We start from the raw sequence: 244860 nt of genomic DNA on the forward strand, positions 1-244860 counted from the left end.
CTAACAAGGCTTCGTGATTCACACGTCAGCAACATCACCACTGAGCGCCTCTCTCTTGCGCCCATCTGTTTTAATGGACCTTCCAGGTGACTGCCATCTCCCGAAGCTGAACCACCACTTAAGGTACTGACACTACAGCAGTTTTCTCCACGTGGAATCGAGGCAAATGTGCATTCTCCTGGCAGAGAAGCGGCTCTAGACATCCTCAAAGGGGCATTAACAAGAAAAACCCCACAGCTTTAAAGTCATCAAATTCAACAGAGTCCACCTCTGCAAACACACACCAAGTCAAAGTTTTCTCCAAGCCCTTTAATATTCACTTAAACAATTGAGGCACAAGCAATAATAAAACTGCAACTTTTAACGTTACAAAAAGATTCTGTATGTCATTTGCATGAAATACCAATTTTCTCAATCTCTTCTGCAGTAACATCTCATTAACACTCTGGTCCACAGGTTGATTTAATCAAGTCAGAATGGCAGGCAGAAACATGGTAAAATAAACCAAACGTTTACTGACTGCCTACGATGCACACTCTACTAGGTTTTACACACTTTACGTAAGAACCAAGTTCTAGTTATCAGTCAACAGGCCAGCATTGCCACAGCCAGTCGGTCTGTTTTAAATGTCCTTTCACTTTAAGTACAAACTGTGAAACAAAACAATGTATCTTTGCCCAAAGAAGCATGTCAACTGTTGCACTAATACATTATTTCCCATTTCCAAAGTTTTTGTTTTTCCTAAGTGTGCAACATTAGCACATGGAAACATTCAAGCTGTTTATTACTCCACTGAAATCTGGTTTTTTTTTCGTTCTCACCTGCTGAGAACCATTTGGCCAGCATCACGACGATGACCTGATTCTATCACCCTGTAAAACTTAAAGTGGGAACGGATAGTGTTTGACAATTATATTTCTGGGAGAAAGAAAACGCTGATTTTTTTTTTTTCCTTGATACAGCTAGCTTTAAAAAGTGGTACTTCCTCTTAAAGCACCAAAGTCATTTAAACAAGAAAATATACTTGGCTTAATGAGCTATAAAATGAAGGCATCATTGCCTTTTCAAGCACTACAGCGAAGCCAGAATGTTGAGAGCCAGGTCATAGTGCACTCCAGTTCCCAAGGAAATGGTGTTTCTGCCCTCCCCAAACCTAAGCTGCCCATCACTCCTCCAGCCAGCCCTCCTCTCTGAGCCGTCAGCTGCTTGTTCCCTTTCCCACCCCTGTTCTCCCTCTAACTGCTCCTCCTATGTATGTCTGGACTGGTGCCTAAGACTTCTTAGCTGCCTGGTTAATCACTGACCAATCAGCACTACACTGCTTTGGATATGGGCTCCCACTAGTAAAACTGACTGGCATGTTTGTACTGGCCAGTCCCCACCCCCCACCCCCACCAAAAAGCATCCTGCGTCACCAAAAAAGCACTGTTTAACGGTTCAGGATCACAAACCCTCAAGATACCCAAGAAAAGTCCTTAAATGTGAGTCACCTAATCTAATAGTAGAGGTAAGTTCAGAGATGAAGTGTGACTTGCTCAAGGCTGTGCGGCTAATTAGAGGCAGAAACTAGAACTGTGTTTCTCTTTCCACTGCACCACAAAAACACAAGATTAGGAACGATTAAGTCTGTAAGTAAACCAAAATAAAATACCTAGTACATAGGACGTCTTTGGGATCTCTCCACAGACTTTTAGACAGAATAAAGGCAATTTTTACAATGAGAAATGTTATTCAGTCCCACAGATGCCACCAAGTACCAAGGATCCTTAGTTCTGAAACGGAATCTGTGACTATGGAGAATATGTCACTATTCGAGAATAAGAGGTCCCACCTGCTCCATCCTTTTCAAGTTTTCAGTCACAGGGTTGCAACTTACTCTCATCATTTCACAAGATAAATTAATCAAGTTGAAGTAGGATTAAGGAGGTACACTGAAGATAAAAGCAAAAGGCAAAAACATTTTTACAAGCAAATCATCCCAGTTACCTTAAAAGCTTCAGATTAATTTACAGAGTAGTGACAGAATCATGTAATTTCAGTGAAAATCAACAATAGATAGTTACATCATTAAAAAAAAGATCAATTTGGAAATACTAAGTCAGGCAAGCATGCAAAATTCAGAATATAAAAAAACGCAAGGCCTGGTTGCCCACATACATTCCTCAGGTTAAGGTGGATTTAAAGATGCTCAACAGAACCCAATGAACCAGAAGCTGAAAGGGACACTTCAGTGATCAGCAGTTGCATTCTCTCATGTAACAGAGCAAAGTGAGCACGCATGAACTGGCGAAGCTCACCAGGCTAGATTAGGGGTGTACATAGATCTAATTCCCGGTGCTACCTACAACTACGTATATTTAAAATACAAGGAGAAAAATACCCAAAACACATTAAGCCCACTGATTTAAACAAAACACTTCAAGACTGATACACAGAAAGGGAATGGAATCAACGCAGCACAGCAGCACACCTCACATATTTATGTCTCAGATTAAATGGAAAGAAATGATCACTCAAAAACTTTAATGCTCAGTTTTCGCAAACACGATCAAGTCTATCAAATTTCCAGATTTACAGCAAAAGGTATCAGTTAAAATTTTAAGTGTATGTTCTTCATTCTTCAGTTTCTCCTATACTTTTTTTTTGCCTGTCCTTCAAAACTGAGCACTGCATATTTTTAACATAAGCCACTGTCATATATACAGTTTAACTATGTTTCAGGAATAAACAAAATCCATGATATTTCAGTAACTCATAGTGTATTTATAAAATGAAAAGCTATCAAAATACACTTTTCACTGGGAAAAATAAATAAAATAGACAAATGGATCTACACAAAGTAAACATTAACTTTGGTAGATTTCAGTGTAGTTCATAACAAGCATTATTTGCCCTTATTCCCCCCAGAGCTGCTCAACTACCAAGAATTTTTAAAATATTTTTAACTAAGATCTTATTAGGTTGACATTTGTTTCTCATTCCACGTCATCTTCAGCCAAGCTCTGAGCACTTACAATTCTCTGAAAGAGAAAAAATTTTTTTTTTAAGTGTCATAAGCATTGAATCAGGATTCTAAGTTCAACATAAAAGGCTCTTTGCAGTCAAAGAATCCGATCTTGCTAAAGTTCACCCACTCTGCATTTAATTCAAAACGTAACACTTTACACACCGTCAGCATCCAAGAAAACGATGATCATACTACTGTCAGTCCCATTTCAAACGACAAGTTAACAAAGGAGGCAGAGCATTACATTATATGATTTTTTAATTCAGATGGGGTCTGTCACCCAGGCTGGAGTGCAGTAGCACGATCTCGGCTCACTGCATGCAACCTCTGCCTCCTGGGCTCAAGCGATTCTTCCCACCGCAGCCTCCTGAGAAGCTGGGACCACAGACTTGTGCCACCATGCCTGGCCAGTGCCACCGTGGCCAGCCATCATACATAACATTAGTCAATTATGTAACTAAAACCAACAACAATTTAAGATCTCTTTTCACTCCCTGGCAAACTCAGAACACTAATCAGTGTTTTACAGATCATTTTGTGCCCAAGCATTTCCCATTTTTAGCACAGAAATGCTCATAGGCTAATGAAGAAGGAATAGAGTACTCTCAAATTAGCGTTCTGAATATATTTCCAGATAATATGGGATAACTGAGTAAAGGAGGCAGGCCCATTTTTATAGAAAGGAATTAGACTTCGTAATGAATTCACAAATAGGGCAAAAGATATTGCCCTCGGGCCAATTTTCCAAAAGTACTATGCTATGCTGCCTTTCACACAGCATATGGTATTAAACTGACAATGCCGGTAGGAATCCTCTAGAACTAGAACCCCATTAGTCTAAATAAAAACAATTTAGACCAAGTCCTTGGTTTTTCAACTCGTTCCCTCAAATCATTAGGACCTTTACTTTCTTCCCAGTCCTTTTCCAATTCAACTGAGTAAAAATAAGTTTGAAAACTTAACCAGTTACTAATTACAAAGTTCTGTAAATACTTCCTACCACCACTCACTGTTTTTAATCACACCAACTTGGGAAATCAACACATGTAATAGCCACATTATTCCAAAAAGTAGAATCATTTGGGTGCCTTGAGAAGAACTAAAAATGAACAGAATTTTTAACTAACTCCTAATTTACACAAAGTCTTTTACAGTATTATAATAACGGCATTTTGCATTTTTGAGTAGGGATTTGGGGACGTCGTCGATAGCTCCAAACTCAAAGCACACCTCAGCAGAAGCAGAGGCACTGAGCCTTCACACAAGTGAGGTCAGAGGGAATCCATGCTCTCATGTACCCTCAGGTCTAGGCTACAGCTATCTAGGGTCATTTGTCAGATCACCTGACTGAACGCATGGTCTCCTGGAAGAGTACGCAGAAAGCTAGTTGTACAAAGTAGCCAAGAGTGACCTGAATTTGGACATTTGAATATGAAGACCTGAGACTTATCACTAAGACGCACATTTCCTCATCCACCTCCAGGGCACAATCGCTAGATCTGATGCCCAGTCATCTGGATGTTTACCATTAGGGAAGAAAACATCAAGCACTGACATCGCCCATATTGTTTTCATTATACAAATGAGTTTATTTCATCATGTTCACCGGGCTCATTTTAAAATGTCCCTAATTATTCGATTCAAAATCCTACTCACTTTTATGTCATAACATTTCAATTCCTTACCTGACTAATTGTTGGGAGCTTAGTCAGAAGCATCTGGAACACTGGTGGTGGAAGAGTCTGCTGTAAGACCTGAAGTAACTGCTGTGGCTGTCCACACACAGCAATTGCATTCGTCAGATGATCTACTCCCTTCTCATATTCACCTGTAAGATTTACATAAAATTACACGTAACTTGAAAAGCCTTGGCCTTTGCCAAAAATTAACTTTACACACTACCTTCCAAATGACGCCGACCAAAAACACTAGGCAACTAAATACTTGAAATAACCTATAGCGCCTTCATATCAATAAACATTATGAAACCACTAACAAGAATGAGTCAGACTACATGTACTGATATGGAAGTGTTTCAAACATACATACAGAAGGGGGAAATCAAGGCATAAAAAATATCAATGCATATTACTATTTATACGCTTGGAATACTTCTGAAAGACTGCATTAGACAATTGCTAACAATCGAATAGTACTTTTCTGTAACAGACAACTAGAAGACTGGAGCCTGAGGTGGAAAGAAGCCCCAATTTTACATTAAGCCAACCCTCTGTACTATTTGAATGGTATCACACGGGAGGAAAACAAAATTTTAAGTGATACTAGTAGGAAAAATGGTCATACTAATTAAGTATGACAGGACAAATAAAGTCATGATTAACACTGAGTGGGATTATTTTTTTCTCATTTATTTATGAATTTCCTTTAACAGACACATTACTTTTGAAAGAAAAAAAATACTTAAGGCTTACAGTTTTTCAAAGTTCACTTAATCCAACAAACATTATGCATCTGCTATGTGCTCCTTTTAAGACAGGCTCTCCCACTGTCAAGCAGGCTGGAGTACAATGGAACAATCTTGGCTCACTGCAGCCCCAACTTCTGGCCTCAAGTAATCCTCCCACCTCAGCCTTCCAAGTAGCTAGGACAACGGGCGTGTGCCACCACACCGGGCTAATTTTGCTTATTTGTTTGTTTGTGTTTTTTTTTTTTTTTGTAGAAATGGGGGTCTCACTACGTTGCCCAGACTGGTCTCAAACTCCTGGACTCAAGTAATCCTCCTGCCTCGGCCTCCCAATGTGCTGAAATTATAGGCATAAGCCACCACACTTAGCCCTAATTCCACTTGAAATAAAACTCCAAAAAACTGTCCCAAATTATTTGAGCAAAACTATACTGTTAAATATTTTAAATTAAGCAGTCTTCTATATAGGAGGTTCCATGAAAGAAAATATCTTAATGTGCATTCCATAACAATAACTTTATTACATGTATTTTTAAAAAACAACAATACAAGCAAAGGGACAATTCTCCGCAAGTCTCTCACATTTCTGCACTTCCGAGCAGAAACGTTCACTGCCTTTGCTCCAAATTATCTTCTCAAGGATGTTGATACAGTGAACAACCTCAGAATGTATAATGCCTCCCTCTGGAGCAAAAGCAGGTTTGCAACATTACCTATGTGTAGGGAAAGGGGCCTATGTCTACTGCTCATCATAAAAATTTAGCTTCCTTAACCTCAGGGTTCCTCTCCTGTATGCAACCCACGACATGTGCAGGTGTTACCTGACCTTCTGCAATGCCTATACAACTGTGGCCTGGGGAACCAGTACAAATGCCAATACCCTTGTTACTGTTACTGCAGTGACTAACAAGCTATCCTTTGTCTCTAGCCCAGTGGTCTCACGTCTTCTGCCAGCATCCATGAAACTGGGGCAGACTATACTTACTAGCATGCAAGTTAAGGTAAATCTCAGACCTGGCCAGGCACGGTGGCTCAGCTGAGATCAGGAGTTCAAGATCTGCACGGTCAACATGGTGAAACACTGCCTCTACTAAAAATACAAAAATTAGCTGGGCATGGTGGTGCACACCTGTAATCCTAGCTACTTGGGAGGCCGAGGAATGAGAGTCGCCTGAACCTGGGAGGTGAAGGTTGCAGTGAGCTGAGATCAAGCCATTGCACTCCTGCCTGGTTGACAGAGTGAGACTCCATCTCAAATAAATAATAAATAAAAATAAATAGTGAGACTCCATCTGAAATAATAAATAGCTCAGACCTTTTGCAATTCTTAATACCATTAAGATCATTTTTTACTAAGTTATTTTTATTTACCAAACAATTTTCCATGATATAAATTCACAGTTAACTGATCTTAAAGAGTAAGAATGGGCTCACGCCTATAATCCCAGTACTTTGGGAGGCCAAGGCAGGTGGATCACTTGAGTTCAGGCACTCGAGACCAGCCTGACCAACATGGTCAAACCCCATCTCTACCAAAAACATTAAAAAAATTAGCCAGGCGTTGTGGCGCATGCCTGTAATGCCAACTACTCAGGAGGCTGAGGCAGGAGAATCACTTGAACCTGGGAGGCAGAGGTTGCAGTGAGCTGAGATCTCACCACTGCACTCCATGTACTTCAGGTGACAGAGTGAAACTCCATTTCAAAAAATAAAATGAAATAAAGAGAGAGAAAACAATTTCAAATCAACCTTACTAATTTTCCCCCAGCAAGCTAAGGATATTAAGTATGTCTTAGGGAATATCTCTACCACCATACCCAATGCACTTGACCCTGTCAGCTGACGGCAAGCCTGGGTATCAGGACAGTCACTCTGGTGTTCTTTCCAGGCCTTAAATCTGGTATATGACGGTATATGTTTTTTGTTCTACCAACTGGCTGCTGTGGAAAGACTGAGAAACATTTTGGGTAAAATTTTGAGTACTGCGGGGTAACTGATGGCACCTGAGTGTAACTAAAGGCTCTCAAGAGCTTTCTTAACTCGACCGTCATCAGAAACAGGTGAATCTCCACTGCCAGTGTGAGGACTACGACCGTCCCATCTACGTATGTGTCGGGATACTCCAACTGTGTAGGTCACTGCAGGCACCATCTTGCTTGATGGTGGCCAATTCCTTTCCCAGGTATTGAAATGATGTAGTGATACCCATCACAAGAGATCCATCCGAGGGTTGCAGTGCTCCACTGACAGTTAGTTTAGAACTGTAGCAATCAAAAGATTGGCTAAGTCAGTTCCTGCTTGTGAATACACACCATCATTAAATCTCTTCTAAACTTGCATTGTCGATTACCTCATCTGCAGATTTAGCAACAATGCTGAGGAGGATACATCGACACCACCTCAACTGCAGTGATCCTGTCGTCTAGAGCTCTCCCTTCCTGGGCAAAGCAAATGTTTCTACAACTTTTGCTGACTGGATGGCCACATCATAAGTGGTATCATTTTGTTAATACAACAGCACCAAGATCATGAAATCCATCTATCATACAGCATAGGAAGATCAAACCCAGTGTTATATGATGCAAGGAACAGTGCAACTCAGTATGAGCACTGCTTTAGCACTGCGGGGGATGCTCTCCCTTTCCCCAGTGCCTGGGTCCTCTCTCTAGGATTGCTGGAGAAACAAGTGTGATGCCTGTAGGACACCTGGAAATGTTTCCTGATTGGCACCTATCTCGCACTCCTCTGCAGTTACACATTGTTATTTATACAGTTTTTAAGAGACAGTGTCTCACTCTGTTGCCTGGGCTGGAACGCAATGGCACTATCATGGCTCAATGGAGCCTCAAACTCCCAGGTTCAAGGGATCCTACTTCAGCCTCTGAGTAGCTGGGACTACAGGTGCATACTACTGCACCTGGCTTATTTTCTCATTCACTGTAGAGATGAGGGTCTCACTTCGATGCTGGTCTCAAACTCCTGGCTTCCAGCAATCCTCCTGCCTCAGCTTCCCAAAGTGCTGGGATTACTGGCATGAGTCACTGTGCCTGTCCCTACTCACTGATTTTTAATCTTTCTGAGTCTGTCAGCAATTTGAGTACTGTGACTCTTTAGGTCAACTTAATTGAGCAATTCTATTTATATCCAAAAAGTATTAAAACACTAGTTGCCACAATTTTAAATAAATTAAATCCTTCCCATAAAAGAAACAAAAAAACAAAAAAACCATTCACACACAAATGCCCCACATCATGTAGTTCAATTCTATCTAAATCTACTGATACAGCAAACAGATTTAAAAATTAAGGCCGGGCGCGGTGGCTCAAGCCTGTAATCCCAGCACTTTGGGAGGCCGAGGCGGGTGGATCACGAGGTCGAGAGATCGAGACCATCCTGGTCAACATGGTGAAACCCCGTCTCTACTAAAAGTGCAAAAAATTAGCTGGGCATGGTGGCACGTGCCTGTAATCCCAGCTACTCAGGAGGCTGAGGCAGGAGAATTGCCTGAACCCAGGAGGCGGAGGTTGCGGTGAGCCGAGATCGCGCCATTGCACTCCAGCCTGGGTAACAAGGGCGAAACTCCGTCTCAAAAAAAAAAAAAAAAAAAAATTAATACTTGATAGCAGTTTTATTAATGATAGCAACTACTTCAAATCTACTATTGAGATTAAATTTCTGAGTAAATTATGGTTCTCAGGTGAGTCAATTTGATAATTTAAATTTCATAGTTTAAAGACTGACAGAATAATTTTTAGAAACTTCTTAACACTGTTGATGAAATAAATGAAGTACAATGTAATGAAAAGGCTAAATTCTGAATCAGATAACAAGTTGGTTCTGAAATAAGGGGTCATGAACTCACCGTGTGACCTTGATTAGGTAAATTAACCTTCTCTGGGACCTGACATTAGCCATTCCTTCCTATAAATACTGGAAAAGACCTGAAGATTAGAGGAAGGAGTTGAGGAGTATGTCCCTTCAGTTACTATTTAGATATTGCACTATGGCTATACATTAGAAACTACTTCAGAGTAAGAGAACCAAACCTCATTTGTAAAAACTTACTGTATCTTCTACATCACATAATAAGAAAACCTAAAACTCACTTAAAATATATTATGGACAACAATATCCCACAAGGAATATTTCTTTCTAGAGCCAGCCTTACACAAAATAATGTTCCAATTATTAAGTGCCTAAAAACTCGTCTTGAGATATCTGGAGTACCTTTTCCAATATCCAAACTATAAAAACAAAGCCCCTTATCATCATAAATTTACATTAGTGTGAGAAATTCTACCTAGTTCCTTAGCTTTTCAGTGACTATTACCTTGAGCTAGTAATTCTTCACCAAGTTGTATTTCTTCAAGGAAGAATTTCTGAACAGCTTCAGCATCTTTAAGGTCAGGTAACTGGAAATAAAAAATTTAATAATCGACACAATTATGCCAGGGGGTATAACCAGGTATCAATAAAACAACAAAAAACTAAGTCACGCATTCTAAAAAAGGATAGAAGAAATTTACTCCTGAAAAACACTTGTAGAAATTAACAGTTTATCTGCACTCAAATGAATAAAAGAAAAAACGGGCTGGGCGCAGCGGCTCAAGCCTGTAATCCCAGCTCTTTGGGAGGCCAAGGTGGGGTGGATCATGAGGTCAAGAGATCAAGACCATCCTGGTCAACATGGTAAAACCCTGTTTCTACTAAAAATACAAAAAATGAGCTGGGCATGGTGGCGAGTGCCTGTAATCCCAGCTACTAAGGAGGCTGAGGCAGGAGAATTGCCTGAACCCAGGAGGCGGAGGTTGTGGTGAGCCGAGATTGCTCCATTGCACTCCAGACTGGGTAACAAGAGCGAAACTCCGTCTCAGAAAAAAAAAAAAAAGAAAAAACTCATTAAATTTGTATTTGAGTAATTCTTAGAAAGCTCTACCTCGGATGTAAAGAGAAAACAGTGCAAAATCTATCTATACCATCTACGTACTTTAATATTTACACTGTTTTGACTGCCATTATTGTAGATTTTTATATAACTGTAATCAATTTGTCCTTCTAATTCAACATTATTTTAATAGTTTTATTTTTTTTTTTGGTTGTTTTTCAGTATTTTTTTTGAGACAAGAGTTTAGTGCTATCACCCAGGCTGGAGTACAGTGGCACAATCCCAGCTCACTGCCACCTCCACCTCCCAGTTTCAAACAATTCTCCTGCCTCAGCCTCCTGAGTAGCTGGGATTACAGGCACCCACCACCATGCCCAGCTAATTATTGTATTTTTAGTAGAGATGGGGTTTTGCAATGTTGGCCAGGTTGGTCTTGAACTCCTGACCTCAGATGATCCACCCGTCTTGGCCTCCCAAAGTGCTAGGATTACAGGTATGAGCCACTGCTTGGCTTAGATTTTACATGCATCAAAGACTGTTTTTTGAGACAGGGTTTCACTCTATCACCCAGGCTGTCATGCAATAGTGTGATCACAGCTCAGTGCCTTCACCTCTCAGGCTAAAGTGATCCAACTACCTCAGCCTCTCTCTACAAAAAGATTAAAAATTAGCTGGGCATGGTGATGCATGCCTATAGTCCAGCTACTAAGGCAGGATTGCTTGAATCCAGAAGGTGAACGCTACAGTGAGCTGTGATTGTACCACTACTGCACTCCAGTCTGGGTGACAGGGTGAGACCCTGTCTCAAAAAAAATTAAAATTAAAAATTAAAAGTGCTGGGATTACAGGCATAAGCCACCGCACCCAGCTTGTATATGTTCTTATTAGCCAATACAAGTGAAAAGACTTAAATTTCTGAGTGGAGACGTCTTTTATGAACTATCCCAGCATATAGCAAGAATTTAATTCTATTCCTGAATCTAAAAATACATACCGGTACATGTTTCACTCTATTTTCCTATGCCCTTAGAAAGAAAAACTTAGCAAAAGCATAATAAACATATTACACATTTTAGAAAGGTAGTCTGAACCTATCAGAACAACAAAGTCGTTCCCTCCCATTTTCACTTCACTATTACCACGTCCAGTCAACTGGCTGTGTTTATACAACTGTTTCAAAATAACAAAATATATTGGGTGACTTAATTTTTCCTTGCCTCAACATGCAACCCCCTCCCCACCACCAAAAAAAACAACAACAAAAAACACTGGCTGAGCACAGATGGCTCACACCTGTAATCCCAGCACTTTGGGAGGCAAGGTAGGTGGATCACGAGGTCAGGAGATCAGGACCATCCTGGCCAACATAGTAAAACCTCGTCTCTACCAAAAATGGAGACCTACATAGTCATTAAAAATAATCAAGAACTCAGGATCTATGAAAAGAAATATTATTTATGTGTGTGTTTGTTTTTTAGACGGAGTCTCGCTCTGTCACCAAGACTGGAGTGCCCTGGTGTGATCTCAGCTCACTGCAACATCTGCCTCTCGAGTCCAAGCTATTCTCCTGCCTCAACCTCCTGAGTAGCTGGAATTACAGGTGCATACCACCAGGCCTGGCTAATTTTTGTATTTTTAGTAGAGACAGGGCTTCACCATGTTGGCCAGGCTGGTCTCAAACTCCTAACATTGTGATCCGCCTGCCTCAGCAGCCCAAAGTACTAGGATTACAGGTGTGAGCCACCATGCCCAGCCAATAAAATCCCAAGTTTTGCTGGGCGCGGTGGCTCAAGCCTGTAATCCCAGCACTTTGGGAGGCCGCGGTGGGTGGATCACGAGGTCGAGAAATCGAGACCATCCTGGTCAACATGGTGAAACCCCGTCTCTACTAAAAATACAAAAAATTAGCTGGGCATGGTGGCGCGTGCCTGTAATCCCAGCTACTCAGGAGGCTGAGGCAGGAGAATTGCTTGAACCCGGAAGGCGGAGGTTGCGGTGAGCCGAGATCGCGCCATTGCACTCCAGCCTGGGTAACAAGAGTAAAACTCCGACTCAAAAAAAAAAAAAAAAAAAAAATTACAGGTTTTATATCCAACTGTGTACTTCAACAAGGAAAAAATCTGTCAGGGCACTGGGATTCTGATCAGTGGGCCTGAATAATCTCGAATAACTTTTGAAATAATAACCCGTGGTTCTTTTAAAGGAAGTTGGAGCAAGAAAAATTAAATCTTAAGTTTTTTTTACTGTATCACTTTGAGGCAGCTAATTAGGAACTTTTCATCTTTTGGTGCAAATGTCTTGAAACCATTATCTTGCCCCTTAATTATCAGGAGTTCGACATCATACAATATGCTGTTATTATGGCCAAGAAAAGAAATAATAAAGGAATCGATAATTTGCACTGGAACTATATTATTCACCTACTCCTAAAAATAAGCTGTATTTTAATTTTATCCCACTTCTCCTCCACCCCCAATGAGCTGTATTTTAAAATAAAAAAGCAATGTCCAGTATCAACTAGCTTTTTCCAATTACATTTTAATTACATTTACAGTTACAGATTTTAAAATAATATTTCTAGAAAATATATAATTTAAACAGAAACCAGACTATTACCTTGGAAAGCCCAGCTCTCTCCTTGGCAAGCTTCTGTTTCTTTCTTCCTACAAGAAATGTAATGTTATATTTTCATTTTGTCATTATAAAAATGGGAATCAAAAGAATTCTAATTGTTGTGGCAGTCATTAATTCCACTTGTAAAACATTTCTAACTCTAGGAATCTATCCCACTCTGGCCTTGTGATCTACCAAAGCCATATGAATAGTTCCGGTCAATGAGCTGTAGGCAATATGACACTGGACAGGAGCATTCTCCTGCCCTTTGGGGCAGAAGATCTAGCAATTCACAAGATGGAGATCACTCCAACAGCTGGACTTCTAAAGTAATTACAATAAGCAGATCAAGTACCCCCTCCCACCAGAGGACCTGTAACAGGGGCAAGAATTAGGGGACTAGTATTAGGAAGTTTTATTACTGAAATATGCCAAATTATATCTTTACTAACTGGCATTCTTAAAAAAAAAAATTGAGGATAAAAAAATTGTTAAACTCTTTACATAGCATTTACATCATATTAGGTATTATAAGTAATCCAGAGATAATCTAAAGTGTACAGCAGGCATATATATGGTGGCTATATGAAAATACTACCAGAGCACAGTATTAAATATGGTACCTGAGCATAGCACTAAATAAAAGGTACCTGAGCATCCTCAGATTTTGGTATCCAGGAAAGTCCTGGAACTAATCATTCAAGGGAAGATTACAGCTTAAGTGATAACCACTAGCCGGGCGCGGTGGCTCAAGCCTGTAATCCCAGCACTTTGGGAGGCCGAGGCGGGTGGATCACGAGGTCGAGAGATCGAGACCATCCTGGTCAACATGGTGAAACCCCGTCTCTACGAAAAATACAAAAAAAATTAGCTGGGCATGGTGGCGTGTACCTGTAATCCCAGCTACTCAGGAGGCTGAGGCAGGAGAATTGCTTGAACCCAGGAGGCGGAGGTTGCGGTGAGCCGAGATCGCGCCATCGCACTCCAGCCTGGGTAACAAGAGCGACACTCTGTCTCAAAAAAATAAAATAAAAATAAAAATAAAAGTGATAACCACTAAAACCTACCAGTGACATAGAGTCTTAACTACTTAGACACTAGTTTTTCATGGGGGAGGGAAAAAAAACAAGATGAGAGTCTTTACCGACACAGTTAAGAAAGTGTAAGGCTCCAATACTTATTCGCTGGGTGATCTTGGGCAAATCTCTCTCTCCCAGGATAAGGTCTGCCTCACGGTACAGGACTACAATGAGGAAAGCCATGAAACAAGCAAATGTGCTCTGAAAACCCTAAAGCGCTCTACAAATCCAAGTCTCAATGCATGAGTGAAGAGGTCTGCCTCCCTGCAAACAGATGGTTAATTTACTATGGTCAAGGTACCTTAGTCAACCCTTATACACTGGATTTAATCACACCAGCATCAGATGCCAACTCATCTCCCATAATAGAGTGCTACCACTGTAAGGCTTAAATACAATTCTAGCCGTTTCAACAGAAAATATGCATTAAAGTTGATCTTATGTATTAATTTGAAGACTGCCAATGTTTCTAACTACCTTGCCTAAGTGTTCATCATGGCACAATTAACTGTGGGGAAAAAGAACAAAGAACATAATTCGACCCTCCATTTGCTTATGGGTTTTTGTTCCCTTAAGGCAGAAAATAATGAGTGTTACCAGCCAGGCAAAGTGGCTCACACCTGTAATCCCAGCACTTTGAGAGGCTAAGGTAGGCGGCTCACCTGAGGTCAGAAGTTCAAGACCAGCTTGGTCAACATGGTGAAACCCCACCTCTACTAAAAAATACAAAAATTAGCCAGGCATGCTGACTCACACTTGTAGTCCCAGCTACTCGGGAGGCTGAGGCAGGAGAATCGCTTCAACCTGGGAGGCAGAGGTTGCAGTGAGCTGAGACCAATATGGAGAAACCCTGTCTCTACTAATACTAATGTTATTTAATCCTCACGATTAACACTAAAAGAGGTTACTGGGCACAGTGGCTCATGCCTGTAATCCCAGCACTCTTGGAGTCCTCTTCTGGTGGATAACAAGGTGAGGAGTTTGAGACCAGCCTGGCCAACATAGCGAAACCCTGCCTCTACTAAAAGTACAAAAATTAGCTGGGCATGGTGGCATAAGCCTGTAGTCCCAGCTACTCGGGAGGCTAAGGCAAGAAAATCGCTTGAACCCAAGAGGTGGAGGTTGCAGGTAGTCGAGATCGCATCACTGCACTCCAGCTTGGGTGACAGAGTGAGACTTCATCTCAAAAAAAAAGAAAAAAAAGAGACACCAGCCTGGTCAACATGGTGAAACCCCATCTCTACTAAAAACACAAAAAATTAGCCAGGTGTTGGTGACATGTACCTGTAATCCCAGCTACTCGGGAGGCTGAGACATGCAAATTGTTTGAACCCGGAAGGTGGAGGCTGCAGTAAACTCAGATTACACCACTGCATTCCAGCCTGGGCGACAGAGGGAGACTCTGTCTCAAACAAACAAACAGAAACCCCGGCACCTCAGAAATGAACATGCCAAGTTTGTAGGATCAACACTGAGAAACACAATTTACTAAACCAGAATTAAGGGAAAATGACAAAACTGATCATGATGAAACAAATTCCTTCTCAGAAGAAATTAAAAAAAGAAAACACAGGCCGGGCGCGGTGGCTCAAGCCTATAATCCCAGCACTTTGGGAGGCCGAGGCGGGTGGATCACGAGGTCGAGAGATCGAGACCATCCGCCCATCCTGGTCAACATGGTGAAACCCCGTCTCTACTAAAAATACAAAAAACTAGCTGGGCGTGGTGGCGCGTGCCTGTAATCCCAGCTACTTAGGAGGCTGAGGCAGGAGAATTGCCTGAGCCCAGGAGGCTTAGGCAGGAGAATTGCCTGAGCCCAGGAGGCGGAGGTTGCGGTAAGCCGAGATCGCGCCATTGCACTCCAGCCTGGGTAACAAGAGCGAAACTCCATCTCAAAAAAAAAAAAAAAAAAAAAAAAAAAAAAAAAAACACAAAAAAACTGATCATGAACAACCCAGGAAAGTGGAATTTAGTCAAAAGTTGTGTGTGTGTGTGTGTGTAAAAGTGCGTGACTAGCTGATAATATATATATTCTGGAGACAGAATCTTGCTCTGTCCCCAGTCGGGAGTGGAGTGGTGCAATCTCTGCTCACTGCAGCCTATGCCTTCCACATTCCAACAATTCTGCCTCAGCCTCCCAAGCAGCTAGGACTACAGGCACATGCCACCACGCCCAGCTAATTTTTGTATTTTTAGTGGAAATGGGATTTTGCCTCGCTGGCCTCGAACTCCTGACCTCAGGTGATCCGCCCACCTTGGCCTCCCAAAGTGTTGAGATTACAGGTGTGAGCCACCAGGCAGGGGACGCAGGGCCGCAATTACCATTAAACAGGCTGAGATTAAATAAATTTTACTTGGTAACAAAAACATCAAACAGCAAAATAATTCTACTCATTAAAAAATCTCTGGCATTCATCAATTACCATGTGTGAGGAACAGTACTAAAACTATGCAACACCAGAATCAGATGTCTGATTCTGAGTACTAGTTAAGATCAGCGCTGGAATCACTGCCCACACATGGCTACTGAACACTTGAAGTGAGTTGGTATAGCTGAATTAAATAACCACAGTTACTTAAGTAAACAACAATCCCTTCTTTGTACTTTCTGGGCTTTAGTTAAACTTACGTAACAATTTTAATTTCAAAAACTGCTTTGGCTGAACAATAAAGCTACAAAAATATTTCTCATTGCGATAAATTTGCTCTTCAGTGATGCCAATGAAGACTCTCCCAAAATTCCAGGTGGATCACAACGGTTTTCATGACACGATTCCCCTCTGGCAGACCTCTCTTAGAAGATGTCGCAGGTATGAAATAAGACTGAGCCACGGGAGAAGCGCAGCCCTTTGGACTCCCCTGCAATTTCTATAGCATTCACTCATAACTTGGAAGCACCCTAGAGCGAAGCTACCAAGAGGGTTTAAGAATGCAACAATGGCCGGGCGCGGTGGCTCAAGCCTGTAATCCCAGCACTTTGGGAGGCCGAGGCGGGTGGATCACGAGGTCAAGAGATGGAGACCATCCTGGTCAACATGGTGAAACCCCGTCTCTACTCAAAATACAAAAAATTAGCTGGGCATGGTGGCGCGTGCCTGTAATCCCAGCTACTCAGGAGGCTGAGGCAGGAGAATTGCCTGAGCCCAGGAGGCGGAGATTGTGGTGAGCCGAGATTGCGCCATTGCACTCCAGCCTGGGTAACAAGCAAAAACTCCGTCTCAAAAAAAAAAAAAAAAGAATGCAACAGTGAACGGGGCGCGGTGGCTCACGCCTGTAATCCCACCACTTTGGAGGCCGAGGCGAGCGGATCATCTTAAGTCTAGAGTTCGAGACCAGCCTAACCACCCCGTCACTACTAAATACAAAAGATTAGCCGGGCGTGGTGGCGGCCGCCTATAATCCCAGCTACTTGGGAAGCTGAGGCACGAAAATCGCTTGATCCCGGGAGGCGGAGTTGGCAGTGAGCCGAGATCGCGCCACTGCACTCTAGACACAGCAAGACTCCGTCTTTAAAAAAAAAAACAAAAACAAAAAACAGTGCAACAATGATACCGCACTGAGCATGCGGATTTACCCTCAAGCTAAAATCCGCAACAAAATGCACGACTTTTGAGTTAGGAATAGAGGCTTAAAAAGATGAACGACAAAGAGAGACAACCTCCTCCCCACGCTACACACACCGACACTGTAACACAAATTAGAGTGCATACGCACGGCTCAAGTGTTTGGGGAAAACGAACAAAATGGGAAAAATCCTTCCTCCAAAATGGAGGGAATTCCTACCGGGCACTGGAGCCCCGGGAGCAGCGCAGCCAGCGCCATCTCCTCTTGCCAGCCGCACCACGCGGTCACCCTGCGTGACCCACAGGCAGGTGGGCGGTAAGGACCCCTTGCTTTCCAAGCTGGCACAACCCTATGAAAGGGCCGCGGCCGGAGGCAGCGGGCCCGGCCAGGGAAGAGGGGACCCACTCACGTTCTCGAAGCCTGTTCTTAAAGTTGGGGTCACTTCGTCTTTTGCGGTCGAAGTAGATGCAGTACCCGATAAAAAGGGCCCCACATACACCGGCGGCGATGGCACTGTTCCGACCCACCATCTTCTCTACAACGCGGAGCGTGAGCGATGGCGGCAGAAACCGCGAGGGAGCTGTGGGCCCCAAACCCCCAGAGCGGAGGGCGCAGCTCACACCCGACGCCCGCGGGCCAGGAACTCCGAAAGGCCAAGAACACGCCACTTCCGGTCCCAATCAAGTAAGGACCCCGGGGTCGTCTGCGGCAGTGCCTGAGCAGAGGCCCTTGGCGCGGCTCCTGCGCCTGCGCAATGGGCCACGCCAGCGTCCCCCGGGCGCCCCTAAGTATACGCTTTGGAATCGGGAAGATTTGCACGTGACCGCGCTCTTATCTTCAGACGCGCCAACCGTGCTGTAAGGAGATGGGCGCGTGGCTGGCGTGTACGTACACACAGGACTAGGTGACAGAATTGTTTCTGACAAAGATGCAGGGTCCCAGACTGCGAATGCTTCATTAATTTAAACAGGTTGTCACTTGTTTAAATTAAACTGTACTTGCTTTTCAGGGCGCCACAAGCCATTGTGCGTAGTGATTCCATTTCAAAAGAAAGTTACAGAATAGCCTCATTTTATGATGACCGGAATAAAATGAAACGGAGTAATTTTTTGAAAAATATACACAAGAAATTGAAGGAAAAAATAGAAAACATGAGTTGTGTTACAGCCACATGAAAACATATACATGATCAGGCCAGGCACGGTGGCTCACACCTGTAATCTCAGCACTTCGGAAGACTTGAGGCGGGAAGATCACTCAAGGTCAGGAGTTCGAGACCAGCCTGGGCAATATGGTGAACCCTGTCTTTACTCAAAATACAAAAATTAGCTGGTCATGGTGGCGGGCGCCTGTAATCTCAGCTACCCTGGAGGCTGAGGCCGGAGAATCGCTTGAACCAGGAGGCGGAGTTTGCAGTGAGCCGAGATCGCACCACTGCATTCCAGCCTTGGTAACAGACCGGGATTGTTTAAAATATATATGTGTGTGTGTGTGTGTGTGTGTGTGTGTGTGTATGTGTGTATATATATATATGAGATACATATTATATATGTACATGTGTATATGATATATAGAGATCAAAGTTAAGACAGTCTGACAAAACCGTGTATATATTATATATACATATACGTATATGTATATATGTGCTATATATATATATGTATGATCAAAGTTAAGATATTCTGGCAAGGAAAACCGTGGGCAGAAAGCAGGCATAAAGTTGAGGGGTAAAGAAGTCAAGCACCTGTGTCAAAGGCATTGGAACCAGAGTTACTTTACCTTGAATAGGGACTGAGTAAAATGAGCTGAGACCCACTGGGACACATTCCCAGAAAGTTTGGCATTCTTGATCACAGGATATTTACAGGGAAGAGAACAAGTTAATAAATGTTTACCTAACAGACCCAGGTAATGTCCTGATGTCCCGTTATCTTAAGAACAAAAGAAATCAAATAAATTAAAAAAGAAAATAAAAAAATAGAAAAAAAAACAACAAAACAATTCTTAATTTTCGCTTTAAGAATAGTATCGATTCTTGCAGTAGACAGTAGTTACACAGAATTAACAGTCCTTTTACAAAGAAGGGGTGCAGTGTCTCACACCTGTAATCCCAGCAATTTGGGAGGCCCAGATGGGCAGAGAGCTTGAGCCCAAGAGTTCAACACCAGCCTGGGCAACATGGAGAGACCCTATCTCTACAAAAAAATTTTAAAATTAGCCAGATGTGGTGGCTCACATCTGTGGTCCCAACTACACAGGGGAAGAGGAGGGCGAATCCCTTGATTCACGGAGGTCGAGGCTGCAGTGAGTTATGATTACACTACACTCTAAGCTGGGTGACGGAGTGAGAGAGACCTTGTCTCAAAACAAACACAAAAAACCAATCCTTTGTCACAAGTTCTTGTAGTAGCACACGTGTTCCCCATTCTTTTTTTACTGAGTTATAAACGAGCATTGTACCTAAGGTGGACATGTTCCTTCTCTTGCTTTTGGGTATGCCCCACTCTATGAAGTAGCCCGTCTTTCACATTTTTTTTTAGATGGAGTCTTGCTCTGTCACCCCGGCTGGAGTGCAGTGGTGCTATCTCGGCTCACCGCAACCTCTGCCTCCTAGGTTCAAGCGATTCTCCTGCCTCGGCCTCCTGAGTGGCTGGCATTACAGGCACGCACCACCACACCCCGCTGATTTTTGTATTTTTAGTAGAGACGGGGTTTCACCATGTTGATCAGGCTGGATTCAAACTCCTGACCTCATGATCTGCCCACCTCGGCCTTCCAAAGTGTTGGGATTGGGATTACAGGCGTGAGCCACTGCGCCAGGTTTTTTTTTTTTTTTTTTGGAGACAGAGCCTTACTCTGTCACCCAGGCTCGAGTGCAGTGGCACAATCTCAGCTCACTACAACCTGTCTCCTGGGTTCAAGCAAATTCCCTGCCTCAGCCTCCCTAGTAGCTAGGATTACAGGTTTGTGCCACCACGCCTGGCTAATTCTTGTATTTTTAGTAGAGGCAGGGTTTGACCATATTGGCCAGGCTGGTCTTGAACTCCTGACCTCTGGTGATCCACCTGCCTCCGCCTTCCAAAGTGTTGAGATTACAGGTATGAGCCACCATGCCCAGGCTTCTTTACTTTTTTATAAATAAACTTGTTTTCACTTTACTCTGTGGACTGGCCCAAATTCTTTCTTAGCAAGGTACAAGAAACCTCTGTTGAGGTCTGGATCCAGACACTTTTCTAGTAACAGCAGGATTTGGCTGGCCTTTGTCCCCAGTTCCTGAGAGCTCTAACCCATTACAATTGACTGGTTATTCATTCCTATAATCCTGGCACGCTGGGAGGATCGCTTGAGTCCAGCAATTTGAGACCAGCCTGGGCAACAAAGTGAGATACTGAAGCGACGTCATTTGGGCTAATACCCAAGGTTCGTTTCCTCATGCCAAGGAAAGCAAGAACAGAGGCACATGTGGAGTAAGGTTAAGAGCAGAGGTTTAATAGGCACAAGAAAAAAAAGGGAGGCCCAGATGTGGTGGCTCATGCCTTCAATCCCAGCACCTTGAGGGGGCCAAGGCAGGTGGATCACCTGAGGTCAGGAGTTCCGGACCAGCCTGGCCAACGTGGTAAAACCCCGCCTGTACTAAAAATACAGAAAATAGCTGGGTGTGGTGGCAGGTGCCTGTAATCCCAGCTACTCAGCAGACTGAGGCAGGAGAAGCGCCTGAACTTGGGAGGCAGAGGTTGCCATAACCTGAAATCACACCACTGCACTCCAGCCTGGGCAACAAGAGCACAACTCTGTCTCAAAAAAAAAAGACAAACCCTTCAAAGGTAGAGGTACTATTACAATGTGAATAAATTGAGAATGTGGAAGTGTCCACATTTTGTATATACCATCTGTAAAAAATTATACAACTCAACACATGATTAGGAGAAAACAGCACTTTTATTAGTAGCTCAGCAGGAAAAGAAAAAGCAGCTCCTGGTTATTTCTGTTTCCTCTGTTTCTTAGTGCATCTACTTTTCTTCTGTCCTTTCTTCTTCTTTTTAATGAGAACAGCTTTCTCTCCAATAAACAGGCTTTTAGAATGTCCTTCTGCATTTTTAGAAGTCAAATTAAGTCCCTGCTTAGGTTTACTAACATTCTTCAATCGTGGATTTGAATTTTGTTGTTTTAATTTTTCTTTATTAACAGAACGCATGACTCTGAGTTTTCTTCCCATTAGTTCAGAATTATTTAATTTCAGAGCAAGATGAACTGAATCTGTATGCTGCAAATAAAAAGAAAACACAATACATTAATTTCTACCAGAAACCCATCTGCGAAGAAACCAGTGAAGTGTGACTTTAACTGATGAGAACGACTTTCCAGTTTGCACAGATAATCCCCATCCAATCCCAGGTGCATCAGCCGCCATGCTCCGAGTCTCCCACCACGCTCCTCACCAGTGTTTCCCCAGGAAGCACTCAAGCTGCGTGTGAAATGTTCAGCTAAGTCACAATGCTATATGATTCATTTTTTCATTGTAAAATGAGGTTCTAAACTAGACTAGTCACATACAATATTTTAAACCAATAAACCTTCTCACAGCTATCTTTCTGTCAAAGCCCCACTGCATTAGGTGACGAGAGGGCAGGGAACTCTGTATTACAGTACCTGAGATGTTGGACTAGATTCCCTCTAGGGTTCCATTTAGATCCAAAATTCTGTTATACTTCTATTCTTTTTTTTTTTTTCCAGAGAATATTCCAAGTAATATACTTCTATTCTAATATAGAGCCATTAATGCTTACAACCCTGAATATCCATGAGCTGTTTGTTAAAGGGCTTTAGAAGCGTATCAAGTAATAGAAGACAGGGAGCAGAGAAGCAGTGAGATAACTACAAGATATAACAATAGCAACACAAGCTGTGAAAACCTTTCTAAAAAAGCTACCAGGCAATTGTCACCATTTCTCAAGTTTTCAAAATGGTAACACATTTTAATCTAGTAATATCCTACTGGGGATCGATCAGAAAGAAGTAATCTACAATTCAAGCAAACTTTGGAGAGAAAAACATAACCAGGCCAAGCAGGGTGACTCACACCTATAATCCTAGCACTTTGGGAGGCCAAGGTGGATAGACTGCTTGCACTCACTCAGAGTTCAAGACCAGCCTGAGAAATATGGGGAAATCCTGTCTCTACAAGAAAATATAAAAATTAGCCAGGCATGGTGGCACACACCTGTAGTCCTAGCTACTCAGGAAATTGAGATGGGAGAATCCCTAGAGCCTGGGAGGCAGAGGCTGCAGTGAGCTGAGATCGTGCCATAGCACTCCAGCCTCGGCAACAGAGTGAGACTGTTTAAAAAAAAAAAAAAAAAAACATGTAACCACTGCAATTTCATTATTACAGGGAAAAACAGAGAATTCTACCATGGTCCAACATGAGAGAAATGACAGTATAGATTCTGTTACATCACTCAATGGAACATGCTTACGTAATAGGAAATAACATAAAATAGGATGTAAACACAATTTTATATTTACAAAGAGAAGTTCAACTATAAAAATGGCAGGACAAGGAAAAACTGAAAGGAAATGTACTAATGGGTTGTTACTGAGGGAAGAAAAATTTATGACATCCCAAAATATGTACAGTCAGGTCCCCAAATCCATGACTTCAGTATCAGATGATTCAACCAATCGCAAATGGAAAATACTTGAAAACAACAAATAATATGACAATTTAAAAATATTTATTTATTTATTTATTTATTTTTTTTTTTTGAGACGGAGTTTCACTCTTGTTACCCAGGCTGGAGTGCAATGGCGCGATCTCGGCTCACCGCAACCTCCGCCTCCTGGGTTCAAGCAATTCTCCTGCCTCAGCCTCCTGAGTAGCTGGGATTACAGGCACGCGCCACCACGCCCAGCTAATTTTTTGTATTTTTAGTAGAGACAGGGTTTCACCATGTTGACCAGGATGGTCTCGATCTCTTGACCTCGTGATCCACCCGCCTCGGCCTCCCAAAGTGCTGGGATTACAGGCTTGAGCCACCGCGCCCAGCCAAAAATATTTATTTTATATATATATATAACAATATATATTTGTATAAATATGCCATTTTATATAAGGAACTTGAGCATCTGCAGATATATACATTGTTTGCTATGTGACAGGGATCCTAGAACCAATACGCCGTGGATACCAAGGGATGACAACAGGTTCTTTCTTTTTTTTTTTTTATTATTATTATTATTTTTTTATTTTTTATTTTTTTTGGAGACAGAGTTTCGCTCTTGTTACCCAGGCTGGAGTGCAATGGCGCGGTCTTGGCTCACTGCAACCTCCGCCTCCTGGGTTCAAGCAATCCTCCTGCCTCAGCCTCCTGAGTAGCTGGGATTACAGGCACGCACCACCATGCCCAGCTAGTTTTTTGTATTTTTTAGTAGAGACGGGGTTTCACCATGTTGACCAGGATGGTCTCGATCTCTTGACCTCGTGATCCACCCGCCTTGGCCTCCCAAAGTGCTGGGACTACAGGCTTGAGCCACCGCGCCCGGCCGTTTTTTTTTTTTTTGAGACGGAGTTTCGCTCTTGTTACCCAGGCTGGAGTGCAATGGCGCGATCTCGGCTCATCGCAACCTCCGCCTCCTGGGTTCAGGCAATTCTCCTGCCTCAGCCTCCTGAGTAGCTGGGATTACAGGCACGCGCCACCATGCCCAGCTAATTTTTGTATTTTTAGTAGAGACAGGGTTTCACTATGTTGACCAGGATGGTCTCGATCTCTTGACCTCGTGATCCACCCGCCTCGGCCTCCCAAAGTGCTGGGATTACAGGCTTGAGCCACCGCGCCCGGCCCTCTTGTTTGTTTTGAGATAGGGTCTCACTCTGTCACTTTGGCTGGAGTGAAGTGGTGCATTCTTAAGCAATCGTCCAGCCTCAGCCTCCTGAGTAGACAGGACCACAGGTGCCAGCTACCGTGACCAATTATTTATTTATTGACAGGGTCTCACTCTGCCATCCAGGTTGGATGGTTCACTGCAGCCTTGACCTCCCAAGGCTCAGGTGACCCTCCTGCCTCAGCCCTGCAAGGAACTGGTACTACAGGCATGCAGCACCATGCCCAGCTGATTTTTGTATTTTTTTTTTGTAGAGGCGGGATTTTGCCACATTGCCCAGGCTAGTCTTGAATTCCTGGCCTCAAGTGATCTAACTGCCTTGGCCTCCCAAAGTGCTGGGATTACAGGCGCGAGCCACTGACCCAGCCTTACTTACATATTTTTTTATAGAGACGGTGTCTACCTATGTTGCTCACGCTGGTCTTAAAGTCCCCGCCTTAATCAAGCCTCTTGTTTCAGCCCCTACAAAGTGCTGGGATTACAGTCAGGAGTCAACATGCCCGACCTGTATATTCTTTTACTACTTAATATTGTCAGGCATGAAACACTGGTTAAAAATTAATGAACTAATGGCCGGGCGCGGTGGCTCACGCCTGTAATCCTAGCACTTTGGGAGGCTGAGGTGGGTGGATCACCTGAGGTCAGGAGTTCAAGACCGGCCTGGCCATCATGGTGAAACCCCATCTTTAAAATTAAAAAAAAAAAAAAAAAAAAAAAAAAAATTAATGAACTAGGGAGCCGCGGTGGCTCAGGCCAGTTGTCCTGGTGCACAAGGAGGTGAGGTCAGGCGTTAAAGGCCAGCATGGGCAACGTATAAACCTCTCATCCATTAAAAAAAAAAAAAATTAAGAGCTAAATATTACTAATTTTGTACAAAGAATAAAACTTTCTTATACCTGAATGTCAATTATTTACTCTATTGTAGAGAAGGTGGACGAGATTTAATGATTTTAGTCCTAATATCCAATATCTGAAACACTTAACTAGTATAAAGAAAGAAGTAGGATGTTTTTTGGATAGGTGCAGTCATAGCAATATATTATGGCAGGTTATGAATTCAGTTTTCTTGTTTTCATTTTGTTTTGAGACGAAGTCTTGCTCTGTGGCCCAGGCTGGAATACAGTGGTGCAATCTCAGCTCACTGCAACCTCCACTCCTAGATTCAAGTGATTCTCCTGACTCGGCCTCCTGAGTAGCTGGGATTATAGGCATCTGCCACCACACCCGAATAACTTTTGTATCTTAGTGGAGACGAGGTTTCACCATGTGGGCCAGGCTGCTCTCGAACTCCTGAGCTCAAGAGATCCACCTGTCTCAGCCTCCCAAGGTGCTGGGATTACAGGCATGAGTCACTGTGCCCAGCCCAGTTTTCTTAAGATGGAATTTGAGAATGGAAGTGAAAGTTATGTCTGGATGACACACAGCAGTGTCAATGCCTCCGGGGCACTTCAAAGGACAGTGACAATAATCCCCCATACCTCAAAGAGCACATAGCCAAACCCTTTGCCAACGCCTGTAACTTGGTCCCTCACAATCCTCACAGCCATGATACTGCCACAGTCCAGGAAGTGCTTCTCAACGGCAGATTCTTCAACTTCTGAAAACAAAATCAACCAAAATGGAAGTTAAGAGTTGGGAGCTCCTCAGAAAAATGGAGATGTTTCATAATACTGCTAGTTAAGCATGGTCCCATGAAAATATGTCATTACACGGCATACCTTTTAGTACCTGTGTTGCCACGGCAAGCACACTGCATGCTTTAAAATTAGTCTTACATCAAAACATTACGTTACTACTCAGTTCTTATTTCCTTGTTATTTATTTAGTAACATTAACTGTACTTTGTTTAAATAAACTTACTGTAAGGGAGATTCCCTACAAAAACGGATCTCTTGTCTCTCTGAAACACAAAGACAGTTAATAAAAATCACTCATTAGACCAAAAAATGGAAGTCATCCAAATCTTCCCTGTCCCTCCTTCCCCCCGTATCTGACAGGTCACCACTTTTAAATTTAACCACACAACTGTTCCTTGATTCTGTTTCTTCTGCCTTCCCTGCTGGACTGTGTGTGGGTACCAGAGGAGGGAGCGGCTTTTTGTTCACAGCTGGCACTGCCACACGGCAGTGCTCGGGAAGAGCTTGCTATATTGGAGGAATGCAAACTTTTGGTAAAAGGCCAGACAGCAAATATTACAGGCTCTGCAGGACATGTAGAATCTGTTACAACTACTCAACTCTGCCATTATACCTTGAGAACAGCCCATAGATAATACACAAACAAATGAGTGTGGCTGTGTCAAAAGAACACTTTATTAACAAAAAAAGGCAGCAGGCAGACTTGGCTCTCAACCACAGTTTGTTGACCCGGTACTAGGTCTCCAAGTCAAGCCAGCGCTTTCATCCAGGTCACTGTCATTTCTCCACTAAGTTGCTCTGATATCGACAGAAATGTACTCTTATGTTTCTGTGGGTGAACCGTTATAACTGTCCTTCATTCATTTCTAGGCACCTCTACCAAATCCAAATCTGGTCATGTCACTCTGAGTTTAGAAGCAAGGTAGACGAGGTCTTCATGATTTGGCTTCTATTTGTCCAACAGCAACTCTTACACATTCTACCCACCTAATAACCGTATCAAGCTCTTGCCATCCCCTGAGCAAATTAGTTTCTATCCTTACCATTTATACTGTTTATTTCTGCCCAGACATAGCCTGCAACCTTTACAACATTTTTGGTCTACAGAAGTCTCCTCCTCTTTCTTTTTTCATCCCCATTTCTCCACAGGTTACGTTCTATCTCCTCATCTTTCAAGACTATTATGACATTTACTCCCCTGGAAACCTTCCTTGTCCCTTCTTGCTGGCACATCCCCAAGTCAAGCAAGCCAACCCTGAGCTGACAAATCATCCTGTGCATTAATAACAGTACTTATACGACAGTGACACGACTCATCGCTCTGATACTTTCTACTGTATACTGTCAGCTCCTAGGAAGCTGAGACGGTCTTAGAACTGTATCTCTGACAGAGTCTGTATTAAAGCTGTCTAATGAATCACTGAACTTTTGAGACCTCGGTCTACAAACTGAAGTGTTAGACCAGATGATGTCCAATGTACCTTTTGACCTAATTATAATTATTTGAGCTAATGGTAGGTAGGGGACATACTTCAAATGGAAGAGGACTATGTTTTCGTTTCTTTTTAAGAAACAGGGTCTCCCTCTGTTTGCCAGGCTGGAATGCAGTGGCACCATCACAGCCCACTGCAGCCTCAAACTCCTAGGCTCAGGTGATCCTCCAACCTCAGCCTTATGAGTAGCTGGGACTACTGGCATGCACCACACACTTGCCTAATTTTTTTATTTTGTAAAGGTGGTGTCTTGCTATATTGCCCAGGCTGTTCTTGAACTCCTGGCTCCAGTGATCCTCCCATCTTGGCCTCCCAAAATGTTAGGATTACAGGTATGAGCCACTGTGCCCAGCTAGGACTACGTTTTTGAAGCTAATGTTGACCTCAGTCCTTGTGCCTCTCTTGCCATCAACTCTAGCCACAGAGGACATAGGCTGTTTCCTTCTGAGCTTCCCTCACACTGCTGATTCCAGCCCCTTTGAGGAAAAGCCTAGAAGGAAAGATTTCTCTCTACAAAGCTCTCATTCCTTAAACAAACCAAGTACTACTTACAGATGAGGTCTCAGATGCGAGATCAACTCTAACACGAAATCCATCTGCAATTTGGGCCCCATTTCTATATTATAAATAAAAAGGGAAAATGGTTGTTAAAAATGAGCACTCAATTATTTTTTTTTATTTTTTATTTATTTATTTATTTTTTTTGAGACGGAGTTTCGCTCTTGTTACCCAGGCTGGAGTGCAATGGCGCGATCTTGGCTCACTGCAACCTCCGCCTCCTGGGCTCAGGCAATTCTCCTGCCTCAGCCTCCTAAGTAGCTGGGATTACAGGCACGCGCCACCATGCCCAGCTAGTTTTTTGTATTTTTAGTAGAGACGGGGTTTCACCATGTTGACCAGGATGGTCTTGATCTCTCGACCTCGTGATCCACCCGCCTCAGCCTCCCAAAGTGCTGGGATTACAGGCTTGAGCCACCGCTCCCGGCGAGCACTCAATTATTAAAACATCTATGCTAAAGTGAAAGAAAAGAATTAAAAAAAGTACTCAGGCCAGGACTGGTGGCTCACACCTGTAATTCCAGCACTTTGGGAGGACAAGGCAGGCAGATCATGAGGTCAGGAGTTCAAGACCAGCCTGACCAATATGGTGAAACCCCATCTCTACTAAAAACACAAAAATTAGCCAGGCGTGGTGGTGCATGCCCAGCTACTTGGGAGGCTAAGGCAGGAGAATCGCTTGAACCTGGGAGGTGGAGGTTGCAGTGAGCCAAGATCACACCACTGCACTTCAGCCTGGGAAACAGATCGAGTCTCCATCTCAAAAAAAAAACAAAACAAAAAACCTCATACATTCATAGATACTTATAGGACAATTATTCTGTTCAAACCTCAGGGATAAAATTACCTTTTCAATGCTTGTGTGGCAGCACTCTCATCCTTAAACACAACATAGGCATTAATATTTTTCTGGTCAGGATGAATTTTACGTCTACACCCAAAAAAAAAAAAAAAAAAAAAAAGAGAGAGACAAGGTAAAGTTTGTTAGCCTCAAAGTTACTAGAAAAAAATCCAGCTTCTTTTCAACTCTTAACACACATGACAAGAATTCTTGGGTGGAAATTTCATCTCTTTGAATAAACATTTAGTAATAACTCAAAAATAACACGCAACTTATGAAGATATCGGTGGAGACACAATCCACACTTTCTTAGGAGTCATAACCATGAAAAAAACAAATGGACCATGTATGTGAATCCCTGAGAACCACACAAGGACTAAAACCATCTTAACTGCAGCTCCGTATATAACACACAAATAAACAGTTGTGAAAGACATGAGTTTTCCTCTACTGTAAAATAAAACACCCATATAGAAGAGTGCACAAACCATGTATAGCTGAGCAAATTAACAAGAGCTCAACGTGCCTCACAGCCCACTCAGAAGCCCCTCTGTGGCCCTCTCCAGCTGCAGCTCCTCCTTCCCTCCAAAGGCAACCACCATTCCCATTTTTATAGGAACTACTTCCCTGCACATCTTTGTGGTTTTATTAGCCAAGTGTCTTAGATATTATACTTTGGTCATGTCTGTTCTTTTGACTTAGTATGTCTTTTGAATCTTGTTTAATTTACAGAATTTTCCCTGCATCTCTTTATCTCACTGTTTGGCCTGCACAATTCTCCACAGCCTAGATTTTGTGAGTGTAAGCTTATCAAGTAGCTCAACACAAACCTTTGTCCCCGATATTTCTTGTAAACTGACAGCTGCATCCAAAGGTTGGATCAGACTCAGAGTTGACCCCTTTGTCAGGACTGTCAGTAGGTGCTCTGTTCTTTCAAGGGAGACATGTTATGACTGGTTTTTACTCTTCTGTGAATCACTGCAGCTGGTGCTACTCAACGCCTAAACTCATTAATTCACGAGGTTTGCAAAATGGTGATAGAATTTGGATGTGATAAGTTAGCAAAAAGGACATAGTCATGAACACAGATCTTCCCTGAAGACATCCACCTACTGCTACAAAGAAAAATGCTACTATACAACTGAGTATCATCAAGAAGGGATCTGGAAGATAGTGACTGACATGACTCATGGCATTCTGTAAGGAAACACTATACTAACACTTTTGTATTGATTAAACCAGCTGTGATTTATTGAATGCCTAATGTATACCAGACACTCCGCTAGACATTTTATGTATTTAATCTCTCATCTCCAACATGAGTGTATTTTCTAAGTTTATGAATCTGGAAGCTGAGTCTGAAAGAGGTACATGACTATGATGAAAAGGCAGCAAGTGGCTGGCCAAGGACTGAAACCAAGTCTAGCTGACTCTAGAGCCCTGCTCTTTCACACAACACACGGCTGCTGACAACATCCAAATCCAACACATCCTAGTGTATCCCCAGGAATAAATGTTGCAGTTCCGCTTCCACCTAGAATGTAGGAAGCCAGAGAGTACATCACTCCTGCCCTTACCAGTAAGAAGAAACCACATAACCCACAGCATCATAACGTTTGTCACAGCCATCAGAGAGCTGAAGTCTCGGGGAAACCTAGCAGCCTGGAAGCTAAGGACAGGCCCGCTCCCTCCAAGGGGAGACAGAGGAAGGACTGGCTCTACTGGCTCTATGGTGGCCAAGCACAGGGGCAAAATGCTGGACACCAGACAAGGAGGAAAGATTCAAGCCATGATCTCACTAAAAACCCCAGAGCTGGGCCTGAAACGGAAGCCCTGGAGGTTGCTGATGCAGGAGTGTTCACCCAGCCCTAGGATCTGCCCCACTGGCCTCCACTCAGTGGGAAAGACTGAGATCGCAGCCATCGGTGCTGCAGGCCTGGAGAAGGGAATGGACAAAATGTGGAAAAGGCACAAAGCCCCACCTGGATTCTTCTCCCGACTGAGGAGAAGGCTAAGCTGCTAGGGGAAGAATGGCAAACCCTGTCACTCCAGGGCACAGAGAAGACGCCTACAGCTGGAGGAAGGGAGGAGTCCAGCTACTGGGGGAGAGATGGGAAACATCCTCTCCACAATCCCCACCAAAGGTACAAGGCATTTGGCACAGCTTGGCTGCCCCAGGAAAGAGGCACTGATCAGGTGCACTCCTGAGACACAGAAACAGTAAGACAGGACAGCAGAGACCCGGCTGCACCCACTCCCACCAGACTATCAAGCCAACTGACAAACAACAGCACCCCCTTCCCAATTTTTTTTTGAGACGAAGTTTCACTCTTGTAGCCCAGGCTGGAGTGCAGTGGCACGATCTCAGCTCGCTACAGCCTCCACCTCCCAGGTCCAAGCAATTCTCCTGCCTCAGCCTCCCGAGTAGCTGGGACTATAGGTGTGCACCACCACACCCAGCTAATTTTTGTATTTTTAGTAGAGACAGGTTTTTACCACATTGGCCTCCCAAAGTGCTGGGATTACAGGTGTGAGCCGCCTGGCCAACAACAGCACTCTGTAAATGAGATCTTCCAGAAAACTTAAAAGTTTCAATCTTTAAGACACACCTCTGGCCATGCCCGGTGGTTCACATCTGTAATCCTAGCACTCTGGAAGGCTGAGGTGAGCAGATCATCTGAGGTTAGGAGTTTGAAACCAGCCTGGCCAACATGGTGAAACCCCGTCTCCTCTAAAAATACATAGATTAGCCGGGCATGGAGCCAGGCGCTTATAGTCCTAGCCACTTGGGAGGCTGAGGCAGGAGAATTGCTTGAACCCAGGAGGCAGAGGCTGCAGTGAACTGGAATTGCGCCACTGCATTCCAGCCTGGTGACAGAGCAAGACATCTCCAAAAAAAAAAAAAAAAAAAAAAAAAAAGACAAGAATAAGACATCTCTAAAAAAGCCAGCCACAAATGGGAGCAAAGTATCTGAAACACACATAGCAGGAAAAAGTATTATATCTATAATACATAAAGAACTCCTTACAATTATATAAAAATAATTTAAAAGTCACTAAAAAAAATGGGCAAAATTTTCGTACCAACATTTCACCAAAGAATAGATACAAATAGTAAGCACATAAGATGCTTAACACCTTTAGTCACTGTGGTTGACAAACTTCTAGAATGGCTAAAATTAAATGACAATGCCAAATGCTGGTGAGGAACTGACATTCTTATCTAGTTGGTGGAAATGTAAAATGGTACAAGCACTTTGGAAAACATTTTGCAGCTTCCTAGAAAGTTAAAACATACCATAAAATCCGACCAGGCAGCTTCTCAAGAGAAATGATCTGCACCCAAGTATTTTTAGCATTTTTATGCATAGTAGCCAAAGGCTGAAATAACCTGAATGTTCAAAAACTAGTGAATGAAGCCGGGCGTGGTGGCTCATGCCTGTAATCCCAGAACTTTGGCAGGCCAAGGCAGGCAGATTCAGGAGTTCGAGACTAACCTGGCCAACGTGGCAAAACCCCATCTCTACTAAAAATACAAAGTAATTAGCCAAGCATGGTGGTGTGTGTCTGTAATCCCAGTTAATCAGGAGGCTGAGTCAAGAGACTCACTTCAAGTGGAGATAACAAAATGAAACAGTGAATGGATAAACAAATGGTACTGCCATACAATGGATTATGAGTGCAATACAATCGAATAAATTACCAATGCATTGCAATAATAAGAACAAATCTCAGAAGAGCACAGTGGCTCAAGCCTGTAATTCCAACACTTTGGGAGGCAAAGGCAGGAGGGTTGCTTGAGCTCAGGAGTTCCAGACCAGCTTGGCAACAATAGGGACACCTTGGCTCTACTAAAAACTTTAAAAATCAGCCTGGCATGGTGGTGAGCACCTGTAGTCCCAGCTATTCAGGAGAACTGCTTGAGCTCGGGTGATCAACGCTGCCGTGAGCCATGACTGTGCCACCTCCAGCCTGGGTGACAGCACAAGATCCTGTCCCCCACCGACCCCCAACAACCCTCCCCCACAAAAAAACAAACCTCAAAATCACTATGCTGAGCAAATTAGACAAGAGTACATCCTGTATGATGAGTCCACTTACATAAAATTCTGGAAAAGGCAAACTAACACATACAGACAGAAAGCAAGTGAGTGGCTGCCTGAGGACAGAGGTAGGGGGACATATTGCAAAGGGTCAGGAAGAAACTTGAGGTGATATGTTCAGTATCTGGACTATGGCAGTGATTTCAAGATTGCCTACATATGTCAAAATCATAATTAAATTGTACATGTCAAATATGTGCAGTTTACTGGAGGTAGCTTTAACAAAGTTTAAAAAAAAGTTTTAAAAATTTTGGCTATAAGAAAAAGGAAACAAGTTTTACATGGCAAAATTTCCCATAAGCCAAATCAAAACGCTAACAAGTTGGGGTGTGGTGGTGTGCACCTATAGTCCCAGCTGCTCCGGAGACTGAGGCAGAAAGATTACCTGAGCCCAAGAATTCCAAGTTATAGTGGGCTGTGACTGAGTCACTGCACTTCTGCTGGAGAACAAAGTAAGATTGTCTTTCAAAAATAAAATAAAAAGCAAATGACAAATAGAGAAAAAATCAGCCTTTTGTGACTCCTGTCACAAAAGGCTGATTTTATTAACATTCCACACATCAGTATGACTAACAACTCAAACAAAAGAAAGCACAGCCAGGCGAGGTGGCTCATGCCTGTAATCCTAACACTTTGGGAGGCCAGGGTGGGCGGATTACAAGGTGAGAAGTTTGAGATAAGCCTGGCCAATATGGTGAAACCCCATCTCTACTAAAAATACAGAAATTAGCTGGGCATGGTGGCGCCTGCCTGTAGTCCCAGCTACTCAGGAGGCTGAGGCAAAAGAATCACTTGAACCTGGGAAGTGGAGTTGCAGTGAGCCGAGATCGTGCCACTGCACTCCAGCCTGGTGACAGAGCAAGACTCCGTCTCAAGGAAAGAAAAAAAGAAAAGAAATACCACACTTATTTATCAGGTTTCCAATAATCAAAAAGCTCAAAAACATACTTTTAATTTTCTTTTTGAGATGGGGTCTCACTCTGTCATCCAGGCTGGAGAGTAATGCTGTAATCATGGCTCACTGCAGCCTCCACTCTCCAGGCTCAAGTGATCCTTCCACCTCAGTCCCCAGAGTAGCCGGACTACAGGTGTGCACCACCTTCACCAGCTAATTTTTGTATTTCTTTTTTTTTTTTGAGACAAAGTTTTGCTTGTCGCCCAGGCTGGAGTGCAACGGCAGGATCTCGGCTCACTGCAACCTCCGCCTCCTGGGTTCAAGCAATTCCCCTGCCTCAGCCTCCCGAGTAGCTGGGATTACAGGAGCCCACCACCACAGCTGGCTAATTTTTGTATTTTTAGTAGAGATAGGGTTTCACCATGTTGGCTAGGCTGGTCTTGAACTCCTGACCTCAGGTGATCCGCCCATCTTGTCCTCCCAAAGTGCTGGGATTACAGGTGTGAGCCACTTCGCCCATCCTAATTGTTGTAGTTCTTTTTTGTTTTTTCTGGAGATGGAGTTTCACTCTTGTTACCCAGGCTGGAGTGCAATGGTGCGATCTCGGCTCACCATAGCCTCCGCCTCCTGGGTTCAGGCAATTCTCCTGCCTCAGCCTCCCGAGCTGGGATTACAGGCATGCACTACCATGCCCAGCTAATTTTTTGTATTTTTAGTAGAGACGGGGTTTCACCATGTTGACCAGGTTGGTCTCGATCTCTTGACCTCGTGATCCACCCGCCTCGGCCTCCCAAAGTGCTGGGATTACAGGCGTGAACCACCACGCCTGACCCTGTTGTAGTTCTTTATAGAGAGGGGTTCTCCTCATGTTGCCCAGGCTGATCTCAAACTCTAAGGCTTAAGCACTCTACCCACCTCAGCATCCCAAAGTGCTGGGATTACAGGCACAGGCTACCTTCCCTGGCCAACAAACTGTTTTTGTAAAGTAAAAAACTTTACTGTTGGTAAAAATGTGGAACTATAAATAGGCTGCAATCTCTATGAGACAGCAGTCAAAATTATGAATGCAAATACCCTTCTGACTGAGGAATGCCACTGCTGAGGTTTATCCTACAGGAAAGTTTAGCTTATGTGCAAAATTACCTAAGTACCAGGTCGCTCATTTACTCCAACATTATTTGTTTGGTTTGTTTGAGACAGGATCTTGCTCTGCTGCTCATGCTACAGTGCAGTGGTTTATGCAGCCTCAAATTCCTGGGCTCAAGTCATCATCCCACACCAGCCTCCCAAGTAGCTGGGACTACAGACATGTGCCACCATGCCCAGCTAAAGTATTACAACAGGATTTTTTTTTTTTTTTTTTTTTTTTTAAGACAAGGTCTCACTCTATCACCAAGGCTGGAGTACAGTGGCGCAATCACAACGCCTCCACCTCCTGAGCTCAGGTGTTCCTTCATCTGATTCCCAAGTAGCTGGGACTACAGTGCACACCATCATGCCCAGCTAATTTTTTGTAGAGATGGGATTTGCCATTTTGCTGAGGCTGGTCCTGGTCTGAAGTCATCTGCCCACCTTGGCCTCCCACAGTGCTGGGATTACAGGCGTGAGCCACTGCACCCAGCCTCTGGCATTATTTGTAATGGCCATGAGACTGGGAAGAAACTTTATGCCCATCAATGGGAGATTTGGTAAAATAAATTAAGGCACACTTTAGAGAATACTCTAAGAAAAAGAACATTTTTAAAAATGCTCTAAAATTAATCACTTTCACACCAATACAAACAGATCTCCAAGTTGTACCAAGTAGAAAAAGGGAAGGTGTGGAGTAGCGTATATGCTGAATACCATCGAGTTAAACAGTTTTATGTGAGAAGAACACGTATGCATATCAGTTTGTAAATGCATAACATGTCTCTAGAAGCTTACTCAAGAAACTAAAAACATTTGCCTAGAGTAGGGAATTGGCTGACTAGAGAAAAGGTGTATAATTAAATTGTATTTATTTATTTATTTTGAGGCAGAGTCTCATTCTGTCACCCAGGCTGCAGTGCAGTGGCATGATCTCGGCTCACTGTAACCCTCGTGTCCTAGATTTAAGCGATTCTCTTGCCTCAGCCTCCCAAGCAGCTGGGAATACAGGCATGTGCCACCATGCCCCACTACTTTTTCTGTTTTTAGTAGGGACAGTGTTTTGCCATGTTGGACAGGCTGGTCTGGAACTCCTGGCCTCAAATGATCCGCCCACTTCAGCTTCCCAAAGTGCTGGGATAACAGTTGTGATCCACCACACGAGGCCATAATTAAATTTTAACTTAAAAACAACAAAAAAGCAGTGGCTCACCCCTGTAATCTCACTACTTTAGAAGACTAAGCCGGGCGTGGTGGCTCAAGCCTGTAATCCCAGCACTTTGGGAGGCCGAGGCGGGTGAATCACGAGGTCAAGAGATCGAGACCATCCTGGTCAACATGGTGAAACCCCGTCTCTACTAAAAATACAAAAAATTAGCTGGGCATGGTGGTGCGTGCCTGTAATCCCAGCTACTCGGGAGGCTGAGGCAGGAGAATTGCCTGAACCCAGGAGGCGGAGGTTGCGGTGAGCCGAGACCGTGCCATTGCACTCCAGCCTGGGTAACAAGAGTGAAACTCTGTCTCAGAAAAAAAAAAAAAAAGAAGACTAAGGCAAGAGGATTTCTTGAAGTCAGGAGTTCAAGACTAGCCTGAGAAACACAATAAGACTCTGTCTCTAAAATAAAATAAAATAAATTAGCCAGGTGTAGTTCCAGCTACTTGGGATGCTGAGATGGGAGCATCACTTGAGCCCAAAAGTTTAAGGCTTCAGTGAGCTAAGATCTTGCCACTACACTCCAGCCTGGGTGACAGAGCATGATCTTGAATGTTAAAAAATAAACCAAACAGGCTGGGCACGGTGGCTCAAGCCTGTAATCCCAGCACTTTGGGAGGCCGAGGCGGGTGGATCACGAGGTCAAGAGATGGAGACCATCCTGGTCAACATGGCAAAACACTGTCCCTACTAAAAACAGAAAAAGTAGTGGGGCATGGTGGCTCACGCCTATAATCCCAGCACTTTGGGAGGCCGAGGCAGGTGTATCACGAGGTCTAGCGATCGAGACCATCCTGGTCAACATGGTGAAACCCCGTCTCTACTGAAAATACAAAAATTAGCTGGGCATGGTGGTGAGTGCCTGTAGTCCCAGCTACTCGGGAGGCTGAGGCAGGAGAACTGCTTGAACCCAGGAGGCGGAGGCTGCGGTGAGCCGAGATCGCGCCATTGCACTCCAGCCTGGGTAACAAGAGAGAAACTCCGTCTCAAAAAAAAAAAAAAAAAAAAAAAAGAAATCTCTGCTTATAAACTTCTTCATTTCATGTATCATTAAGAGAAAAAATACCCAAGATGTGAGACTAACAGGAAACCCACATACAACTGAAGCTTACAGCTTTGTGCAGTGGCAGTATCGTAGTCAATGAGGTTTATCCGAGGCGCGATTATTGCTAATTGAAAACTTTTCCCAATAACCCGCTGTGACGACTTGCAATACAGTCAGCACTGGCAATTTTTGACAGTCTCTGTGGAGACTGATTTTTCAAAAAAACCCTGAAGCTAAATAAAAAATAAGCCTTCCATATGGAAGGGTGAACAAGGAGACTTATATGTTTCATTCCTGACACTGAATGGGGAACAAAAACATCCCCTGAGCACTGGAAACAAGCCACTACCAGTATGGTCCAAAACCCTCCGAGAACATCAAGTGGTTATAGGCTGGCAGTACACCTAGGTGACAACACAAGCAAACATGAATTATCTCTGGAAAAACACAGGAAATATAGCATTTGTAAACTGTATGAGAAAATTTAGGGATGAAGCTTTACATTCTTTTCCAAACACTAAAAACATTCTTGAAATTTCTCATGGCTCATTTTCTAGTGATACTTTCTATGACTCTACAATTTACATTATGGATTAAAGAAAAACGTGACAAATTTAAAGGCTCTTAAATACAGAAAGAAAACAGTCAAGCATGCTCTATTATCCAAATACATTAATAAAAATCTATTAAATTGTTAAGAACTAGGCCGGGCGCGGTGGCTCAAGCCTGTAATCCCAGCACTTTGGGAGGCCGAGGTGGGTGGATCACGAGGTCGAGAGATCGAGACCATCCTTGTCAACATGGTGAAACCCCGTCTCTACTAAAAATACAAAAAATTAGCTGGGCATGTTGGCACATGCCTGTAATCCCAGCTACTCAGGAGGCTGAGGCAGGAGAATTGCCTGAACCCAGGAGGCGGAGGTTGCAGTGAGCCGAGATCGCGCCATTGCACTCCAGCCTGGGTAACAAGAGCGAAACTCCGTCTCAAAAAAAAAAAAAAAAAAAAAAAATTGTTAAGAACTAGTCTTGCCGGGCGCGGTGGCTCAAGCCTGTAATCCCAGCACTTTGGGAGGCCGAGGCGGGTGGATCACGAGGTCGAGAGTTCGAGACCATCCTGATCGACATGGTGAAACCCCGTCTCTACTAAAAATACAAAAAATTAGCTGGGCATGGTGGCTCGTGCCTGTAATCCCAGCTACTCAGGAGGCTGAGGCAGGAGAATTGCCTGAACCCAGGAGGCGGAGGTTGCGGTGAGCCGAGATCGCCCCATTGCACTCCAGCCTGGGTAACAAGAGCGAAACTCTGTCTCAAAAAAAAAAAGAACTAGTCTTACTCTATAGCCAAAAAGGAAGAAAGTTTAAGGTGACTCCCTTCCTCTAATTATAGACTTACTTTATTGCTGCCAACTTTTTGGATAGAGTTCCCTCTGCTGGAATCTTTTAAGAGAAAAAAAAAAGTATTAAAGACAATATTTAAAATATTACTTCAAATTAATATTTTAACAAGTCTAGATATTCAACTCCAGTACACTGTGATCAAAAACATTCTAGGGAAATAAATAAAAAATAATCATCCTAATGTTATATAAAATGAAGCTTGTGGCTTAGGATAAGCTTGTCCAACGACAGCATCGTACGCATATTTAACAAAAACTGAGACAAAAGTTAAGATACTGGGCTCTTAAACTGTGTCAGATGACTCAAACAGGGAGGATGCTAGGAAGAGACACTGATAGTGAAAGATACATGAAAAATTTAAGGAAAAATAACTTTATAAATTAACATTTTATCGTGTATTCTGATACAATGTATTTTATCTATTTAATTATTTATTTATTTATTTTGAGATGGAGTCGTGCTCTGGCACCCAGGTTGGAGTGAGGTGGAGCGATCTCAGCTCACTGCAACCTCCGCCTCCCAGGTTCAAATGATTCTCCTGCCTCAGCCTCCCAAGTAGCTGGGATTACAGGCGCGTGCCACCATGCCCAGCTAATTTTTGTATTTTTAGTAGAGACAGGATTTCACCACGTTGGTCAGACCGCTCTCGAACTCATGACCTCATGATCTAACCTCCTCAGCCTCCAAAAGTGCTGGGATTACAGGCATGAGCCACTGCGCCTGGCTCAAATACAATTTTTGGTATGTCTAACTAAACTGACGAATAACGTAAGACAACATAAAAGATACCAACCCTGCAAGTTCACAATCTAGGAGCGTCTCGAATGTAAATGCCATTTAGGGCAGTTATGATAAATCTTTTCTGGAAAACTTATTTTCCTTCTCAGTAACCTGATAGTTGACATAGTAAAACTAAGAAATTTTAACTCTTTCTTCTGTTTGCAGTTTGTCTTGCTCAAATTGCTAACCTATTCAAGCTCTCAAATCTCAAAAAAAAAAAAAAAAAATACAAGACATAGAAATGTCCAAACAAGGCTGGGTGCAGTGGCTCACACCTGTAATCCCAGCACTTTGGGAGGCCAAGGTGGGTGGATCATAAGGCCAGGAGTTCAATACCAGCCTGAACAAAATGGTAAAACAAGATGGTGAAACCCCATCTGTAGTAAAAATACAAAAATTAGCTGAGTACAGTGGCAGGCGCCTGTAATCCCAGCTACTTGGGAAGCTGAGGCAGGAGAATCGCTCGAACCCGGAAGATGGAGGTTGAAGTGAGCCGAGATTGCGCCACGCACTCCAGCCTAGGCGATAGAGTGAGATTCTGTCTCAAACAAACAAAAAAAAGTCCAAATGAATAATCAACAAACATCTGAATGAATAATCAACATGTGAATGACATCATCAAAACACATTTACTGGGTGCCTTCCACACAGGGTCTACATCCCGTTATTTGTTTGCTTTTGTATCTTTTTTTTTTTTTTTGAGATGGAGTTTCGCTCTTGTTACCCAGGCTGGAGTGTAATGGCGCGATCTCGGCTCACCGCAACCTCCGCCTCCTGGGTTCAGGCAATTCTCCTGCCTCAGCCTCCTGAGGAGCTGGGATTACAGGCACGTGCCACCATGCCCAGCTTATGTTTCTTATTTTTAGTAGAGATGGGGTTTCACCGTGTTGACCAGGATGGTCTCGATCTCTTGACCTCGTGATCCACCCGCCTCGGCCTCCCAAAGTGCTGGGATTACAGGCTTGAGCCACCGCGCCCGGCCCCTGCTTTTGTATCTTTTTGTTTGTTAGTTTTTGAGACAGAGCCTCACTCTGTCACCCAGGCTGGAGTGTAGTGGCATAATCTCAGCTCGCTGCAACCTTCGCCTTCCAGATTCAAGTGATTCTACCACCTCAGCCTCCCGAGTAGCTGGGATTACAGATGCCCGCTCCGATGCCCAGCTAGTTTTTGTATTTTTAGTAGAAACGGCGTTTTGCCATGTTGGCCAGGCAGGCCTTAAACTTCTGAACTCAAGTGATTTGCCTTGGCCTCCCAAAGTGCTGCGTTACAGGCATGAGCCACTGCACGTGGCCTACATCCAGTCATTGAAGATATTAATGAATAAGTATAACACAAGGCAATAAAGTAAAAGAATAATGTAAAGGGAAAAATATCATTTAATGATATAAAGTATCAGAAAACCTTGAAGGGACACTTTAGACGCATAGTGAAAATAGACAGTACTTTCATAGACAAAAATGGTACCTTAAGGAGGGATTCTATGCAAAACAAATGACTGGCAAAGGGACAAAGCTGAGAAAACCCATGTGTGGAGGAACATAGGAGGGGCGGGGCCACACTGGAGAACTGTCAGGCTAAGAATTAAGATGTATTTCACTGACAGTGAGAATAATTAACACAATGCACAGGTGCTGGTAACCCAAGGAACAGTAAGACAGAGTATCTGTAATCACAGCTTACAGTCTGGTGGAGGAGGCAAACAGCAATCTCAGTGGAGTGTACTAAGTACATTAATGAAGGATGGGTGCTGCAGAACTCACAGCCGGGACACACTGGTAGCCTAGAGTCTGGGGAGAATCAGGGCAAGCTCCCCAAAGGGGAGAAGGCAATAGCAGGCCCAGTGAGGTATGTGTAGGGGAACCTGAGGGGGCTGTGTGTGGAGGGGGTGACATTAATGCAGGGTGGGGGAAAGGGCAAAGGTTCCGGGAAGAAGAGCTTCAGAAAGACTGAGTTGACAGTGTTTTGTGGGACAAATTAGAGGAAGATTGAAGGTAGGAACTATAATAGGTCTCCGTGACTATTCTGACAGGATGTAATGAGAACTCAGGTAGGATAAGGAAAACAGAAAGAAATGACTCATATTAGGATGAAATCACAGTTGAAAAACAGGCAGGGATGGCAAACACTAGCATGAGTGCGCCAATGAAGAGTCAAAGGCAACCACAAAACCTGCAGCCTGGGTGCCACTAAATACTGTACAAAAATCAGTAGGCAGCATAGGGTTGGGGTGAGAATAGATGGAGGTAAGCAGACATACTGAAATCATGATGCTAGCAAGACACCCAGGATAATGTGTCACCCAAAGGTCTGGTACGGGGAAATGGAACTCAAAAGAGCAGGCAAAAAGACATGATAAAAGTGGGAAATAAACACCCTAACAGAAATTACAGGAACGGTCAAAACTTTGGGTACTGTCCACTTGCACGGAAGTGGGCAGTTTTGCCTTCTCTAACATTTGGCAATGCCTGAAGGTATTTTCATTGTTCAACTGACGTGAAGGGGGTGCTACTAGCATCTAGTGGGTAAAGACCATGGATGTTACCAAACATGCTATAATACACACGGCATCCTCCAACAGCAAAGAATTATCCAGCCCAAAACGTCAACTGTATGGAGGTTGAGAAATTCTATTCTAGAGAATCACATGAGAAGGAGCAACTAGAAACATGAAATAGGCCAGGCACGATGGCTCACACCTGTAATCCCAGCACTTTGGAAGGCTGAGGCAGGCAAATCACCTGAGGTCGGGAGTTTGAGACCAGCCTGGACAACATGGTGAGACCCTGTCTCGACTAAAAATACAAAAATTAGCTGGGCATGATAGTGCACGCCTGTAATCCCAGCTACTTAGGAGGCTGAGGCATGAGAACTGCTTGAAGCCAGGAGGCAAAGGGTACAGGGAACCCAGATCACACCACAGTACTCCAGCCTGGGTAACAGACAGAGCGAGACTCTGTCTCAAAATAATAATAATAATAATAATAATAAACATTTCCTATATTCTGACATACATTAATTATGTAATGGTGTCTAAAAACACAGGCTATGGGATGTCAACTATGCCTATGCAGTTAAAAAAAAATGTATGGGAAAATGAAGGATAAATGATACTTATTTCCTGCTCCAAAGAATGTGGCTATAAGTGGTCCAGAGTGCTGAGCTGATAAAATCCAACTGACTTCTATAAAGTTTTAACATTAAATTGACTTAAATACTTTGTCTGTGCTCGGAGAACAAGGACTGTTTGCAGCAATCATACCCATCTCCCATGCTAAATGCGTATTATAGGACATAGGATGAGAATGCCTAGGATTCCAGCAATGCTAATCAGTATTAACTTTTTAGCCTATTCTGTTGACACAGCACATAAGTCACCCATCCACCCTCCAAAATACATTGCAGACTTTCATAGCAAAAGTATCATTTCATTAGATAAATTCACTACATTATTTAACAAAGTTTAAGAGTCAGCAACAGGTAATTAGAGCAACTCTATCGATTCAAAAGATTAATGTGAAAAAAAAAACACAATTCAAGCTCATATTAGTATCCATTGGATGTATAATGCTTTGCTTTCAATCTTTTATAACCTTTATCACATGTAAATTAAGGGTAGACTTAGAACCTCCATCTCACTAACGGCAAGAAATTAATCTGATTTAAATGCAACAAATTATTTTAAGGGGGAATACAACATACCAGAGAACGAAATCGTACAGATTCTATTGGTCCATACTCTTTAAAAAACGACTTCAGCTTCTAAAATTAAAAAAAAAAAAAAATACATGTTAGCTCACCCTCAGAACATCAAATAAGTGCTACAAAAAGAAGTAAAAGTGTCTGATAATCTTCACTGCCGGTTTTGTTTTGTTTTGTTCTGAGATGGAGTCTTGCTCTTTCACCCAGGCTGGAGTTCAGTGGCTCAATCTGGGCTTACTGCAACCTCTGCCCGACTGGTTCAAGTGATTCTCCTGCCTCAGTCTCCCAAGTACCTGGGATTACAGGAGCGCACCATCACGCCCGGCTAATTTTTGTGCTTTTGGTAGAGATGGGGTTTCGCCATGTTGGGCAGTCTGGTCTTCAACTCCAGATCTCAGGTGATCCACCTGCCTCAACCTCTCAAAGTGCTACGATTACAGGCACGAGCCACCGCACCTGGCCTACTTTTTAAAGAACATTTCAGGAAAAGCAGGTGACTATTCAGCTGGATGATCAAAAAACTTTTACTGAAACTTGTGAGACTCTGTCTCAAAAACAAAAACAAAAAAAACACAATTCAAGCTCATATTAGTATCCATTGGATGTATAATGCTTTGCTTTCAATCTTTTATAACCTTTATCACATGTAAATTAAGGGTAGACTTATAACTTCCATAGATTCTCTCATCTTTTCACATTGGTTTAAACCAGAAATAAACTTGAATAATTTTTTTTTTTTTTTGAGATGGAGTCTCACTCACTCTGTCAACTAGGCTGGAGTGCAGTGGCATGATCTTGGTTCCTGCAACCTCCCCTTCCTGGGTTCAAGTGATTCTCCTGCCTCAGCCTACAAAGTAGCCGGGATTACAGGCATGTGTCATCAAACCCAGCTAACGTTTTGAACTTTTAGTAGAGAATGGGTTTCACCATGTTGGCCAGGCAGGTCTCGAACTCCCAGTCTCAAGGGATCCACCTGCCTTGGCCTTGCAGAGTACTGGGATTACAGACGTTAGCCACCATGGCTAGCCTCAAAAAGGAGTTTTCTACTGTTTTTAATGAAGTAGAATTTAACTTGTCCTTCAAAATATGAGCAGGATGCTGAGCCAAGGATTGCAACAGTTACTACCACATGAACAAGCAGAAGCCAAGGGCAGGTTTTGCTTCAGTGATCCTCATGCCACGGAAGAAACTCAGGATATCTTCATTCTTTAAACAACACATATTTACTATGCACAAGGCACCATTTCAGGTGTCAGAGATAGAGCGACGAAAAAAGATCGGGCCCAATGGCTCATGCCTGAAGTCCCAGCACCATGGGAGGCCGAGGAGGGCAGATCGCTTGAGCCCAGGAGTTTAAGACCAGCCTAGGCAACATAGCAAGTACCCTGTCTCCACCAAAAAAAAATACAAAAATTAGCTAGGCATGGTGGTATGCACCTGTAGTCCCAGCTACTCGGGAGGCTGAGGCAGCAAGACCACTTGAGTCCAGGAGTTTGAGGCTGCTGTGAGCAATGATCATGCAACTATACTCCAGCCTATGTGACAGTGAGAACCTGTCTTGAAAAAGAAAAGAAAAAAGAAAAATATCTTTAAACATATGGAGCTTATGTTATATGGAGTGGCATATAACAGGAGATAAGGCTGAAAAGAAAAAAACCAGGCAGAAGGTCACTGCAATATTCAAATATAATCTACAAAAGCCTGAATGAGGTAGGGCAGAGACTACAGGAATGGAAAGGAGGGGGTGGATATTGGAATCCATTTATATTAGCATGATTTCTGTAATTACTTACAATGAAGTTATATCCATGACTTATTATTGAATGTTTATTCAACAAAGGAAGACTAAACAAAGTTATTATCTTCTCTGAACTTTTACAATATACAAACTCACCTTCTTATCACATGTAACAGGCAAATTTCCGACAAACACAGTTCTCTCATTCTTTAATCTCTCTTCTTCTTGGTTGATTTGAATTTTTCTTCTTTGACTTACAACTGTGTCATCTACATCAAGTACTTTTCTATCTGCTCCTTTAACACCAGATTGAGACTTTTTCCTTTTCTGCCCTTGTTTCTGGTGAATTTCTTCTTCTAAATCAGCACTCAATAGAGCACTTTCCCTTTTTAAGACAAAAAATAAAACAAAAGAAGCTGTAAAAGTAATGCAAGTTAGGTCTAGTATTTGACAAAGCACAGCTTTGATTAGAAATATTTCCCAATGTCTCCTGGATTTTCCTAATTTACCACTCACAAATACATCAAAATTTTTGGAGCAGCATTATCTAGATACTGACTGGTATTTTTAGAAAAAAAATTCAGCCGGGTGCGGTGGCGCAAGCCTGTAATCCCAGCACTTTGGGAGGCCGAGGCAGGTGGATCACGAGGTCAAGAGATCGAGACCATCCTGGTCAACATGGTGAAACCCCAACCCTGCCTCTACTAAAAATACAAAAAATTAGCTGGGCATGGTGGCGCGTGTCTGTAACCCCAGCTACTCAGGAGGCTGAAGCAGGAGAATTGCCTGAACCCAGGAGGCGGAGGTTGCAGTGAGCCGAGATCACGCCATTGCACTACAGCCTGGGTAACAAGAGCGAAACTCCGTCTCAAAAAAAAAAAAAAAAAAGAAAGAAAAAAGTTCAATCCATCCACCTCAGCCTCCCAAGTAGCTGGGACCACAGGTGCATGCTGCCATGCCGGGCTTATTTTATTTTATTTTATTTTATTTTTGAGATGGAGTTTCACTCTGTCACCTAGGCTGCAGTGCAATGGAACAATCTCAGCTCATTGCAACCTCTGCCTCCTGAGTTCAAGTGATTCTCCTGCCTCAGTCTCCCAAGTAGCTGGGATTACAGGCGCCCACCACCATGCCTGGCTAATTTTTTTCGTTTTTAGTAGAGATGGGGTTTCACCATGTTGGCCAGGCTGATCTGGAACTCCTGACCTCAAGTAATCTGCCAGCCTCGGCCTCCCAAAGTGCTGGGACTACAGATATGAGCCACCGCCCCCAGCCTTTTATATTTTTTTGTAGAGACAGGGTTTTGCTATGTTGCCCAGGCTGGTCTTGAACTCGTGACTCAAGCCACTGGCCCACCTCAGCCTCCCAAAGTGCTAGGATTACAGGTGTGAGCCACTGCACCCAGCCAGAAAAAGTAAAGCTCAATTTCTGAACACATTAAAACTGCCAGGCAACGGCAGCAGCAAGTTCGTCTAAACAAAAGCTGATTCACTTAGAGCTCTTGGAGATTCAGTTTACACTCTATCAATGTCTAATTTCATTTTCTACTCTAGACCTTTAGGGACACTATCGCACTTCCTGAGAATCTAAAACGGTTAATATGCCAGCAGGAGACTTACTTTGTACAAGTAATATGACCGATAGGAAAAACCAGATTCCCTCCTTCTAATACTCCTGTTAACACTTAAAGGACTCTTACCAAAAGTAAATTGTGAAATGGTAAGCACAATATAAAGTATTGCTGGATACGGTAAGCAAGGTCTGAGCATCAATCAGAAAGAGAACTAAAGGACATTAAGGAGTGAGGGAAGAGAAGAGCAAATAATCATAAAAATGACTCACTCATCAGCAAATACTTACTGGGTGCCTACTCAGTTCTAGGGTCTGAGGATACAAAGATAAAGAAACAATCAAAGGCCTCCAATAGTCCAGTGAAGAGACAGAGCCAGTTCACAATAAAATGGTAGCAGCTATAATACACAGTATGCAAACATAACATAAAGAAGAAAAGCTTCTCAGAGGAGGAAATCAGTGTCTGGCACATAGTCCAGTAAAAGTGGACTGTTACTACTCCTCCCCTGAGGACAGGGTCCATGTCTGGTGTTTTCCTCACTACAGTATATAAAGTACCTAGCAGGAGTGAAAAGAAATGAGACCGTATGGTAAGGTGGGAACCAGGTCAGGAAGGACCTTCAATATTACACAAAAGTGCTTAGATTTTATCCTACTGGAGACGAGGAAACACTGACAACTACGAGAGCACCTACGAAAGATCATCTGGGCAAAAGAGTGGAAGATAATTAGAAGGGGTATAAAGTTGGAGAAGAGAGACCAGTAAGGAGATGGTTACAACAGTGTGTATCTGAGAAGACAACAGACGGACCAGAGCAGGGAAGGAAGTGAAGAGGAAGACAGATTAAAGAGATAAGTAAAAAACAGCATCATCAGGACTTGGCAACTGATTAGCTAAGCAAGGAAAGGAAAGAGGACAGGATGGCTGTCAGGCCACTAACTTAGCGTTCATGCCAAGGACAGGTCTGATGAGAATGAAGAGCTCACCCTGGAGCATTCTTACCTGGAGGTAAATATGGACTAGAGGTGCAAATGCCAGTAGGCAAACAAACATACAAGTCTGGAGATCAGGAGAGTGATCAGGGCAGCCATAAAAGGTACTGCCCACAACACAGGGTGACAAAGGGTCATGAGAATATGACCAAGAATAAGACCCCTTGAGGGAAATGCACATTTAAAGAGTAGTCACAGGAAAAGATACAATAACATCTAGAAAGAATTTACAAGAGGAGGATCAGAAGATACTTCTCTCAGAGAATCTAGTAGCTTCAACAAAAAAAGCAGCCAAAGAAATGTAAGAGGACTCATAAGACAAAAGGGGTGCTGCTCATTAGATATGTCAGAGAGGTCAGGGTAGCCTCAGTGAACACTGCTTCAGAGGGACAGTAAGGACGGAGAATAAAACACAGACTGCAAGTGCATGGAAGGGCGAATAGATCAAAAAAAGGGAGAAATACAAGACTTTTTCTAAAAGCTAGACTATGAAGGGAAGGATTGTGGGAACGGCAGCAAACAGACACTCAATTATATTGATTTTTTTGACAGCTGGGGAGGAAATGTCCTTTTTAAAGATTAGAATCTTGGGCCGGGCGCAGTGGCTCAAGCCTGTAATCCCAGTACTTTGGGAGGCTGAGGCGGGTGGATCACGAGGTCGAGAGATCAAGACCATCCTGGTCAACATGGTGAAACCCTGTCTCTACTAAAAATACAAAAAATTAGCTGGGCATGGTGGCACGTGCCTGTAATCCCAGCTACTCAGGAGGCTGAGGCAGGAGAATTGTCTGAACCCAGGAGGCGGAGGTTGCGGTGAGCCGAGATCGCGCCATTGCACTCCAGCCTGGGTAACAAGAGCGAAACTCCGTCTCGAAAAAAAAAAAAAAAGAATCTTGAGGATGTCCATATAGTGGAAAGAGGGATAAGGGCCGGGCACAGTGGCTCATGCCTGTAATCCCAGCACTTTGGAAGGCCAAGGCGGCTGGATCACCTGAAATCAGGAGTTTGAGACCAGCCTGGCCAACATGGTGAAACCTCATCTCTACTAAAAAAATAAAAATACTAAAATTAGCTGAGCATGGTGGCAGGCGCCTGTTATTCCAGCTACTCAGGAGGCTGAGGCAGGAGAATAGCTTGAACCTGTAAGGCAGAAGTTGCAGTGAGCTGAGATTGCACCATTGCACTCCAGCCTGGGTGACAAGAGCCAAACTCCATCTCAAAAAAAAAAAAAGGGATAAGGGAAAGATAAAGTGGATAGATCTAACGGCACAATCCCTAAGGAAGCAGAAGAGCAGGCACGTGGTACACAGTATCCAAGTGGTTGAGTTAATCTTGGACAAGAAGGAAGACATCTTTCTCTAACAGAGGAGAAGAAATAAGGCTATACAGATGCATTAAGCTTAAATAGGAGGACGAAAAGCAGTTCCCAATTGTTAGTGATTAACCAGCTCCAGAACTGGTAAAAATGTCTTCAGTTGAAAGGAGAAAAGGGAAAAGCAAATAAAGGGCTTGAGGAGAGTGGTAAACAAGAGAGGAATGAAGACTTAACTAGGTACATGTGACGGTATCACTGTTTATAACTTGATTCAAATATACTGTTAAACAGTGTTACGTCAGCCAGATATGGTGGGTCATGCCTGTAATCCTAGCACTTTGGGAGGCAGACTCAGGAGGATGGTTTGAGCCCAGGAGTTCAGGACCAGCCTGGGCAACACACTAAGACCCTGTCTCTGTTGTTTGAAGAAAAAAAAATACTGGCTGGATCACTTGAGTCGAGGGGTTTTCGACCAGCCTGGGTGACATGGCAAAGTCCCGTCTCTACAAAAAATACAACGATTAGCTGGGGGTGGTGGTGCATGCCTGTAGTCCAAGCTACTCAGGAGGCTGAGGTGGGAGGCCAGATTGAGTTCCGGAGGCAAAGGTTGCAGTGAGCCCCGATCACACCACTCCACTCCAGCCTGGGCGATAGAGCCAGACCGTGTCTCACACACAAAAAAGAAAATGTTAATGGGGGAAATTTGGTCTCTGAATAAGTTTCAAATCATCAAACTCTTCTGTCTCTGTCCTGGGATAAAACAAACAAACAAAAGAAACAAGACAATAGTAAACAAAATACACATACGTTTTAAAAAGCAAACCAAGCCGGGCGCGGTGGCTCAAGCCTGTAATCCCAGCACTTTGGGAGGCTGAGGCGGGTGGATCACGAGGTCAGGAGATCGAGACCATCCTGGTCAACATGGTGAAACCCTGTCTCTACTTAAAATACAAAAAATTAGCTGGGCATGGTGGTGCGTGCCTGTAATCTCAGCTACTCAGGAGGCTGAGGCAGGAGAATTGCCTGAACCCAGGAGGCGGAGGTTGCGGTGAGCCGAGATCGTGCCATTGCACTCCAGCCTGGGTAACAAGAGCGAAACTCGGTCTCAAAAAATAAAAAAAAATAAAAAAATAAAAAAAAAAAAAAAGCAAACCAAACTCTTCTTTTATACACATGCTGAAATATTTACAGATGAAATCTAAGTTTTCATTTTGCTTCCAAATAATGGGAGGTGGTAGGCGCTGTGGCTCATGCCTGTAATCCAAACACTTTGGGAGCTCAAGGCGGGCAGATAGCTTGAGGTCAGGAGCTCGAGACCAGCCTGGCCAACAAGGTGAAACCCCATCTCGACTAAAAATACAAAAATTAGCCAGGAGTGGTGGCCTGCGCCTGTAGTCCCAGTTACTCGGAGGCCCTTCCTGGAAAGCAGAGGTTGCAGTGAGCCGAGACGCCATGGCACTCCACTGCAGCCTGAGCATTGCAGCAAGACTCATCTCAAAACAAACAAAAACAAATAATGAGAGGGTATGTGAGTGGGGTAAAAATAAAAATGGCTGACCAAATATGAGTAATTTTTTTTTTTTTTTTTTTAAACAGGGTTTCACTATGTTGGTCAGGCTGGTCTTGAACTCCCGACCTCAGGTGATCCGCCCGCCTTGGCCCCCAAAGTACTTGGATTACAAGCTTGAGCCACCGCGCCTGGCCTCAAATATGAGTAATTGCTGACGCTGAGTACATGGGGTTCCTTAGCCTTTTCAACTCTTCTGTATGTACTAGATTGTCCATGAAGTTTTGAAAGTAACAGAAATATGAAATGAGAAAACTAAGACGAATATTGCAGGTATAGGAATGTTGACTTCTTTACTATTTAGTTTAACATCAAGTAAGAGAATTGTACCAACCTGTTTGCCAACCTTTTTTCTGCATTAGTGTGTTTCTTCTTCGCTTTCACTTTTTTTGCAGATTCCTGCAAAAGTGGTCTTTCAATCGGGGAAGCACTTTCTTCCTCCTCATTCCATTTCCTTTTTTTGGTGGTTTCCTTTTCAAAAGTGTGAAGTTGTATTTGAGACCCTATCCTTTTAGAATTCTGACCCTAAGCCATAAAATAGTGGACTTTCTTTTTTTTTTTTGAGACGGAGTTTCACTCTTGTTACCCAGGCTGGGGTGCAATGGCGCGATCTCGGCTCACCGCAACCTCCGCCTCCTGGGTTCAGGCAATTCTCCTGCCTCAGCCTCCTGAGTAGCTGGGATTACAGGCACGCGCCACCATGCCCAGCTAATTTTTTTTTTTTTTTTTTGTATTTTTAGTAGAGACGGGGTTTCACCATGTTGACCAGGATGGTTTCGATCTCTTGACCTCGTGATCCACCCGCCTCAGCCTCCCAAAGTGCTGGGATTACAGGCTTGAGCCACCGCGCCCGGCTAAAATAGTGGACTTTCTAAATGAGCATCTCTTCTCTCTCACCGGTATGTAAGAGTCATGAAAGGTTACTTAAAACGAATCGTGTCTGCCCCCTTTAGAAATCACGCTTGGGCCGGGCGCGGTGGCTCAAGCCTGTAATCCCAGCACTTTGGGAGGCCGAGGCGGGTGGATCACGAGGTCGAGAGATCGAGACCATCCTGGTCAACATGGTGAAACCCCGTCTCTACTAAAAATACAAAAAATTAGCTGGGCGTGGTGGCGCGTGCCTGTAATCCCAGCTACTCAGGAGGCTGAGGCAGGAGAATTGCCTGAGCCCAGGAGGCGGAGGTTGCGGTGAGCCGAGATCGCGCCATTGCACTCCAGCCTGGGTAACAAAAGCGAAACTCTGTCTCAAAAAAAAAAAAAAAAAAAAAAAAAAAAAAAAAAGAAATCACGTTTTACGCGGTAGGTAAGAAGCTAGTTTTAGGAGTACGTGGTTCTAAGGAGCCATTCGGGGAGAAAGCCCAGTGACTTACTTTAGGCACAGGCACATACACAGGTTGAACCTGAGGATCCAAAGGGGTGAAGAGCGACGCCAGCCGACCGTTGCCACCTCTGGAAGGGCGCTCGCCGCAGAATAAGCTACTGGCGACCTGTCCAACCTCGTAGTGCTCCGGCGGACTCCCGCGAACGCAGACTTCACGGTTCTGTCTAGAAACGGACGCCAGAACTCAGCCACGCCCCGCCCCGCCCCGTCCCGCGCTTCGCCAGCACGAGGGAACTTACAATATCCCTGCCCAGCTACTCGTCTCGCGCGCCACTCACCCCTTCCCGACACTTCTTTTTCTCTTCCGTTTGTTCTTCCCTTCCAAGGCCATTCTGACTTCGAGGCCTCCCAGATGGCAGCGGCGCTGGAGCTCGCACTTCCGGGTTCCGGGCACTTCCGCTTTGGGGCCACGCCCCCGCCTCTCCAGTCCATCTGGGGCGGCTAGGCGCTGGAGGGAGGCGCTCAGGCCGGGGGCCGGTTTGTCCCCTTCGTTTGGTGATCCTCGTCGTTTCAGAGAAACCTCATTTTGGGAGTGAAGGACGTCTTCCGGGAGTGGTTCAAGCCTGCAGTGTGAACAATCAGCCAGGCTAGGAGCGGGGCGTCAACCCAAGCCGAGGGAGAAGCACGTACAATACTGACTTGTTGAAAAGGATGGAGGGGGCCAGGCGCGGTGGCTTACACCTGTAATCCCAGCATTTTGGGATGCCGAGGCGGGCGGATCACCTGAGGTCGGGAGTTCGAGATCAGCCTGACCAACATGGAGAAACCCGGTCTCTACTAAAAATTAACCGGGCGTGGTGGCGGTTGCCGGTAAACCCAGCTACTCTGGAGCCTGAGGTAGGAGAATCGCTTGAACTCAAGAGGCGGACGGAGGTTGCGGTGAGCCGAGATGGCGCCATTGCACTCCAGCCTGGGTGCCAGAGCGAAACTCCATGTCAAACAAACAAAAAACCAAGAAAAGGAAGGAGGGAGGTTTGGCAAGAAATGCGGTTAGGGGTGAACGCAATGGAGTGTTTACAACTGGCTAATCGCTATGAAGAATACAGAGTTCTTTGCACTCTTCTTGAAACTTTTCTGAAATATGACATTATCCCAAAATAAAGTTGAAAACAAATAGTTGGAGACCACAGCTCTAACGAATCACATCAACATGCAATTCGAAAGTTGCAATGCGACCCTGCTGTTGTTCTACCAGGAAAAGCAGATGCTTACATTCAAGGTGTTCTCAGCCCCTCCTCCCAGACTCATCTCCCTCCAGCCCCTGACATTCTAGCTTGCTTTTCCCACCACCTCTTGTTATTCCTATCCCCTCTGTTGTAATTGCCCTCCCCTTTACCCTTCTGCAAAATAATGCCCATCCTTCAAGGCCTAGCTCGGATACTGTCTAACTTAAGAACAGTTCTTTGCGGCCAGGAGCAGTGGCTCATGCCTGTAATCCCAGCACATTGGGAGGCTGAGGCGTGAGGATTTCTTTAGGTCAGGAGTTTGAAACCAGCATGGTCAGTCTAGTGAGACTTCCTCTCTACAGAAAACAAAAAAATTAGGTGGGCACTCTGGCGCTCAGTGCCTGTAGTTCCAGCACTTTCAGAGGCTGAGGCAGGAGGATCCCTTGAGCCCTGGAAGGTCAAGTCTGCAGTAAGCTGTGATGGTACCGCTGCACTCCAGCCTGGGCGACAGAGTGAGACCGTCTCAAAAGAAAAAAAAAAATATTTGCTATTTACAATAGGGATGTTATCTTTTCCCAAGCCCCCATGGTACTTACTATAATCATTTTTTATTATTATTTTTTTTTTGCATTAGTGTTATTTACAGTCTCTTTAGATGTAAAGGCAAGACAGTAAGGATTATATGTCTTATTCGTCGTGTATGCTGTGTCTCCATTAACTGTACCTAGTGAATATTTGTTAAATTGACTTTTAGGGTAATAAAAGATTACTAGTTAAATCATTGAATAGTTAGGGTGAAAATAGGATTTGACTTTTTTTTTTTTTTTTTTTTTTTTTTTCATTTTCTTGAGACAAGGTCTTGCTCTGTCACCCAGGCTGGAGTGCAGTGGTGAGATCATGGGTCACTGCGGCCTTGACCTCCTGGGCTCAAGCCATCCTCCCACCACAGAGTAGCTGGAACTGTAGGTGGCAGCACCACACCCAGTTTTTTTCTTTTTTTTTCTTTTTTTTGAGATGGAGTCTTGCTCTGTGACCCAGGTTAGAGTGCAATGGTGATAGCTCACTGCAACCTCTGCCTCCCAGGTTCAAGCAATTTTCCTGTCTCAGCCTCCTCAGTAGCTGGGATTACAGGCGCATGCCACCATGCCCGGCTAATTTTCGTTTTTGTTTTAGGAGAGATGGGGTTTCATCATGTTGGCCAGGCTGGTCTTGAACTCCTGACTTTGTGATCTACCTGCCTCAGCCTCCCAAAGTGCTGGGATTACAGGTGTGAGCCACCACACCTGGCCTTTTAAAAAAATTTTTAAATAGAAATGGGAGTCTCACTAAGTTGTCCAGGCTCGTCTTGAACTCCTGAGCTTGAGCAGTCCTCCTGCCTTGGCCTCTCAAAGTGTTGGGAGAGGCGTAAGCCACCGCATCCAGTCAGGATTTGACTTTGAGTCTTTTAGGGACAGCTTTGCTTTTTGAAAGCTGCTCCATACAAGTTGACTGGGAATATATGTGACTTTTACTGCCCCCTTCAGATAAGTTTATGAAAAAAACCAGTATTCAACTGATTGGCCCTGAATTTTGATAACTGGGCCCCTTATTTTGTTTTCCCATAATCTTGATCTTCTGATAGTTCACAAAGATGAAGAAAACATCCATACATGCATGCGGTACAACTCACATGTCTGTCCAACTCAAATGCCACGGTCCAATGAAGAAATTTCATTCATTTTTTCCTCACTTTTCCAATCAATCCCATTCCTTCTGTCTCCACTCCTAACATTATTCCAGTAATTGCCTCCTCTCTGGAGGATTGCAGTCTTACCCTATCTGGCCTCTCAGATGCTTTCCCTCCGCTCTTGCCTACATGTCCAGTTTCCAAGTGAATCTCCTTTCTATGTTGATTGAAGGTTTACAGCTCTTTCCTGGAACCATCAGTCATTGACTCTTGTACGCTTGTGCACTGCCACCTTTCAACTTATGCACTTGTTCTCCCTGACTACAATTTAGCACTTAATTTTGTTTTATTTATTTATTTATTTATTTATTTTATTATTTTTTTTTTTTTGAGACAGAGTTTCACTCTTGTTACCCAGGCTGGAGTGCAATGGCGCGATCTCGGCTCACCGCAACCTCTGCCTCCTGGGTTCAGGCAATTCTCCTGCCTCAGCCTCCTGAGTAGCTGGGATTACAGGCACGTGCCACCATGCCCAGCTAATTTTTTGTATTTTTAGTAGAGACGGGGTTTCACTATGTTGACCGGGATGGTCTCGATCTCTTGACCTCGTGATCCACCCGCCTCGGCCTCCCAAAGTGCTGGGATTACAGGCTTGAGCCACCGCGCCCGGCAATTTTGTTTTATATTACTTCCACAAATAAACCATGAAACTATTCCTCAGGAAGATTAGAGGAAGAATGGTGGGAAAATGGACTCACAAACAATGAAAGGAAGCAGATATTTTTTTTTTTTTTTTTTTTTTTTTAGACAGTGTTTCACTCATTGCCCAGGTTGGAATGCAATGGCAGGATCTCAGCTTATTGCAACCTCTGCCTCCCCAGTTCAAGTGATTCTCCTGCCTCAGCCTCCCAAATAGCTGAAATTACAGGCAGACACCACCACGCCTGGCTAATTTTGTATTTTTAGTAGAGACAGCGTTTTTCCATGTTGGTTAGGGTGGTCTTGAACCCCTAACCGTAGGTGATCCCCCCATCTAGGCCTCCCAAAATGCTGTAATTACAAGCATGAGCCACTGCACCAGACCAGGTAGCAGATACTTATAGAAGAAAACAGTGTGAAAGACGCTGTGGTTGGAGATAGTTTTAAAATTATCTTCATTGCCATTCACTTCTGTTTATAACCATTTAGAGATCACTGACCTCTTTTGAGATTTTTTAAAATATAAGGACATGGTGGCGCAAGGTGGCTCAAGACCATCCTGGCGAACACAGTGAAACCTGGTCTATACTAAAAATGCAAAAAATTAGCTGGGCTTGGTGGCACATGCCTGTAGTCCCAGCTTCTCAGATGGCTGAGGCAGGAGAATTGCTTGAACCTGGGAGGTGGAGATTGCAGTGAGCTGAGATCGCGCCACTGCACTCCAGCCTTGGTGACAGAGCAAGACTCCGTCTCAAAAAAAAAAAAAAAAAAAACATACCACCTTAATATCTTAATTGTAAACTAACTTAGTAAAGTGTAGTTTAGGTGACCAGGAGTAGGCATAGGTCAACTTCTACTACTGCGATAAAATTCTCAAACTCTCTTAACAAGCTGGGAAGTAGGACAAAGAAGGCAGGCAGGACAGAGAAGCCCAAAGGTATAAATCTCAACTCCAACAAAATTTGGAATAATTTCCCCTACCTAGCACTGTTTCTGTAACATACTCAGTACATGATATTAAAAGTACCTTGGCTGGGCTCAGTGGCTCATGTCTGTAATCCAGCACTTTGGAAGGCTGAGGTGGGCAGATCACAAGGCCAGGAGTTTGAGACCAGCTGACCAACATGGTGAAACCGTCTCTACTAAAATACAAAAATTAGCCAGGCATGATGCGGCTCGCCTGTAATCCCAGCTACTCAGGAGGCTGAGGCAGGAGAATCACTTGAACCTGAGAGGTGGAGGTTGCAGTGAGCCAAGAGTGTGCCATTACATTCCAGTCTGAGTGACACAGTGAGACTCCATCTCAAAAAAAAGAAAAAAAAAAAACTAAAAAATAGGTAAGATTGAAAACAGTAGGGTAAAGGAAGTTATTTAGACAGGTATTTCTTCACAGGTCAAGTTTTTAATATGCAAACACTGTGACTCTTAAAAATGTGCTATACATAGATTTTCCAAAATATATTTGGTTATAAATTCCCAGAGCATTTCCTGAGACCAGTGTTGTAGGAATTCATTTTGGAAAACACTGTTTCATAGATTTAAAAGCTCATCCCTTAAATGAATTTTTCTGAAAATATAGGGCCACCACAAAGAAGCGTTAAAAAATAGGTGTTTTGAGCTTTCTAGGCCTTAACAAAGTTTATTTCCTTTCTCTTTGTATTAAAGGAAGGGTTTTTTGTTTGTTTTGTTTTTTGTTTTTTTTCTGGTGGAAAGTCAATACATGGGACCAAAAAACTAGATTATAGATTTTTAGACGTTTGTGGCAAAGCAGTGTTTCTCAACCCAGATGCATGTTAGTATCACTAGAGACCTTTAAAAATTAAAGATCAACATCCAGGTACCACCCAACTGTCAGGGAGTGGGGTCTGAATACTGAATATAATCTTATCAATGCCCAGATGTTTCCAATGTCCAACAGAACACACTGAAGTATAAAGACTCAGGAGGGTCCAACTAAATTAAAATTTTAAAAAGCTGCTGGTAATGGTTTCAAGTGTTAAATTTAAAAAAAACTACTTTTAATTTCTAATTTGGACAGTTTTCCAAGTGATAAGAAAAATATTTAAATTCAGACTCAAGCAAAATAGTGTATGCAAAGATAAGAGAATGCCTAGGCCAGGCACGGTGGCTCATGCCTGTTAATCCCGGCACTTCGGGAGGCCGAGACGAGTGGATCACCTGAGGTCAGGAGTTCAAGACCAGCCTGTACAGTGAAACTCTGTCTCCATTAGCCGGGCGTGGTGGAAGGCACCTATAATCCCAGCTACTTCGGAGGCTGAGGCAGGAGAATTGCTTGAACCTGGGAGACGGAGGTTGCAGTGAGCTGAGATTGCAGCACTGCACTGCAGCCTAGGTGACAGAGCGAGACTCTATGTAGAAAAAGAAAAAAGAGGGGCCAGGCGCGGTGGCTCAAGCCTGTAATCCCAGCACTTTGGGAGGCCGAGGCAGGTGAATCATGAGGTCAAGAGATCGAGACCATCCTGACCAACACGGTGAAACCCTGTCTCGACTAAAAATACAAAAATTAGCTGGGTGTGGTGGTGCACGCCTGTAGTCCCAGCTACTGGGGAGGCTGAGGCAGGAGAATTGCTTGAACCCAGGAGGCGGAGCTTGCAGTGAGCCGAGATCGCGCCACTGCTCTCCAGCCTGGTGCCTGGAAACGGATCAAGACTGTCTCAAAAAACAAAACAAAACAAAAAACAAATAAACGAACGCCTAATACTTTCCTTATCTAGTTAATGGACTTTTAATTTTTATAGGTAGAATCTTCCCTTTTTTGTATATTTATTAATCCCCTGTGATAATACATGCTGGATATGTATGTTCCAGTCAAGTCATCACATATAGAAATGAACTAAAATTACTAAATGTTTTAGAAACAAAAATCAAGGATTCACAAACTATGGCATTTTATTTCAGAGCCTTTGCTTACATTTGTACAATATATTACATAATTCTTCATTGTTTGCAGATCCTAATATATACTTTATAGCTTTTATTCTATAAGCGTTTTCTTCAACATTTTGCTGTCAACAAATCTTTACAGTCCTGTACAAATTTGAATAACTTGAAACCATTTTCAACAAAATTAGTTACTGTAAGCACACACTACAAGACTGAAAATGCTTTTCTTAGAAAAGTTGAATGTAAAGGATTCTGACACGTTAGCATCTACAACAAAACGCTTTGAAATTCTCACGTCGTATTGCCAGAAAACAAATAAAACATGCCAGCCCCATCCAAAAGAAGTACACAGAACTACAATTAAAACAGTAAAACAGTCTGTACAATAAAGTACTGTGTATTAACAGTGCCAGGTATTAAATAGCTTGAATGAACACATCCGCAATATACAAATGTCTTACAAAGGTGAAGAATTAAATACAAGTGCCAAACAGAACAGAGATTGGAATCATACAACATAAAGTCAATACAAGTGAAAACAATTTTGCATTCATTTTGGATTTTATACAAGGCATTTAATTTTATAGGCCTACCACGTCCATTAGCTATTTATATTTAAAATAACCACCATCCTTTTGACAGTTCCTATCAACAACCTTGAACCATACTAATACATTACTTGTTCCTGAAGTCCTTTTGTTGTAGCTCATAATAAAATAAGCAATACAAATGAATTTTCTGTATTTACGGGAAAAGAAACATTTACAAGAAAACACAAAAATATAACTGTTATAATTCATTATGAATAAATATACACTTTGAACTGGCTAAGTACAATCTTTATACATTGTTTAAGATTTAATACAGTTTATTAGCCATTTTCTTTTTTCACACAATTATATCAAAATTAAAAAAAAATACTGATTTATAGAAAAATGGCAAAGTACAGTAGTTCCATTCCAATTTGAAGGGGCATGAAAAGCCACTGCAAGACCTTTTAGCCTAATTCAAACCTGTAAACATGTTCAGTCTTTTTTAAAGAGAATCTTCAATATTTGGTTACCAGAATTGATGTCTAATATCCTGTTAACTGCAGGTTTTGAATTTATTACATGTGCTTGACTTATACAATTAAAGCCACCCTAAGGTGACTTACTTTAAAAAACAATTACCTTGTACAAATGAAAATAGGTTCATATTTTTTCATAAATAAATGGAAAAATATCAAATGTTCCAGCTTTAACAAAATACAAGGGAATACATATACAGTAAGTTATCTTAACATGTTCTGGCCCACCCCTTAACTATGCTTACTGTATTGTCTCTACAGGCAGTGAAAAGCCTCCATTTGCCACAGTGGAAGGCCTTCAAGTTACCAGACACACAATTCCCAGACAAGTTGGAAACAATTATTGCTTGAGGAAAAGCAGTTCATTGTACTTTTTCTTCATAAAAAAGTGCACTTAAGTGCCAAGTCAGCTTGTCAAGAAACAATTTTTAAATATAAAATAGTGCTTGTCTGATATTTTTTTTTTGTGCCACTGTGCAGTATAAAAAAAAAAGTGGCCCTCAACAGCCATTAAGTGCAAAGTGCTTTAGCAAGTCCTGCTGTCACCTGCACTCAACTGACATTCCATTTTGTGATGCGCTGGACATTGACGGTTCAGCTAAAGTTAACATAACAGCAGCTGTTATGGAACTGGATGAAGGTGAAGAAGAGGATGAGGATGTAGCAGCACCTAAGGAAAAGGGAGACCAAACCAAGAGCTTAATAAAAATTTATGTCTAACAACAGAAGATACTAGTCCTCTGAACTAAAATTCTGTTGTATTCTCCAAAATCATTTAGCTTACAACAACAGTGGTCAATTCTCACAGTATCACGATGTGAAGAGAGGAAAAACTAGTGTATAGCTCAAATAGCTAGACAGTGCCCAACTACAGAAGTAATGAGAAGGACAGACCAGGGCAGGCTCCTGAGTGGATCAAAGAGGCGAAAAAACTGTGCCTAATCTACAAGATACAGAAAAAATATAGAATACACTTTTTAAAATAAGCAAATATCAAAACAGGAAAAATCTGCAATCCATCCAAAAATCTGTTTTCCCCTCCTAATCCCTCCATCTTTCTGTACTTGGAGTTCTCTTGTAATATAAATGGTGACGAGAATCGGAGGCTTAATTGCTTCTTCCGCTTGGATCAAAACAGTACATAGCTCAACTGTTGCATTCTCCTCCACTATGTTTACAAAGCAAATAACACATTAGTTATTTTCCTCAGAGAAATTCTCTCATTGTTTCTTTTTGTTTGTTTTGTTTTTTTCACATGGAGTCTTGCTCTGTCACCCTGGCTGGACTGCAGTGGCACAATCTCAGCTCACTGCAACCTCCGCCTCCTGGGTTTGAGTGATTCTCCTGTCTCAGCCTCCCAGGTAGCTGGGACTACAGGTGCACACCACCATGCCCAGCTAATTTCATATTTTTTAGTAGAGACAGGGTTTTGCCATGTTGGCCGGGCTGGTCTCGAACTCCTGACCTCAGATGATCTGCCCACCTGGGCCTCCCAAAGTGCTGGGATTACAGGAGTGAGCCACCACACCTGGCCTCCCTCATTGTTATAAATTAGTGTTCATAAAATAATTTTTTTTTTTGAGATGGAGTCTTGAACTGTCACCTGGGCTGAAGTGCAGTAGTGCGATCTTGGCTCACTGCAATCTCAGCCTCTGGGTTCAAGCGATTCTCCTGCCTCAGCCTCCTGGGTAGCTGGGATTAGAGGTACCTACCACCAGACCTGGCTAATTTTTTGTATTTTTTTTTAGTAGAGACAGGGTTTCACTACGTTGGCCAGGCTGGTCTAAATTCCTGACCTCATGATCTGCTGGCTTTGGCCTCCCCAAGTGCTGGGATTATAGGCATGAGCCACCTTACCTGGCCCCTGTCATTGTTATAAATTAATGTTGATAAAATAATATTTTTAAATAAACATATGCACAGATTTTCTTTTTTTAAGCTGGAGTCTTCCTCTGTTGCCAGGCTGGAGTGCAGTGGCGTAATCTCGGCTCACTGCAACCTCTGACTCCCTGGTTCAAACAATTCTCTTGCCTCAGCCTCCTGAGTAGCTGGGGTTACAGGCATGTGCCACCATGCCCAGCTAATTTTTGTATTTTTATTAGAGTTGGGGGTTTCACCATGTTGGCCAGGATGGTCTTGATCTCCTGACCTTGTGATCCACCCGCCTCAGGCTTCCAAAGTGCTGGTATTCCAGGCGTGAGCCACTGTGCTCAGCTGTACGTGCACAGATTTTAAAAATTCATTCAGCACAGGGGTAATAAGGTAGAAGAGTAAATTTCCTTCTCATCTAGGAACCTCTTAATCACTTAAATTCCCCTCCCCACTATTACCAGTTTCTTCACATTTTTTAAAACTCTAGAAGAAAGGCTGACAAATAACTGCCCCACAGGCAAATCTGGTTACTTGTCTTTGGAAAGAAAATTCTATTTGAACACAGCCATAGCCATGCCCATTTGTTTACATCCTGCCTATGAGAGATTTCACACTTACCATGGCAGAGATGAGTAGTTTCTACAGAGACCATATGGCCCACAAAGCCTAACATATTTATTGTCTCTTTACAGAAAATTTTTGCAACCCCTGTTCTACAGGAATTTTATCTCTAGAATCTAGAGAGATGATATGCAAATTTAAAATATGTACATATAGCACACCTTTAAAAACACAAGTGGAAGTATAGTTCAGTGTCATCTTTTTTAATTTAACAATGTTTATATACATTTTTTTATAAATTTTTTTGGAGATGGAGTCTGACTCTTGTCCAGGCTGGAGTGCAGTGGTACCACCTCGGTTAATTGCAACCCCACCTCCTGGGTTCAAGTGATTCTCCTGCCTAAGCCTCCCAAGTAGCTGGGATTACAGGTGCCTGCTACCATGCCTGGCTAATTTTTGCATTTTTAGGAGAAATGGGGTTTTCACTATGTTGGCCAGGCTGGTCTCAAAGTCCTGACCTCAGGTGATCTGCCCGCCTTGGCCTCCCAATGTGCTGGGATTACAGGCGTGAGCCACTGTGCCCGGCCCCAGTTTAACAATATATTTTAAGAGATTATTTCATATCAGTAGATACAGATCTTTTTCTTTACAAAGTTGTATAGTATTCTACTATATAATTCATAACCTATAAAGATATAAATTTCACTACACTGTCCCTGCATTGGTTTTAGTTTTAATTTTTTTGTTAAGAATGAGACCCTATTTGATTTGCTTTTCTTTGGTAACTAGTGTAAGCATTTTTCTATGGATTTTTCTTCAAATAGTATTTACGAACTGACTCTTAATGCTAACTCCCTAGATATGCTCCATTTAGCAAAATCAACCAACCATTAGAAAGAATTTGTGGTAACCATATCTACAAAACACTGCTTAGAAGGAGTTTCTAGATAGATTTTTTTTTTCTTTTTTTTTTTTTTGAGATGGAGTTTAGCTCTTGTTGCGTAGGCTAGAGTGCAATGGCAATCTCGGCTCACTGCAACCTTCACCTCCAGGTTCAAGCGATTCTCCTGCCTTGGCCTCCCAATCAGCTGGGATTATAGGGATGTGCCACCACGCCCAGCTAAGTTTTTTTTCATTTAGTAGAGACAGAATTTCACCATGCTCCTCGGGCTGGTCATGAACTCCCGACCTCAGGTGATCCACCCGCCTCTGCCTCCTAAAGTGCTGGGATTAGAGGCGTGAGCCACTGCAACCAGCCAATATGTGTCTTATTGTAAAGAAAACGCCTATATAAAAAGGCTTCAGTTACCTAAGGGTGAAGAGCTCTAGTAAAAGCATTTAAAAGGTCACTGTGTTAACTATGATTGATTTTTTATTCTTTTTTTTTTTGAGATGGAGTTTCGCTCTTGTTACCCAGGCTGGAGTGCAATGGCGCGATCTCGGCTCACCGCAACCTCTGCCTCCTGGGTTCAGGCAATTCTTTTGTCTCAGCCTCCTGAGTAGCTGGGATTACAAAAGCTAATCAGGCCTCCCAAAGTGCTGGGATCCCAAAGGCTTGAGCCACCGCGCCCGGCGATTTTTTATTCTTTTAAAATGGTAACATGACATCAAACACATGAAACTCAGATCCCCTTCTTTGACAGAATGCTTCCGTGGGTACTTTGCATATTATACATGTATATATTTTACATATTATATAAACATTTAATTTCTTTTTTGAGAGAGAATAATTTTTTTTTTTCTCTTGCTCTGTTGCCCAGGCTGGAATGCAGTGGTATGAACTTGGCTCTTTGCAACCTCCACCTCCTCGGTTCAAGCGATTCTCCTGCCTCAGGCTTCTGAGTAGCTGGGATTACAGGCACTTGCCACTATGTCTGGCTAATTTTTATATTTTTAGTAGAGGTGGGGTTTCACTCTGTTGGCCAGGCTGGTCTTGAACTCTTGACCTCGTGATCCACTCGCCTTGGCTTCCCAAAGTGTTGGGATTATAGGTGTGAGCCACCACGCCCTGCCCAGATATTTAGTCTCTTTTCAAATACTCTATATCTCAGACACACCGACTTTCACCCACCTTCAAATCAAAAAGCATATACAAAATAAGGTGGAGAGACTTAAAGAATATTATGATAGCAGAAGAGAGAAGTAGAAAAGTTGTATAAAGAAAAAGGAAATGAAAAAGTGCTGCAGAGGACAGTAACAATGGCAAAAGGGACAGGAAGGCAAAGTCACATTCTTACAGTATGTGACACTGTCTCTTCCCATCTCTACTGTCCCATTTCTTTGCTCCCCTTCCTAACAAGACTCAAGATTTCTCTAGGGTCACTGTCTCTACTTCAGCTACGTTTAATCCAGATTTTACCTGCAGAGCTTACTGAAAAGGCGACCAATTGACTCCTGCATTGTCAAGCCCACCGACGACTTCCCTGGACTTTCAGCAGCATGTCACACAGCTTTTACTCCACTCCTTCACAAACATTTAATTTTCTTGGCCATCTTCTCCTTGTTTCCTCTTTCCTCATTTGGGATAATTCTTCCTCAAGTCCTGGTTGTTTTCTCCTTCTCAGCCCTACCTCTAAAAGCCAACTTGTTCCAGCTTGCTTTCTTTTCTTTTCCATCCACATTTCTTTTCTAGGTGATCTACTGAAGTATTAGGGCTTTAAAAACCACTTGTAATAACTACTACACCATAGATATGCCACTGACTTTAAAGGTGTAACTTCAGTCCTGACTTCTTCCCTAAGCTATAAACGTATACAGTCCACTATCTACCTGACATCTCCACTTGGATGCCTAATAGGCATCTGAGAACTTAACATGAGTAAAACAGAACACCAAAACCTTGTCAGTGGTCCCTTATCCACCTATCACCTTCTCTATGTCGGCCTCATTTCCAAAATGGCACCATGCAGCTGGTTGTTCTAGCCAAAAACCTTCATCCTTCACATCCAATGACATCTTTCCTTCATCCATCACATCCAATGCATCTGCAAGTGCTGTTAATTCAACAACTGCTCTCCATCCTTATGGTACAAGTCACTATCCAGCACCTTCCTGAACTACTGTAATGGGCTTCCTATATGCCACATAGCTTCCACCATTGTCCCCCTAGAGTCTAGTTTCCACATGGCAGACAGTGATCTTCAAAAAATTTTAAGTAAATCATGCTGGCCAGGTGCATTCGCTGACGCCTATAATCCCAGCACTTTGGGAGGTCAAGGCGGTGGATCACGAGGTCAGGAGTTTAAGACCAGCCTGGCCAACATAGTGAAACCCCGTCTCTACTAAAAATACAAAAATCAGCTGGTCACAGTGGCAAGTGCCTATAGTCCCAGCTACTCAGGAGGCTGAGGGAAGAGAATTGCTTGAACCTGGGAGGTGGAGGTTGTAGTGAGCTGAGATCGAGCCACTGCCCTCCAGCTTGGGCCAGAGTGAGAATACATCTCAAAATCCATCCATCCATCCATCCATCCATCCATCCATCCATCCATCCACCCATCCATCCATCAATCAATCATACCACTCCTGCATTTAAAACTTTCTGATAGACTGGGCGCTATGGTTCACATCTGTAATCACAGCACTTTGGGAGGCTGAGGTGGATGGATCACCTGATCAGGAGTTCTAGGTTCAGCCTAGCCAGCATGGTGAAATCCCGTTTCTACTAAAAATGCAAATTTTAGCCAAGTGTGGTGATGCATACCTGTAATCCTAGCTACTCAGGAAGCTGAGGTAGGAGAATCACTTGAACCTAGGAGGCTGAGGTTGCAGTGAGCTGAGACTGTGCCACTGTACTTAAGCGTGGACGAACGTCTCAAAAACAAAACAAAAAAACCCAACAACAAAAACAAAAAGAAAGCTTTGTAATAGTTGTCCATTTCTCTTAGAATAAAATTTAAATTCCTTATCCTGGACTGCAAGGCATCATGATTTAGTCCCCTGCTTAACTGGCTGATACTTCTACCACTTTACCACCACAGTGGTTTTCCTTTATTCCTGAAAGGTACCGAGTGTATTCCCAACTGAGAGCCGTGATTCTGGGTGATTTTGCCCCTAGCCCTGGAGGTATCTGCCAATGTCTGGAGTTATTTTTGGTTGAAACAATCACAGGGTGTTACTGGCATCTAAAGGGTAGTGGCCAGAAATGCTGCTAAACATCCTATAATGCATAGGACAGCCCTACACAGCAAAGAATCACCGGGCCCAAAATGTTAATTAGTGCCAAGTTTGAGAAACCCCATATGAGGGACACTTGCTGTTCTCTCTGCCTAGGACATCTGTTATAGATTGAATCATGTCCCCCACAAAATTTTGTATTGAAGCCCTAACTCCCAATGAAACTGCATTTGCAGAAAGGGAGGTAGTTAATGTCATAAGGGTGTCACCCTAATACAAAAAACCCTGTGTCTTTGGAAGAGAGGTCTCTTCTAAGGTCTCTCTACGCACCAAGGCCATGTGAACTGTGAACACAGTACAGCGGCAGCCGTCTGCAAGCCAATCAAGACAGACCTAGGAGAAAACAAACCTGCTGGCAACTAGATTTTGGACTTTCAGCCCTAAAACTGGGAAAATGAACTTCAGCTGTTTAACTCACCCAGTCTGTGGTATTTTGTTGTGGCAGCCCAAGCAAACTATGATGACTCTTAACTCCCAGATACAGATATATATTTTTTTTGGAGACAGTGTCTCACTCTGTTGCCAGGCACCCGGCTGGAGTGCAGTGGTGCGATCTCGGCTCACTACAACCTCCGCCTCCTGGGTTCAAGCAATTCTCCTGCCTCAGCCTCCTGAGTAGCTGGAACTACAGGCGCACGCCACCACACCCAGCTAATTTTTGTATTTTTAGTAAAGACGGGGTTTCACCATGTTGGTCAGGATGGTCTCAATCTTTTGACCTCGTGATTCACCCACCTCAGCCTCCCAAAGTGCTGGGATTACAGGTGTGAGCCACCACACCTGACAGACTCCCAGATTTTAATTTATCTCACTTCCTCTTGTCATTCATGTAACCCATCCAATCACTGTTGTAACATCATTTTGTTTTCTTCAAGGTGCTTTCACTACCTGAAATTATCTTATTAGGATGTTTTTGGTAGAGTACAAATTCTATGAAAGTGAATATTATGATCTGAAATAATTTTTTGAGATATTTATTTCACTTTAGAGATGAGGAAAGTAAGACAAAGAAATTAAAGAATTTGCCTGAAGATAGACAGATTAAACTCATGTCAGTCTAACTGCAGAGTGAGAAATTCTGGTTTACGTTTAAATAAAGTAAAAATACTGGCTGGTCACAGTGGCTCACACCTATAATCTTAGCACTTTGGGAAGCCGAGGCAGGTGGATCATCTGAGTTCAGAAGTTCAAGATCAGCCTGATCAACATGGCGAAACCCTGTCTCTACAAAAAAAAAATACAAAATTAGCCAGGCTTGGTGGCGCATGCCTGTAATCCCAGCAACTTGAGAGGCTGGGTTAGGGGAATCACTTGAACCCAGGAAGTGGAGGTTGCAGTGAGCTGAGATCGTGCCATTGCACTCCAGCCTGGGTGACAAGAATGAGACTCAAGTCTCAAAAAAAATAAGTAAATAAAATAAAGTAAAAATACTTACTTTCTCTCTCTTTCTTCTTTAAACGCTTTCTCCTCCGATCAATGGAAGCAACTTCTGATTTTAATGACAGATAATGTTTTCTGATTTCTTGAAGTTTTTCTTGAAGAATTGTGATGCGTTCAGCACTTGTCATATTTTCCAGGTCCGCTGTAAATTTTAAGCTTTCATTAATAAGTATTTTTGAAAAAACGTTTAATATATAAAGGAGATAACATAGAGCATGGTTGTTAATAAGGTTGAGGTAGATACACTAAAAAACTAAGGCTCCAAAAATATTTGTTTTCCAAGATTTTTCCTAGCTTAGAAAAATGCCTGGCACATAATAAATGCAAAACATTTGTTAAATGAATGAGTATGTAGAGAATTAAAGACCTTAAGATCTAAATATGTATGCTAAAATATCGACATCCATATACAGTAGCACCATAATAAAAAAAACACACACACTTAAAAATAAAACTGGGGCCACGCATGGTAGCTAAGACTTGTAAACCCAGCACTTTGGGAGGCCAAGGTGGGCCGATCACGAGGTCAGGAGTTTGACACCACCCTGGCCAACAAGGTGAAATCTCATTTCTAGTGAAAATACAAAAGTTAGCTGGGCGTGGTGGCGGGAACCTGTAATCCCAGCTTCTCAGAACACTGGGGCAGGAGAATCGCTTGAACCCAGGAAGTGGAGGTTAGTGAGCCAAGATCATGCCATTGTACTCCAGCCTGGGCAACAGAATGAGACTCCATCTAAAAACACAGAACCAAAACAAAACGAAATGAAAACACCTGGAAAGACACTGAAATGCTAAATTGTGCACACTTTTTGAGTAACAGGATTATTGATAAATTTTTTCTCTTCTGTTCTCTATTTTTTAGGTTTTTTATAAAAGTATTTCTGTAACATTTAAATTAGAAGGAAATTTTAAAAAGCTCTAAAGCAGTCTTCAATCTCCTAAGAATACTTGAGGTATTTCCTTGTGTGAGAAACGCTATAGTATTAAGAAATACACATATTGGCTGGGTGTCGTGGCTCACACCTGCAATCCCAGCACTTTGGGAGGCTGAGATGGGAGGATCACTTGAGCTCAGGAGTTAAAGACTAGCCTGGCCAAGACAGTGAGACCTTGTCTCGATTAAAAAAATAAATAAATTAAAAAAAAAAAAAATATATATATATATATAAACACCTTTTTTTAAAATGAAGATTTATGAAGGTTTCTCACATATACAAAAGTATAGAGAGGATAGAAATCATCATCCAGCTTCAGTAATCATAAATTTATGGCAAAGCTTGTATTATCTGCACCCCTATCCACTCCTTGTCCCTAACACCAGATAATTTTAAATAAAATTACAGATATCATATCAGAAATATCTGGTCAGTGTTGGCACTTGCCTCAATTGCCTTAAAATTTTTCTTTTAGCAATTTATTTATTCAAATCAGACTCAAAATAAGATCTACACACTGCAATTCATTAGTACATTTATTAAGTCTGGTATAGCCTCTTTTCCAGAGTAGTGGCATGAAGGGTTACTAGGACTGGGGCTGAGTGCAGTGGCTCATGCCTGAAATCCCAGTACTCTGGGAGGCTGAGGCAAGTGGATCACCTGAGGTCAGGAGTTCAAGATTATCCTGGCCAACAAGGTAAAACCCTATCTCTACTAAAAATACAAAAAAAAAAAAAAAAAAAAAAAAGCCGCGTGTGGTGGCTTGCACCTGTAATCTCAGCTACTCGGGAGTCTCAGGCAGGAGAATGGCTTGAACCTGGGAGGTGGAGACTGCAGTGAGCCAAGATGGCGCCACTGCACCCTAGCTTAGTGACAAAGCAAGACACCATCTCAAAAAACCAAAACAAAACAAAAAGAGTTTCTGGGATGAAGTTTGTATGCTTGTCAATTTAACATGTCACTTACACATCTGAAAACTCCATTTGTAAACTTTGGGTAATCGATTGCTGGGTTCCTTGAGGTCTGGATCCTTATCACCATTCTTTCCACATTTTCCTGGAGACTGCATCCTTGCAGGAGATTTGGTACTATGAGACTTCATTCCAGTGGAAACTGATTTGACTGGCTGACTCTTAGTTATACTTTCACCAGCTGAAAGTTCTTCACTATCACTACTATTTGCTGAAAGAGAAAGAAAAGATTTAATAAAAATGCAACAATAAATTTGCCACAGATTTTAAGATAATTTTAAATTAACCATTAGAATTTACTACTACAGAAAACAACCTGCCTATAAACCTGCAAAATCACATACAAATGCAGCAGCATCTTAGCGAAAAACGAAAAACAAAAAACAAAACAAAAAAACTCTTCTTACCTAAACTGCCAATAATACATATATATTTTAAAATCACTCACACTGATCTTTCATTATGCTTGACTGTTAAATATACAGTAATCATCTGAATGGCTTTATACTCTATTATATTAATATATAAAGTAAAATATAACATCTTTTAAAATGATTACTTGTAGAAACTTCTACAATGAATATGTAACACTGGGTATATGTAACACTTTCCTACTCCTTTGGTCACAAACAAATAATGATGCACAATCATCATATTCAATAAGGAACTCCTCGGGAATAAACTCTAAATTTTCATGTGTATAATGAAATTATTTTTAAATAACTCCTATGCTGTGGGTTGACTAAAATAATTAATTTCACCCTAATGAAATATTCAGTATTTTTTGAACAATTCAGAAGTCTGTGTAACAATTATGTTACAAATGCTATTGTGAATTAAACTTCAGTACTAAAATGGAAATACTTAACCTTGACAGCTTACCATGTGAACAGGTGATGGGATTAGTATTTCCATAGATAACCTCTTTCTGGATACAAAGTATTACTTTAGATTCCATCAGAATTAATTCATGTTACTAAATTATTCTCTGAGAATGGTTAACTCATTCTGATTTACCATGGCAGAAGCCCAGTAAGTAAAATTGGGAAACACTGTATCTCTGTATTATATGAATATACTAAACGGCTTATTGAAGATGAGCTCTCCTAGGAAATGTCATTTAAATAGTAAACTCCAGAAGACAAAAACATCACAGTGAAAGAAAAAACACTTTAAATATCCTACCAGTTACACCAAACAATTGATGACTGACTGATTTGGCATATATGTATTGATTTTTCATTTAACAGTCACCAAAAAAAAAAAAAAAAAGTCAGACTCTCAAAGCCAGAAAGTATTCCAAATAGTAAAGGTAGATAGCAGTAATTCCTCCCACTGTGAAATTCTGGGAATAAAGAAACTCCACCACTTGTTGACACATATACACAAATTCCCTCCCAGCTCCCCCACTGCTGCTCTGGAACCCCTGGCAACTCCTAGCTAAGCCACCCAAGGCTTGGCCCCACTCTATGCAGTGGGCTGTCTCAGCCTGGCTTTCATGGCCTTGCTGAGCACAGCCGCCCGGGGCCCCAGGGACGCCATATTCACCGCCTGGAAGTCATATGGGCTCAGCAGAACCTCGGGGAGCTGGCCGAATAACCCTTTTCTGCACTGAAGTGCAGCCAAGCCGGCTGCTAGCAAAGGTCAGGCAGTGGAGGTGGTAGGAGTCTCCTGGAAGAGCAGCAGGAGGTCAGTGTGGGGCACCTGAAAAAAAATTCTTTACATATTTTCTGCTTCTTACTTTGTCTACAAAGAGAGATAAAATGTGCAGCCCTCAGAAGAAATACAGTATATATATTCTCTGCGGATTGATGAATGGAGTCATTGCTAAAGTTGGAGCATACTTAGCAAAAAGTATTGTTTGTAGCTACTCTCAGGTCACATAATATTGAGTATGAAAGATAAATGTCGTAGACTGGAGTTGTTGGAATTATAGTTCTAAAGTTATCTTGATTGTTATACTTCTACGCTGATTTTGCCTTGAAGAATTACTAAACGATCAATTTCACTGTAATAAAAATAACATAAAAGTTGAATCATTGCACAATGTGTGATACATTTTATAGCAAGTAAAAAGAACTGTGAAACGCAAAGGTAACAAATATGTTGATGTTTATAGTATATTGGCTATTATTTAAAAAACAGATTACTTGATTTTTTATCAGCAATCAATACTACTGCTGAATAATACCAACTTGCTTAAAACTAGAATTTATCTAAGATCAGAAAACCTGTGGTGTTGTTGCTTTTTCTAAGCAAGTAGCCTTAGAGTATCTGTGTGACTTTTTTTGAGTGTACAGACAAAATAAAAATAGTGTACTATCCCATATCCTGAAACCATTTTCTTACTGGGGGAAAAATTAACAGCTATTATTTTTATATTTTAAAAATTAGAGATGTCACACTTACTGCCTTTTCCCTTCTTTTTGTTGTTTACCACTGTTGCTTTATGGCTTCTTTTCTGCTTTTTTGATGAACTTCCTCCTCCCTGAGCATCTTTCACTCTTTTCTGACCTGTACAGGCTATGATGGGAAAGAAATTAAGTAACACAGAATAACATCCAACATTCCCTAGGTATAAATTAATTCCACATTTCAGAAGCACAGAAAAATCCAAAACTACATGTTCTTTATGACATTTGTAAATTGTCACAGAAATTACTACACATTTTTAAAAAAACTGTCATTAATGAAACAATTCTTGGACATAATAAAAGTCAGGGTTTTTAAAAAGGCAAATAAAGTATGCGCATCCTTCTTTAAAAAATCAGATATAAATTGAATAGTCCTTAATACAGTACTGGGAGTTTATGAGCCTAGTAATTAAGAAACAAGTATATGCTGAAAACAAAAACTGAAATTTGTTAAGATTCAATAAAAGCAAATACTAAGACTTAATTACAGGTTAAAATGTTAATGATGTTATATCTTATAATCGTATTAATATAATGTTTAAATGATATAATGATATTAATGAGGTAAATTTTAGCAGTAATTCATAGTTGGTTTTTTTTTACCAACTTATTTCAAGAATAACTAAGCTCCCAGGGCACTGGTTGGTTAACATGTATACGATTTACAAATCCAACACAGTAGTTCTAAAAAAAGTCTCATCTTCTTGGTGGGAAATTATTGCAAAACATTACAAATAAATGTCTCCCTTTCCTTCAAGGACTAGCCCAAGTCCTACATCCTCACTAAGACCTTCCCTAATGTTCCAGGCTTCACTGATGAATCACTACTCTGAACTGCAGCATTTTTCTATACTACTCATTTGGTCCTTAGCATCTGCTATATTTCTAATTTATGTGTTATCTCTCAGACTACATAAAAGAAGCTTTTTCCCCCAGAGACTAATAAAGTACTATCCCCATTCAGTTCCAATGTCAGACACTAAATCAACTTTCTGTGTATAAAACCTAACTTTTTTGGTCAAAAACAGGACAGGTAATTAACTGTCTGCAACTTCCTAGTTTTTTTTAAATGGGTCATATAATCTTACTTATAACTTTTCCCAATACCTTTTAAATTTTTTAATATTTCTTTTTTATTTTTTACACCAAGTATGTGAACCCATCTAATGTCATTTTAATATAACAATTCAAGTGAAACACAAAGAAAGTGAATTAGATATTGACCATACTGAAGCACAGAATCATAATTGTCAGGTTTCTCTCCAAGAGAGTTTAATTCAAAAGTGTTCAGACACTCAGAAATAAAAACCTTCAATGTATAGAAATCAGGAAAAAACTACATCTAAATAGTAAAACTTACATTTTAATTTGTGACATAGTGGAGATTCTCCAATATTCATAGTAAACAAATTTATTAAAATGTAGCCATGTGAAACAGGTGGTTAAGAATTTATTTCTGGCCAGGGAAGGTGGCTCATGCCTGTAATTCCAGCACTTTGAGAGGTGAGGTGGGTGGATCACCTGAGGTCAGGAATTTGAGATGAGCCTGGCCAACATGGTGAAACCCCGTCCCTATTTAAAAAAATACAAAAAATCAGGTGGGCGTTAATCTCAGATACTCGGCAGGCTGAGGCATCATCTCTCGAATCCAGGCGGCAGAGGTTGCAGGGAGCCGAGATTGCACCATTGCCTTCCAGCCTGTGCATCAAGAGCAAAACTCGGTCTCCAAAAAAAAAAAAGATCTAAAGAGATATAAACTACCCTAAATTTAGGAGTAGTTTTCAAATTCCATAATTATTAACCTAGTCAATATTAAGATTCAAAATAAGGGCAGTGTTGACTTAGTATTATTAGCAGACAAGATATCATCTCTCTTTGTCGTTAATTTTAATCTTTCTTAAGCTACTAGAAACAATAAGGATACAACCTCTTAAAAACTTTTAACAGTAAAATCTGGGGTTTTTTCCTTTTTTGAGACAGGGTCTTGTTTTTATCTCCCAGGCTGGAGAGTGCAGAGGCATGATCTTGGCTCACTGCAGCCTTTCCAGGCTCAAGTCATCCTTCCACCTCAGCCCCCAAGGTAACTGGGTCTACAGGCATGTGCCACCATGGTTGGCTAATTTTTGTATTTTTGGTAGACATGGAGTTTTGCCATGTTGTCCAGGCTGGTCTTGAACTCCTGAAATCAAGCGATCCACCTGCCTTGACCTTCCAAATTGCTGGGATTACAGGCCTGAGTGACCACACCTGGCGAATAAAATCTTACTGCTGAAAGCTTATCTAATATTCTGAAATAAAGGATTCTTTCATTGTGAAGATTAGTCATGCTTGGATAATTCAGTTCCATGAGATAGTATGGCACAGATAAAATCACAGTAGTTATATTTGTAAATGTGAAAAAAAAAGAGCATTTCCGTTTAATTGCAAGTGTATTTTTTATTTTAAAAAAGAAATGTTTTAAGTCAAGCTTCCTGAGAAAACAGAATTAAGTAATTTGATCTAGACCATTTATCTTTAAGCTTTGCTAAAAACCTAAAGCTAGCATACTAAAATCTTATATGGTATATAAAAAACATATCCTAGTGCTCTGTCTTTACAATGGAAAAGTGTGTTTCAAAGCCAAGTGTCAGCCTAGAGCATACTGATTTAAAGATACCTGAATGAAGTGGTTTATAAGAAAAATGATGACAGAAGTATGGCTATGGCACCATTGAAAGGCACGAATACTTTGGGATGGTACTGATTTGAATTTCCACTTTTAACAACTTCACGGAAAATCAGAAAAGTATTACTGTAGGTTATTAAAGTACACATTGGTCCTTCAATTTGGAAGCTATGCATCTAAGAAAGCATCAAATTCCTTTACAAACTCACACAAGTTAGTCAGGCTTGAAAATCAGTTTGACACGGTTGTCTGAGGAAAGCAGTGCCTGGACAGTTGGTTGCTCCAAACCCCTACATACAGTATTTGGTTAAGGGTGGAGGGGTCTGTCAATAAATCAAAATGTTCGTGAGAAACTGCACATTACAATTGCAAAAACAATGTTACAGAAATATATTTAAGCTGCTCATGCCATATAGTCAACCACTGCATATAATGAATTCTCAAAACAGGTTTGGGTCTGGGCCTGGGTGCAATTTTTAGCATGTGTTCTGGTCCACAATAAAATGTCAAGGATGGCTCAAGCAAAGCACATTAAAGCCTTCTGAAGCTTTTAAATGCATTCCACTATTCATTATTTAAATTACCTTTAAAATTTCCATTTTTACCATGTTCACACAAATACACTTATTTGCCTCACATTATAATAAGAGATACTATGAAACCACTGAAACTTTAAGAGGGGAAATCCTAAAATAAGTCAATATATACATTTTCTTTCTCACCTTTTTCAGGATGTTCTGGTTCTGGCTGATTACTACTGCTTGAGCTCACACTGGCATCAAAACCTGCTGGCGAGCTATTCTCTTCAGACTGGAGGTCTTGGAGCTCCCCGGCAACACTATCCACCTCAATTGTGCTATCAGTTTCACTCTTGATACTTCGAACCTCTTCTTGGTTTGGAGCCAGTGGTTCTGATACTGTTACAGAAGACTGCTGCCGGCTGCCTTCTGTTACAGTGACTGATGAAGGCGATTCAGGTGTAGTAGGAGGGGTATTTAGCACTGAATTACTGCCACTACTTGGAAATTCTGCTTTTCTGTCATTGACCTCTACTGCTTTTTCTTCAATGGGCTTACTATCGACACTGACTGGAGGTGGCTTATCCAGCTCTATACTGGGTGAACAACTCTCCTCTTCAGCCACAGTCTGTAGTGACTCCTCTGCTGCCCCCTCCTCTGGGGCAGGATGGGGTGGGGAAGCTGCAGCCTCAGTATCAGAGTCTGAAAAAAGCTCTTTCAGTGTCTTTTTAGGCCACTGTCCCTGAATACTTGACCAGACATCTTTTCGATCTTTGGCTCTGCTGTTCTGAAGTCTTTCATCAGAGTTATTTAAAAGTTTTATCCTTTTTTCGGCCACTTCTGAAAATCCTGAATAGAAACCAGTTGTCCGTAGAGATTTTCTTTTTTCCTCCAAACCATTGTATTTCTTAGTTGGTGTCATCTTTGCTTTTGATTTTTCTTCTTCATCTTCATCTGAAGAGCTGTTGCTACTGTTTTCCATGCAAAGTGATTCTTTGTTCTTGGCCTTCTCTTCCTTTTTGCCAGGTGATCCAGTTTTTAAACACTCTTCTGTATTGCAATACCTTCTTTTGCCACGTTTTATTTGTGGTTTTGAAGATTTATCTGTTGTGTCCTTCTTGACATCTTTTCTCTTTTTTGTGACTTCATCTTCTTCATAATCAGTATCTTCAGATAATACTTCTATGTCTTTCCGTAATCTTTCTGGAGATTTTGACACTGGTTTAGATATTACCAAATCTGCATGAACTTTGTTTTCTTCTAGCAAAGATGAATTGTTCTGTTCTTCTTTTGACATAAGATCATTTCTGGTGTGGGTCAAATGATCAATCTTAGATTCCTCTTTGCCATTATTATCTATAACCTGAGCACCTCTGTCATCTTCTTGCTCACTGTCTTCTGCAGAACTTTCAGAAGCTAGAAAATAAAAGAAAAAAAATGATGAGTATAAGAACACTAACAATGTCTTCTATATGCCAGAGACTGTATATTTTAGCTCCTGTGTATACAGCTACCCTAGGTTGCTGACTTTTATCTCTATGTTACATGCAAAGAGAAGAAATTGGGTTTCAAAGAGGTTGAGAGGCCCTTCCAATGATGGAAATGTTCTATTATGATCACAGTGGTGGTTTTAACACTGTACACTTTTTTTTTTAACACTGTATACTTTTATTAAAACCCATCAAATTTTAAACACAAGTCATCAATTTTATGCAAATTATACTTCAATAAAGCTGATTATAAAAAAGAAAAAAGCTTCTCCAAGTTTATATATTTTTTATAATATGTCTAAGAAAATAGTGGAGTCAGGATATAATTCCAGATTGTACTACCTCCAAGTTTATATTCTTATAAAAATGATAGCCCTCACACTGTCATCCAAGCTGGAGTGCAGTGGCACAATCATAGCACACTTCAGCCTCAAACTCCTAGGCGCAAGAGATCCTCCCATCTTGCATTCCTGTGTAGCTGGGAACATGGGAACAAGCTACTATTGCACCTGGCCTCATTTTTCTTTCTCTCCATTTTTTTTTTTTTTTTTTTTTTTTTGAGATAGGGTCTCACTCTGTATCTCAGGTGCTATCATGGCTCACTGCAGCCTCAACCTCCTGGGCTCAAGTGATCCTCCTACCTCAGCCTCCCAAGTAGCTGAGGCTACAAGTGTGTCACACCTGGCTAATTTTTGTATTTTTTGTAGAGAAAGGGTCTTGCCATGTTGCCAAGGCTGGCCTTGAACTCACGTGCTCAAACAATCTACCCTCCTGGCCTTCCAAATTGCTGGGATTATAGGCGTAAGCCACCATACCTGACCAGCTTCATTTATCTTTTTCTATTTTTTTTTCGAGACGGAGTTTTGCTCTTGTTACCCAGGCTGGAGTGCAATGGTGCAATCTCAGCTCACTGCAAGCTCTGCCTCCTGGGTTCAAGCAATTCTCCTGCCTCAGCCTCCCAAGTAGCTGGGACTACAGGTGCGTGCTACCATGCCCAGCTAATTTTTGTATCTTTAGTAGAGACGGGGTTTCACCTCGTTGACCAGGATGGTCTCGATCTCTTGACCTAGTGATCCACCCGCCTTGGCCTCCCAAAGTGCTGGGATCACAGGCGTGACCCACGGCGCCCGGCCCAGCTTCATTTTTCAATGTAATAATGAATATCCAAGAATTCTGTAAACAATGGATTTCCATGATGTTTTTAAAGAATAGATATAATTAAGTAACTGCTAACTTATATAAAATTATGGAATTTACTGCTTCAGTGTGTTCATTCTAATAAATCATTTTATTATTTTAGGATAATATTTCCTGAGAACTTACTACATGCTGGTTATTTTGATAGGCTTTGAACAGATCATCTATTCAATCCTCACAATAACCCTACAAGATACATGTTGTTATCAGCCTCACTTTATAGTTCAAGAGACTGGGGTTTTAAATAAATAAGAAAAACAAAAAACACAACAAAACAAAACAAAAAAGGAGACTGGGGATTAGAGGTTAATCTAACCCCAAAAGTAGTCAAATCTAAGTCATTTAACTCCAGAACTTACAACCCTAACTACAGCTCTCTACTGAGAAATCCATGCATGTTCTTTAGCTAAATTTGTTAAATGTAAAACATAACTGATATAACTAAGATTGCTAAAACGTTTCATCTTTACAATGTGTTTCTGCATGGCTGCATTTTTACTATTATCAAAACATTGTTAATAACAAATTTAGACTCATGATGCAAAAACCAACAGGAGGAGAAAAATCTCTTCTTCCATTCCAGTGTTAACATCTGATAGTTATAATCATCTCTTACTGTTAATAATACGTTATTTGTTTTATTTATTTGTGTGTGTATGTGTGTGATGGAGTCTTACTACTCTGTTGCCAGGCTGGAATGCAGTGGTGTGATCTCAGCTCACTGCAACCTCCTCCTTCCAGGCAAGCAATTCTCCTGCCTCAGCCTCCCAAGTAGCTGGGACTACAGGCACAGCACCACCACACCCAGCTAATTTTCGTATTTTTAGTAGACATGGAGTTTCATCATTTTAGCCAAGCTGATCTCGAACTCTTAACCTCAAGTGATCTGCTCACCTCAGCCTCCCAAAGTGCTGGGATTATAGGCATGAGCCTCTGTGCCTGACTTGTTACTTTATTTATAAAATTTATCCTCTATGAGCAATGAGGATTCTTTCTTATCAACACCCACATCTCCCCTCTACCATCCTTTCTATATATAGCTATCTTTTGTTTTTACAATATGGTATTTATAACATATATATATATGTGGTTCCCTGTAGAAATAAGTAGTACATTTGATAAACTTCCTTTCTTATACAGCATTTTATTTTTCCAAGAGTTTCCAACTACTTTTCTGGATATATCTTCCCTTGTATGGCTCTCACATAATTTTATTTCATTAAATCAAACATTGTATCTAATTTCCCCTTATTCGCCCAATCTCTGTACCCTAGAGACCTATTTTCTGCAACAGCATCTGGGTGTTATCTCTCTGGGTCCGCTCTGCTCTAACAGCTGTTGTCTTGGGAATCCTCTTCACTGCTTTCTCTTGAGCTACATCCACTGTTAACTGAATCTCACATCTTCTTGTTCCTTGGTTATCTCATCTGTATTACAGCTCATCATTGAGTAGTTACCTTAAAAAGGTACAGGGGATATAAATCTTTGTCCTTACATATCTGAATACATCCTTACCCTCAAACTTCATTGAGAGTTTAATGAGGCGCAGAATTCTAGGTTAAATCTTGTTTCCTTCAGACTTCTGAATGTACTGCCTCTTTACTTAAGGGGTTACAAACCATAACTTTCATTTGGGTTCTCATTCCTTTGTGGTGATTTTTTCATTCTTGGTATTTTCTTTTATTGTATTTTACTTTTTGAGATGGAGTTTCACTCTTGTTCCCCAGGCTGGAGTGCAATGGTGCGATCTCGGCTCACCGCAACCTCTGTCTCCTGAGTTCAAACAATTCTCCTGCCTCAGTCTCCCGAGTAGCTGGGACTACAGGCATGCGCCACCATGCCCAGCTAATTTTTGTATTTTTAGTAGAGATGGGGTTTCACCATGTTGACTAGGATGGTCTCGATCTCTTGACCTCGTGATCCACCCGTCTCGGCCTCCCAAAGTGCTGGGATTACAGGCGTGAGCTACCGTGCCCGACTTATTTTATTTTTAAAGATGAGGTTTTACGATGTTGGCCAGGCTGGTCTTAAACTCCTGACCTCAGGTGATCACTCACCTAGGCCTCCCAAAGTGCTGGGATTACAGGCGTGAGCCATTGAGCCCGGCCCGTTCTTGATATTTTATAATTTCATAATAATATACTATGGTATGACTTAATTTACTAGGTACTTAGTGAACAGTTTCAATTTAAAGATTTTTGTCTGATCTGGAATTTTTCTTCTTTTACTTAGTATTTCCTCTCCTTTGTTTTCTTTTCTTTCTTTTTTTTTTTTTTGAAACAGTATTGTTCTGTCATCAGGCTGGAGTGCACTGGCGCAATCTCGGCTCACTTGTAACCTCCATGTACCAGGTTCAAGCGATTCCCTTGCCTCAGCTTCCTGAGTAGCCGAGACTACAGGCATGCACCACCATGCCCGGCTAATTTTTGTACTTTAGTAGAGACAGAGTTTCACCATGTTGGCCAGGATGGTCTTGATGTCCCGACCTTGTAATCCGGCTGCACTGGCCTCTCAAAGTGCCCGGATTACAGGTGTAAGCCACCGCGACCAGCCTCTCTCCTATTTTCATAGTTCCCTCTTCCTAGATTAACAGTCTATGTCACTTATTTTTTCCTAAAAAAGTTTTCTTTGCTGCTTTTTTATACTTTCTGAGGATTTCCTCCAATTTAAATTCTTAATGCTCTACTAAATTTTTTTTTGAAACAGAGTCTAGTTCTGCCACCCAGGCTGGAGTGCAGTGTTGTGGTCTTGGCTCACTGAGACCTCTGCCTCCCGGGTTCAATCAATTTTCCTGTCTCAGCCTCCCAAGTAGCTGGGACTACAGGCACACACCTGGCTAATTTTTGTATTTTTAGTAGAGACGGGATTTCACTTTATTGGTCAGGCTGGTCTCAATCTCCTAACCTCAGGTGATCCACCTGCCTCGGCCTCCCAAACTGCCAGGATTATACAGTGAGCCACTGTGCCTGGCCTAATTTAGAATTTTTTTTTTTTTTTTTTGAGATGGAGTTTGCTCTGTCGCCCAGACTGGAGTGCAATGGCTCGATCTTGGCTCACTACATAACCTCTGCCTCCCAGGTTCACGCAATTCTCCTGCCTCAGCCTCCTAGGTAGCTGGGATTACAGGAATGCACCACCACGCCTGGCTAATTTTTCTATTTTTGCTACAGACAGGGTTTCACCATGTTGGCCAGGCTGGTCTCAAACTCCTGACCTCATGATCTGCCCACCTTGGGCTCCCAAAGTGCTCGGATTACAGGCATAAGCCACTGTAACCAGCTCTAATTTAGATTTTTAACTACAAGTCTTTCTTGTGTTCTTTGTTCCTTTTTCACTGCATCTTATTCTTGGTGTGTTTTTCTTGTTTGTTTTTTGAGATGGAGTTTCACTCTTGTCGCCCAGGCTGGTGTGCAATGGTGCAATCTCTACTCATTGCAACCTCCGACTCCTGGATTCAAGCGATTCTCCTGCCTCAGCCTCCTAAGTAGCTGGGAACTACAGGCATGTGCCACCACACTCAGCTTATTTATTTATTTATTTATTTATTTATTATTTATAGTAGAGACAGGGTTTTGCCATGTTGGCCAGCCTGGTCTTGAACTCCTGATCTCAGGGGATCCACCCACCTCAGCCTCCCAAAGTGCTGGGATTACAAGCATGAGCCACTGCACCTGGCCAACCAGCGAATTTTTGTATTTTAAGTAGAGATGGGGTTTCAACATGTTGGCCAGGCTGGTCTTGAACTTCTGACCTCAGGTGATCCACCTATCTCGGCCTCTCAAAGTGCTGGGATTATAGGCGTGAGCCACTGTGCCCAGCTCTTCTCTTTTTTTTTTTGATGGAGTTTTTACTCTTGTTGCCCAGGCTAGAGTACAATGGGGCAATCCTGGCTTACCACAACCTCTGCCTCCCAAGTTCAAGCAATTCTCCTGCGTCAGTCTCCCAAGTAGCTAAAACTACAGGCATGCGCCACCACACCTGGCTAATTTTTTTGTATTTTTAGTAGAGACAGGGTTTCTCCATGTTGGTCAGATTGGTCTTGAACCCCCGACCTCAAGTCATCCACCCACCTGCCTTGGCTTCCCAAAATGCTGGGATTACAGAGGTGAGCCAAGTTTATTCTGCGCCCAGTTTATTCTTGTTTTACAGATACTGTAGGTTCTCTGAGATTAACAGGAGATGATTAAGAATGGCCTACTAAAACTTGATTGGGACTAGTGTTGGTGGGATTTACTAACTGATAGGCTTTATTTGAATAATCCGGGATCGCCTTTACTCTAGGGGATTTCCACAGCCAGAATGTGGAAGATTATTCTCCAGAGACATTCAATTTCTTCACAGAACTCCAACTACCATTCTACGTCTAGTTTTGTTCCCAGCCCGTCTCAGGCCAAGAGGATAGAATCTTAGCTGTCTGTGTTCTATACTCACAAGGGGCATCACATTTTTATGTATAAATATACATGCAAATACGCATTCATATGATGATCATTAATTAACTGGAAATATCTTTAATTTGACCTGGGGTCAAAAATAAAATAAAATTCACTGAGGAAAAGAGAAAATATGAAGAGAACACTTAAAATGTTACAAGTATGCAAATATGATGCTGACTGTTGAACTGTCCGTAATAGGAAAAATATGGGAAATAACCAAAATGTCTTTTTGTCAGGAACTAATTACATAAATTATGATATATCTGTTCAGTAGATATGGATGTGCTGATTTGGAAAGATTTGTAAGTTATACTACTAAGTGGGGGGAAAAACAATAATATGTTAATGATACCATCTGTAAAAAAATTGCACACATGTGAGTGTATATTACATATATAGTATATTATGTTGTTTTGGGACATTTTATATATGTTATATGTATGTGTGTGTATATATATGCACACACATTCATATGTGTCATATATGTGGTATATAAATTCAATTTCTGAAATGATATAAACCTACAAAAATTGGGGGACATAAGAGAGAAAAGCAACACAATTTGCAAGCCAGAAAGCAGATAAATGAATGAATGGACACCAAAGGTGGATAAATCTCATACCAGCAGTGAGGAAAGCCAAGAACCAACCCAGTTTCCCATAGAACCCTCAATAATTACTGACTGCAGTGGACCACGAGGTAAGGAGTTCAAGACCAGAGATTGGCCAACATGGTGAAACTCCATCTCTACTAAAAAATACAAAAATTAACTGGGCTTGGTGGCTCATGCCTGTAATCCCAGCTACTCCGGAAGCTGAGGTAGGAGAATTGCTTGAATCAGGACCTGGGAGGTGGAGGCTGCAGTGAGCCAAGATTGTGCCACTGCACTCCAGGCTGGGATATAGAGCAAGACTCCATATCAAAAAAAAAAAAAAAAATTACTGACTGCCCTAGAGCCTACGAAAATAAAAAAGGGTAGGAGGGAGCCTCATACAAGAAGCACTGGGTGAAGACTGAAAAGTACTTAGATGCCTAGATACCCACCTCATTTCAGGTTGCAAGGTGACTGCCCTTCTAGAGCTTTATTCTCTGTAGATGGTAAGAGGGGGCTCCTAGCCTGGGAGATGCTAACAACTGTTGAAGGCACAGGTACAGATGTAATGCTGAAATGTGGGGGATTCATAAATATATCTGTACTAAACACTAAGAATCTCCCAAACCACTCTGTTCTTCAACTAGATCCTAGAATACTGGAAACCATTCTCTTACGCTTCAGTCAAGAGATTGGAACTCTTTTCTCTGGAAGCCAACTAGTCTAAGATAAAAATACCTACAGACTTCATATTATGAATTCCCTAAAAAATGGCCAAACAGATCACCCAACAGTTAAACTTAAGGTCAACAAGTCCCAACCATATGGTGGCAATTTCCAAATCAGTTTAGTCTTTCCTTCATAATCCTAAGACAGAAAGGAAAAAAATTCTTAATAGGGAAAAGCTTACAACAACAACAAAACCGAAAAAAAGGAAATAAGAGGTAACTGACCATGCAAAGAAAAAAAAAAAGAACAAAAAAATTATAAAATCCTTCGAAAGATCAAAATCAGAAAGGTTTTATGTCCACCTACAAGAACAGAGTGGTACAAAAACACACAGAAAATAGAGGTCTTAAAAAAATTTTAACTAGTTTAAATCAAAAATTAAAATATTCATTGAAAAAAACATTACAGCAAAAAGTCAACAGAAGGATTAAAAGACAAAGCAAATAGAATTTCAAAGACATTAGAGGAAAAAGACAAAAATAAATAAAAAGCAAGAAATTAAAAGGTGAGCATATTAGAGCATATTACAGAAGGTACAATATCAGATAATGGCTGGCCAAAGAAAGATAACAGCCAAGTGCAGTGTCATGCACCTGTAACTCCAGCTACTCAGCTAACTTGAAGGCTGAGGCATGAGGACTGCTTGAGCACAGAAGTGTGAGAACAGGGCTGAATATAGTGAAACGCTGCCGCAATTAAAGAAAAAATCTGGGAGGGCAGGAGCAGTGGCTCATGCCTGTAATCCTAGCACTTCGGGAAGCTGAGACAGGAAGATCGCTTGAGCTCAGGAGATTGAGACCAGCCTGAGCAACACAGTAACACCTCATCTCAAAAATAATAATAATTTATTTGTTAAAATAATAATAATGAATTAAAAATTAAAAAGAGAACAGTAAAGTGCAGGAGGGGAAATAATCAACAAAATCATTCAAGAAAACTGCCTAGAATAGAAAGACACAAGATGCTAGTTCTAAAGAGTCTAGCAAGTACACACCACAGGGGATGAAAACATATCTACACAAGGCCAAAGAAAGAGAACAGCCAAGTGTACTATGGATATATCTGTTCCTTGCTTTGGCCTTTAGATGTATTTCCGAGTGAAACGTTAGGACATTAAAAACAAAGATTCAAGATTCCTAGCCGGGCATGGTGACTCATGCCTATAATCCCAGCACTTTGGGAGGCTGAAGTGGGTGGATCACTTGAGGTCAGGAGTTCGAGACCAGCCTGGCCAACATGGCAAAACCCCATCTCTACTAAAAATACAAAAATTAATGCCGGGCGCGGTGGCTCAAGCCTGTAATCCCAGCACTTTGGGAGGCCGAGGGGGGTGGATCACGAGGTCAAGAGATTGAGACCATCCTGGTCAACATGGTGAAACCCCGTCTCTACTAAAAATACAAAAATTAGCTGGGCATGGTGGCGTGTGCCTGTAATCCCAGCTACTCAGGAGGCTGAGGCAGGAGAATTGCCTGAGCCCGGGAGGCGGAGGTTGCAGTGAGCCGAGATCGTGCCATTGCACTCCAGCCTGGGTAACAAGAGCGAAACTCCGTCTCAAAAAAAAAAAAAAAATACAAAAATTAGCCAGGTGTGGTGCCAGGTACCTATAATTCCAGCTACTGGGGAGGCTGAGAATTACTTGAACCTAGGAGGCAGAGGTTGCAGTGAGCTGAGAAGGCTGGGCAACAGAGTGAGGCTCCATCTCACAAAAAAAAAAAAAAAAAAGAAAGAAAAGAAAAGAAAAGATTCCAGAGAGGAAAAAGCAAAAAATAAAACAAGTTACACACAAAGAATCAGGAATTGGAAGAGCTCTGGACTTCACAGAAGCAACACTGGAAGCAAAAGGCAATTCAACACTGCCAATAAAATACTGAAGGAAAACTTCCAACCTAGCCAAACTATGAATAAAGATATTTGCAAAAATAAATACAGATATTTAAATACAGCCAATCTCTAAAAATTTCCTCTCATGCACTTGTTCTTAAGAAGCTACTAGAGAATGTGCTCCACCAAAATGAAAGTATGAGGGTGGGAAGAAACCTGAGATACCAAAAACAAAGAAATCCAAGAACTACATTAAAGGAGATCCCTAGAATGGGATCTCCCTAGGAAAATAGCTGTGCAACAGATGTAGAGAGAAACCAGTCTAGACTAGAGCAGTGTAATTTCCAAAGAAAGTCATACTGTAGGTTATTATCACTAAGCTACCTGGCTGCTTCTGTGTAGCCTCAGTGAACCAGACTGGATTTTAAAATCTGTATTTATCTTGTTTCAACTATGTGTCAATGAAATTCCAGCTCTCCCTTCCATGTCTTATGTGCCACTACCTAGATCAGCTAATGACATCATTTTAGCCAGCAGAAACATTCTGACCTACTTGTGAAAATCGCCGTAAGCCTAGAATGAGAATATACAGAGTAGTCTAATACTATGACTGAGCACATACCCGCATGACATACATTGTTAATGTGTCAGGTATTCTTTTTTTTTTTCCTTGTAAGATGGAGTTTCACTCTTGTTGCCCAGGCTGGAGTGCAATGGCATGATCTCGGCTCACTGCAACCTCCACCTCCAGGGTTCAAGTGATTCTCCTGCCTTAGCCTCCTGAGTAACTGGGATTACAGGCACCCACCACCACATCTGGTTAATTTTTTGTATTTTTTTTAGTAGAGATGGGGTTTCACCATGTTGGCCATGCTGAACTCCTGACCTCAGGTTATCCAACCGCTTCAGCCTTCCAAAGTGCTGGGATTACAGGCATGACGAGCCACTGTGCCCAGCTGAGTATGTCAGATATTCTAACTGTAGTGGACCCCTATGTTTACTAGAACTGGCTTATGACCTTGTTCAACTGAATTCTCCTGGAGGGGTTTTTGTAAACTCTCAGAGAAGCTAAATCTGAAATCAGAGTATGACTCAGAATCTCTATTCAGAAAACATTCTCAGAAAGCCTTCATCTGATCCTTCTAATAAAGCCAGGCTTATGCTTGTTACTCAGCTTTTTTTTTATTTTTTGAGACCAAGTCTCGCTCTGTTGCCCAGGCTGGAGTGCAGTAGCATGATCCTGGATCACTGCAACCTCCGCCTCCCAGATTCCAGCAGTTCTCCTGACTCAGCCTCCCCAGTAGCTGAAATTACAGGTGCGTGCCACCACACACGCCTTATTTTTGTATTTTTTAGTAGAGATGAGGTTTCACCATATTGGTAAGGCTGGTTTAGAACTCCTGACCTCATGATCCACCTGCCTCGGCCTCCCGATGTGCTGGGATTACAGGTGTGAGCCACCGTGCCCAGCTGTTACTCAGTTTTTAAAAAACTAAAAGACAGGCTAGGTGCGGGGGCTCACGCCTATAATCCCAACACTTTGGGAGGCCAAGGCAGGTGGATTGGATTGCTTGAGTCCAGGAGTTTGAGACCAGCCTGGGCAACATGGTAAAACCCCATCTCTACAAAAAATACAAAAATTAGCCTGGCATGGTGGCACATGCCTGTAGTCAAGCTACTTAGGAGGCTGAGGTAGAAGGATCGGTTGAGTCCAGGAGGCCGAGGCTTCAGTTAAGTCATGATAGTACTACTGCACTCCAGCCCAAGTGACAGAGTGAGACCCTGTCTCAAAAACAAAAACAAATCAAAACAAACAAAAAACAACCCTAAAAAATGAAGTAAAATAAAAATTACTTTGGAATATAAATATAGATAATTCAATTATGAAGAAAAGTAAAGCAAGGATTACACAAAAGTCCAGAGTATAATTACTTCTGGGAGGAGACATACTACATGTTTTTAAGTAAATAATATTTGATTGCTACTGTGGAGACATACTAGTATCCATATTATTACTGTTTTTTAAGCTATACATGTATTTTCCATGGACTATTCTCATGTCAAATACATTGGAAATTTTTTTAAAAATCAATTTTTAAATATTATCCTCAGTACAGTGGTGAGTAAACTAATAAAAATATTGTACAGTATTTGGTTTATAAAATAATGAGTTAATGGAAACACATCTACAGTAAGAGACAGTTAACTAGCTTCTATTACTTTCAAAATAAGTAAAAATGAAACCACTTTTAAGTTATAAGAAATGTTAATATATTTTTATGGAGATACATTATTTTATCTCATAAATCAGATATGTTCCTTTCTCTGCCAGTCAGATTTAAAAATTCTCCCCCTTCAATCCTCATTGCTTTTATTATCTGTACTTCTTTCTGTCTTAAATACTAAGCAATAATACCATCATAAAAGAGGTCATGTCACAGGTGCCGTGGCTCTTCTCTGTAATGCTACCACTCTGGGAGGCTAAGACAGGCAGACTGCTTGAGCTCAGCAGCTAAAGACCAGCCTGGTCAACAGGGTGAAACCCTGTCTGTAGAAAAAATATAAATACTAGCCAGGCATGATGGCATGTGCCTGTAGACCTAGCTCCTTGGGAGGCTGAGATGTGAGGATCTTTAGAGCCTGGGAGGTTGAGGCTGAAGTGAACTGAGACTGCACCACTGCACTCCAACCTAGGCTATAGAGTGAGACCCTGTCTCAAAAAAGAGAGATCGTAACAGTCATAATCAGGACAAAGTTTGGTGTCCTTTACAATAACTTGGCAGTATACTTTTATGGTCTGATGTTATATAACACAAACTGTGCTTTAAACTGCAACAGAAAGCAGGTACTAAAAAAAAGGTAATAAAACTAAAAGCTGAATACTAAATGTTAACCAAAATTTTATAGTGCCCTTGGATCTACTACTAACAAAAATTTCCAGGCCTCAATCAATAGCTGAATTTATTTCAAGTACAGGTTAAACATCCAAAATCCAAAATCCAAAAGACTCCAAAATCTGAAACTTTTTAAGTGCTGACATAATTCTCAAAGGAAATGCTCATTGGAGCATTTTAGATTTAGAATTTTCAGATTTGGCTAGTGGAATGGGTAAGTTCAATGCAAATATTCCAAAATCAAAAAAAAAAATCTGAAATCCAAAACATTTCTGGTTCCAGGAATGTTAGTTAAGAGACACACAACCTGTAATAATAGAGCAAACAAAATTCTGATAAAAAAAATAGTAGTTGGTGATGTCACTGAATTAACCTTTATAGGATTTGACTCATATAAACTAAAATAAAATACTTGCATACACCAGAATGATTGTTATGTTTACCTTGAAGTCCATTAAGGATCGAAGTAATTTCTATGGATTTAATATGAGCAGTATCAGAGTTTTTGGCATCAGCAAGATCCAGTTTCGATACCATTTCAGGAGATGAATTTGTCTGAAACGGTGGTTTGGACAAGCGCCGAAGCTTACAGTTTTTTGGAGAGTATTTTTCATCTTTGTCTTTTTCTTTGTCTAATTTATTCTAGGTTAAGGAAAAAAAGTATCTCGTGTCAAACAAATTTATCATGAGGCATTTATTAGAAACAATGTTAATATCAATTTTTAACTCAAAGTGACAGAATATGCTGTTAAATACTTAACATAAAAAGAAAGAATTTAAGAAGCCCCTCAAAACAGCCAAAGATTTTTAAAACTACTTAACAAAATACTATAGGATGAGCAAAAAGGTTTTGTATTTACACTTTAATAGTGGGAATCAAATTAGCAATCAGATAGGGGATTAGGACTAGCAAACCTATTACAACTTGCCAATAATTGGTGTTACAAATTCTTCAGAATTAAAATCACAACAGGTTTAAATTAAATACTAACTAAAAAAAGAAATAATTTCAACCTGGTCATTTAAAAATCTCTAACTTTCTCATTATATGTGGGTTGGGAATGACAAAATTCCAAGTACTTTTGTAAAGTCAAGTCAGGGGGCACCTTCCTACCTCAGTGACACATTAATGTTTTAGGAAAAAAATGAAATTTTCTCAAATTATTTGTTTAAAAATAGATGAGCAGAGAGTGGGGAGATTATTTTGATGTATAGGAAAAATAAGCTCACTCTGAAGGATGAGTTAGCAGTAAACACTATAAATTTTGAGTGAGAGTGACTCTCCTAAGGATGGTACATATCTATTATCATTCCAGATGCGTAGAAGGTAAGTTAATTCCTTACATATAATAGATGGCTAAGGGTAGTGGTTCTCCAAGTGTGGTCCCTGGCCCAATAATATTAGCATCTCTTGGGAACTTCTTAAAAATGCAAACTCCTTGAAACAAACTCAGATCTACTGAACCAGAAACACCCAGGATCGGACCAAGCCATTTGAGTTTTAAGTAGCCCTCCAAGTGATTCTGAAACGTGTTCAAGAGTGAGATCCATTGCCTAAGGGTTCTGAGATTAATTCTCAGAACACACTGAAAAGGAATAATACGTAAGTAGACTACCACAGCCAATCAATTATTTGTATTGTTCCAATTTTCCTGCTATTGCTAGCCTTTTCACTACTTCATAATTTATCCCAAGTCATAATCTACCATGCATGCTGAAGGCAATAATAGTCTACCCAAGTTCAAGTTCAAATGTGGATTTTAATGGGTGTCAGAGGGCAGCCTCAACAATAGTAGCCCCCAGAGTAAGATGAAATACACTGAAAGGGGGATGTACAATATCAAAATGTTACCTAGGAAGCCTTTTCAAAATTCACATGCCTCTTCCCTCATAACCAGGAGTTTTAATATGTAGGCAGAGGGATCAAGAACTGAATACAGACAAATACCCAGAAAGAACTCCTTAAGTAATAGTCTAATATTAGTGTTCCCGCTCCATCCTCCACCTTACAAATGCTATTCTAAAACCTGCTTTGTGTAAAGACATTGCCATTTTTAGTCCCCCTACCCCCAAAAGAACTCTTTCAGTGCCTAAAAACAATACTAAATGCAGCATAATTTTCATATATTCCTGTAAAGGAGGGAAATGAAAAGGTGTTTGAGAAGTCTTGAGTTGTAGTTAGTGGGTTGCCATACTGAAAATTTTAAAACATAGACCCAATTTTATAGTAAAAAAAGAATGACCACTTTAGGGGGAAGCTTTCATTATCTGGGACCACTAAGGAATCATTTAGCAGAAATGGAAATTCACTTAGCAGAAACGGAAATGCACTTTGAATATGAAGACTGAATCTCAAAAGAACTACTAAGCACCTCAACTACATGTACTATTTAAAGTATATAACAGCCATTAAGAAGACAAAAAATATTATAAAGCCTAGTTAATGGTTTACTTGCTAATCAAGCATTTAGAAAAATTTAGTCATAGAATGAATAAAAGTAACATTAATTTTCCATATTGGCCCATAAGTAAATCCACATGGTATTTGTATGGTTAATAGTATCCTGTGGGGCTGGGCGCAGTGGCTCATGCCTAACATCCCAGCACTTTGGGAGGCCAAGGTGGCGGATCACCTAAGGTCAGGAGTTCAAGATCAGCCTGGCCAACGTGGTAAAACCTCATCTCTACTAAAAATACAAAAATTAGCCAGGTGTGGTGGTGTGTGCCTGTAATCCCAGCTACTTGGGAGTCTGAGGCATGAGAATCACTTGAACTGGGAGGCAGGGATTGCAGTGAACTGAGACTGCACCACTGTACTCCAGCCTGGGTGACAGAGTGAGACTTCGTCTCAAAAAAAAAAAAAACAAAAAAACTGGGGGGAATATATTCTAAGTCACTAACTATAATCAGATAAAGATGAAGAGAAAAAGGAGTTGCCAGATAGCCTTTTCTTCCTTGTAATGGTTTACAGCTATTATAATAACCTATGTCTCCAAGCCACACTGCCTTATGGCTCCTCGTTGGTAACCAAAGGAGAAGGGAAAGGGCAGAAACAGATAAATAAAATCTGGTTGAGTGGCTTTATATAACACTGGGACTGAAAAAGTCTCAAAAGTTATTCAGTACTGTTTCTAAAATGCTTTCCCTAACCTGACAAAATTAATTATATACAAATCTAGCATTTGAAAAATGTGCTATTTCAAGAAAGTGTAACACTAAGACTAAGACATTTAATTGCATCATTAGGAGGAAATTTTTTTTTTTTTTTTTTGAGATGGAGTCTTGCCCTGTTGCCCAGGCTGGAGTGCAGAGGCGCGATCTTGGCTCACTCCATCCTCTGCCTCCTCGGTTCAAGTAATTCTCTGCCTCAGCCTCCTGAGTAGCTGATACTACAGGCATGTGCTACTGCGCCTAACTAATTTTTGTATTTTTAGTAGAGGCAGGGTTTCACCATGTTGGTCAGGCTGGTCTTGGACTCCTGACCTCATGATCCACCCGCCTCAGCTTCCTAAAAGTGCTCGGATTACAGGCATGAGCCACCACGCCTGGCCAGAAAACTTTTTTTTTTTTTTTTGAGACGGAGTTTCGCTCTTGTTACCCAGGCTGGAGTGCAATGGCACGATCTCGGCTCACCGCAACCTCCGCCTCCTGGGCTCAGGCAATTCTCCTGCCTCAGCCTCCTGAGTAGCTGGGATTACAGGCATGCGCCACCATGCCCAGCTAATTTTTTGTATTTTTAGTAAAGACGGGGTTTCACCATGTTGACCGGGATGGTCTCGATCTCTTGACCTCGTGATCCACCCACCTCGGCCTCCCAAAGTGCTGGGATTACAGGCTTGAGCCACCGTGCCCGGCCAGAAAACTTTTTAAGAGATAATAATGTATAGTAAAAACAAGCATTTACCTTTATTTTCTTCCGATGTTTTATCTTTGGCACATTTTTATCAGCAGGTCTTACTATTTTATCTGCTTTAATCCATTCATCGTATCTAAAATTAAAGGAAATTAATATAAATATGTATAATATACACCACAGAAATAACCTATGCCATATTAAAGAGAAATTCATATATAGAAACATAGTATTTTAGAAGGAAAATGACCTTGGAAATCATCTCAGCTTCCTGAAGAGTAAGCTACCAAGGCCCAAAGAGAGGAATATAATAACTTGTCCATGGATATAAAGTTAGTTACTGGCTGAGCCAGGCTAGAGAGCATCATTTAATGATTCCTCAACTAGCACTGCTTACTCTGCTACAACAAAGAGAAACTGAATCTGTACAGAAGTATCAGGATAAATCGCAGTATTTTTTATATATTTTTTTACTTTGTTTTGTTCTTAAGCAGCAGGTAGGCAATTTTTCTCTAGACACATCAGGAAGTTAAGATAACAGCTTCAGTTTTAAATGGCATTGTGTAATAGAAAAGTACCCTATTTACGGACAATGAAAAATCAACTAGGAAAAAACATGCTTGCTCATAAAATACTAGAACACCATTACTCTGCAAAGATTTGCAGTATTCTGAAATGCTTCCTACATATACAGACAGCTGAGTTGACAGCTGTGATGGCCTCTTGATTCAATGCTGATAGTCTTCACAATTTCCTATGATGTAAGTTACTATTAACTGCAATAAAACTATTTATTTAAAGCAAAAGAAAAAATGACAATTTATTAATTCTTCATTCAAGAAGTATGACAGCTAGAAGTAAACATTAAAAATGAATTGACATTCTCTTTGTGTTCCAAGTTACACACATTTCTCATAGAAAACAGAAAACTCACTGACATTTTTAATTCTAGAACATGAACACCTGAAAATGAGCTTTTAAATTTAAATGTCCTCATTGTTAGAAGCATTAAAAAAAACTAACAAAGTTCCCAAATCAAGAAGTAAATGACTTGAGTCATTACTTGACTAATAAATTATATTCTTAGTCTAGCGCAGGCCTGGAAAGTATCTGCAGCAAACTCCTGGGCAGTTATTCTGCTTGAACAAACTACTGGCTACAGAGAAGCTAAGGATTCATCCCGATGCAAGGGATTCTGTTTGTATGCTGGAAGATGCTGAGGGTCATAATAAGAATAAGAGGGACTGGAATGAGCTTTAGGGCAGACTTAACATAATCCCTGCTTACTAGTTACGTGGCCCTCGTCAACTCATTCTCAGCCTAAGGTTTAGTTATATCTGTATAAAATAAGACTACAATTTAAAAATAATTTTTTAAAAATGGTACATACCATGTATGTTTTTTTGGTGGAAACATATGGTAAGTACAAATATATGGTAAGTACTTTGAAAAGCTTTTTTTTTTTTTTTTTTTGAGACGGAGTTTCGCTCTTGTTACCCAGGCTGGAGTGCAATGGCACGATCTCAGCTCACCGCAACCTCCGCCTCCTGGGTTCAGGCAATTCTCCTGCCTCAGCCTCCTGAGTAGCTGGGATTACAGGCACGTGCCACCATGCCCAGCTAATTCTTTGTATTTTTAGTACAGACGGGGTTTCACCATGTTGACCAGGATGGTCTCGATCTCTCGACCTCGTGATCCACCCGTTGAAAAGCTTTAAAGCAAGTATTCTTCTACTAAACACACCCCTTTTGGTACTTATATTTGGTACTATCTATTATTTGGTATAAAAATCTATCTATATATATAAATATATAAAATCTATCTATGTATTTGCAGTACTTTTATCTTTCCTATTAATACCAAGAATTGTATAAGGCTTAAAAAAGTAATTTACTTCCTTGCAAAATTCGGGGCATGGTGAAAAATGAAAACACCTCGATCCTCTGTAAATTTCAATATGGATTCCTAGAGCTGCTCTATTTAGAATAGTTATGAAAAGAAGTCAAGATATCAAGTTTGTTTTTAAAAGAAAACAAAACCAGCTTTCTAAATTTTTATGAGATAAACTGAAGTCAGTTCATGATGGCTGCACATAACATTAATGTAAGCTTAACCAAGACATAATCATGTTTTACCTTTTTTTTTTTTTTTTTTTGAGACGGAGTTTCGCTCTTGTTACCCAGGCTGGAGTGCAATGGCACGATCTCGGCTCACCGCAACCTCCGCCTCCTGGGTTCAGGCAATTCTCCTGCCTCAGCCTCCTGAGTAGCTGGGATTACAGGCACGCGCCACCATGCCCAGCTAGTTTTTTGTATTTTTAGTAGAGACGGGGTTTCACCATGTTGACCAGGATGGTCTCGATCTCTCGAACTCGTGATCCACCCGCCTCGGCCTCCCAAAGTGCTGGGATTACAGGCTTGAACCACCGCGCCCGGCCCAGAAAAATAAGTTTAAGTTGTAAGTTTAGATGTCAAAAGTGTGTTGGAGCAAGCAGGACACACACAAAAACATAAATTCTGCAATTAGACAAAACAAACTATATAAATAGTTCTAAAATATTTAAACTAGTAATTAAACAGTATGAACTTTCTATTCTGTTTAATTTTAATATTAATTAATTTTAAGTAATGGAATATTCTGTATGGTTTTAAGAAATTCCTTTAAAAAATTCCTATGGGGAATAATACAATTATTCTAACAGGAAACATGATGTATAATACTACATTATTGTAGTTATAGATCTAACAGATCTTTAAGTATTAACTAGTATTATAACTTTTGTTACTTAGCTTCTTTCTATTCTACTTTCTTAGTGCTTTTGTTTGTTTATTCAAGTATTCCCTGGTTTTGACACTAATTTTTTTGGATTTTTCTTTACCTGGCCAGTTAGGCTCTCCTTGCATAAAATACAGTTATACAATATTGTTACTGTTATCAAAACTAATAACTTTTAGAATGAGAGCATGTCTTAAAAATTTATCAGTGACTTTATTTCACAAGTTAAGAAATTCCAGACGAGCTCGGTGGCTCAAGCCTGTAATCCCAGCACTTTGGGAGGCCGAGAGGATCACGAGGTCAAGAGATCGAGATCATCCTGGTCAACATGGTGAAACCCCATCTCTACTAAAAATACAAAAAATTAGCTGGGCATGGTGGCACGTGCCTGTAATCCCAACTACTCAGGAGGCTGAGGCAGGAGAATTGCCTGAACCCAGGAGGCGGAGGTTGCAGTGAGCTGAGATCGTGCCATTGCACTCCAGCCTGGGTAACAAGAGCGAAACTCCGTCTCCAAAAAAAAAAAAAAAAAATTCCAACAATGAAAGTGAATTAAAGAAGTAAATGAAAAAATTAAAAAAAAAAAAAACAGAAAAATAAATAAATAAATAAATAAAGTGAATTAGAGTGCTTGCCAAAAACCACGCCTGTGGAAAATTGGAGAAGAGGAGGAAATGGACTGCCTGTTAAAAGATTCTAAAACTAAAATAATGGCAGAGGGTATTCCAGGCCTCTGTAGTTAAGCACAGTGAAGAGTAAGAGACCAGTGACTGTGAAGAGGAAGAAAAGGTAAACAGAACATATGAGAATTTTGGTTAAGGAAGTTTTTTCAAATTACAAATGTCCTTACCAAATACAGGCTGAGACCACTGATACAAACATATTGGCAGACAAGTATTTCAAAACCTAATGAGATTTTAAATAGCATTTTTGTTGTCTGATCCATCTTACAAGAAAAATAAAGATGGTCATAAAATTAAGTAACTATAAGCGATCATTGTTTTTAAAAATAAATGTTCCTCCTGTATATGTACTTACTCATTACAGTATTACCTAAGTATTCCTTCTATTTTCTCTACAGGATAATTTCAAATAATAGGAACAACAACAACAAAAAAAAAAACCACAAATCCATGTGGGGAGGCTGGACATGGTGGCTCATGCCTGTAATCCTAGCACTTTGGGAGGCTGAGGCAGGCAGGTCATCTGAGGCCAGAAGTTCGAGACCAGCCTGGCCAACATGGTGAAACTCTGTCTCTACCAAAAATAAAAATTATCTGGGCATGGTGGTGTGCACCTGTAATCCCAGCTATTTGGGAGGCTGAGGCAGAAGGACCACTTGGGAGGTGGAGGGTGCAGTGACCTGACATCACACCACAGCTCGGGTGACAGAGCAAGACTCCATCTCAAAAAAAAAAAAAAAAAAAAAGGAAAAATTCATGTGGGGAAAAACTCTACCCGAAAATCCCACATTTCCTACAGACATTAAAATTATCTAAGAAAGAACCAGACTGGCAAAATTACTGCTGCCAAGTAATTTAAGAAAGCAATATTAGTGGGTCAAGATTTCTCATTCCTTACCAAGGAAGCACACACTTGAAAGAAGAAAGTTTACTTCAGAACTATAAAACAAAGCTACAGTTAATCCTGTTTCTTCTATATAAATTTAACTTTAAAAAATACAGTATATATTTATTTTCAACCTCACCTTGAATTGTAATAAAAAATACAGTATATTTAGTATATATTAAAAAGAGACAACACCAAATTTACCTTAGACTTAATAGATAAGAAAACAGTCAATGCAGATAGAAAATGGAAAATTTTAGCTCAAGTTCACACATCTTGAGTATCATAAAAAATTAAAATAGGCTGGGAGCAGTGGCTCATGTCTGTCATCCCAGCAATTTGGGTGGCCAAGGTGGGTAGATCACAAGGTCAACAGTTAAGACCAGCCTGGCCAACATAGTCAAACCCAGTCTCTATTAAAAATACAAAAACAATTAGCCAGGTGTGGTGGCGCACGCCTGTAGTCCCAACTACTTGGGAGGAATAACTGGAAAGGAAGTGGCAAAGAGTGAAACTGCAGCTAAGAAATAGAAGGCCATAAAATATTTCTCAATTTCTCCTTGGGGTACCATGTCAAGTAAGATAGATCTATTCATTCCTGAAAGTACAATCTTAAGGATTATGAGAATCTTTTTTTTCCCCTTTTGCTACAGAGTCTCTGTTGCCCAGGCTGGAGTGCAGTAGCACAATCTTGGCTCACTGCAGACCTGATCTCCCAGGCTTAATCAATTGTCCCACCTCAGACTCCTGAATAGCTGGGACTCCAGGTTCGCACCACCACACCCAGGTAATTCTTTTACGTTTTGTAGAGAGACAGTTTCACTATGCTGCTCAGGCTGGTCTCCAACTCCTGGGCCCTAGAGATTTGGCAACCTCAGCCTCCCAAAGTGATGGAATTATAGGCATGAGCCACCACATCCGGCAGAATACAGTAATCTTAATAAGTAAGTTGAATACAAACCTTTTGGTTCTAAAATGCTTCCAGACCAGCCTGGACAACATGGTGAAACTCTGTCTCTACAAAAAAATACAAAAATTTAGCTGGGCATGGTGGTGCACACCTGTAGTCCCAGCTATACTGACGACTGAGGTGGGAGAACTGATTGACCCTGGAAGGTTGAGGCTGCAGTGAACAACTGCAGTGATTGTACCACTGCACTCTAGCCTGGGCGACAGTGAGAACCTGTCTCAAAAAAATAAAATAAAAAAATGCTTCTAGTCTTCTCCTTAAGACATCCCCAAATACTACTGACACTGTGTTCTTCTCCCAGCTATACTGGCCATCCCTGTACAGGGGCTCTCCAATATTCATGACTCTGCTTTAAGTATCATACAAGAAATCAACATATTAGAGATCACATTCTGATAAGAGTATCTCCTGTGTAGGGCCAATGCTAATATTATAATAGCAATTATGAGCAAAAGATCTTCCAAGAAACCACCTTACTGCTAAATAGCTAGATTTTTCTCTAAGAATAGCAGGTCCATTATACCTTCGGCTATCATGTTTAGTGATAATATAGCTGGAAAACTAGGAGAGAAACTTAACCTTAGTGGTTGGCCTAAAAATAAATTAAAGTGGCTGGGTGTGGTGGCTCACACCTGTAATCCCAGCACTCTGGGAGGCTGAAGCAGGCGGATCAACTGAGGTCAGGAATTCAAGACAGGCCTGGTCAATATGGTGAAACCCTGTCTCTACTAAAAATACAAAAATTAACTGGTCGTGGTGGTGCATGCCTGTAATCCTACCTCCTCAAGAGGCTGAGGCAGGAGAAACACCTGAACCCAGAAGGCAGAGGATGCACTGTGCCAAGAATGTACCAATGCACTCCAGCTTTGCAATGTCACTCCAGTGACAGAGCAAGACTCTGTCTCAATAACGTAACATGAAATAAAATAAATTGTCTTGCAACTTTAGATTCAAGCAATAGAGTTTTCCGAAAATGTCTGAAAATCCAGGTAGACTGGATTGTATATGAACTATTCTGGCTTTAACTGGTCTTAACCTTTAGGAATCATAATTAGAATATCATAATCGGCCTTTTCACGATAACAGAAAATAAATTAATTTTGCAGGCCACAAGGGAAAGAGAATTACTAAATGCTTATATTTAAAAAGAAATATTGAAACAAAAAGTATTAAAACAAATATTAAAAATAAACAGAGTTGAAAAAATAAGACAGTAATTAGCCCACACGTTTTCAATTCAGTTATCAGTACAATCAATAGAATTAATTCTACAGATGGAATCTATATAAGTATCTTATTGAATATTTATCTAAAGTACTAAGGAAAATATTTTGAAGGTATATACATGACTTGTCCAAGAATATCTCCCAGATCACGACATTCAACTAACAAAACATAAAAGAACACATGCATGATAAACTCATTTAACTTCTGAAGATCTAGTATGTTCCCTGACTTATACAAAATGAAGTAGAATGAATTTTATTTATTTATTTATTTTGAGATGGAATCCTGCTCTGTTGCCCCAGCTGGAGTGCAATGGCGAGATCTTGGCTCACTGCAACCTCTGACTCCTGGGTTCAAGCAATTCTCACGCCTCAGCCTCCTGAGCAACTGGGATTACAGGTGTGCACCACCATATCCAGCTAATTTTTGTATTTTTAGTAGAGATGGGATTTCCCCATGTTGGCCAGGCTGGTCTCAAACTCCTGACCTCAGGTGATCCACCTACCTTGGCCTCCCAAAGTGCTAGGAAAACAGGCGTGAGCCACCACGCCCAGCTGTAGAATGAAAAATTATATGAGACTCCAAGACTGGAATGTATTAATTTGACAAACACCTTTTAGATACCTACTGTGTAACAGAGTCTGCACTAGGCACTGGGTACTCAGCAATGAATCAACAAACACAGCTTTTGCCTGCAAGGAGCTTACAATTTAACAGAGAAGACAACACTAAACAAATTGTAATGACAAACTGTTAATACAAACCTTCTGAAACTTTCTGAAAGAAGCCATCACACAGATATTTGATTTTTAAAATGTTTTAAAATATTCATACAAAGCTAAAAGATACCATTCAGAGACCATAGCATACTTGCTCTCACCAGAGAAAAACAGGAATTCTAAAAAGAAAGCTTTAGAACTTTTGTATGGATGCTCTGGCAAATTACATAAGAAATCATTTTGTAATAATAAAAAAGAAAAAGAATGTTAGTCAACCAGACATAATATCGAAATGGTTAATACGCCCATATCAATTCAGCTTTTGGTTCTTCTTAAACCCAATTTAAAAATAAATATTATCAACATATAGTTAATATATAATTAAAAGGCACAGTCTGAGAGATTTAAAAATAAATAGCATGCAGAATCAAGGTATTTTAAAAATAACTTCATAAGTAAAATCAAATTACTATAATACTTAAAACTCCACTTTTTGAAATACGTATACAGATTATAAGATAAAAATCTAATAACCAATCATTAATTTAAGTAAAATGTTAAAATCATCTATATTTTGTTTTCTATATTGAACAGTCACTTAATAATTGTTGCACAATATGTATTTTATATCTTGCCTCTCTATAAACAAAAAAGTTAATGTATGTCATATAATTAACTTATTTGGTTTTTAAAAGCTCACGTATAAAGTAGAAATTTGTACTGTCTTAGAAAAGGGATTTCTCCTCCTGAATTAAATAAATACAAGTATGACAAAATAATAGAAAAAAACACCAAGTCATGATGAAAAGCAATGTTAGTTATTATTAATTATAAACTTCATAAGCAATTTTATCAATATTTACCTACTTTATGAATTTTATATGTTTATATGTATTTTAATTTGAATATCTAAAACAAGATTTATGAAAATAACTGATAATTTAATGCTTTTAATCATGTACCTATAATAAAGTGAGACAAAAATAAGTCATATATTATTCAAAAATAAAATTCCTAAGTATGCTATGAACATTTCATATTTCTACTTAATATAACAGTTAAATCTCTATCAGAGAGACAAAAATGCTATTCCTCATACTTAAGAATATAATGGCAGAATAATAGAACCATAAATATTATAGCATAGTCATATTTAAGATTTGACATAAACAGCTCAACAGAATGGTATAGTAATTATATTAACAGGTTTTCTTATGCAATCTAACTCTATAAAATAAAACAGAAGTATAGGTCTTTAGGCAAAGGTAATACGTAATAATAAGAACACTAATAGGGCATTTTACCAACGCTTACAAAAACAATTGCAAATGGTTAACTATGGCATTAACTGCATACTGTAACACAGATGCTAAGTTTTTTAAATTCCCCAAGAGTATACTTTGTTAATATTTGATAAATTTATGGCATTAAGCTTTTTGTGCACTTAGACAGAAATACCAATGTACCTGCCAATCTACAAAACTACTGAATGAAATAGGCCTAAATTTAGTAAACTTCTAAGATGAATATACAAAAAAAGAAAAACTTAAACCTATTTGAGAACAACACATAATTGAATTGTTAATTTTTTTCATGAAGGAAATGTTTACATTTTTTTTTACCCAAAATCTATGGTTAAATAAAAAGTCACTCTCTTCTAAAACAAATTTACAGGTAAGGAAACCATTGTCAAATGGTGTTCATTTTATAGGCCTCTGACTTCTGTACTAAAGAAACAAGACAGACAATTTCCCATGGTACCTTGCTTTCTATCATTACCAGGACAATTATTTCAAAGAAGATTAGAACAACTTTGTACTCTATTTCAATATTCCTAAATCCAATGGCATACACAATGGGGAAGTATAGCAGGGATCAGATTACATGGAAGTAAAAGAAAAAAGAAATAAAATGAAGGACACAAAACATTTTAGAGCAGGAAAGAACAAAGAAATTAAGTTGAAAAGTGACATTAAAAAATTTTAAAGGACAAAATGAGACTAACAATAGACACTTTGGGAGGCTGAGGCAGGTGGATCATAAGGTCAGGAGTTTGAGACCACCAGCCTAGCAAACATGGTGAAATCCCATCTCTACTAAAAATACAAAAATTAGCCAGGTATAGTGGTGGGTACCTGTAGTCCCAGCTACTCAGGAGGCTGAGGCAGGAGAATCTCTTGAACTGGGGAGGCAAAGGTTGCAGTGAGCCGAGATTGGACCACTGCACTCCAGCCTGGGCAACAGAGCAAGACTCCATCACCAAAAAAATAAATTAATTAATTAAAAGTCACAGAAAATGAGTATTGCTAATCAAATTCCTTCCAGTCTCTCAGTCTCGACTCCCATTTTGTTTGGTAAGAGATGCTCTCTTTATGTGAACCAAAGATGTCACCTATATCATATACAAATACGAACTCAAATTAGATCAAAGGTGTTAAGTATTACAGCTAAAACTATAAAGTTCTTAGAAGAAAATATACAGGAAAAATTTCAGAACACTGGATTTAGCAGTGTTTCCTTGGATACAGCATCATAAGCAAAGGCAACAAAAGAAATAGTTGCAAATCATATATCTGATTAAGAGATAAGTATCTAGAATATCTGAAGAACTACAATCCAACAACAACAGAACTAACCAATTAAAAAACGGCAAGGATTTGAAGGAACGTTCCTCCAAAGAAGATATACAAATGGCTAATAAGTACATGAAAAATGCTCAACTTTAGTCATTGGGGAAATGCAAATCACAACCACAATGAGATACTACTTCACACTCACTAAATGGCTATAACCTCCAAATTTTCTTAAACGGAGAATAACAAGTGTTGACAAGGATGCAGAGAAACTGGAACCCTAATATTGTTGGTGAGAATGTAAAATGGTGTAGTGTCTGTGGAAAAGTTTGGTAGTTCCACAGAAAGTGAAATAGAGTTACATATTAATGAGTTGAGAAGCGGCTCTAGTGAGAGGATCAAGCTATGTCTGTCCCAATCCTCTATTACAGGTATCGCTCTAAAAAACCAGTGGCTTTTATTTGGAGTCTAACTTCTGCTCTACTTCCATTTTGTTGTCAGGAGCTCCAATTTAGTCCACGTTCATTTAGTACTTACCATATGCCAAATGTATACATTTCTAGATGTGGTAAGGGATATTAGGGGAAATAGATACGAAACAACAATTTTTTTCATATTTTAAAATGAAGTTCACTTTTTTTTTGAGACGGAGTTTCACTCTTGTTACCCAGACTGGAGTGCAATGGCGCGATCTCGGCTCACCGCAACCTCCACCTCCTGGGTTCAGGCAATTCTCCCGCCTCAGCCTCCTGAGTAGCTGGGATTACAGGCACGTTCCACCATGCCCAGCTAATTCTTTGTATTTTTAGTAGAGACGGGGTTTCACCATGTTGACCAGGATGGTCTCGATCTCTTGACCTCGTGATCCACCCGCCTCGGCCTCCCAAAGTGCTGGGATTACAGGCGTGAGCCATCGCGCCCAGCCGAAGTCCACTTTTATAATAATTAATATGACCCTGATGTAGAAAGCTTGAATAATTAAGAAAAAAAAACAAAAAAACAACAGGAGGGAGCAGAGAGCTGAAAGTATTTACTCAAGAGTCCTAGGGGAAAATATTCCAGGATCCTTCGGCTCAGAACAATAACTTAGAAAAATTCAGTATCAGAAATGTGACTCAAATTAGGATTGGAAAAATAGGAACAGAAACCAAAAAAGGGTTAAATGAATATCAGAAATAAATAGGGGAACAATTAAAAGAGAGAAAATGTATAAAGATGAGGAAGAGACCAAAGATAATTGAGGAATAGTTTCTTAATTTTGAGAAAGGAAGGAAAATAAACAAGACAACTGGTTGTAACTGGAGCCCAAGCAAAGTATATCATGGAAGGAGTGATCAACTGACTGTAATCCCACCAATAAGGCACATAAGAGAGCAAGAGAAGCAGGAGGAATTTACCTACAAAAGGTCACTAGTGTTCCCAGTAAGCACAGCTATGGAGACAGTGAACAAAAGGCTGATAAGAATGGGTTTACACAGAAAAAGGACAGAAAATAACAAGTGTAGGTAACTTTCAAATAGTTCTGCTGAACAGAAATGGAGCAAAATGTCACAGTAGGAGAAGGCAGGCTCCAGAAAAGGTTTTTCTTAAGATAGGAGAAATAACCACAGATTTGGAAATAGTGAAAGTGACAGAACAGAGTAAGAAAATGGGCCATGTCTTTGATCAGGCAAGAATGAATGGTTATTAGAAGACTGGCTTCAGACAGTAGCATGATTGTATACCTACGGCTAAAGATAAAAACACACAATGTGGCAGCAAATGCAGGTAGGTAGGCACATCTAATGAAGTCTGCAGAAATGTTTTTCTTGTTTCTATTTCTCAGTATGTATAAAGCAAATTCTCACCAGCTGAAAATGAGAATAGGGAAGAGATTTTGGGGATATGAAGAGATCAGCAGCAGTATGAAATAGTCTTCTAAGAAAGTAGGAGAGTGAATGGAAGAAGGACATAAAGAATTAAGTACCCACTTGAGGTTCACAGTTATGAATTTAAAATAAGAACAGTCACTGTGGTTGCTTGCTTTACTCCAACCAGGATTGGCTGCACAGGTGCAGGCAAGGACCAGGAGAGTTCGATTTAATCAAGGTTCTTGTGGTTTTGTCAGATGAGTAGAAAAAAAAAAAAAAAGAGCAAAAGAAGAGCTGGAGTCAAAAGCAGTAATTATAATAATGAATGCCCAGGGAATGTAAGCAGTAAGAGAAGACAGAGGGCACTAGTAGGGTGGAGAGGTAAGGGGTGATAAGATCAATGGACTATTAATTTTGCTGGGGTTAAACGTCCTGTCTGGACTATGAATACCTTAATAAGGTCCACTTCTTGGTATCTTTGGTGACAAGCATATACTTGGCACACAGTAGATATTCAACTTATGTTTGGAAAATAAAAAAAATAAAAATTGGATAAAAAGCAACTGAATGATGGCAAAAAGAAGAACTGAACCCACTCATTTGTGAAAGCCTTTTCCCAGGTTTCTTCAACCCCTAACTTGTTCCCTCCTAGAAGGATTTAATTTGCTTGGAGAAAATATTTTTTAAATGTAACACATTTTTAATTTCAAATAATGTATTTAGCATAATTTGTCTTGTTTTCAGTTCTCTATAACTGGTAACATGAACTAGAATCATTGTGATTTATTTAAGAGTTTTACAGTTGAAATTTTGTTTTTGGTTTTTTTTTTTTTTTTTTTTTGAGACGGAGTTTCGCTCTTGTTACCCAGGCTGGAGTGCAATGGCGCGATCTCGGCTCACCGCAACCTCCGCCTCCTGGGTTCAGGCAATTCTCCTGCCTCAGCCTCCTGAGTAGCTGGGATTACAGGCATGCGCTACCATGCCCAGCTAATTTTTTGTATTTTTAGTAGAGACGGGGTTTCACCATGTTGACCAGGATGGTCTCGATCTCTCGACCTCGTGATCCACCCGCCTCGGCCTCCCAAAGTGCTGGGATTACAGGCGTGAGCCACCGCGCCCAGCCTACAGTTGAAATTTTAGTGTCTTTTCTACTTCTGGGTTCCCATTAATGCAGCTTGTGATCCTCAACAAAGAAAAAATTATTCTCTAACTAAATTTGCAACTCTTTGATTATAGAAAGCCAAGCTGAAAATGAGTGGAGAAAATTCAATCAGTATTGATATAATAAAATATGGATGTAATTTAAATTCCACGCCAATTAGTCTAGTTTCACTCAGTTGTTACTAAACAAGGAAATCCAACACACTCAACCAGTTTATGACATGTTAATTTCAATGTGTAACCTTACTTTTGAAAATCAATCCCATATTTGACACAACTTAGAAACTTGAGTGTCCCCAAAGAATCAATTAGATAATTACACTAAGAATTTCTATAAAATATTAACATCACTAAGAAAAGTTAAAATGAACATAACAGAGAGCCTACTATTCAAAACTACTTAAGTAGAACTAAAATGTTTTAAATGTGAGACATTTTTAAAAGACTAAAAGAGAACATGCTACAATATTAATAATTTTCTTTTTACTTTTATATTTTTCTCACTTTTCTAAATTGAATTGTTATTTTTAGAAAAGTTTAAAAAATAATTTACGCGAATACGCCGAACATTCCTAGTGCGTGGTTCACGCCTATAATCCCAGCACTTTGGGAGGCCGAGATGGGTAGATCACGAGGTCAAGAGATCGAGACCATCCTGGTCAACATGGTGAAACCCCGTCTCTACCAAAAATACAAAAATTAGCTGGGCATGGTGGCGCACGCCTGTAGTCCCAGCTACTCGGGAGGCTGAGGCAGAATAATTGCTTGAATCCAGGAGACGGAGGTTGCGGTGAGCCGAGATCACGCCATTGTACTCCAGCCTGGGTAACAAGAGAGAAACTCCGTCTCAAAAAAACAAAACAAAAAAAAAAACAAAACAAAAAAACCAAATAATATACTGTTAGACAATCGTTTTTTAGATATTGTTACTGCATCAGAAAAATAATGTAGCAGTACTGTACTATTTGTGGTTAGGGGAAAATAGTTCAAGCCTTTTCCAGTAAATTTGGTGTAAACACATTAAAGAATGACTTTTTTCCCATCACAACAGTAGAAAACAAACCTGCCCAAATGTTAACCTTTGTGTAACAAAAATCAACATTTTCAGCGGTGAAAGAGGGACTTATATGAAAATTATATTAAAGATTTATACAGGTTGGGCACGGTGGCTCACGCCTGTAATCCCAGCATTTTGGGAAGTCAAGGTGGGTGGATCACCTAAGGTCAGGCATTCGAAAACAGTCTGGCCAACATGGTGAAACCTTGTCTCTACCAAAAATATAAAAATTTGCTGGGCATGGTGGCGCACACTTGTGATCCCAGCTACTTGGGAGGCTGAGGCAGGGGAAATTGCTGCTTGAACCCAGGAGGCAAAGGTTGCAGTGAGCGGAGATTGTGCCACTGCACACCACACCCTGGGCAACAAGAGTGAAATTCCATCTCAAAAAGAAAAAATTATATACGCACATATATATATACACACACACAAACACCATTTTAGAAAAAATGTAAAAATTAACAACAACAACAAAAATAGTTGGTTTTTGTTTTGAAACGGAGTCTTGCTCTGTCACCCGGGCTGGACTGCAACGGCATGATCTCAGCACACTGCAACCTCCATGTTCCAGGTTCAAGCAATTCTTGTGCCTTGGCCTCCCAAGTAGATGGGATTACAGGCTCCTGCCACCACATTCGGCTAATTTTTATGTTTTTAGTAGAGACGAGGTTTCGCCATGTTGGCCAGGCTGGTTTCAAATGCCTGACCTCAGGTAATCCACCCGCCTAGGCATCCTAAAGTGCTGGGATTACAGGTGTGAGCTACCGTGCCTGATCTAAAAATAGTATTTTTAAACAATAAGACAGATACTTTTACATTATTTGAGAAAATCTCTTTCCTAGAAAAACATGTTTCATGGCCAGGAGCACTGGTTCATGTCTACAATCCCAGCACTTTTGGTGGCCAAAGCAGGAGGACTGCTTGAGCCCAAGAGTCTGAAACCAGCTTGGCAACACAGTGAGACCCCATCTCTATAAAAAATAAAAAATTAGCCAGGTTTGGTGATGCACACCTACCGTCCCACCTATTCCAGAGTTTGAGGTGGGAGAATCACTTGAGAACAGGAAGTGGAGGCTGCAGAGCCATGATTGCACCACTGCACTCCAGCCTGGGGGACAGAGCAAGATCCTGTCTCTTTTTTTTTAATCTGAAATACATGTTTCAGATAAAACTGAACTATCTGAAATACATGTTTCTGATACATGTTATCTGAAACATGTTTCAGATTATTAGAAAACACACATGGAAACAGATCTATACAAATTTCCCAAATTGCTCGTCATGAATGATTGCCACTTAAGATAAAACTATTTTCGTGAACCTCCACGCACAAATCCTGATTTCTAATTTCACATCTGTTGTATAAAGTATAAATTTAGAGATCAAGCTAAAAAGGAAAAGAATCATAGAGCTGATGAAAATTTGTTGCAGTCCTTATTAGATTAGCATCACAACTGGGGGAGCAGCAAAAATGAAAATTATTGCTTATTTATCAATAGGAGTAATTATTGCAGATAGAAATAAAAAGTTATATTAACTCTAAGAAGATTAACTGCTTAATCTACTGAAGTACATTTGTTTTCTCCATGATGTTGGAGTATATAGAGATCCATCCAACAGGTTTTCATCAAGATGTTAAGTTTTCTTCTTTTCAAAGTTCATAGCATACAGGCAACTTGAGTTGTAAGAAACAGATGGCAACCCTCACAGCAACATAAGCATGTCTTGTTGACCTAGGTCACATTTTCCTCCCTTTATTATTAAAAACCTGAATGCCTCAATTTAAATTCTTCCCCTCCCTACCCTTTTTTTTTTTTTTTTTTGAGATGGAGTCTTGCTCTGTTGCCCAGGCTGAAGTGTAGTGGCACAATTCTGGCTCACAGCAACCTCCACCTCCTAGGTTCAAGCAATTCTCCTACCTTAGCCTCCTGAGTAGCTGGGATTACAGGTGCATGCCTCCACGCCCAGCTAATTTTTGTATTTTTAGGCTGGTCTCAAGCTCCTGACCTCGTGATCCACCCGCCTCAGCCTCCCAAAGTGCTGGGATTACAGGCGTGAGCCACCACCCTGGCCTCTTTCTATCCTCTAAAATCCAAACACTCCTTGAATTCTCTTTCTTTTAGTCAATCTTAACAAAACAATACTGTATCTTAATTGTAAAACAGTTTCATAAATGACTTTTTTTAATCTACTAAGCCTCTTTTAATGAGCCAATTAATAGATAATAAGCCTTTATTATAGTCAAAGTTGGAGACACCTAAATTCTATCCATTTTTCATAAATTTCAAAGACTTCATAAAGGCCACAAGGAAAAACTGCCTCTACATGTAAACTAGCATAATAATTAGGAGACCTGAAAACAGAGGTAAAAGGTGTTGTGACTCTATCTTGTGGGCATTACTTTAGTAATTATTCATTTTTGCTGATTCAAGTATTTCTTCCTAAATTTCTTTTTAACTTAAGAGATGGGGTCTCGGCCGGGCGCGGTGGCTCAAGCCTGTAATACCAGCACTTTGGGAGGCCGAGGCGGGTGGATCACGAGGTCAAGAGATCGAGACCATCCTGGTCAACATGGTGAAACCCCATCTCTACTAAAAATACAAAAAATTAGCTGGGCATGGTGGCGTGTGACTGTAATCCCAGCTACTCAGGAGGCTGAGGCAGGAGAATTGCCTGAACCCAGGAGGCGGAGGTTGCGGTGAGCTGAGGTCGCGCCATTGCACTCTAGCCTGGGTAACAAGAGCGAAACTCCGTCTCAAAAAAAAAAAAAAAAGAGATGGGGTCTCACTCTGTCAGTCAGGCTGGAGTACAGTGGCATGATCATAGCTCCCGGGCTCAAGCGATCCTCCCACCTCAGTAGCTGGTACTACAAGGCATGCAACACCACACCTAGCTTTTTTCTTTCTAATTTTAAACCAACATATTCTACATTTACATTTATATCCTAGGCAGGAGTAGAACTCCCTCTACATATATTTCAATAAAATAATTTAGTAAGATCAAAATGACTAGAAGTCCAAAATTGGGCAAAATATTCTTGTGGTAGCTCTATCTGAGATCTCAAGTATCTTCTTTGGAATATAGTCATTAATAGCCAGGCCTTCAGGTGAGGAAAATCAAGTACCATAAAGGTAGCATAAGAACCAACAGTTGATGCCTGTAATCCCAGCACTTTTGGAGACTGAGACAGATCACCCGAGCTAAGGAGTTCAAGACCAGCCTGGCCAACATTGCGAAACCCCATGTCTACTAAAAATACAAAAACTAGCTGGGTGCGATGGCATACACCTATAATCCCAGCTACTCAAGAGGCTGAGGCACAAGAATCACTTGAGCCCGAGAGGTGGAGGTTGCAGTGAGCCAAGATCGTGCCACTAAATTCCAGCATGGGGAACAGAACTAGACTCTGCCTACAAAAAAAAGAAAAAAGAACCAACAGGTAAAAGGATAAATTGTGTACAGTGTTAAAGCGGTATCTGGAAAAACTTAGGCTTCTGGATAACCATCACATCTAAGCACTGCTGATAAGTATTCTTAACATCTATAACTGCATCTTGACTAGAAAGAATAAAAGAATGAGCCCAAAACAAAACTGCTGAACATTTCCTCATGACTTAAGTTGCTATTTGCTATTTTCTTCCAAGCATCAGAATGGATCAGAATCGTACTTTTCTCAAAATAAGGTAATCACATTAGACCATGAGCTTCTTATTACACAACAAGACAACAAAAAATAAAATCGAATTTTGTATAATTTATTTAAAACACATGCATGTATGAACTATATATTTTCTATGAATACATTTACATGTATGTGAAAGTAGAATGAAAACTCAGTAAGGATAGCCTCAAAACTCTCAGAAGTGATTTTCTTTAGGGAAAGGGCAATATGGGAAGTGATTAAAAAGAATCAAAATTTTATTTGCAACACTCGGAACACAGAATTTGAGATGATGCCTTCCTAATAACTTCCCAAACCACAGAATATAATTTTACGTATAAAGCATGAAAGCTGTATTCCTCCTTGAAGACACTAGGTACATCATGAACCCACAACTTAAGACTTCTATGGTTAATTTTTCCAGGTATCTAACTGTATGATAGGCTGTATTTCAAATATAGTATCGAATATTCCAAAATAAATTATTCTTAAAAGATAACTAAATGAACAGATCCCAAAACTGGCTTGCCAATTTTAGATAAAATCAAAATACAAAATTTCTTTGGAAAGGCAAATAAAATTTGTCTATTAAAAAAGCTTAAGTCATTGAACACAACTTAAGACCAAATTTCAGGCTTGCCTTTCAGTGCCCTAGGTTAGCAGCAATCAAAAAGTGTATTCTATTTTAGTGAAGCAGGCATGCTTACATTTTCAACCATATTTTTTCAAAGATACTAATAAATTTCTGAGATGTCTGAATAAAGTTGTAATGCAATAGCTGTTAGTAAGGAGATAAGGCTTTCTTGAAATAGCTAATGTTTCCTAGGAAATCCCGACTTTTAAACCCTGACTACAGAAGGAAAGAAATGACTTATGAATATAAAAAGAGAGGTTACTGAGGCAATGTAGTGTAAAATCCAAGCGAGCAAGCAGCCTGTAATTGGCTTGTAGATGTCCAGAAGTTCTGATCTCTTTTATCTTTTCAACAAATTTTTTTTTATCATTTCATCAATGTTTTGTCTACTTATCTACATGTAGTACTTAAAAATCAAGTGTGTAGACCTCATTTTTCTAGACACTAAGGATATCTTCTAAGTACTAAAAACATTAATTAGTAAGTCACTAAGTGAGGTATTTACATGCTAAAAACTACGTATTTTTAATAAGGTACTATGACCTCAATTAGAATACTAATAAATCTGTAATCTGTTACTTAAATTTTTAAATAGAAAAGTATTTTATAATTGTTTTTAGGTAATAATCACTAGCTAAAACTCAAGTTACCTCACATTCCATCCGCAGTAATGCACCAAGTAAAGGACCTCTCCACCTTCGACATCAGAATCTTTAATACTAGCTTCATACATTTTTTGATTTTTCCCTCGTCCATACCGCACTTGGACTTTCATGCCTGGTGGATAGCACTCAAACTCCTCTTCCTCATTGTTGTCATCATCATCTTCATCCTCTTCTTCTTCTTCCTCCTCCTCCTCCTCCTCTTCTGCTTCTTCATCATCTTCATCTTCGTCTTTATTCGTTTCATCTCTTGAAAGGTTTAAAAAATTGCAGAGTTAATAAAAGACACTTCATACGTTTTTCAGTTCCAAACCACATATATTGATAAAAGTTGTGGCTGTGATTGTTCCGGGAAAAGCAGGTTCCACGTGTATGAAATTCTCTGAGTTTCAATTTAGTATTAAAAACTAAAACTGTGTAAGACAATCAAGGTTACAGAAAGACACATTTAGAGAAATGAAGATTAAAAAATAAGTGCAGTAAGAGAAAATTTCCAAAAGCCAGAAGAACAGAATTTGTGCCGAACACCAAGAAGCAAGTATAGTCAACTCTAACAATTTTTTCATATTTTATTAAGTGTTTTACATCTTAAGTGACAAAAAATTCATTATATTTCATTGCCATTTTATGACTAAAAGTTATTCTTCATTCAAATATTTTCAGCCTCAAGATGTTTGTTTTTAGAGACAGAATCTTGCTCTGTCACTCAAGCTGGGGGCCTCAGGATGTTTAAAACAAAAACTTTTACTAGCAGATTACAGTCTTAATAACTTTAAAACATGCTCCAACCAAATTTTCAAACGTTATAATAACTGAAATACTATTTTAACTTAAACAGAAATTCTAATAATGTATTATCAATATCTTATCAGGTTTGTTCTTTCTATTCTTTAAACTTCAACACAATTTCTACTGTCTTTACCAGAGATTCAGTAACATCTTCTACAAATCTCAACTATGGTGGTCCAAAGAAATAGACAGATGAGAGGCCAATTACAAACATATGAAACTAAAAGCCACACTACCATAGAAAGAGTATTACATTCATTTCTTTTTCCCTTGAGGAAAAGTCTCACTCTTGCCGCCGGCTCACTGCAACCTCTGCCTCCCGGGTTTCAAGTTATTCTCTTTCCTCGGCCTCCTGAGTAGCTGGGATTACAGGCGCCCGCTACCACGCCCAGCTAATCTTTTTTTTTGTATTTTTCTTAGAAAACAGGTTTCACCATGTTGGCCAGGCTGGTCTCAAACTCCTCACCTCAGGTGGTGATCCACCCACCTCGGCCTCCCAAAGTACTGGGATTATAGGCATGAGCCATCACACCCAGCCTTACATCCATTTTTATCTTCTTAGTAACATGTACTTTATAAAACTGAGCACTTATATATCCTTTTTATATTAACCACAAATCTATATTCAACAACTTGGAGAAAATCTTCAATTATAAATCTTTCCAAACGCTAGATTTATTTTATTTTACTTTTGAGATGGAGTCTTGCTGTTGTCACCCAGGCTGGAGTGCAGTGGTGTGCTCTCAGCTCACTGCAACCTCCACCTCCTGGGTTCAAGTCATTCTCCTGCCTCAGCCTTCTCAGTACATGGGATTACAGGCGCACAACACCACACCAGCTAATTTTTGTATTTTTAGTAGAGACAAGGGTTTCTCCATGTTGGTCAGGCTGGTCTTAACTCTTGACCTCTGGTGATCCACCCACCTCGGCCTCCCAAAGTGCTGGGATTACAGGTGTGAGCCACCAGGCCCAGCCTACAAACACTAGATTTATTTAAAAAAAAAAAAAAAACTTCAATGTGAAATCCAAGGCTATATTTAGTCTGTTTTTATCTGCTGTTTTGTATGTCTGTACTTATACTCCATCCTTTATGGCTGACAAATGATTAATAGTAAGGCAGAACTAACAGTTTAGCATTTAAGCTTTAAAAATTAATTATATATAAAATGTATAATGTTATATACTAAAATTAATAATGTATGCTATATTATACATTAAGATTAATTATATATACATATATTACAACACACACATACACACACGCGCGCGCACACACACACACACACACACACACACCTTTTCCCCCTTGGAGACAGAGTCTCGCTCTGTCATCCAGATTGGAGTGCAGCGGCCTGATCACGGCTCACTGTGGTCTTGACTTCCTGTGCTCAAATGATCCTCCCACTTCAGCGTCCCAAGTAGCTGGGGCTACAGGCACACGCCACCATACCCAGTGAATTTTTATTTTTTATTTTTATAGAGACAGGGGTCGCACTATGTTGTTCACGCTGGTCTTGAACTCCTGGGCTCAAGCAATCTTCACACCTCAGCCTTCCGAAGTGCGGGGATTACAGGTGTGAGCCACTGTGCCCACCTGATGAATACAATACTTATATTAAAAAAAAAAAAAAACTTCCTCCACTGGAAATTTCAGTTTTACATTCCTATATACAACTTTTTTGGGAAAATATACTGTACCATTCCTAACTATGTAATTACATAGGCAATAAAAATAATCTACAAATAGTGATATAAGCAGCACTATAATGCTTTTTGATTCTCCTTTTCCTTTTGTACAGTGGGTCAGGAGTGTTGGGCAGATGTTTAATGGACCTGTGGAAGTAAGTCCAAGTTCAGGAAATTATCAAATGTATCAATTGTCTGAACTATATCACAAATTCCCCAAAAATTCTCAGAATTTATTCCTATTTTAAAGACTCCATTACAGTCAGATACATAGGTATTTAAAAAACTAAAACCTTCATGAAACCAGCTATAATCTGACATAAATATACGTGTGTGTGTGTGTGTGTGTGTGTGTGTGTGTGTGTGTATTTTTGGAGACGGAATCTCACTCTGTCACTCAGGCTGGAGTGCAATGGCGCAATCTAAGCTCACTGCAACCTCCGCCTCCCAGGTTCAAGCAATTCTCCTGCCTTAGCTTCACTAGTAGCTGGGACTACAGGCACGTGCCACCACACCTGGTTAATTTTTTATTTTTAGTAGAGACAGGGTTTCACCATGTTGGCCAGGTTGGTCTTGAACTCTTGACCTTGGATGATCTGCCTGCCTTGGCCTCCCAGTGCTGGGATTACAGGTGTGAGATTAAAATATTAACAATGTTATTGAAAATACCTTAATATTTCTATTATGAAAAATAATTTTAGTAAGGCTAAAATATCTAAAAAATTAACAGAAACTGCATTATCAATGACAATTATGAGGAATTTTATTTTATATAGTACATTAAAACAATTTTTTTTGAAAGAATACCTAAGTCATAAGACTCTACTTTGCATACTGGGGGGAAAAAGTGTATTTTATTGTGGCCACAATAAAAGAGATTTATCATGTACCTCAGAATCATCAAATAAAACTAAGATATAGAATTGAAATTATAAATTTTTTAAAATGACAACAAACTCTAAGCTGTATCTCACGTCACAGAATACACTGAGTTGATGAGTACAAACAATCCTAAATATCAATAGCAAGCACAATTATACTTTAAGTAGTAGCCTGGGCAAATTTTCATTTAATCTAGAACAGAAACCCAATATTCTTGTATTAACCAAATCAAGCAATCAGAATTGAAAAATTAAAAATATACATTTAATATTACCTTCAGACACAAACCAAATGAAATTCACTTTAATAATACACTGAAGTATAAAGAAGAAAACAATATAATTACTGACAATCAACCATGGAAAACTACTCTATTCCTCTAAGACTTCAGTGGCAAATTCAAGACTAACGTGCTAAACTAGATAGAACACAGAATGCCAAGAAAGAGAGCCTCTGAAAGTATAAAATGCAACCAACATACAGGTTAAAAAAATTAAGTTGATGCATATATTAACATACATGCACTCACATACACACATACACATACACATTTAAGCTAGTCATATTTTAGAGAAGAATATCTTGGGAAACAAAATGTATCAGCAAGGATTTTCATTTGAATTCACAAAGAAATACCGTATCTTCCCAACTTGATGTTACACTCTTTACAACGAAACAAATTTTTTAAAAAGCTAGTGTATGAAGTACCTGCTATGGTCAAGGCACTGAACGAGACATTTTACACATATCAACTTCTTCAATTTCCCACATCTGGACAATGGAAGAAGGACACTGAACATTCTTGGAAGTAGCCTATTACTTAGAGAAAGTTTATATGCCAGAGTAATACCTATACGTTAATTCTTTATCATTGTAAAAATTTCCACTGCAATTATCTAATCAAACTAAAAAATCAATTACAGTAAGCCCCTCTCATCTGCAGAGGATACATTCCAAGATCCCCAGTGGATGCCTGAAACTGTGGGTAGTACCAAACCTTAGTATATACTATGTTTTTTTCTACACATACATACCTGTGATAAAGTTTAACTTATTAATTAGGCCAAGCCATGAGGTAATAACTAATAACATAAAACAATTATAATACAATGTAGTAACAGTTACGTGAATGTGGCCTTGTCTCACTTTCTCAAAGTATTTTACTGCACTGTACCACAGCTGACCACAGGTAACTGAAACTGTGGAAAAGCAGGGACTACTGTATAAACAGTCCCAACTGTAATGCTTCTAAAGAATATCTACCAAACTAGGGCAGTCACATCAGGAAAATTTTAGTTTGAGGCATGCATATACTAATAAATATCTATAATACATAAAAATCCATATAGAATTAAAAGGGTTACTAAAAACTTATAAAATACAGTTTGTTCTATAAAATAAGCAAACACCAACTTAAAAAATTAAGTAACAAAGAAAAAAATACATATTTATCACAGTGCCTTGCAAACAGCAGATGTTCCAGAAATACCTGCAGATTTAAAAATCAGATTTTTAGGTAAAAAGCTGAATCCTTATTAAGTTTATCAAAATGATCTCCTGTGGAAGTACTTTAAATATACGCTTATATATATAGAAACGTAACAAAGTATAAATGACAAACACTTTTAGTACATTCTTCTGACAAACACTTCTATAGTACATTCTTCTAACCCAGGATTTTTTTTCTTCTATGTTTGTCTGTATGGTGCCAACAAAATTTCAGAACTCTGATCAATCAAAGACTTGAGGCAAAAGGCTGAAATCTTTACTAAGTTTCTTAATATTTGAAATAGTCTCCAACCGCAGTAAGGCATACTTCAGATATATATTTTTATATACAAAACTACAACAAAGTATAATAAGCAAGTATTTTTTACTATAGTCATATAATGCCTCCCCCTTTGCTTCCCCTCTTCCCTGTTTGCCTGCACGTTGTGGCCAAATTTCAGTATGCTAAATGATTTTTTTTTTTTTTTTTTTGAGCCAGAGTCTCACTATGTCCCCCAGACTACAGTGCAGTGGTATGATCTTAGCTCACTACAACTTCTGCCTCCCGGGTTCAAGAGAGATTCTCTTGCCTCAGCCTCCCGAGTAGCTGGGATTACAGATGTGCTACCCATCCCACCTGACTTTTTCTGTATTTTTAGTAGGGACAGGGTTTTGCCATATTGGCCAGGCTGGTCTTGAACTCTTGACATAAGTGATCCACCCGCCTTGGCCTCTCAAAGTGCTGGGACTACAGGCGTGAACCACTGCAATTGGCCTGCTAAATACTTTTTTTTAAATTCACTGTACTTATTTAAATGAGACACTAACAGAGATGTTTATGTTTTTTAAGCCTCACAAAAAAGATTCAATGCCAGAGATTATCTATAAAATACAGGGGTCCACCAGCAGTGCATAAATTATACTGTCAAATAATTCATCATTCCAAAGTGACTAAAACAAATAAATGCTACTATCACATAAAATAGAACATAACAATTTTTGGCCTTTTAAAACCTTAGTATTTTTCTACTCTTGCTTTTTGCTTAAGAAATACACACAACTCTCAGAGTCTATAGCCAACAAACAATCTATAAAACACAGATACAGCCCCAAGTTTATATTATCAAGTCATTTAGCAGACCTAAAAATACTTCGCTCCAGCTAAAACTTTATAAATTTCCATGATGAGAGCAAGAAGAATGGATCAAAAGTATGATCTTTTTCTACAAATTTATATCAGTAGGGTCTCTGAAGGAAGTTAATGGTTTTTAATTAATAAACGCCACCACTATATTATTTAATATTTTGTCAATCAAATTCATAAACATACACATACAAAGAACAAAGGATAAGAATCCAACAAGCCAAAATGCATCATAACCAAAAACAATTTTCTTACCCAGATTTTGCTTTTTCTTCCTCAGCTTCTACCTTTATGTTGAGGGATTCATCTACCCTAGTTGTGTCATCATCTTTGTCGTCCAGATTTTCATTTTCTTCTGGCTTTTTAACGTTAACTTCTTTTTCCTGATCAGAATGTGCAGGTATAGACTCTAATAAATTCTTTTTACTTCCCTAGAAAAAGATCGGAGGAAAGAAACCAACAAAAGTAAAAGTTTTCAACCTACATCCATGATTTCTCTCTTAGCAACAGGTGGTATCAACTAATGCTAATATCGAAAGTTGTAAATTACTTTTAAGAAACCTCTGCTATTTTTAAAGCACTAAACAAAAATAGCTAACAGCAACTTTGAAGTTATAATAAAAATTATACAAAAGTAGCACTTAATGAAAATAAACAATGAAGAATATTATACAGCATATTGATTTTGGAACTTTATAGAGGATGTAAAAAAATATATCAAAGAAGGCAAAGGACAATTAACAATATCTAATTTACCAGAGAGGGCTTAATATTTTCCTTTCTTTCAATTTCATCCTCAATAGGTTTTTCTTCTTTTGGTATTATATTTCTTTCTTCTTCAATCTTTATTTCTTTGATCTCTGTTTCATTTTCTTCCTTCACTTTTACTTCTTTCACATTTTCACACTCCTTACATTGCTTGTTAACAACTTTCTCTGGCAATGCCATCTGAAATTCAATGTTGGCTGATCTACAGTACTCCTCAAAACCATATAAATATCTGTAAACGAAGAGAAATTACATTTGATGAAAACATTTCAAAATATAACTACAGAGTTATGTTTAATGTGTATTCATTTCTTTTGTCTAAACTCTCAGATATTGGGCCATATTACCATTCTAATTTATTCCAGTTCTAATATTTTCAATGCAAATAAAAAATTCTGTCAAAAAAATCATTTAAAAAACTGTGCTCAGACTCTTAACAGTAACAGATATTAAAAGTACTAGCAATAGCATCTATTTGTTGCACATTTCTTATGTGTGAGGCTGGACCCCTTAGTAAATCTCATCTGGTCATTATGGTAATCCTGGGGCAAGCAGCAGCCACATCCCCTTGCCATCCCGCTTTTTTTTTTTAAGACAGAGTCTTACTCTGTTGCCCAGGCTGAAGTGCAGTGGTGTTATCTCAGCACACTGCCACCTCTGCCTCCTGAGTTCAAGCAATTATCCTGCCTCAGTGCCTCCTGAGTAGCAGGGACTACAGGCATGAGCCACTATGCCTGGCTAATTTTTGTATTGTTAGTGGAAACAGGATTTTGCCATGTTGGCCAGGCTGGTCTCAAACTCCTGACCTCAAGTTATCCTCCTGCTCAGATCTCCCAAAGTGCTAGAATTACAGATGTGAGCCACTATGCTCAGCCAAACATCCCATTTTACAAATGAACAAACAGGCTTAGGAGAATAAATAACTGGCCCAAGGGCATAAACAGCTCACTGGCAGAACTAGGTTTCAAATGTAGATTTACTTGACTTTAGAATATTAGCTTTTTAACCTCTATGCAGTACTTGACAAATGTACTTAGCCACAAAAACTTTCTTCACAGAATTTCTCATAAATCTAGTATTCATAGAATATACTTCAGAAAATGCTATGACAGAATGACTAGTAAAATTTTCTGGTGTCTTTGAAGAATTAATTAGCCTCAGTTATAAAGTAACTTTCCTCCTGGTTTCTAGGTAAAAATACTGAAGATAATCATATCAATTATATGAACTTACTTTTTATAAGCACATTTAACATTGTATCCTGCAGCTGAATTTAAGACAGGGATTCCAAGATCTTGGTAGACTTGTTTCCAAACAGCTCCACTTTCAATCTAATGGACAAAGTGAAACAAAACTCCCAAATTAAAAGATGTTAATGTAATAACATTTTGATAGACACAGTATATATGAGTATATATTTTTATTTATTGGTCCTAGTCTCAAAAGAATTTTTTAAAAATCTTGATAAATTCTAAATTTGGTTTACAAGTAAGGGCTTTAGTACTCTGACAAATATCACAGAATTACAAATGTTGAAATATTAGGCCATTTGACTTTTTTGGGAGAGAGGGGAACTGGATCCCATTCTATTGCCTAGGCTAGAGTGCAGCAGCAGTGGTACAAACAGAGCTCACTGCAGCCCCTAACTTCTGGGCCCAAGGGATCCTAGCATCCCAAGTAGCTGGGACAGTAGGCATACACCAACACACTTGGCTAATTAAAAACCTTTTTTTTGTAGAGATGGAGTCTCACAATGTTGTCCAGGAAGGTCTCAAACTCCTGGGCTGCAGGAATCCTCTGACCTCAGCCTCCCAAAGTGCTAAGATTACAGGCATAACTGGCCCCATTTGACTTTTAAATAAACCCAGTTATAGAAAATACAAAAATATTCCGGCTCTTAATCAAAACTTTTTTTAAAAAAATGGAGACAAGCATTTTTAAAGGATTTATTTCTCATAAAACATATAAGCTAATAAATGAAAGCAGTTCTACAGAAATTTGTATTCTATTCCACAGAATATTCTCAATTGGATTACTATATATCCTTGTCTATCTTATTTCTTCAGATTAGTTCAACAAATATTTCCTGGCTTAATCCCTTTATATCTTAAAGGGATTAAGGATATAAAGGTTATTAAGACAGATTCCTGCTCTTAAGGGGCATACTGTCTAGTGAAAAAGAGACACAGGAAGGATTTCTACCAATATGGCTGTGCTGTGACTCAGATATAAAAAAGTGCTTTCTGAAAGTTTGATCAACTTAACAGTAATCAGAAAGGTCTTATTAAAAAAATCTTTTTTTTTTCTTTGAGACAGAATCTCATTCTGTCACCCAGGTGAGTGCAGTACAATGGTGCAGTCTTGGCTCACTGCAATCTCCACCTTCTGGGTTCAAGCAATTCTTGTGCCTCAGCCTCCCATGTAGTTGGATTACAAGTGTGCATTATCACACCTGGCTGATTTTTGTATTTTTTGTAGAGACAGGGTTTTGCCATGCTGGCCAGGATGTTCTCGAATTCAAGTGATCCACCTGCCTGGGCCTCCCAAAGTGTTGGGATTGCAGCTGTGAGCCACCATTCCAGGCCTAAAAAAATCATTAACATTTAAAATTTTGTCTGAGGAGGCTAGTTCTACCTTTCTAAGCTGTACTTTCTTTTCTTCTTAGGTCTTTACTGAAAAACTTTTTTTTTGGTTAAGAAAAACAATTTCAGAGATGGCAGATACCTGAGAAAACATGTTACATGAAAAAGATGTTTCAGTTTGACTACAATACTCACATTATCAAATCCTCCAAGTTTGTGTACAAGTCTGAATAACTTGAAGAGATTCAAATTTCGATATCCAAGTACAGGTCGTTTGTTAATAGGTGTACCTGGTATAGAAAACATAAACTATATTAAATCCATCCTACATTTTTAATTTAAAAGTTTCAAAACATTCAAATAATACCACTGAGTATTTATAGTGCAATATACATGAGAAATTCTCTTGTTAATCAAAGACATGATACCTACACATAAACAAGCCATGTCCACTTTAAAAATTTTTTCACATAACCAGATTTTTGAAACCTTTTATTTTCATTTACTTTCTTCCCTCTGATGAGCAAGAAAATAAATACTGGGCAACTGCTTCCCAATGAGAGTTACTTTTACGGTATTTTCTTTGCATTTTACCAATCTACTACTACTCTAAACAATGATTCCAGAGTAAAGCTACATGTTTGTTTTTTCCATTCTAACACAAAAAAATGCAAGGCAAAGACATTAAATCAAACAAACCATTAGAAAGTGGTAGAGGAGATGATAGGGTAGCGGTACACTGCCTCATACAGCCATTTCTACAAAATATGACTGGCTTAATCGTATTTTTTCACTCTTCTCTAGTATTAGATTTTATTCATTTTCTTTGCTTTTTCATTTATCTTATACAAAAGCCTATGAAACAACACACTTCTTAGGTTAGCTCTCCATTCATATAAAGAAATAATACAAGAATCAAATACATTTTATATTGAAAAATGAAAAGATACTTATATTGTGTTAGGCATTATCATTTATGAGAACAAAAAACTGACAAACAGAGCCAGTTTGTACTCACCAGCTTTACAATCAGGGATTTAGAAAACATTTAATTCCCAGAGTATTGTGGGATTTCCAAACAATAATCATTCATATTGCCCTTCCCTTCTAACTAGGAAGCCTCTCCTTACTCCCTTATAAGCATCTTCCCAGAAAAGAAGAAAGTAGACTGTGACCAAGAAGATAAGCTAGAGAGTAGCAGCATCATGGTTACTGGAGGATTAGGTCATTAACCTAAGTTCTTCTTCTTCCTTTAATCCTTGCAGACCTTAGCAGCTTATGGCAGATTCGGTAAGCTGAGCCAAGGCTCACTTTGAGACTCTGTCACATTTCTTTTTCTATTTCTGGCTTAATTTCTATTTTGCTACTGTTCTTTAGGGCCCCATGGATAGGTAAGGGGATTGGCAGGACAGAGTAAGTGCATTTATATGTCCATAGCCACAGTATCTATCAAAATACTGTCATATTCCTCATTCTACTTGTTACATAACAAGTGCTTTGCTAGGTGCCAGTGATAACAGAGTCAAAAAGACAGCCATAATTACTGGTGACATAAAGTTCAGTAAACAAAATTTTATTCTTGTTTTTAAGATACTTAATTATCTGTCTAAAACCTACTATGTTAAGGATAAATAAAAAATACTCACCTCTATCTTCCATAAATTTGTACAACTGCTGAAGAAAGTTCTCCCTTTCTTCTGGAAATGGTTCTATTTCTTCCTAATTTTAATCACAAAAGAATATTATTTTCTTCAATTAAGCATTTTAATAATACAAGCAGATTTCTTATGAACAGTGAAGACTAACATTCATTAAAATATTTCAAAGGCTTTTTACCTAATCAAAATTATTCTTTAACACGAAGCTGTTCAAAACCAGGTTAAGTCTAGACATTTTACGTTTTATAGAGGAATGACTATGTCTTAAAAAGTATCTCAATAGTTAGAACCCCCACAGTAAAAATTCTCATATGAGAAATGGGACTAGCAAGATTTTTCATGTTTTTCTTTTTCTTTTTTTTAATCATATGTGAGATCTATTTTTCAAATCAGGGTCACAGGCTCAAAAAGACCTACTCTCACTTATGTAAAATTGGGTCAGGGTTGAACATCAAAACTAACTCTATTATTGCTCTTCCAGGAACTATACAAGTATGAATCCCACTAGTTGTAACTACAAGTATCCTTCACTATATACAGCCCCACTGTATATTCTTCAAGCTTATATAATCAGTAAAGTGGGGAACAAACTTGATCTACAATACCTGAAGATTCAGACTTAGGGAAATCTTCAAGTAATAAAATAGTTCCCCGATTTATCAATTACAAGGGAGGGACTAGCTTCTTGCTGCTGTGGCCAAGGGCTGTGGCAGTAGGGAGCTGGTCCTGAAGCAACCTCCAAGGAGCAGGGTAGTAGGTAAGATTGAGGAACTCACCAATTCAATGACTTTCATCCATTCAACAAACAATGAGCACCTGTAAGTGTAGGCACTATGCTAGGTGCTAAATCAAATAAAAGAAAAATAGGCTATGAAGCCTGCCATTATAGAACATGATTAGGAGTAACTGCAGATAAAATGATTCCAAATACACAGGTAGGCTTTACAGTTACTCTGGCTTAAACATACATATTTCTAATAGTAAAAGTTAGGATATTCAACTGGTAATCTAAATAAATCAAAACACAGCACTTTTAAATTTGGAAAATCATGTGCCTAATGTCACTGCTTTAGTGAGATTGCCTTTTTATTTTAAAAGCTAGTACAACAAAGAAAGGTAATTTTTTTTTTTTTTAAAGCCCATGTTGATAAACTATTAGGTTTTCTCACTGGGCAGAGAAAAATAAATGACAACCATTAATTTGCTAATGAAATCTGTATTTCTCAATTTAAACACAATTTATACATTCAGGTTTTGGTAAGATGGTCAAATAAAAATCTAAGGACATCTATTTTTTAGATGTTATTGTAAATGTTCCCATGGTACAACATTTAATAAACAGCCCAACTTATTTCTTTTTTTTTTTTTTTGAGACGGAGTTTCACTCTTGTTACCCAGGCTGGAGTGCAATGGCGCGATCTCGGCTCACCGCAACCTCCGCCTCCTGGGTTCAGGCAATTCTCCTGCCTCAGCCTCCTGAGTAGCTGGGACTACAGGCACGCGCCATCATGCCCAGCTAATTTTTTGTATTTTTAGTAGAGACAGGGTTTCACCATGTCGACCAGGTTGGTCTCGATCTATCGACCTCGTGATCCACCCGCCTCGGCCTCCCAAAGTGCTGGGATTACAGGCTTGAGCCACTGCGCCCGGCCCAGCCCAACTTATTTCTATTCCAAAAACGTTTAAGGTAAGCTTGTATTTAACTCAAGAAAATGTTTAAACTGTACTGCATATTTGCTTTTGTGAAAACACTAATCTAAGTACCAAAAGGTTTGGTAGCTATTGATCATTTGTTATATTTTACACACTATGACAGACACTTTAAGTATAAGACAGCATTCCTAACTTTAAGGAATTTACAGATTTGTGGGGAGAAAAAATAGACAATAAATATAAAGAAATATGTGTGTGTGTGTACAAGTGTGTGTATAAATAACGAAAATATGAATAAAAAGCGGCAGTAGTTTTGTTTTGTTTTGCTGCTGCTGTTGTTTTTGAGACAGTCTTGCTCTGTCGCCCAGGCTGGAGTGCAGTGATACAATCTCACCTCACTGCAACCTCCACCTTCCAGGTTCAAGCAATTCTCCTGCCTCAGCCTCCCGAGTAGCTGGGATTACAGGCATGCGCCACCATGCCTGGCTAATTTTTGTATTTCTAGTAGAGATGGGGTTTCAACATGTTGGTCAGGCTGGTCTCAAACTCCTGACCTCAAGTGATCCACCCACCTCGGCCTCTCGAAGTGCTGGGATTACAGGCGTGAGCCATCATGCCTAGTCAGGAGCTGTAGTAGTTTAGACTAGCAAACCAAGTGATGCTTTTCTGATAGGAGGGAGATGATAGTTCACAGGTTTCTCTTTACAGAGACGGCAATGTAAGCAGGGTTCTGAAAACTGAACAGGAATGTGCGATGCTGACTAAGGAAGGAGGAGAAGAAAAAGGTGGTGCCTACAGAGGCACTAGTATATGCAAAGGTGAGTAGCAACAAAACATGTAATTTGATATTGCTATAGAGGGCATAGAAAGGGAAGTGATGAAAAAAAAATCGAGGCAGAAATTGGACTATAAGGGAGATTCTGTATTGAAGTTTGACTTTTACAGTGACAAAAGGCTACTCAGGAGGTTTTTAGCAGCAAAGGAATGATTGCACATTTTAGCAATTTAAAAAGAAAGCAGTCAGGGAGAAAACTGAAGCGGGGAAATTTCTACATTACACACTATCATTACACATCACTATACCCTAAAATGTAACCTACCAAACAATCTCATTTAATAGTTTACTACAGTTAAAAGGCAGAATTTCTTAACTTATCTAAAATATTACATATTGACAAATTTACTAAACACATTAAATAAATTTCATTTCATGGCCAAATATAGTAGCTTTCACTATCTGCACCACTCACTTGTACGAAGTAAAAGCAGCTTTTACGAAGCTATTTAGCAAACCATTAAAGCGCATTAAAGAGTACCCACCCTGTCACTGCCAGACCTAAAGCACCAGTTACAATAAAATCTAAAACTTGAGCTCTTTGATCCATATAAATTCAGATGGCTTATTTATGATCTAATTAGAACTATCTACTCCTTTGTATTAGGTAAAATGATTCAAGATTCTGACTTGAAGAGATATTAATCTTTACTCTTGTGCTGATTTTTCTTTAAGATGGAGTCTCGCACTGTCACCCGGGCTGCAGTGTAATGGCACGATCTCGGCTTACCACAGCCTCTGCTTCACTTGAAGCCTCCCGGGTTCAAGTGAATTCTCCTGCCTCAGCCTCCTGAGTAGCTGGGATTACAGGTACCTACCACCATGCCCGGCTAGTTGCTTTGTATTTTTAGTAGAGACAGATTTCAACATGTTGGCCAGGCTGGTCTTGAACTCCTGACTCGTGATCCGCCTGCCTTGGCCTCCCAAAGTGCTGGGATTACAGGCAGATTTTTCTTTTAAGTATTATATTTTATACTTTTCTGGGTAAATCGATAAAATATGGAGATGTAAACACTTCATGAGGTGACAACTGTCTACAAGGTAATGAAAAGCATTTTAAAGTATTAGGTAGGTAGGTTCTTTCTTTTTTTTTTTTAAATAAGACAGGGTCTTACTCTGTCACTTAGGCTAGAAGGCAGTGGTAAATTCACAGCTCATTGCAAACTCCACCTCCAGGGCTCAGGCCATCCTCCTAACACAGCTTCCTCAGTAGCTGGGACTACAGATGTGCACTGACATGCCCTGCTATTTATTCTTATTTTTCTTGAGATGGGGTTTCACTGTGTTACCCAGTCTGGTCTTCAACTCCAGAGCTCAAGCAATCCACCTGCCTTGGCCCCCCAAAGTGCTGGGATTATGGGCATGAGCCACCATGCCTGGCCTATGGGGTGTACTTTCTTAATCATCTAATAAACCAAAAGCATGGCAAGATTAAGACATCTTTTTGAGGTTATTAGGACAATCAGACAATATTTTTAATTTCATAAGATCATACATCTATTTTAAAGTAACCAAGTAAACTATCTGATTATGAGTATCACAAATACAAATTTATTATGAAATATTTCTCATACTAAAAATACTGTGATTAATGACTTAGTGACAAATCCTAACCTATAAGGGAAACCCAAATGTTATTTATAATTTTAAAAGGAATCAACTGTTTTCACATACCTCTTCTTCACTGCTATTATCCTCCTTTTCTTTTTCATCATCTTCCTCTTCCTCTTCTTCCTCTGCTTCACTGCTAGAGCTATCTTCTTTCAATTCAGTCTTCCAGTTAGCAGGAATAGTTCTACTTTTGTGAAATTCAAGTGCCTGTTCAAAGGCTGGAAACAGACCATAAGCTATGTGAACTGAAGAAATTAAGACAATTGTTTTCTCAAAAAGTATTAAACATGATAAAGAAATAAAAACTATTGTGCCAATACCACTGACATTTATTGTTTGCTATATACCAGAAATTGTGTTGTTTTTAAATGTAGCAATATATTTAATCCTATCCATTTTATGCATTAGGAAGTCATTTTATAGATGGCAAACCTGCTACCATTAAAAGATTACTTAAGTTCAAATAAGTAAGAGTAGTTTTATTCTTTTAAATGAAAATTAAACTTCTCTAGTAAAAACCTTTAATATAGAAAACCATGTAATATTTTATGCAACAATTATCAAACGGTAGTAATACCAGGCATAGAGCCATTCAAATAAACATATAATACCTGAAAATCGACCGTATAAGATTTTTACATTTTCAGTTAAACTTTAATTAAAACTATGGTTAACAATTAGCTTAAACTAAAACTAGACACAATTATTCTCACTTTACACTATATGGCAATAAACTATAAACCAAAAATTCTTGATGATTTTAACTAATCTACATAACACATTACTGAATAAGGACAAAGAGAAGACAACCATTTACAGTGCCAAAAAACCAAGTGACAGATATAATTACCACATATTCCTCAAATAAAACTACTGGAGCCTTGTGGTTAAGGATGTACATTCATTAGTGAGAAATATATCAAAATTGCTTTGATTCCTCAGCCAGGCTCGATGGCTCACACCGGCAATCCCAGCACTTTGGGAGGCCATGGTGGGCAGGATTACTTGAGGTCTGGCCAACATGGTGCAACCCTGTCTCAACTAAAATCACAAAAATCAGCTGGGTGTAGCGGTGGGTGCCTATAGTCCCAGCTACTTGGGAGACTGAGGCAGGACAACCGCTTGAACCTGGGAGATGAAGACTGCAGTGATCCGAGACTGCATCACTGCACTGCAGCCTGAGCAACAGAGGGAGACTCTGTCTCCCAAAAAAAAAAGAAGTTACTTAAGATTCCTTTTTCTACCATTCCCAGAAACTAATTATTTATTTACCAGGCAAAGCCAGATTATAGTAATAGCTGACGATACAGTTCTCTCCCATTATTCTAGATTATTGTGCCTGACTATATAAGCTATAAAAAGAAGAAGAAGAAAAAAACTTACGGCATGCTGGTAATCCTAGCACTTTGGGAGGCCAAGGTGGGCAGACTGCCTGAGCTCAGGAGTTCAAGACCAGCCTGGTTAACATGGTGAAACCTCATCTCTACTAAAATACAAAAAATTAGCTGGGCATGGATGCGTGCGCCTGTACTCCCAGTTACTTGGAAGGCTTAGGTAGAAGAATTGCTTGAACCCGGGAGTCAGAGGTTGCAGTGAACTGAGACTGCAACAATGCACTCCAGCGTGGGTGACATAGCAAGACTTCATTTCAAAAAAATAAGAAAACTTATAAAACAAAAGTCACATGTGTTAACAAAAATATAGGTCACAAGGAACCAAATATAACCATAAGGACATAATTTAAAAAAAATTTTTAAACATCAAAAAATATTTTAATCTTCAAAAACATCTTTTACAGCACTTGTAATTCATTCCAAGATTATTCTTACCTTGTTTTAATATAGGATCAGGCTTTGGTGCAGTGTCACTAGTAATTTCATGGACATCTTTTCTTGGAACTGAAGTACTGTATTATTTTTTTAATTATAAAAGAAGAAAAAAACCAAAAATATGACTAAGATTAATGAAGAGTCCAGATGATTATATATCACAGAAAGATACTGAAAATATGGGAATATTGACATTTACAGCAAAAGTTATTAAACACAGAGTAGCAATTCAGAAATAACATGATACAAGATGTTAAAATATGTAATCACCTACAGAAGGATCCTACCATAAGAAATATTTTATAAACACCAACATGTTCCCAAATACCAAAGAGTCCCCTGCCTAAATGCAACACTAAAAACTTATTTTTCCCCCTAGACAGGGTCTCACTCTGTTGCCCAGACTGAAGTGCAGTGGCATGATCTTGGCTCATCACAACCTCCACCTCCCAGGCTCAAGTGATTCTCCTGCCTCAGCCTCCCAAGTAGCTGGGATTATAGACACATGCCACAACCACCCAGCTAGTATTTGTATTATTAGTAGAGATGGTGTTTCACTATGTTGGCCAGGTTGGTCTCTAACTCTTTTTTTTTTTTTTTCCCCAAATGAGTAGGTCTTTTATTGCATCATTGAAGTATCACAAGTAAGTCTTAGGTATGATAGGCATCTTGTTTCTGTAGCTGGACAACTCTAAGGTCTTACTCGTCAGCCTGCTAACTCTTGACCTCAAGTAACCCACCCGCCTTGGCCTCCCAAAGTGCTGGGATTACAGGTATATGCCACCATGCCTGGCCAAAAACTATTTATAGCAATTTAAAGATAAAATATTTGGGGCCAGGCACGGTGACTTGTATCTGTAACCCCAACATTTTGGAAGGTCAAGGTGGGAGGACTGCTTCATGCCAAGAGTTCAAGATCAGGATGCATAACATAGCCAGATCCAGTCTCCACAGAAAAACTTAAAAAAACAAAAACAAAACAGTAAAAAACTTAGCCAGGAGTCGTGGTGGCTTGGGCCTGTAGTCCAACTACTTGGGAGGCTGAGACAGGGAACTGAGCTGGAAACCCAGTGTGAGGTTACAGTGAGCTATGATCATGCCACTGCACTCTAGTGTAGGCAATAGAGCAAGATCCTATCTCTTAAAAAATAAAGGTTGAGCCTAGTGCAGTGGCTCATGCCTGTAATCCCAGCACTTTGGGAAGCTGAGGTGGTTGGATCACCTGAGGTCAGGAGTACAAGACCAGCCTGACCAACATGATGAAACCCCGTCCCCACTAAAAATACAAAAATTAGCTGAGTGTGGCGGTGCATGCCTGTAATCCCAGCTACTTGGAAGGCTGAGGCATGAGTATTGCTTGAATCCAGGAAATGGAGATTGCAGTGAGCTGAGATCACACCACTGCACTCCAGCCTGGGCAACAAGAGTGAAATTCAGTCTCAAAAAATACATATAAAATAAAATAAAAATAAATAAAGGTTGGACACGGTGGCTCCCAACTGTAATCCCAACACTCTGGGAGGCTGAAGTGGGCAGATTACTTGAGCTCAGGAGTTCAAGACCAGCTTGGGTAATATGGCAACAACTCCCCTACAAAAAATAGCTGGGCATGGTGGCACATACCTATAGTCCTAGGTACTAGGGAGGCTACCAGAGTACTACAGCTGCCATGCTGTACATTAGATCCTGTACATTTTATTCATCTTACATGAATAAAAGTTTGTGCCCTCTAACATTTTCCCCTTTCCCTACCCCAATTTAATATCACATCAGTATTCAATTCAGTGTTCAAACTTCTCTATCTCAATTTTGTTAAAGTTGGTTCTACATATTGTTCTTTTTTTTTTTTTTTGGACACAGAGTCTTGCTCTTGTCACCAAGGCTGGAGTGCAATGACAATCTCAGCTCACCGCAACCTCCGCCTCCTGGGTTCAAGCAATTCTCCTCCCTCAGCCTCCCAAGTAGCTGGAATTACAGGTGCCCACTAAAACGTCCAGCTAATTTTTGTATTTTTAGTAGAGACGGGGTTTCACCATGATGGTCACAGGCTGATCTCAAACTCCTGACCTCATGATCCGCCCACCTAGGCCTCCCAAAGGGATTACGGGTGTGAGCCACCATGCCCGGCCTACATATTGTTGTTTTTTTGTTTTTTTTTTTTGAGACGGAGTTTCGCTCTTGTTACCCAGGCTGGAGTGCAATGGCGCGATCTCGGCTCACCGCAACCTCCGCCTCCTGGGTTCAAGCAATTCTCCTGCCTCAGCCTCCTGAGTAGCTGGGATTACAGGCAAGCGCCACCATGCCCAGCTAATTTTTTGTATTTTTAGTAGAGACGGGATTTCACCATGTTGACCAGGATGGTCTCGATCTCTCGACCTTGTGATCCACCCGCCTCGGCCTCCCAAAGTGCTGGGATTACAGGCTTGAGCCACCACGCCCAGCCACATATTGTTTTTAAAGCTAACTTTTCAGACTGGGTACAGAGGGTCACGCTTGTAACCTCAGCACTTTGGGAGGCCAAAGCACCTGGATCACTTGAGCCCATGAGTTCAAGACCAGCCTGGCCAACATGGTGAAACCCTATTCCACAAAAAATACAAAAACAGCCAGGTGTAGTCCTAGCTACTCAAGAGAGGGTGAGGTGAAAGGATCACCTAAGCCCAAAGGGTCATGGTTGCAGTGAGCCATGATCACGTCACTGCACTCCAGCCTGGGTAACAGAAGGAGACCCTCTCTAAAAAAAATTAAAAATAAAATAACTAATTAAAAATAAAAACACCTTTTCAGAACTTGAAAATTAAAATACCAAATTTTAAAACATGATGACCCTTTTAAGGTATTTATACCCAATACAACTCCACAAAATATCTGGCTTCTCTAGTCACATAATTCTTAAAGAAAAATTATAAATCACTTTCTTAACACCATCCATCTACAAGTAACCCATTTTAATCCTCAGACTATAGCAAAAGTTGAATATTATCCAACTGGTATCACTACAACCATTAGACATAACTAGCAGAAGTATCAGAAAGTCCTAATTAGACTATCAAGAACAAACCCTAAGGAAATAATGTCAATAAATACATCAAGAGGCTGGACACAGTGGCTCATGCCTATAATCCTAGCACTTTGGGAGGCCGAGGCAGGCAGATCACGAGGTCAGGTATCTGAGACAAGCCTGGCCAACAGAGTGAAACCCCATTTCTAATAAAAATACAAAAATCAGCAGGGTGTTGTAGCCTGAGCCTGTAGTCCCAGCTACCTGGGAGGTTGAGGTGGGAGAATCGCTTCAACCCTGGAGGTGGAGGTTGTAGTGAGCTAAGACCACGCCACTGCACTCCAGCCTGGGTGACAGAGTGAGGCTGTGTCTCAAAAGAAAAAAAAAAAAACAACAATAAAGTATTAAATATGTTAGATATGGCAAATCTGTCTCAAATAACCAGCTATTATGGGGACAAATGTTGACAAATTAGACAGTACTCGGTGTCTAGTTTGGAAAAGATTACAAAAATGAGTAAGGAAAAACATGCTATAAGACTACTATACATTAAGGTAATATGAAAACCAGTCACTCTTTGAAACATTCTGTATGACGGGAAAAAAAAACCTAAGGTCATTGGAAATAACTAATTCATCATTTAACATCCTAATTCTAGAAACAACAGCATATATTTATAAAATGGTTTTTCAAATCAAGTTATACTTACAATTTTCCATCTTTGAAAGATCGAACAAGAATATTGTCCTTTTTTACAGCAATCTCATCACTACAATCAGGACAAACCACCTTTTAAGAAAAAGTGTGAAGCTATTATAACTAAAAGAACATTTATAGAGAGTTATGTAAGTACTTACTATTTAAATCCTTTTAAAAAATAGTGTAAGCTTGACTTTTAAAAACTCATTTTAGTTTGAGGGTAAATAGGTACACACACATGTGGGAGCAGGCACAAGTAATTTTAAATTGGTACCTTACATCCTTCCAGCTACCTGGATAATCTAGATTTTTTTGGCATAGGCATGGCATTGAAAGCAGAAGTACAGATACGACTAGGCTGAAGCTGAGGATGAAGTTCTAGTCAAAAAGAGAAACAACGTAGAGCTAGATCCTTAACTGAAGGGCTACATCATGGCTAAGAGAAAAACAAGGGTCCAGAATCTCCAGAGCTTTGTATGCCATATTAATTCTTAGGATAAAATCTAACATCTGTATTGAAAGAGTCTGAAACCAGACAGTGCCATAATAGATTTTCCTTTTAAAAATCTACTTTGGCTGCTATGAAGAAAATGGACAAAGGCAATTGTTCAGAGACTAAGCTACTGGGATCAACTGAGTGAGAGGTGGTAGCTTGGATGTAAAGTGGTGGCAATGGCAAATTAAAGAAATGATAATAACTGAGATAATCAGGGAAGTAGAAAGATGAACAAGAAGAGGACACTTAGTTTTCTGCCTTGGGTAGTTTCTGCAAATGGGTAGATCAGGGTTATTCACTGTGAAAGAAAAACAATAAAGAAGGGCCAAGTTTGCGCATGAAAGAAGGGATAGTAACAGAAGTTTTGGGCCTATTAAGTTTTGAGATGGCAAAAAGACATCCAAGTGAAGAGAGTGAACAGAGAAACCAGGTCTGGAGCAGAGCATAGAGGTCTGGACTCAAGGACGTAAATTGGGGAGTCCACAGCCCAAGTAGCAATGATCTAAAACTTGAGACCCATGAGCCAAATCCACTCATTATTCTTATCTGATGAGCTAAGGATTTTGAAAACTGCACATGTGATAGCTTTGGCCAGCGATTACACTGGTGTGTGAGTAAGCAGGCTCACTGTCAGTTCTGCCACAGGAACGACAACATGCATTTATCCCATTTGCCTATGTATGCTACTTTCTCGGTCATTTTGATTACCTCTTTGTTATCTCTGCAAGTGAAGCTTTAAAAGGGGATGAGATCACCCTAATGAAAATATAGGGATACATTCGGAATCCCGAATTACAACTTGAAAGGGTGATTAGGAGAAAATAACTTGGTGAATAAAACTGAAAAGGAGAACTGCATGAACCATGGAATCTAAGATTTCCCCCCTCTTAAAATGAAGGTAAATATCACTTATTCTCCAGTTTCAATTAGGATTAAACAAGACTACTTATATTAATAAGCTTAGCACAGTCGTAGTCAGGGTAAATCCTTAGTACATAGTAGTTGTTTATAGTTCCTGGGACTACATAGTTGTTTCCTTTTTTTTTTTTGAGAAAGGGTCTCATTCTGTGCAGTGGCGTGATCGCGACTCATTGCAGCCTTGACCTCCCAACACTCAATCAATCCTCCCACCTCAGTCTCCCAAGTAGCTGCGACTATAGGCAAATGCCACCAGACTCAGCTAAATTTTTCTTAAGACTCAGCCAATTGTTTTCTTATGACGTTACTAGAACACTTTGAATTTACTCGATTTATAAACATAATTTAAAAATTGGAAACACAAATATTATTTGTGTGATTATATCAAGATTGGTTGATTTAGAACATAATTTTTCACTCTAGTTACCAAAAATTATCCATTACTGTCCCAACAGATCTCAAATTTGGGATGGGATAACATATATCAAAATTTTTTTTTTTTTTTTGAGACGGAGTTTTGCTCTTGTTACCCAGGCTGGAGTGCAATGGCACGATCTTGGCTCACCGCAACCTCCGCCTCCTGGGTTCAAGCAATTCTCCTGCCTCAGCCTCCCTAGTAGCTGGGACTACAGGCACGCGCCACCATGCCCAGCTCATTCTTTGTATTTTTAGTAGAGACGGGGTTTCACCATGTTGACCAGGACGGTCTCGATCTCTTGACCTCGTGATCCACCCGCCTCGGCCTCCCAAAGTGCTGGGATTACAGGCTTGAGCCACCGCGCCTGGCCATATATCAAAATTTTTAAGAATTTAAAAACAACAATGAAATGGATGACTAAACAGATTACTAACCTTTCAATATTAAAAATCGTTAAACATTTTTATTTTCATCAAGGAAATTATTTAGTTATGGTGTGAGAAGCTTGGATTAGTAACTCAAAAAACTAGTAATGAAAACATTTAATGTTCCTGTTGAGAAAAAGACTTACAAAACAGTTGTGTGTGTGTGTGTGTGTGTGTGTGTGTGTATTTTTGAGATGGGGTCTTGCTCTGTCACCCAGGCTGGGGTGCAGTGGCATGGTCTCAGCTCACTGCAACCTCCATCTCCCAAGTTCAGGCAATTCTCTTGCCCCAGCCAAGTAGCTGGGATTATAGGTGTCCACCACCATGCTCAGCTAATTTTTGTATTTTAGTAAAGCTAGGGTTTCATTATATTGCCCAGGCTGGTCTTAAACTCCTGAGCTCAGGCAATCTGCCTGCCTTGGCCTCCCAAAGTGCTGGGATTACAGGCTCAAACCATCACGGCTGGCCTTAAAACATACTTTCAAAAGAAATTCTCACAAAGAATCTTAGTGCTTTAGAAAGAAAGAAATAATTGCATACATCAACACTATTTTTAGCTTAATAATTAACCCAAAGTGTGGCAACTACCTTAACTCTGCTAATACTCAGTTTCCTTATCTCTAAATGGGGATAAATAATAATGCCTATTTCATAATAGGTGGTAGCACAATCCTTGAACATAGAGCTATCCACTAAATGTTGGATGAATACACAGGGAGGTACAAAGGTATTATAAAATATGTATATTTATTAAAACAAATAATTGTCGGGCCGGGCGCGGTGGCTCAAGCCTGTAATCCCAGCACTTTGGGAGGCCGAGGCGGGTGGATCACAAGGTCAAGAGATCGAGACCAACCTGGTCAACATGGTGAAACCCCGTCTCTACTAAAAAATACAAAAAATTAGCTGGGCATGGTGACGCGTGCCTGTAATCCCAGCTACTCAGGAAGCTGAGACAGGAGAATTGCCTGAACCCAGGAGGAGGAGGTTGCGGTGAGCTGAGATCGCGCCATTGCACTCCAGCCTGGGTAACAAGAGCGAAACTCCGTCTCAAAAAAAAAAAAACAAATAATTGTCCTCATTTTTCACTATCATTACAAGAGCTACATTTATCGGACAATTTGTGCCAAACATCAAACTAAGCAGTAGAGATAAAAAAATAAAACATGTTCACTAAAAAGGGTAGACAAATGAACATCACATGTAGAAAACAGTACAAAAAAAGATACTTCTATTATTTCTTTTTCATTTAAGACCATGGTTACCTAGTTTAGCATGAAAACCACAAATATACAAAAGAGTTTATATGTATTATGAACGTAAGTTTTCATACAAATACATATAAACAAAGAGCAGTGTTTTAATCCCATTTCTAAGTCTCTGCGACTGTTAGTCAATGAATAGGAAAATGAGAGAATGAGAATAAAGGGTTAGCACATTCTCAACCACAAATTGTTGAGAAAAGTTTATTAATCACAAGAGCAAAAAACTTCTACACCACTAAATGAGTCTATCCTTGTAAAATATTTTGAACAGAACTTGGTATACGATGAATGCATATTTAACAAATGTGTTACACAGTCTTGAGAACACAAACATTTTATTAAATAAATGCCATTAACAGAAGGGGAAAAAAGGATTAGAAGAGAATTTGGCTAATTATTTGTAGTAAGGGAGTGAGAATATACAAAACAGAAACTGAGAACCATTTTTGACCCATTCTGCCTCTTGATATTTCACAACAAATTAGTTGTCAGGCATGAGGAGAACAGTACTTTAAAAGTGTCTTTAGTTTATCAATAGATATTCAGTTTATAGCTTATTAAATATAAAGTTGGGGGAGGACCTATCTGTAAAAGATGAGGGCCAGACTCATTGGCTCACAAACTCTAATCTCAGAGGCCAAGGTGGGAGGATCACTTGAGGCCAGAAGTTCAAGACTAGTCTAGGCAGCATAGGAAGACCTCGTATCTACAAAATATTTAAAATTTAGCCATGTGTGGTGGTGTGCCACTTGTAGTCTGAGCTACTCAGGAGAATGAGGTAGGAGAATTGCTTTAGCCTAGGAGGTCAAGGCTGTAGTGAGTCAGAACTGCACCACTGCACCCCAACCTGGGTGCAGGCTCTGTCTCCAAAAAAAAAAAAAAAAAAGTGGATCCTACTGCTTGATACAAATGATTCAATGGTCTTCAGACAAAATCATCATAGGCCATGACACTTCAGACATATCAAAATTTTAGGGCTAGGCATGGTGGCTCACGCCTGTAATCCCAGCACTTTGGGGCACCGAGGTGGGCAGGTATCGAGGTCCGGAGATCAAGACCGTCATGGCCAACAGGGCAAAACTCCATGTCTACTAAAAATACAAAAAAATTAGCTGGGCACGGTGGAGCATGCTTATAATCCCAGCTACTCGGGATGCTGAGGCAGGAGAATCGCCTGAACCTGGAATTATCTTGAACTTTTTTTTTTGAGACAGAGTCTCACTCTGTTGCCCAGGCTGGAGTACAGTGGCGCTATCTCTGCTCACTGCAACCTCCATCTCCTGGATTCAAGCAATTCTCCTGCCTCAGCCTCCCAAGTAGCTGGGACTACACACAGTCACAAAACAGCACACCCAGCTAATTTTTTGTTTTTAGTAAAGATGGGATATTGCCCCGTTGGCCACGCTAACCTCGAACTCCTGACCTGAGGAGATCCAACTGCCTCAGCCTCCCATAGTGCTGGGATTACGGGCATGAGCCACCCAACCTGGCCAAGAACAAGAGATGCTGATTATTAATTTCAGTCTCCTACTTGAAATTTGAAACTTTAAGTGACCTATCCAATCATATTCATTCCAGAAAAAATTGCATTCTTACTGCCACAGAGTTCAATCTTAAAGTATGAGCGCTAATTATTAGTTGAATCTCTATTTGCTTTAAGAGCTACAAATTATTTTGTCTACCAAAAGATTACTTGAAAAGTATCCTAGTTTTAGGCTGGGCACGGTGGCTCAAGCCTGTAATCCCAGCACTTTGGGAGGCCGAGGCGGGTGGATCACGAGGTCGAGAGATCGAGACCATCCTGGTCAACATGGTGAAACCCCGTCTCTACTAAAAATACAAAAAATTAGCTGGGCATGGTGGTGCGTGCCTGTGATCCCAGCTACTCAGGAGGCCGAGGCAGGAGAATTGCCTGAACCCAGGAGGCGGAGGTTGCAGTGAGCCGAGATCGTGCCATTGCACTCCAGCCTGGGTAACAAGAGCGAAACTCTGTCTCAAAAAAAAAAAAAAAAAGAAAAGTATCCTAGTTTTGTCTGTAAAAGATGTTCGTGTATGTTCCCTTTGCAAAAGTCAAAGAAAATGGTCTGTACATGGCCCTTCCAACTTGCTAAAGAAGCTAGTGGTTATGAAAAACAGAGAGAAAAGCTCAAAAGGCTTTCTGTCATCTGTCGTAACAGTCTGAGATACCAGAACTTGGGACAATCATGAGGATACTCCTGATACAAAGCTTGAGTACCTACTCAGAATCACAAAAAGGAAACATGAGAAAGCAAAGGAAAAATGCAAAATATTCAACCTGGAATCTAATGAGTTGCAATCTTTTGGAGAGAAAAGCATTAAAAAGTAGATAAGATTTAAAAATCTATTGTAGAGAAAATTAAAGAGTGGGGTAATGTATAATTACAGTCATGATTATATAGGGAGTACCTAAAAGGCAAAATTAAGATCAAGGATGCAAACACTCTGACTCAGTAAGTATGAAGAAAATGTCTAGTTATCCATGTCAACCAAGATTCTGTTGTTCTTTTGCAATCTAGATCTAGGTGGACTTAGGAGTTTTAAAAGTTTGCATAATAAATTTTCTACAGAGAGAGAGAGAGAGAGAGAGAGAGAGAGAATTCAACTCCCACACAGCTAACCTCTAAGGTTATTAAGATTTTGCCTTTCCTGCATGAATTTCAAGAGTTCTTTGTATTCAAAGACAACTTTGAATGTAAGCTTAGTGTGAATTAAATGATGCTAAAAAACATTTCCTCATTTTGTACCTATGAAAAACATAAAAAACAAAATCCATTGTTTTCTTCATAAATTTATAAAGTTGGAAATTAAACTCTTTTACATTAAAGCTACTCACCAATGCAGGAAACCATAGTGCTTTCTTTTTATCCAAACTAATGTAATCTACACATACAACTTTGCCTAGTAGCTCATCAATCTGTTTCCTATCATCCTCATCTTCATCACTGGAGGATGATGAAGACTCTTCCTCTGGTCTAGGGAGAGAAAAAAATAAAATATTTCCATTTATCGTCTCGAAGAATAAGTCTGCCCATGATGAATACAGGTATTCCCAAACTCTTATTACATTTCTTAAGACCTGCAAAATGGCTAATTTAAATTTTAAATCATTTCTAAAATTCTCTAAAAAATAATAGCAAGAGTTTATTATGAGAGGAAAGCACATCATTTTCCTAAAAATATTTCTGGTTTATTTAGTGCTACTGTAAAAAATTAAGGAGGAAGATCAGGACAAATAACTGGTTCCCAACTCCTCAAAAAGGTGATTATTAAACATCCCAGTACTACACTAAAATATACTCGATCCCAATCTCAAATTAAAGGAATTCTGGAAATAGTAATTCTGTATCTCTAGTAGAAAGGTACTTTTAAAAGGTAGAAGACCAGACCTTTATTAACTGAGGTTAGGGTGGGAAGAGGAGGCAATCTGGAAAGAAAGAGCAGTGGTGAGTGCTGTCCTTAACAACAAATATACACAAATTAGGTATTCATAAAATGTCCAATAAGCTTGTTTTGTATGATCTTAAAAAACTTTCAAAATTAAAAGAAAAGCAAGGCCGGGCAAGGTGGCTCATGCCTGTAATCCCAGTACTTTGGGAGGTCGAGGTGGGTGGATCACGAGGTCAGGAGTTTGAGACCAGTCTGGCCAAGACGGTGAAACCCCATCTCTACTAAAAATTAAAAAATAAATTAAAAAATTAGTCAGGCCAGGAGCGGTGGCTCACGCCTATAATCCCAGCACTTTGGGGGGCCGAGGCGTGCAGATCACGAGGTCAAGAGATCGAGACCATCCTGGCCAACATGGTGAAACCCGGTCTCTAATAAAAATACAAAAAAAAAAAAAAATAGCTGGGCATGGTGGTGCGCACCTGTAGTCCCAGCTACTTCGGAGGCTGAGGCGGAAGAATCGCTTGAACCCAGGAGGCGGAGGTTGCAGTGAGCCAAGATTGTGCCACTGCACTCCAGCCTGGGGGACAGAGCAAGACTCCGTCTCAAAAAAAAAAAAAAAAAAAAATTAGCCGGGTGTGGTAGCGCATACCTGTAGTCCCAGCTACTCGGGAGGCTGAGGCAGAAGAATCGCCTAAACGCAGGAGATGGAGGTTGCAGTGAGCCAAGACTGCGCCACTCACTCCAGCCTCGGGGACAGAGTGAGACTCCGCCTCAAAGAAAAAGACAGAAAGAAAGAAAGACAGAGAGATGGTGGCGGCGGGGGGGAAGGAAAAAATCCTTTCAGTAACATTAAATATTGGACTGGTAAATTAGAAAGATGGTAACTGTCAGATGAAAAAGGAAGTATCTGAAACCAACAATTTGACATTCGAAGAAGCAGAGTAAAAAGGAAAACAAAACAAAAAGTGATTCCCAGTTTGAATGTGTTTCTAATAAAGAATCAGCACTAAAGAAAATGCCCTGAATGAGTAGAGACACTAGGCAATGTTTGATAGACAACAACATCGGTTATTTTTAGAATGGCTATTATTGAATATCTACAAAGATAAAAGTGTTTTTCAGATAGTTCACAATGATCAATTTCACTGACCAAAAAATTCAAACTCACAGGTTAATCTATTTAAAAACTTTAAACATGATTTACCTATTTGGTATATGATCTAGTATACCCTGAATTTATCTTTGATGCCATTCCAAAAGTATGACAACGTATCCGTCATGCCTTTGTATTTTTTATTCCAATATAAACAAAGTAAAAACTTTTTCATTTGTTTCTTTTTATTTATTTATTTATTTATAAGATGAATAATGGAAGCACTGTAGTTTGTAAAAACTTTTTTGTTGTTGGGGGAGGGGAGGAGTCTAGCTCTGTCACCATGCTGGAGAAGAGTGGGGCCATCTCAGCTCACCACAACCTCTGCCTCCAGGGTTCAAGCGATTCTCCTGCCTCAGTCTCCCAGGTAGCTGGAATTACAGGCCTGCGCCACCAGGCCCAGCTTTTTGTATTTTTAGTAGAGAAGGGGTTTCACCATGTTGGCCAAGATGGTCTCCATCTTCTGACCTCACTAACCACCCACCCTGGCCTCCCAAAGTGCTGGGATTACAGGCGTGAGCCACTGGCCCAGTCAACAAAGTAAAAACTCATACGATAACATTAAGTGCCAGGCGAGGTGGCTCACGCCTGTAATCTCAGCACTTTGGGAGGCCGAGGCGGGAGAATTACTTGAGGTCTGGAGTTCGAGACCAGCCTGACCAACATGGAGAAACCCCCCCTTGTGGCATATGACAGTAATCCCAGATACCTGGAAGGCTGAGGCAGAATTGCTTGAACCTGGAAGGCAGAGGTTGGGGTGAGTCAAGATCGTGCCACTGCACTTCAGCCTGGACAACAAGAGCAAAACTCCATAAAAAAAAAAAAAAAAAATCATTTTAAAGTGACATGGGAATATCATCCCCTTGATTTCAATGATCAAATAACTTAAAAACTGTTTGCTGGCAGAAACAAAGCAAACCTTCAAAGTCTGCTACTGAATAGAAGTACTGGACTTTGGCTGGCCATGTGACTTATGCCTTTAATGCCAACACTTTGGGAGGCTAAGGTCAGGAGTTGAAGACCAGCCTGGCCAAAATGGTGAAACCTTGTCTCTACTAAAAATACAAAAATTAGCTAGGTGTGGTGGCGGGAGCCTGTAATCCCAGCTACTCAGGAGACTGAGGCAGGAAAATCGCTTGAACCTGGGAGGTGGAGGTTGTGGTGAGCCGAGATTGCGCCACTGCACCCCAGCCTGGGAGACAGAGTGAGACTCCGTTTCCCCCTCAAAAAAAAAAAAAAAAAAAAAAAAAAAATTCTTCCACAGAAACTGGATAACCAGGTTAAAAAAAAAAAAAGTATTGTACTTCAGTGGCACTTAAAGAAGTTTAATCTCTACTTAGAAAGTGGGTTAATAGGAAAACCCAACATACCTTTGTATTAGTGGAATTAGTGGAGCATAAGACCCTATACATAGGCATATAGCTTCAGTCAGTAATGACAGGCCTCACAAGTCTGATTTCTACTTGATTTAGAAGAGCTTTTCAAGAGCAATGACTTTTATCTTTTTACTTTCTAATGACTACAGAATACAACCAAACTTAAAATCATAATTACTGCTTTATCAAAGCAGCCACAGAAAACTCGTTCAGCTAGGGGTTTATGAACACGCTATTTATTATCACTGGCCACTAGAAAGCTACAATGTCAGAGATAACATATCAAAATCTGTAAAACATAGAGTAAAATGGGGCTTTATTTGACTAACAAAGTTACCTATATGACTGTAAAAATTGTAACTTCTTTCTTAAGACTTAACCAGCGTTAAGACTTCAGATTTCACAATCTATCAAAACGAAAAACAAAACACCGTTGTATAGCTAGCTGAAATATCTATCTACCTTACATATTAAATCTCGAAGTTCCTATCTAAAACCATTCCCCCTTTTAGACTAGATGCCTCTTCCCCCATCACCCACTCAAGATTTTGTTCCACCTTATTCAAATGTACAATCCCTGCCCATCTACCTCTTTTCATCTTGCTCTTCCTTTTATTTCCACAGCACTCACTTTCATCATGCATTAAATTTTATATAATTTACTTATTTCTTACATTTATTTTTTTTTCCACACCAAGTATGTGAACCAAATGTTTAATTCGCTATCTCCTCCTCTGAGAGAACGTAAGCTCTAAAGTTAAAGATTTTTTAGGGCCGGGCGCGGTGGCTCAAGCCTGTAATCCCAGCACTTTGGGAGGCCGAGGTGGGTGGATCACGAGGTCAAGAGATCGAGACCATCCTGGTCAACATGGTGAAACCCCGTCTCTACTAAAATACAAAAATTAGCTGGACATGGTGGCACATGCCTGTAATCTGAGCTACTCAGGAGGCTGAGGCAGGAGAATTGCCTGAACCCAGGAGGTGGAGGTTGCAGTGAGCCAAGATCATGCCATTGCACTCCAGCCTGGGTAGCAAGAGCGAAACCCCGTCTCTAAATAAATAAATAAATAAATAATAAAATAAAATAAAATAAAGCAGCAAAATAAAAAGATCTTCTGGAATCAGATAATGATGTTAGTTACACAATTTTATGAATATACTAAAAACCACTAAACTGTATGCTTTAAAAGGGTGGATTATTGGATACAAATCTACAGATTAAAACATATAACAGTAAATTTTATGATATGTGAATTATAAACAAATTTTATTATTTATTTATTTATTTATTTTTTTGAGACAGAGTTTCACTCTTGTTACCCAGGCTGGAGTGCAATGGCGCGATCTCGGCTCACCGCAACCTCCACCTCCTGGATTCAGGCAATTCTCCTGCCTCAGCCTCCTGAGTAACTGGGATTAAAGGCACGTGCCACCATGCCCAGCTAATTTTTTGTATTTTTAGTAGAGACGGGGTTTCACCATGCTGACCAGGATGGTCTCGATCTCTCGACCTCATGATCCACCCGCCTCGGCCTCCCAAAGTGCTGGGATTACAGGCTTGAGCCACCACGCCCGGCTATAAACAAATTTTAAAATGTGTTCAGATCTGCAGGCCTATATTTAAATAGCAAGTATATACCAGGTATTGGGTAAATCTTAGCACTGTTACTAGGCAAAATCTATACCCATAAATAATCCCTTATAGACAAGAATCATTGTAAACTTTATGCTTTATCCTTTTTCTGAAGGGGAAAAAAGTAACAGCAAAAAGGAAAAAAAAGACTGCTTTCCTATTGCAGCAGTTGCACATAAACTTTCCGGATTATTGGAAAACAATATGAAGAGGAGAGGGACAAACAAGTATTTCCATAATTTCAGGTATTCTATTCTTCTGAATCACTTAAACACAACCGCTGCAAACGATGGGTAAATTTTAAGGAGAAAACTCAATCCAGTAATACATTAATTAAAAGAATCAATAACTTGCTTTAAAAAAAATTAAGCTGGAGGATGATAATCACTAAAAAACAGAAAATACTTGAACTTACTAGGATTAAAGGCAGAATATAGTGAATCTCAATTTAATGGAAGATGTTATAAGTAATCAATTTTGGAATAACTAGGGGTAGATTAATACGTGGATTAACAGCTGCTAAAAGAAAACAAATTTGGTGATATATCACTCCAACAACGAAGTCCTGGGAATCCTAAGAAGAGATAACATAATATATCTTTGCACAAAAATGCACTTTAAATGGCAATCCGAGACCACAGCAAAGACTTTTTTCAATGGTGTAATGGAAGAGGAAATGAAGGTCAGGTGAATGCCCTTAAGATCCAGGTTTAAGACTTTGTTGCAGAAAATCACTCTGAAGAAAGGGGAGAAAAAACTTTGAGGAAATATAATTAGGTGATGGGCATTTCAAACTAGCACTTGCCTGTAATGCTTACACACCAAGGCTTAAAACGCCAAGCAAGAGTAACATTGTCAGGTTCCTTGGCAGTGAGAATGACCAACCATGGTAGAGAGGGGGAAGGAAGAGCAAGCAAAACAAGATTATCGATGGAGCAGGTCTTCATTCCTACACTAGTAATTCTCAACCTTTTGTCTGCATTCACACTTTGCATGTGTATAACACAATCTCAACAGCAAATCTCTCATTACACATAGAGATTCTCCACAGGAAAATCACTACCTCAGATTGTTTGCTGGAGTCTTTAGAAAGCAAAGATCAACTTATTCAGCAACAAATGCATGCTTTATGCTCATATTCACAAAACAGACATGTCAACTAAGAAATATCTAACAGTTGGGGAACAATAGAGGAGAAAATAAAAAATAACTGACTTTTTAACAGATCATAATTTTTGGTCAGATTTGCAGGTCAATATTAAGCGATATTGCACAATAAATTCATTTTTAAACTTATTTTTCCACTTTAGGATGATGTCTGTAAAATCGTAAAAATATGTCTAAATATTTTTTCTTTTCAATCTTTTCAAAATCAAAAAAGCTTACTGACAAATAAGGCCTTTTCCTATAATATATAAAAAAAAAAAGTAGAAATTTTTTAAGTTTGAATAATGCAGCAAGAACCAGTCTTCCTTCTCAGACATAAACACCAGGAAGCAGAATTTTTATATATACATGTAAACACATTTTCATATGTAAATGAAATTATATTACATACTGGTATTTCATCATGAAATTTTTCATGTCAGTATATGATGTTGATTAGGATATGAATTCACCTACTTTCACAACAACTCTAAGTGATAGGTTATATTATTATCTCAATTTTATAGATAAGAATTGAGATACGAAAAGATTAAGTAACTTTCCCAAGATCACACATCAAGGAAGTGGCAGACCCAGGATCCAAACCCAAACCAACTGGCTCCATAGTTCATACTATGCTAGAGAACTGGGTTTACAAGGGAGGGAAACATGTCTGGTTTCAAGGAAAGTGTGGGGAGGCACAACATGGTTCATATAAAGGTTTACGTATTTTTCTTGAGAATTAAGGCATGGACAAGACAGTAAAGGGGAAGGGAGGCAGAAAGAAGAAAAAAAATAGCATGAATAAAAGCATAATATTAGAAAACGAGTGATGTAATCAGGAGTTACTGACTGGTTCCATTTTGACTACAGCATAAAGATAACATGCAAGGAGAAACTGAAGGCAGATACAGCTGTTAAGGTTGGCTGAGCATGGAGAACCTCTATCACCCATGCTGAGGTGTCTGAAATTTCTATTAGATCTGGTTAGCATTTTGCAAATTACAATCTTAAAATAACTATAAACAATACTAGGAGAAATGAATTCAGGTTCAACTAACAGTTATGAAAATGGACTTACATATGATTTGATCTTCTTCCTCTATTTGTTTTCTTTCCTATGACTGGAGTGCCAAAATGCTCAGGGTTGGTGAGTGGGAGTTGGTCTAATGTCTGTAGGTAGAACATAAACCCATCAAAAAATTACCACTTTGCAACTGCTTTCTTTTTTTTAAACCAAATCAACGTTAAGAATATGCTCAGATTTTGAGCTCTGGCTATCCATTTCTAATCTGAAAGTTGGGGATAATAATAGTAACTACTTCATACTGTTGGAAATATAATATATAAAGCACTTAGCAAAGTCCCTGGCAATTATAAGCAGCTCATCCAGCTAGCACTTAAGAAGTTCATACTCTTGTGTTAGGCACTGTTACAGGAACTAGGAACAAAGCCGTGAAGAAGATATACAAAGTCCCTGCCCCTGTGACACATTCTTGTGAGGAAGACAGACAATAACAAATTAAGTATGTACTCGTACTTTGATGTTAGGGAATAAGAGCTAAATCAATCTAAAAGGATGATAAGAAATGGAAGGGACAATTTTAGGAAGGGCAGTCAGGCAAGAAGAGAAGCTATAATAATATTAGCTAATAGCAGTAGCAGGAGTTAAAATAAAGACTGCTTATTGTATCTATACATCCTTTAACTACAACAAGGACCAAGTAGATTATAAATCAGAAACCTGTTTTCTACAGTTATTTACAAATTTTAAGCCTATTTAAAAGTTTCCTATGAAATAATTAAAGCCCATTGTATTTTCTCTGCAGACAAATACTAAAACACTTTACATAGACAAAAAAGAAGACAACCTGGTGCTCAAAAGGCCTTATTAAATAGGCTTCACAGATTACAACATGATGGTGGTATTAATGAACTTTCCTGAGTGGTAAGTATGTTGACTGAGTTAAGAAAGCAAAAATTTACTCCTCCCAATAAAAAACATTAAGACATGTTCATTTGTTAAATGACGACTTACTTCACTTTCAGCAAAATGCCTCTCTCCTTTCAGGCACAGTGAAGATCGTCTCAGTGTCTTCTCATCTCCATCATCAAAAACTATGAGAGAGGGTAAAAATGGAAGCTACTGAAGGATTTTTTCAAGGATTAATGAGATGATATGTATTATGATTTTCTGAGTGCAAATAGATCTATCTTGAACACTACATTTGGAATTCGGTTCACATTTTATGTTTTCTAGTGCATAACTTCAAATACAGAGTTATTAAAGTAACTTTTTCAATTTCTAGTGAAAAAGAAACAATATATATTAAATGAAAACATCTTCCCTAAAACAGGACATACCAAATAAAAACAAGAAGTTGGTATTTCAAGAGGAAACCATTTAAATACTATTAACTCTTCTCAAGACGGTTAAAAAAAAAAAAAGCCAAGGTTTCCTACTGACAGATATTGACAGATTTACCTAAGAAAGAGAAAGATTACAAATGTATGCAGTCTGCCTCTTTCAAAAATAACTGTATTTTCATGATTTAAAGTAGGGTTTCTTATCCTTAGCAATGTCACTTGTGACACAGTGTGCTAGAAAATTCTGTTGTGGTGGGCCTGTCCTGTGTACTGCAGGATACTTAGCAGCACTCCTGACCTCTACCCACAAGATGCCAGTAACATCCCCTTCCCAGCTGTGACAATCTAAAATGTCTTTAAATATTGCCAAATGTTTCCTGGGGAGTAAATTCATCCCCGGTTGAAAACTACTGAACTTAAAATACTAAAATGTCGACTAAATGGTGATGGAAATGTTAAGCAACCTGGTTGCACTAATTATTTCACAATATATTTGCCCATGAAATCATCATGTTATATATACATTTATATAATTTTGTCAATTAAATCTCAATAAAGCAGGGGAAAATTTTTAATAAAAATGAAGTTCTTAAAACATCCCAGCAAAACCACCGTAAGTTAATAGAGAATGTATGAATATTTGTATTATATGCATAAATTTGTGATGTACATAATTTGGAGATACACTACATTCCTTAGAAATCACAGAGAGTGCTCTGTTTTAAATAATGTTACCAGACCTCGATTTTAGAAATTACAGTTTCTGCCAAAATTAGATTTTAGCAGAAATTAGATTTTTTTTTTTTTTTTTTTTGTTTCTGATGCTCAACAGTATCTCACATTTATTGAGAAGTGATTAATGGTTAAAAGAAAGGCAATACCCTTTCCTTACTGACTGAACTAAAATGAGATTCTTATATGTTATATTAACAACTTACATTATGTGAGACTGGATAGTTTTCAGTACATCTTTTAAATGATATAACTAAATTACACAAATGCCACATTTAGTAGACTATTACAACTGATCACCATCTAGACTTACTACACAGAATTGCTCAGTCTTCTCACTTACATGAAGTCAAATATTTCCTTATGTCTCAAAATCAAGTAATTTTCCCTCTATTTTCACCAGGTTTTATTCTCACACCAAAAATGTATAAACAAAACTAAACTACACTATCTGAAAGTTCTATCGAACTCTGATATCACCAAAGACATTTTACTAGGTGTTTGCTTTAACCTCTGAGGTCATTAAATGGTAAAAGTCGTTACCTTTAATAAATAATACTGGGATAAATGGCTATCAATCTAGGAAAAATAATTTTTTATCATTATTTCAGAATGTTAGAAAAAATATATACTACTGTAGGTGAAATCAAAATCTATTTGTAAAACAAAAAAATACATTAAAAATTTGAAGAATACATTAGAAAACAGATTTACAACACCAATGGAGGGCTTTCTTTTAACATTTTGAAACTAAAATTATAAAAGGTGACCACAAAAAAACTACATGAAAATTAAAAGCAGAGATAAGAATAAAGCAACAGGAGAAAAATATTTGTAACTGAAATAGTAAATGGTTAATTCAAAATACATAAAGCACACATGTCCTAAAAATATTAAGAAAAAGATAAATCATCTCAAGAGAAAAAGGGAAAGAATAAAAGAGCCAGCCACTCAAAGCAGAAAAAACACAAATGAAATTATGTTCCTTTCAATAAACATATGAAAAGAAGTTCAATCTCACTAGTAATCATGGGAGGGGCATATTAAAATAAAACTGAGATATTACTTTATGTCCAAATTAGCAAAAAAAATTTTTTAAGTGACAAAATCTGACAAGGATTTGTTTTGAATAGTAAAACAAAACAAAAAAGAAAACAAAACAAAACAAAATGTTAACAAGGATTGAGAAAACCGACAATGTCTTTTAGGAAGGCAGTTTTCATTAACTACTAAAGTCTTAAGAGTGTATGTTTCTTCATGCTCTATTTTTCAGTATATACAGTAAAGAAGTACTAGGATAAATGTGCATGTACAAAAGACATTCAATCCAGCATTTATTGTAATAGTAAGAAAACTGGCAACATCATCAGTAAGAAAAAAAAAATTAGCACCTCAACTATTATAAAATATACTACTACTTTGTTTTTCGACGGGAGCCACATATATATAAAGTTAAAAGAAATTTATTTCTACTATAAACAACATGAATATCCTTAACATTACTGAGCTATAAACTTAAAAATAAAATGGGGAAAAAATTTCTCTAAGATATAGTTTGAAGTAAACAGCTAGAATTCTAATTGCATAATGTATACATTACATAATTTCAAATTTTGTTATATACACATATATGCTTTGGAAATAAATTTTTAAAAGATCTGGAAAGATGACCAGTAACAGTAATGCTATCTAGAGTATGAAGAGAGGCAGTGAATCCAAGAAATTCCATTTTATTTGCATTGTTTTAAGTATTCTTTGTGTAACTAAACATACATTTTTAAAGAAAATTTATTTTCTTACCTACAGTGTACCAACTCGCATCGGTTAGTTTATTGATAACAGCTTCCTGATACGCACCATCAAGATTCTTCACTTCCACAATAGCTCCTACCTAAAGTATTTTTAACATGTTAGAAAAACTTTTAAAAGATAAATGAGCAAACCAAAACCTGGGTTTGTTTTGTTTCAACTGAATGTAAGATGGTGAAGAATAAAATGATTACTGTCTTGATTTAAAAGTGCCAGCAGTTGGCCAGGTGCGGTGGCTCACACCTGTAATCCCAGCACTTCGGGAGGCCTGAGGCGGGCAGATCACTTGAGGTCAGGAGTTGGAGACCAGCCTGGCCAACATGGTGAAACCCTGTCTCTACCAAAAATACAAAAATTAGCCAGGCGTGGCGGCAGGCAACTGTAATCCCAGCTCCTTGGGAGGCTGAGGGAGAATTACTTGAATCTGGAAGGTGGAGGTTGCAGTGAGCGGAGATCATGCCACTGCACTCCAGCTGGAGCAACAGAGCGAGACAAAAAAAAAAGGTGCCAGCAGTTTTACCCATCAGTATTTTTGTACCATCAGTGAAAATGTTAATGTACTAAAAAAAGGCAAATAATACCTAAGTCCTGTTATGAAAAGTTTTATACTTAACAATCCCCCAAAAGAGTCCTGGGGACCCCCAGAGTCGGTAAATTACACTGTGAGTACCACCATCTGTGAAACTGACTGTTCTTGCCCTGCATTTCCACTCTTCTTTGAAGGAACCTCAGGAAGGACAGGGACAACTTAAAAATTGCTCTGGGGTTTCCTTTTGGCCCTAAACCAGCCAAAGAGCACACAGTGGTTTACCCACACATTCTCTTTCAGCTTGCTCACTGGCACAAGTAAAGCAGCATTTATTTCACTTGCCAACGAGGAAAAATGAATGCAAATAAGTAAAACTCTCCAGCTGTTAGTATGAAGGCTGATGACTCTTAAAATACTTCATTTCCCAGTTCCAGTAGCTGCTCCAAAGAAGTAAGAGCTCTGATTTTTTGTTTTCTAACAACTTTCTCACTTTTCAGTTCATCATCTATTACTTTTGGAAAATCCATCATTTTAATATGGAAAGATGGCAGAATTAAAACAGATCAATGCTTCTTTCGTGCTCATCTGAATAAACTGTTTGGTTCTACTAACATATCAGTTATTATTTAATATTAAATCATTTTTTTAAGAGGCAGCTCCTTAGGCTGTCCCCAAGTGCAGTGTGCACAACCATAACTCACTGCAACCTTGAACTCCGGGCCTCAAGTGATCCTCTGGCCTCAGCCTCCTGAGTTGCTGAGATTAAATCTATTTTTTCTATTACTCTTAGAGAAAATTACATATTGAGTTTATCAACTCAATAACAAAATAGCCAATGAATTAAAAGAAAATTACAAACTGTTATTATTGTTTTCCAATCATTAGAATTAACAATGAATACATGAATTACCTTCAGTGGGCCCTTTATGTGGTCATCCTGAACTTCCACTGTTGAAGAATCATGTCTAAATGTCACCTAGAGATTATAAGTTTAATTAGCAACCAAAAGTACAACACAAGCTCATCAATGTGCCAACTATTCATTTGTATTCAAAGAAATAAAAAATAGCTGCCTAATTTATACAAGTTCTCAATCCCTTAGATTAACTAAAAAATTATTTAAACAGACAACTGCCCAAACTGTATCTCAGTTTTCAAAAATAATCAATGATAGCACATCTAAATTACTAGATGTTCCACATATCATTATTTTTCTTTTAACTTTTTTGTTTTTTTGAGACTTTGACATCGGCTGGAGTGCAGCAGCACGGTCTTGGCTCACTGCAACCTCCACCTCCCAGGTTCAAGAGATTCTCCTGCCTCAGCCTCTTGTGTAGCTAGCATTACAGGCACCTAACACTAGGCCAACTAATTTTTGTACTTTTGGCAGAGATGGAGTTTCACCATGTTGGCCAGGCTGGTCTCAAACTCCTAACCTCAACTGGTCCACCCATCTTCATCTCCCAGAGTGCTGGGATGACAGGTGTAAGCCACCACACCCAGTCCCACATATCATTCTTTATTTCAATACTATCAGCTATTAATTTAGTTGTCAAATTGCTTTTCCTAAAAAATGAGAAAGAAAGATATGGGGATTTTAGGCTATTAGGTATTGTATCATTTTGTGAAGGTCTATCTTAATAATAAACAGTAGCAGCAAACACTTACTGAAATCTGTGCTTCAGCCTCAAGTACCAAACATTTAATCTTCAGGAAACCCTATTAGATAGGTATGATTTTTCCCATTTTGTTGATAAGAAAACTGAGAAACAGGCTGAGTGTGGTGGCTCATGCCTGTAATCCCAGTACTTTGAGAGGCTGAGGCAGGTAGAATACCTGAGGTTAGGAGATCTGGACCAGCCTGGCTAACATGATGAATCCCCATCTCTACTAAAAATACAAAAATTAGCTGGGCATAGTGGCACATGCCTGTAATCCCAGCTACTCCAGAGGCTGAGGCAGGAGAATCGCTTGAACCTGTGAGGTGGAGGCTGCAGTGAGCCGAGACTGTGTCACTGCACTCTGGCCTGGGGGACAGAGTGAGACTCCGTCTCAAAAAAAAAAAAAAAGAAAGAAAGAAAAAAGAAAAAGAAAACTGAGAAAGAGAAAGTCTAAGTAGTTGGTCCAAGATCAAAGAACTAGACATGGTAGAGCTGATATTCAAATGTATGCAGTCTAGCTCCAGAATTTGTATTATTACAGAAATCAGAGAATGGGAAACCAGATGTGAAAAGAGTAAGTTAAAATACTGACTTCTAATTTAAATATTTAATTAGCTGGTGAAAAACAAGACAGCTTCAACTACTCAGTACACAAAACAGTTGTTTTCCCTATATAAGGTAAAAGAGTTCTTACAGGGATTGAATCATTAACATGGTCTTTATCAGATATATGTGATAATTATTTTAGGTAACAGGCAGGCTTGCTCACAAACTAGTTATGAAAGGAGGTACCTTATACCCACAGCATCCCAGGCATTTCTGTGTCATACAAAAGCACTATCACACTTTATCTAAATCACATGTTTAGGTATCTGTGCCCTTCACTTAAACTATAAGCTACTTATAGATGGGGACTAGGTCTTAACACTAGAGTTTCACGTTCAGACAGAGCTTAGCACATAGTAAACATTCAATAAGTCAAAACAGATAGTGACAACATATAAACAAATATGTTGAAGATATATTAAACTTTGAATCATAGTCAAACATATTAAGAAATAAATCCCCCTATCTGCTGACAAAAATCACTGAACTAAAAACAATTTCTTTTTCCTTGTGTTTTAATGGACACTACCTCCATAGAAACAAATGTTTAGGGCAGCCCCCAAAAAATTAAAAGTAAGCTTTAGATATTCATTACTTATAAGGCACAAGGTACTACTCTGTGCTATCAATAGAGGCAGTAGAGTCTGGTAAGAGTTTTGTTCCTTTCATTAACAGCGAGAAATGGCAGGACTGCTACATGTCATTTTCCTGGTTCATTCATTACATAGGAAATGTGCAGCTAAGAATGTAAGTTGGGGCTGAAACCCAGCCTTTGCTTTGTAAGCCAAAGCATGGGTCCTAGAGTGACACAGCTGTCCAAAGGGAATGTGTTTTCCAACTGGCACAAAGTTGCTATCTCTATGCCAAGTTCTGCTAAGGAGGCTTTCCACCAGGAAGGAGGGCTTTTGTCTACTTCACACAAAGGTGATACATGTGCTACCAGTAGTTCTGAAATAGAAACAGATAGATGACAGATAGATAGACAGACAGATGGAAGGTTTTCTCTTCATCTATAGGATAGTACTGGCAAAAAACAGTGCTCAGGGAATACTAGTGTGTAAAGCCAGAACAGGTAATGCATACTACAAAAGCACCAACCACCACGCATGTGGAAACTGAAGGTAGGGTGGGCCATGACTAGCATCCTAACAGTTTATAGTTAATTTAAAGGGCTTATCAAAATGGCTCTCAACCAGGAGTGCAAATTAGAATCACCAAGGTGGCTTTTTCAACATATCTACACATAAGCGATATAGGCATGGTAAAAGCTCTAGAAGAGACTGACATCCTACATAGAAGTACAACACCTCTATAGCCTGTTTAATTGCTGAAATAAAAACCAATGGTTTGAAAGGTATGGCTAATCTAGATCATAAATTCCTTGAGGACAGATCAGGGTCAATCTCATCCTAATATCCCCATCTTCATTCCCACCAAAATGTTCCCTACAAATAGTTTGTTACTCAATAAATTATTGATAAATGAATAAATATCTACATTGAAGTTTAGTCGTCTGGTATTTTTCAATGCTGATAATTTATTAAAGTAAAAGCAATTACATTCCTTTTTCTACATTAAGACAAAACTCAAGTACTTTAGAAAGATATTTTGCCGGGCGCGGTGGCTCAAGCCTGTAATCCCAGCACTTTGGGAGGCCGAGGCAGGTGGATCACGAGGTCAATAGATCGAGACCATCCTGGTCAACATGGTGAAACCCTGTCTCTACTAAAAATACAAAAAATTAGCTGGGCATGGTGGCACGTGCCTGTAATCCCAGCTACATAGGAGGCTGAGGCAGGAGAATTGCCTGAACCCAGGAGGCAGAGGTTGCGGTGAGCCGAGATCGTGCCATTGCACTCCAGCCTGGGTAACAAGAGCGAAACTTTGTCTCAAAAAAAAAAAAAAAAAAGAAAGATGTTTCAAGAAAACGCAGAGCGTAAGGAGTCAACAACTACATGTACCTTATTTCACTGTTACCTAAGGCACCATCAATTACAAGTCATAGTCCAATGTTATGGCTGAAACGGTAGGGGAAATGACTTAAATCCATAAAGTAGTTCCAATTCTGCCATGAATTTGGTATAATGGCCTTGGAGAAATCATTAACCCTCTCTGAGCCTCATTTTCCTTGTAATAAAATGAAGCAATTAAACTAGATGACTTCTGAGTTCCTCTCCAGCTCTAAAACACTATACAAACAATACAACATCTATAGTGAACTGGCATTCAAAATACCAACTGTGATAATCTAAATTCATTCCAATTAGAAATAACAAAATAAGAAAAATAACAAAAAATGCTTTGAGGTATTTTTATGACTTTCACTCCTAGAAACTTATTTTGTGGAAAAATAATTCTTAAATACACTCATCAAATAGTTTAAATATCAAATGCTGAACATATAAAATCTATAAATACTGTACCTTGACTTTGACAAGTCTTTTTGCTGTCTTGATCTTGGCTTCACAAAAGGCTCCTCTGTATTTAGCACTCACATCAGTGCCCACTGTCAAATAGGGAGGCTCATCAAGGGCCTAAAAATGCAAAGAAATATAATTAAATATAAATTATCTTATTTCTTTCCTACAATCAGACCTCAGGATAGTGAACCTAATTCTGTTAAGCTATAACAGTTACTAATGTGGAATGTATTTGTTAACAACACCAATCGATAAAATACTATAAACTTTAAAAAGTGAAATATCGATCATAAAGCCTATTTAAATGTACATCAATGTAAAATATAAGGGTATTTTATTTCTATTAAATACATATGGTCCATGATATCAATGAGCTCACTCACAAGTATACCCTCTCAGTCACCTGTTCATTCAAATATTTATTTATTACATGGCCACTTAAAGAAAAGGATCCATTGACCAGAAGGCAAATCTTTAGCTCAAATGCTGGGGGAAATAAAATAAACCTAAAACTCTTCTAATATTTAGGCTCCATATTGTCAGTTACCCAAATTCAGAATAGCTCTGTTTTACCTCTACCTAGAAAAGTCTAAAGTAGTATAGGGCCTGGTGTGGTGGCTTATGCCTATAATCCCAGCACACTGGGAGGCCAAGGCTGGAGAATCACTTGAGTCCAGGAGTTGGAGACCACCCTGAGCAACGTAGGGAGATCTCATCTCAATAAAATAAAATAAAATAAAATAAAAAATAAAAAATAAAAAACATGGCCGGCTGTGGTGCCATGCCTGTACTCCTAGCTACTTGTTAAAACTGAAGTGAGAGGATTGCTTGACCCCAACAGGTTGAGACTGGAGTGAACTGTGATCATGCCACTGAACTCTAGCCTGGACAAGAGAGTGACACCTTTTCTTAAAGCAAACAAAAAATAAAGTAGTATAGCCTACAAGGGAGAAAAGTTAAGTATATTTAAACTATTGGTAAAAACTATTATGAAGAAATCCAATCTGGAAAGTCTCAAATAAAACCGTGAAGCCAAAATGTCTCAAAAGCTGTAATTGGAGGGGTTCACTGGATATTTATTCTTCTACCGTAAGTAATATTTACGTTTCCTCAGTTGTGACTTAGTTTTTAATAGCTGCTCTCACGTTTTATAATCAGGTACATTTCTACATCTTTATTCCTAGGAGTTCTTCTGCTTATATTAATTCCATAACCAAAGGAAAATCATTTAAGTAACTTTTTCCAAAGTGCTTTATAAGAAGTACTCACATCCCAGGACATTCTACCAAAAGGAAAGGAGGTATGAGTTGGGGGAAAATCAAAAAATGAATTGATTACTTCTCTGTCTGAACTTGGAGATTCCTAAATGTAAGCTAAAAGATCTGAGAAACCTATATATATATATGTATAATAGAGAAAACTATTACATTTTAACTCAGCATTTCCCAATCTATTGTCCAAAAAACTCTTTCTTTTCTATTGACACCTATTAACGTCCTACAGAAATGCCACAGAACGTAAAGTGGAAAACGCTGTTATCAGTAACAAATAATGAAAGAATCAATTTCATTTAGATTTTAAAATAAATTCTCCCCTAAAAGTTATAGCTATCAACAGAGTAATCTATTTCCCAAAGAAAAAGGGGAAAAAAAAAGATATTCTGGTGCTATAATAGAAGTGTCCGCAATTATATCAGACCTCCACAATGGCCATTGCTTCACATTCCACGTATTTCATAAAAAGTAAACTTGGCCGGGTGCACTGGCTCACGCCTGTAATCCCAGCACTTTGGGAGGATGAAACAGGTGGATCAAGAGGTCAAGAGTTCAAGCCCAGCCTGGCCAAGATTGTGAAACCCCATCTCTACTAAAAATACAAAAAAATAGCTGAGTATGGTGGCAGGCATCTGCAATCCCAGCTACTTGGGAGGCTGAGGCCGAGAACCGCTTGAACCTGGGAGGCGGAGGTTGCAGTGAGCCGAGATCACACCCTACACTCCAGTCAAGGAGACAGAGTAAGACTCCGTCTCAAAAAAAAAAACCAGTAAACTCAACACATATCAAGTATACAATTAACTGACCTAGGAAAATGCCTATTCATCAGTTCATTCCTATAACAGGAATATACCCTCATAGAAAGATAATCATTTCTGCACTAATACTTTTTAATTTTTTTATATTATTAACAACTTGATAACTTTATATTGCTGCTGTACCTAGTGAATAAATGCCTTTCTACTTTACCTACCTCTCACAGGTCTCTTAAAATATCATTTTTCCTGGCCAAAATTATGATTAAATTCCAGACATACTAGTGACTTTATTTTAGCAAGAATATGAAAAGAGACTCAAAGCACTTCACTCAAAAATAATAAAAATGGCCACACATTGTGGCTCACACCTGTAATCTCAACAATCTGGGAGGCCGAGGCAGGAGGATTGCCCAGGAGTTTGAAATCAGCCCAAGCAACATAGCAAGATCCCGTCTCAATTATTTAAAAAAAAAAAAAAATTATTATAAGGATGGGAATATAATGCACAGCGTAAATGATAATTAATGTGTTTAATTTTAATTTTTATTTTTTGAGATGGAGTCTCACACTGTTGCCTGGGCTGGAATGCAATGGCACGATCTCAGCTCACTGTAACCTCCGCCTCCCCAGTTCAAGCAGTTCTCCTGCCTCAGCCTCCCAAGTAGCTGGGATGACAGGCGCCCACCACCACACTCGGCTAATTTTTTGTATTTTTAGTAGAGACGGGGTTTCTATATGTTGGCCAGGCTGGTCTCAAACTCCTAATCTCATGATCTGCCTGCCTCGGACTCCCAAAGTGCTGGGATTACAGGTGTGAGCCACTGCACCTGGCCATGTGTTAATTTAACTGTGCTAACCATAAAATGTACATGTATATCAATTCATCATGTTGTACATACTGAATATGTTCAAGCTTTACTTCTTAATTAAGTATTTTTAAAAAGTTTTTAAAGAGAGAAAAAAAATTGAAGGAAATTTCCATTCACTTTGTGATTCAATTGGTACTGAGTATTACTGCTATAAAAACCCAAATGGTAGGGCAGTCTTCATGACCACAGGCTCATAACTTTCCACAATTTGCAGTCTCCTTTATTAACACATTCTGCCCTATTAGCCAGTAAAATTTTATTTTCAGAAGACAAATAATATAGTTCAAAATAAATGAAAACTGATGAGGAACCTGAAATTATGAAAAATTAGCATATCTGTACCTATTGAGGAACATATAAATATTTAGGCATTGATATATTTTTACATTTTTAATAGAGAATTCTGAACAAAAAAAGGGTACAGAACAGTAACATCTTTAGACTATTAGTATTCAGAACCCCATTTGCGTATTCTTTTAACATTCACAGACACTCGCAACATTTCAGCTACAGCAAACTGTAGATCTGCTTATTGGGCAAATTTATTAAAGCTGAATTTGCGAGAGGGATTCCCCCAAAATTAAGCCCATTCCACATCTTCAACAACATAAAAACCCATGTTGACAGAAGAAGGGTACTAATCACTTCAAATTACGTGGGGCAAATTATTCTTTTAAAGGGTAATATTTTCTTTCCTCCATGCTAAACCATATGAAAAGGAATTAGAAGGCAAAGAAAATGCTTTAGAAAGAACTGCAGAGGGAAACCAAAGTCTAATAAAAACTGCTACAATTGAAATACATTATTACAGCAGTGTTAATTTGTTAGAAAGAGCACAGAAAAAGCAGTGATCTGCGTTCTGATCTTACTGCTGCCGCCTCCACTTATTATACATCATGTTAGGTAAGTTACTTTTCTGTTCCTAAATTCTCATTTAGCACAATAATTTGAATTTTACACGTAATTGTTTAGCAAGCCTATATCAAAGCATTGGCATTACAATGGTGGTCAGAATGGGATTTCTGAGACATATATAATCATCTGAAGTGAAACTATCAAACTATTTTAAAATGCCAACCAAAATATGAATGAGACTTTCCACAGAAACCCAAATCAAATCCATAACCGAGATGGTCAGATTTGAGTACGTAATTTTAGCTTGGCATAAGGTATCACTCTATCATTAGTTTAACATGAGGTAATAGAGCAGACTGATTAACAGCAAAGGCTTTCAAAGCTGAAAGGCAAGGTCCTAATACAAGCTCTACTCCTTAAACCAACTAGATGAGTTTTTGTAGGCTACATACCGAACCTCTCTAAGCTTCAGCTGCTACACCAAAAAAACAGGGTTAATATTAGAAAGCACTCAGTTGTGATGTCTGAAATAGTCAGCTAGCAACTTATAATTAATATTATGAAACACCTGATGTGGACAAACAAGTCATTTTATCAATGCAAATTCAGATGCGGTTCCCTTCCTTATTTCTTCTTAATATTTGAGGGGCAAAATCACATTTTAGCTGGGTGTAGTGGCTCATGCCTATAATCCCGGCACTTTGGGAGGCCAAGGCGGGTGGATCACCTGAAGGTCAGGAGTTCAAGACTAGCCTGGCCAACATGGTGAAACCCCTGTCTCTACTTAAAATATAAAAAATTACCTGTGAGTGGTGGCTGGCGCCTATAATCCCAGCTCCTCGGGAGGCTGAGGCAGGAGAATCGTTTGAACCCAGGAGACGGAGGTTGCAGTGAGCCGATACCATGCCATTGCACTTAAGCCTGGGCAAAAAAGAGTGAAACTTTGTCTCAAAAAAAAAAAAAAAAAAAAAAATTTAGGCTGGGCATGGTGGCTCATGCCTGTAATCCCAGCACTGAGAGGCTGAGGCAAGCAGATCATGAGGTCAGGAGTTCAAGACCAGCTGGCCCAACATGGTGAAACTCAGTCTCTACTAAGAATACAAAACTTAGGCATGGTGGTCCACGCCTATAATCCTAGCTACTCACGAGGCTGAAGCAGAATTACCTGAACCCACTAAGCAGAGGTTGCAGTGACCTGAGATTACACCACTCCAATCCAGGCAACAGAGCAAGCCTCTACATGAAAAAATCCGTATAATACAGTAATTTGAGTGTAGGTTCCTAGGCCAAGAACAGTGGCTCACACCTGTAATTCCAGAACTTTGGGAGGCCTAAGTGGGAGGATTGCCCGAGCTCAGGAGTTCGAGATCAGACGGGGCAACAAAGCAAAACCCTGTTTCTACTAAAAATACAAAAATTAGCCAAGCATGGTGGCACCTGCTTGTAGTCCTGGCTATGAGGGAAGCTAAGGTGGGAGGACCACTTGAACCCCAGAGGCTGAGGTTGCAGTGAGCAGAGATTGTTCCACTGCACTCCAGCCTGGACGACAATGAGACTTTGACTTTAAAAAAAAAAAAAAACGCATACATTCTTAAATTAGATGCCTAGGTTCAAATCTATCCCTTAGTAGTGAGGTAACCTTGGGCTAAGCCACCTAGCTAAGTGCCTCAGCATAAAAGTACAGTTCTCTCACAAGGATGAAGAGTAAGATGGTACACATAAAACGCTTAGAAGAGGGCCCGACACACAGTGCCAAATAAAGGCTATTATTTTTACTTTTACAACCTGGGAGGCAACTGTTAAAAAAAAAATGTTTAGGTCTATATACAAATGGGTTAAGTCATAAAAAAATCACCAAATAAATAGAGCAGATGGCAGTGTAACTGTGTATACATGTGGGAGAAGCGGGGTTCCTTTAAAATAGTTTCTCCCTTATTCAATTCAGACATAAAGTAATCATGGTGAACTCCAGCAGAAAGAAAATCTTAAATCTTTGTGAGGATGCTCCGTAATAGAGTGTATCACAACCCTTAGTGTACCGAGATTACACCAATATTTTGAGGCTAATTTACTTTGATCCAATTTAGAGACATAATAAGAATTATCTTGGCAGGTTAACTAATGTTCTTTTCACCAACACCAACCCTGATAAATATGAATGTCTATCTGTATGTACCCAAAAACAAAAACAAAAACAAAAAAACTACTCTTGCCTTTTCTTTTTGCTCTGCTTCTCTAATTCTGATCAATAATATGGATCATCTCAGAGGCTAAAATAAGATGTTTTTATGTAGCACCTCCATGTCAAAAAGGAAATTAAACTACTAAATTACCATCCCTTTGTTTAGCAAACAGAACAGTTTTCTGGTTGTCAAGGCAACAGCTACCTCACAGTTATCCAGCATTGCTTAAATAATTATTTTTCTAGGCAGTCTACCAAATGTCTTAACTGGCACCTAAAAACCACTGAATTCCATGGGAACACTAAAAAGCATAAGCAATTTTAAAATTAACTATTAGTGGATAATAATTCTTCAAAATGCCAAAATACCAAGGAAGCAGAGAAGTGCACAAATGAATCAACAATAATCTCTAACGTGTCTCTGGGCTGCAGCACATCAAATACATAAATTGAGTTTTAGAAAGACAATAGTTAAATCAATTTTTCAAATGGCTGCCTAACATTACAATGACTAGAAAATATTCATTTGAGATTTTTAAAAAAAGTAAAACATGATAGATGACATTTTATTGAGGTAGTTTCTTTTAAAAAGTAAGGCATTCATGGGGCCGGGTGCAGTGGCTCACGCCTGTAATCCCAGCACTTTGGGAGGCCGAGGCGGGCAGATCATGAGGTCAAGAGATCAAGACCATCCTGGCCAACATGGTGAAACCCCGTCTCTACTAAAAAATACAAAAATTAGTTGGGCATGGTGGCGTGCGCCTATAGTCCCAGCTGCTCAGGAGGCCGAGGCAGGAGAATTGCTTGAACCCGGGAGGCCGAGGTTGCAGTGAGCTGAGATCACGCCACTGCACTCAAGCCTGGCACCTGGTGACAGAGCAAGACTCTGTCTCAAAAAAAAAAAGGTAAGGCATTCAAATTGGTTACAGTGCCAACATAGCCAGGAGAATCAGAAAACAAGAGTATTAAATTTGATCATAAAAACCATCAGTAGGCTGACTGCCGTGGCTCACATCTGCAATCCCAGCATTTTGGGAAGCCGAGGTGGGTGGATTGCTTGAGCTCAGGAGTTCATGACCAGCCTGGGTAACAGGGTGACACCCATCTCTACCAGAAATACAAAAATTAGCCAGGTGTAGTGGGATGTGCCTGTGGTCACAGCTACTTGGGAGGCTGAGGTAGGAGGATTGCTAGAGCTCAGAAAGTTGAGACTGCAGTGAACCGTGACTACAACACAGCACTCCAGCCGGGTTGACAGCAAGACTGTCTCCAAAAAAAAAAAAAAAAAAAATCAGTAATAAATGTACTTAAACACACACCATGTGACAATAAATCTATGAAAACAGCCGATTTTATATCTAACAATCCCAATAAACAAAATAGTGGAGATAATTTCTAAAAATTGAATGAAGAAAATATACTCACATTTATATACCAAAGAGTACAGCATTTAAAAACCAAGCTTAAAATGCACAATTTCGGGGGAGAGATTAAAAAAATGAATACATTGAGGAATGTAACTTCAAAATATTCTCTGAGGCCATTTCTTCTCTCCCTTTTCATGTGGCACTAAGGACATGGGTTTGTGAAGGGGTAAGGGTTAAAGAGGCACAAGGACAGATGCTGAATATACAAGGCAGTAAAGAGGAGGCTGAGGACATGGCTGAGAGCTGAACAGGGACAGAGGAGATGAGCAGCAAGGCTGGAAGATCCATTACCCTAATCAAATAAGTAAACTGACTAATCAATAAGTCAATACATTGAATATAGTAGGGGCCACGTTTCCCACTGCCAAAGAAATTAAAATGGAAGAAAGAGGGCAGATTATAAAGAAGTCTAAATATTGAACTGGAATTAGAAATTTGGTTTGAGTTCATGGTTGTATTTTCTATACATACATATATATATATATATATATATATATACACACACACACACACACACACACACACACACACACACAGAAAAATAAATGAGCTCTTATAGATGTGTGTGTCCCTATATTTTCTTAGCTCTAACAAGAAAGTATTAAAACAACCAACAGACAGCCCAGAAACAACAACAAAAAACAATAGCCTGCAACTTGATATCTCTCTCTCTCTCTCTCTCTCTCTCTCTCTCTATCTATCTATCTATCTATCTTTTTTGTTTTTGAGACGCAGTCTTGCTCTGTTGCCCAGGCTGGAGTGCAGTAGCACGATCTCAGCTCACTGCAACCTCCGCCTCCAGGGTTCAAGCAATTCTCCTGCCTCCCGAGTAGCTGGAATTACAGGCACCCGCCATCAGGCCTGGCTAATTTTTCTATTTTTTAGTAGAGACAGGGTTTCACCAAGTTGGTCAGACTGGTCTCGAACTCCTGACCTCAGGTGATCTTGGCCTTCCAAAGGCTGGGATTACAGGTATGAGTCAATGCGCTCAGCCCACATCTTCATTTCTAAATTACTCTCTTCATTAAAAGGAATTAGAATCCTTAGAAAAATGGCTGATTTCAAGGTTGGACAGAGAAAAGTACAAAAAGAATCTGAAACACCTTGTGTCAGAAAGTTAAAAATGGTGCAATTAATGATAGGGACATTTCAAAGGGACACAGGAAGCACTTGAAGGGGTTTTCCTCTTACTGGCCAAATGGTGGAAAGTTTGAGCATTAAAATAAGTATTATTTTTTCTATTATCTCCTTAGGGATATGTATGTATGTCAAATTGATCAACTTAACATCTGTGTATTCCACAATAAATTAATTATGTCTCAGTTTTAAAAATTGATAACAAATTACAATGCATTCAGTAAAAATGAAATCCATGAGTCCATACTGACAAAAATGAATGAATGAATGTTTTAATATGTAGAAAAGAGAAAGCCCTTCTTTATAGTAAAATGTTAGTAACTGTAACAGAACTGATAGAGAATCAATGTTTGGCAACCATCATAAAGGTGGTTGACTCAGAGAGCTGGCAATAGATGCTAAGCTGATGAGTGGTTTGATAAACAGAATATCTGCATCATTTTTGAATATTACTGAATTATTTTTAATGGTTTAACTGTGTGATGTTATGCACTGGGAACAAAAAAGCAACCTTTCTGTTGTATCATAAGAGCAATCTTTCTGTAGTATACCTACCAAAAGTAACCGGAAATGAGAAAAAGTAGACAGACCAACGTTGAAGTTATTCTACAGAATGTAGGGTTTGTAATTCTTTTTTTTTTTGAGACAGAGTTTCGCTCTTGTTGCCCAGGCTGGAGTGCAATGGCGCGATCTCGGCTCACCACAACCTCCGCCTCCTGGGTTCAGGCAATTCTCCTGCCTCAGCCTCCCAAGTAGCTGGGATTACAGGCACACGCCACCATGCCCAGCTAATTTTTTGTATTTTTAGTAGAGACGGGGTTTCACCATGTTGACCAGGATGGTCTCGATCTCTTGACCTCGTGATCTACCAGCCTCGGCCTCCCAGAGTGCTGGGATTACAGGCTTGAGCCAACGCACCCGGCGGGTTTGTAATTCTTAAAACTCTAAAGGACATGAAATACAAGAAAAGCTGTATTTAGGGAAATACAGGGAATAGTTTTAGATTTAAGTAGTCTGAAGCAACATGACAACCAAATGCAACCTGTGTCCCTGGATAGAACCATGGCCCAGAAAGGAAAAGGACATTATTAGAAGATTTGATGACATCTGAAAGGGAGGGTCTGTGGATACGATGATATCACTGTACCAATGATGACTGACTGATTTGGAACGTCAGAAGCAGGGTAAGAAAAAGTGTTCTATTTCTTAGGAATTACACACTGGAGTACTATGTGTGACAGAATATCATGTTTTAAGCTTGCTCTTAAAAAGTTCAAAGATAATGATAATGAGTACATACATATACGTGTGTTTATATATATACACACAGAGATATACATACAAATCTATGTATATCTCTCTCTTCTATACACAGAGAAAGACACTTACAAACGACATAGAAGGTTAACAATTGGCCAGTCTGGTGAAGACTGCATGAATTATTTATACAGCAAATTTGGAATTATTTAAAAATAAATTATTATGTAAAGTAATACATATTTATTGGGCTTTTGCATATTTTTCTATTAATTATCTATCTATTTATTTATTTATTTTTGAGACGGAGTTTCGCTCTTGTTACCCAGGCTGGAGTGCAATGGCGCGATCTTGGCTCACCGCAACCTCTGCCTCCTTGGTTCAAGCAATTCTCCTGCCTCGGCCTCCTGAGTAGCTGGGATTACAGGCACGCACCACCATGCCCAGCTAATTTTTTGTATTTTTAGTAGAGACGGGGTTTCACCATGTTGACCAGGATGGTCTCGATCTCTTGACCTCGTGATCCACCCGCCTCGGCCTCCCAGAGTGCTAGGATTACAGGCTTGAGCCACCGCACCCGGCCTTATATTCTTTACCCTATCTTTATGAAATACTGATTTTTTCTTTTGCTGGACTGTAAGAGTTATTGTATATTTTAAAACTCAAAAATCTTTGAATACTATCTCTATTTCTTAATATTTTTCTTAAAATTTTTTAAGTTTTTTTTTTTTTTTTTAACACGGTCTTACTGTGTATCTTCTTAAAATTTAAGTTACTTTAGGAGACAAAACCACAAGTTACTTGTAAGTAAATTTTAGATCCACATCTAGTAACCAGATGGATATCTGCATAGTTGCAGATATTAGAGTATCTGCATATTCCTGGGAATCTGAATAGCTCCAAAGAAATATTCTATCTAGAATTTTCTGCCTCGGCAAACAGGTGAGAGAAAAATCAGGACAGACATTATTAAATGCCTGTATTTAAGGTACTGCTGTATTTAAGGTACTGTTCAAAGTATCAAAAAAGCAAAGGAGCTTCTCATGTAACACAGCAAGGCTACTCTGCCCTGAGAAGAGGTTAATTTTATTTGTCATCTTGCTAGTGAGATCACAATCACATTCAAATACAAATGAATCTTCTTTGGAATAACATCACTCTCAGAACATACTTAAACTTTAATGATCTGGAAATTAGAGGAGCCTAGTGGAGGATTCAGCCAGTTAAAAAATCAGAATACAAAGAGAAACGTAAGCTGGCATTATTATAGTTTAATATATCTGGCATGTTTCATGTTAGTAACTAACTACTGGCATGGATAAGAAGGCAATAAGTAGAACATTTTTTAATATAACAAGTCACTAAAGAGATAGCATCTGGAAAACATATGTAAGAGTTTGATTTTTTTTTTTTTTTGAAAAGGTTTACTATAGTAAGCTCTTTGGTAATCAATACTTAATCAACTGTAAATACTCATTGATATTAACACTATATACTGACTTTCCTTTTCCCAAATATACTAACATTTTGTAAAAGTGATCATTTCATACCATATTTTAATGATTCCTATCTGTCCTCTAGACTGAGCTACCTAAGGCAGAAACAGTGTCTTATTCACCTGGTCCTAGAATAGCACCTACATATAGGAGAAATCAATGAAATAATTGTTAACACAAAAAGATTAGATATTAGTTAAGCCCTGCTAAATGAGATTTCTCTTAAGTTGAATATTTATACATTTAAAATACTTTATATTGAGAAGCATGTGTTCTGGGATCAATATCTAAGATCAAACTTTAGGTTCCTAACTTAATAGCTATATCATCCTTATTTAACTTCTCTGAGCATAGCTTCACATTTGTATAGTTGATCATAGTAATAAAATAAATGTTTACTTTTATATTATACATTTATTACATATTCTTATAATTAAAAATAAATTACTATAAATTTATAATTAAATATAAATTACTATTAATATATATTTATATATTAAATACATACCATACAAATGTGACCTGTTACATATAAAATCACGTAAGCACTCAATATAAATGAATGTCTGCTTTGTTATTATTACCACTTTTTTTTTTTTTTTTTTTTTTTTTGAGACGGAGTTTTGCTCTTGTTACCCAGGCTGGAGTGCAATGGCTCGATCTCGGCTCACCGCAACCTCCGCCTCCTGGGTTCAGGCAATTCTCCTGCCTCAGCCTCCTGAGTAGCTGGGATTACAGGCACATGCCACCATGCCCAGCTAATTTTTTGTATTACCACTTTTTTAAAAGCAGAATTTGTATTTAACAATCAGATGATGCAGAAATTAGTGACAGAGGCAGTTCAAGAATAGGTATGAGCAGCTAAGCTTATGAGTACAGGATGACAGAGAGGAATGATAGGGGCACTGGCAGCAAATATCCACAAGTGGCAATTTCTTTTGGCTAGGTGATTTTTCAGATACTCTAGAGAAATGTTTTCTGAAATCTCAAGTTCCTGGCAGTAATATTTACAAGCTGTAGTGCAATGCTGCGATCTTGGCTCACTGCAACCCCTGCCTCCCATGTTCAAGTGATTCTCCTGTCTCAGCCTCCCAAGTAACTGGGACTACAGGCAGGCGCCACCCCACCTGGTTAACTTTTTGTATGTGTATTTTCAGTAGAGGCAGGATTTCACCAGGTTGGCCAGGCTGGTCTCGAATTCCTGACCTGAGATAATCCACCCCCTCTGGCCTCCCAAAGTGCTGAGACTACAGGTATGAGCCACCGCACTCAGCTTACATAGCTGTTCTTAAAGAAAATTCTCGGGACTGGGCGCGGTGGCTCAAGCCTGTAATCCCAACACTTTGGGAGGCCGAGGTGGGTGGATCACAAGGTCAAGAGATCGAGACCATCCTGGTCAACATGGTGAAATCCCGTCTCTACTAAAAATACAAAAAACTAGCTGGGCATGGTGGCGTGTGCCTGTAATTCCAGCTGCTCAGGAAGCTGAGACAGGAGAATTGCCTGAACCCAGGAGGTGGAGGTTGCGGTGAGCCGAGGTTGCGGTGAGCCGAGATCGCGCCATTGCACTCCAGCCTGGGTAACAAGAGCGAAACTCCGTCTCAAAAAAAAAAAAAAAAAAAAAAAAGAAAAGAAAATTCTCTCTCCCTTACAGAGATGATGATTTATTTTTATGTTGCTGAAATTCATACTAACATAAAGCTATATTTCATCTAATTTAAGTCATTAATTGTAAATCACACTTACCACTATGAAAGAAAAAAGCTGCCAATTAAACTGAAACATACCATCAATTGACGGCGAAATGCATCCTAATTTCAAAAATGCTAAAGTGTAGAAAATGTATGCCTTGTATCTGATAAAATATAATAATACAGTAGCTAAGAATTCTTTACTTTTACAGAACTGTACAAGTATAAAACCAAATCTGCAAACTAAATTCCACAAACCAACAAAATCAATGAAATTCAAATAACATTAATTCAGTATGATGAATTACATTCTGCTACAACTACACACTCAAAATGCAAACATGGCACAGACTACTTTGGACTAGCATGCTTTTAATCTTGAGCACAGGGTAATGAATCAATTCTCCCACCACTTTTCTCTATGTAAACTAGTACAAAACCTTTGCTAGACAGATCAGTGTTGCCTCGTGAGGTAGGAACATATCACTTACGTTAACTCTGTTGTTTTATAATTAAACCTACAACAACTCACTATGAACTTTGGCTGTAAAACACAAAAAGCAATTGCAGAAACTGAAATGATACTAGATTGGTGCAGAATTAATTGTGGTTTTTGCCATTAAAACTAATGCAAAGCCAGGCACGATGGCTCACGCCTGTAATCCTAGCACTTTGGGAGGGCGGGGGGTGGGGGGGCGGATCACCGGAGGTTGGGAGTTCGAGACCAGCCTGACCAACATGGAAAAACCCCAACTCTACTAAAAATACAAAAACTGAGCTGGGCACATGCTTGTAATCCCAGCTACTCGGGAGACTGAAGCAGGAGAATCCGCTTAAATCCAGGAGGCAGAGGTTGCTGTGAGCTAAGATCGTACAATTGCACTCCAGTCTGGGCAACAAGAGCAAAACTCCATCTCCAAAAAAAAAAGAAAGAAAGAAAGAAAGAAAGAAAGAAGAATTGCAAAGGCCAGGTATAGTGGCTCACACCTGTAATCCCAGTACTTTGAGAAGCTGAGGCGGGTGGATCACGAGGTCAAGAGATCGGGACCATCCTGGCCAACATGGTGAAACCCTGTCCCTACTAAAAATACAAAAATCTGGGCGTGGTGGCATGTATCTGTAATCCCAGCTACTCAGGATGTTGAGGCAGGAGAACTGTTTGAACCCAGAAGGAGGAGGCTGCAGTGAGCCAAGATCACACCACTGCACTCCAGCCTGGCAACAGAGCACGACTCTGTCTCACAAAAATAAAACAAACAACAACAAACAATGTAAATGAGACCATTTTTAACATTATTTAACAGTAATCTAAATGAGACTTGTGTGTGTGTGTTCTGTTGGTTTTGTTTTACATTTTTCTCCTGATGACCCTTCCCAGTATCCTTCAGGATTTTACTGAATTTTTTCTTTCTTTCTTTTTTTAATCTTGTTTTTGTTTTATTTATTTATTTATTTATTTATTTATTTATTAGTGGTTTTATTTTCTTTTAATGTTTTGGTTTTTTTTTTTTGGAAACGGAGTCTTGCTTTGTCACCCAGGCTGGAGTGCAGTGGCACGATCTCGGCTCACTGCAACCTCTGCCTCTTGGGTCCCAGTTCAAGCAATTCTCCTGCCTCAGCCTCTCAAGTAGCTGGGATTACAGGCAGGCACCACCATGCCCAGCTAATTATTGTTGTTGTTTTTTGTTTTTTTGTTTGGCAGAGATGAAGTTTTACCATGGTGGCCCTGCTGATCTCGAACTCCTAACCTCATGACCTGCCCGCCTCGGCCTCCCAAAGTGCTGGGATTACAGGCGTGAGCCACTGCGCCCGGCCTCTTTCAGGATTTTAATGGTGGCACTAAACGGCTTTTCTTGGCCATTCCTTCCATACTACCTCACATTAAATGGAGATTCTATTAGTTGCTGAGGATATCTGTTCCAACTATTCACTTAGGACCACAAGCAACAATTTCAAGATGAGTGTAAAGAAACATATTTAAGTCAAAACTCTATCAAAATGCTATTTCTTGATTCTCCATATGCACCTACTCTTAATGCTAAGTCACAGTGGTATTCTTTTGAGTCACCAGAAATCAATGGTTAAGTCAGAGCCAATATCACATTTTAAGACCTGAGTATTATTCCCCTATCCCACTGTACAGCTATTTAAGTCAATATACAAACACAAAGTATAATTAGCAAAGGCAAGTAGGAAGGGTCATGCTACATACAGGGATATGTTTAACAGGCCTTCCAGGATACTCAATCTTGCCTTCTTTTAATGGGCTCTCAGAATTAAACAGACTCAATCTCAGTAAGACAGTTTATATTAGATTATCACCAGACCTGGAGTTTTAAAAAATTATACTGCCTCCCACCCACCGCCCAAGATGCCAAAAGGAAAGAAGGTCTAGGGGAAGAAGGTGGCTCCAGCCCCTGCTGTGATAAAGAAGCAGGAGGCCAAGAAAATGGTGAATCCCCTGTTTGAGAAAAGGCCTAAGAATTTTGGCATTGGACAGGACATCCAGCCCAAAAGAGACTTCACCCGCTTTGTGAAATGGCCCCACTATATCAGGTTGCAGTGGCAGAGAGCCATCCTCTATAAACGGCTGAAAGTGCCCCCTGCAATTAACCAGTTCACCAGACCCTGGACCACCAAACAGCTACTCAGCTACTTAAGCTGGCCCGCAAGTACAGACCAGAGACAGAGCAAGAGAAGAAAGCTGCTGGCAAAGGGGCTGTCCCCACTAAGAGACCACCTGTCCTTCAAGCAGGGTTAACACCATCACCACCTTGGTAGAAAACAAGAAAGCTCAGCTGGTGGTGACTGCACATGGATCCCATCGAGCTGGTTGTCTTCTTGCCTGCCCTGTGCCGTAAAATGGGAGTCCCTTACTGCATTCTCAAGGGGAAGCAAGACTGGGACGTCTAGTCCACAGGAAGACCTGCACCACTGTTGCCTTCATACAGGTTAACTTGGAAGACAAATGTGGTTTGGCTAAGCTGGTAGAAGCTATCAGGACCAATTACAATGACAGATACGATGAGATCCACCATCACTCAGGAGGCAATGTCCTGGGTCGCAAGTCTGTGGCTCACATTGTCAAGCTTGAAAAGGCAAAGGCTAAAGAATTTGCCACTAAACTGGGTTAAACATATGCTGTTGAGTTTTCTGTACATAAAAATAATTAAAACAGCCGGGCGCGGTGGCTCAAGCTTGTAATCCCAGCACTTTCGGAGGCCGAGGCGGGTGGATCACGAGGTCGAGAAATCGAGACCATCCTGGTCAACGTGGTGAAACACCGTCTCTACTAAAAATACAAAAAATTGGCCGGGCGCGGTGGCTCAAGCCTGTAATCCCAGCACTTTGGGAGGCCGAGGCGGGTGGATCACAAGGTCGAGAGATCGAGACCAACCTGGTCAACATGGTGAAACCCCGTCTCTACTAAAAATACAAAAAATTAGCTGGGCATGGTGGCGCGTGCCTATAATCCCAGCTACTCAGGAGGCTGAGGCAGGAAGAATTGCCTGAACCCAGGAGGCGGAGGTTGCGGTGAGCCGAGATCGTGCCATTGCACTCCAGCCTGGGTAACAAGAGCGAAACTCCGTCTCAAAAAAAAAAAAAAAAAAAAAAAAAAATACAAAAAATTAGCTGGGCATGGTGGCACGTGCCTGTAATCCCAGCTACTCAGGAGGCTGAGGCAGGAGAACTGCCTGAGCCCGGGAGGCGGAGGTTGCGGTGAGCCGAGATCGTGCCATTGCACTCCAGCCTGGGCAACAAGAGCGAAACTCTGTCTCAAAAAAAAAAAAAAAAAATTAAAACAATACAAATTTTCCTTCAAAAAAATAAATTAGACCAATCAAATAAGTTACTAGGTTATTTATCTACCTAAGCATCTCAACGCACGTGCAAACATTTTCAGAATTTCATGATCAAACCTGCTCTGCTACCTAAATGTATTAACCATGCCCACCTAGCCTCCAGTTTAAGCTCTGCTTCACTAGGATTTTCTGATCCCCACTGAGATTATGAAAAATATGTCTATGGCATCCCCTCCTATAAGCATTCCCAGTGGGACAGAAAAGCCAATAAATCCCTTAAAATAGTCTAACATTTCCCTTACGCTGAAGAGAGAATCTACTAGACTGTAATTACCCAAGGGAGATGATAAATTCCAGGTGATATGAGGAAGATTCACTGAGCACATACAACAAACAGAGAGCAGTTAATTTACTTACCTTAAAAATAGGTAAGAAATAAACTTTACTAGTAAGTATATCTCATGTTGATCTACAGGAGCAACACACCTTGTGAACACACACATCCTGAGAGAAAAGTGGCAGCGGCACAACATGATGGGAGGGTTGACAATGAAGTCTTCAACTGTCCCAAGACTTACAGCACATTGCATTTGGTATGCTTGTTCATGGGAATTTTACAGATTACATATTTCTTGTTTACATAAGTTTGTGGATTGTATTATAAGCTGGAAAAGTGGTTCTCAAAGTATGCACCCAGGACCAATAGCATCAGCAACATCTGAAAATTTGCCTTTTTGAGACAGGGTCTCACTCTGTCACCCAGGATGGAGTATTGACGTGAGATCCTAACTCACTGCAGCCTCAATCTCCCAGGCTGAAGTGGTCTACCCACACCTCAGCCTCCCAAAGTGCTGGGATTACAACAAAGTGCATACTGCACCCAGCCAACAGTTGGGAATTTGTTAGAAATGCAAATTCTCAGGCACCACTCCAGACATTCTCAATTAGAAACTCTCCTAGAGGGAAAACACCACTGTGTGTTTTTTGTTTTGTTTTTTTTTTTGAGACAGAGTCTCACTCTGTCCCCAGGCTGGAGTGCAGTGGAGCAATTTCAGCTCACTGCAACCTCTACCTGCCACGTTCAAGCGATTCCCCTGCTCAGCCTCCTGAGTAGCTGGGATTACAGGTGCCAGCCACCACTCCTGGCTAATTTTTTGTATCTAATAGAGACGGGATTTCACTATTTTGGCCAGGATGTCCTGACTTCGTGGTCTACCCGCCTCAGCCTCCCAAAGTGCTGGGATTACAGGCATGAACCACCAGGCCCGGCCTGTATTGTGTCTTAACAAACCCTTCAGGAGACTCTGATGCACCCCTGCAGACAGAAACATTGACCTAGAGTTCATTCTTCTAAGTCTTTTTTTTTTTTCTTCTAAATCTTAAGTCGATATTTGTAATAGATATGCTCAGCAACTAACAGAATTTCCATTTGGTTTCCTGAACCATGTAATATGAGGTATTCTAGGAAGCAACAACTGAAAGCCATTCTGGAAATTTCAGAAGTTATTAAAGACTTGAAAGATGTCAGGATGTGATAATGAAAACAATGTAATCTATATACAAAATAAAATATGGTCACAAAAGCAGACCAATTTAAAATAATCTATTATTAAAAAGTTGCTTTGAGAAGATTCTAGCAAAGAGATCAGCATTTGAGATAAAATAATCAATGCTAACAACTAAAAAATTACTAAAGAAAAAGCAAATCTTCTATGCAGAAAAAAGTTAACAGCAGACCTGAGATGGCTTTCCTTAGAAAGGGCTGCTTGCAGCCGGGCGCGGTGGCTCAAGCCTGTAATCCCAGCACTTTGGGAGGCCGAGGCGGGTGGATCACGAGGTCGAGAGATCGAGACCATCCTGGTCAACATGGTGAAACCCCGTCTCTACCAAAAATACAAAAAATTAGCTGGGCGTGGTGGTGCGTGCCTGTAATCTCAGCTACTCAGGAGGCTGAGGCAGGAGAATTGCCTGAACCCAGGAGGCGGAGGTTGCGGTGAGCTGAGATCGCGCCATTGCACTCCAGCCTGGGTAACAAGAACAAAACTCCGTCTCAAAAAAAAAAAAAAAAAAGAAAGAAAGGGCTGCTTGCAAAGTTGGTCCTTAGCTAAGAACTCACAGGAACCTGGAATTAAGGAGAGTTCCTAGCACCAAGTGCTAAGAGTGGCTGGATGTGTCTGAACTGTATTTACAAACAATACGGCTTATGCTTTCATTAACAGAGTCTGGAATTTGGTATGTGCCAGGCATGCAGTACCTATGTGACCAGCTCCCAATAAAAATTCTGAACGCTGAGTTTTAAGGAGCTTCCCGGTTCCAACACTGCGTATGTGTTGTCACAATTCTTGGTTAGGGGAATTATGTGTGCCTTGTCTAACTCTACTGGGAGAAATTTGCACCTGGTTTCCTCCAGACTTCACTCCATATATCTCTTTTCCTTTTGCTGATTATACTTTGTATCCTCTTGTAATAAATCACAGCTGTAAACATGACCAATACACTGACTCCTAGCTCACTGCCTGACAGCAGGGGTGTGCGGTGGGTCTGCCGTCGGCTGCGGAGCCCACTTGGTTACGCAAGGGAGACCCTGCAACATAGGCGCCAGGCTTCCAGTACAGCTGGCAGGAAGGACTGGTGCAACAAAGGGGATAAACGTGTAAGCAAAGAAAACATGGTTTCAGCGGATAATGGACAGAGAGGCCTTGTGTTGATCCGAGCACATTTTTGGAAAGAAATTCTTAATTTGTGTGAGCGTCAATCCATAATTCAAAAATTAAATCATATATCTAAAAATGAAAAAAAAAAAGACTCCTGAGTTAACTTCTGATTATTTTATATATTAAAAGACAACAGAAAAAAAGCGGTTTCAAATGTGAATCCCAAGTGAAAAGTCACTGACTCTACAGTTTACAAGCTTGCCATCAAGGTGGCTTCTGACCATAGCAACTCTATACGCATGCTTTAAAGTGAGCAGGAGGGCTGGGTGTGATGACTCAGCCTTATAATCCCAGTACTTTTGGGAGGATGAGGCAAGTGGATCACTTGAGTCCAGTTTAAGATCAGCTTGAGCAACACAGGGAGACTTGGCTTCTGCTAAAAAATAAAAATAAAGGCTGGGTGTAGCAGCTCATACCTGTACTCCCAGCACTTTGGGAGGCTGAAGCGGGTAGCTCACTTGAGGTCAGGAGTTCAAGACCAGCCTGGCCAACATGGTAAAACCTTGTCTCTACTAAGAATACAAAAATTGGCCGGGCGCGGTGGCTCAAGCCTGTAATCCCAGCACTTTGGGAGGCCAAGGCCGGTGGATCACGAGGTCAAGAGATCGAGACCATCCTGGTCAACATGGTGAAACCCCGTCTCTACTAAAAATACTAGAAATTAGCTGGGCATGGTGGCGTGTGCCTGTAATCCCAGCTACTCAGGAGGCTGAGGCAGGAGAATTGCCTGAACCCAGGAGGCGGAGGTTGCGGTGAGCCGAGATCGCGCCATTGCACTCCAGCCTGGGCAACAAGAGTGAAACTCCGTCTCAAAAAAAAAAAAAAAAAAGAAAGAATACAAAAATTAATTGGGCATGATGGTACACGCCTGTAGTCCCAGCTACACGAGAGACTGAGGCACGAGAATCTCTTGAATCCAGGAGGCAGAGGTTACAGTGAGCCGAGACTGTGCAACTGCATTCCAGCCTGGGCAACAGAGTGAGACTCCATCTCAAAATACAGCTGAACACGGTGGCCCACGCCTGTGGAAGGATCATTTGAGCCCAGGAGGTCAAGGAGTTGTTATCATGTCTCTGCACTTCAGCCTGAGTGACAGACCAACATCCTGCTTCAAAAAAAAAAAAAAAAAAAAAGAAAAGAAAGAAAGAAAAGACCACCAAAGTGAGCAGTAGTTATCTATTAACAATGCTAAGAGATACTCTCATGCAATTCTAGGGAGGTTGGTGAATGTATTTTTTAAAACCTACTTTTTATACCATTCAAAAGACCAAGAAGAAATGCTTGAAAAAATCAGAAATACAAAAATTAAAATTATCACATTACTTATATTAGATATCAAAATATTATCAATAAGGAAATACTTCTCAGATACAAAATGATCTCTAAAACTTTCCTATTTTGGGTAAAATACTAGCCTAGGAATATACACCATGATTCAGAAGGGGAATCTGCTATGAAATAAATAAAAACAGTAAAATGCGAGAATATAGTGGCATATTTAAGGAATTAAAATCATCAAAAACACAATCACTACTAATGCATATAATGGTACCTAACAATGTCTTCAGTGAGTCCTGGTTAGCCTATTATTACCTGGTAATCCCTTAGCCCTGTGACATTGTATGAAAACTATTTACAGTTTTAATATATCCTCATGATTCAAAGTTTAGTTGTTTTTTGTTTGTTTGAGACAGAGTCTCACTCTGTTGCCAGGCTGAAGTGAAGTGGCGCAATCTCGGCTACTTGCAACCTCTGACTCCCTGGTTTAAAGCGATTATCCTGCCTCAGGCTTCCAAGTAGCTGGGATTACAGGCATGCACCACCACACTCAGCTAATATATTTTGTATTTTTAGTACAGATGAGGTTTGACCATGTTGGCCAGGATGGTCTCGATCTCCTGACCTCATGACCAGCCTGCCTCAGCCTCCCAAAGTACTGGGATTACAGGTGAGAGCCAATGCACCCAGAAAAGATTCAAAGTTTTTACATGGTCTAGGAAACCCAGTATCTACTTGAAAAATGCATTGACTTTATCGTTCAGCGCTGTCTCTAACTCATAAAAGTAACATTTTCTACTCAAAACTACTTCACTGGATATAATCAACTCAAAGCATCCTTCTTTTTGGTAGGCTTTGGGATAACAGTCAAGGCAAATTTAGTCAATGCAAAAATTAGTTGTACGAGTATGTCAAAATTTTGGAAGCACAAGTAGGTAAATCAAGGTGCTATGGACAATGGGTGAAAACTATTATAAATATGGAAAATTTTAACCTGGAAACCATAAAATTGTTTCTGTGGATTTCTGAAGACTCTACAAGAATTTTCAGAGATGACATATCTACACAATAAAGCCTGTGCTCTGAACAGACCCAAAAAAGTTTAAAAACCCCTATTGTACCCTGATTTTTCATAAAAGATATCTAATTAAAGTGAGACAAAGGGAAAACAGAAATACTTAAAGGCAACTTAAATCAGACTTAACCAGACATGGAAATACTTACTACATTAGGTATTATTTAATTTTATAACAAATAAGAAGTTTTACATATCTTTTAAAATACATTCATTTTTATCACAAAAACAATTATGTAAATAAATAAAAAAGTATTATTTATACCCACTAGTATAAAAAAGCAAAGAGAGGTAGAGCGTTAAGTGATTTTAAGGACATAATTCACTGGAGGCAGGAAAAGAGTTTAAATCTACATGTCATACCATAACTGCCTTACCAGATAGTAACAACCTAACACCCTCTTAAAAAAAAACCTGTCTTTAACCAACATACACTTATCTACCAATTCAGAAGCTAATGTTTAAAATGTTGAAAAAAAGTTACTATAAATTCAGTTTTGGGAAATACACTGGTGAAGGTTTGAAAGTACATACTAAAGTGTTAATAGCAGTTACCTCTATAACGTCTGAATTATGAGTGATCTTTTTCCTACCTGATTTTCTGGATTTTCCATACTTTCTACCATGAGATTTTTTATAACCAGAAAATGTTGAACTCAAGTAAAATGCTTTATGTTCATTATTAAATTATAAAATTATTAATATTAAGTACCATTATTTAACATTTACTTCAAGACAGTCAATTTTAAGATTTCTTACCGAGCCTTTAAAAAAAAGTCAACTCAGACCCTAAACTAAAAAATTAAATACATGCTTTATATATATATATTTATTTATTTATTTATTGAGACTGTCTCACTCTGTTGCTTAAGCTGGAGTGCAATGGCGCAATCTCAGCTTATTGCAACCTCCACCTCCCAGTTCAAATTATTCTCATGCCTCAGCCTCCCGAGTAGCTGGGATTATAGGCATGTACCACCACAGCCAGCTAATTTTTTTTTTCTTTAGTAGAGATGGAGTTTCACTATGTTGGCCAGACTAGTCTCAAACTCCTGGCCTCAAGTGACCTGCCTGCCTCAACCTCCCAAAGTGTTGGAATTACAGGCCTTATTCTACATTTAAAATCAATCACCATTAAATCTTCAAGGCCAGAGCCAGCACAGTGGCTCACACCTGTAATCCCAGCACTTTGGGAGGCTGAGACAGGCGAATCACAGAAGGTCAGTAGTTCAAGACCAGTCTGGCCAACATGTGAAATCCTGTCTCTATTAAAAATGCAAAAATTAGACAGGCATGGTGGTGGTCACCTATAATCTCAGCTACTTGGGAGGCTGAGGCAGGAGAATACTTGAACCTGGGAGGCAGATGTTGCAGCGAGCGGAGATTACGCCACTGCACTCCAGCCTCAGCGACAGAACAAGACTCCGTCTCCAAGGGGAAAAAAATTCCTCAAGGCCTAAATTATCTGCTCGCCAAGTATCCAATAAAATTGATGATGCAATGTGATGAACTGATCAGAGAAATTTAATTACATATACCTCACTGGCTTTTGCCTGTTACATTTATATTACAAATGTATCTTTAAAATCATAACCTGCTTATGGCCTATTATTTCAACTAAAAATTGGTGGACACAGTGGCTCCCGGCTATAATTACAGCTACTTGGAAAACTAACATGGGAGGACACCTTGGGCCCAGGAGTTCCAGAACAGCCTAAGCAACATAACAAGACACCATCTCTAAGTTAAAATTTGGAATTCTTCCCAACTCATTCTACAAAGCCAGCATTATTCTGATACATAATGACATTATGAAAAAAACAAAACTACAGGTGGCTTATACTTGTAATTCCAACACTTTGGGAGGCCAAGACGAGAGGATTGCTTGAGTCCAGGAGTTCCAGACCAGCTTGGACAACATAGAAAAACCACATCTCTACAGACCAATATTCCCCATGAACACAAATGCAAACAATTCTTTTCTTTATTTTTTGGAGACAAGGTCTTGTTCTATTACTCAGGCTAGAGTTCTGTGGTGCAATCTTGGCTCACTGCAACCTCTAACTCCTGGGCTCAAGTGATCTTCCCACCTCAGCCTCCCAAGTAGCTGGGACTACAGGTGCAGACCATCAAATCCAGCTAATTTTTTTTTTTTTCTGTAGAGACATGGTTTTATCATTTTGCCCCAGTCTTAGACTCCTGGACTTCAGCAATCTACCTGCTTCACCCTTCCAAGACAAACTGCTGGGATTAGAGGTGTGACCTACCACGCCCAGTTCAAAAATTCTAAATAAAATTCTAGCATGTAGAAGAATCCAACAATATGCTTTAAAAGATAATATATCATGACCAAGTCCAGCTTATTGTAGAAATTGAGGATTATTCTAAAATTCAGAAGTCAATCAGTATAATGAACCTATTGACGAATTTTTTCAAAAGATCATCAAAATATACATAGAAAATGCATTTTATTAATACAAAATCCATAATCCTCTCCTGATGTAACCTCTTAGCAAACTAGGAACAGAAAGAAACTTCCTCAATCTGACAAAAGGCATCCATGAAAAATCTGCAACTAACATCACACTTAATGGTGAAAGACTGAATGCTTTTCCTTACAATTAAGAATAAGACAGGGATATTCACCTCACCACTTCTATTCTGCATTATTTGGAGACCCCAGCCAATGCAACCAAGAAGAAAAGACATTTAAACTGGACATGAAGAATAACAGCTGCCTTTACTGACAACATGATCCACTATCAAGGAAATCCAAAGGAATCTACAAAAAAACTACTGTAACCAATAGGTGGTTTTTAGCAAGATCACAGGATATGCAGTATAGAGAAACCAGTAAGACTCCTATACATTAATCCAACAAACAAATCAGAAACTGAATTTTAAAACAGTATCATTAACAGAATAAAAAATTACTAAATACTTAGAGCAATCTGGCAGAGAGTTCTCATTCTGAGAGTTCTAAATAGTAAATCAGGATTCCTTATACAAGTGTTTTTCAAACTGAGTGACGACCTATTAATTACTAGGAAGGGAAAGAACAAGAGAAAAAATGATACAAGAGAAAAAATGACTGCATTAACTCATTCCTACATTTGTTTTTGGTTTTTGAGTTTTTTTTTTTTTAGATAGGGTCTCCCTCTGTTACTCAAGCTGAGTGCTATGGCTCACTGCAGCCTTAATTTTCTGGGCTCAAGCAATTACCCTGCTTCAGCCTCCCAAGCAGCTGGAACTACAGGCATGTACCACAATGCCCAGTTAATTTCTGATTATTTGTAGAGACAAGGTCTCACTATGTTACCCAGGCTGGTCTCAAACTCCTGGAGTCAAGTGATCCTCCCACCTCAGCCTCCCCAAGTGCTGAGATTAAAGACGTGAGCCATTGCACCCAGCCTCATTCATACATTTGACCTAAAGCCTATAACGTATCAGGTACTAGTTAGGAACCAGAGACTTGATTTAACACTCGGTCTTTGTTTTCACGGAGTGAAGTGGAGGAATCAGTTAAACAGTTAAATTACTATATGAAGATAACTATTACGGTCAGGTTCTGTACAAGAGAAGCATGAAGAAGGATGTGTCTTAGGATGTCAGCGAAGGATACCTGAAGGATGACTGGTACTCTAAGAAAAGAATTCAGATGGGTTGAAATGAGAAACTATCGATTCTGGAGAACCATAGTACATGAGGAAAGTTGACAATATAGAAAGCTACAGTTATGGCCAGGCGTAATGGCTCATGCCTGTAATCCCAGAACTTTGGGAGGCTGAGGCACGTGGATCACAAGGTCAAGAGTTCAAGACCAGCCTGACCAACATGGTAAAACCCCATTTCTACTAAAAATACAAAAATTAGCCAGGCATGGTGATGAGCGCCTGTAATCCCAGCTACTCAGGAGGCTGAGGCAAGAGAATTGCTTGAACCTCTGCCTCCCGGTTGAGGTTGCAGTGAGCCAAGATCGCACCGCTACATTCCAGCCTGGCGACAAACTGAGACTCTGCCTCAAAAAAAAAAAGAAAGCTACAGTTATTAATGACCATAGCCAGGGGAGAAGCATGACCTCATAGCAACAGGAGAAGAACCACTACAAAGTTTTATAAACAAGAGTTACATTATCTGATTTGTCTTAGAGCACTGTGGCTGCAATGCAAAAGAAACAGACTCCAAGAATTTAAGACTGAATCAGACAGATCAGTTAGAAATCTGCTACCAAATCTAGAATGAGATATGATGGCTTACACTAATGCTGGGATGGTGAGAGAAGATCTGGATAAAGACATCCTCACATTTAGTGACTAACTGAATAAAGGTATTTAAAATTTTACCTTCCGGCCAGGCACTGTGGCTCATGCCTATAATCCCAGCACTTTGGGAGGCTGAGGCAGGTGAATCATTTGAGGTCAGGAGTTAAGAGACCAGCCTGGCCATCATGGTGATAACCTTTCTCTATGAAAAATAAAACATTAGCCAGGTGTCGTAGCACACACCTGTAGTCCCAGTTACTCAGGAGGTTGAGGCAGGAGAATCGCTTGAACTCAAGAGGTGGACGCTGCAGTGAGCTGAGATCATGTCACTGCACTCTAGCCTGGATAACAGAGGCTCTGTCTCAGAAAAAGTAATTTTTTGTTTGCCCTTTTACTCCTCACCGCTGACTTCCATTTCCTAAGAACAGATCTGGCCAGTTGTGGTGGCTCACGCCTGTAATCCAAACACTTTGGAGGCCAAGGTGGGTGGATCACCTGAGGTCGGGAGTTCAAGACCACCATGACCAACACGGTGAAACCCTGTCTTTAAAAAAAAAAGTTAAAATAAAAAGAACAGGCCGGGCGCGGTGGCTCAAGCTTGTAATCCCAGCACTTTGGGAGGCCGAGGCAGGTGGATCACGAGGTCGCGAGATCGAGACCATCCTGGTCAACATGGTGAAACCCCGTCTCTACTAAAAATACAAAAAATTAGCTGGGCATGGTGGCACGTGCCTGTAATCCCAGCTACTCAGGAGGTTGAGGCAGGGGAATTGCCTGAACCCAGGAGGCGGAGGTTGCGGTGAGCCGAGATCGCGCCATTGCACTCCAGCCTGGGTAACAAGAGCGAAACTCCATCTCAAAAAAATAAATAAATAAATAAATAAAAATAAAAAGAACAGATCTGATCCCAGACTAGTAAACAAAGAAAAGAGAACTAGAAAGACATCCAAACTGCAGCGGCGATTGTAGTAACAAAGCAGAAGATAAAAGGAGATTCCAGATGAGGCTACTGGTCAAGAACAGTCTCACTGTGTGTACTGTCTTGAATGTACCAGAAACTACTAGTGTTCATGATGGTATATGAGAAAGAATCTGCTTATTTTTATAAGTAGATTCCTTGCCCTGAAGTAATAAACATGCATTACATCAAGCAAATTGATGCCTAATTATCAGCAAGTTAGTAAACTATTTCTGTTGACATCTTTATTCTCCACCCAGTGATTCAACGGGCAGCTACCATTTTCACTAAGTATTGTTAAATTGAGCTTGACAAAATAAGATATTCTTATATGAATTCCTGGTCCTCAAGAATTTAGTCCTTTCTTTCTTTCTTTTCTTTTCTTTTTTTGGAGATCTGTGTGCCTTTATTAGCAGAGCCACTACTTGAGCGGGGTGAAGCGGGAGGAGTGAGTAGCCCCGATGCCCAGCCGGCCGTGCTTCACGGGCTTGTAGGTGAGGGAGAATTCGTACAGGTAGCGTCAGATCATCTCTGGCTTGATCTCCACCTGGTTGAAAGTCTTGCCGTTGTAGACGCCCACCATGCAAGCCCACCATCTCGGACAGGATGATCATGTCTCGCAAGTGCGTCTACACCACTTCCGGCTTCTCCGTGGGAGGCACCTCCTAGGCGCTTCAGCAGCGAGTGCTGCTTCCGCCGAAGGCCCCGGTTCGCTGGCGCGCACTGTACAGCCACATCAGTTGCTTGTAGGACATGTCCAGCAACTGGTCCAGGTCCACGCCACGGTAGGTGAACTTCTGGAAGGTCCGCTTCTTCTGTTCTACCTCTGCCATCTTGCCGGATCCTAGGAAAAGACCGTTCTTGTCCGCGCCTGCGCACTTATCACCGAATTTAGTCCTTTCTTCAGCACAGAAGTTAATACATGAATTCATTTGCTTTATAAAAGTACAAAAACACGGAAGTATACAAAAAGCCAATGTCTTTTACCTTCTCTGCTCCCACATCCCTCATGAACATAACTACTGTCTCCTTATTTAGGCTCTTCTCCCAGTCCTCTGCATTTACAGGAACCTACGTATAAAAACAACGTATTTTTTCCAGCATAAATTTTAAATTGGCTTTTAGTTGTGCAATCTATGAGCATATTATCTCTGTAAAAATAATAAAACATTAATGTGGCCGGGCACAGTGGCTCACGCCTGTAATTCCAACACTTTGGGGGGCCAAGGCAGGTGGATCACCTGAGGTCAGAATTTCGAGACCAGCCTGCCCAACATGACGAAACCCCATCTCCACTAAAAAAAAAAAAAAAAAAAAAAAAAAATACAAAAATGGGCGCGGTAGCTCATGCCTGTAATCCCAGCACTTTGGAAGGCCGAGGCGGGTGGATCACAAGGTCAGGAGATCGAGACCATCCTGGCCAACATGGTGAAACCCCGTCTCTACTAAAAAATACAAAAATTAGCTGGGTGTGGTGGCGTGCGCCTGTAGTCTAGCTACTTGGGAGGCTGAGGCAAGAGAACTGCTTGAACCCAGGAGCCACAGGTTGCAGTGAGCCGAGATCGCACCACGGCACTCCAGCCTGGCTCCTGGCAAAAGAGCAAGACTCTGTAGTCCCAGCTACTCGGGACACTGAAGTAGGAGAACTGCTTGAACTCAGGAGGGATAGGTTGCAGTGAGTCAAGATCGCACCACTGCACTCCAGCCTGGGCAACAGAGTGAGACTCTGTCTCACCAAAAAATAAAAAATAAAAAAAATAAATAATGTAAGTCCTAAATTACTACACCCAATCCCAAACCCTTCCCATTGACAATCACTATCATTTTGGCATATGTTCTTACAGGTTTTTTCCAGACCTTCACTTACATACATGTACATGTATCCATATATAATAAGATTTCTGTTAATCTATTTTTACATAATTGGTAATACATTTAATATACTTTCAACTTTTCTTTCATTCAAAAAATATTTTAGAGCTCTTTCCACATCAGTAAACACAAACTGTCAAATTATTTTTGTGATATAACCACTGTAGAAATTTGCCATGGCTATTTAGCTTGTCCTCTATTGGTGTTAAGCAGTTTTCTGCTTTTCACTATTAAAAAGAAGGCTGCAATAAACATATCCATGCCAGCTTCCTTGTGCAACTGTACATAGGCTGCTTCTGGGTACGTATCAAAAGGAAGCACAAAGAACATGAACATTTTTCATTTTAAGACATAACCCAAATTCTCCCTAAGAATTTATAAAGTATAATTCTGGTGCCTTGAAGGCCAGTACATAATGAAAATAGAAGACTCTTATTTATAGTTGAATGTTCTATTTTCAACCAAAGCTTTTCTAATCCTGGAGAAGTTTTAACAATCTGGCATCTTGAACAGAAATTACCATTAATTTCTACACCAGTTATTAGCAATGTAGTATCTTAACAGTCTTAAAAGATACATTTATTCAATTTGACAATAATTACCAAAACTAAAAACACACATAACCCTGGCCCTAGGAATAAACCGCCAAAATCATCCGGCAGACATACTTGCACATGTGTGAGATAACGTATGTTCAAAGTTACTCATCACAGATAAAAGTCAGTAGGTCTGGCCAAAAGTCTGGCTAAATTCAAAGTGACAAAATAAATTACAATCCTGGAAGGGAATTCAATGTATGACTTACTTTAAATAGTAAATTAACTCAAAGTTCAGGAGCTATAAAAGAAAATATTGATAAATTTAACCATTTAAAAAAATGCTTGATGGCCAAAAAATACACAAAGCAAACAAATCAAAATATGACAAACTCTAAAAAAAGTTATTTGTGGGCCGGGCGCGGTGGCTCAAGCCTGTAATCCCAGCACTTTGGGAGGCCGAGGCGGGTGGATCACAAGGTCAAGAGATCGAGACCATCTTGGTCAACGAGGTGAAACCCCGTCCCTACTAAAAATACAAAAAATTAGCTGGACATGGTGGCGCATGCCTGTAATCCCAGCTACTCAGGAGGCTGAAACAGGAGAATTGCCTGAACCCAGGAGGCGGAGGTTGCAGTGAGCCGAGATCGCGCCATTGCACTCCAGCCTGGGTAACAAGAGCGAAACTCCGTCTCAAAAAAAAAAAAAAAAAAAAAAAAAGGTTATTTGTAATTCATATCACTAAAGAGCTTATCTCTCACATATAAAGAACATCTAAAATCAGTAATTTTTTAAAAAGACCAACCATTCCTGCCAGGCGAAGTGGCTCAGGCCTGTAGTCCCAAAACTTAGGAAGCTAAGGTGGGTGATTTGATTGGGCCTAGGAATTCAAGACCAGCCTGGGCAACATAGTAAGACCCTATCTCTATTTAAAAAATTCAAAAATTAGCCGGCATGGTAGCATGTGTCTGTAGTCCTAGCAATTCAGCAGGCTGAGGTGGGAGGATTACTTGAGCCTGGGAGGTCAAGGCTGCAGTAAGCCATGTTCACTGCACTCCAGCCTGGGGGACAGAAGGAAATTCTAGAGCCTTAAAAAAAAAAGCCAACCATTCAACAGAAAAATGGGCATATTAAAGAACAGTTCATATAAAAAGAATTACAATTGACTCAAACATTTGAAAACATGCTCATACTCATTCATAAATTTGATGTAAAACCTACTAAATAAACACTACTTCAAAACACCATTTTTCGCATGTACCTGTAGTCCCAACTACTTGAGAGGCTAAGGCAGAAAAATTGCTTGGACCTGGGAAGAGGAGGTTGCAGTGTGCCCAGATCACACCACTGCACTCCCTCCAGCCTGAATGATAGAGCATGGCTCTATTTAAAAAAATAATAATAATACAAAAATACAAAAATACAAAAAAACAAACAACAACAAAAAAACCCACACCATTTTTCACTATCAGATTGGCAAAAATTCAGAAATTCAGAGGTCTGGTGGTGTACCTGGCAGGTAAGCAGGTAAGGTATAGGAAAACATTAGCCCTCAAAGTGCTAGGGAGAATGTAAATCTGTATAATATATATGGAAAACAATGATTATAAAAATAAAAAATGCAGGCCAGGCAGATCACTTGAGGTTAGGAGTTCAAGACCAACTTGGCCAACATGGTGACACCCGTCTCCTCTAAAAATACAAAAATTACTGGGGCATGGTGGCGCGCCTGTAATCCCAGCTTCTCGGGAGACTGAGGCAGGAGAATTACTTGAACCTGGGAGGCAGGGGTTGCAGTGAGCCAAGATCACGCCAGCCTGAGTGACAGAATGAGATACCATCTCGTGCTTGCTTCTGCAGCACATACACTAAAATTGGAACAATACAGAGATACCATCTCAAAAAAAAAAAAAAAAACAAAACAAAAAAAAAAAAACACATGTGCTTTAATCAGTAACCCTACTTTTGGAAATTACAGATTCTCTTCCAGATGTATGAAACAATGTATGTACAAAGTTACCTCATCTCAGACCTGCTTGTAAAAGCAAAAGATCAAAAACAAGCTAAATGTCCAAAAATAGGGGTGTGGCTAAATAAATTATGTTACCTTGTAAATCTTATGTATCTGTCTTATACAGAACTGCAAAAACAAATGAGGAAACTGGTTGTCTGCAGCCAGAGATGGACATGAAGGACAGGGATGAGGAGACAACTACTTTTTTTTTTTTTTTTTTTTTTTTTTGAGATGGAGTTTCGCTCTTGTTACCCAGGCTGGAGTGCAATGGCCCGATCTTGGCTCACCGCAACCTCCACCTCCTGGGTTCGGGCAATTCGAGGAGACAACTTTTTAAGGATTATAGAAATGTTCTTAAACTGGACTATGGTGATGGGTGCGCAACCCCAGACATTTATAAAAATTCCTTTATAGGTGTGGGGGCTCACACCTGTAATCCCAGAGCTTCAGGAGGCCAAGTAGCAGTATCTCCTGAGAAGAGGAGTTCAAGAACAGCCTAGGCAACATAGTGATACTGTGCCTGTACAAAAAAAAAAAAAAAAATTTTTTTAAATTAGCTGGGCATGGTAGCACATGCCTATAGTCCCACCTACTCAGGAGGCTGAGGTGAGAGGATCGCCTGAGCCCAGGAGTTTGAGGTAATACTGAACTATGATCATGCTACTGCACTCCTGCTTGAGTGTCAAAGAATGTGTTTCTAAAAAAAGAAAATAAAATGTTAATTAAACATGAATTTAAAATTCCTTTGTTTTACACTTTCAATTGTTTAATTTTTTTGGTGTGCAAGTTATACCTCAATAAAGGTTGTTAAAAAGAACATACAAGGCTAGGCGTTGTGGCTCACACCTGTAATCCAGCACTTCCGGAGGCTGAGTTAGGCAGATTACTTGAGACCAGGAGTTTGAGATCAGCCTGGCCAACATTGTAAAACCCCCTCTCTACTAAAAAATACTAAAATTAGCCAGGTGTGGTGGGACATGACTATGATCCCAGCTACCTGGAAGGTTGAGATGGGAGGATTGCTTGAACCCAGGAGGCAAAAGTCACAGTGAGCAAAGATCACACCACTGCACTTTAGCCTGGGTGACAAAGCGAGACTATGTGAAAAACAGCAACCAAAAAACCCACAAAGGAGGGAATTCTATTAATAACAGAAACATCTCCCAGATGTGTTAAGTGACAAAATTTAAAAGTGCAGAACAGTGCGCATAATTTAAAAGCTGAAAGCATAGGGTAAGGGAGTAAGACGGCAAACTTGTGTTTGTTTTTCTGTGTGGAAACAATACACAAAAAACGACGGCTGTCTGTGCAAAAAGAAGGGAAATTCAACAAATAGAGGGAAAAGGTAGGATGAAAGGGTTTTTACTACATTCCTTCATAGGTATTTTTAAAAACTTTTCAGACATATGTTTTAATATTCAAAAAATTAAACTAGCATAGATATTTGGACTTTAATAATACAGATACACCTTTTAAGTTGTCTGCTTCTTCATTTCGTTACATATTATATTTCATATAATTTTGCAATCATCCTGATCGCCCCCAAGAGTTTGCCTTTGTGAAGAACTGTGCCCAAAGAAACCTTGAATCCTCAATATTTCAGGAACAGTTCCAGTTTCAAATATTCAATTCCAACATTACTGATTTATAAATTAATAAAGACTCTTAAAGATTCTAAGTTTTAAAGTGAAAAAATAAATAAATAAAACAAAAATAAGAGGGAAAAAAATGAAAAAGTAAAAACAAAACAAAAAATAGAGAAAAAATAAAAATAAAAGAAAAAAAGTAAAAATTAAAAAGAAAAAAATTTTAAAAATGAATATAACAATAATAATAATAATGAGAGAAAAAAAAGATTCCAAGTTTTGACCTGGTGCAGTGGTTCATGCCTATAATTCCAGCACTTTGGGAGGCTAAGGCAGGTGGATCATTTGAGTTCAAGAGTTCACCACCAGCCTGGCAAACATGGTGAAACTCCGTCTCTACTAAAAATACAAAAAAATTAGCCAGTCATGGTGGCACATGCCTGTAATCCCAGCTACTTGGGAGGCTGAGGCAGGAGGAACGCTTGAGCCCAGAAGGCGGTGGTTGTAGAAAGCCGAGTTCACGCCACTGCACTCCAGCATGGGTGACAGAGTGAGACTCTGTCTCAAAACAGAGAAAAAAAAGAAATTCCAAATTTTCCGTCTACAGTGATATCTGGAAAATGCAGCCCCAAAAAATCTTTTTTTCAATCACATGACCGAATTGAAGGTTGGGTTAAGTAAACTCATCCAGAATATGCATAAAACTTGAAATTGAACTTTTTTGGTTACTACTAACAAGATAAAGATATAGGTCTACTTTTAAGTAACAGTAACACAATAGGTACAACATGGACCCCAAAGTCTCTGATGAGCAGAAAACTGGAAATGACTAGAAATTATACTGACAGAAGAGAAAAGCTAAAGTAAAAGTACATAGTGAAGAAGAATGCTCCAAGGGAAGGTTGTGGATTCATATGAATATGTAGATAGGTCTTCTAAGACTCCACAACACATTCCTCATACCTGTATAGCTATACTACTACTTTAAAAATCTACAAGGCAGCAAATCGAAGATCCACAAAAACCAGAGCTCCTATTTTACTGATTGCTCCCCTTGTGCCAAACATGATGCTTTAGTCATCTCATTTAATCTCAGCAACACTATGACATAGGGACTGCTACCCTCAGTACCTAAGTACAGTAAGTAAAAATCAGCATCACACAATTAAATGCCAAAGTTAAGGCCAAAAACAAATACGCTGTAAGAGAGGATTTCCACTTTTTCTCTCTTACTTTTTACTATATTTTAAATACTATTCATCAACACAAACTTTTTCAAGTAAAAAAACTTTATAGTAGTACATGTTCATTTTAAAAACCAAACATCATAACTCCATAAAGTAGACATTAGGCCGGGCACGGTGGCTCAAGCCTGTAATCCCAGCACTTTCGGAGGCCGAGGGAGGTGGATCATGAGGTCGAGAGATCGAGACCATCCTGGTCAACATGGTGAAACCCCGTCTCTACTAAAAATACAAAACATTAGCTGGGCATGGTGGCACGTGCCTGTAATCCCAGCTACTCAGGAGGCTGAGGCAGGAGAATTGCTTGAACCCAGGAGGCGGAGGTTGCGGTGAGCCAAGATCGTGCCATTGAACTCCAGCCTGGGTAACAAGAGCGAAACTCCGTCTCCAAAAAAAAAAAGTAGACATTAAACATTTTCTATAATGTCACCCCCTACAGACAATCACCGTTAACTTGTTACAGGTCTTTCCAGACCTTTTGTTAGAAGCACTAAAAGTAGATGGTCCAAGTCAGTACAATTACCTACTTATACTCTATTTAAGTAAATGTGAGGTAAAATACAGCAAATGTGAGGTTAAATGTCTACCTAGATAGTATAAACTGTAAGCAAAAGCAAACTGTTACCCAAACCTAGGTTAAGTCAAGTTTGGGTTTAACTATACAGAATATTCTAAAAAGCATAGAAACCAAAAGAAAATAATGAAAGAGAAGGTAGAAGGATGAAAACAAGAAAGGGCCAAATAAAGTCTGGCAATCCAATTCAACAGTACAGCCAGTTTGTCACTACCTACCTACTTAAGAGCTGATTCTAACATCTATTTCCATGGTAACTAGGCATTAAGCAAAAAATATATATATATACACACACCAGACTTTTAGGAAAAGATTCCTTTCTCCTCCACCAGAAAAATGCCTAGTTTGGCAAATTTCAGCAACATAATCTGGAAGTCTGACTCTACGTCAGAAATTTCAGTGGATCAGCCTGTAAAATTATCTTTAGTCATTAACTGATTGGAGTGGGTGGACTACAAGCAGTAAAACTGATCATCTGCAGACATCATAACCTTAGTTTCTAAAATTATAGTTTCATTTGCCTTCTAATGACATATAATATGCTCAAAACCCGGTAAAATATTCAAAATTCTAAAATGCAATATATAAGCAAGAACTTTTTTTTTTTTTTTAAAGACAAGGTTTCACCGTGTTAGCCAGTATAGTCTCCATCTCCTGACCCTGTGATCCACTCGCCTTAGCCTCCCAAAGTGCTGGGATTACCGGCGTGAGCAACCGCACCCAGCCAAACAAGATCTATTTACTGACATCTAGTAACCATCTGGCCACATGGAAAATTTACAACGGACTTTCATATCGAACCTTTAAAAATTCATGTAAGCATAAATTAAATTTTAAGTTAAAACATACAACAAAATAAAACTTCTTTAGTTACTATAGGATATGGGCAGAATAATGATATATAAATCAACAGCATCATTTTTTTCCTTTTTTTTTTTTCCCCTCGCCTCACTGAAACCTCCACCTCCCGGGTTCAAGCAATTCTTCTGCTTGAACCCAGGTGTTCAAGCCTCCCAAACAGCTGGAATTACAGGTGCTTGCTACCACACCTGGCTAATTTTTTTATTTTTAGTAGAGACGGGGTTTCAGCATGCTTGCCAAGCTGGTCTTGAACTCCTGACCTCAAGTTATCTGCCCACCTTGGTCTCCCAAAGTGCTGAGATTACAGGAGTGAGCCACGGTGCCCAGCCACAGATTTTTTACAGTATGCTCTACATTTTGAAACCATGTAAATATTTTACATCGAGGAAATTGAAAAGGAAAAAGCACTCATAGAAAACAAAACCAAACTGAGGTAAATATTCTATTTTCAACTGCTGACATAAATACACAGAGAATTATTATTTCAAGTATCTTAAATATTAATATTTACAAAAATTTTATTTTTATTTAAAAAGCATTCTGAGCTTATATCCCTACTGGAATACAGTCTAAGGACAAAAAATAAACAGACAAAGGAATCTCAAACTACATTACAGTATTTTTATCTCAAAGCTAATATATATGTATAATATAATAATAATGTTAGGAACCAAATTTTTTAGCATAAGATAAAACATGATATAGGCTGAGTGTGGTGGTTCATGCCTGTAATCCCACCACCTTGGGAGGCTGAGACAGTAGATCATTTGAGGTCAGGAGTTCGAGACCTGTCTGGCCAACATGGCGAAACCTGGTCTCTAACAATAATACAAAAATTAGACAGACATGGTTGTACATGTCTGTAATCCTAGCTACTTGGGAGGCTGAGGCAGGAGAATTGCTTGAACCTAGGAGGCAGAGGTTGCAGTGAGCAGAGATCACTCCATTGCACTCCAGCCTGGGCGACAATGCGAAACTCCATCTCAATTTAAAAAAAAAAAAAAAAAAAAGATACAAATAGTAAAGAAGTTACACGGCTGTATTCACCAAGATGGCATCACAGGCAAAGAGGGAAGCCCCTGCTCTCCCAACGTCAAAGTCAAACCAAAGGCTTTGAAAGCCAAAACAGCAGTGTGGAAAAGCATCCACAGCCAATCTTCACGTCACCCACCTAACGACAGCCCAAGCCACTGCTGCTGTTCTGGAGGCAGCCCAGATATCCTTGGAAAAGTGGCCCAGTCCAGGGGAAACAAGTTTGACCACTATGCTATCAAGTTTCCCCTGACCACTGAGTCAACCATGAAAAAAAAAAAGTCAATAACATTCTTCTGTTCATTGTGGACATCAAGGCCAACTAACACCAGATCAAAACAGGCTAAGAAAAATCTCTGTGGCAATGACATGGCCAAGATCAACACCCTGATCAGACTGATGGAAAGAAGGCACATATTCTACTGGTTCCTGACTATGATGATATTGCCAACAAAACTGGGATCATCTAAACTGAGCCCAGCTGGCTAACTCTAAATAGACATATTTTTCGTCCTAAAATAAATAAATAATAAAATACGTTAAATAAAACCTCTGTAATTTTTCATGAAAATTGGAAATATCAGTATGAATTCATAATTTATTCTTCTCTCTTTTTTGAGACAGGGTCTCACTCTATCAAAACCAGCAAAATGAGATAGCTGAGAAATTAAATTGTTACAACCTGCATTTCTAGATTTTAAAGATATTAAATACATGAAATAAAAGTTCTTTATAGAAGAACTTCAACTAATAAATGTAGGAGTGATATAATTCAAAAACCACCATTTTGCAATCCTTATATAATGGATCTAGTCAACAATCCTCAGATGCTGCTTAAACCTTTGCATGAAAGTTGATAAAAACTTTATATAAGATAGATCAGGCCAACAACATCTAAAACCAGTGACCAATCCTAGCAATACTCAAAGTGAACCAACCTAGCATTTATGGGCCTCATGATAGTAAGAAACAAAGAATACAGCACTTCTTATAAAGAATGTTCACCAAAAACAACTCTCCAGAACTAATGATCAGTTTACAGGAAATTACAGGAGTTAAACCAAACCACAAACATGTAATCAGCCAAACAGAATGTGAGAAATTCGATAGGTTAAATAACACAGTTTCCTTATCAAATAAAGGGCACGAAAGGGGAGGAGATTTAAGAGACCAGTTAGAACTGTATCTTCCATCCGCAATGTGTAGACTTTATTTGGGTCCTAATGTAAACAAACAAATTGTAAAAGACATTTTTGAGACAGGTAAATTTGAACATGTTCTTACTACCAGATGCCATTAAGGAATTAATGTTATTAGTTGTGACATTTGCATGATGTTTGTACTTTGAAAGTCCAAGTGTGTCAGAGATACATACTGAAACACATATGGGTGAAATGATATCTGGGATTTTATTTAAAATGCTACATGGTGAGGGAGAAAGGAGAGAAGAGGAGCAGCAGAGTGAAACAGATAATATCAGGATGGCAACATAATGGCAACTGATGAGGCCAGGCAATGAAAATGTAAAATATCAATGAACTTCATTTTTTTATGTTGTAAATTTCCATAGTAAAGTTTTAAAGCTGTTATTACCAGCATGTCTGTTATCCTGAAGTATGTTGGTCTCTATTCATTTATATTTACTAGTCTCCAGAATTAACACCACTAAATTTTCCAAAAACTAAAAAATGTTATATTTCAACTCATATATTTAATCTAAAAATCAATTACTATATCACATTATATCCATATATATGAAAATGACTATCAGCATTATAAAGTCACCATGCCTAACCACAGTTAAATATTTATTAAGCAGAACTGTATTTATAGTTATAGCATTTCATTTTACTTCAATTTGATTTGAGATCTTCATTTTACTTAATTAGAACCCAGTATCTTTTTCATCAACACCTAATCACAGTTACTACAATCAGAACAATTTAAGTTCTAACCTAAGGGGCACAGAGATGGGGAAACCAAACCACACTGTTAATATTTGCCGTAAAAGTTGGCTTCAAACCATGCACAGAGACATTTCATTCATTAAAAACTGTAGTCTTAGCCCAGCACAATGGCATACACCTGTAATCCTCCTGTAAAGCCACTCAGGAAGTGGAGGCAAGAGGATGGCTTGAACCCAGGAGTTCCAAGCCAGCCTAGACAACAAAGTGAGACTTCATGTTTTTAAAAAACAAAAAAAGCAGTCTTATTTTAAGTCTCTCATTGTACCTTCTAGAGCCACCTTAAAGTGTGACCCTAATACAAGTTCATGTATATGAGAAGCTTTTTGGTGTTTTCCTAAGGGATAAACTGTGCTTTTAAAATCATCTGAAGGTTTAATACCTGAAGAAGTAACAAATGCTAAGAGTTTAGCCTACTCAAAAATTAACACCAGACTCTAATACATCAGGGAGTTACTCATAAAACAAATGCTTCTTGCCTATCAGTATTTAATGTCATCATTTGAGATCTGAATCCTGGCACTAGTTTTTAAAAATAGAGCAGTCTCTGGAAAAGAACTCTGGACTGAGTTCAGAGATCCAAACGAAGGGGCTGGTCTACGCTAGAGTTTGAATTCATAATTCTTAGCCATTGGTGGTTGGCTGATGTGCCTTAGCAGTAGTACTATCTTACAAAGGATTCTAAAGCTTCATTTAGAAGCAACCAGTGTTTAAAGGTATGATGCAAAGAATATAGAACTAAAAAAGAATGCGACTTACTGGGCATCTTTTTATTGTTACAGAAGGAATTTAAGTATTTAGCCCTGTTCTCAAATATCCAAAGGGGTTGCTGAAACACTGCCCCGCTCCCCGCATGTTACTCTACTGTAGCTCCCCCATAAAAGAAACCCAGAAAAACTACTGGTGGGGAGAAGTACTTCCATTTGCTTTTTCATTCTATCCAGCAACTAGTAAGTGGTATGACTGTTAGAAAAAAAGGCTCTAGGCCACACATGGTTAGTAATCCCAGCACTTTGGGAGGCTGAGGGAGGCAAACCACTTGAGGTCAGAAGTTTGAGATCAGCCTGGCCAACATGGAGAAACCCATGCCTATCAGAAAAATACATAATTTAGCCAGGCATGGTGGCAGGCACCTGTAATCCCAGCTAGTCAGGAGGGTAAGGCACAAGAATCGCTTGAACCCAGGAGGCAGAGGCTGCAGTGAGCCAAGATCACGCCACTGCACTCCAGCCTAGGCAACAAAGCGAGACTCTGTCTCAAAAGAAAAAAAAAAGAAAAGCAGACTCTGGAGTCAGAATTGAGTTCAAATATGCTCTATGACTTTCTCTAGTCCTCATTTTCCTTATCTTTAAACAGGGAAAATAAAAGTATTCTCACAGTGCTATTATGAAGATTAAATGAGATATCTGTGCTTAGAAGACAACACATACAAATTCGTACTCAATAAACTTCATCTTTTTTATTATTACTATATTTAGCCTATTCTACATTAAAGATGCCTTGCAAGGAGAAAAAAAGGAACTACAACAATATATTTTTTAGATATTCTTTTTTTTTTTTTTTAAATACAGAGATAGGATCTCACTATGTTTCCCAGGCTGGTCTTGAACTCCTGGGCTCAATCTTCCCACCTCAGCCTCCCAAAGGGCTGGGATTACAGGCATGAGCCACTGTACCCAGCCAGTATTATTCTTCAATGATAAATGTTTTCTCCTCCCATCATATCCCTATTTTAAATATTTTCAAACGCAAACAAATCTCTAGGGCATTTGGCTTAAATTGTTTATGAACAAGTTTCGTTCATGGCATTTCCTTAAATATGCACAGACTACGTTCTAGATAAATACATACCGAATATGTTCTAGATAGTCTGTACATGTTCTTGATCAAATGAAATAAACAATAAATGGACTATAAAGTTTCATATATAAAAATATAAATATCACCAGGAGTAGTGACTCACACCTGTAATCCCAGCACTTTGGGAGGCCGAGGCAGGTGGATCACCTGGGGCCAGTTTGAGACCAATCTGGTCAACACGGTGAAACCCCATCTCTACTAAAAATATAAAAATTAGTTGGCATGGTGCCAGGCGCCTATATTCTCAGCTATGTCAGAGGCTGAAGCACTAGAACTGATTGAAATCCAGAGGCAGAGGCTGCAGTGAGCTATGATTGCACCACTGTACTCCAGCCTGGGCAACAGACTCCAACTCAAATAATAATAGTAAATGTAATTTTCTATTTTGAGACAGGGTCTCATTCTGTTGCCAAGGCTGGAGCACACCGGCACACAGTTCACTGCAGCTTCGCCCTCCTGGCCTCAAGCAATCCTTCCACCTCAACCTCCCAAATAGCTCAGACCACAGGCATCTGCCACCACGCCTGGCTAATTTTTTTATTCCTTATTTTTTGTAGAGATGGGGTCCCCTTGTGTCGCTCAGGCTGGTCTCAAATTCCTTGGCTTTCTCCTAGGGTGGGATCCTTAGCCTTCTTGAGTGCTGGGATTACAGGCATGTGCCACCACGTCTAGCCCTAACTGTAATTTTAACAACAAAAAAAATACTTGGCACATGATAGACACAATATCTACTGAATATATAGATATATATATTGTTAAACAAAACAAATTTAAATTATTGGAAAAATCAACTATTTTAAAAGAAAATACATTCAAAGAAAAGTGAAAGAAAAAAATGTATTCTCTGTACATTAAAAAATGCCAATATTCAACAAGAATATACTGCTATTAAAATGAAGATAGCAAAACCTTATCTAAGCAAGAAGAACTTTCTTTCTTTTTTTTTTTTTTTTTTTTGAGATGGAGTTTCGCTCTTGTTACCCAGGCTGGAGGGCAATGGCGCGACCTCGGCTCACCGCAACCTCCGCCTCCCGGGTTCAGGCAATTCTCCTGTCTCAGCCTCCTGAGTAGCTGGGATTACAGGCATGCGCCACCATGCCCAGCTAATTTTTTGTATTTTTAGTAGAGACGGGGTTTCACCATGTTGATCAGGATGGTCTCGATCTTTTGACCTCGTGATCCACCCGCCTCGGCCTCCCAAAGTGCTGGGATTACAGGCTTGAGCCACCGCGCCCGGCCAAGAAGAACTTTCTTACAGAAAATACAAAATCACAAGCACCATAAAACAACTGAATGGAAGCATGGGGAAGAACAGGAGAGAACAGAGACACAGGGTGGACAGCCTCCAAACCCTATGCAGTCCAATAGGGAGGCACCAGTCACATGTCTACTGAGCACTTGAATGTGGCTACTACAGAAAAACTCAATTTGTAATCGTATTTAATTTTAATTAATTTTAACTTTAAAATACTCAAGTCAGTTATTTGAAAACTTGCATGTATGTTTAGAACGACCTGAATAAATGAATCTTTTTCTACTGTAAATTTTACGAAATCTAAATACAGAGCAAGTATCTCTGCTGAAAATTTAGTGCCCAGTATGGTGGCTCACATCTGTCATCCGAGCACTTTGGGAGGCCAAGGCGGAGCGCTTGAGTCCAGGAGTTTGAGACCAGCCTGGGCAACAAGGCAAAACCCTGTCTCTATAAAAAACACAAAAAATTAGCCAAGTGTGTCAGCACACACCTATAGTCTTAATTACTTGGAAGGCTGAGGTAGGAGGATCGCCAGATCCCAGAAAGTCAAGGTTGCAGTGAGCTGTGATCATACCACTGTACTTCAGCCAGTAGGAGTGAGACCCTGTTTTTTTGTTTTGTTTTGTTTTGCTTTGTTTTGTTTTGAGACAGGGTGGCCTTGCTCTCTCTGGTCCAGGCTAGAGTGCAGTGGTGCAATCTTAGCTCACTGCAACCTCCCTCCACTTCCTAGGCTGAAGTGATCCTCCCACCTCAGTTCCTGGATTAGCTGAGACCACAGGTGCCCACCACCATGCTTAACTAATTCTTTTATATTTTTGGTAGAATCAGGGTTTCACCATGTTGCCCAGCCTGGTCTCAAACTCCTGGGTTCAAGTGATCTGCCAACCTCGGCTTCCCAAAGTGCTGGTACGTATTACAAGCATAAGCCACTGTCCCTGGCTGACTCTGTCTCAAAAAAAAAGGGATTGGTGGGGGGAGGGAGAAAAAGGGATAGGGAAGGAAGGAAGGAGGGGGGGGAAGAGGGGAAAGAAGGCGGGCAGGCAGAGGCAGAGGCACGCAGGCAATTTAGTATCCAAACTAAGATACGCTATAGGTATAAATATAAACTGGAAAAAATATAAAATATCTCAATAATTTTGATATCATTACACGCTAAAATAAGAATGTTTTAGATATGCTGGGTTAAATTAAACATTATTAAAATGAATTTCAACACCTGTTTCTTTTTATTTACTTAATGCAGCTATTATAAAACTTAAAATTAAACATGGCTTGCATTATACTCCTATTGATAACACTGCTCTAAACAGCACATGCTAGCACTGGATTATCTGCCCACTGCTTATCCTTTCTCTTATTTGTCATTCCTAGTAACAGTAACTGCTGTGGATCACTTAATATATGCCATGCTAAATGCTTTACATGGATTGCCTCATTCAAACCTTCCTAAGTAGGAGGTAGGTTTTATCACTGTCCTCATTTCAGACAAGACTAAAAATTAAGCATCACAGAAGGTTATATTATTTGCTTAACGTCACAAGGCAGTAAGTAACAGTGCCAGGATTAGAATTCAAGCAGTTTGATTTGAAAGTTTACATTCTTAACCAATGAGGCTGTACTATCTTCCACCCAAAATTTATATACCTGAATTTTATGTTATCTAAAGACACTGCCCCCAAAACAAATATTTTTCAGTGGTTCTAAAAGCCATTTCTTTTTTTCAATTAAATACTAGGGGTGCAAAAAAAAAAAAAACAGCAAAAAACAAAGGCTACACAAATTGACTCCAAAAACAAAGTTGAGGCTGGAGACAGTAGCTCACTACTGTAATCCCAGCATTTTGGGAGGCCAAGACAGGAGGATCATTTGAGGCCAGAAGTTGGCAACATAGTGAGATCCCATCTCTACAAAAAATAAGAAAGATAGGCATGGTGGCACATGTCTGTAATGTCAGCTATTTAATACTTGGGATGCTGAAGTGGGAGGATCACTTGAGCCCAGGAGTTTGAGGCGGCAATGAGCTATTACCATGCCACTGTACTGCAGCCTGTAGAACAATGTAAGACCCTGTCTAAAATATAATAATAAAATGTAAAAAGAACAAAGATTAACCAAAGCTATATGAATTTGACTTCCAAAAATTAGGTATACAGGTTATAAGTACTCTATTTTTACCATAGTGAAATGCACACTAGCTATATTAAATACATATTCTAAATTATTAGAAATTAGTCATTCAACGACATTTGGTAAAGCAGTTCATCACTGACGCTACAATATATTACAGGTATTACTTTTTGGCACATATAAACCAAACACAAGTATTTTACATGAATCATCATATTTAATAGCAAAGCAAGCAACAAAGTAAATGTTATTAGTGACATTACTTAGATGCTGAAAATAAAACTCAAAGAAGTAAATTGCCTAGGCCGGGCACAGTGGTTCATGCCTGTAATCACAGCACTTTGGGAGGTTGAGGTGAACAGACTGCTTGAGTCCAGGAGTTTGAGACCAGCAAGGCAACATGGTGAAACCCTGTCTCTACAAAATATTCACCAGGTGTGGTGGCACACACCTGATGTCTCAGCTACTCGGGTGGCTGAGGTGGGAGGATCACTTGAGCCCAGAAGGTAGGGGTTGCAGTGAGCCAAGATCATACTAAACCACTCCAGCCTGGACAATAGAGGGAGACCGTGTCCCAGAAAAAAAAAAAAAAAAAAAAGAAATGACAACATTAACTTCAAAAACCACCATCTTAGCACATACAAACAATCTTAAGTGTGATTTAAAAGTGCAATTACTCAAGGTCCCTTTTAATTATTTTCTATAGCAATCTTTTGGAAAATCATATTAAACAGAAAATTTGCCTACTTAAAAAGTGAACTGTATCTTACAGATAAAGACAGATTTAAATCATAAAACAAATTAGAGTTAAGGAGCACTCATCTGTTTTTCCACCATTGTGCTCACTATCCTCATCATGCAAAGGTCTAGAAAGGCTGAATTCTAAATAAACATCTGCCTTTAGAAGAGTCAGGCATTCAAACTGGAGTTTATCAAACCTAGTGGTTACCCTGGAAACTACCTATCACCTCGAGCAACTACCTAGCAGATAAGATCAAGCAGAAAGCATCTGCTAATTAAATGTATCCTATGCATGGCCTGTCCATATTAGCATATAATTTCCATCTTCATAAGATTCCTTTGCGGTAAATAGTAAATATTAATCTCATTTTACAGTTAGGCCTAAAAGGCTAAATCATTCTGCAACACTAAGGAAACTGTGGTAGGCAGAATGCACACCTCCTCCCCCAAAAATGACCACATTCGAATCTCTAAAACAAGTAAAAATATTATGTTATTTATCAAGTGGAAATTTTAAGTTGCAGATGGAATTAGAGTTGCTAATTAGTTGACCCTGAAAGGGGGAGATTAGCCTGCATTATCTTGGTGAGCCCAATGTAAACATGAGTACTTATAAGTGAAAGAGGGAGGCAGGAGAGGTAATGTCAGAGACACATTTGAAGACACTAGGCTGTGAAAATAGGAGAGAGAGACCAGAGGCAAAAGAGGAAGTACAGCCTCTAGAAGCTAGAAAAGGCAATGAAACCAACTTTCCCTAGAGCCTGCAGAAGAAATGCCCAGTGAGACTCCCATCAGATCTCTAACTTCCAGATCTCTAACTTCCGGATTTGTACAAAACTCCTCCCTCTCGGTACACACATACACACATACGCTTACTCACAACTAACAACTCACACAGTATTTGGTACTTCTAAGTGTTCTGTGTACTAAGAAAAGTAGATATCCAAGTAAAGATATATATTAAATAAGAGGCAGAACAGCATTAATATTAGTAAGAGCTCTGGTTTGGAGTAGTTTAGGTTTAAATCCTCGCTATGCCACTTACTAGTGGTATGACCTTAGGTAAGTTACATAATCTCTCTACCTTAGTTTTTCATCTGTAAAATAAAAATATCTGTATGTACCTCTCAGGATATTTAGAGAACTAAAATTTTAAATGGGCTAGGCACAGTGCCTCACACCTATAATCCCAGCACTTTGGGAAGACATGGCAGGAGGATCACTTGAACCTGGGAGTTCAAGACCAGCCTAGGCAACATAGTGAGACCTTGTCTCTATGAAAAAAAGTTAGAAATTAGGCAGGCATGATGGTGGGCACCTGTAGTCCCAGCTACTTACGAGTCTAAGGTGGGAGGATCACCTGGGCCCAGAAGGTCAAGGTTACAGTGAACCATGATCACACCACTACATTCTGACCCAGACAACAGAGCAAGAAATTACCTTCAAATAAGAAAAATATATATAATGTAAAAAAAAGCCTGACACACACTAAATACTAAATAAGCAGTGGCAAAATTAACAAATGATAATAACAAAAACAATGATGATAATAATTATGGCATAAAGAACATGATGACCAGGACAGAGGCTGGTGTGATAAGTATTTTAATACTATTTCAGAACACAAGACTGATGACAGTTTGAGATAAATGGGATGTTACTTTAGCAATAAAAGATAAATTCAGCAATTACATGCCTACAAAAAATAGGATTGTTTTAATTACTAAAGTACGTGAGGATTAACTATTCTTTATTACCACAGACTTACAATATATCATATCAAAGCTTTTTTTTTTTTTTTTTGAGATGGAGTGTTGCTCTGTCACCAGGCTGGAGTGCAGTGGCATGATCTCAGCTCGCTGCAACCCGTCTCCTCAGTTCAAGTGATTCTCTTGCCTCAGCCTCCCGAGTAGCTGGGACTACAGGCACGCGCCACCACACCCAGCTAATTTTTGTATTTTTAGTAGAGACAGGGTTTCAACACATTGGCCAGGCTGGTTTTGAACATTTGACCTCAAGTGATCTGCCTGCCTCGACCTTTCAAAGTACTGGGATTACAGGTGTGAGCCACCACGCTCGACTGCATCTGTCTTAGTATTCCAAATGTGAATACATAATTTTAGCGTTCTGTGTGATCCCTTAAATAAAATCCTGTTTGTTTGTTTGTTTGTTTGTTTTCTGAGACAGAGTTTCGCTCTTGTTACCCAGGCTAGAGTGAAATGGCACGATCTCGGCTCACCGCAACCTCCGCCTCCTGGGCTCAGGCAATTCTCCTGCCTCAGCCTCGTGAGTAGCTGGGATTACAGGCACGCGCCACCACGCCCAGCTAGTTTTGTTGGGTTTTTTTTTTTTTTGTATTTTTAGTAGAAACGGGGTTTCACCATGTTGACCAGGATGGTCTCGATCTCTCAACCTCGTGATCCACCCGCCTCGGCCTCCCAAAGTGCTGGGATTACAGGCTTGAGCCACCGCGCCCGGCCTGTTTGTTTGTTTTAAAGACCGAGTCTCTCCCTCTGCTGCTTAGGATGGAGTGCAGTGGCATGACCTCGGCTCACTACAACCTTCTCCTCCTGAGTTCATGGGATTTCAGTTGCGCACCACCACGACTGGCTAATTTTTTGTATATTTAATAGTGATGGGGTTTTGCCATGTTGGGCAGGCTGGTCTCAAACTCCTGGCCTCAAGTGATCTGCTTGCCTCAGCCTCCCAAAATACTGAGATTACAAGCATTAGACACTGTACCATGCCAAATAAAATCTTTTTACAACAGTTGTAAATGACTTGAACCCTCCTTCACTACCTCCATCAATGCAGAAAGACTTACAATTGGAATGTTTTTCAATGTGAGAGAAAAAACTTGCACATAGAAATTAGAGAGAAAAACATTATAATGGGTGGCAGGAAATGGGATTAAACAAAATTAAGTCCATAGAAGTAAACAGAAAATGTCTGGTTGGGTGTAGTGGCTGACATCTGTAATCCCAGTGCTTTGGGAGGCAAAGGAGGGAGAATCACTTGAAACCAGGAGTTCAAGACCAACATGGGAACATAGTGAGGCCATATCATTAAGAAAAAATAAAAACCTTAGCTGAGTGTGGTGCTACATGCCTGTATTCCTAGCTACTCAAGAGGCTGAGGTGGGAAGATCCCTTGAGTCCAAGAGTTCATGGCTATAGTTACCTATGATCACACTGCTATATTTCAGTCTAAGTGACAGACCTAGACCCTCTTTACAAAAAAAAAAAAAAAAAGAAAATGTTTCAAATGGACAAAATAAACTTGCAATTGAAGAGAAGACTGACTGTCCTTAAGATTCTTCAGTCGAAAAAAAAAAAAGAGAGAGAGACAGAGAAGCTACCCAGATTGTAAAAACTTTTTTGAGGGCCGGACACGGTGGCTCATGCCTGTAATGGCTCACTTTGGGAGGCTGAGGCGAGTGGATCAACTGACGTTGGGAGTTCAAGACCTGCCTGATCAACATGGTGAAATCCTGTCTCTACTGAAAATACAAAAATTAACTGGATGTCGTGGCAGACGCCTGTAATTCCAGCTACTGGGGAGGCTGAGGCAGGAGAATCACTAGAACCCAGGAGGCAGAGGTTGCAGTGAGCTGAAATCGTGCCAGCTTAGGGGGACAGGGTGAGACTCCATCTCAAAACAAAAAAACAAACAAACCAACAACAACAACAACAAAAAAAAACTTTTTTGAGCTAGATAATATTCTGTGTTATCACTTAGCAGAAGAGATAGGGTCTAAACTCAAGGGGTCAAATGACCTTTCAAAGTCTCTTCAGGTTATATGGGCCATAGTGTTTCAAACTCAAAATTACTTATGGCAATACAACCAGAGGATTCATTTTTCTCCTACTTAAAAATATTAACTCTTCAAAGCTTTGTACAAAGCCTCTAATTTTCTAATTTATAATACTAATTTTCTTTTCTTTTAGAGACGGTCTTGCTCTGTTGCCTAGACTGGAATCCAGTGGTGCAATCACGGCCCACTGCACCCTAGAGCTCCTGGGCTCCAGCGATCCTCCTGTCTCAGACTCCCAAGTAGCTGGAACTACAGGTACACGCCATATGTCCAGCTTGACACAAATTTTCAAGCTAGCAAAGGTTCTCCCAGAAGAACTAAGTCCACTGTAGTTCATTTTTATGTTTTTTCATATGATTTCTTCTAAATTTTCTTTCTTTTTTTTTTTTGGAGGGCAACAGAGCGCAGTTGCCCGATCTTGGCTCCCTATAACCTCCTCCTCCCGGACTCAGGCAATTCTCCTGTCTCAGCCTCCAGAGTAGCTGTGACCACAGGCGCATGCTACCATGCACAGCTAATTTTAGTATTTTTAGTAGAGACAGGGTTTAGCCACGCTGGCCAGGCTAGTCACGAACTCCTCACTGCAAGTGATCCACCCACCTCAGCCTCCCAAAGTGCTGGGATTACAAGCGTGAGCCACTGTGCCCAGCCTGACTTCTTCTAATTTTTAAGAGAACAGGGAAATTTACATAGAAATGTTTCCTACCATGATACAAGTAAATTCTAACTTTAAAATTTTTTCAACAAAGGAAGTAAGCAAAAGGTTTGTAAACTACAGTCACTATTCAATAAAGCCATCAAAAAGGCACTAAATAGCAACAACTTTATTACTTGTTTGTTAATAACCACTAGAGAGGCGGCATGGTTCAGTTTACTAACAAAAGAACAGGTTCTGTGATCAGTTTAATGTGTGCGCCTGTGGGCAAATCACTCAACATCTTTACATCTGCTTCTTCAACCATAAAAAAGGAAAATGCTGTTGACCTGCCTCAAAGGGATGTTATTAGATATAATTAATGACTAGGGAACTTTAAAAACATAGGGCTGGGCGGGGTAGCTCATGCCTGTAATCCCAGCACTTTGGGAGGTCAAGGTAGGCAGATTACAAAGTCAGGAGTTGGAGACCAGCCTGACCAACATGGTGAAACCCCATCTCAACTAAAAATACAAAAATTAGCTGAGCGTGGTGGCGCATGCCTGTAATCCCAGCTACTTAGGAAGCTGAGGCAGGAGAATTGCTTAAACCCGGGAGGTGGAGGTTGCAGTGAGCTGAGATCATGCCACTGCTCCAGCTTGGATAACCGAGCAAGACTCTGTCTAAAACAAACAAACAAACAAAAAAACCATAATGTGCCATATAACTGTAGTGTTAAAGAACTCCTTATAACGGCCGGGCACGGTGGCTCAAGCCTGTAATCCCAGCACTTTGGGAGGCCGAGGCGGGTGGATCACAAGGTCGAGAGATCGAGACCATCCTGGTCAACGTGGTGAAACCCCGTCTCTACTAAAGATACAAAAAATTAGCTGGGCATGGTGGCATGTGCCTGTAATCCCAGCTACTCAGGAGGCTGAGGCAGGAGAATTGCTTGAACCCAGGAGGCGGAGGTTGCGGTGAGCCGAGATCGTGCCATTGCACTCCAGCCTGGCTAACAAGGGTGAAACTCCGTCTCAAAAAAAAAAAGAACTCCTTATAAACCATATATTCTGGCTTTGAGCATCTGGCTGAGGATACTTCCTATAGTGATCCAACCCAAAATAAACCTGTTTTATTTTGTTTTTGCTTAAAACAGGTGTTGCTCTGTCACCCAGGCTAGAGTACAGTGGCTGCAATCAAAGCTCCACTGCAGCCTTGACATCCCGGGTTCAAGCATCCTCCCAGCCTCAGATTTCTGAGTAGCTGGACCTACAGTCACAGTCCACCACTCCTGGCTTGTTTTTCTGTTTTTTTGTGTATTTTTGAGACAGAGTTTAGCTCTTGTTGCCCAGGCTGGAGTACAATGGTATGATCTTGGCTCACTGCAACCTCTGCCTCCTGGGTTCAAGCAATTCTCCTGCCTCAGCCCCCCAAGTAGCTGGGATTACAGGCATGTACCTCCATGCCCAGCTAATTTTGTATTTTCAGTAGAGACAGGGTTTCTCTGTGTTGGTCAGACTGGTCTCAAACTCCTGATCTCAGGTAATCCGCCCACCTCGGCCTCCCAAAGTGCTGAGATCACGGGCATGAGCCACTGTGCCCGGCCATCCTTGCTTTTTTTAAATATTTTTGTAGTGACAGGGTTTTGCCACATTGTCCATGCTGGTCTCAAACTCCTGGGTTCAAGTAATCCGCCAATCTCAGCCTACCAAAGTGCTAGGATTACAAGTGTAAGCCACCGCACCCAGCCCTCAAAATTAACCTGTATAATCAATGCTAAAAGGGATCCCGAAGAACAGCATAAGCTTTTTTAGAACCAGTCCTATAGCACAGGGATGCTCCCTCACTAATTCTCATAGATTACTATTTAGCAACAATGTGATACAATGATATTTAATAGTTGATAGCTGCAGTAATTCATAGGGCAAGAGTTCAAGACCAGCCTGGGCAACATGGTGAGACCCCATCTCTATAGAGCACTAAAAAATCAGCCGATGGTGACCCACGCCTGTAGTCCCAGCTACTTGGGAGGCTGAGGTGGGAGGGTCGCTTGAGCCCAGGAAGTCAAGGCTACAGTAAGCCGTGATTGTACCACACACTCTAGCCTGGGTGATAGAGCAAGACCCCATCTCAAAACAACAACAATAATAATAATAGTAATTCACAGGACCATGAGAAGCTTTGTATATATAACAGGTATTGGGACCATTTGCCACCTACTAGTACTAGGCATCCAAGTAAATTAAAAAATACTTACTGAAGCCAGGCACAGTAGCTTACACCTGTAATCCCAACACTTTGGTTGGGCGAGGCAGGTGGATCACTTGAGGTCAGGAGTTCAAGACCAGCCTAGTCAACATGGCAAAAACCTGTCTCTACTAAACATACAAAAATTAGCTGGGCATGATCGCACCCAACTGTAGCCCCAGCTAAGTGGGAGGCAGAGTTGTAAGAATCTCTTGAACCCAGGTGGCAGAGACTGCAATTAGCTGAGATCCTGCCACTGCACTATAGCCTGGGCAACAGAGCAAGACTCTATCTCAAAAAAAAAAAAAAAAAAAAAACCTACTGAATGCTAAACACTGCTACATATCTGCAAAACTTAGAAAAACATACAGGTGCCCTACATAAATCATTTGGCTATAGAAAAAAAACATATTGAATGCAAATAAAATCTTACTAGAGCCATCAAAAAGAATGACAGAGACTTCAAAAATATGTACTGTTGCCGGGCGCGGTGGCTCAAGCCTGTAATCCCAGCACTTTGGGAGGTCGAGGCAGGTGGATCACGAGGTCAAGAGATCGAGACCATCCTGGCCAACATGGTGAAACCCCGTCTCTACTAAAAATACTAAAAATTAGCTGGGCATGGTGGTGCGTGCCTGTAATCCCAGCTACTCAGGAGGCCGAGGCAGGAGAATTGCCTGAACCCAGGAGGCGGAGGTTGCGGTGAGGTGAGACCGTGCCATTGCACTCCAGCCTGGGTAACAAGAGTGAAACTCCGTCTCAAAAAAAAAAAAAAAAAAAAAAAAAAATGTACTGTTATAGAGGAATGTAAGAAAATTATGGGACGGGTGCAGTGGTTCACAATTATAAACCCAACACTTTGGGAGGCTGAGGTGGGCAGATCATGAGGTCAAGAAATCGAGATCCTGGCCAACATGGTGAAACCCTGTAGCTACTAAAAATACAAAAATGAGCTGGGTGTGGTGGCAGGCACCCGCTGTAGTCCCAGCTACTCAGGAGGCTATTCAGGAGAATCGTTTGAACCCAGGAGGCAGAGGTTTCAGCGAGCCAAGATCACACCACTGCACTCCAGCCTGGCAACAAAGCGAGGCTCCATATTAAAAAAGAAAGAAAAAAAGTTCTGAACAATATGCATACTATAAGCCCACTTGAATAGAGTCAAACCTAACAAAATTAATAAATACTCATGTCAAATTCATATATGCAAAGAAAAAAAGGTATGGAAGAATATACCCCCAAACTGTTGAAGCAAGTTACCAACAGGAAGACTATTGTTCATTGCATACTAATTTTTTTTTTTTTTTTTTTTTTTTTTGAGACGGAATTTCACTCGTTACCCAGGCTGGAGTGCAATGGCGCAATCTCGGCTCACCGCAACCTCCGCCTCCTGGGTTCAGGCAATTCTCCTGCCTCAGCCTCCTGATCAGCTGGGATTACAGGCACACGCCACCATGCCCAGCTAATTTTTTGTATTTTTAGTAGAGACGGGGTTTCACCATGTTGACCAGGATGGTCTCGATCTCTTCACCTCGTGATCCACCCGCCTCGGCCTCCCAAAGTGCTGGGATTACAGGCGTGAGCCACCGCGCCCAGCTTACGGTGTAATTTTTAATGTTTAGAGAAAATCTTTATTGCTTTCATAATAAAAATTTATTTTATTTTTTTTGAGATGGAGTCTTGCTCTGTCGCCCAGGCTGGAGTGCAGTGGCGCGATCTCAGCTCACTGCAACCTCTGCCTCCCAGGTTCAAGCAATGCTCCGACCTCAGCCTCCCAAGTAGCTAGGATTACAGGTGCCCACCACCATGCCCAGCTAATTTTTTGCATTTCTAGTAGAGACAGGATTTCACCATGTTAGCCAGATGGTCTCGATCTCCAGACCTCATGGCCCGCCCACCTTGGCCTCCCAAAGTGCTGGGATTACAGGCATGAGCCACCGCACCCAGCCTAAAAATGTCTTCAATTTTGCTAGCAGTGGAACTAGTTTAGAAAAATATTTTTCCAAGTTAGAGCAAAGCACAAATAGGTGACTTACTAAATGTCAAGAGCTCTGACTTGCTTTAAAAAAAAACACTTTCAGCAAAGAATATTAAGATTTAAAAAATATAAATGGGGCTGGCCATGTGGCCTCACGCCTGTAAGACTAGCACTTTGAGAGGCCAAGGCGGATGATCACCTGAGCTCAGGAGGTTTGAGACCACCCTGGGCAACATGATGAAACCCCGTCTGTACTAAAATACAAAAAATTAGCCAAGCATGGTGGCACATGCCTGTAGTCCCAGCTACTCAGGAGGCTGAGGCACAAGAATTGCTTGAACCCAGGAGGCAGAGGAGCCGAGATTGCACCATTGCACTACAGCCTGGAAGGCAGAGCAAGACTCTGTTTCCAAAAAAAAAAAAAAAAAAAAAAAAAAAAGAAATGGGTTATTTGATGAGGTATCCTTATCAAGATAAAACTGGAAATACAAAAACTTGAATTTTTGGGCCGGGCGCGGTGGCTCAAGCCTGTAATCCCAGCACTTTGGGAGGCCGAGGCGGGTGGATCACGAGGTCGAGAGATCGAGACCATCCTGGTCAACATGGTGAAACCCCATCTCTACTAAAAGTACAAAAAATTAGCTGGGCATGGTGGCGCGTGCCTGTAATCCCAGATACTCAGGAGGCTGAGGCAGGAGAATTGCCTGAACCCAGGAGGCGGAGGGTGCGGTGAGCCGAGATCGCACCATTGCACTCCAGCCTGGGTAACAAGAGCAAAACTCCGTCTCAAAAAAAAAAAAAAACAACAACAACAAAAAAAAAAAAACTTGAATTTTTGACATGGAGTCTCATTCTGTCACCTAGGCTGGGGTGCAGTGGCACAATCTCAGCTCACTGCAATTTCCGCTTCCCAGGTTCAAGAGATTCTCCTGCCGCAGCCTCCCCAACAGGTGCACACCATCATGCCTCGCTAATTTTGTATTTTTAGTAGAGACAGGGTTTCACCATGTTGGCCAGGCAGGTCTAGAACTCCTGACCTCAAGTGATCCACCTGCCTCAGCCTCCCAAAGTGCAGGGATTAAATATGTGAGCCACCGTGCCTACCTAAATTGAATTTTTTTTTTTTTTAATTCTGAAATAGTCATAAGCCAAGCTGCTTGACTTAACTTTGACAGCAATAGTGGCTCCTCTGTCTTCAGGCAGGCTGAGCAGGACTCCCACACTCATTCACCTTATACCCCTAGGCTGTCCATGGTAGATCAGCTTCAAGTGACTGACTACACCACATCAGAACAGTGTTCTTATCAAGAAAAGAAAAACAATTTTGCTGTACATAAGCAAGGCTATATAGGTAGATGCTTACCCAGAAAATAAGTATCTCCAGGCCAGGCACAGTGGCCCACGCCTGTAATCCCAGTACTTTCGGAGGCCGCGGCGGGCGGATCATGAGGTCAGGAGTTGGAGACCAGCCTTACCAACATGGTGAAACCCTGTCTCTACTAAAAACACAAAAATTAGCTGAGCGTGGTGGCACACAACTGTAATCCCAGCTACTCAGAAGGCTCAGGCAGGAGAATCTCTTGAACCCGGGAAGCGAATTTGCAGTGGGCCTAGATTGCACCACTGTACTCCAGCCTGGGCAACAGAGTGAGACTCCATCTCAAAAATAAAAATAAATAATAATAATAATAATTTTTAAAGTAATAATAATAATTTTAAAAGTATCTCCAGTGGTTCACCTACTCCAATAACAACCCTCTAGGCTTGGAAGTAGAATTTACTTTTCCCTTAAAAGGAAAGACAGCAGCAAATTAGGACAGAGAAAGGGATCATATTTACTAAGAGAAGCTTGTGCATCAGTAAGTACTAGAAAAATAAAGGTTAGAAATGAGAGCAAAGAGTTCTTGCAATAAAGAAATCTGCTTTTCACCTTCCACTAAACATTCTGTTTCTAAGGATTTCAAAAGGACAAACAACAGATTTAAGTCTGTTTTTTTTTTTTTTCCAGCCAAGACTATGTTGGGGTTTATTCAGAGATTTAAGTCTTAATCACAAAACTGCAACTTCAAAATTAACTTTTAAAAGACTAGAGTCACTCTATCTCCCTGAAAGCCTACTTAAACTCACAAGAATCTACACATTCTTTCTATTGAATAAATACTAATAGCTACAATGTACGGACAACTTGCTAGGTAGTAAATCCTATTATATTTAGTCACCCCAAACAACCCCATGAGGTAAGTACTGTAAGCATTCCATATTAGATGAGGACATCAGTCTTCTTAGAAAGTTTAAGAAAAACTCCCACAATCTGGTAAGCAGAAGTGGCAATTGAATCCCAAGTATTTTAAAAGAATCCTTACTCTATCAGCTTGTTAAAAAAAAAAGGAAAAAAAAAAAAAAAAGACAGGCTTCTACTAATAATATAATTGCCATGTACTAACTGCTCAGAACTATGCCAAGCACAGTGCAAAGCATTTTAAATATGGTATTTCATTTCATATTTACAAAACGTCACAAGGTAGCTATTATTCTTATTTTACAAAAAATGAAACTGATGTTTACTTTCATTTCAAAAACAGTACTTTACTCAAACCTCCGCAGCCAAGTAAAGGACAGACAGAGGACTGGAAATAAGAGCGCTGACTTTCCAAGCCATATCCTCTTAATCATGAAGCTACAATGTTTATTGGGCACTCTGACTAAACAAAGAGTTTTCACAGTCACATTCAAGCAGTATATTAAGAAAGAGGACAAGTATATTTACCAAGAAAAGCTTCTGCATCACTAAGTAGCAGAAAAAGAACGGTTAGATACAAGAGCAAATTTCCTGGAACAAAGAAATCTGGTTTACACTTAAATATAATTTATATCCAAATTATCTTAAATGACACATAATTTAATATGCATAACATTTTACTATCAGTAAAATGTTTATAAATACATATTTATATATATATTTCAGTATACACATTATTTTGACTATCTTTTTTTTTTTTTTTTTTTGAGACGGAGTTTCGCTCTTGTCACCCAGGCTGGAGTGCAATGGCGCTATCTCGGCTCACCGCAACCTCCGCCTCCTGGGCTCAGGCAATTCTCCTGCCTCAGCCTCCTAAGTAGCTGGGATTACAGGCACGCGCCACCAGGTCCAGCTAGTTTTTTGTATCTTTAGTAGAGTCGGGGTTTCACCATGTTGACCAGGATGGTCTCGATCTCTTGACCTCGTGATCCACCCGCCTCGGCCTCCCAAAGTGCTGGGATTACAGGCTTGAGCCACCACGCCCGGCCTATTTTGACTATCAATACAAAGTAAATCCTTTCTTTAAATGCTATTTGCTCAAAGGTTTTAGTTTATAATCTTCATTTCTGCTACTGAAGTAAGTGCATTGTTAAAGTATGATGTTCAATTAAAGTTATCAATGACCATGTTCTCATAAGCAAGTATGACCTGAAATCATCAAGAGGTTGTCAATTAGCAGATAGCATTAATATAACCTTTACACAGGATTTCAGATATTCTAGAGTTAAGTCACATTGCCAAAAATTTTTCTACAAACTAGGGGAAAATGGCTAAAATGAGAAAAGTCTACATACGTGTGTGCGTGTGTGTGTGTGTGTGCAAACGCGCGCGCGCACACACGCATACGTGTAATATATAAAGCATCTGTCCCATTGTCCAGGCCAGGCTTGGTGGCTCACATCCATAATCCCAACATTTTGGGAGGCCAAGGTGGGAGGATCACCTGAGCTCAAGAGTTCAAGACCAGCCTGGGCAAGATAGGGAGACCTGTCTCTACCAAAAATACAAAAACAATTTAGCAAGGCATGTTGGTGTGCACTTGTTGTCTCAGCTACTTGAAAGGCTCTGGTGGAGGAATCACCTGAGCCCAGGAGTTGGAGGCTGCAGTGAGCTATGACGGTGCCACTGCGCTCCAACTTGGGTTGCAAAGCCAGACTTTGTCTGCAAAAAAATAAAATATCTACCCCACTGTACAAGATATAGTATAAGTAATCTGATACATTTTAATAATATAAACCTATATGGCAATTATTCTTTTTTTTTTTTTTTTTTTGAGACGGAGTATCGCTTTTGTTACCCAGGCTGGAGTGCAATGGCACGATCTCGGCTCACAGCAACCTCCGCCTCCTAGGTTCAGGCAATTCTCCTGCCTCAGCCTCCTGAGTAGCTGGGATTACAGGTACGCGCCACTATGCCCAGATAATTTTTTGTATTTTCAGTAGAGACGGGGTTTCACCATGTTGACCAGGATGGTCTCAATCTCTTGACCTCGTGATCCACCTGCCTCGGCCTCCCAAAGGGCTGGGATTACAGGCTTGAGTCACCGCGCCCGGCCACCAATTATTCTCTTAATTGATGACAGGTAAATTTGTAACTTAAAAATGATATACCCAATTTTCTTCCCTGTAAATCAGCAATAATGGCCCAGAGAATTAGCTTCTTCTACCACCTTACTATCAACACTAACATTAATCTGGAAAGACAATGACATTAGTTACAGGAATGTTGAATTCTATACTTATGTTTAACTGTATCCTAAAGCTAAGTTTATCTGGTTATTCATAGATACTATCCTTTCCTTAGATAATCGCATTAGGGTAAATAACTGAATATGCAAAAGGTAAGAGTAAGCATATATTAACATTTGTAATAAATGGTTTCATAAATAATTTCCAATGTGCCATGGTGGTGTTCACTTACAGCTCCAACTACTAGACAGGCTGAAGCAGAAGAATCAAGCCTAGGGGTTCAAGACCAGCTTATGCAACATATCAAGACTCGGATCTCATAAATTAATTTAACAATATGCAATTTGCTACAAACTATAATCCCAGATCCCCAGGGTAACCTTAGAAAATTATTTTACGAAATGTTTCCATACATCAAAGGCTACTTATACATCAAAAAAAAAAAATTATTCTTGGGAATTCAAAGAGTTAAACATTTCAAGCAATTCACACTGAGTATCCCTAATCCAAAAATGCAAAAATCGGCCGGGCACCACGCTCACAGCTGCAATCTCAGCACTTTAGGAGGTCGAGGTGGGTGGATCACCTGAGGTCAACAGTTCGAGATCAGCCCGGCCAATATGGTAAAACCCCATCTCTACTAAAAAATACAAAAATTAGCTATTGGAGGAGCTGAGGCAGGAGAATCACTTGAATCTGGGAGGCAGAGGTTACAGTGAGTCGAGATCGCGCCACTGCACTCCAGCTTGGGCAACAGAGTGAGACTTCATTTAAAAAATATATATATATATATATATACACACACATATACATTTATATACATAAAACACAAAAAATCAGAAATGCTACAAAAACTGAAACCTTTTGAGTGCTCACATAACATCAAAGGGAAATGCTCACCGGAACATTTCGGATTTTCAGATTTGGGATGTTCAATTCCTAAGTGTATAAATGCAAATATTCGCCGGGCGCGGTGGCTCAAGCCTGTAATCCCAGCACTTTGGGAGGCCGAGGCGGGTGGATCACGAGGTCAAGAGATCGAGACCATCCTGGTCAACATGGTGAAACCCCGTCTCTACTAAAAATACTAAAAATTAGCTGGGCATGGTGGCGTGTGCCTGTAATCCCAGCTACTCAGGAGGCTGAGGCAGGAGAATTGCCTGAACCTAGGAGGCGGAGGTTGCGGTGAGCCGAGATCGTGCCATTGCACTCCAGCCTGGGCAGCAAGAGCGAAACTCCGTCTCAAAAAAAAAAAATAATAATAAATGCAAATATTCCAAAATCTGAAAAAAAATCGTAAATATTTCTAGTCCCAAGCATTTCAGATAAGTGATATTCAACCTAATTAAGCATTTCACCTAAATGTTAACATTTCAGAAACAACAACAACTTTCTTCTGATTCTGCAATCATTTAAGCAAAAACAAATCAGAAAATAAAATGAACAGTGACTACTTGATTCCTTTTTCTCTAATGGTAAAAGTAGAAGGATGCACAAATAACTATCCCTATTAAAAAGATTAGCAGCAGATCAGTCAACAGATGATACCACAGGGCTATGGTTTTATTTATTTATTTATTTATTTATTTTTGAGACGGTCTTACTCTGTCACCCAGGCTGGAGTGCAGTGGCGCAACTTTGGCTCACAGCAACCTTTGCCTTCTGGGTTCAAGCAATTCTCCTGCCTCAGCCTCCCGAGAAGCTAGGATTACAGGTGCCTGCCACCACACCTGGATAATTTTTGTATTTTTAGTAGAGAAGGGGTTTCACCATGTTGGCCAGGCTGGTCTTGTAGTCCTGACCTCAGGTGATCCACCTGCCTCAGCCTCCCAAAGTGCTGGGATTACAGGCTTGAGCCATCATGCATGGCCAGCGCTGTGTTTCTTAACATTTGTATTGTGGGTTCCATCAAGAATCTGATGAAAGGCCAGGTGCTGTGGCTCAAGCCTGTAATCCCAGCACTTTGGGAGGCTGAGGCAGGTGGATCACCTAAGGTCAGGAGTACAAGACCAGTCTGGCCAAAATGGTGAAACCCTGTTTGTACTACTAATTAAAAAAAAAAAAATTAGTCGGGTATGGTGGCACGTGCCTGTTAGTCCCAGCTACTCGGGAGGCTGAGGCAGGAGAAGCACTTGAACCTGGGAGGTGAAGGCTGCAGTGAGCTGAGATCACACCACTGCACTCCAGCCTGGCAACAGAGTGAGACTCTGTCTCAAAAAAAACCAATAAAATAAAAAAAAGAATCTGATGAAAGCTATGGCTCCTCTCTTCTGAAGCCTACACTTGGACTTTCTGAGTAATACACAAGCCAGTGTTAATTAAGGAAAGGGGGAACTATGCTCAGAGTAACACAAGTGTTGTTTTAAAACTTTTCCCTTTTTGACTCTTTCATTATGTCATTTGCTTCTATTAACCAGCCTAAAATATGACCCAGTATAGCAAGGTGAACATGAAGACTGGTTTATTTGTCTATGCTTTTATATTTTCTATATTGTCTATACTTTTTATTTTCTAGTAATCTGCTGATATACTTCCATAAACTCATTTCTTCTTCCCCCAAACCTCAATGCTGTCTCCAATTTTAGAATGAAAATGATCAGATTTCTAAAAGCACATTATTTTCTATGAAATCTTAAATGTCAGAGTTTCCTGTGCTCCTAAGAGATCCACAGAGCCAGGAATTTCTGTTTTGTTCCCTGATATATTCTAACTGGCTAGAACAGAGGCCAACACATAGTAAGTATTCAATAAATACTGAATTAATTTTTTTTTTTTCGAGACGGAGTTTCGCTCGTTACTCAGACTGGAGTGCAATGGCGCGATCTCGGCTCACCGCAACCTCCACCTCCCGGGTTCAAGCAATTCTCCTGCCTCAGCCTCCTGAGTAGCTGGGATTACAGGCACGCGCCACCATGCCCAGCTAATTTTTTGTATTTTTAGTAGAGACGGGGTTTCACCATGTTGACCAGGATGGTCTCGATCTCTTGACCTCGTGGTCCACCCGCCTCGGCCTCCCAAAGTGCTGGGATTACAGGTGTGAGCCACCGCGCCCGGCCCCTGAATTAATTTTTTTACATGTTCGACTCCTTGGTGGCCACTTGCCACAAGACAAAATACATGAAGTTAAACACTCAGCAGTCTACAGGTTATCACACAGGTAATGTTAGTGCTCTAAAAACTGAAAGGTCCACACCCAGGACCCAAGAGAATTAAAAATACATGTTCACACAAAAACTTATATACAAATGCTCATAGCAGCATTATTCACAATAAGCAAAAAGCAGAAATAACCCACATGTCCTCCAAATAAGTAGACTGACAAGATGTGGTATCTTCATAAGATGGAGTATTATTCAGCAATAAAAAGGAGCATATTATTAACACTTGCTCTTTTTTTATTTTTTGAAACGGAGTCTCGTTCTTGTCCCCCAGGCTGGAATGCAGTGGTGCAAATCTTGGCTTACTGCAACCTCCGCCTCCTGGGTTCAAGTAGTTCTCTGCCTCAGCCTCTTGTGCTTGGAATTACGGGAGCCCGCCACCACACCTATTTAATTTCTGTATTTTTGGGGTTTCACCATCTTGGCCAGGCTGGTCTTGAACTCCTGACCTCGTAATCCACCCGCCATGGCCTCCTAAAGTGCTGGAATTAAAGGCATGACCCACTGCACCCAGCCAACACATGTTACTTCTTTCACTTATGGGAAGTAAAAGAAATCAGACACAAAAGCCCACATATGTATTATAGGATTCCATTTATAGAAAATGTCCAGAATACACAAATCCTTACAGACAAAGTAAAAGCCAGGCTCAGTGTCTCAAGCCTATAATCCCAACACTTTGGTGGCTAACATAAAAGGATCACTTGAGCTCAGAAGTTCCAGAACAGCCTAGGAAACATAGTGAGACCTCGCCACGACAAAAAATTCAAAAATTTGTTGGGCATGGTGGTGCACACCCATAATCCCATCTACTTGGGAGTTGGAGGCAGGAAGATCACTTGAACCCAGGAGGTCGAGGATGCAGTGAACTACAGTCACGCCACTGCACCCCAATCTGGGTGACAGAATGAGGTATCTCCTCAAAAAAAAAAAAAAAAGAAAATTTAGATTAGTTATTAGTTATTAAAGGGATACAAGAAAAGGAGAACAGTGAATAACTTAACGGGTAGTAAGTTTCTTCCTGGGAATTTGGAAATGTTCTGGAGTTAAACAGTAGTGATGGACAGCTGGGAATAGTAGCATATGCCTGTAGTCTCAGTTACTAAGGAAGTTGAGAGGGAGAAGATCACTTGAAACGAAGTGTTAAAGGCCAGCCTAGGTAACACAGAAAGGCTCTAAAAAACAAACACAAAAAAATTTAACAATAAAAAACTTTTCAAAAGATAGTATCTGATGGATGTACAAGCTTATGAAAATACTAGAAATTTATGAACACTTTAAAAGGGTGAATTTGGTGAGGTGCACTGGCTCATGCCTGTAATTCCTACACTTTGGGAGGCCCAGAGAGGAGGATCATTTGAGCACAGGAGTTCAAGACCAGCCTGAGCAACACAGTGAGACCTCCACAAAAAATTTAAAAATTAGTTGGGCATGGTGCCACACACTCTGGTCCCAGCTACCTGGGAGGCTGAAGCAGGATTACGTGAGCCCACTGAAGGCTCAAGGCTGCAGTGAGATGTGACTGTGCCACTGCACTCCTACCTGGGCAAGAGACTGAGGCCATGTCTCAAAAAAATAAATAAAAGGGTAAATTTTATGGAATGTGATTTATATCTCGTTTTTTAAAATTGAAAACAAAAACAAGTGAAAGGACTGCTCAACTCAATGTTCACTGCTTACTACTATGGGAAGGCTAAGAGTTGACAATCCCTTCATGGTTATACTCAGTTCCAATAATCCCATCTACCAACTAATCACAACAAAAATCTTTTTAAAAAGGAGGGAGAGGTCGGGCACAGTGGCTCAGGCCTGTAATCCCAACACTTTGGGAGGCCACAGCAGGTGGATCACAAGGTCAGGAGTTTGAGACCAGCCTGGCTAACAGGTGAAATCCCATTTCAACTAAAAACACAAACAATTAGCTAGGCGTGATGGTGCATGCCTGTAATCCCATCTATTTGGGAGGCTGAGGCAGGAGAATTGCTTGAACCCAGGAGGCAAAGGTTGCAGTGAGCTGAGATGACACCATTGCACTCTAGCTTGGGCAACAAGATTGAAACTCCATCTCAAAAAAAAAAAAAAAAGAAAAGGCCCTCTATTATCACCTAAAGTAACCCACCCTCTGACACTCTAACCTCTTATTGTGATTCTGAATGATTTCTCTTCATAGCACTTACTATTTTTATTTCTTAGTGTGTGTCCACCATAGTAGAAAGGAAATTTCATGAGGTTAAGAAACTTGTTTTATTCACTGGTGCATCCTCAAAACCCAGAACAATGTCTGGCACAAGAAAGGTACACAATGTGTTCAATGACTGAATTCACCAGCTGACTTAGCAAAAACACATTCTTCAGAGACATATGTACTCATCTAGTATTTTTTTTTAATTACAGTAAACAAAGGCTTAGCAATTTGGACAGAAAACAAGTATTTTACAAGATTACCTGTTCATCAAAAGGACCACAAATTTATAGCACAAAAGTTGACATATTATGGATCTTAAACCCCTTCAAATATTATAGTTATGAGGTTAACATTCACACCAGATTAACCAAGCTTCTCACTTCACCCTACCTACTCTCTTACTCTTACATCTTAACTAGCATGTCCAATGACAGAATGCTTCAAATGACAGTAACATCTAATTTCCTAAGACAAAAATCTCCATCTTCCTCCTAACTCCAGGAGGAGTTACTAGGTCCTGAATTCTACTTCTTAAAGTCTCAGATCTATCATCTCTGTTCCCCTCCCACTGTATTAGTTCAGGCCCTTAATCATTTTCCACTTGGACTTCTTATCTGGAATTTCCATTTTTATATTCAGCTTTCCCACTTTTTTGCAGTCGCCTGATCTCAGCTCACTGCAACCTCCACCTCCTGGTTCAAGCAGTTCTCATGTCTCAGCCTCCCGAGTAGCTGGAATTACAGGCATGCACCACCATGCCCAGTTAATTTTATATTTTTAGTAGAGACAGGGTTTTACCATGTTGGTAAGACTGGTCTCAAACTCCTGACCTCAGGTGATCCGCCCACCTAGGCCTCCCCAAACGCTTGGATTACATGCATAAGCTACCACACCTGGCCTCAGCACTCCCTTTTTTAGGCGACAGAGTCTTGCTCTGTCACCCAGGCTGGAGTGCAGTGGCATGATCTTGGCTGACTGCAACCTCTGCCTCCCAGGTTCAAGCGACTCTCATCTCTGCCTCCTGAGTAGCTGGGACTATAGGTGCATGCCACCACATCCCGCTAATTTTTATATTTTTAGTAGAGACAGGGTTTTACCATATTGGTCAGGCTGGTCTTGAACACCTGACCTCGTGATCCACCCGCCTCAGCCTCCCAAAGTGCTGGGATTACAAGTGTCAGCCACCGCTGCGCCAAAGCTCCCTTTTGATGTATTCACTACAGTACTACCAAAGTGATTAGGATGCAAATCTAGTATCATTATTCCTTAACCTTTCAGGCCAGGTGAGGTGGCTCACACTTGTAATCCCAGTACGTTAGGAGGCCGAGTATGGTGGATCACCTGAGTTCTAGAGTTCAAGACCAGCCTGGCCAACACGGTGAAACCCCATCTCTACTAAAAACACAAAAATTAGCCGGATTGGTGGCGGATGCCTGTAATCCCAGCTACTCAGGAGGCCGAGGCAGAAGAATTGCTTGAACCCAGGAAGCAGAGATTGTGGTGAGCCTGAGATTGCCCCATTGCACTCTACCCTAGACAACAAGAGCAAAACTTCATCTTAAAAAAAAAAAAAAAAAAAGTGGCCGGGTGCAGTGGCTCAAGCCTGTAATCCCAGCACTTTGGGAGGCCAAGGCGGGTGGATCACGAGGTCGAGAGATTGAGACCATCCTACTCAACATGGTAAAACCCCGTCTCTACTAAAAATACAAAAAATTAGCTGGGCATGGTGGCTCGTGCCTGTAATCCCAGCTACTCAGGAGGCTGAGACAGGAGAATTGCCTGAACCCAGGAGGTGGAGGTTGCGGTGAGCCGAGATCGCGCCATTGCACTCCAGCCTGGGTAACAAGAGCGAAACTCTGTCTCAAAAAAAATAAATAAATAAAAAACTTTCAATGGTTCCATATAGTTTTCAAAAGAGTTTCCCCCCTTGTCACCCAGGCTGGAGTGCAATGGCATGATCTCGGCTTACTATAACCTCTACCTCTCATGTTCAAGCAATTCTTCCACCTCAGCCTCCCTGATAGCTGGGATTACAGGCACCATGCCCTGCTAATTTTGTATTTTTAGCAGAGATGGGTTTTCACCCTCTTGGCCAGGCTGGTCTAGAACTCAGGTGATCCACCTGCCTCAGCCTCCCAAAGTGTTGGGATTATAGGCATGAGCCACCACATCCAGCCAAGAAAATTTTCAACTTACACGTTCCAGATAACTTGACCTTGTTTTGTTCATTTTCCAGTATGTTATCTTCTATCTAAAAAACTCTCTTCTTCCCGTCTTTGCCTAGCAAAAGCCTTCACATTCGGCTTAGATGTCAACTCCACCAGGAAACTTTCCATAGTTCTCTGATTTAGATGTCCTCTTCTATCCTCCCATAGCAATTCCTACAATTATTTTACGTTGGAAAACTCTTATAAATCAATATATTGTGAGTTTTGCTTTATTTATCTGCATCTTCTACTACACTGTGAGCTCCTCAAAAGCAGGTCAAATATCTTACCCACCTTCACTCCATATTACCTGATACATGGAAGAGGCTGTTGTTAAATGAATGATTGATGAAGGAGGGATCGGACAGAAAGAAGAGGAGGAAGGAAGAAACGATACAGGGAAAGAAAAAAAAGGAAAGAGGGGAAGGAACTGACAAGAGTGGATAGGGAGAGAAAGAAAGGTAGAAGGGGGAGAGAGGGAGAACATGTACACACACACACAGGGCATTAAAAGAGGGAATTTGTAAACAATCCAATATTTTCACATGGCAAAAGCCAGTCATTATTGAAGAAAAGTATACCTGAAAAAGCCAATCTATGCAGATTCTAAGTATAACCATCCTTTTTTTTTTTTTTTTTCCTGAGATGGAGTCTCCCTGTCAGGCAAGCTAGAATGCAGTGGTCCCATCTTAATTCATGGCAACCTCCACCTCCTGGGTCCAATCGATCCTCCTTCCTCAGCCTCCTGAGTAGCTGGGAATACAGGCATGCACCACCATCCCCAGCTAACTTTTGTGCACTTTTAGTAGAGACAGGGTTTCACCATTTTGGCCAGGGTGCTCTCAAACTCCTTATCTCAAGTGATCCACCCGCGTCAGCCTCCCAAAGTGCTGGGATTATAAGTATGAGCCACCATGCCCAGCAAGGTATAACTATCTAAATCACTCATCCTCTAAAGATTCTGGTATGTCCAGCCCATTTTAATTGAAAATTTACTACTATGTAATGAGAGATGTTAATAACATGTACCATATAGATGCAGAAAAAAATTTTTTAGTTAAAAAAAAGGAAAATATCAACCTGACATGTAAGTCTTAGAATTATGTACAAACTTTAATAAGCTACTATCTTGTGATAATGTGGTGCCACTGATTTTTATTTTATTTATTTATTTACTTTTTTTTTACTTGAAACAAGAGTTTCACTTTTTTCGTCCAGGTTGGACTGTAGTGGTGTGATCTCAGCTCACTGCAACCTCTGCCTCCAGGGTTCAAGTGATTCTCCTACCTCTGCCTTCCGAGTAGCTGGGATTACAGGCGAGTGATGCCCAGCTAATTCTGCATTTTTAGTTGAGACAGGGTTTCACCATGTTAGCCAGGCTGGTCTTGAACTCCTGACCTCAGGTGATCCTCCTGACTTGGCCTCCCAAAGTGCTGTGATTACAGGCATGAGTGATCGCACCCAGCCAGTACCACTGATTTTTAAAAGTCTATCAAGTGCGTGAAAAATAAATTCAGCTTAACATCAACATCATGATCTATGTTACAGCACAATTTCCTTTTGTACTACAGATCATATTCCTCAAAAACACACTGGAAAAATATTACAAGACAGCATATATTAGTCAGTAACAGGAATGTATTTATTTACATAAATTCTTAAATATAGTACACAGGAAAATTGCTAAAACATGTAACACTTAAAACAGCATTTTTTTGAAACTTTAAAACAACTGAAGCCGGACGCAGTGGCTCAAGCCTGTAATCCCAGCACTTTGGGAGGCCGAGGCGGGTGGATCACGAGATCAAGAGATCGAGACCATCCTGATCAACATGGTGAAACCCCATCTCTACTAAAAATACAAAAAATGAGCTGGGCATGGTGGCACAAGCCTGTAATCCCAGTTACTCAGGAGGCTGAGGCAGGAGAATTGCCTGAACCCAGGAGGCGGAGGTTGCGGTGAGCCGAGATAGCGCCATTGCACTCTAGCCTGGGTAACAAGAGCGAAACTCCTTCTCAAAAAAAAAAAAAAAAAAAAAAAATCGAAAAGTATTATTACATAGTCTTTCAATCACCTCAATAAACAGTTAACAAAATTTATACATCTGTTGTTAATACAACAGACAATTCAAACTTAAAAGCTTGCTACAAAGTACAAACATGTTTGGTAAAATCCAATAAATGGCATAAAACCTTTTCTAGCTCAATGATCATCGTAATACAGAAATTACAGTGGCATGGTGACTCTCCCCTTAATTCCAGCATTTTGGGAGGCTGAGGTGGGCGAATCACTTGAGCCTAGGAGTCCAATACCAGCCTGGGCAATATGGCAAAACCTCATCTCTACAAAAAATACAAAAATTAGCCAAGCGTGCCTTTAGTCCCAGCTACTCAGGAGGCTGAGGTAGGGGGATCATTTGAGCCCAGGAGGCGGAAGTTTCAGATCAAGCCAGCCAAGGCAAAAAAGTGAGAGACTCCGTTTCAAAAAGAAAATGAAAAAGAAAGAAAGAAATTGGGAAACATAGGAAAAGAAAGAAAAGTTAAGCCTAATATAATCAACATTAAATAAATTCTGAATTGAAATTTTTCCTAAAGCAAAATACAAATTATAAGAAGCTTCTCCTCTTTTATCACACAAGAAATAAACTTGTAAAAAACAAGCTAAGTTTTTAGTACTAATGATTACTACCAGATTCTCTAAGAGATTTGCTATGCTTATAATAAAAGGAAGTTCTTATACAAAGTTAGAAATTTATTTTAGTAACTCTTTTTTCTTTTAACATTAAAAGTACCTTTTTTAAAAAGGCAGTAAGAATGGAAATGCTGAGCAATTAAAATTAGTAGTTCTAAAATGATACCAAAAAATTTGCATTTGGCTAGAATTACCAGGAAACTTTTAAGGCTAAAGTTTCCAACATACTTTCATTTTTTTAAACAGACTAGCTAAAAAAAAAAAAACAAGGAATGAAAGGAAGAAAACAAATTCTAATCTCAAAGACTTTCAACTTAACTACATTTCTTTTAACCAAACATTTACAGAGCACCTAAGAAGTGACAGGCACTACAACACTGGGACCTGTGCCAGACTGCATTTGCTCCAAACTAAACCTTTTATTTATTCAGCTTCTGAACTTATTCTATATTATTCAACTCAAAACTTTTCTTAAGAAATTCTCATCCAACACCAAGGTGCATGTATGAGTTACCTAACACATGCACTTTTCACTGTTTTACACATGTCCTGAGAGTTATAGCTAGGATTTGTGACTAATAAAAGGGATTCATTCCTGAAACATCACCATGCTGTTTTCATTTACACAAAAGGGAGATAGGCATAAACTGTTTCAGGCAGTTTGCAGAATCTCAAACTCAAAGAGAAAACCTTAAAAAAACTGTACTAAACTTAATTACTGTGTATAGTAGACCAAGATTTAAGTAGCCACAGCTTTTTCTTTCTTCTATAAACACAAGTATTACAAATCTTAATTTGGATACAGTAGTGTCAAAGCAGTCTTGATTCTGAGGACAAGTGAAATATTTTTCAAATAGTTCAAAGGAAACTGTCAAAAGTAGACAACCTTTGTATTCTAACATGCTCGCTGCTGCATTTCTACACCTGTGAATACACTCTGAATTTTCAAGCACTTCTGAATTTGCAATGGATGAAAACAATATAAGCTAGTGTCTAAGTGCCACCAGTTGAATCTAGGCTTTTCAAAAATCTAAGGTTTTATTCTAGCATGTGCTTAAAACAAAAGAAGACAGCATTCATATACATACTCTCTAAAGTAACAAAAAAAAATACCTGTACTTTTATCGTTATCATTTCTTCCAACAATTAAGCAAGTTGTTCGATCCTATTCTCTACTCAGTTAACATGCTTACACCTAAGAGGAAGCTGGCCATCAGTTTTCCATACATCACAATGCAACAGAGCCTCTAACTTATTTGCAGATCAACCAGATCAATAAAGAAAAATAAACTATATAACCCTAAGTCCTTGGAAATGCAACAAACAACCGCTATCTCTCAGCTGTGAAAAGATCACCAAAATTCTCTACTAAAATCTTTCAATCAAGATTATTTTTGTGACTAGTCAGAGTTTTCTTCTAAAATTTTACAGTACTGTTTACACAATAAATGAGATTGTCTTTCATCAGTGTAACGGATAGAACCACAATACAGTTCAGTTTCTAGAGTCAGATTACCTGACCTGCTTTTTATTTTACCTTTTACAACACTTTAATTCGTACCGTTATTCTTCTCATTCCCTACAAAAAGAGGCGTTCAATATAGGAGAACCATCTTCAGCTGAGATAACCTATAACTGCCTCCAACTCCACAGCAAAGCCCTCGAGCTGACCCCGATGTCTTTCTGGGGAAGGGCCCGGTCACCAAGCCATCAAACACATCTTCCTCTGCAAAACTCGGAAGCCCCCACACGACGACCTCGTCCAAACCCCCTACTTCCTGAATTCCATCACCCCCGAGATTCGTTTTCCACTGGCAACCTTACCTTCATGGTGACTCTGGGACCGAGATCTCCTCCAAAACACCAGGTTCACCTGCACCTGGAGGGGAAACAAAAGACACCCAGTCAACACCACCGTCACCCCTCTGCACTGGTGGAGGCGGAGGGAAGGAGCCCGGCGACACCCGGCGACACCCGAACCCCGAAGAAAGAGCCGCACCAGGGCGCCAGCCCCGAACCATCACACGCCGACTCGGGGCTCCCTCTGGCCCCGCCATCCCCGCAAACCCAGCCACCTACACAGCTCGGCAGCTTCCCGTCCCCATTGTCGAGACCCGACGGAGTTTCCCGTCTACGACAATGACGCCATTTCTGTCAGAGAAGAAACTCACAACAAGCCCGGCGTCCGGCGCAAGGCCGGCCGCTCTCCCCGAGGGCCTCGGCGCCCGCCCGAGCGAGTCCGCGCCCCCACGGGCCGAGGCGGAGCGGGAGGCCGGCCGGGGGCCGCCGAGGGGCCGGGAGGGCCTGTGGGCCGCGGGCAGGACCGGCCCGCCGCAGAGCCTCTGCCCACGTCCCGTTCGGGGCGCAGACCCGACAAGTGGGAGCGGGATCCACATCTGGCCCCGCCGCGGGGACGACGTGAGGGCCGAGGGCCCCGAAGGCGGCACGGCCCCTACCCTGCCCGGGCCCCCCGCCGCGGCCGCTAAAGCGCTGAGTGTGCGGCCGCCCAGCCAGGGGGCGGCTCGGACACGGCGACTGCGAGGGGCGGGGGCTCCCGGGAGGCCGAGGCCCCGAACACGGGCGCCGCAGGGACCACCACCGGCATCTTCGTCCGCTCCTCGGCTGGGCCCAGCGACTCCCAAAAGGACCCCCCTTAGGAGACCACAAAAGCCCCAGATAATGCCCCTACCTTCCTCGGAGGCGAGATCTGACCCTGGCACGTCCAGAGTCCCCTCTCTCCTCCTCCCCCCCAAAACCAGCAGGCCCGGGGGAGAGATGGGGAAGAAGGGCGGCGGGTCCAGCGGCTGCTGAGGCAGAGGCTCCGGCTCCTCCTCCTCCCGCGGCGGCGACTGGTACCTTTGTTTGGCGGCCTCTCGGGCTCCCTGGTTGGGGGGAGGGGGAAGACGAAAAATCCCTCCCGGACTGGAGGTCCGGGCCCCCAATCGCGCTGCCCTCCAGAGGACGGCAGCGATGGACCCTCTGCAGCTCCCTCCGGGCAAAGGTCCAGGCGGTGGCCGTGGCGGCGGCAAGCTGAAGCGCAAGAGTCTCCCTCCGCTCCGGCGACCGAGCTCCTCACTCCGGACTCGACTGACGGGCAAACATCGCTTCCCCCCGACTCGAGGTTCCCCCCCCCCACGCCTCCTTTCTCTCCTCCCCTAGATTTTTTTTCCCCCCTCCCCTACCTCCTTCCCGGATGGCCTCTTAGACGACCTCGGATTGGTTAAAGTTCTTTAGAACCCACCTATACACTGTTCCTATTGGTCCCTGGATACAAACAACGACGCCATTTTCCCACCAGTTCTATGGAAACAGAAAGTTACGCCTCAAAGCTTCCTGGGAAATGGAGTCCAGTCTCTTGGGCCAACGCGCAAATCCTCGTCCGCGAGAACTGCAAGGCCCGCAATGCCCCGCGCCTGCGTGGGACCGGAGTGGGGAGGTGAAAGGGGCGGGGCAACAGAGCAGTGGGGAGGCGGCAACGACGCCTGCGCAGTGTGACCGGGATGGCGCATTTTCTTGCACCGAGTAATGCGGTGTCGCTGGCGGCTGAGGAGGGTGGAGAGTTCTGTGGTGAAGTAGTGGGAGGGATTCATGTAGGCAACAGGAAGAGCCTATGTTCACACTATAAAGTAGGAAGTTGATGCAGGGGGCTGCTACTCCCGGACCGGCGGCGTCAAAGTCGTGATATCATCGTTGAACCGTGAGCGGCAGTGGCGGCGGCCGGGGGGAACCCGGATGGGAAGGAGGGCGGGGGAGGCGGGGCGGAGAGGAAAGAAAGAAAGGAGGGTGAGGACCCGGATGCTGAACCGGATTGTGTATGAATTTTCCATCCCCTCGCTTGAGGCGGGGAGGAGGAAGGGGTGGCCAAGCGGGGCGGAAGGGGGCATCTGAGCGAGGAGGAAGCAGAAGCCTCAGCGTTTCTCCCCGCTGCGGGCTCTGTGCGAGCACTGTAAATGTTTGCAGCTCTCCGCCCAGCCGCTGTGGAAAATCAGCCTCGGAGTGGTTCACATTCACTGCTTCCATCAAGCAGCTGCTTTCAGACCCATCGCTCGCTCCCAGAGTTTGAGTGGAAGAATTCAGTACGCGCTTCACATTTGTATGCCTCTGTTTAGCCATTCTCAAGTCAGGCCCTTCTCTTTACAAAGAAAAACCGTTTGTATGGGTGGTTCACTTTTTATACGCAAGGTTGTGTGCCTTCGTTTCGTCGTCTAATGCGTTAGAAGGCGCTTTCGTTTCTTCACGGATGTTGAGCGCCGACCCTGTGCGAACACTGGGGTCGCCTCTGCCTTCGCAGACTTGGGCCTGGCCAGACGGACAGACGCTGAACAAAACAGTGAAATTACCGCAGTGACAGTGCCCCAGAGTCGAGTTCCGCGGTGATAGGAGAATGTGAACTAGGGAATTTGGCTTATTTAGCGAAGGATGGGAAGGCTTTCTTGAGCAAGTGAGGATCGACCTGAGAGCTGAAGGGCTAGCAAGAGTTAACTAAGGAAAGAGAAAAGGAAAAGACATTCCAGACAATAAGACTGATTTGTCGGAAAGCCTTTTGGCCGAAGTGGGCTTTTCCAGTGTGAAGAACTGATCCTGGAGAGGTGGGGTCAGGGGGAGTGTGAAAGCTTACAGGCTTTGCAAAGGAGTTTCGGTTTTGTCCTAATAGCAATGGGATGTCTTCCAAGGAATCTCAGTCAGAAGGGAGAGGTGACTCAGATTGCAGTGTCATTCCTGGCTGAAGAGTAGAGGAAGCGGAAAGAAAGAGTTAAAGAGGCAAACGCAGGGAGTCGGAGGAGGAGGCTGTTGCAGTAGTAGTTCACAGGGTGGAAAGAATGAAGTGTTTGTATTAATCTTTATGGATTCATTCTTTGAACAAATTTCTGGCAGCTTTTTAATTTTGAAAGTGAGAAGTTTCAGACTCTCACTGAGGTATTCTGTAGTTTATTCACTCCACAAGGAAACATTAATAAGAGTTCATGTAACACATACTGTTGCCTCTACATTCAAGTTTAGTACATGATAGCTGAAAATTCCAGCTGTGATAAATTGGGAAATCCTTTGACTTAAAAGAAAAAGAAAGGCGGGTAAGAGTATATGCTATAGTGAGTAGAATCCCTCAGATTCTTAAGAAGACACAAGGCAAATCGATTGTTGATACCTAGAAAAATTGAGGTTATGTTTTCATACCACCGAAAATACTTGAATGTAAACATCCTCTGGGAAAGGAAATTGACTTGTTAAGTGAGTATTCTTAAGCATCTCTAAGTGAGCAAAGGAAAAATACTTTAAAAAAAAAAAAAAAAAAGCGTAATTGGCCGGGCGAGGTGGCTCAAGCCTGTAATCCCAGCACTTTGGGAGGCCGAGGCGGGATAACGAGGTCAAGAGATCGAGACCATCCTGGTCAACATGGTGAAACCCCGTCTCTACTAAAAATACAAAAAAATCAGCTGGGCATGGTGGCGCGTGCCTGTAATCCCAGCTACTCAGGAGGCTGAGGCAGGAGAATTGCCTGAACCCAGGAGGCAGAGGTTGCGGTGAGCCGAGATCGTGCCATTGCACTCCAGCCTGGGTAACAAGCGAACCTCCATCTCAAAAAGAAAAAAAAAGCACAATTAGTGTTTTAAGTTGAAAAATAACCACAAAGCTCTAAGAATTGAAACAAAGATTACCTCTGATTTCTATGCAACAGGTACACCTGTTAAAGATCCCGACAAAAAAGGGAATTCTGAAAGTGGATCTCATTGATTTTTAGGTTAAGTCAAATGTGTTGTGGAGGCTGTGAGAAAAGATACAAATATGATTGTTGCTCCCAACCTAGTTGAGAAAAGATAGGTACTCATATTTAAATAGAGAAGTATATGAGATGTTTTTTAAATTCTACCTTTAATGGTGTTCGGTAATCTTTTACCCAAGCCATTATTCTTCTTGCTTTGCTTCTTCTTTCTTTAATCCCTGATAATAAGGTACCATGTTAGAGATCAAATCGTATAAGTATTTTGATTATTTTGCTTATTTGATTATGAGCCTTTTTTTTCTTGTGATGTGTTTGGTATTAATTGCTAGTCAAGGTGGGTATAGAAATTTTTCTTATAGAATGTTTCTCTTTGAATTCATGTTGTTAAAATGATTTCTTTCGGTGGAGTGCTGATTTTCTATGATTGTTTCATATAGATAATCAAGAACAGACTACAAACAATATGCTTTTCCATCCTGAAGAGTAACCTCAACTATACACCAGTTTCGTGCTTTAATTTTCATTTGTAATCTGCCTTCAATAAAGCGTTAAGCTAGTGAAATTTATGTCTTAACTTATTATAACAGAAACATGAATATTTGCCTGCTTGGCATTGAAGGGTAAAGATATTCCATAGCTGAGGATCTTAATCTGAGGTGCATATAAGGATTCAGGGACTACATGATCCCTAAGAAGTTATATGTAAGTCTTCGCTGTGCATACATTCTTGTTGGAGCGTATTAGCACATACGCGGGCTTTTTTTTTTTTTTTTTATTTTTAGAAGATTAATAGCTTTCATCATATTCTCAGAAGGTTCCTGTGACCCATAAGATAGTTTACACTATGGGGAAGCATCAAAGTGCTTGTACAGTTGATAGTTTTATGTGTGTGTTATTATTTCGGCCATCCATTATGTGCCTACTAACTGCCTAACAATGCATACATAATGTAGGAGTTTTATTCTTTTCTCCTGTTGCCATTACACATCTCATTCCACAGCAGAAAAACAACTACATGACAGAGATGATGTGGTTCAAACCATTTTACCCTTGTATTCATTGACCGCTACAAAACAGGAACATTAAATTCCTGATTGTCACGAGATTAGGTAGTCTCAGCACTTCTACACTCATAATTGTGTTGGAAAAGTGGAATGCTAGCACTAATAATTAGATTTTGGTTTGGGGGGTTTTATTTGTTTATTTTTATTTGTATAAATTTAGGGGGTGCAAGTATAGTTTTATCACATGCATAGATTACATAGTAGTGAAGTCAGGACTTTCAGGGTATCCATCACCCATATGTCGAACATTGTACCCATTAAATAATCTCTCATCATCCACCTCCCTCCCACCTTCTTACCCTTTGGGATTTCCATTGTCCATCATTCCAGACTCTGTGTCATGTATACATATTATTTAGCTCCCATTTATAAGTGAGAAGATGTTCTATTTGTCTTTCTATGTCTGACTTGTTATTAAGGTAAGGGCTATCCATCCATTTTGCTGCAAATGACATGATTTCATTTTTTTATTGGCTAACAATTCATTGTATATATACCACATTTTCTTTATTCAGTCACCTGCTGATGGACACTTAGGTTGATTCCATATCTTTGCTATTATGAATAGTGCTGTAATAAACACACAAGTGCAAGATGTTGGAAGTTTTACTTTTGTGGCACGTTGTCGGTAGTTACTCAGGATCTTCAGATTTGCTTGGCTGCATGTGTATGAATCAGCGTGTTTGTTTATTGAAATATGTGCAGAAGTCTTTTGTGAATTGACTTATAATATAAATCCAAAAAAGTCAGATTCTGCTAACTATATTTTACATTTTTTAATTTAATGCCAGCAAGAAGTTACAGTACTAGAATTGCCTTACCCCTGAGAATGTCAGCAATGAGACCATAGTATCAAGTGACTGGGCGATAACAGATGAGTTTTATTACTTAACATTATGAAGTACTAGGGCAAATTTAGAAATCGAAGAACACTGGTGAATCCCTGTCTCTACTAAAATACAAAAATTAGCTGGGCATAGTGGCAAGCATCTGTCATCCCAGCTAGTCAGGAGGCTTGCAGGAGAATTGCTTGAACCCAGGAGGCTGAGGCAGGAAAATTGTTTAAACCCTGGAGGCAGAGGTTGCAGTGAGCCTAGATCGCACCACTGCACTCCAGCCTCGGCAACAGAGCAAGACTCTATCTCAAAAAAAAAACGAAAAAAATAAAAGAAAAGAAAGAACACATCCTCACTGTTAGTAGTAGCCCACACCCCCTTGGTTGTATTGTAGTCTGTTACCATGTAAGCAGCCTACTTCCAGTTCCCCTAACATTCTCAAGCAGCTGTATCAGAATCATTCAAGATGCATATTAAAATTGAAGATTTCTAAGTCTCTGGCCCAGACTTAGTGAGTCAGAAAAAAGGACCTTTGAGTAATCAGAATAACACAAAGTACATGAACCCACCTGTATTTTCTTCATTCAAAAAAGTGGCCCTCGGACAGGCGCGGTGGCTCAAGACTGTAATCCCAGCAGTTTGGGAGGCCAAGGCGAGTGGATCACAAGGTCAAGAGATCGAGACTATCCTGGTCAACATGGTGAAACCCCGTCTCTACTAAAAATACAAAAAATTAGGGCATGGTGGCACGTGCCTATAATCCCAGCTACTCAGGAGGCTGAGGCAGGAGAATTGCCTAAACCCAGGAGGCAGCGGTTGCGGTGAGCCGAGATCGTGCCATTGCACTCCAGCCTGGGTAACAAGAGCAAAAACTCCGTCTCAAAAAAAAAAAAAAAAAAAAGTGGCCCTCACTCAAGCAAATATATTCTTATGCTTTATCTTCTAGCATACTTTCTAAAGTGGTAACTTTCTAAAGTGCCTTCCAATTCCAAAATTCAATGATATGCAAGTCATTGACCAGCTGTAACCACGAACTGCCATTTGATGCCATACTACATTTAGCCTTTTTGTTGTATCTGTAGTGAAGCCAAAAGTTGGTTAGAAGCGGGCTCATGATCCTAGAGACTAAGTAATAGTCCCAAAAAGCAAAAGAAAGAGGACAAAAGTAATAAACTTACCAAAATGTGCCAAAGATGCTAGAGCAATTAGAAAAAGATTCCTAATATAAGGACAAGTAAAAATAGAAATAGATATTTACAAAGAAACAAAGTAGAGATTCAACAGTACAGGGATATCCTAGGAAGACCATGAGTGATATTCTAGGAAATATTGATATAAGGCAGATTTCAATATAAAGGCGAATATGTTTAATAAATATAATTGCATTTGAGTTAATGCATATATTAAATCAGAATCTCTGAAATGGATTTATTGTAGAGAAACTACTAGGGAAAAGGAGAGAATCCCTTTAAGTTTTAAATACATAAAACATACCCATCTTAATTCTTGTTTGAAAAAGGATATGTTTACTAATTAGTGTAATCAGTTGAATGTAGAGGTATCTTTCCAATTCTTTGGATTTGTTTTGACATTTGCCATCAACAAAGTAAACCTTTTTTTTTTTTTTTTTTTTTTTGAGACGGAGTTTCGCTCTTGTTACCCAGGCTGGAGTGCAATGGCACGATCTCGGCTCACCGCAACCTCCGCCTCCTGGGTTCAGGCAATTCTCCTGCCTCAGCCTCCTGAGTAGCTGGGATTACAGGCACGTGCCACCATGCCCAGCTAATTTTTTGTATTTTGAGTAGAGACGGGGTTTCACCGTGTTGACCAGGATGGTCTTGATCTCTCGACCTCGTGATCCACCCGCCTCGGCCTCCCAAAGTGCTGGGATTACAGGCTTGAGCCACCGCGCCCGGCCCAAAGTAAACCTTTTATGGTTGATTAAAATAGAGAAGGCTTAATATAAGTTAGGTGACTCAGAAAACAACATAAAAACCGAGAGAACACTTTGACCAATGTAATCACTTGAATGAAGAATTTTCTAATTGAGATACAATTTACATGCCACCCATTTAAAATGTACATTTCAGCAGTTTTTAATACATTCACAGGGTTGTGCAGCCATCACCACAATTTTAATTTTGTAACATTTTGATCCTGCCCCCCCCAAAAGAAACCCTGTACTCCTTAGCAATTACTCCCTATTCCTAGCCACTAATCTACTTTGTGTCTCTGTGGATGGCCTATTCTGACCATTTCATATAAATGGAATCATGCAGTATGTAGGCTTCTTTCACTTAACATGTTTCAAAGGCTTCATACATGTAGAATCTTCTTTTTTGTGTTTTTTGTTTGTTTTTTTCAGTCTTGCTTTGTCGCCCAGCAGGGAGTGCAGTGACACAATCTTGGCTTACTGCAACCTCTGCCTCCTGGGTTTCAGCAATTCTCCTCCCTCAGCCTCCTGAGTAGCTGGGACTATAGGCGCACACCAACATGCCTGTCTAATTTTTGTATTTTTAGTAGAGACAGGGTTTCACCATGCTGGCCAGGGTGGTCTCGAACTCCTGACCTTGCAATTCACGCACCTCGCCCTCCCAAAGTGCTGAGATTACAGGCATGAGCCACCACGCCTGGCAATAGAATATTCTTTTTAATTTTTTGAGACGGAGTTTCGCTCTTGTTACCCAGGCTGGAGTGCAATGGCACGATCTCGGCTCACCACAACCTCCACCTCCTGAGTTCAAGCAATTCTCTTGCCTCAGCCTCCTGAGTAGCTGGGATTACAGGCACGTGCCACCATGCCCAGCTAATTTTTTGTATTTTTAGTAGAGACAGGGTTTCACCATGTTGACCAGGATGGTCTCGATCTCTCGACCTCGTGATCCACCCGCCTCGGCCTCCCAAAGTGCTGGGATTACGGGCTTGAGCCACCACGCCCGGCTTTTTTTTGTATTTTTAGTAGAGACGGGGTTTCACCATGTTGACCAGGATGGTCTCGATCTCTTGACCTCATGATCCACCCGCCTCGGCCTCCCAAAGTGCTGGGATTACAGGCTTGAGTCACCGCGCCTGGCCTTAGAATATTCTTTTTAAACCAAACTGGATGTCTGTCTTTTCACAAACACCTTGAAATACAAATTCCTTTGCAGTTTGACACTCAAAGATGATTAGTTTCATGTGATCTTTATGTTTCTCCTTTTTGACAGATTAGCTTTGAAGTTTAAATCCAATGGAGAAGACTCAAGAAACAGTCCAAAGAATTCTTCTAGAACCCTATAAATACTTACTTCAATTACCAGGTAATACTTCAGTTGTAGTCAATATAGGGTCATTTTCATACAATAGTGGTCATTCAAATGTTAGCAAATGGAAAAGGTTACACTTGCTAGGTGTTGAAATTTTCTACTTAAGATGATACATATGAGAAAAATGATCTGTAGAACTTTATAATTTTTCATTATTAAAAGGTAATTTTTGCCAGGTGCAGTGATGTACACCTGTTGCCACATCTACTCAGGAGACTGAGGCAGGAGGATGGCTTGAGCCCAGGAGTTTAAGGCTGTAGTGCACAGTGATCACACCTGTGAATAGCCACTGCACTCCAGCTCGGGCAGCATAGTGAGACCCCGTCTCTTAAAAAGAAAGGTAATTTTTGAAGGGATCCTTTTGAAAATATCCAATTATTTAACATACCTTAAAAAATAAAAATACTTAAAACATTTTGGTATCTCCTTGGAGGTTTTATTCTTTATGGATATTACGCATTCAAATCCCCCACTGTTTAGATAGTAGAAGAAGTTATGCAATTTTGTTTAACAATAGAACACTTTATTTACCATCTATGTTCGTTTACCTTCTGTGTCTGTTTTCCAGTATCTCTCACATACACCATATTTCTTATACTACTAGTTCCTTTGAGAGCCAAATAATAATGTGGCTAAAATCACAGTATTTGGAAGCATAGCCTACCAATTTTTTTTTTTTTTTTTTGCAACAGAGTCTTGCTTTGTCACCCAGGCTAGAGTGCAGTGCCACGGTCTTGGCTCACCACAACCTCCGCCTCCTGGGTTCAAGTGATTCTCCTGCCTCAGCCTCCCAAGTAGCTGGGACTACAGGTGCCCACCACCATGCCTGGCTAATTTTTGTATTTTCAGTAGAGACGGGGTTTCATGATTTTGGCCAGGCTGGTCTTAAATTCCTACTTTGTGGTCTGCCCGCCTCTGCCTCCCAAAGGGCTGGGATTGCAGGCATGAGCCACCACACCCAGCCACATAGCCCACTTTATTCCTGTATAAAGGTGTCTCACCTGGGCGTGGCTTTCTACCTCATGTGTATATGTGTGTGTGTTTTTTTTTAATTTTGCTTTTTTAAAAACTTGTATGGAAATAAGCAAAAACTCATAAATATACACAGGGGTTCTTGTAATAAAAAATAATTTATAAGCCGGGCGCGGTGGCTCAAGCCTGTAATCCCAGCACTTTGGGAGGCTGAGGCGGGTGGATCACGAGGTCAAGAGATCGAGACCAGCCTGGTCAACATGGTGAAACCCCGTCTCTACTAAAAATACAAAAAATTAGCTGGGCATGGTGGTGTGTGCCTGTAATCCCAGCTACTCAGGAGGCTGAGGCAGGAGAATTGCCTGAACCCAGGAGGCGGAGGTTGCGGTGAGCCGAGATCGTGCCATTGCACTCCAGCCTGGGTTAACAAGAGCGAAACTCCATCTCAAAAAAAAAAAATAAAATAAAATAAAATAAAATAAAATAATAATAATTTATAAACCAATAACTTACGATATTATTTCTCATAGAAATAATATAGTCCTGGTGTGGTGGTCCACACCTATATTCCTAGCACTTTGAGAGGCCAAGGCAAGATTGCTTGAGACCAAAAGTTTGAGACCACCTTGGGCAACATAACAAGTCCCCCTCTCAATTTTAAATACTGGGTTTTTTTTGTTTGTTTGTTTGTTTTTTGTTTTGTTTTGTTTTGTTTTTTTGAGACAGAGTCTCACTCTGTCCCCAGGCGCCAAGCTGGAGCACAGTGGCACAATCTCGGCTCACCGCAACCTCTGCCTCCCGGGTTCAGGCAATTCTCCTGCCTCAGCCTCCTGAGTAGCTGGGACTACAGGCATGCGCCACCATGCCCAGCTAATTTTTTTGTATTTTTAATAGAGACGGGGTTTCAACAGGTTGGCCAGGCTGGTCTCAATCTCTTGACCTCGTGATCCACCCGCCTCGGCCTCCCAAAGTGCTGGGATTACAGGCTTGAGCCACCGCGCCCGGCCAATTTTAAACATTTTTTTAAAAAGAAGAAATAGCTAGGCGTGGTGGCTCAAGCCTGTAATCTGAGCACTTTGGGAGGCCGAGGCGGGTGGATCACAGGTCAAGAGATCGAGACCATCCTGGTAAACATGGTGAAACCCCGTCTCTACTAAAAATACAAAAAATTAGCTGGGCATGGTGGCGCGTGCCTGTAATCCCAGCTACTCAGGAGGCTGAGGCAGGAGAATTGCCTGAACCCAGGAAGCGGAGGTTGCGGTGAGCCGAGATCACACCATTATACTTCAGCCTGGGTAACAAGAGCGAAACTCCATCTCAGAAAAAAAAAAAAAGAAGAAATAATATAAATGTTGGTAAATTATTTGACAAGCATAAAAACCTATTTAGCCCATAGTGTGTCTAAACTCTAATGATGCTCTCAATTGAATCTCAATAGACATGTTTTAATTTCTGTGCTAAAGTACACACCTTTCTTTATGACCACACTTCTATGGTAATGTTTGCATTTCTGTTCTTCATGAGCCTGGCAAGGATAAAAACCAAAAGAATGCTAGCTCCTGTGTCATTTTTATTTTGGCAGACCCTAATAGATACTCGCCTGCTAATGTCAATGCGTCAAAAGAATGAAGGAAAGACAGAAATGGAGAAAAGGATTTTCTGGAATGAGTAAAGAAAATGATTTTTACTTTTAGATTCTTTACTCTTGCTGTCATCTTATGATTATGTTTGTTTATTTGCCCTAGTGTAGGGCCCTAGATGAGGTGAAGGGTGGGATTAGGGAGAGATGAAGTTGGCAATGGAAGAAGGGATCCAAAAAGAGAGACAGTAATATTTAAAGAGGAAGCAGTAATCTTTTAATTTTGAGAGATCTCTGTGATTAGCCTCAGTGTTAGAAATTATTTGGAAACTTAGGCAGGCCAGATGGCTCATGCCTATAATCCCAGCACTTTGGGAGACCAAGGTGGGCAGATGGCTTAACCTCAGGGGTTCGAGACCAGCCTGGGCAACATGGCAAAACCCTGTCTCTACTAAAAATGCAAAAAATTAGCCAGGCATGGTGACACGAGCCTGTAGTCCCAACTACCCGGAGGAACTGAAGTGGGATGATCACCTGAACCTGGGAGATTGAGGCTGCAATAAGCCAAGATCACACCATTGCATTCCAATCTGGGTGACAGAGGGAGACCCTGTTTCAAAGAAACAAACAAGGCCGGGCGCGGTGGCTCACACCTGTAATCCCAGCACTTGGGAGGCCAAGGCGGGTGGATCACAAAGTCAAGAGATCGAGACCATCCTGGTCAACATGGTGAAACCCCGTCTCTACTAAAAATACAGAAAATTAGTTGGGCGTAGTGGCGCGTGCCTGTAATCCCAGCTACTCAGGAGGCTGAGGCAGGAGAATTGCCTGAACCCAGGAGGCGGAGGTTGCAGTGAGCCGAGATCGCACCATTGCCCTCCAGCCTGGGTAACGAGCGAAACTCCGTCTCAAAAAACAAACAAACAAAAATTGGGAAATTAAAACTACCAGGCTTAAACACCTAGGATGTCTTCGGGGGATGGGGAATATTAAAACGGTAGTACCTCACAATTAAGCCATGTATGTACTGTTTTCTTTTTTTTTTTTTTTTTTTTTTTTTTTGAGACGGAGTTTCGCTCTTGTTACCCAGGCTGGAGTGCAATGGCGCAATCTCGGCTCACCGCAACCTCCGCCTCCTGGGTTCAGGCAATTCTCCTGCCTCAGCCTCCTGAGTAGCTGGGATTACAGTCACGTGCCACCATGCCCAGCTCATTTTTTGTATTTTTAGTAGAGACGGGGTTTCACCGTGTTGACCAGGATGGTCTCGATCTCTCGACCTCGTGATCCACCCGCCTCAGCCTCCCAAAGTGCTGGGATTACAAGCTTGAGCCACCGCGCCCAGCCTTGGATTTTTTTTTTTTTTTTTTTTTTTTTTTGAGATGGAGTTTCGCTCTTGTTACCCAGGCTGGAGTGCAATGGCGCGATCTCGGCTCACCGCAACCTCCGCCTCCTGGGTTCAGGCAATTCTCTTGTCTCAGCCTCCTGAGTAGCTGGGATTACAGGCACGCACCACCATGCCCAGCTAATATTTTGTATTTTTAGTAGAGACGGGGTTTCACCTTGTTGACCAGGATGGTCTCGATCTCTTGCCCTCGTGATCCACCCACCTCGGCCTCCCAAAGTGCTGGGATTACAGGCTTGAGCCACCGCGCCCGGCAGTACTGTTTTCCATATGACATTAAGAAGTAAAATGAGACTCCACATTGAGGCTCTGTTTTTCATCTTCAAAAAATGTGTTTAAGTGATAATAGGCCAGGTGCAGTGGCTCACACCCCATCACTTTGGGAGGCCAAGTGGGGCAGATTGCTTTTGAACCCAGGATTGTGAGACAAGCCTGGGCAAGATGGTGAAACCCTGCCTCTACAAAAAAATAAATAAAAATGAAATTAGCCAGGCATGGTAGCTTGCAGTCCCAGCTACTTCGGGAGGCTTTAGCCTAGGACATCAAGGCTGCAGTGAGCTGTGATTGTGCCACTGCACCCCAGCATGGGTGACAGAGCGAGACCCTGTGTCAAAAATAATGGGCCAGGTGCATTGGCTCACACCCGTAATCCCTACACTTTGGGAGGCCAAGGTGAGTGGATCACCTGAGATCAGGAGTTCAAGACCAGTCTGGCCAACATGGCAAAACCCCCATCTCTACGAAAAATACAAAAAAATTAGCCGGATATGCCAGGCGCAGTGGCTCACACCTGTAATCCTAGCACTTTGGGAGGCCAAGGTGGATGGATGACCTGAGGTTATGAGTTCAAGACCAGCCTGGCCATCATGGTGAAACCCCATCTTTGAAAAAAAAAAGAAAAAAAAAAATTAGCCGGGCATGGTGGTGTGTGTCTATAATCCCAACTACTCTGGAGGATGAACCCAGGAGGCGGAGTGAGCCACTGTCATGCCACTGCACTCCAGCCTGGGCAACAGAGTAAGACTCTGTCTCAAATAAATAAAGAAGACTCTGTCGTAAATAAATAAATAAATAAGACTGTCTCAAGACTATGTCATAAATAAGATTCTGTCTCAAATAAGCAAACTAGCTTCCTTTTAAGAAAAAGAATAGTAGGCCGGGCACGATGGCTCAAGCCTGTAATCCCAGCACTTTGGGAGGCCGAGGCAGGTGGATCACGAGGTCGAGAGATCAAGACCATCCTGGTCAACATGGTGAAACCCCGTCTCTACTAAAAATACAAAAAAACTAGCTGGGCTTGGTGGCGCGTGCCTGTAATACCAGCTACTCAGGAGGCTGAGGCAGGAGAATTGCCTGAACCCAGGAGGCGGAGGTTGCGGTGAGCCGAGATCGTGCCATTGCACTCCAGCCTGGGTAACGAGCAAAACTCCGTCTCAAAAAAAAAAAAAAAAAAAAAAAAGAATAAATTAGATCATAATTCTAAAAGCCTATCCTACTTTAAAATTGTTTATTCAGGCTGGGCACAGTGGCTCAAGCCTGTAATCCCAGCAGTTTGGGAGGCCGAGGCGGGTGGATCACGAGGTCAAGAGATCGAGACCATCCTGGTCAACATGGTGAAACCCCGTCTCTACTAAAAATACAAAAAATTAGCTGGGCATGGTGACGCGTGCCTATAATCCCAGCTACTCAGGAGGCTGAGGCAGGAGAATTGCCTGAACCCAGGAGGTGGAGGTTGTGGTGAGCCAAGATAGCGCCATTGCACTCCAGCCTGGGTAACAAGAGTGAAACTCCGTCTCAAAAAAAAAAAAAAGAATCTCCTGTGCCTGCCCTAATTGTACAAAGTTGAGCACTTTATGATACAGTTTTCAGAGTGGTTGAGAATTGAGTGTTGAGCAATGCAAAGGAAGCTGTGCAGTAGGTAATGGATTGATGGGGCTGGATTTAGCAAGTCTGATCAATTTAAAGGCAGTTTTTGAATGTGTTTTTTGTAGTTAAAATACTTATTGTCACATTTTATTTTTAAATTGCAGGTAAACAAGTGAGAACCAAACTTTCACAGGCATTTAATCATTGGCTGAAAGTTCCAGAGGACAAACTACAGGTATTAGGCAACTCTAATCTCATTACCTCCAAGAAATTAATAGCTGTCACATAAAAATACTCCGAGTTCTTGATTGAATTTAGTGATCATGCAAGGTATTATTTTGTATTGAGGTTGCTAAATATTTATTAGTTGTGAAAATTAACAGACCTGAGACTTTCATAATCTATTAATTAAACTGATAATGTAAGTTTTGAATAGTTCAAATAAGTGAAATTTTCAATTCTTTTTAGATTATTATTGAAGTGACAGAAATGTTGCATAATGCCAGTTTACTCATCGATGATATTGAAGATAACTCAAAACTCCGACGTGGCTTTCCAGTGGCCCACAGCATCTACGGAATCCCATCTGTCATCAATTCTGCCAATTATGTATATTTCCTCGGCTTGGAGAAAGTCTTAACCCTTGATCACCCAGATGCAGTGAAGCTTTTTACCTGCCAACTTTTGGAACTCCATCAGGGACAAGGCCTAGATATTTACTGGAGGGATAATTATACTTGTCCCACTGAAGAAGAATATAAAGCTATGGTGCTGCAGAAAACAGGTGGACTGTTTGGATTAGCAGTAGGTCTCATGCAGTTGTTCTCTGATTACAAAGAAGATTTAAAACCACTACTTAATACACTTGGGCTCTTTTTCCAAATTAGGGATGATTATGCTAATCTACACTCCAAAGAATATAGTGAAAACAAAAGTTTTTGTGAAGATCTAACAGAGGGAAAGTTTTCATTTCCTACTATTCATGCTATTTGGTCGAGGCCCGAAAGCACCCAGGTGCAGAATATCTTGCGCCAGAGAACAGAAAACATAGATATTAAAAAGTACTGTGTACATTATCTTGAGGATGTAGGCTCTTTTGAATACACTCGTAATACTCTTAAAGAGCTTGAATCTAAAGCCTATAAACAGATTGATGCACGTGGTGGGAACCCTGAGCTAGTAGCCCTAATCAAGCACTTAAGTAAGATGTTCAGAGAAGAAAATGAATAATGTTAAGCCATTCTGGATTGGGCCTCATAGCTTATTTTAGTTAATCATTTTTTTGTCTTGTAGCCTATCACCTTTTAAAAATTTTGGTCCAAGCTGTTAACTCCCCAAAAACTGAGTCAATAGGTGAGTAGGGGTGATGCAAGTCATTCTGCTTCAATTTAGAAAACCTCTATACCGATAATCAAAAGTCGGAAGAATCAAGCCACAGTTATGTAGGTCTCATTTGAACATCATAATTACAGTGGGAGGACAAATCACCAACTCTGCCCTACTACCATCAATGTTGTGTTTACTCTGTCAATAAAAAAGACTCGCTTCCAGGAATTTTTATCTATACACTTTCTAACTGTAGTATCTGGGCAGTTCCAAGCCAGTTTCTTTTAGCTAGCTGGTCCAGAGACGTCAAACTTCTTTTTTTGCTAAACACTGCTGCTAAGAATATCTCACTGTCCTCCCTGAAAACCCCCTTACTGAAGTTTTCTGTGAAAAGGCTGATAATGATAAACAGCACTCCTGTCCTTTTTCTTACATTTTCCTCTTTTCCTTCCTCTCCACTCCACAGATTTTGCTTTTTAACCAAGGTGTGTTTGCTTGATGAAATTCACATGCTAGTTTTAATTCTTTTTTTCTCCCTTGTAATACAACATTTGTGTGCCCCAAACTGGTTAATATCTGAGTACAGGACTGCCTGTCCAACTGGGAAGTAGAAAAAGAGTGTATGGGGTATTTTAGAAGGGAGGCTTTGAACCTTAATATATTTCCCCGTCACTGATAGTGACAATCTTAAAAGGTTGTTTTCTTACCTCAAGTACAGAAAATGCCCTTTTCCTTCCCACCCACATCACTACCCTCCTTGAAGATAACAGGTGCTAGAATGGAAAAGGAGTAGGTATCTTTAATCTCCCTGATTAAATGAAAGAAAATGTTAGCCTGAGAGTGCCTGACTGAAAAGTAACCAAAAGCATACTATCAAGCACTACTTAGCTTTTTAGTGCCTTAACCCTGACCCTGTTACCCATGTTGTAAAATTTCTAGACCCCAGCCACTGAAGTTATCTGTGGCCCAAGAGGCAGGACACACACACAAAAAGATACTGATTTCAATATATGAATAGTTGATATCCCAAAATAAAAGTTTATGTTTCCCTTAGAAACATATTTTGCTACAGAAGGAGCAGCATTGAGAAAGAAAAACATTAACAACAACAACAAAAAAAACATTTTGCTTGATTGGTTCTCCCAGCACTTTGGGAGGCTTAGGTGGGTGGATCACAAGGTCAGGAGTTTGAGACCACCCTGACCAATATGGTGAAACCCCGTCTCTACTAAAATACAAAAATTAGCTGGGTGTGGTGGTGGGCTTCTGTAGTCCCAACTACTTAGGAGGCTGAGGCAGAATAATTGCTTGAATCCAGGTGGCAGAGGTTGCAGTGAACCAAGATCACGACATTGCACTTCAGCCTAGGCAACAAGAGCAAAACTCCCATCTAAAAAAAAAGAAAAAGAGGCCGGCTATGGCTGGGTTCAGTGGCTCATGCCTGCAATCCCAGCACTTTGGAGGCCAAGGCAGGTAGATCACCTGAAGTCAGGAGTTCAACACCAGCATGGCCAACATGGTGAAATTCTGTCTCTATAAAAAATACAAATATTAGCTGGGCATGATGGCGGATGCCTGTAATCCCAGCTACTAGGTAGGCTGAGGCAAGTGAATCTCTGGAACCCAGGAAGCAGAGGTTGCAGTGACCTGAAATCATGCCATTGCACTCCAGCCCGTGCAACAGAGTGAGACTCCGTCTCAAAAACTAACTAAATAAATAAATAATTAATTAAAAAGTGAAACAGAACTGGGTTCTCTGCTTCAGAGTCACAGGCTGCAATCCAGGTGCCAGCCAGGGCTAGGTTCTCCTCAGAGGCTCTTCTAGGATTCATAGTAGATTGCTTCTTTGAAGCCAGGAAGAAAGGAAGAGACAGAGACACACACAGAGAGAGAGGCAGGCTGTAGTACCAGGCAGCTAGCAAGACAGTGTTAGAAAACTGTAATTATAGAAATGACATCTCATCATTTTTATCATGGTCCATTGGTTAGAAGCAAGTCACAGACCAAGTCAAACTCAAGGAAAGGGGATTATACAGGGGCTAAATACCAGGAGGCAGGGGTCATGGGGCCACCTTAAAGTCTGTCTCAAGGGTGTATAGATTTGTTTTTGTTTTGTTTCATTCCAGCAGTGGTAAGAAAGAGTATGAAAAGGTAGGAGCAGCTTCCTGTACATTGGATGAAAATATGCTGAAATTGATGGGGACAAGTCCAGTCTAACCCCACTCCAACTCTGACTTCAGTCATGCCAAAGAAAGATATATGGAGATCGGAGTTATTTCCTCACCATTTTATAGCTTAACTGCCTGCAGAACACTCTGTAGATCTAATGAACAATACAAAAAGGTGAAACAATAAAATGCAGAAGGCTGGGTGTGATGGCTCACGCCTGCAGTCCCAGCACTTTGGGAGACCAACGCCAGCCGATCGCTTTGAGCTCAGGAATTCGAAACCAGCCTGGCCAACACACCGAAAACCCATCTCTACTAAAAATACAAAAATTAGACGTGCTGGCACAGGCCTGTAATCCCAGCTACTAAGGAGGCTGAGGCAGGAGAATCGCTTGAACCTGGAAGGTGGAAGTTGCAGTGAGCCAAGATTACACAACTGCACTCCAGCCTGGGCAAGAGTGAGACTCGGTCTCCAAAACAAAAATAAAAAAGAATGCAGAAGAGGTTTGGGTTGTGTTTGTGATCAAGGAAGTTACAGCAAACAGGTGAGAGTTCAGAAGATTTTCAGGAGGGCTGAGATAAGGTGGAGGAAGCCACAGGTTCCAGACTTTAGATGCAAAAATGAAGGGTGATAGGGTTTGGGTATTTGTTCCCTCCAAATCTCATGTTGAAATGTAATCCCCAGTGTTGGAGGTAGAGCCTAGCGGGAGTGATTCTATCATAGGGGTAGATCCCTCATTAATAGTTTGACAACATACCTGCTCACTTGGCCTACTGACTGGCATGGCTGGGCACCACTACCACCTTAAGAAGGGGATGAGGGCTGCAAGCTGGGAGCACTAGGTTCTAGGGAGTCTCATATTCCTTAACCAGCTCCTGTTTGATCTGTCTGGATTTATTTATTTATTTACTTATTTAATTTTTATTTTATTTTATTTTAATTTTTATTTTTTTTTGAGACGGAGTTTCGCTCTTGTTGCCCAGGCTGGAGTGCAATGGCGCGATCTCGGCTCACCACAACCTCCGCCTCCTGGGTTCAGGCAATTCGCCTGCCTCAGCCTCCTGAGTAGCTGGGATTACAGGCATGCACCACCATGCCCAGCTAAATTTTTTTGTATTTTTAGTAGAGACGGGATTTCACCATGTTGACCAGAATGGTCTCGATCTCTTGACCTCGTGATCCACCCGCCTCGGCCTCCCAAAGTGCTGGGATTACAGGCTTGAGCCACCGCGCCCGGCATAAGACCAGGTTTTACCATGTTGGCTAGGCTGTTCTTGAGCTCCTGTCCTCTGGTAATCTGCCTGCCTTGACCTCTCAAAGTGCTGGGATTACAGGTGTGAGCCATGGTGCGTAGTCGTATGGGGCTTTTAGAAGCTGCAGCTGTGCCCTCCCCGCTAGCTGGGGCTGGGTGGTCTCAGGCTGCTTTGGCCAGCCCCTGACACGGTCTGAGCACGCGCTGCCTCCGCCCCAGGCGGGTTCAAGGAACACCTGAGCCTGGCTTTGAATGCGCAGGTGCAGCGACTTGTATTTGACGCCACCGAAAGGTGTCCTGCGGGCCAAGAAGCGGGAGGATCCCATGGAGGAGGCACAGCGCTAGGAGGACAGCACGCCAAGGAAGTGAGCGGGAGGATGAACGGGACTGCAAGGAGTGGGGGGCTGCAGCCTGCGAGGTGAGTGCCTCAAGAGATGTGCCTAATTTAAAAGCGAAGTAGTGAAACCCCGTCTTTGCTAAAAATTAGCCGGTGCCGTGGCACGTACCTGTAGTCCCAGCTACTCTAGAGGCTGAGGCCGGAGAATCATTTGAACCCAAGAGGTGGAGGTCGTAGTGAGCGGAGACTGCGCCATTGCACTCCAGCCTGGGCAACAGAGAGAGACTCCGTCTCAAAAAAAAAAAAAAAAAAAAAAAGAAAGAAAGCAAGCCAAGCTGTTTTCCAGAATGTTTGTGTCATGTTACATTCCCAGCAGCAAGAGAGAGCCAAACAATATGAGTGCTCCAGTTCCTCCATACCCTTATCAACCCTTAGTATGGTCAATCAACTTATTTATTTTCATTTTATTTTGAGACAGGGTCTCAGTTTGTCGACCAGGCTGCAGTGCAGTGGCATGAATACAGCTCACTGCAGCCTCGACCTTCCAAGCTCAAGTGATCCTCTCTCTTCAGCCACCTCAGTAGCTGGGACTACAGGCTCACACCACCATACCTAGCATATGTGTGTGTGTATATATATATATATATATATATATATATATATATATGTAATTTATTTTATTTATTTATTGGTAGAGTATGGGTCTCTATGTTGCCCACGCTGGTCTCCAACTCCTGGGCTCAAGTGAGCCTCCCACCTTGGCCTCCGAAGGTGTGGGGATTACAGGCGTTGAGCCACTGTGCCTGGCTGTTTGGGTGAAATTTTGAGTCAATAAAAAACTTTCTTGAGACAGGGTCTGGCTCTGTTGCCCCAGCTGGATTGCAGTGGCATGATCTCGGCTCACTGCTGCCCCCGCCTCCTGGGTTCAAGCAATAATCGTTATTGTGAGTCAGCCAACAAAGAGACAGGAGTCCAGCTCAAATCTGCCTCCTGTGCTCTTCTGAAGTCAGTACTTTTTACATTTTTATTGTTTTTTGTTGTTGTTGTTGTTTGTTTTTTTGAGACGGAGTCTCGCTCTGTTGCCCAGGCTGGATCTGTTGCCCAGTGGCATGATCTCAGATCAGGCCACTGCAACCTCTGACTCCCGGATTCAAGCGATTCTCCTGCCTCAGCCTCCCGAGTAGCTGGGACTACAGACCTCAGCC

General features: G+C 40.5%; 4 protein-coding genes, 2 non-coding genes and 1 pseudogene across 12 annotated transcripts; 2 read left to right on the top strand and 5 right to left on the bottom strand.

Moving 5' to 3' along the window:
• Positions 1–288: 288 nt before the first annotated feature.
• TOMM20 (translocase of outer mitochondrial membrane 20) lies at positions 289–18246 on the bottom strand. Its single transcript, XM_003940790.4, has 5 exons — positions 17983–18246; positions 12934–12980; positions 9763–9844; positions 4693–4835; positions 289–3020 (listed from the first exon to the last, which is right to left on the bottom strand). The coding sequence occupies exons 1-5, from the start codon at positions 18101–18103 to the stop codon at positions 2976–2978; spliced, it is 438 nt and encodes a 145-aa protein (XP_003940839.1). The 5' UTR covers positions 18104–18246; the 3' UTR covers positions 289–2975.
• On the bottom strand, positions 16809–16944 carry LOC120362118 (small nucleolar RNA SNORA14). The gene has a single exon (XR_005578113.1). It is a non-coding gene; the product is annotated as a small nucleolar RNA SNORA14 (small nucleolar RNA).
• A 3247-nt stretch (positions 18247–21493) lies between the features above and the next one.
• On the bottom strand, positions 21494–52347 carry RBM34 (RNA binding motif protein 34). Of its 2 annotated transcripts, XM_039464332.2 has the most exons (11): positions 52089–52207; positions 51800–51974; positions 50764–50900; positions 45139–45367; positions 43245–43304; positions 38761–38804; positions 28991–29074; positions 28138–28201; positions 26316–26355; positions 25934–26052; positions 21494–21837 (listed from the first exon to the last, which is right to left on the bottom strand). In XM_039464332.2, the coding sequence occupies exons 1-11, from the start codon at positions 52139–52141 to the stop codon at positions 21553–21555; spliced, it is 1290 nt and encodes a 429-aa protein (XP_039320266.2). In that variant the 5' UTR covers positions 52142–52207; the 3' UTR covers positions 21494–21552. The 2 variants fall into 2 exon arrangements, with proteins under 2 accessions (XP_039320266.2, XP_039320268.1); XM_039464334.2 differs by lacking the exon at positions 50764–50900 and having other exon boundaries at positions 52089–52347.
• LOC120362099 (U4 spliceosomal RNA) lies at positions 37436–37576 on the top strand. Its single transcript, XR_005578096.1, has one exon. It is a non-coding gene; the product is annotated as a U4 spliceosomal RNA (small nuclear RNA).
• A 5886-nt stretch (positions 52348–58233) lies between the features above and the next one.
• ARID4B (AT-rich interaction domain 4B) lies at positions 58234–224952 on the bottom strand. 5 transcript variants are annotated; one of them, XM_074385337.1, is made up of 24 exons: positions 224682–224952; positions 223650–223704; positions 153727–153837; positions 149947–150012; positions 148499–148589; positions 145638–145717; positions 144681–144772; positions 137738–137876; positions 131372–131451; positions 127662–127738; positions 125896–126050; positions 121722–121794; positions 120271–120365; positions 118727–118824; positions 117482–117725; positions 116981–117156; positions 110725–110985; positions 91930–92014; positions 88469–88667; positions 75068–76279; positions 71676–71789; positions 69262–69477; positions 67356–67502; positions 58234–59984 (listed from the first exon to the last, which is right to left on the bottom strand). In XM_074385337.1, exons 2-24 carry the CDS (start codon positions 223653–223655, stop codon positions 59857–59859), a joined length of 3945 nt encoding a protein of 1314 aa, XP_074241438.1. In that variant the 5' UTR covers positions 223656–223704; positions 224682–224952; the 3' UTR covers positions 58234–59856. The 5 variants fall into 5 exon arrangements, with proteins under 5 accessions (XP_074241438.1, XP_074241439.1, XP_039320230.2 ...); XM_074385338.1 differs by having other exon boundaries at positions 110833–110985; positions 224515–224952; XM_039464296.2 differs by having other exon boundaries at positions 224515–224952.
• LOC141581096 (small ribosomal subunit protein uS19 pseudogene) lies at positions 181121–195183 on the bottom strand (annotated as a pseudogene).
• Positions 224953–225303: 351 nt separating the features above from the next.
• On the top strand, positions 225304–240135 carry GGPS1 (geranylgeranyl diphosphate synthase 1). Of its 2 annotated transcripts, XM_010345892.3 has the most exons (5): positions 225304–225522; positions 225786–225901; positions 232654–232746; positions 238736–238806; positions 239040–240135. In XM_010345892.3, the coding sequence occupies exons 3-5, from the start codon at positions 232677–232679 to the stop codon at positions 239799–239801; spliced, it is 903 nt and encodes a 300-aa protein (XP_010344194.1). In that variant the 5' UTR covers positions 225304–225522; positions 225786–225901; positions 232654–232676; the 3' UTR covers positions 239802–240135. The 2 variants fall into 2 exon arrangements, with proteins under 2 accessions (XP_010344194.1, XP_003935410.1); XM_003935361.4 differs by lacking the exon at positions 225786–225901.
• Positions 240136–244860: the final 4725 nt, after the last annotated feature.

Source organism: Saimiri boliviensis, chromosome 14, assembly GCF_048565385.1.
Source record: "Saimiri boliviensis isolate mSaiBol1 chromosome 14, mSaiBol1.pri, whole genome shotgun sequence".
In the NCBI taxonomy this organism is placed as follows: Eukaryota; Metazoa; Chordata; class Mammalia; order Primates; family Cebidae; genus Saimiri; species Saimiri boliviensis.

Excerpts from the sequence above, each read along its gene's own strand:
- TOMM20 (XM_003940790.4), bottom strand. The coding sequence starts at position 18,103 with ATGGTGGGTCGGAACAGTGCCATCGCCGCCGGTGTATGTGGGGCCCTT. Across the intron at positions 12,981-17,982 it reads TAAGAACAGGCTTCGAGAAC|GAAGAAAGAAACAGAAGCTT; the intron begins GTGAGTGGGTCC and ends CATTTCTTGTAG. Across the intron at positions 3,021-4,692 it reads AGCTCCCAACAATTAGTCAG|AGAATTGTAAGTGCTCAGAG; the intron begins GTAAGGAATTGA and ends TTTCTCTTTCAG.
- RBM34 (XM_039464332.2), bottom strand. The coding sequence starts at position 52,141 with ATGGCCTTGGAAGGGAAGAACAAACGGAAGAGAAAAAGAAGTGTCGGG. Across the intron at positions 38,805-43,244 it reads CTGTACGATTTCGTTCTCTG|ATTCCAGCAGAGGGAACTCT; the intron begins GTATGTTGTATT and ends TTCTCTTAAAAG. Across the intron at positions 21,838-25,933 it reads TTGGCTATGTGCTCTTTGAG|CATACAGATTCAGTTCATCT; the intron begins GTATGGGGGATT and ends TTTTATTTGCAG.
- ARID4B (XM_074385337.1), bottom strand. Across the intron at positions 131,452-137,737 it reads CACTATGGTTTCCTGCATTG|GTGGTTTGTCCTGATTGTAG; the intron begins GTGAGTAGCTTT and ends TTTTCTTAAAAG. Across the intron at positions 92,015-110,724 it reads TACTGCGGATGGAATGTGAG|ATACGATGAATGGATTAAAG; the intron begins GTAACTTGAGTT and ends CTTTAATTTTAG.
- GGPS1 (XM_010345892.3), top strand. The coding sequence starts at position 232,677 with ATGGAGAAGACTCAAGAAACAGTCCAAAGAATTCTTCTAGAACCCTAT. Across the intron at positions 232,747-238,735 it reads ATACTTACTTCAATTACCAG|GTAAACAAGTGAGAACCAAA; the intron begins GTAATACTTCAG and ends TTTAAATTGCAG. Across the intron at positions 238,807-239,039 it reads TTCCAGAGGACAAACTACAG|ATTATTATTGAAGTGACAGA; the intron begins GTATTAGGCAAC and ends AATTCTTTTTAG.